Genomic DNA, 263,210 nt, shown 5'->3' with positions numbered 1-263,210 from the left:
ACAAAGTCAAGAATGAGCTGGCTGTTTGAGGAGGGGAGGGGTTTTTGTTGCTGTTGTAAACTGTAAAAATTGAATAAAAATACATGTTTACAACTGTTTTGCAACAGTTTAATTTCAAAGAGATTTACAGATGCATTCACAGGAATGGGAGAGGTCATTATAATAGGGGAGGTAATTACAATAAACTGTGATGTGCTCAGGATGAATCCGTAGAAGGGTGTAAAAGACTGACGGCAATTTGAACAGAGCAGATAATTTATGCCCGTTTATTTATTAATTTTTTTAACGTAGAAGTAGAAATTCGCCCTGAGCGATGGTATAAAATGGACATCAGATCAGGTGCCCGATATTCAGTCCCACCAGGCGGTCGAGCCGAGACCGCCCGTTTGCCGCCTCAGTCGAATTTCTCCCCTCTGGTTTTGGCTTTATGCTGCAACTGCGCGGTCCCTGGGCGCAAATCTATAGGTAGATTTACCCACAACATGTAACTGGGTTCGCAGAAGGATCTCAGTTTATTCGAACACTAATAGGATATTCACATCTCAAAAGGAAAAAATGTTACGGAAAAAATAAACTTATATTTAAAAATTAAAACGGCTTCTGGCCTTTGGTTTTCGCTTCAATATTTCCAGCCACCGGTTAAAACCGGACGCGTGTTTGGCCTGGCCCACAATGGGCCAATGCCGCGGGGACCATCAGACAGTATCTGTCCCACCCCACTCCCCGAGAAAACCTTCATTCACATGGGAGAGCTCCCACAATCTCAACCAGAAACCAGCTGCCGGGCGGCGGCGCCTTCAAACGTGCGCCTTACCCGAGCCGCATTATTACCAGGCTTTGGCCTAACTGAACTTCCAGGGCCGCAGCCTCAGATAAACAGGCTGCCGCCATTGCCAACGGATCTCACCTTTTCTCGATCCACCGGCTTTTCAGGTTCTTTCTTAATCTCCTCCTGGGTGACTCTGGACTCCACAGCCATGTTCCCTCCCCTCCGCTCTCTCAGTAATGGCGACCGCACCATAAAGAGCGAGCCGGCCCCAAGAGCCACGCACGCACAATGCGCAGGTCAGCGACGTGACTGTGACAACTAGAGGAACCATCTTTTATCTAGGCAATGGAAGACTGGCATTGGAGTAACGGTGCATGGTGACTCGCGCAATCACTGGCCAATGGGTCCACTACTTGTTTGCTGATCGTTTTGCAACATTAGAATAGTCCCAGCCCACTTCAGCCATTAACAATGTACTTTGTCAAATAACTGTCTAAATTATCATTAGCAAATAATTCTCTGCTCTTTCTTAATAATTGTTTTCGGCACAGAATGGCACATTCTAAAGTCGCATTTTCTAACCTTTTAAATCATTTTTGCAATGCCTTAAATTTTACCAACACGCAACAATTTATCAACAACACCTTGCATTTATGTGACACCTTCAACATAGTAAAATGTCCCAAGGCACATCAGAAGCACTGTTAAATAAAATTTGACCCCAAGCCACATAAGGTGGATTGGCCATGCTAAATTGCCCCTTAGTGTCCAGGGATGTGCAGGTTAGGTTATGGTGTTATGGAAAGTGGCGTGGAAATGGGTAGAGTGCTCATTTGAAGGGTCAGTGCAGACTCGATGGGCCGAATGATCTCCTGGACTGTAGGGATTCTATGAAGTGTGGGGCAGGGTCAGAGGTTACAATTGCTGCGTATTCAGTCGCCACCAGTGATGGGAGGAGAACCTTATCGAGAATGAAAAATTCAATGCAAGAGTACACACGATCAACATGAAAAATTCTTGTCATTCGGATGCAAAAAATGCCAGGGTTCTACCCCTCCCATCTGAGCCATGAAGAAAGACAAAGCCCTGGCCCCCCCATGGAACAAAAGATTTGAGTTCTGATTGATCCAATTTTGGATGCAGAACACTCTTCAGGTTGCCTCTGTTACGCAAGGCAGATTGCAAGTCCATATCCTCTCCATCACCAAAATTGTCTACTTCATTTGATCGCTTGTTTCCACTCTTACCTTTATTAACTCTAGACTTGACTATTCCAATGTTCTCCTGGCCAGTCTTCTGCCTTGCATCCTCTCTTAATTTGAACTCTTCCAAAACTGTCATTTGTGCTCTAACCTAGCAAGTCTCATTCACTTGTCTCCCTTGTTCTTGCTGATAAACATCATCTCCCAGTTGAGTGATGCCTCAATTTGAAAATTAATTCCCCGGTTTTCAAACCCCACCATGGCCACAATCCACCTATCTCTATAATCTCCTCCAGTCCTATATCTGCACTTCTCCAATTCAGGCCTCTTGAGAATTCCCTATTTTAACCATTGGAAGCTGTGCCTTCAGCTACCTGGAACCTAAACTCTGGAACTTTTCATCCCCAAACCACTGTATTTTACATTCCTTCTTTAAAATGCTCATAATACCTGCTTCTTTTAGTCAACTGCCCTAATATTTCCTTTCATATGTGGCTTGGAGTCAAACTTCCTTATGTGGCTTGGAGTCAAGGTTTAAATATTGTTTAATTAAACAATAAAGCTTTGACAAAGGGCCATCTGGACTCAAAACATTAGCTCGCTTCTCTCTTCTTACAGATGCTGCCAGACCTGCTGAAATTTTTTCAGCATTTTCTCTTTTGGTTTCAGATAACATTAGGGTTTTTTCAGTAAGTTAAAGACCCATGGCAACAGGAAAAAGGGTAGAAAGGTCAGGTTTCCAGCAGGAGCCATCTTGTGCACTTCTTCCCCTCACATCACGCCATCAGAAGTCCAGTCTGCTTTTATGTTACTTGCAAGTTTACTCTCAGGTGCCAGAGGGGCTGGTTTAGCACAGGGCTAAATCGCTGGCTTTGAAAGCAGACCAAGGCAGGCCAGCAGCATGGTTCAATTCCCGTACCAGCCTCCCCAAACAGGCGCCGGAATGTGGCGACTAGGGGCTTTTCACAGTAACTTCATTTGAAGCCTACTTGTGACAATAAGCGATTTTCATTTCATTTCATTTCATTCAAAATAATTATAACTGTTGAAATGCAAACATTCTTTAAATATTAGCCATTACCTATCCACCATCATGCCTTTTAATGAAGTTCCCCAATCTACCTTAGCAAACTCACGTCTTATACCTTTGTAGTTTCCTTTGTTTAGCTTTAGGACCCTAGTTTCAGATCAGACATCTTCACTTTCCATCCTAATGAAGAATTCTATCATGTTATGATCACTGTTCCCTAAAGGATCCCGCACAACAAGATTATTATTTAACCCCTTCTCATTGTATACTACCAAATCTAGGACAGCATGTTCCCTAGTTGGTTGCTCGACATACAGGCTTAAAAACCATCTTGTACATATTCCAGGAATTCATCTGCCACAGTATTATTGCTAATTTGGTTTGTCCAATCTATGTGTGGATTCAAGTCACCCATGATTACTGTAGCACCCTTGTTACATGAATCTCTAATTTTCTCTTTGTGAAAATGTGAAATTGTCCATTTTAGCAGGAAGAATAAAAAAGAAGCATATTATCGAAATGGTGAGAGGGGCAGAGGGATTTGACTATCCTAGTGCATGAATCGCAAAAGGTTAGTATGCAAATACAGTGAGTAATTAGAGAAGTTAATAAAATGTTATTGTTTATTGAGAAGGGAATTGAATACAAAACTTTTTTTTCCTGGAGTGCAGGAGACTTAGGGGTGATTTTACAGAGGTCTATAAAATAATGAGGAGCATCGATAAGGTACATGGTCAACATCTTTTCCCAAAGGTAGAGGAGTCTAGAACTAGAGGGCATAGGTTTAAGGTGAGAGAAGACAGATACAAAAGGAAGCAGAGGGGAAATATCTTCACACAGAGGGTGGTGAACATTTGGAACGGGCTGCCAGAGGCAGTGGTAGAGGTGGGTACAATTTTGTCCTTTAAAAAGCAGTTAGACAGTTACATGGGCAGGGTGGGTATAGAGGGATATGGGCCAAATGCAGGCAAGTGGGACTAGCTTAGTGATAGAAACTGGGTGGCATGGACCAGCTGGGCTGATTGGCCTGTTGCCATCCTGTAAACATCTATGACTCTATCTATAGAGAGGTTATGCTTCAGTTGTACAGGACATTTCTGAGACTACATCTGGAGTACTGTTTACAGTATTGGTCTCCTTATTTAAGGAAGGATGTAAATGCATTGGAAGCAGTTCAGAGAAGGTTTACTAGACCAATACCAGGAACGGGTGGGTTTTCTTATGAGGAAAGTTTGGGCAGGCTAGGCTTATAATCAATAGAGTTTAGAAAATGTAAGAGGTGATTTGATTGAAATGTATAAGATCCTGAGCGGTCTTGACAAGATGGATGTGGAACAGATGTTTCCCCTTGTGAGAGACTCTAGAACTAGGGGTCACTGTTTAGAAATAAGGGGTTGCCCATTTAAGATAGAGTTGAGGAGAAATAATTTTCTCTCTGAGGGTCATGAGTCTTTGGAACTCAAAAGGTAGTGCAAGCAGAGTCTTTAAATATTTTTAAGGCACAGGTAGATAGATTCTTGATAAGAAAGGGGTTGAAAGGTTTTCGGAGTAGGTGGCAATGTTGAGTTGAGTCTACAATCGGATCAGCCAAATCTTATTGAATGGCAAAGCAGGTTCGAGGGGCCAAGTGGTTTACTTCTTCTCCTAGTCTCTTTGTTTAACTTATTGAGAGACAAAGGTGGCACGGGGCTTTACAAATTTAAACTTCACTTGTAAATATTACATAATACATTTGCTTGTCTTTATTCCTCTGTGCATCATCATTGTTTGTTGAAACTAGCTTAGTTAGAGAGCTAAATAATGGCATACCTTGTTGGCACACATTCATTGTTTCAGGAGAGTTAGGGACATTTATTTATTGTGGAAGAAACAATGTTCTGTTTTTGCATTCACTCTTTCTTGAATGTTCATGTCAATGTCCAAGGGGCTGGTTTAGCACACTGGGCTAAATCGCTGGCTTTTAAAGCAGACCAAGCAGGCCAGCAGCACGGTTCAATTCCCATACCAGCCTCCCCGAACAGGCGCCGGAATGTGGCGACTAGGGGCTTTTCACAGTAACTTCATTGAAGCCTACTTGTGACAATAAGCGATTTTCATTCATTCATGTCCAGTGTTGTACTTTCCACACAATGAGGCATGGTTGAACTTGCATTGTAGGTTCAGCTGGATTCCTCCTTAGGGGCATCCAGGTGGCACAGTGGTTAGCACTGCTGTCCTACAGCTCCAGGGACATGGGTTCAATTCTGGCCTTGGGTGGCTCTCTGTGCACTTTCTCCCCGTGTCTGTGTGGGTTTCCTCCGGGTGCTCCGGTTTCCTCCCACAGTCCAAAGATGTGCAAGTTAGGTGAATTGGCCATGCTAAGTTGCCCCTTAGTGTCCAAAAGGTTAGGTGGGGTTACGGGGGATAGGGTGGAGGCATAGGCTTAAGCAGGGTGCTCTTTCCAAGGGCCGGTGAAGATTCGATGGACTGAATGGCCTCCTTCTGCTCTGAAAATTCTATGAATCTAGCTTCATAAAGGAAATTGTCTGAGATCACTTTCAGTAGCGATAAGTGAAATGTTGTAGGTGGACTCTGCTGAGAGGAGAAATAGCTAACAATGTGCCATGGGAAAAGAGGCTAACAGACTTGTGTGTGTGAAAACTGCAGCTAAGCAAAATTAATTCCGTTGGAAAATGCAGAACAACAGCCTGTATGTCTGGACTTTTCACTAATGCACTGTGGTGAAACAACAAAAACATGAATCTCTCAAGGACAACTGATGTTAAAGGATTGTTTCTAACTAAGAACTAAGAACCTCATAAAAAGGAGAAGCTTCCAAAATTTCTGCAACGATAGCCCTGGGACCAACAATGACAAGAGGAAACTCCGAGCAGAACGCACCCTCCAGAGCGGGCTTGGCCAATTCTCTTTATTGGGTAGCATTTTGAGTTGTGAGTATTGAAACCTATGTAACTGTTCAAATAAGCACATAGCTAAAGTCTTTGTGATTTAAATAAAGTTAGGTTAAATAAAGTTTGTTTCGAGTATAATCCACATTACGACTAATTTGTCTGTTTCAACCAGTAGAGAACGACAACATTTTGGCACCCCAGATGGGACACGTCTAATTACAGAGCGGTCGGTCTGGTTTGGAGTTAACATCTCAGTCACCCAGCCTGAGCCTGACTTAAGAGACCAGTGAGCCCCACGTGTTGGCCACGATTAAGTGGGTGAAGGGAGCACAAAACAAAGGTCTAGGTAACAAAGGTCTAGGTAGCCGATGAGTTCTGAGGGCGTGCTCGAACCACCGACATTGCAGACAAATTGTTAGAGCAAAATATTGAAGTTATTAACGGTCAATAGGCAAAGGTAACCTCCAAAAACCAGCCTTGAGGAGTGTTTAACAAACCTCAAGTGCACAGACTGAATGAATACATTCTGCCACTTAACTAGAAACCCGAGATGTACCTCCCAGCCCAGATAACAAAAATAGCAAAAAATATCCCCGTATATGAACCATCTGCAGAGTTCTTTAATTACGTTCATCAACAGGGAGTTCTTCACGGTTTAGATGTTGATGAGGAGAATAAACTCTTGTTGATTTGTTTAGGTTCGGCTGTTCTGTCATCCTTACCAGACCTGGGGGTAACACTCGAGGAAATGAAAACGGCCATACTAACGGCTGAGGGATACAGTCGAGAACACATTGTAGAAGGTCTGAATAAGTGCAAAGGAAAGGGGAACACCCCATGTCCTTAACTAACCGCCTGTGGATACTAATACTCCAAGGCCAGGACATGACAATTAAGAGAAGCAAAACGTCTACCTTACTCACAATCTCAGTTACGAAGGGGAACAACATGAATGTCAGTTTTTGTCAGCGAACAATCCTAAGGGACTGTCCGTGCCAAAACCAAAAGGAGGGAAGCCTGGGGCGCCAAGGGCCGGGCTGCCAACCCACCCTTAAAACATTTTTGTCAAGGCACAGGAGGCAGATGAGGATTTGAAACAAATCGGGGATGGAGTGTTTCCGGCATCTTATAACAAATGAAAAGCTAACATAGAGATAAAGAATGGGCTTATCCTGAAGGATATGTGGTGTTGACCCAGGATCAGAGCGAGATAATCTGTCAATGTCACAATGTCTAGGAACACCAGGGTGTGAATACAATCAGGGAAATAATTAAAAGTTTATGTTTGTGGTCCGAAGTAGATTATTAAAGCAGTATGTGGAGAATTGTCTGGTTTATGCCAAAAATAATCCATACCACTATGTTAAGAAAAGAGAGTTTAGACACACCAAGCCAGGAAATGGGCCATGGACAAATTTGCAAAGAGACTATTTGCCACCATGTGTGTGTGTGTGTGTGTGGGGGGGGGGGGGGGGGGGGGGGGGCGGTTACAAATACATTCTTGGCGTCATTGATCCATTTCAGTCAATGGATTGAAGCATTACCTACCAGGACGAACACGGCAAAAGTAGCAGCCTATGTGCTGATACAGCAGGTGTTCACTGGATGGGGATCTCCGTGTATCATTGAATCAAACCAAGGAACTCATTTCATTGCTCAGGTGATGCAGAATGTAATGATCCTATTAGGAATAAAACAGAAACGCCACATAGCCTGTCATCCACAATCTAGGATATAGTGGAATGAATGAACAGAACCTTGAAAAGCATGATTCAGAAATCTGTCCAACAAAATAACTCTACTTGACATGTAGTTCTGCCCTTTGTCCTAATGAAAGTACCATATGCCGTATCCAGGGCAACAGGTTTTATTCCACATGTCCTGATGACAGGACGCCCCATGAAAGAAGTGGATCCCTTATTGGGATTGGATACGTCAGAGGCAGAATTAACATCTGTCAGCCAAGAAACAGCTGTTCAACAATTGATGGATAAAATCTAAGTCTCCCATATTGCCGCTGCAGTTAAAATGGAACAGGAAAAGAAGGGGAGAAAAGCATATTTTGACTGGACGATCAAGACTGTGGAGTATGAGATTGGGAAAACAGTTCTGCTCCAAATTCCCCAACATGGAACGTTTTTGTCCCCATTCTATAGTTGTCAAAGCAAGTCCCTTGGTTTACAAAGTCTTGTTGGACTCTGGTAAAACCGGGTGGTGCCAAGTAGAGTTATTTTAACCAGTTAAAGTTATTCAACCCTCAGGGCATCACCAGCACTATGTGTTGCTGGGTACGGGTGAGAGAGACACAATTCCACCTTTCGCTCCTCCCCTCGTAAAGAATGGAGCGTATGGGGCGCTGCCGCTAGCTCTAATCAGGCGACAGGCTTGTAAGCAGCGCCGAAAGGCAAAATTTCGAAGGAGGTACTTCTGTTTGGGAGAGAAAAAAGGGAAATGGGAGACAATTAGTCCGATAAGATCCTAGTGAAGAATAAATATTGGCCGATTGGCTAGCAAGATCGAAACTGGAAATAAGAGCATATACTATCTTGATCTCAATAATAGGTACAAAAGATGGACTGGGAAACATACTTGGTGATTATGAGTGTGGTGACTCTTGGGACTGGTGGAGCCATAGCATTAACAGAGACAACCATCTATGAGTATTGCACCAAGATATAAGGGACTCACAAAGCGGTAACCAAGAACGCATCAGAAGTTAGAGGCTATCCATACCAGGGACCATTACAGACACCAGACATAAAAGTCAACAAACCAGGAAATTCTTACTTGATGTGCTAATATAGACATACATACGACCATTAAGGTCCCATTAAATATAAAAGTGTGTATAAATTGTCATTTAGAATTTCCCAAACTCATACCAATGGAATGGTTAGAACAGCTAATTATCTCAGCTAATACCCCGACCAGGTGCCTGCTTTGGAAATCAGAAGTTCTAAATCTAATTGGAAAAGGCAAGACCAGACTTTAGAAATAAACCGATAGGCCAGGTGGGTGAGCATGATCGTGTTTATACCACGGGGTGGGTAATCAGAACCAACCTCCCTATGATCACAGTCTACCCAACTCCACCTCCTACAACCCCTGCGCCACCGGCTGAATGTCTAGAAATGGTCTCAGGGCATGAAAATGGTATTGTCTTGAGGAATATTGGAAAAGCACTATAATATACATCAGAATTAGTACCAGTAGTTTTAAATATTGCAAAAATAAGATTCCGGATTGGTGTCCTGCCCAGATCAAGAGATTATATAATCGACAGATAAAATATTGTTTTTTAAATAAATTTAGAGTACCCAATTAAATTTTCCAATTAGGGGACAATTTAGTGCAGCCAATCCACCTACCCTGCACATCTTTGGGTTGTAGGGGGGAAACCCACACAAACATGGGGAGAATGTGCAAATTCCACACGGACAGTGATCCAGAGCCGGGATCGAACCTGGGACCTCGGCGCCGTGATACAGCAGTGCTAACCACTGCGCCACCGTTCTGCCCAATCAAATATTGTTAGACCAAGAAGTAGGAAATGACTGGAAAAAGAGTAGAAGACAATGGGTGTGGTAAATGCTGTGACAACGCTGTACAGTACTGAGTGCTGAATTTGGTGCATTTGAGTGCTATAGTGAGAGTTTGGTGACTGAGGGAGTATAAGGGTTCATTTTTTAAATCTAAAGTCTAGTCTTTCTTTTATTTAGTTAATTAACTTAAAAGTTGCTGTTTGGTTTAGAAGAAGGTGAATTTTCAATCAGCTTTAAACAAAGGTTCTACTTGTAGATATTTGCAGCTGGAGCTTGTTAATTAGTTAATTGGATTAGGCCAGTTTTCAGAGGCTAGATTCACAGTATAAAAGTGATCCACCTACAGTGCAGACTTTGTTTGCACTGAGTGCTGAATTTGGTGCATTTGAGTGCTATAGCGAGAGTTTAGTGACTGAGGGAGTGCTGAATTTGGTGCATTTGAGTGCTATAATGAGAGTTTGGTGATTGAGGGAGTGCTGAATTTGCTGCATTTGAGTGCTATAGTGAGACTTTGGTGACTGAGGGAGTGCTGAATTTGGTGCATTTGAGTGCTATAGTGAGAGTTTGGTGACTGAGGGAGTGCTGAATTTGGTGCATTTGAGTGCTATAGTGAGAGTTTGGTGACTGAGGGAGTTAGGTGAGGAGGGAGTAAGGTGCTCCTTTCATTTCGTTTCCTACATTTCCGCAACGAGCGCGAAGGGAGCCAGGAATTTACAGAGAGTGCAGCTGACTGGGAGCAGAGTCGGAGGGCGGAGGTCCAGTTGGTCCACAGGGCAGCTATATTCTGTAAGGTAAGAGGGGATGGAGGCTAGGCCAGTTGCATGCTCCTCCTGTAGGATGTGGGTGGTGAGGGATACCACCTGTGTCCCTGCTGACTATATCTGTGGGAAGTGCACCCAACTCCAGCTCCTCAAAGACTGTGTTAGGGAACTGGAGCTGAAGCTGGATGAACTTCGGATCATCCGGGAGGCAGAGGGGGTTATAGAGAAGAGTTACAGGGAGGTAACCACACCCAAGGTACAGGACAAGAGTAGCTGGGTTACAGTCAGGGGAAAGAAAACAAACAGGCAGACAGTGCAGGGATCCCTCGTGGCCGTTCCCCTTCAAAACAAGTATACCGTTTTGGATGCTGTTGGGGGGGATGACCTACCGGGGGAAGGCCCTAGCGGCCAGGTCTCTGGCACTGAGTCTGGCTCTGGGGCTCATAAGGGAAGGGGGGGAGAATAGAAAAGCAATAGTAGTAGGAGATTCAATGTTTAGGGGAATAGATAGGAGATTCCGTTGTCGCGGGCGAGACTCCCAGAAGATATGTTGCCTCCCGGGTGCCAGGGCCAGGGACGTCTCGGATCGTGTCTTCAGGATCCTTAAGGGGGAAGGTGACCAGCCAGCAGTCGTGGTGCACATTGGTACCGACGACGTAGGTAGGAAAAGGGGTGTGGAGGTAATAAACAAGTTTAGGGAGTTAGGCTGGAAGTTAAAAGCCCGGACAGACAGAGTTGTCATATCTGGTTTGTTGCCGGTGCCACGTGATAGCGTGGCTAGGAATAGGGAGAGAGTGCAGTTGAACATGTGGCTGCAGGAACGGTGTAGGAGGGAGGGCTTCAGGTATTTAGATAATTGGAGCGCATTCTGGGGAAGGTGGGACCTGTACAAGCAGGACGGGTTGCATCTGAACCAGAGGGGCACCAATATCCTGGGAGGGAGGTTTTCTAGTACTCTTCGGGAGGGTTAAACTAATTTGGCAGGGGAATGGGAACCGGATTTGTCGTCCAGCAACTAAGGTAGCCGATATTCAGGATGCCAAAGCATGTAGTGAGGCAGTGGGGAAGGGAACACGGAGATGGGTTGAAGTGTGCATACTTCAACGCAAGAAGCATCAGGAATAAGGTGGGTGAACTTAAGGCACGGATCAGTACTTGGGACTACGATGTGGTGGCCATCACGGAAACTTGGATAGAAGAGGGGCAGAAATGGTTGTTGGAGGTCCCTGGTTATAGATGTTTCAATAAGATTAGGGAGGGTGGTAAAAGAGGTGGGGGGGTGGCATTGTTAATTGGAGATAGTATAACAGCTGCAGAAAGGCAGTTCAAGGAGTATCTGCCTACTGAGGTAGTATGGGTTGAAGTCAGAAATAGGAAAGGAGCAGTCACCTTGTTAGGAGTTTTCTATTGCCCCTCAATAGTAGCAGAGATGTGGAGGAACAGATTGGGAAACAGATTTTGGAAAGGTGCAGAAGTCACAGGGTAGTAGTCATGGGTGACTTCAACTTCCCAAACATTGAATGTAAACTCTTTTGATCAAATAGTTTGGATGGGGTGGTGTTTCTGCAGTGTGTCCAGGAAGCTTTTCTAACACAGTATGTAGATCGTCCGACCAGAGGGGAGGCCATATTGGATTTGGTACTTGGTAATGAACCAGGGCAAGTGATAGATTTGTTCGTGGGGGAGCATTTTGGAGATAGTGACCACAATTCTGTGACTTTCACTTTAGTAATGGAGAGGGATAGGTGCGTGCAACAGGGCAAGGTTTACAATTGGGGGAAGGGTAAATACGATGTTGTCAGACAAGAATTGAAGTGCATAAGTTGGGAACATAGGCTGTCAGGGAAGGACACAAGTGAAATGTGGAACTTGTTCAAGGAACAGGTACTACGTGTCCTTGATATGTATGTCCCTGTCAGGCAGGGAAGAGGTGGTCGAGTGAGGGAACCATGGTTGACAAGAGAGGTTGAATGTCTTGTTAAGAGGAAAAAGGAGACTTATGTAAGGTTGAGGAAACAAGGTTCAGACAGGGCGCTGGAGGGATACAAGATAGCCAGGAGGGAACTGAAGAAAGATATTAGGAGAGCTAAGAGAGGGCATGAACAATCTTTAGCGGGTAGAATCAAAGAAAACCCCAAGGCCTTTTACACATATGTGAGAAATATGAGAATGACTAGAGCGAGGGTAGGTCCGGTCAAGGACAGTAGCGGGAGATTGTGTATTGAGTCTGAAGAGATAGTAGAGATCTTGAACGAGTACTTTTCTTCTGTATTTACAAATGAGAGGGGCCATATTGTTGGAGAGGACAGTGTGAAACAGACTGGTAAGCTCGAGGAAATACTTGTTAGGAAGGAAGATGTGTTGGGCATTTTGAAAAACTTGAGGATAGACAAGTCCCCCGGGCCTGACGGGATATATCCAAGGATTCTATGGGAAGCAAGAGATGAAATTGCAGAGCCATTGGCAATGATCTTTTCATCCTCACTGTCAACAGGAGTGGTAGCAGGGGATTGGAGAGTGGCGAATGTCGTGCCCCTGTTCAAAAAAGGGACTAGGGATAACCCTGGGAATTATAGGCCAGTTAGTCTTACTTCGGTGGTAGGCAAAGTAATGGAAAGGGTACTGAAGGATAAGATTTCTGAGCCTCTGGAAAGACACTGCTTGATTCGGGATAGTCAGCACGGATTTGTGAGGGGTAGGTCTTGCCTTACAAATCTTATTGAATTCTTTGAGGAGGTGACCAAGCATATGGATGAAGGTAAAGCAGTGGATGTAGTGTACATGGATTTTAGTAAGACATTTGATAAGGTTCCCCATGGAAGGCTTATGCAGAAAGTAAGGAGGTATGGGATAGTGGGAAATTTGGCCAGTTGGATAACGAACTGGCTAACCGATAGAAGTCAGAGAGTGGTGGTGGATGGCAAATATTCAGCCTGGATCCCAGTTACCAGTGGTGTACCGCAGGGATCAGTTCTCGGTCCTCTGCTTTTTGTGATTTTCATTAATGACTTGGATGAGGGAGTTGAAGGGTGGGTCAGTAAATTTGCAGACGATACAAAGATTGGTGGAGTTGTGGATAGTGAGGAGGGCTGTTGTCGGCTGCAATGAGACATAGATAGGATGCAGAGCTGGGCTGAGAAGTGGCAGGTGGAGTTTAACCCTGAAAAGTGTGACGTTGTCCATTTTGGAAGGACAAATATGAATGCGGAATACAGGGTTAACGGTAGAGTTCTTGGCAATGTGGAGGAGCAGAGAAATCTTGGGGTCTATGTTCATACATCTTTGAAAGTTGCCACTCAAGTGGATAGAGCTGTGAAGAAGGCCTATGGTGTGCTAGCGTTCATTAACAGAGGGATTGAATTTAAGAGCCGTGAGGTGATGATGCAGCTGTACAAAACTTTGGTAAGGCCACATTTGGAGTACTGTGTACAGTTCTGGTCGCCTCATTTTAGGAAGGATGTGGAAGCATTGGAAAAGGTGCAAAGGAGATTTACCAGGATGTTGCCTGGAATGGAGAGTAGGTCTTACGAGGAAATGTTGAGGGTGCTAGGCCTTTTCTCATTAGAACGGAGAAGGATAAGGGGTGACTTGATAGAGGTTTATAAGATGATCAGGGGAATAGATAGAGTAGACAGTCAGAGACTTTTTCCCGGGTGGAACAAACCATTACAAGGGGACATAAATTTAAGGTGAATGGTGGAAGATGTAGGAGGGATGTCAGAGGTCTGTTCTTTACCCAGAGAGTAGTGGGGGCATGGAATGCACTGCCTGTGGAAGTAGTTGAGTCGGAAACATTAGGGACCTTCAAGCAGCTATTGGATAGGTACATGGATTACGGTAGAATGATATAGTGTAGATTAATTTGTTCTTAAGGGCAGCACGGTAGCATTGTGGATAGCACAATTGCTTCACAGCTCCAGGGTCCCAGGTTCGATTCCGGCTTGGGTCACTGACTGTGCGGAGTCTGCACATCCTTCCCGTGTGTGCGTGGGTTTCCTCCAGGTGCTCCGGTTTCCTCCCACGGTCCAAAGATGTGCAGGTTAGGTGGATTGGCCATGATAAATTGCCCTTAGTGTCCAAAATTGCCCTTAGTGTTGGGTGGAGGTGTTGACCTTGGGTAGGATGCTCTTTCCAAGAGCCGGTGCAGACTCGATCGGCCGAATGGCCTCCTTCTGCACTGTAAATTCTATGATAATCTAGGACAAAGGTTCGGCACAACATAGTGGGCCGAAGGGCCTATTCTGTGCTGTATTTTTCTATGTTCTATGTTCTAGTACGGAAATGACTACTGTTGCAAAATCTGAATGAAAAATGTATAGTTTTCACAAGAGAAAGTATATTAGGGAAATTAAACAACATTCTGCAAGAAACTGAGGGAAATGTAAAAACAAATCAAACAGATATCGTGAAAATATTGAAAGGACAGCAAAAACGGTGATAATAAAAGAGAAGGCTGATGATTCAGATCAGAATCAAATTCTTTGTCATTCCTTTGTGCCTTTAATGTTTCCATTAATGTCAATTTGCTTATGTTATTTTTGCTGAGTTGCCATCTCTAATTTCATATTAGTTTCCTTGGAATGTCTGGTATGCCATCATCTTCTCCTGACACAAACAATTATTTAACATGTTCACTATTTCCTTATCTTCACTTCTAATATCGCCATTATCAATTTTTAAGGGGCACACATGACTCTTGACCACTCTCTTTCTCCTTGTATAATTATAAAAACATTGTTTTGCTTTGATATTCCTTTTTCTAACTTTTTTTTAATAACTCTTTGCTATTCTTTGTACTTCTCCCATTTGCCAGCTACAGTCTGTGCTGTTTTTGACATTTTTGTATGTTTTTTCTGATACTTTTATATTTTTTTAGTCACCATGGCTTTTTGGCAAGAGCTCTTACCCTTAAATTAATTGTAAATCACTTTAAATACTTTTTAGAATGACCTCCCATTGATCTTGTGTCATTTCACCCATTAACAAATTTACTCAGTTTACTGTGGACATTCTTCTGTCTCATGCCTTTAAAGCTGGCCTTACCTAAATATAGAATCTTAGCAGTTGTTTTGCATTTCGCCCTCACAAAATTAATCATCTAATAGTTACTATTTGATACATGTTCACACACTAGTAGGCTGTCAACTAAAGTGACACATTGTTTACTGTTAAATATAATATTGCCTTCCCACTTGTTGGTTCCGGGGTATGTTTTTGCAGTAAACTATCATGAATACAAGAACAAAGAAAATGACAGCACAGGAACAGGCCCTTCGGCTCTCCCAGCCTGCGCCGATCCAGATCCTTTATCTAAACCTGTCTTCTATTTTCCAAGGATCTACTTCCCTCTGTTCCCCGCCCGTTCATATATCTGTCTAGATGCATCTTAAATGATGCTATCGTGCCCACCTCTACTACCTCCGCTGGCAAAACGTTCCAGGCACCCACCACCCTCTGCGTAAAAAACTTTCCATGCACATCTCCCTTAAACTTTCCCTCTCTCACCTTGAAATCATGACCCCCTTGTAATTGACACCCCCACTCTTGGAAAAAGCTTGTTGCTATCCACCCTGTCCATACCTCTCATAATTTTGTAGACCTCAATCAGGTCCCCCCTCAACTTCCGTCTTTCCAACGAAAACAATCCTAATATACTCAACCTTTCTTCATAGCTAGCACCCTCCATACCAGGCAACATCCTGGTGAACCTCCTCTGCACGCTCTCTAAAACATCCACATCCTTCTGGTAATGTGGCGACCAGAACTGCACGCTGTATTCCAAATGTGGCCTAACCAAAGTCCTATACAACTGTAATATGACCTGCTGACTCTTGTACTCAATACCCCGTCCGATGAAGGCAAGCATGCTGTATGCCTTCTTGACCACTCTATCGACCTGCGTTGCCACCTTCAGGGTATGATGGACCTGAACTTCCAGATCTCTGTACATCAATTTTCCCCAGGACTCTTCCATTGACCGTATAGTCCGCTCTTGAATTGGATGTTCCAAAATGCATCACCTCGCATTTGCCTCGACTGAACTCCATCTGCCATTTCTCTGCCTAACTCTCCAATCTATCTATATTTTGCTGTATTCTCTGACAGTCCCCCTTCTATCTGCAACTCCACCAATCTTAGTATAATCTGCAAACTTGCTAATCAGACCATCTGTACCTTCGTCCAGATCATTTATGTATATCACAAACAACAGTGGTCCAAGCACGGATCCCTGTGGAACACCACTAGTCACCTTTCTCCATTTTGAGACACTCCCTTCCACCACTACTCTCTGTCTCCTGTTGCCCAGCCAGTTCTTTATCCATCTAGCTAGTACACCCTGAACCCATGCAACTTCACTTTTTCCATCAACCTGCCATGGGAAACTTTATCAAACGCCTTACTGAAGTCCATGTATATGACATCTACAGCCCTGCCGTCATCAATTAACATTGTCACTTCCTCAAAGAATTCTATTAGGTTTGTAAGACATGACCTTCCCTGCACAAAACCATGCTGCCTATCGCTGATAAGTCTATTTTCTTCCAAATGTGAATAGATCCTATCCCTCAGTATCTTCTCCAACAGTTTGCTGACGTCAAGCTCACAGGTCTATAATTCCCTGGATTATCCCTGCTATTCTTAAACAAAGGGACAACATTAGCAATTCTCCAGTCCTCCGGGACCTCACCCATGCTCAAGGATGCTGCAAAGATATCTGTTAAGGCCCCAGCTATTTCGTCCCTCGCTTCGCTTAGTAACCTGGGATAGATCCCATCCGGACCTGGGGACTTGTCCACCTTAATGCCTTTTAGAATACCCAAAACTTCCCCCTTCCTTATGCCGACTTGACCTAGAGTATTTAAACATCCATCCCTAACCTCAACATCCGTCATGTCCCTCTCCTCGGTGAATACCAATGCAAAGTACCATTAAGAATCTCACCCATTTCCTCTGACTCCATGCATAAATTCCCTCTTTTGTCTTTGAGTGGGCCAATCCTTTCTCTAGTTCCCCTCTTGCTCCTTATATACGAATAAAAGGCTTTGGGATTTTCCTTAACCCTGTTAGCCAAAGATATTACATGACCCCTTTTAACCCTCTTTATTGCGTGTTTGAGATTTGTCGTACTTACCCGATATTCCTCCAAAGCTTCATCAGTTTTAAGTCGCCTAGATCTTATGTATGCTTCCTTTTTCATCTTAGCTAGTCTCACAATTCCACCCGTCATCCATGGTTCCCTAATCTTGCCATTTCTATCCCTCATTTTCACAGGGACATATCTGTCCTGCATTCTAATCAATCTTTCCTTAAAAGACTCTCACATTTCAAATGTGGATTTACCCTTAAACAGCTGCTCCCAGGACTTCCGGTTGTGGCGATGCTGAGCTAAGCCGCACAGTTCGGCAGCTCGCGCAATAACGGACCTTTGGGCTCACCGGAGGAGTCCCAACGGAAATTTTTTAATTGAATCCCGTGTGGGAAAGTGAAGTAAGGTCGTATGGCGGGGATTAGTGGTGGAGCGACGGAGAAAGAGGCTTTGGAGCAGCGGCAAAAACGAGGGGGTAAAACCAAGATGGCGGAGGATGGAGATCGAGCAGCAGCGGGCTGGACCAGCAGGAGTTCCTCAGGCGCTGCGTGGAGGAGCTTAAAAAGGAGGTGCTGCGCCAATGCTGTTGGCGATCGAGGGGCTGAAGGAGACCCAGAAGGCCCAGGCAGTGGAGCTCCGTGAGGTGAGGGATAAAACTAATGAGAATGAGGACGAGATCCTGAGCCTGGCGGTAAAGATGGAGGCGCACGAGGCGGCGCACAAGAGGTGGGCCGAGAGACTCGAGGTCCTGGAGAACAGGTCGAGGAGGAAGAATCTCCGGATTCTGGGTCTCCCCGAAGGAGTGGAGGGGGCTGATGCCAGGGCGTATGTGAGCATGATGCTCCATTCGCTGATGGGTGCGAGGGTCTCTCCGAGCCCCCTGGAGTCCTGGCGAGAAGACCCAAGGCTGGCGAGACTCCAAGGGCGATAGTGGCGAGGTTCCATCGCTTCGCGGACAAAGAGAGTGTCCTGAGATGGGCCAAGAAGGTGCGGAGCAGTAGATGGGAGAATGCGGTGATCCGAGTCTACCAGGACTGGAGTGCGGAGGTGGCAAAGAGGAGAGCGGGCTTCAACCGGGCCAAGGCGGTGCTGCATAAAAAAAGAGTGAGATTCGGAATGCTGCAGCCTGCGCGACTGTGGGTCACTTATCAGGACTGACACCACTATTTCGAAACACCAGAAGAGGCTTGGACCTTTATCCAAACCGAAAAATTGGACTCGAACTGAGGGGCTGTGGTTGTGGGGGAGATGTTGACTGTATACAGGGTTGTAAATATGGGTAAAGAATGTTTCACGGGTGGGATGATGGATGGGATGGGGGAAGAGTTCTTTTTTCTTTTGATGAGATAGTGGGGAATGTGGGCGTCGATGCTGGAGGGAGGTGAGACTCGGGGATGGGGGAACTGGGATAAGGCCGCAACAGGAGCTGCGCCACAGGGGGCGGGGCTGGCTCAGGAAAGCGCGGGCTTTTTCCCGCGCTAGGGAGGTGGGGGATGGAGGAACATAAGGAGGAGGAGAGATTCCCACATGGGGGAGATCAACGGGAACGCCGGGGTCAGCAGAAGTCAGCTGACTCACGGAAGTAGTATGGGGGGAGCAAAAGAGCTAGATGGGGATCTAGCGGGGAGGGGGGGAGAAGGGGGGATAATAGGGTTGCTGCTGCACTGGCCGGGGGGAACTGAAAATGGAAGAGGTGGTCGGGGCGGGGGTTCCCCGTCTGGGGGACTGGAGGGTGCGGGAGACGCGGGCACGGGACTGGCCTAAGATAGGAGACGGATAGATTTTTTTTGTTCTGGGCAGGGCATTGATCCCGAAAGTGGAGGGAATGGAGTATTTGGCCATAGCCATTTCAGACCATGCCCCGCATTGGGTGGAGCTAGAGCTGGGGGAGGAGAGGGACCAACGCCCGTTGTGGCGGTTGGATGTGGGACTGCTGGCGGACAAAGGAAGTGTGTGGGAGGGTGCGGGGGTGCATCGAAAGATATCTGGAGGCCAACGACAACAGGGAGGTGCAAGTGGGAGTAGTATGGGAGGCGCTGAAGGCAGTGGACAGGGGAGAGTTAACCTCCATCAGGGCTTATAGGGAGAAGTGAGAGGGCAGGGAAAGGGAGAGGTTAGTGGGGGAGATTTTAAGGGTGGACAGGAGATATGCAGAGGCCCCTGATGAGGGACCACTCAGGGAGAGACGAAGTCTCCAGACGGAGTTCGACCTGTTGACCACGGGGAAGGCAGAGGCACAGTGGAGGAAGGCACAGGGGGCGATGTACGAGTATGGGGAGAAGGCGAGTCGGATGCTGGCACATCAGCTCCGTAAGAGGATGGCAGCGAGGGAAATAGGTGGAGTCAAGGATTGCAGGGGAACTACGGTGCTGAATGCGGTGAAAGTGAATGAGGCATTCAAGGCCTTTAACGAGGAGCTGTATAGGTCCCAGCCCCCAGGGGGAAAAGAGGGGATGCGACGATTCTTGGACCAACTGCGGTTCCCAAGGGTGTAGGAGCGGGAGGTGGCTGGTTTGGGGGCGCCAATTGGGGTGGAGGAGCTGGTTAAAGGACTGGGGAGCATGCAGGCAGGGAAGGCCCCGGGGCCGGATGGGTTTCCGGTGGAGTTCTACAGGAAGTATGTAGACCTGTTAGCCCCATTGCTGGTAAGGACCTTCAATGAATCAAGGGAGGGGGTGACCCTGCCCCCGACAATGTCGGAGGCAACAATCTCTTTGATCCTGAAGCGGGATAAGGACCCACTGCAATGCGGGTCGTATGGACCGATCTCGCTCCTCAACGTAGATGCTAAGTTGCTGGCAAAAATGTTGGCTACGAGGATTGAGGACTGTGTCCCGGGGGTGATTCACGAGGACCAGACGGGATTTGTAAAGGGTAGGCAGCTAAACACCAATGTGCGAAGGCTCCTAAACGTGATAATGGTGCCATCGGTGGAGGGAGAGGCGGAGATAGTGGCAGCTGTGGACGCGGAGAAGGCCTTTGACCAAGTGGAGTGGGAATATCTCTGTGTTGCGGAGGTTTGGGTTTGGAGAGGGGTTTATCAGTTGGGTTAAACTCCTATATAGAGCCCCGGTGGCGAGTGTGGTTACGAATCGGCGGAGGTCGGACTATTTTCGGCTGTATCGAGGGACGAGGCAGGGGTGCTCCCTGTCCCCCTTGTTGTTTGCACTAGCAATTGAACCTTTGGCCATGGCATTAAGGGAATCTGGGAAATGGAGGGGGGTGGTCCGAGGGGGAGAGGAGCATCGAGTGTCGCTGTATGCAGACGACCTGTTGCTGTATGTGGCGGACCCAGTGTAGGGGATGGTGGAGGTCATGCAGATCCTAAGGGAGTTTGGGGACTTCTCGGGCTATAAGCTCAATGTAGGGAAGAGCGAGTTCTTTGTGGTGCATCCGGGGGATCAGGGAAGAGGGATAGACGACCTACCGCTGAGGAGGGCGGATAGGAGCTTTCGATACTTGGGGATCCAGGTAGCGAGGAGCTGGGGGGCCCTGCACAAACTTAATTTGACGAGGCTGGTGGAGCAGATGGAGGAGGACTTTAAACGGTGGGACATGTTGCTGCTCTCGCTGGCGGGCAGGGTATTGTCAATTAAAATGGTGGTCCTTCCGAGGTTTCTTTTTGTATTTCAATGCCTTTCAATTGTGATCACCAAGGCCTTTTTTAAGAGGGTAGGCAGGAGCATTATGGGCTTTGTGTGGGCGAGTAAGACTCCGAGGGTAAGGAGGGGGTTCCTGGAGCGAAGTAGGGATAGAGGAGGGCTGCCGAATCTGGGTGGCTACTATTGGGCAGCCAACGTGGCGATGATCCGTAAGTGGGTGATGGAGGGAGAGGGGGTGACATGGAAGAGGTTGGAGATGGCGTCCTGCAAAGGAACGAGCCTGGGGGCGCTGGTGACGGCACCGCTGCCGCTCTCGCCGACAAAGTACACCACGAGCCCGGTGGTGGCGGCAACGCTAAAGATCTGGGGGCAGTGGAGACGGCACAGGGGTGCGACAGGAGCCTCGGTGTGGTCCCTGATCAGAGGCAACCATCGGTTTGTCCCGGGAAGGATGGACGGGGGGTTTCAGAGCTGGCATAGGGCAGGTATTAAAAGAATGGGGGACCTGTTCATTGATGGGACGTTTGCGAGCTTAGGGGCGCTGGAGGAGATGTTTGGGCTACCCCCGGGAAACGCTTTCAGGTACATGCAAGTAAGGGCGTTCGTGAGGCGGCAGGTGAGGGAATTCCCGCTGCTCCCGGCACAGGGGATTCAAGACAGGGTGATTTCGGGCGTATGGGTCGGAGAGGGCAAGGTGTCGGCGATATACCAGGAGATGAAAGAAGAGGGGGAGGCTTTGATAGAGGAGCTGAAGGGTAAATGGGAAGAGGAGTTGGGGGAGGAGATTGAGGAGGGGCTGTGGGCTGAGGCCCTAAGTAGGGTTAATTCCTCTTCCTCGTGTGCCAGGCTCAGCCTGATACAGTTTAAGATAGTTCACAGAGTGCACATGACGGGGGCAAGGCTGAGTAGGTTCTTTGGGGTGGAGGATAGATGTGGGAGGTGCTCAGGAAGCCCGGCGAACCATGTCCATATGTTTTGGCCATGCCCGGCACTGGAAGGGTTCTGGAGGGGAGTTGCGAGAACAGTATCTAAGGTGGTGAAAGTCCGGGTCAAGCCACGCTGGGGGCTCGCACTATTTGGAGTAGCGGATGAGCCGAGAGTGCAGGAGGCGAAAGAGGCCGGTATTCTGGCCTTTGCGTCCCTAGTAGCCCGGCGAAGGATCTTGTTAATGTGGAAAGGGGTGAAGCCCCCCAGCGTGGAAGCCTGGATAAATGATATGGCAGGATTTATCAAGTTGGAGAGAATAAAGTTTGCCTTGAGAGGGTCTGCGCAGGGGTTCTACAGGCGGTGGCAACCGTTCCTAGACTATCTCGAGGAGCGTTAGATGAAGGTCGGACAGCAGCAGCAGCAACCCAGGGGGGGAGGAGGGGGCGGGAAGGGGGGGTATCTTTCTTGGGGGGGGGGGAGGAGGGAGGGAGGGGGAAGGTTTTTTTTCTGGGGGGCATTTGAGCAAGAAAATACATGAATGATCCGGAAAACTGAAATGTACGGGAGGAATCCAATGTACAAAGTTCTGTATCATATTGACTTGCCAAGTTCATGTCTTGCTACGCGAACTTTCTTTCTTTTGTGTAACGGGGGGGGGGGGGGGTTGTTTGTAAGGTTGAAAATTTTGTGTAAAAATTCTTAATAAATATATATTTTTTAAAAACAGCTGCTCCCAATCCACATTCCCTAGCTTCTGCCGAATTTTGTTATACTTGGCCTTTCCCCAATTTAGCACTCTTCCTTTAGGACCACTCTATTCTTTGTCCATGAGTATTCTAAAACTTACAGAATTGTGATCGCTATTCCCAAAGTAATCACCGACTGAAACTTCAACCATCTGGCCGGGATCATTCACCAATACCAGGTCCAGTATGGCCCCTTCCCGAGTTGGACTATTTACAAACTGCTCTAAAAAACTCTCCTGGATGCTCTTTACAAATTCTGCTCCATCTACGCCTCCAACACTACATGAGTCCCATTAAATGTTGGGGAAGTTAAAATCTCCCATCACGACCACACTATTGCTCCTACATTTTTCTATAATCTGTCTACATATTTGGACCTCTACTTCACGCTCGCTTTTGGGAGGCCTGTAGTAAAGTCCCAACAATGTTACTGCATCCTTCCTATTTCTTAGCTCTACCCATATTGCCTCAGTGCTCGAATCCTCCATAGTGCCCTCCTTAATCACAGCTGTGATATCATCTCTGACCAGTAATGCAACTCCTCCACCCTTTTTACCTCCCTCTCTATCCCTCCTGAAGCATCTATACCCTGGGATATTTAGTTGCCAATCTTGCCCTTCCCTCAACCAAGTCTCAGTAATACTAATAACATTATATTTTCAGGTACTAATCCAAGCCCTAAATTCATCTGCCTTACCTGCTACACTTCTCGAATTAAAACAAATGCACCTCAGACCACTTGTCCCTTTGCATTCATCATCTCTTTGCTGTCTACTCTTCCCCTTAGTCACAATGAGTTTATTATCTAGTACCTTACTGGCTTTAGTTGCTGCCCCTTTACTGACTTCTAACTTCCTAATCTGGTTCCCATCCCCCTGCCACATTAGTTTAAAATCTCCCCAACAGTGAATACTCAAGAAATGTTCAACTTTTATGAAATGAGCTTGTCTAATTATCTCAATCTTCATGCAAGTTAATATCCTCCATTAAAACTACACTGAATTTACTACATGCTTGTCTAATCTCTGAATTAATGCATTCTGCCACTTCACAGCTGCTTCTAGAGACCCTGGATGCAACTCCCAGTACCATTTTAAATCCTTTCCTGTCTCATAATTCTACCCATCACATCTTCCCTGCTTGCTTATCTCTCATTTTATTATATAATAGAAGTAATGTCATCTTCAATCACTAATGCTACTCCCCTCCACCAGATTCCCTACCCTTTTTGTAGACCTTATCACCCTTGTATTTTCTGTTCCCAGTCCTGATTGTCTTGTAGCCATGTCTCAGTAATGATTATTATGTTATAATCTCTAAGTTGAATTTACACCTGCAATTCACTTAATTATTTCCTTATACTCGATGCATTTGGGCCACATACCCTAACCTGTTATGCTCTGATAATGTTTTCAGAAATTTTGTATTTCTCACTCTTAATTACTTAGCGTCTTTCAGTTTTCTCTTTACATGTATTTGCTAACAAACAATTAGTAATATTAATGCCCAAATAGTTAGTTTTTGTTTGTCTGGACCAAATTGATTGGTCGGTTTGAGGGGCAAGTCTGTTGGTGGGTTAATTTGGTGTGCCATAGTGCGGCCCCCTATTGGAGCTGAGGACCCGGGTTCGATCCCGGCCCGGGCCACTGTCGATGTGGAGTTTACACATTCTCCCCATGTCTGTGTGGATCTCACATCCACAACCCAAAGATGTACATGGTAGGTGAATTGGCCACGCTACATCGCCCCTTAATTGGAAAAAATGAATTGGGTACTGTAAATGCCTAAAAAAAAAAAATTTTTAAATTTGGTTTGCCATGCCTAACACCTGCAAGGCATACAGGCATGTGAAGGACTGAAGCAGCTGCCAATGGTTGGTGGCAGCAATGGTATGGGTATTTGGTGGAGAAGAAAACAGCGGAGGTTAAAGGGAACCCAACCGCAAAATTACTCCTGTCTGGAGCAATTGTTTCCATGAAGGATGGGATGTCATTGATGGAAGGGATGGGGATGGCAAGAGCAGGTTAGGTATGGCATGGGATTGATGGAATGAAGATGGCATTGAGGGATGGCATTGGAAGGGTGGATGCCTTGGTAGGATTGATTGGGGACAATTATTTGATACAATTATCAAAAGCCATTCATTGTGCTAAAATGAAGATTCACTGGATTTGAATGAATAAGTTTCAGTAAAACTATCAGGTGAATTAAAAGAATACATCATCATTGATTCTGTCGACGAGGAAGATGATAACAATCTATACCCTCCAGAATTTGTACACATTCTCAACGCCAAAAGGCATGTCACTACACAAACTTAGGTTTACTGGAGGAGTTATAATGTTGTTACAAAACAAGGACTTTGTCATGAAACAAGGTTAATAGTTAGGAAGTTGTTTTCTTTGATAATAGCTGCTGAAATTATAACAGACAGATTTCAAGGAAATAGAGTGTTTATTTATGGAATAATGTTCAAATGTAAATCTATTTTTTCAAATGAGGAGCAACAGTTGCTAATTAGACTTTCTTGTTCGACAACAATAAACAAGCTACAAGGCCAGATCTTAACACATTTTGCATTTATTTTCTGTTTTTACGGATAGACAGTTTTATGTAGCTTTTTACAAAGTGATATGTTTTACTTTAATAAAAGCCTTTGGTGAAACTAGAACGCCTGTGTTTAAAGAAATACTGTTTCAATAAAAATATAATTCTGTACTGCAAATTGTACTGTTAGTTTCTGACTATTATTCAACTCTCGTCCTTTCCATTTGTTTTATTATATCCTGGTCATTCTTTTTTTTTTTAGAAAATATTTTATTGAAGCATTTGTAATTTTCACAGTTTAACACATTAACATTTCTTAAAAGAAAAACCCCGCGTGGGCCGGCGCATGCAAGAATACTAAAAAACTATGTCCCCTACTGCCCACGCCCTATTCCCTAATTACCCGTACACTGAGTTCCCTGTCCTTATGTAACACTGCCGTGCCTCCTATTTTCTTCCCCCCCCCCCGCCCCACCCTTACTGCTGATGTTCAATTTTCTTTGAAGAAGTCGATGAACGGCTGCCATCTCTGGGCAAACCGCTGAGTTGATCCTTTCAAGGCGAACTCGATTTTTTTCCAGGCTGAGAAACCCTGCCATGTTGCTGACCCACACACCTGACTTCAGGGGCTCCGAGTCCCTCCATCCCTGCAAACTCTGCCTCCGGACCACCAGGGAGGAGAAGGCCAGGACATTGGCCTCCCTCCCCCCCTTGGCCCCCGGACCATCCGATACCCCCAAAGATTGCCATTTCTGATCTCGGGTTTACCATCCCTTCCAGGACTTCTGACATAACGTCCGCAAATCCCTGCCAGAATCCCCTTAACTTCGGACATGCCCAGAACATATGCACACGGTTAGCCGGGCTACCCCCACACCGCACACATCTATCCTCTATCTCTTCAAAGAACTTGTTCATCCGGGCTACCATCATGGGGGCCCCGTGGACCACTTTGAACTGGATCAGGCCAAGTCTGGCACAGGACAAAGATGAATTGACTATATACTGATCATTCTTTGCATGAAGATTGCCCAGATATAAGATCCAAATGATTGGTTACAAGTTTAAACTTGTGTTTCCTAGTTCTCCTGCAGTTCAATTTAAAGGAACATTTTGGGGCTATCTTTTAAATACATTTTGAAAGGGAGTGCAAGATCAGAAAGACCTGACTTGGCAGTCTACACACATATATACTTGTAGGTGTGGGGAGACGTTAGGAACATCAAAAAATATATGGCATACGAGGCCATTCAGTCCAACATGTTCCTGCTGGCCACTAAAGCACTATCCAGCTGAACTTCACTTTCCAGTTCTTGGTCCATAGTTTTGTGGCTTTTGTGCATATCCAAGTATTTTTATTAATATGATGAGGGTTTCTGTTCTAGCTTTTCAAACAGTGAGTTCCAAACCACCACTATCCTCTGGGTGAAAATATTTCACCTCAACTCGGGTCTAATCTTTCTACCAACTACTTTAAATCTAAGCCGCTGGTTATTGCCCTTCTGTTGATAGGTATAGACCCTTCCTATCCATTCTATCTAAGCCCCTCATAATTTTATATAGTATATCTCAATTAAATCTTTCCTTAGTTTCCTTTGTTCCAAAGAAAAAAATCCCAAGCTATCCAATCTTTCTTCAGAGCTAAAATTTTAAATTTTTGCCAACACTTGCATAGAAACCTTTTCTCGAGAGCAACATCCTTCCTGTAATACCATGACTAGAACTGTACGCAGTACTCTAGCTGTGGTCTGACTAGTGTTTTATACAGTTGTAACATAACCTCCTTGCTCTTGTGCTCTAGGCCTCAGCCAATAAAATTATTCTGCTGCATGCCTTCTTGGCCATTGTATCAACGCGCTACAAGATGAAGGCATGTAAAATCGTTGGCTCCAACGCACCCCTCCCTGATGAGCGCAACGCATTCTATGCCCGCTTTGAGCAAGAGGTCAGCGAGAGCGAGCCCTCCACCCCAGAAGCCGCGGATGAACCTGTATCTGAGATCACCACTGCAGACGTCAGAGCAGCCTTCTCGAAGGTCAACCCATGGAAAGCCACTGGCCCGGATGGGGTACCCGGACGAGCACTCGGGTCTTGCGCGGATCAGCTGGCGGGGGTATTCGCAGACATCTTCAACTTCTCTTTTCTTTTTTAAAAAATATGTTTTTATTAAGAATTTTTCAACAATATTTTCCAGCTTACAAACAAACCCCCGCCCCCCGTAACAAAGAAAAGAAAGAGAACTCGCGTGGCAAGACATGAAGATGGCAAGTCAATACGATACAGAACTTCGTACATTGGATTCATCCCGTACATGTTAGTTTCCGGATCATTCATGTGTTTTCTTGCTCAGATGCCCCCCAAAGAAATCCCCCTTCCCCCCTCCCCCCCCCCACGAACGATGACCCCCCCCCCACGCCCCCGGGCTGCTGCTGCTGTCCGACCTTCATCTACCGCTCCGCGAGATGGTCTAGAAACGGTTGCCACCGCCTGTAGAACCCCTGCGCAGACCCTCTCAAGGCAAACTTTATCCTTTCCAACTTGATAAACCCAGCCATATCATTTATCCAGGCCTCCACGCTGGGGGGCTTCGCCACCTTCCACATTAGCAAGATCCTTCGCCGGGCTACTAGGGACGCAAAGGCCAGAATGCCGGCCTCTTTCGCCTCCTGCACTCCCGGCTCGTCCACTACTCCAGATAGTGCTAGCCCCCAGCTTGGCTTGACCCGGACTTTCACCACCTTAGATAATGTTCCCGCAACTCCCCTCCAGAACCCCTCCAGTGCCGGGCATGACCAAAACATATGGACATGGTTCGCTGGACGTCCTGAGCACCTCCCACGTCTGTCCTCCACCCCAAAGAACCTACTCAACCTCGCCCCCGTCATATGCGCTCTATGAACCACCTTAAATTGTATCAGGCAAAGCCTGGCACATGAGGAAGAGGAATTAACCCTACCTAGGGCATCAGCCCATAGTCCCTCCTCAATCTCCTCCCCCAACTCCTCCTCCCATTTACCCTTCAGCTCCTCTACCATAGCCTCCCCGTCTTCTTTCATCTCCTGGTATATCGCCGACACCTTGCCCTCTCCGACCCACACTCCCGAAATCACCCTATCTTGAATCCCCTGTGCCGAGAGTAGCGGAAATTCCCACACCTGCCGCCTCGCAAACTTGCATGTACCTGAAAGCGTTTCCCGGGGGTAGCCCAAACTTCTCCTCCAGTGCCCCTAAGCTCGCAAATGTCCCGTCAATGAACAGGTCCCCCATTCTTCTAATCCCTGCCCGTTGCCAGCTCTGAAACCCCCCGTTCATCCTTCCTGGGACAAACTGATGGTTGTCTCTGATCGGGGACCACACCGAGGCTCCCATCGCACCCCTGTGTCGTCTCCACTGCCCCCAGATCTTTAGCGTTGCCGCCACCACCGGGCTCGTGGTGTACCTTGTCGGCGAGAGCGGCAGCGGTGCCGTCACCAGCGCCCCCAGGCTCGTTCCTTTGCAGGACGCCATCTCCAACCTCTTCCACGCCACGCCACCCCCCTCCCTCCATCACCCACTTACGAATCATTGCCACGTTGGCTGCCCAATAGTAACCACCCAAATTCGGCAGCACCAACCCTCCGCTATGCTCCAGGAACCCCCTCCTTACCCTCGGGGTCTTGCTCGCCCACACAAAACCCATGATGCTCCTGCTTACCCTTTTAAAGAAGGCCTTAGTAATCACAATTGGGAGGCATTGGAATACAAAAAGATACCTCGGGAGGACCACCTTTTTAACCGGCTGTACCCTACCCGCCAGCGAGAGTGGCAACATGTCCCACCTTTTAAAATCCTCCTCCATCTGTTCCACCAGCCACGTCAAATTAAGTTTGTGCAGTGCCCCCCAGCTCCTAGCTACCTGAATCCCCAAGTATCGAAAGCTCCTTTCCGCCCTCCTCAACGGTAGGTCGTCTATCCCTCTTCCATGGTCCCCCGGCTGGATCACAAAGAGCTCACTCTTTCCCACATTGAGCTTATAGCCCGAAAAGTCTCCAAACTCCCGTAGGATCTGCATTACCTCAACGATCCCCTCCACTGGGTCCGTCACATACAGCAACAGGTCGTCTGTGTACAGCGACACTCGATGTTCCTCTCCCCCTCGAACCACCCCCTTCCATTTCCCCGACTCCCTTAACGCCATGGCCAAAGGTTCAATTGCTAATGCGAACAGCAGAGGGGACAGGGGGCACCCCTGCCTCGTCCCTCGATACAGCCGGAAATACTCCGACCTCCGCCGGTTCGTGACCATCAACTTCTCTTTACAACAATCTGAGGTCCCTATCTGCTTCAAGAAGACGACCATCATCCCTGTACCAAAAAAAGCCAAGCAGCGTGCCTTAATGACTATCGTCCAGTGGCTCTGACATCCATCATCATGAAGTGCTTCGAAAGGTTAGTCATGGCACGAATCAACTCCAGCCTCCCGGATTGCCTTGATCCACTGCAGTTCGCCTACCACAGGTCCACAGCAGACGCCATCTCCATGGCCCTGCACTCTACCCTGGAACACCTAGATAACAAAGACACCTATGTCTGACTCCTATTTATCGACTACAGCTCAGCCTTCAACACCATCATTCCTACGAAACTCATCTCCAAACTCTGTGGCCTTGGCCTCGGCTCCTCCCTCTGCGACTGGATCCTGAACTTTCTAACCCACAGGCCACAATCAGTAAGGATAGGCAACAACACCTCCTCCACAATCATCCTCAACACCGGTGCCCCACAAAGCTGTGTCCTCAGCCCCCTACTATACTCCTTATACACCTATGACTGTGTGGCCAAATTCCCCTCCAACTCGATTTTCAAATTTGCTGATGACACCACCGTAGTGGGTCGGATTTCAAACAATGATGAGACAGAGTACAGGAATGAGGTAGAGAAACTGGTGAACTGGTGCAACGACAATAATCTCTCCCTCAACGTCAACAAAACGAAGGAGATTGTCAACGACTTCAGGAAGCATTGTGGAGAACATGCCCCTGTCTACATCAATGGGAACGAAGTAGAAAGGGTCGAGAGCTTCAAGTTTTTAGGTGCACAGATCACCAACAGCCTGTCCTGGTCCCCCCATGCCGAATCTATAGTTAAGAAAACCCACCAACGACTCTACTTTCTCAGAAGACTAAAGGAATTTGGCATGTCAGCTATAACCCTCACCAACTTCTACAGATGCACCACAGAAAGCATTCTTTCTGGTTGTATCACAGCTTGGTATGGAGCCTGCTCTGCCCAAGACTGCAGGAAACTACAAAAGGTCGTGAATGTAGCCCAGTCCATCACACAAACCAGCCTCCCATCCATTGACTCTATCTATAATTCCCTCTGCCTCAGAAAGGCAGCCAGCATAATTAAGGACCCCACGCAACCCGGACATACTCTCTTCCACCTTCTTCCGTCAGGAAAAAGATACCAAAGTTTGAGGTCACGTACCAACTGACTCAAGAACAGCTTCTTCCCTACTGCCATCAGACTTTTGAATGGACCTACCTCGTATTAAGTTGATCTTTTCTCTACACCTTGCTATAACTGTAACATTATATTCTGCAGTCTCTCCTTCCTTCCCTATGTACGGTATGCATTGTTTGTACAGCATGCAAGAAACAATACTTTTCACTGTATACTAATACATGTGACAACAAATCAAATCAACATCAAATGAAATATCAACTTGCCCCATAACTTTAGGGATATGTGGACTTGCACCAATATTCCTCAGTTCCTCTAAATTTTTCAGACTCATATAATTTATTGTGTATTCCCTTGTCATGTTTATCCACCGCAAATGCATTATCTCACAGTTCCCCAGATTGAATTCCATTTGCCTCATTTCTACCTACCTCATTTGTCCTTTTAAAAAAAAAAAATTCCAATTAAGGGGCAATTTAGTGTGGCCAATCCACCAACCATGCACATCTTTGGGTTGTTGGGGTGAGACCCACACAGACACAGGGAGAATGTGCAAACTCCATACAGGCAATGACCCAGCGCCGGGATCGAACCCAGGTCCTCAATGGCATGAGGCAGCAGTGCTAACCACTATGCCACCGTGCCACTCCACCTCACTTGTCCATTGGTGTTTTCATGCAGCCTACAGCTTACTTCCTTGCTACCAAAAACATGGTCAATTTTTGTATCACATGTAAACTTATTAATCACGTCTATTCATATGTTGATAAGGATGTTAAAAAAGCATCCAGGATCCTCGGTGTTATAAATAGAAGACTATACAAAAATTACGAAGTTATAAAATCCTTACATTGCAGAAGAAAGCCATTCGGCCCATCGTGTTTGCACCGATCCTCTGAAAGAGCACCCTATCTAGGCCCACACCCCATTCTATCCCTGTAACCCCACCTAACGTTTTGGACACTAAGGGACAATTTAGCATGGCCAATCCACCTAATCTGTACACCTTTGGACTGTGGGAGGAAACTGGAGCACCCGGAGGAAACTCATGCAGACACAGGAAGAACGTACAAATTCCACACAGTCACTCAAGGCTGGAATTGAATCCGGGTCCCTGGCGCTGTGAGGCGGCAGTGATAATCACTGTGCTACCGTGCTGCCCTAAATGTTTAGAATTAATTTATTAAAAATAATAAACAGTATAAATATATCAGGGCAGGTGATGTGTTGCAGCTGAATATATGAGATCCAACACAAACATGTTTGCACTAAGTGTCTCCAGTTCGAGGAACTTTGGTTCAGAGTTAATGAGCTGGAGTTGGAGCTTCGGACATTGTGATGCATCAGGGAGGGGAAAGTTACCTGGGCACGTTGTCCCAGGAGCAAGCCACACCTCTATGGTTAGGGTCTTCTGATTTAGCCCATGGTCAGGGACAGGAGGGTGCGACTGCGAGTGAGGCAATTTTGGCGATCGAGAAGGTAGAAGTGGGGAAACTTCAGCCTTTGCAATTGTCCAACAGGTTTGAGGTTCATGCAGCTTGCGTGGATAAAACTGGAGGCCACGGGTGGGTGAGCAAACAAACCATGGCACTGTAGTCTAGGAAGCCATTGAAGCAGAAGAAGTTAATAGGAATGTAATGGTAGTACAGGGCAGTATAGTCCGGGATAGATATCCATCTCTGTATCTGAGAGCAAGAGTCCAGGAGGCTGTGTTGCCAGCCCAGACTGGAGTTTGCAGTGGGAGGGCAGGATCCAGTTGTCATGGCCCACGTTGGTACCACCAACATAGATAGGACTAGGAAAAAGGTTCTGCTTAGAATATGGGCTAAATTAAAAAGCAGAACCTCAAATTATTTAACAATAATCTCTGGATTGTTACCTGAGATACGAGCAAATTGGAGTTGAGTAACTAAAATTAGGGAGCTAAGTACATGGTTCAAAGGTTGCTATGGGAGAAATGTGTTTCGATTCATGGGGCACTAACACCACAGTACTGGGGAAAATGGGGGCTGTGACATTGGGACAGCCTTCACCAGAACCATGCTGGGACCAGCATTTTGGTAAAACACAAAACTAGGCCGGTAGAGAGGGTGTTAAACTTTAGAGAGGGATTTAAATGGGGGAGAGGGGTCAAGTGAGGGAAGATGTGATTAACTAAAGGGAGAGAACAGGGAAAGAGAGCAAGGTAGCAATAATGGTAATGATCAGAATTTAGCAGGAAGGGACAGATCATACAAACCTAGGAGTGTGCCAGCCATTTAGGCTAGAGGTTTCCAAAATAATAAAAAGACAGAAAGGAAAGTTCTGTATCTGAATGCATGTAGCATCAAACAAAACAGATAAATTATCAGCTCAATTGGAAATAAATATGGCCGAGGGTCTCGGAAGTATGTCTGCCTCACTGGAGGATATCACCCAGTACCAGGCCGACCTTGATGAGGTTCTGTGGGACATGTCCCACTCTCAGATGGAAATGGCCGAGGTGCTGCAGAGCGTGTTCCAGTCGCAGGTGGGCATTGCCGAGGCACTGCAGAGCATGTCCCAATTACTGAGGAGCATTGCTGAGGGTGTCGACACAATGGTGCAGACTATGGGGAAACGCCACGGCTGGCAGAGCCAGATAATGCAGGGCAGCCGGGGCTCGAACCAGCTGCCCCTCCATTCCATGGTGAACCCCAGAGCCCTATGGGCACCGACGGGGTAGAAGGAGCGCTGAGTGCCAATCCAGACTCGTCCCATGGGGCGGCGACAATGGCCATCAGCTCTCCCGAGCTCTGATGAGGACGTGTCTCCTGGTCAGCAGACCAGGGAGGCACGACTGTGCATGTGCTGCCGACAAGAGAACCGGGCCCTCCGGCCCCAGAGGACGCCCGCCAGAGGCATCGAAGGCGATGAGATAAGCAGCTGGCTGCCTTCACCTCAGATGTGCATCCTGGGAACACACCTAGATGGAGTGGTATAGCTAGGAGTATAAAGCACATTGAAGATTACTGAGGGCACTGGAGGAGGGGGGGGACTGAGTAGGTAGGGGGTGAGGGGTGGGTAGGGAGGCACCATCGGGAGAGTGGGGACATATATTGAACAATAAACACCTTTATGCACAACCAGTAGGAAGGCTCTGTCACTTTCTTCCGCAATGCATCACCACATGCAGGTAGATGGGTGTGAGCGAGCACTCAGCGGACAGGCAGGGGTCAGACTATACCATAGATTGAGGAGCACCAGCGTCCAGCTCTCTGCGGGTTATCATCACCCCCCTGTCCTTGACAGTGATCCGCTGACAGTGCCGACACAGTCCCAGCACCCTGGAGTGATGTGACACATACCCTGCGAGGGTGAGTGGGTAACGATGTGACGATGGACCAGGCCACATTTTAGGTGAAGCAGGCGCATATGAGGGCCTCCCTGGCCCTCCAGGCTTGTTGCACCCTCACCGCTGCTGCCTGTTCTGCAGTCTCCGGTTGGGCCTCAGGTTCCTCCCCAGCCTTGTCATCTAGCCCCTGCTGATCCGACGCCTCTTCATCATCCTCGTCCGCGTCCCCCTCCTCCTCCGAGGTGGCTACATGTTCCTCGTCACCAACCTCCAGCTCATCGCCCTGCTGCTGTGCGAGGTTGTGGAGGGCACAACAGACCCCAACAAAGCGGGCGACCCTCAGGGCGGTGTACTGGAGTGCACCTCTGGAGCGGTCGAGGCATCAGAACCGCATCTGGAAGGGTCCGATGCACCACTCAGTGACAGCCAGGGTGGCTGCATGGTCCTCGTTGTACCGGGTCTCCACTTCAGCCTCCAGCCTCCATACTGGCGTCATTATGAAAATGAAATGAAATGAAAATGAAAATGAAATGAAAATCGCTTATTGTCACAAGTAGGCTTCAAATTAAGTTACTGTGAAAAGCCCCTAGTCGCCACATTCCGGCTCCTGTTCGGGGAGGCTGTTACGGGAATTGAACCGTGCTGCTGGGCTGCCTTGGTCTGCTTTCAAAGCCAGCGATTTAGCCCTGTGCTAAACAGCCCCATTAGCCAGGTCCTCAGCGGAAACCCCTTACCCCCAAGAGCCAGCCACCCATCCTGGGGTGCTCCTCGAAGAGGGCAGGGATGACTAACTGCCCCAGGTTGTAGCTTGCGGCAGATTTCCTGGGAAGCGTGCACACACACGTGCATTATCTTCATCTGGTGGTCGCACACGAGCTGTATGTTGAGGGTCTGGAACCCTTTTCTGTTAATATAGGGCACTCTCAGATGGCCAGGTCAGTGCAGGGCAACATGCATGGCATCTATGAACCCCTGGACTTGGGGCATCCCGGCGATGGCGAAGAAGCCTGCTGACCGGGCATCCTGTTGGGCCTGGTCCATGTCAAAAACAATGTAGTTTTCCATCCGGGCATACAGGGCATTCATGATCTGCCGGATGCACCTGTGGACTGTGGTCTGTGAGATACCACACAGGTCCCCGCTCGAGCCCTGGAATGATCCCGTGGCATAAACGTTCAGGGCTGCAGTGACCTTGACGGCCACCGTGAGCGGGTGTCCTCCTCCACGTGGTGCCAAGTCCGTGAGGATATGGCACAGGTGTCGCACCATCTCCTTGTTGAGATGGAGCCACCTGCGACACAGGTTGTCCGTAATTTGTTCAAATGACCAGCGGCGCCTGTATATCGGGGCATCGCAGGACTCCCCCTTTGGGTCCCTCCCTAGTCTGATGGCTGGCCAGGTCTTCAGGGTGTGAGGCGGTGCCTCAAGCATCTGCAGACACTGCTGCTGCCGCCTTCTCCGGCGTTTGGCCGCATCGCGTAGCACCAGCACCAATAGGGCAACCTCTGCATCCAACATCCCTGCCATAGCGTTCAATTTCTGTAAGGCATGGGGAGAGGGTGTTAAACCGACTAACAGCGATGGCTCCCATCCCGGGACCTTCCATTCCCCCATTGATCCCCCCCCCCCCCCCCCAAAACCACTCTACCTGGAATACCCTCCCCACGTACTCCAGGCCGCAGCGGGCCCCCTCACTGGGCTCCAGGCCCTGCACCCCGGACACCCACTCACAACATCACCCATACAGGGCGCTGGCCCCCTCCCCGTGGCACTCACCCATCCTCCGGACGTGGACATGTCGCTGGAGCTATGTCCCATCCCCTGGATGTTCGGATGTTGGCTGCTGCGTGTGTGGTGTTGCCTCCCACACTGTCCAGGCAACACGGTCTGATTAGGATGCTAGGCTATGACTCCCACATGCTACATGGCCTGACCACCCACGGGAATATACTTGGCATGTGTGAAGTGCTCACTTTACCACAATTGCCAATTCCCTATTAGCAATAGCCTTCTGCTGCACGGCCAGGGCCTCGGCAGTCAGCCCGCCCTTCCTTTCTATATGCCCCTCCCCCTCACAAAAGTCACTGATTATGAACAGGTCTTGAAGAGGTTAGTAATTTTTTTCCATGTGTAGTAGAATCTCTCCTCGAATACCCTGATTATGAATTTCATTTTTTTCTAGTTTCAGGAATTCAGTGAGGTCGGAGAGCCAGTCTGAGGCTCTAGGTGGCGCTGCTGACTTCCACCCTAGCAGAAGTCTCCGCTGAGCAATCAGGGAGGTGAAGGCTAGGGTGTCCACCGCTCTCCTTGTGAAGAGTTCTGGGTGTTCTGACACCCCGAAGACTGTCATAAATGGGCATGGCTTCATGTTAACCCTCACCAACCTGGACATGGACTGAAATAAAGCTGTCCAAAACCCATTGAGTCTAGGGCATGAGCACATCATGTGGGTGTGGTTGGCTGGCCCCTGTGACACCGCTTGCACTTATCCTCCACCTGTGGGAAGAATCTGCTCACCCGTGTCTTGGTTAGTTATGTGCTATGCACCACCTTGAGGTTCATAGGGCTTAGTCCTGTGCAAGAGGAGTTGGAGATGATCCGGTGCCGTGCCTCGATCCCACTGTGCCCTCCCTATCTCCATGCTCAGCTCTTCCCCCACATTTCCTTCGCATTTTGTCGAGTGGGGTTCTGACCTTTTCTAAAAGCTGTCCCTATAATTCGCCACATTTGTCGCGAACATTTGCGCACATGTCCTTCACCGTCAGTTTCCCTCTGGCCTCTTTCCATATCTTCAATGTGGCGTCCATCCTAGCCAGTGTGAACTTATGGTTCTTGCAGATGGGGGACTCTACAGACCTACCACTGAGTTTAAAGTGGTGCCTGAACTGGTTTCAGGTCTTTAGTGTGGCTACTACTGCCGGGCTCCTGGAGTATGTGTGCAGGGGGTCTGGGAATGAGGCAGTGGCTAGCGCCCGGAGAGACATTCCCATACAGGAGGCATCCTCCTATTTGGACCCAGTCCACCTATGGCTCTTTCAGCCACCCCTTCGTCCTCTCTGCGTTTACCACCCAGTGGGAGAATATGAGGTTTGGCAGGGCCAGGCCTCCCACTAGTCGCCCTCTCTGCAGGATCTTCCCCTCCCAGACAAAGGCCATGATTAGCTTACCACACCTGGCGAGGAAGGATTTGGGGATGTAGATCGGGAACAATCTGAATATGAAGAGGAACCTGGGCAGCACTTTTATTTTAATCGTCTGTACCCTTCCTGCTAATGACAGCGGGAATGAGTACCATCTTTGCAGATCCCCCTTCACCTTCTCCACCAGGCTGGACAGGTTCCACTTATGGAGCCTTACCCAGTTGTGCACTATCTGTATCCGCAGGTACCTAAATTTTAATCCTCCAGCTTTGCTCTTCACCTTGGCGGTTCACCGGGAAGATTTGCTCTTCCCCAGGTTGAGTTTGTAACCTGAGAAGACTCTGAACCCTCAAAGGAGTCCTGTTATCTTTCCCATTCTGGCCAGGGGTTCGACACGTAGAGGAGCAGATCATCTACATAGTGAGACACTGTGCTCCCTGCCCCCTCTCCGAATGCCTGCCCACCAATCCGAGGGTGATGGCCAGTGGCTCAATTACCAGTGCAAACTGGAGCGGGATAGCGGGCATCCCTGCCTCGTTCCCCTGTGCAGTCGAAAATACTCAAGAGCTGGCAGGGTTCATCTGTACTCTCGTCATTGGAGCACTGTACAGAGGTTTCACCCATGTGGTGAACCCTCCCTGGTCCAAAACCAAACATTCAAGCACCTCCATGATGTACCTCCATTCTACTTGATTGAAGACTTTCTCAGCATCCAGGCAGATGAATACTTTGGGTGTCTCCTCCCCAGGTGGGTCATAATTACATTCAACAGGCGTCTGATGTTTGCTGTTAGCTGTCTGCCTTTAAAAATCCCAGTCTGATCTTCCGCGATCACTTCTGGCAACTCTCCAGTCATTTCGCCAGCACTTTCGCCAAGACTTTAGCGTCAGCATTCAGAAATTGCCACCATCAGCACCCTTCTTAGCCTTAATCATCCTTTTACATTCCTTTTGTCTTTCTGTCCACGACATCTATGTCAATATCCACCTACTGACGGCCCCTATCCAGCCCCACCGCTCCAAGCCCTCACACAACAGTATAAATCTAACCCTATTTCCAGTTCTCTCCAGCTTTGACAAAGAGTCATCCAGACTCGAAACGTTAGCTTCCTTCTCTCTCCACAGATGCTGTTGGACCTACTGCGATTCTCCAGTATTTTCTGTTTTTGTTTCAGATTCCAGCATCTGTAGTAATTTGTTTATATCTTCGTGTTTAATTCACTGGCACTTTTCTTCCAGGAATGCCTACCCTGAAGAAGTACTGCTCTTCTCTCCAACAGGATTTCCGTTTGTCTGTTTTGCCCTGTGCATCTTCTTTGTTTTCCATTTCCCTCTTGATGTCTGACAAGGTGTTTATCAAATCCTCCTTCCTCAGCGATTGTCTTCGTCTCTGACTTACCTCACGTGGATTTCAACTCAAGTTCCACCCCTAATATTTTCAATCCACCCAGGATTACAGGTATCTCCAGGACATACAACGTTCCTCAGACTGCTGTTCCCGTTGCAATCTAAGATCCACGCTCAGTGCCATGCGCTCAATATCTCTCCAGCAGTGCCAACTCACTATCTCAAAGATGTCCTTGACCCCAGTTGGATTTTATTCTTCGTCTCATCCGATGCCTTAACAAGGAACTTTTTCTCTTTGTTTCAGGTGTTAAAGAACTCCCTCCACCTGTTCAACAGATCTTTTTACCCGCCTCCAGCATTCCCCCTCCACCTGGAAACCTTCCTCCGGCTGCTTACTTGCTCTTGATCTTTTCATTCAGAACTACCAGTGCAGGCACAGCAAGGTGGTGCAGTGGTTAGCATTGCTACCTCATGGCGTTGAGGACTGGGGTTCGATCCTGGCCCGGGTCACTGTCCATGTGGAGTTTGCATATTCTCCATGTGGCTGTGTGGGTCACACCCCCACAACCCAAAAAGAGGTGCAGGGTAGGTGAATTGGCCACGCTAAATTGGCCCTTAATTCGGAAAAAAATAATTGGGCACTCCAAATTTTTTTTTTTAAAGCTGTTGGCGCGACATCGATTGTCCCAATTTCTCTGCTCCTCTCACCCATTCTAATATGTCGCTTTCTGAACTGGCTGCACTCCACTCTCTCAGGTCCAACCTTGCCTTTGTCATCAAACCTGCCGACAAGGGCGTACTGACTTCTGCCTTGAAGAGGTTGAATGCCAACTCTCAAACACTTCCTCTTACCTCCCCCTGAATCATGACTCCACCTCCGAGCATCAAGCCATTGTTTCCAGGATTGTCACTGACCTCATCTCCTCTGGAGATCTTCCCTCCACAGCTTTCAAACTCATAATCTCCCAACCCCGGACAGCCCTTTTCTACCTCATTCCCAAAATCAACAAACAGGACTGTCCCGGTAGGCCCATTGTGTCAGCTGTTCCTGCCCCAACAAACTCATTTCTTCCTATCTTGACTCCATACTCTCTCCTCCTGTCCCGTTCCTTCCCACCTAAATTCACGATTCCACCGATGCCCTACATCATATCAACAACTTCAAGTTCCCCGGCCCTAACCGCCTCCTCTTCACAATGGATATCCAATCCCTCTGTACCTCCATTCCCCACCAGGATGGTCTGAGGGCTCTCCATTTCTTCCTCGTACAGAGGCCTGAACAATCCCCATCCACGAATACTCTCCTCCATCTGGCTGAACGTGTCCTCTCATTGAACAATTTCTCCTTTAATATGTCTCATTTCCTGCAAACCAAAGGTGCAGCTATTTGTACCTGCTCGGGTCCCAGTTTTGCCTGTCTCTTTATGGGGTATGTGGAACATTCCTTGTTCCATCCCACAACTCTTTTATCGGTACATTGAGAACTGTTTCTGTGCCACTTCATGTTCCCCTTTGGACCTGGAAAAATGTATTAATTTTGCTTATCACCTTCACATGGTCCATCTCCGACACTTCCCTTCCCTTCCTTGACCTTTCTATTTCAATTTCTGGGGATAGACTGTACATTAGTATCTATTACAAACCCACTAACTCCCACAGCTACCTTGACTACAGCTCTTCACACCCATCATCCTGTTGTTACGGCCAGGGTTTAGAGAACACCAAAGTATATCATGGAGTTCATCTGACCCACACCTTTTAATAGATTTTGGTTATGGGGAGCACAAGGGCCCACTTTCCAGGTGTTATGCAACAGAGACTGTCAGTATGTTTAAACAAAAACAATGTTTATTCTATGAATTCAGTTAACACTTTATAAACACACAGTAAACAGTTTATCAACTCCAAACACTGATAATCCCCACAGATACAATCCTCTATAGGTAACCCTTAATAACTTTCCTAACAACATCCATAAATCAAAAAGACACTTTTTAACAAAGACAGCAGGTGTGAAAGCTCTAGAGAAAGCAGGTATCACTTTTAAATTATCAAGTGATCTGAACACCTTTTTAACATACAGAGGGAGAGACTCCAACATCCTTGTAGTCTGAATACAGCTTTCAACTGAAAACAAAACTAAGACACACTGCAGCTCCCAGCTCAAAGCGAAAGTAAAAGACAGAATCACATTCCAGCTCCACCCACACAATGACATCACTGCAACTATTTGACAAACACCCATTTCTTAAAGATACACTCCCATGACACTGTAAGGACTCCATCCCATTCTACCAGTTCCTTCACCTCCTTTGCATCTGTTCCGATGATGCCACTTTCCAAAATGGTGCTGCTGACGTCTTCATTCTTCCTTAACCGTAGTTTCGCACCCACAGAGTCGACAGGACTCTCAACCATGTCCGACCCATCTCCCGCACCTCTGTTCAGACCCCATCCCCTCTCTCCCAGAACCAGGATAGCCCTTGTCCTCACTTTTCACCCCACCAGCTTCCGCATTCAAAGAATCATCCTCTGCCAGTCCGCCAAAAAGCTCCAGCATGATGCCACCAGGAAACACATCTTCCCCTCACTCCCCCATCAGCATTTTGCAGGGACCGTTCACTTCGAGATACCCATGTCTACTCCTCCATCATCCCAACACCTCACCATCTTTTCACGGCACCTTTCCATACAATTGCAGAAGGTGTAACACCTGCCCCTTTACCTCCGCCTTGCTCACCATCCCAGGGCCTAAACACTCTTTTCAAGTGAGGCAGCACTTTCAATCTGGTCTATTGCATTTGCTGCTCCCAATGTGGTCTCCTCTATATTGGAGAGACTAAACACAGACTGGGTGACTGCTTTGCAGAAAACCTTCCATCCATCGGCAAGCAGGACCCAGACCTTTCTGTCATTTGCCTTTTCATCTCACCATCCTGCTCTCACAACCACATGTCCTTTCTTGGCCTTCTGCAATGTTCCAGTAAAGCCTAGTGCAAGTTGGAGGAATAGCATCTCATCTTCCAATTAGGCATGGTACAGCCTTCCGGACTTAACACTGTGTTCAATAACTTCCGACTATAAATTCTCTCCTCCACCTTAACCCCATTTTTATTTCTATCAATATATCTTCATTTCTTCTATAGATCTGCTTTTCCCTCACCATTGTCCCCTTCCCCCCAATCCACTTGGGCCATCTGTTCCCAGTTGCCCTTTAACACACTGTTCACATTTGTTAGACATTCACACATTCTAATCTCTTTATGTGCCACTATCAGCACCCTTCTTAGCCTTAATCACCACCATTTACATTCCTTTTGTCTTTCTGTCCACAACATTTTTGTCAATCTGCACCTATTGCTGCCCCCCTATCTAGCCCCACTGCTCCACACTCCCCTCCAACAGTATAAATCCGACCCTATTTCCAGTTCTCTAGCTTTGACAAACCGTCATCCAGACCTGTAACGTGAACTCCCTTCTCACTCCACAGATGCTGTCAGACCTACTGTGATTGTCCAGTATTTTCTGTTTTTGTTTCAGGGGTGAGATGGATCTATATGACCCACACTCCGTCAAGTCCTTTTCTTTTTTGGGGATCAATGAGATTGAGGCCTGTGCCAGCATGGGCAGCAGGCCTCCTTTGACAGTGAATCATTGAACATCTCCCACAAGTGCGGGGCCAGTGCTGCTGCAAATCTTTTGTATAAGTCTACCAGGAACCCATCAGGTCCCTTCGCCTTCCCTGACTGCATGGAATTAATGCATTTCATGATCTCATCGAGCCCTACTGGTGCTTCCACCCCCTGTTTCATGTCTTCTCCCGCCACTGGTATGTCCAGCCCGTTGAGGAACTGTTTCATCCCCGGGTTCTCCTCCGGGGGCTCGGAAGTGTACAGGTCTAGGTGAACGTTTGCGAAGGCCTCGTTAACCTCGTTCAGGACCGCAACCATCCTATCGCTCCTGTCCCTGGCCTGTACTATTTCTTTTAAGGCAGCCTGTTTCCTTAGTTGGTGTGCCAGCAGGTGGTTGGCCTTGTCTCCATGTTCGTAAAAGGCCCCCTATGCTTTGTGGAGTTGGTTGACTGCTTTCCTCGTGGAGAGTAGATCAAATTCCATCTGCAGCTTTTTCTTCTCAACAATTCCACGGTTAGGACCGTGGAGTACTGCTGATCTAGGAGTTGATCGACTGCTGCCTGGTTGCCCTTTCCTTCCTGTTCATTATTTCCCCCCTGATCACCACCTTCAGTGCCTCCCACAACGTGGAGGGTGAGACCTCCCCTTCCTGGTTGTAGGCTATGTAGCCATCGATGGCTTGTGATATTTTTATGCAGAATTCTTTATCAGAGAGCTGTGTCCAACCTCCATGAGGGGTACTGGGCCTGGCCCATCGCCAACCTCACATCCATGTAGTGTGGTGCGTGGTCGGAGATCACTCTTGAGGAGTATTCCGCTCCTGGAAGCACTTTTTTCCCTACGATGAAAAAATCTATACGTGAGAAGGCCTTGTCCACACGGGAGAAGATGGAGTACTCCTTTTCCCCATTTTTGGGTCCTGCATGCAATTAAAGGCCCCCTTCAAGATGAATTGGTGGGTATCCAGGTCAGGGATTTTGGTCATTGTTTTCTTGACAAACTCTGTGTCATCCCAGTTCGGGACATAGATATTTACTAGAACTACTGGGGGCCCTTCTAGGCTCCTGTTTACCATTACAAATTGCTCTCCTGAATCCATCACTGTATCCATCGCGGTGATCGTTGCTGTCTTATCAACTAGTCTGGCCAACCCCCTTGTCAAAACACGCCTGGAATGTTTATCCCACACAGCCCTTTCTTACCCGCAGTCTCTCTCTTAGGTGCATCTTTTGCAAGAAGGCTACGTTGAGATATATGAAGACTCTGGATCTTTTCACCGGCTGTTGAGGCCCTTCACGTTCCATGTGGCCATCCTGATGGGGGGGAGGGTTTGACACCCCACCTCCTGTGGTGTAAGCCATACTCACCTTGTGGGCCTAACCCTGTTTGCCCAGCCTGCCCTTGCTCTCCGACCATTTAAAATGGCCACTGTCTTCTTCCTCTTTGCTGTCAGCTCCACATGTGACCTGTTGTATTTAGTATTCTACCTTCCTCTCTCTCCCCTGCCTATACCCTGCTTCCCCCCTGGCCGTCCCCGCCCGGGTGCTCCCCCCTCTTCGTTTTCCCCTTCCCTGCCCCTTCCATTCCATTCCCTTCCCTGTCATCCTTTGTTTCCCCAAAACTGCTGCTTCCCCACGCACCTGCCAGGCACGCCCTCCCTCTCGGGAGGTGCGCTGTGGTCTCCCCATTCATTTACGGGATGTGGGCATTGCTGGTTAGGCCAGCATTTATTGCCCATCCCTAGTTGCCCTTCACAAGTTGATGGTGAGCTGCCTTCTTGAACCGCTGCAGTCCTTGAGGTGTAGGTACACCCACTGTGCTGCTAGGGAGGAAGTTCCAGGATGTTGCCCAGGACAGTGAAGTAACGGCAATATATTTCCAAGTCAATTTGCTGAGTGACTTGGAGGGGAACCTCCAGGTGGTGGGGTTCCCAGGTGTCTGCTGGTCTTGTCCTTCTAGATGGTAGTGGTTGTGGGTTTGGAAGATGTTTTCTAAGGAACCTTGATGGGTTACTGCAGTGCATCTTGTAGATGGTACACACGGCTGCCACTGTTCGTCAGTGGTGGAAGGTTTGAATGTTTGTGGAAGGGGGAGCAATCAAGCAGGCTGCTTTGTCCTGGTAGGTGTCGAGCTTCTTGAGTGTTGTTGGAGCTGCACTCATCCAGGCAAGTGGAGAGTATTCGGTTACGCTCCTGACTTGGAGATGGTGGACAGGCTTTGGGGGGTCAGGACATGCCATAGGATCCTAGCCTTTGACCTGCCCTGGTAGCCAGAGTATTAATGTGGCTAGTCCAGTTCCTGGTCAGTGGTAACCCCCAGGATGTTGGTTGTGTGGGATTCAGCGATGGTAATGCCATGATAATGTTGGTCTGCTCCAATGTCTTGGTACAAGCAGATGGAATGTCCTTCCCATTTGCATGCCCTCTTGTTTTTGCCCACCTCAGGATCCGCTTCTTGTCCTGATATCTGTGGAGCCTATCATCGCCTTGGGCTGCTGCCGGAGTGAACTGTGGGTATGGTCTAACTCCAGGGGCTTGGCAAAGCCCTCCTCTCCGACCAGCCTCCCGAACATCGCTGCCATGTACTCTGTGGGGTACCTCCCCTCCATTTCTTTCGGCAGCCCCACGATCTGCAGGTTTTGCCGGCGTGACCTGTTTTCTTGGTCGCCGACTTTATTTCTCAGCCCATTGGAGTTCTTTTTTAAAAAATATTTTTTTATTTTCCTCCTTTTTCACATTTTCTCCCAAATTTACACCCAACAATAAACAATAATCAGTAACGAATGTGATGTCAATCCCCATATCAATAACAACGATCCCATCCTTCCACCAAACCCCAGACATTGGCCCGCATGTTACTATAAACAAATGGCAAAAAGGAATCAGGAATCACCCATAGTTACCATTAACACTGTTATGGGCCAGGGTTTAGAGAACCCCAAAGTGTATCATGGAGTTCACCTGACCCACAACTTTTAATAGATTGTGGTATGGGGAGCAAATGGCCCACTCTACGGTATGGTACAGCAGAAATATACAGAACAGTATTTTTTAAAGCAAAATAATGTTTATTCTATGAATTCAAGTTAACCTTTTTAAAACATACAGTGAACATCTTAGCAACCATCAATTCAAATACAACCCCCAAAGAATACAACACTAAGTAATCCTTAATAACTTCCCAAACAACACCCAGAAGACAACAGAAACACCTTTTAACAGAAGCACAAGGTTCTGTGAATGTATTAGGTGAATGTATTAGGTTTACATTCACTACTGAGAACATTTATAATTCTGAATTCACCAAATGATCAAGAGATAGTCTTTTCATGGCAGAGAGATCAACAGTACTCCTGCTCTGTCTGGCTTCAGCTCCAACACCGAAAATGAAACTAAAACACACCCTGCAGCAAACAGTGTACAACGAAAGTAAAAAGCTGACAGTCAGCCCAGCTCCACCCACACTCTGACATCACTGATAAACACCCATTTCTTAAAGGTACTCTCCCTACAGATATTTATATATACACCCATTTATAAACACCCATTTCTTAAAGGTACTCTCACATGACAACACATACAGACCCCTTCCCCAACCCTCCCAGCCCCCAACCCCTCTAATGTTTGATGTGATCCAATTCTCGAAAGTGCATAATGAATAATGCCCATGAATTGTAGAATCCCTCCATCATTCCCCTCATTTCAAATTTGACCTTTTCAAGCGTTAAGAATTCCAGCAGGTTCCCCCGCCACACCAGGGCACAGGGTGGAGAGGTTGATCTCCACCCTAACATTATCCGTCTTTGGGTGATCAACGAGGAAAAGGCTACAATGTCTACCTCCGCGCCCGTTTCCAACCCTGGCTGGTCTAACACCCCGAATATGGCCTCCCCAGGCCCAGGTCCAGTTTCACGTGTACCACTTTAGAGATTACCCTAAACATCTCCTTCCAGTAATCCTCCAGCTTTGGACAGGACCAAAACAAATGAACGTGGTTTGCGGGGCCACCCCCGCAACGTTCACACACATCTTCGACCCCTCAAAGAGCCGGCTCATCCATGCCTTGTAAGGTGCACTCTGTACACCACCTTCAGCTGTACCAGCCCCAACCTCGCACACGAGGTGGAGGCGTTCACCCTCCGGAGAACCTCACACCAGAACCCCTCCTCCATACCCTCTCCCAACTCTTCCACTTTGCCTTGATCCCTTCTAGTGGCACCTTCTTCTCCTCCAAAATAGCCCCGTAAGCCACCGATACTACCCCCTTCTCCAGTCCCCCTGTCGTCAGCACCTCGTCAAGCAATGTGGAAGCTGGCTCGACTGGGAAGCTCTGTATCTCCTTTCTGGCAAAGTCGCGAACCTGCATGTATCTAAATATTTCGCCCTGCTCCAGCCCATACTTCACTCCCAGCTCCTTCAATCCCGCAAATCGACTCCCAAGAAATAAATCTTTTAGTGTTCTAATTCCTTTCTCCTCCCATCTCCGAAGATTTCCATCCCATTTCCTTGGCTCAAATCTATGGTTCCCCCGAATCAGCATTTCTCTTGACCCTACCCCCAACCCGAAATGCTTTTGAAACACCCTCCATATTCTCAACGAAGCTATTACTACCGGACTCCCTGTGTATCTCCCTGGGGCCGTCGGGGGCGGCGCTGTCGCTAGCGCCTTCAATACCGACCCTCTACACAAACTCTCCTCCATTCTGACCTGTTGGGAATCAACCCCTCTGATCCAGCTCCGTACCTTCTCCACATTCGCCGCCCAGTAATAATACATCAGGTTTAGAAGACCCAACCCCCCTGCCTTCCTCTCTGTAGCAGCACCTTTTAAATTCTGGCCACCTTCCCTCCCCATATGAGCGAGGTAATCATCCCTTCAATCTCTCTAAAAAATGCCTTTGGCAGGAAAATCGGCAGGCGTTGAAAAATAAACAGGAATCGCGGCAGCACATTCATTTTAACTGCCTGTACCCGACCCGCCAATGACAGAGCGAGACCATCCCACCTTGCCAGATCAGCTTTCACTCTCCCCACCAAACTACAAATGTACCTACGGAGCCCCCCCCCCCCCCCAACCAATCTCGGGCAACCAAACCCCCAGGTATCTAAAGTGAGTCCCTGCCTAGCCCATTGGAGTTCCAACCAACCTCGACACCTCGGCCTCGAAAGCTGCGATCCAGTCTCCTTGGTCTGTGGCGGCCTTTTGTAATTTGGTTGAACCTCAGCTGGAGTATTGTGCCCACCACACTTCAAGAAGAATGTCAAAGGCCTTGGAGAGGGTGCTGAGGAAATTTATTGGAAGAATATATATATTTAAAAAAATATATCTTAATTCAAATTTTCAACAGATTTTCAACAAACCCCCCCACTACAGAAAAAAGAACACCACCCGCAAGAATTATACATAGAATTTCCCCAAACTACCATAACCCCCCATATAACAATAAAAACACAAATAGGGAAACCCCCCCACCCTAACCCAAATGCCACCCCAGAAGAAACCCCCCCCTCCCCGGGTTGCTGCTGCTGCTGACCTATGGGGGAAGGGTAAATACGATGCTGTCAGACAAGAACTGAAGTGCATAAGCTGGGAACATGGGCTGTCAGGGAAGGACACAATTGAAATGTGGAACTTGTTCAAGGAACAGGCACTACGTGTCCTTGATATGTATGTCCCTATCAGGCAGGGAAAAGATGGTCGAGTGGGGGAACCATGGTTGACAAGAGAGGTTGAAAGTCTTGTTAAGAGGAAGAAGGAGACTTGTGTAAGGCTGAGAAACAAGGTTCAGACAGGGCGCTGGAAGGATACAAGATAGCCAGGAGGGAACTGAAGAAATGGATTAGGAGAGCTAAGAGAGGGCATGAAAAATCTTTGGCGGGTAGGATCAAGAAAAACCCCAGGACCTTTTACACATATGTGAGAAATATGAGAATGACTAGAGCGAGGGTAGGTCCGATCAAGGACAGTAGCGGGAGATTGTATATTGGGTCTGAAGAGATAGGAGAGGTTTTGGACGAGTACTTTTCTTCAGTATTTACCAATGAGAAGGGCCATATTGTTGGAGAGGACAGTGTGAAACAGACTGGTAAGCTCGAGTAGATACTTGTTAGGAAGGAAGATGTGTTGGGCATTTTGAAGAACTTGTGGATAGACAAGTCCCTGAGCCTGATGGGGAAGCAAGAGATGAAATTGCAGAGCCGTTGCCAATGATCTTTTCGTCCTCACTGTCAACAGGGGTGGCACCAGGGGATTGGAGAGTGGCGAATGTCGTGCCCCTGGTCAAAAAAGGGAATAGGGATAACCCTGGGAATTATGGGTCAGTTAGTCTTTCTTTGGTGGTAGGCAAAGTAATGGAAAGGGTACTGAGGGATAACATTTCTGAGCATCTGGAAAGACACTGCTTGATTGGGGATAGTTAGCGCGGATTTGTGAGGGGTAGGCTTTGCCTCACAAGTCTTATTGAATTCTTTGAGGAGGTGACCAAGCACGTGGATAAAGATAAAGCAGCGGATGTAGTGTACATGAATTTTAGTAAGGCATTTGATAAGATTCCCCATGGTAGGCTTATGCAGAAAGTAAGGAGGCATGGGATAGTGGGAAATTTGGCCAGTTGGATAACTAACTGGCTAACCGATAGAAGTCAGAGAGTGGTGATGGATGGCAAATATTCAGCCTGGAGCCAAGTTACCAGTGGCGTACCATAGGGATCAGTTCTGGGTCCTCTGCTGTTTGTGATTTTCATTAATGACTTGGATGAGGGAGTTGAAGGGTGGGTCAGTAAATTTGCAGACGATACGAAGATTGGTGGAGTTGTGGATAGTGAGGAGGGCTGTTAGCTGCAAAGAGACATAGATAGGATGCAGAGCTGGGCTGAGAAGTGGCAGGTGGAGTTTAACCCTGAAAAGTGTGAGGTTGTCCATTTTGGAAGGAAAAATATGAATGCGGAAAACAGGGTTCTTGGCAATGTGGAGGAGTAGAGAAATCTTGGGGTCTATCTTCATAGATCTTTGAAAGTTGCCACTCAAGTGGATAGAGCTGTGAAGAAGGCCTATGGTGTGCTAGCGTTCATTAGCAGAGGGATTTAATTTAAGAGCTGTGAGGTGATAATGCAGCTGTACAAAACCTTGGTAAGGCCACAGTTGGAGTACTGTGTGCAGTTCTGGTCGCCTCATTTTAGGAAGTTTGTGGAAGCTTTGAAAAAGGTGCAAAGGAGATTTACCAGGATGTTGCCTGGAATGGAGAGTAGGTATTACGAGGAAAGGTTGAGGGTGCTAGGCCTTTTCTCATTAGAACGGAGAAGGATGAGGGGCGACTTGATAGAGGTTTATAAGATGGTCAGAGGAATAGATAGAGTAGACAGTCAGAGACTTTCTCCCCAGGTAGAGCAAACCATTACAAGGGGACATATATTTAAGGTGAATGGTGGAAGATGTAGGGGGATGTCAGAGGTAGGTTCTTTACCCAGAGAGTAGTGGGGGCATGGAATGCACTGCCTGTGGAAGTAGTTGAGTCGGAAACATTAGGGACCTTCAAGCGGCTATTGGATAGGTACATGGATTACGGTAGAACGATGGGGTGTAGATTAATTTGTTCTTAATCTAGGACAAACGTTCGGCACAACATCGTGGGCCGAAGGGCCTGTTCTGTGCTGTATTTTCTGTGTTCTGTGTTCTGTTCTACCTCCTCCTAAAGCCCCGTGAGAAAATCTAGGAACGGTTGCCACCGCCTGAAGAACTCTTGCACAGACCCTCGCAAGGCAAACTTTATCCTCTCCAGCTTGATGAACCCTGCCATGTCATTAATCCAGGCTTCCACGCTAGGGGGCTTCGCATCCTTCCACAGCAACAAAATCCTCCGCCGGGCTACCAGGGACGCAAAGGTCAGAATACCGGCCTCTTTCGCCTCCTGCACTCCCGGCTCGTCCGATACCCCAAATAATGCTAATCCCCAGCTTGGCTTGACCCGGGCGTCCACCACCTTGGACATAGTCCTCGCAAAGCCCTTCCAAAACCCATCCAGCGCTGGGCACGTCCAGAACATATGGGCGTGATTTGCTGGGCACCCCGAGCACCTCACACATCTGTCCTCCACCCCAAAGAACCTACTCAACCTCGCCCCTGTCATATGCACTCTGTGAACAACTTTAAACTGTATCAGGCTGAGCCTGGCACAAGAGGAGGAAGAGTTAACCCTACTCAGGGCATCAGCCCACAGACCCTCATCTATCTCCTCCCCGAGCTTCTCCTCCCATTTGCCCTTTAGCTCCTCCACCGAGGTCTCCTCCTCTTCTTGCAGCTCCTGGTAAATCGCCGAGACCTTGCCTTCTCCAACCCATACCCCCGCTATCACCCTGTCCTGAATCCTGCGTGCCAGAAGCAGCGGGAATTCCCTCACCTGCCGTTTCACAAACGCCCTCACCTGCATGTATCTAAAAGCCTTTCCCGGGGGTAGGACAAATTTCTCCTCCAGCCCCCCTAGGCTCGCAAACGTCCCATCAATGAACAGGTCCCCCATTCTTTTAATCCGTGTCCGATGCCAGCTCAGAAACCCCCCATCCATCCTTCCCGGGACAAACTGATGGTTCTCTCGAATCGGGGACCAAACCGAGGCCCCCACCTCACCCCTATGACGCCTCCACTGCCCCCAGATCTTCAGAGTCACCGCCACCACCGGACTCATGGTGTACCTTGTCAGCGGGAGCGGCAACGGTGCCGTCACCAGCGCCCTCAGACTCGTGCCCACACAGGATGCCATCTCTAGCCTCTTCCACGCCGCCCCCTCCCCTTTCATTACCCACTTACGGATCATCGCCACAATGGCTGCCCAGTGGTAGCCACATAGATTCGGCAACGCCAGCCCTCCTCTGTCCCTGCTACGCTCCAGGAAAACCCTTTTTACCCTCGGGGTCTTATTCGCCCACACGAATCCCACGATGCTTCTGCTTACCTGGTTAAAAAAGGCCTTAGGGATCAAAATGGGAAGGCACTGAAATACAAAGAGAAACCTCGGAAGGACCGTCATTTTAACCGACCGGACCATACCCGCCAGTGAGAGTGGCAGCATATCCCACCTTTTAAAATTCTCCTCCATCTGCTCCACCAACCGCGTCAAATTGAGCTTGTGCAGGGCCCCCCAATTCCTAGCTACCTGGATCCCCAGGTACCGAAAGCTCATTTCCACCCTCAGCGGAAGCTCATCTATCCCCCTTCCCTGGTCTCCTGGGTGCACTACAAAGAGCTCACTCTTCCCCACGTTAAGTTTATACCCCGAAAAGTCCCCAAACTCCCTAAGGATCCGCATGACCTCCGCCATCCCCTCTACTGGGTCCGTAACATACAATAACTGGTCATCGGCATACAGCGACACCCGGTGTTCCTCTCCCCCCCGAACCAATCCCCTCCAGTTCCTGGACTCCCTCAATGCCATGGCCAGCAGCTCAGTTGCCAGTGCAAACAACAAGGGGGACAGGGGACACCCCTGCCTCGTCCCCCGGTACAGTCGAAAGTACTCCGACCTCCGCCGGTTCGTAGCCACACCCGCCACCAGGGCTTTATATAGTAGCCTAACCCAACTGATGAACCCCTCCCCGAACCCAAACATCCGCAGCACCTCCCAAAGATACTCCCACTCCACCCTATCGAAGGCCTTCTCCACGTCCATAACCGCCACTACCTCAGCTTCCTCCTCCACCGAAGGCATCATAATTACATTAAGGAGCCTCCGCACATTGGTGTTCAGCTGCCTACCCTTCACAAATCCCGTCTTGTCCTCATGAATCACCCCCAGGACACAGTCCTCAATTCTCGTGGCCAGAACCTTCGCCAGCAACTTCGCGTCGACATTGAGGAGCGAGATCGGCCTGTACGACCCACACTGTAATGGGTCCTTGTCCCGCTTCAAGATCAAAGAGATCAGCGCCCTGGATATTGTCGGGGGCAAGGACCCCCCCTCCCTCGCCTCATTGAAAGTCCTCACTAGCAGCTGGCCCAGCAGGACCACGTACTTCCTATAAAATTCTACCGGGAACCCATCTGGCCCCGGGGCCTTCCCTGCCTGCATGCTCCCTAGTCCCTTAACCAGCTCCTCCAGCCCAATTGGTGCCCCCAGCCCAACCACCTGCTCCTCCTCCACCCTCGGGAACCTCAGCCGATCTAGAAATTGGCGCATCCCCCCCCCCCCCCCCCCCCCCGGTTCGGGGTCTCAGACCTATACAGCTCCTCATAGAAGTCCCTGAATGCCTCATTTATTCCCACCTCACTCCGCAGCTTGTTCCCCCCTTTATCCCTAATTCAACCAATCTCCCTCGCTGCCTCCCTCTTCCGAAGCTGATGTGCCAGCATCCGACTCGCCTTCTCCCCATACTCATACGCCACCCCCTGCGCTTTCCTCCACTGGGCCTCTGCTTTCCCAGTAGTCAGCAAGTCGAATTCCGTCTGGAGGTTCCGTCGCTCCCTAAGTAGTCCCTCCTCGGGGGCCTCTGCATAGCTCCTGTCCACTCTTAATATATCCCCCACCAGTCTCTACCTCTCTCTCTTCTCTCTCTTCTCCCTATGGGCCCAAATGGAGATTAGCACTCCCCTGACCACCGCCTCAACGCCTCCCAGACAACCCCCACCTGCACCTCCCCATTGTCATTGACCTCTATGTATCTTTCGATACACCCCTGAATCCACCCGCACACCTCCTCATCCGCCAACACACCTCCTCATCCACCAACATTCCCACATCGAGGCGCCACAGCGGGCGCTGGTCCCTCTCCTCCCCCAGCTCCAGCTCCACCCAATGTGGGGCATGATCTGAAATGGCTATGGCCGAATATTCCGTGCCCTCCACTCTTGGGATTAGCGCCCTACTCACGATGAAAAAATCTATCCGGGAGTAGGCTTTATGGACGTGGGAAAAAAAGGAAAATTCCCTGGCCACCAGCCTGGCAAACCTCCATGGATCCACTCCCCCCATCTGGTCCATAAAGCCCCTAAGCACCTTGGCCGCAGCCGGCCTTTTACCCGTCCTGGACCTAGACCGGTCCAATGCTGGGTCCAGCACCGTGTTGAAGTCCCCCCCCATTATCAGGCTCCCTGCCTCCAAATCCGGAATCCGACCCAACATGCGCTTCATAAATCCGGCATCATCGCAATTTGGGGCATATACGTTCACCAATACCACCCACACCCCCTGCAACCTTCCACTCACCATCACGTACCGACCTCCATTATCTGCCACAATGTTCAGCACCTCAAACGACACCCACTTCCCCACCAGAATCGCCACCCCTCTATTCTTTGCGTCCAACCCCGAGTGAAAGACCTGCCCTACCCACCCCTTTCTCAGCCTAACCTGATCTGCCACCTTCAAATGCGTCTCCTGGAGCATACCCACATCTGCCTTCAGTCCCTTTAGGTGCGCGAACACCCGGGCCCTCTTGACCGGCCCGTTCAGGCCCCTCACATTCCAAGTTATCAGCCGGATCAGGGGGCTTCCCCCCCTTCCCCCTGCTGACTAGCCATCTCCCTTTTTAGGCCAGCCAGGTGCCCGCGCCTCCCGCACCCCCCATTCCCCCAGGTGGCGAAATCCTGCCCCGACTCCCTCTCCTAGCTCCAGCTCCCCGTTGGCCAATGCAGCAGCAACCCAGGCACCCCCCCCCCCCCCCCCCCCGCGCCCCCCCCCCCCCCCCCCAGCTAGATCCTCCTCTAGCCGTTTTGCTCCTCCCATGGCACTCCTGTAAGTCAGCTGACTCCTGCTGACCCCGGCCTCTCCTGTAGCCATGTAAAATGGCTGACTCCCGATTAGAATGGTCAAACCCCGATTTAAAATGGCGAACGGAAGAGGCTGATGGGAAAATCAGCCAACAGGGCTCAAACGGACAGCTGTAGGTAAAACAGTGTATTCACCTCTGGGGAAGTCAGTCCAGACCGATACCTGCAGCCATCAACATCACAACAACCCAGCCATCTGCATTTTAATCAGCCATCCCCGGGAACAATTGCTACAAATTAGCAACATAAAGCCAACCCAGACCTTTCGGCGCCAGCAGGGGCTGACACAAAGAAAGGTAAACGACCACCCCCCGATCAAGGAATCGCTCCAGTATTGGTTCCAATCACTTGGAACCAGGTACAAGATCCGCCCCGAGAGGCGGGAAGCCCCTGGGGACTATAAGAATAGGGGCCAAGTTGAAATCGACCCTTCTCTTCCTGCTCGCAACCTTCGAGATCCTTCTACAAGAAACTGTAAGTTTTACTCCAGCGATCGCTACCAGATAGGCGCTCCTGACTATCGACTTGTACCAGCTTTTGAATCCCGCAGGCTCAGAACCAATTCGAAAGACCATTTGTTTCCTTGACCTGGTGGGCCATTTCCAAAGTTAAGTATTGGCCTGGTAGTGGTAGGTAGTAGTCTAGAAGTAGGATTATTGTATAAGTATTAATTGCTGTATATAATAAATGAGTGTTGATTTAACTCTTACTAAGCGGTGTGTTGCATTATTAATCATTACTTGTACTTGAACCACGTGGCGGTATCAGAAAGATACCTGGCGACTCATGAGCAAAGGTGACAGAATTAGAGCAAATAAACAAAGGCTAAAATGAGCAACATTTTGGCGACATCCTGACGGGACCCGATCTAGAAGTGGAAAACCACTCCGGGAGAACCCAAGAAACTTTGAATTAGAATCCAATTGGAAAGAAAAAAACCCACAAGTGTTCAAGCAGTTCTGATTGATAGTCATAATTCGGAAGTGTGTGTATGCATGCGTAACTAACAGGGCTATAAGGTAAAACTGATAGATTTTTGTTGCGTCAAAACTGTCGGAAGTATGTATTTTCGGAAATTAGCGCAAGCCGTACCCGCATCTACGACAACACCTTAGCCCCCTGTTCCAAATTTAAACGAAGCAAGCGGATAGGAAAGATGGCCATGCAGGCAATGCAGCGCCTTATGAACCCTGAGGAATTTGCGGTCACAGGGACCAGCAGCAGTAGAGTGGGACAGTGTCCCATTTGGGAAGAGGAAATCCGGAAATATCTCAAGGGCAAAGGATGGCCCATGTGGAATGATTTCTGCGATCATAACGAATCAGGTCCCGGAAGTATAGGGCATACTTGGTGGGAGAACCTGAGCGAGATACACAAAAAGAGCTTGGGAAAAGCTCGCAAGCCGATGGCAATCGTGTCCTGTTTGGCACAATTGCGAGGCACAGAGGAGGTCGTCAAGACGCTCCGTAAAGAAGTAGAGGGCATACATTGGATGAGTAAAGTCGATGTATGCGAGGTTGAGAAAGAGAATTTAGAGTTAAGAAGGAAATTAGCAGCAAAGGATGAAGAGGTGGCTGACGCCAAACGGGGTCACCAGTCTTGTCTGGCGCATTTAAGCAGTTTCCAATCACAGACACGCAGCATGCAGTCCTGGTAAGGAAAGAAACAGAAAAGCAGGTGGAGACACTACAGAAACAACGTAGTGATCTCAAGGCAGCCTTGAGAGCCCTCCACGCTGCCACCACAGAACAAAGACAGAGCACCATAGACCATGCAAAGTGCCGGAAGCAGATTGCAGACCTGCAATCACTGCTGTCTATCCAGAAAGGATTTCAGGAAACCTTTGGGGAGAAGTTAGACCAGGACGACGGCCCTGATTGGGAAGAGTTACAAGAAACAGCGCAGAGATATGTTCAGGGAACATGTGTGCAGGGAAAGCCCCAAAGGAGAAAAGCACCCCAACCCCCCACACAGCAGGTAGTTCAGGTTCCAATGAACCCTGTAACAACCCACCGCACAGCCACATCGGACGATGCGGAATTTCTATATTCCACCCCCCTAACAATGACCCAATTACGGGACGCGTGTGCAAAGATCACACCGTTCCTCCCCGCCGCAGACCCCCACTATTTCTTTGTCACCGTCAAACATCAGGCGACCATGTACGGCCTGGATGAGAGAGAGCATGTAAAGCTCATGGTTCTAAGCTTAGATCCATCGTTAGCAGCAGCCCTTCCCGACCCACAGAACGTAGGAGGAGGCACCCTTGCAGAAATGCATACCGCAATCCTGGATGCGATCGGGTATAACCGGGGTGACCCCGTAGATGGCCTCAATAAGTGTAGGCAGAAGAAGTCTGAGCACCCCACAGCGTTCGCAGGACGCCTGTGGGTTCACTTTGCAGCAGTTTTTGGAGACGTAGACCGTGCCCATTTGTCCCCAGACAATATGGCCAAATGGACCCGCACCCTTATCTCCCATTTAAAAAAATATATATATTTATTAAAGTTTTTTAACACAATTTTTCTCCCTTACAAACAATAACCCCGCCCCCCTCGTAACAAAAAAAAACGAGAAATCGCGCAGAGCAAGATATATACATGGCAAAATGATATATTTACACAGCTTTGTACACTGGCCCTTACCCGTACGTGCCAGTTTCCCCAACCCTTCCTGTTATCTCTTGCTCATCCACCCTCACAGGCAATCCCCCCTTTCCCCCCCCTCCCTCCCCCTCCCTCCCAGGACGTCCCCTCCACCCACCCACCCCCCCCCCCCCCCCCCAAGGTTGCTGCTGCTGGCCGACGTTCCTCTAACGCTCCGCGAGATAGTCTAGGAACGGTTGCCACCGCCTGTAGAACCCCTGCGCAGACCCTCTCAAGGCAAACTTAATCCTCTCCAACTTTATGAACCCTGCCATATCATTTATCCAGGCCTCCAGGCTGGGGGGCTTCGCCTCCTTCCACATTAGCAAGATCCTTCGCCGGGCTACTAGGGACGCAAAGGCCAGAATGCCAGCCTCTTTTGCCTCCTGCACTCCCGGTTCGTCCACTACTCCAAATATTGCTAGCCCCCAGCTTGGCTTGACCCGGACTTTCACCACCTGAGATATTGCTCCCGCCACTCCTCTCCAGAACCCCTCCAGTGCCGGGCATGACCAAAACATATGGACATGGTTCGCCGGGCTCCCTGAGCACCTTCCACATCTGTCCTCTACCCCAAAGAACCTACTCAACCTCGCCCCCATCAAGTGCGCTCTGTGGACCACCTTAAATTGTATCAGGCTGAGCCTGGCACACGAGGAGGAGGAATTAACCCTACCTAAGGCATCAGCCCACAGACCTTCCTCGATCTCCTCCCCCAGCTCCTCCTCCCATTTACCCTTTGACTCTTCTACCAGTGCTTCCCCCTCTTCTTTCAACTCCTGGTGTATTTCCGACACCTTGCCCTCCCCGACCCATACACCCGAGATCACCCTGTCTTGAACTTCTTGCCGGGAGCAACGGGAAATCCCTCACCTGTCGCCTCACAAAAGCCCTCACCTGCATATATCTAAAGGCATTTCCTGGGGGTCACCCTTATCTCCCATGCCACAGGTGCAGGCCAGAATGCCTGTACTAGTTATGACCCCTCAGAAGAGGCCCATAACGAGAAATGGGTGGTGAAAAGATTGTCCCGTGTTTGGGAGCAATCTGTTCAGAGCAAGCCTTGTGGATAGCACAATTGCTTCACAGCTCCAGGGTCCCAGGTTCGATTCCGGCTTGGGTCACTGCCTGTGCGGAGTCTGCACATCCTCCCCGTGTGTGCGTGGGTTTCCTCCGGGTGCTCCGGTTTCCTCCCACAGTCCAAAGATGTGCGGGTTAGGTGGATTGGCCATGATAAATTGCCCTTAGTGTCCAAAATTGCCCTTAGTGTTGGATGGGGTTGCTGGGTTATGGGGATAGGGTGGAGGTGTTGACCTTGGGTAGGGTGCTCTTTCCAAGAGCCGGTGCAGACTCGATGGGCCGAATGGCCTCCTTCTACACTGTAAATTCTATGAAACCCACCATTAAAAATAGCGAGGAAAAGCAAGCCGCCGCAGACATGCAGGCAGTAAAAGCAACACATCACAATCCCGCCTGGGTAAATGAGGGAAAGAACAGCCCCCCACCCAAGTCACAAGAATGTTACAACTGCGGACAGTTGGGACATTTCGCAAAAGAGTGCAATGGCCCCAAAAAGCCACAGAGAGCCCAACAGACAGGCACTCTGATTAAGAAAAAGACAGAGCCCATCCATAGTGTTAGCGCCCGCTCGGATCAGACGGACTTGACCAAAACGGACTGACGGTGTACGGGCTCCCCCAGTTGGGTCTGCGACACCCTTTGGGATAGGTCAGGACGACCCGTAGTCGCAGCGAAGATTCGGGGACAGCCTATCGAGTTTCTTTGGGACACAGGAGGGTCCCGCACCACCATAAATTCCTCCACCCTATTTCAAAACGACACGTGGCCCACTACAGCCACTATCACCCTCAGCGGTTTTACAGGCCACTCACAGCAGGGTCACATCACAGCCCCTGTACCCATTCAAATAGGAACCATCACCACCAAACACCCCGAAGTTTTAGTAGACCTGCCCCACACAGCAGAACACATTCTGGGAATAGACTTTATGAATTCCCACCACCTATCCTTCGATCTAGTCAACCAGTGTGGATGGAAGATGGCAAAATCCGCTAGAGCCCCCGCAATGCTCAACATAGGGGACTACATGAACAAAATTAGCGCCGTAGGCAAATTTTGGTTCAACCCGACCACTCTTAGCACGGACAAGCAGGTTAGGGCAGTCCTGCAAAAGAAAAGGGCAGCATTCGTGACCCACAAGCACGACTGTGGACGGATGACTGGCTCCGTACAAGTAACAGGACCTGACCCTAGACCCCCAAAACAGTACGGATTCCCCCTAGAAGCAGAGGGAGACATCCTAAAAGTTATAGAGAGCTTATTAGAGCAGGGCGTACTAAGATCTGTAGCCTCGACTAATAATGTCCCGATTTGGCCAGTGAGAAAGTCCGACGGATCATGGCGCCTGACCATTGATTATCGGGAACACAATAAAGTCACCCCCGCAGCAGCCCCCACCGTAGCAACAAGTCCCGAGACCATGCTCAAGCAGGGACTCAATTCCCGCTACTTCACGGTTTTGGACATCAGTAATGGATTCTGGTCCATTCCATTGGCAAAGGCGTGCCAGTACAAATTTGCCTTCACCTTTAAACCACAGCAGTACACGTGGACATGCCTGCCACAAGGATTCCACAACTCCCCCTCCATTTTCCACCGACAGCTGGCAAATGGACTAGCAAAGTTTTCTCGTCCTGAATGTTTGGTATAGTATGTAGACGAAGTATGTAAGGAAGAGCACATTGAGCTTCTGTCCGAACTCCTGGAATTGTTACATTCCATTGGTTGTAAAGTCAACCCCAAAAAGGCCCAGATTTTGGAAGAAAAAGTGGTATATTTGGGAACAATTATCACGCACGGTAAACGCGCGATCGAGCATAAAGGAATTGACTCGATCGCTAAATTGCCCCTTCCCCAGAACGTTTCAGCCCTCCGGTCGTTTTTAGGACTGGTTGGCTACTGCAGAAACCACATCGACGGTTTCGCCAGCAAGGCAGCGCCCCTCTCAGACCTCCTAAAGAAAGGAGCATCCTGGGAGTGGCTTCTGCAGCATACGGATGCTGTGGACTCGTTAAAACAGGCACTCATAGCCGCCCCCGCACTACAAGTTCTAGACCCGCTTTCCCCTTGTGCCATAGAGGTAGCGACCACAGACCGCACCCTTTCAGCCGTGCTCCTGCAGGAACGGCATGACCAGTTGAGACCCGTAGCTTACGCCTCCCGACTTTTAGATGCTGTGGAGCAGGGATTTTCAGCCTGTGAGAGGCACCTGCTCGCAGTTTTCTGGGCAGTCCAGTACTTTCCATACATTACCGGACTGAACCCCATCACAATTCTGACGGAACACACCCCCACCCCACTTTTACTGGATGGACGACTCAAGGACGGTACCGTCAGCCAAATACGAGCAGCTAGATGGACCCTTCTCTTGCAGGGACGGGACATCACAGTAAAACGGACAAAGACACACACCTACTTAGCTGACAATTTACAGTACCCCGGAACCCCCCATGAATGTGAGATCATCTCTCCACACCATAACACAGGCCCCTTTGTAGCTAAAACACCCCCCAGAAAGATAGGAAATTCAACTCAGAGTCCCCTGCACACGGACACGTGTGAACCCATTAAGATTTATGTGGGTGACTTCCGGTTGCGGCTATGCGGAGCTAAGCCGCACGATTCGGCAGCTCCCGCTACTATGGACTTTCGGGCTCATTGGAGGAGCCCCAACGGAATTTTTTTGACGACAACCCGTGGGGAAGTGAAGAGAGAGGTCCCCCTCCAACTTTTATGGACCAGACCAGAAGTGCAACGGCCAAAAAAGCGGCACCGGAGCAGCGGGAGAAGCGAGGGAAAAAAAATCAAAATGGCGGCGGGCGGGGACAAAGCGGAGTGCGGCCCGGAGCTGCAGGAATTCATCAAGCGCTGCTTCGAGGAGCTGCGGAAGGAGATGCTGGCGCCTGTGCTGGCGGTAATTGAAGGACTAGGGATGACCCAGAAGGCCCGCGAGGTGAAGATCCAGGAGGTACAGAAAAGAGTCAGTGAGAATGAGGACGAGCTCTTGGGCCTGGCGGTGAGAGTGGAGCAGCACGAGGCGCTACACAAGAAGTGGGCGGGAAGACTCGAAGACCTGGAGAACAGGTCGAGGAGAAATAATCTGCGGATCCTGGGTCTCCCAGAAGGAGTGGAGGGGGACGATGCCGGGGCATACGCGGGCACGATGATCGGGGTGATGATGGGCGCAGAGGCCCCTTCGAGATCGCTGGAGCTGGACGGGGCACACTGGGTGTTGGCGAGGAAGCCCAAGGCAAATGAGCCGCCAAGGGCGATGGTGGTGAGGTTTCACCGGTTCACGGACAGAGAGAGGGTCCTGAAATGGGCCAAGAAGAAGCGGAGCAGCAAGTGGGACAATGCAGAGATCGGAATATACCCAGACTGGAGCACGGAGGTTGCAAAGCGGAGAGCGGGTTTCAACCGGGCCAAAGCGGTGTTGTACCGGAAAGAAGTGAAATTCGGAATGCTGCAGCCAGCGCGACTGTGGGTTACATACAAGGACCAACACTATTACTTCGAAATGCCTGAAGAGGCGTGGACCTTGATACAAACTGAAAAGTTGGACTCTAACTGAGGGTTTGTGAGGGTGGGGGGTGTTTGAGGGTTGATGTGTGATGGTTGTTGTATATAGGGGGTCAATCATGCGTAGGAAATGTTACATGGGCTGGGGGAGAGAGACAAGGCCGCGACAGGAGCTGCACCAGAGGGGGCGGGGCAGGCTTTGGAAAGCGCGGGGTGTTTTCCCGCGCGCGGGAAGAAAGGCGGGAAGGGAAACGAAGGAACATATATTGATTGGGAGACTCCTACACGGGGGGGTCAAAGGGACGGCGGGGGAAGCCGGGGTCAGCAGGTGTCAGCTGACTTACGGGAGTGATATGGGGGGAGCAAAAAAGCTAGACAGTGGTCTAGCGGGGGGGAGGGGAGGGGGGGGGAAGTAAAAAGGGTTGCTGCTGCACTGGCCGAAAGGGAATGGGACACAGAAGAGGTGGTCGGGACGGAGGTCCCCCGGCTGGGGGACTGGAGGGTGAAGGAGACGCGGGCACTGGACTGGCCCAGAAAAGGAGATGGTTAGTCGGGGGGGGGGGGGGGGGGGGGGGGGGGGTGAGAGCCCCTCCAATCCGGCAGATAACGTGGAACGTGAGGGGCCTGAATGGGCCGGTGAAGAGGGCTCGAGTATTCGCGCACTTGAAGGGACTGAAGGCAGACGTGGCTATGCTCCAAGAGACACACCTGAAGGTGGCGGACCAGGTCAGGTTAAGAAGGGGATGGGTAGGACAGGTATTTTACTCGGGACTGGACGCAAAAAATAGAGGGGTGGCAATTTTGGTGGGAAAGCATGTGTCATTTGAGGCCAAGACTATTGTAGCGGATAATGGAGGGAGATATGTGATGGTGAGCGGCAGGTTGCAAGGGACGTGGGTGGTGTTGGTAAATGTATACGCCCCGAACTGGGATGATGCTGGATTCATGAAGCGCATGTTGGGGCTTCCGGACCTGGACCTGGAGGTAGGAGGCCTGATAATGGGAGGGGACTTCAATACAGTGCTGGACCCAGCACTGGACCGCTCCAGATCTAGGACGGGAAAGAGGCCGGCGGCGGCCAAGGTGCTTAGGGGGTTTATGGATCAGGTGGGGGGAGTGGACCCATGGAGGTTTGCAAGACCGCAGGCCAGGGAATTTTCTTTCTTCTACCACGTGCACAAAGCCTACTCCCGGATAGATTTCTTTGTTCTGGGCAGGGCGCTCATCCCGAGGGTGGAGGGGACGGAGTATTCGGCCATAGCCGTTTCGGACCACGCCCCGCACTGGGTGGAAATGGGGCTGGGAGAGGAGAGGGACCAACGCCCGCTGTGGCGGCTGGATGTGGGACTGATGGCAGATGAGGTGGTGTGTGGGAAGGTGAGGGGGGTGTATCGAAAGGTAGTTGGAGGCCAACGACAACGGGGAGGTGCGAGTGGGGGTGGTATGGGAGGCGTTGAAGGTGGTGGTCAGGGGAGAGCTAATCTCCATCAGGGCTCACAGGGAGAGGACAGAGGGCATGGAAAGGGAGAGGTTAGTGGGGGAGATTTTGAGAGTGGATAGGAGATACGCAGAGGCCCCGGAGGAAAGATTACTTGGGGAAAGACGACGGCTCCAGACGGAGTTTGACCTGTTGACCACGGGGAAGGCGGAGGCACAGTGGAGGAAGGCGCAGGGGGCGACCTATGAGTATGGGGAAAAGGCTAGTTGGATGCTGGCACACCAGCTCCGTAAGAGGACGGCAGCGAGGGAAATAGGGGGAAATCAAAGATGGAAGGGGAGCCACGGTTCGGAGTGTAACAAAAATAAACAAGGTATTTAAGGCCTTCTATGAAGAGCTGTACAGATCCCAGCCCCCAGTGGGGGAAGAGGGGATGAGACGATTCCTAGACCAACTGAGGTTCCCGAGGGTGAGGGAGCAAGAGGTGGCTGGTTTGGGGGCACCAATCGAGTTGGAGGAGCTGAGCAAGGGTTTGGGGAGTATGCAGGTGGGGAAAGCCCCAGGGCCGGATGGGTTCCCGGTGGAGTTCTACAGAAAGTACGTAGACCTGTTGGCCCCGCTACTAGTGAGGACCTTTAACGAGGCAAGAGAGGAGGGAACCCTGCCCCCGACAATGTCGGAAGCGACAATTTCCTTGATTCTAAAGCGGGACAAGGACCCACTGCAATGTGGATTGTACAGGCCGATTTCGCTCCTCAATGTGGACGCTAAGTTATTGGCAAAAGTGCTGGCCACGAGGATTGAGGACTGTGTCCCGCGGGTGATCCATGAGGACCAGACGGGATTCGTAAAGGGCAGGCAATTAAACACTAATGTGCGGCGGCTCTTAAACGTGATAATGATGCCATCGGAGGAGGGAGAGGCGGAGATAGTGGCAACTATGGACGCGGAAAAGGCCTTTGACCGAGTCGAGTGGGAGTACCTCTGGGAGGTGCTGCGTAGGTTTGGGTTTGGGGGAGGGTTTATCAGCTGGGTTAAGCTCCTTTACAGAGCCCCGGTGGCGAGTGTAGTGACGAGCCGGCGGAGGTCGGAGTACTTTCGGCTGTACCGAGGAACGAGGCAGGGGTGCCCCCTGTCCCCCCTGTTGTTTGCATTGGCGATCAAACCCTTGGCCATGTCATTGAGGGAGTCTAATAAATCGAGGGGGGTGGTCCGAGGGGGAGAAGAGCATCGGGTGTCGCTATACGCGGATGACCTGTTGCTGTACGTGGCGGACCCAATGGAGGGGATGGTGGAGGTCATGCAGATTCTAAAGGAGTTTGGGGAGTTTTCAGGCTATAAGCTCAATGTAGGGAAGAGTGAGCTCTTTGTAATACAGGCAGGGGACCAAGAAAGAGGGATAGGGGACCTACCGTTGAGGAGGGCGGCGGGGAGTTTTCGGTATCTGGGGATCCAGATAGCCAGGAGTTGGGGGGCCCTACATAAACTGAATCTGACGAGGTTGGTGGGCCAAATGGAGGAGGACTTCAAAAGATGGGACATGTTACCGCTCTCGTTGGCGGGTAGAGTGCAGTCGGTCAGAATGATGGTCCTTCCGAGGTTTCTGTTTGTTTTTCAGTGCCTCCCCATCGTGATCACCAAGGGCTTTTTTAAGAGAGTAGGGAGGAGTATTATGGGGTTTGTATGGGCAAATAAGACCCCGAGGGTAAGGAGAGGGTTCCTGGAACGCAGCAGGGACCGAGGAGGGTTGGCGCTGCCAAACCTAGGGAGCTACTACTGGGCAGCAAACGTGGCGATGATCCGCAAGTGGGTCATGGAGGGAGAGGGGGCGGCATGGAAGAGGATGGAGATGGCGTCCTGTAAAGGAACGAGCCTGGGGGCGTTGGTGACGGCACCGCTGCCGTTCTCGCCGTCAAAGTATACCACGAGCCCGGTGGTGGCGGCAACGTTAAGGATCTGGGGCCAGTGGAGACGGCACAGGGATGCAGTGGGAGCCTCGGTGTGGTCCCCGATCAGGGGTAACCACTGGTTTGTCCCGGTGAAGATGGACGGGGGGTTCCAGGGCTGGCATCGGGCGGGGATTAGAAGAATGGGGGACCTGTTCATTGACGGGACATACGCGAGCCTAGGGGCACTGGAGGAGAGGTTTGAGTTACCCCCGGGAAATGCTTTTAGATATATGCAGGTGAGGGCTTTTGTGAGGCGACAGGTGAGGGAATTCCCGTTGCTCGCGGCACAAGAAATAGGGGCTTGCAATATTTGGAATAGTGGACGAGCCGGGAGTGCAGGAGGCGAAAGAGGCCAGCATTTTGGCCTTTGCGTCCCTCGTAGCCCAGCGCAGGATCTTGCTCATGTGGAGGGAGGCGAAGCACGTGCGGGAGAGAACCAGTGTTTCAAGCTATGTAAATATACTATTTTGCCATGTATATATCTTGCTCAGTGCGATTTCGTGTTATTTTGTTACCGGGGCCGGGGGGGGGGGGGGGGGGGGGGGGGGGGGCGCGGGGGGGGCTATTGTTTGTAAGGGGAAAAAATTGTGTTGTTGAAAAAACTTTAATAAATATATTTTTTAAAAAACAAGATTTATGTGGATGGATCTTGCACAGTCTTGGATGGGAAGCGCATAACAGGTTGCGGGATCTATGTAGAGGACGCGCAACGACGCGCCCTCGAGGAAATAGCGTTAAAACTACCCGGACACTTAGGCGCGCATGCAGCAGAGCTTGCGGCCATCGCATACATAGTAGAGCACCCAGATTCCTTCCCCAGCCCAGCAGACATATACTCAGACAGCCTCTCTGTAACAGCCTTACAGAATTTCTGCCCCTGTGGGAAGCAAGAGGATTTGTTTCCGCAGATGGGAAACCCCTCCCCTCAGCCCCATTACTCTGCCATATTTTAGAAAAAGCCCAGAACAGGACTTTTGGGATCATAAAAGTCCGCAGCCACCATCGTTCCTCCCCCCCTGGAAATGTGAAAGCCGACGCACTGGCTAAAGCAGGTTCCAGACATGGGTATTTTTGAAAAGCCCCCGAAAGCGCGCCAGTGAGTGCGCCAGTGAGTGCAGTTCAGGTCACGCAGACTAGAATCGAGGATCTAGTAGAGGCCCAGAAGCAGGACAGCAATCTCTCGGAGATTGTGAAAGGAAAGTCTCCAGCCTCCTACGAGAGGTTCAGAAATTCACTGACCACACATGACGGTGTGGTGTTAAAGGACACCCTTTATGTAGTTCCTGAGCAGGACAGGAACCAATTGATTTGTTTGTTCCAAGATGGTCATGGACACCAGGGAATCGATCCCACCACAGCCCACCTCAAACAGCTTTGTTGGTGGCCAAATCTCAAGGAAGATGTAAGCCATTACATTGAGAATTGCCTTATCTGTGCGCAGAACAACCCCGTCAGATATGCAAAAAAGGCCCAACTCAGCCACACCCGACCCGTTAACAGCCCCTGGACTAACATCCAGATTGATTTTATAGGTCCATTGCCCCCTTGCAGGAATGGCTATAAATATGTTCTGGTGGTCATAGACACTTTTACAAAATGGGTGGAAGCATTTCCAGCCCGCACCAACACCGCGAAAACCACAGCCAAGATCCTAACCCACCACATCTTTACAAGATGGGGACTCCCCCGCAGCATTGAATCGGACCAACGATCTCATTTTACGGGACGGGTCATGCAGAACATCCTCACGATATTTGGCATCACCCAAAAATTCCACATTGCATACCACCCACAGTCGAGTGGTATCGTGGAGCGCATGAATCAGACCCTAAAAACCACCCTCAGAAAAATGGTCCAGCAGAACAACACCACTTGGGACTCAGTCCTCCATTTTGCGCTGATGTTTTTGCGTAACACTGTTTCCACCTCCACAGGTTACACCCCACACACTCTCATGACAGGACGCCCCATGAAAGGGACAGAATACTTGTTAGGTTTAGACCTGACCAGCCCTGAAGTAACGGCCCTCACACACGAGAAAGCCGTGGAACAATTAGTTGCAAATGTAAAAACGGCTCAGTTAGCAGCCGCAGTAAAATTGGGCACCAAAAAGAAACAGAGCAAGGCTTGTTTCGATAAGGCAGTGCATGCAACGGAGTACGATATCGGCCAGCAAGTGATGCTGTCCGTATATAACCCCAGCACATTCCTGTCACCAAAATACTCGGGTCCGTATTCCATTGCGGATAAAGTAAGCCCATCCGTTTACAAAATAAAGTACCCCAATGGTAAGACTGCGTGGTTTCATGTAAACCAGTTAAAGGTTGATGGAACACAGTCGAACCACGCACACCACATCATGCTTGACCACACCACGCCCACAGCCAACGTAACCCGACCTACCCCCACCATGTCCAGCCCAGCCACGGACTTGACCTCGACTCCACCCCCGAAATATACACTCCGCCCCGGAACGCCCACAGACTGCAGCAGCAGAGACAGTGACTGTGACTTGGACGATAGCCACAGCACGCCTCCCTACTATCCCCATGCAACCGGACCCACACCCAGCGACTCCGAATTCGATCCCAGTGATCCCTTCCTGATCACTTTTTTAAACAAATCCCACCACCGACCACCGAACCACACGGACGACCCCGACTTTGTCCCCACACAACACGACACAAATTATTGGCACCGCGACAACTCCTACAGACTCGTCCGCAACGATGAGAGCAACCCCAACTCACACCAAGCAGCCCTTTCAGCCCTAATCCACTCCAGAGTTTGGCACCCGGGAGAAGGTGACGACCTCGGGTCTGACTCCCAAACCGCCAACCCCTTTGCGACCCTGTTCGCAACCGAGAACTGAGGTGTCCACATGATGTTTAAAAGGAACCACTTGGGAAAGTGTCGTCCTTCCTGATGGAACCTGCAGGATGTTTTATGTTGTTCGTATGTTTGTTTAAGTGTTGTTTGTCCGTTAGGAGAATTTGTTTGCAGCCGCCTGTTCAGCGGAACTAACTTATCTGCAGATACCTGGTCAACAGACCACACGCTTGTTCAGAGGAACTAGCTTTTCAACTGATACTTGTTCGGGTATCAGACGCCCGATCATAACTGCTCTTCTGGTTCAAGGGATAGAACTACTATGGCAGCCCCACCACGATGACTACATTTTTGCCCGTTCTTGTCGGTTGCTCAGGCAGTGGAGAAACGGCGTGAGACCCGCCCTGCCTGGGGACCCCCCCGCTGGTCAAATACGCTCGGGTAGGGGAGATACGGCATTGGTAGCCGTCCTACCCGGGGACTCCATCCAAATCTTACCCGTCGCGGCCCATACACACCTCATTTGACATTTTTCATTTCAAAAAGTTTTTATTTGTTTAGGCGACCTTTAGGTTGCTGCCATCTGCTATTTACATCCAGGAACATTTGGATGATAAATCAGCACTGGTTCATGATTGGGAAGTGTGCCGTGTCCTAAAATTTGTTTTGAAAAAAAAATGAGGGAGTCACACATAGTGACCAATTATAAGGGAATAATTGGCACCAAAGGACAGACACACTAGCATACCGGATATTAAACAAAGATGGTTACAGGTACTATGCTTGTTTTTACAGAACTCCAGAAGCTCCAGGATCGGAGAAAATAAAGAGAACACAAAGAAAGAAAAGGAAAGAGGACAGCCATGAGGACTTCCTTCATCGTGATCAACATTTTTTCTTGGACATTTGGTTGCGCGTGAACGCGAACCCCATGACTTCAAACCTCCCAGCCGTTAATGTTTCACTGCCCCGCAGTACCCAGAGCCCAGTCACCAGCGACACTGCATCTTCCTGGTGTTCCAGGTTCATAACCTGGTACTCCCCGTCCTACGTGATCGAAGCACTGTTAGCGTTGGCGATACTCTGCTGTGTAGTGCAGACTACGCGCCTACGTAAATGGAGGAGAGCGTACCACGCTCGAACCCCGGTATATAGGATCAGATCCCCTATATTCGGTTACGACCAGTCCCCCGACCCCCGCGATCTATAATAAAACAATAAAGTGTATTCACTTGCGTTATTGCTGTCAATAAAAAGATGTTCAAAACCTTTCATGAAAAACCTTGTATGATCCTGAGCTTGACTGCCAAGCCAGGAAAGATTATATGGAATGATGTGAGTTTGTTGTATGTTTGAGGAAGATAGGATAATGAAATGTTTAGCGAGTATAGTGTAATAAGGATAAATTAGAGGTTCCAAGTTTGTTATTTTGTAATGCATGTCCCTGTCTGGCATAGCGCCCTTACAATTGTTAGTTAAAAATTTTTGTGCATAGCTATGGTCAGAGCAGAGGCCATGTAGGAGGGAACACCCCCCCCCGGTCAGGGAATGGAAAGTAACAAATTAATGTGATCTCTCACGCTTCGCATTAGGATCACAAGGAGGGTATGTAGCCATGTAAAATGGCTGACTCCCGATTAGAATGGTCAAACCCCGATTTAAAATGGCGAACGGAAGAGGCTGATGGGAAAATCAGCCAACAGAACTCAAACGGACAGCTGCAGGTAAAACAGTGTATTCACCTCTGGGGAAGTCAGTCCAGATCGATACCTGCAGCCATCAACATCACAACAACCCAGCCATCTGCATTTTAATCAGCCATCCCCGGGAACAATTGCTACAAATTAGCAACATAAAGCCGACCCAGACCTCTTGGCGCCAGCAGGGACTGACACAAAGAAAGGCAAACGACCACCCCCTGATCAAGGAATCGCTCCAGTATTGGAGCATATCGAACCAAGTGATTGGGACCAAGTCCAATCACTTGGAACCAGGTACAAGGTCTGCCCCGAGAGGCGGGAAGCCCCTGGGGACTATAAGAATAGTTCAAATCGACCCTTCTCTTCCTGCCCACAACCTTCGAGACCCTTCTACAAGAAACTGTAAGTTTTACTCCAGCAATCGCTACCAGATAGGCGTTCCTGACTATCGACTTGTACCAGCTTTTGAATCCTGCAGGCTCAGAACCAATTCGAAAGACCATTCGTTTCCCTGACCTGGTGGGCCATTTCCAAAGTTAAGTATTGGCCTGGTAGTGGTAGGTAGTAGTCTCGAAGTAGGATTATTGTATTAATTGCTGTATATAATAAATGAGCGTTGATTTAACTCTTATTAAGCGGTGTGTTGCATTATTAATCATTACTTGGACTTGATCCACGTGGCGGTATTAGAAAGATACCTGGCGACTCATGAGCAAAGGTGACAGAATTAGAGCAAATAAACTAAGGCTAAAACGAGCAACACTCCCGCCACTCCATCGACCCCCCAGTGTGAGAATCCCTCCACCTCCCCCTGGCAATCAGTGAGTGCTCCTCTCCAGTACCGCCATTCCCCCAGCCCCACCCCTTCCTTCCCTAGCGCAGGAAAAAGCCCGCGCTTTCCATCCAAGCCGGCCCCGCCCCCTCTGGCGCAGCTCCCTTTTTGCAGCTTTGTCTTAACTCCCCATCCCCGGGCCTCCAACCACCCCCGCGGGGCCCTGTCCTTCCAACACTGACGCCCACATCACACAGCCCCCACATCGAACATCGAACCATTTCGCCCAACCCCACCCAGCACCAAAGAAAACAGAACAGAACATCCCCCAAAACACAGTAACCCCGCTAGGCACCCCCTCCCATCAAACCCTCAGTTTGAGTCCAACGTTTCAGTTTGGATAAAGGTCCACGCCTCCTCCGGCGTCTCGAAGTAGTGGTGTCGATCTGAAATGTTCGCGCTGGCTGCAGCATCCCAAACTTCACCCCCTTCCGATGTAGAACCGTCTTAGCCCGGTTGAAGCCGGCCCTCTTCTTGGCCACCTCCGCGCTCCAGTCCTGGTATATTCGGATCTCTGTGTTCTCCCACCTGCTGCTCCGTTCTTTTTTGACCCATCTCAGGACACCCTCCCTGTCCACAAAGTGGTGGAACCTCACCATTACCGCCCTTGGCGGCCAGTTGGCCTTGGGCCTCCTCGCCAGGACTCGATGAGCCCCATCCAGCTCCAGGGGCCTCGGGAAAGCTCCCGCGCCCATCAGCGCGTCGAGCATAGTGACCACATATGCCCCAGCATCAGACCCCTCCACTCCCTCCGGGAGACCCAGATCTGGAGATTCTTCCTCCTCGACCGATTCTCCATGTCCTCAAATTTTTCTTGCCACTTCTTGTGCAGCGCCTCATGCACCTCCACCTTCACCGCCAGGCCCAGGATCTCATCCTCGTTCTCTGAGGCTTTTTGCCGCATCTCCCAGATCGCCGCCCCTTGGGCCTGCTGGGTCTCCACCAGCTTGTCGATTGACGCCTTCATCAGCTCTAGCAGTTCCGCCTTCAGCTCCGCAAAGCAGCGTTTGAGGAACTCCCGCTGCTCCTGCGACCATAGCGCCCATGCTTGGTCTCCACCAGCCGCCATCTTGCTTCTCCTCCCTTGCTGTCACCTTCCCACGCTGGGAACCGTCGAACAATTGCCGTTGGGGCCCCTCAAAAGAGCCCAAAAATCAATTTCTGGCGGGAGCTGCCGAACGTGCGACTTAGCTCAGCATAGTCGCACCCGGAAGTCCTGGAAGAATATTTTTAAAAAATGATAGTGATGATAATAAATAATCGAATGATAGCATAGCCCAGAGACTTTTGTTATTGAGATTAGAGAAACTGGGATTGTTATCCTGAGGTAGTGTTCAAAAAATATGAAGGGTTTTGATGGAATAAGGAGTACCTGTTCGCACTGGCACAAGAGTAAGCAATTGGAGGACCCTTATCAAAATACTTTTTTTTAACACAGTGAATTGGTATGACCTGAAATATATATAAAATGTATTCTCCTGCATGTTTTAAATAACGAAGTTATTATTAAGTACTGGGACTATTCTGTTCGGCCAGCCATTGATGGGTGGTAAAAGACAATTTCAAAAGGGAATGGGATAAATACTTGAAAAGGCAAAAAATGCGGGACGATTGGGAAAAGAGCAGGAGGGGGGAGGGGGGCAATTGGACAACTCTTTCAAAGAATCAGTACTGGCGGGTAGGGCCGAACGGCCTCCTTCTGTTCTGCGTGTCTCCGCAGGTCTTGTTTTGCCCTGTAGGCGCGTCAGGTTGCACCACGGAGTTATTTTGTTCTGAATGTCGGTGCGGACGGCGAATGGAACGCTCAGAGCTCGAGCACCAACAACGCAGCGACGCGCGAGTGAGCGCGCGCGGGCGGCCACGTGACCCCAATGGAATGAAAACAATGTGGCGCGCGGCTGTCCATCAGCAGCGTCGGAAACACCACCCACATTCTGAGGCGTGGGGCAAGCAGTGAGGAGAAAATAGAGTCTGATCAAAAACCCTAACTGAGGAGGCGACAGTTAAAATTACTGGACAAAAAACACGGGGAAGGAAATAAAATAACCTCGTTACAGGAGCGGCACAACCCAACCCAATCAGTTTGTCAAGTATGGAAAAGCTTACCTTTCAATAGTGGAATGCATTTGACATATCTGTTGATCGTGTATTAACATTCCTTGGCCTAGGTTATTTCTGCAGTTGAAAATTTGAAACTATGCAGTGAGAAGAGCAGTGTTTATCTTGCTGGAATATGATTGCGCCGCGATGCCTGTTAATAGTTTATCTGAGTAGTTGTTGAACGCTGTCCCAGGCTCGATGCTCGGGACTTTACCGTTCACTGCCGGGTGAACGCAAGCTGGGTTTTCGGGGACGCTGGCGGATTGAAGCCTGTTTTCTCCCGGTTGTGGAATGCGGGTTGTCGGTACGAGCTGCCTTCCATTGGCTCGGGCCCGCATAACTTAGCGCAGAGAGAGAGAGAGAAAAAGTGCCATCATTTACTCCATTAATCCGGGGACAGATTTCTCAGCAGAAGTTTGTGTTTGAAGGCACCGTTAAGGAGAGGGAACGCGAGAGAGAGAGATTTCCTCCATGGCAGGCAGCGGTAAGGTATTCAATTAATTCCCTCTCGCGCTGCCACCTGATTTTTTTCTTTGACAAAGTTCCTCCCCACTGACGTGAAGCAAAATTTCTCTCCATAAAATCTGGGCGACGTGACGAATCTTCCCGGCGGTGGAGAGGATCGACGGGAATTGGGGGAAGAGAGCCTGTCGATCGCCCTTTGATTTCCTTTATCCTCACGGCAACCGTCTCCGAAGATGTTTTTTACCTTCTCTCTCTCTCTCTCCCCCCCCCCCCCCCCCCCCCTTTGGAGTGGGGACGACGACCAAAAGTCTGGACGATGACAGCTCGGTGGCCAGCCCGACAATGTCTGCTGAATGAGGGCCGCAAAGGAGTCAGCGCGGCTGGGACTGGCGTGCTTTCGGGAGCCTGTCATCGATAATTCTGGCGGTTGGGTGGGTTAGCCGTGCAGTACAAAGCTCGGGGGGGGGGGGGGGGTTAAATTGCCCCGCTGACGCTCTCGTTTTAAAGTTTTGAAATAAATAGTGACGGTGTCACATTTCCCCGTTTAAATCCCAGTTCCCAAACTTTTTGGCGTTGATCTGAAAAACTCCAACCAGACGGGGGTGGGTGGGTGGATTAATATTTCAGCCCAGTCAAATATGTTGGGAAAGCTGCTTTTTGAATGTTAGCGATTCTTTTTCAACCCCTCTTGGAAAAAAACTTGATTGACTCTTCATGTCGATTAAATACCGCAATCGGTACCAATGTAGATGTCAGTGCTGCATTTGATACATACAGTTACGACGGTCAAAATGTTTAATGTACATATCATATAAGGACTGTTTCCGGCGCAACAATCTGAAAAACATGCTGTGATCCAAAATGACATATTTCTGCGAGCCCGATGTTTCGTTGGTATTTTTAAAAACCGCCGGCTCTTTCCCATATACACCCAAGATAAAGCAGAATTTAACTGAATGCCATTTTGATTACTGTGTCTTCCTGTTGTCTTGAAAAATCACAAAGCAACATTGTTGATAGCGGTCACTTTGTACCCTCGCATTCTATTTTATGCACTGCGAGCATTTCTTGCATGTTGCTCATTTTCCCTCTGAATATTGGTGGGGATTTCTCAGACAATTACAACGCAAAACAATTTACATAAACAACTTTGTATTACATATTATTGAATTAATTCCAATTGTTTGAGCAATCTTCGTATATTCGATATTATAACTTATTTCACCATTTAAAAACAATATTTACGGGATGTGGACGTCACTGGCGAGGCCACCATTTATTGCCTATCCCTAATTGCCCATGAGAAGGTGGTGGTGAACTGCCTTTGGTGGACTGCCCCACAGTGCTGTTGGGGAGGGAGTGCTGGGATTTTGACTCCGCAACAGTGAAGAAATGGTGTTATTTCCAAGTTAGGATGGTGAGTGATTTGGGGGAAAACGTCCAGGTGGTGGTCTTCCATTTGTCTGCTGCCCTTGTCCTTCTAGATGGTGGCTGTGGGGGTTTGAAAGGTGAAATGAAATGAAAGGAAAATCACTTATTGTCACAAGTAGGCTTCAAATGAAGTTACTGTGAAAAGCCCCTAGTTGCCACATTCCGGCGCCTGTTCGGGGAGGCTGGTACGGGAATTGAACCGTGCTGCAGGCCTGCCTTGGTCTGCTTTCAAAGCCAGCGATTTAGCCCTGTGCTAAACAGCCCTTGTGCCCAAGGTGCCGCCTTGAGTCCCTGCAGTGCTTCTTGTAGATAGTTCACACTATGGCCACTGTTGGTCAGTGGTGGAGGGAGTGAATGTTTGTGAAAGGGGTGTCACTCAAGTGGGCTGCTTTGTCCTGTACGGTGTCAAGCTTCTTGAGTGTTGTTGGAGCTGCACTCATCCAGCCAAGTGTAAAGTATTCCATTACACTCCTAACTTGTGTCTTGTAGATGGTGGACAGGCTTTGGAAAGTCAGGAGGTCAGTTAGTCGTCGTAGGATTCCAAGCCTCTGACACTGCTAGTCCAGTTCAGTTTCAGGTCATTGATAACCCCAGGATGCTACATATGGATTGTTAGTAGTCATTCTGATTTTTTTTAAAGGTTGTGGTTTAATTTAGTGTTGTTGAGCACATCACAGGTAACTTGACGATATGTACTGTAGATTAAGATCATGGTGGTTTATAATGACTTTGCACATTGTTCTTATTGAAAACAATAATTACACAATATATATATGAAAGTGTTGATCGTCATTCTTATGTATTAAATGTGGTACTAACATTCACATTAGAATAATGGTGTGGTTTACTCAGTTAAGATGTCAGCTGACATGGTTCTTATTATTTACATCTAAACTTATTAAAAATTGTTTGATTTGCTTTGATAATCTAATTAATAACTATAATCCATTTAGATTTCATTAGTTATTTCTATTTGGTTACTAGATTCCCATGGAATACAGCTTTTCAAACCTGGGTCTGCAAATCTTGGCGTCCACAAGTTCATCAAATTTCTGGTGGGCTGGGTACTGTTATATAAAGCTTCTGAAAACAATATCGAGGCTTTTGTATTTTTCTTTATTTGGTAACTTATTAGCAAGCTATTCCTGTGGCTGTGTTTCTGTAATGCTTTGCACTGTTATTTCAGTGTTTTCCTATGGGTAACTAGTTCTCTTCTAGCAGTTAAGACAGGACATCAGTATATCCCGTTCATTTCTTGGTGATTCAAATGCAAAATTTTTGTCTTTACCCATCTTATAGAGTGATTGTTCCAAAAGCTACTGAGCAGTCAAAGTGTATAGTCAGCTTTAGGAAAAAAGTTATAGGAAAAAAGGAGGAAATATAACACAGTTGTTCAACAATGCCTTATCATGTATGTTTGCATTTGTTTATATTATACCTGTCTTTCAGGGGAAAGATTCTTTTGTGTATTATGAATCCAATTATAAATCAAAGAGGGAATAGTTCAGCAAAATCAATTTTAGGCAATGTTGTCAACATGTTTACATTTTGATAGAGAATTAAAAGTGACTACAAATATGACATATGTTAAATATTTGAATTCTTCCAAAAATTGCATGTTTTACAACTATTTTGTAACCCATTATGATTTATTTGTGATTAAGGTATGCTTCTTGAAAAAATGTGTTAAATGTTATAATCAAGTTCTACAACAAAATGTATGCCAATGTCTGAAAATAATTAGCAGGCAGTTGGCACTTGTTATCACGTGAAATGTAAATACTGTTAATTACTTAATAAGTATAACACATTGTTTTCCTGTTTAAGTCTCTGCAAGTTATTGCCCCCTTGATTGACACTACTATATTACACAGTTCCATTCAGGGTTAAAGGCAAAAGAAATGAAAGGAATATTGCTATAACTTGCCTAAACTTGTTATTAAATGCATAGCTTACATTTTTCAACACAGTGCCAGTAGTGAAATGAAAATACAAGAATATAAATACGGTTCCATTTTTACTAACCAAATATTAACAAATTAAACTGGCAATTAATTTAAATTCTGTATTCTAATCTAACTCCATAGCTACTGGCCAGAAATATGCAAAACTGATTGCTTTGTGTACTTGAGTGGACCATTCTATTAAATGGTCCTTATCAAGTTTTTAAAAATCTCTACATAAAGAACCCCCATAAGAACTACTGACTAAAATATTAAGCTACAATTCTTTTTTCTTCCCAGTATAATATTATTTGCCTGGATGTGGTAGTTATTAATTTTTTTTGTGGAGTCTTTTGGTAATTATAATTTGTAATGTTACTTTTGGCATGCTGTTAGTAGAAGTATTCACACTGCAATCCAGAGGGCAAAAGGTCAAGATCTTGCATTTCCTGATAGTAAAATCTGGTTCTTTTGATTATGGTGAGTTTTATTCTTTTGTGGTGTGGCCACTTTAGAGGAAGGAAATAACTGAAATTGTCCACTCTGGCTCAGAACATGTATTTCTCATCCCTGTTTGCCATTCACAGAACTGTATATAATAAGGCAGTTGTTCGATAGTGGGGAAGCTAGACTACCTTCCGCTTCTTTGCCCTGCAAATAATTACTTGGGACTCCTGTCTTAATTCCAAAAAAGAGGATCTTAGCTACCCAAAGGAAACCATTGCTGTAGTTACAAATAAAGAGTTATTTTATTAATAAACAGCAACCGAAATAACATGCTAGAAAATCAACAAATATAGAAATAAATGCAGGATAACAAATTGGTGCTCAGTATATGCATGACCTGGCCGCGAGGTTTGGCTAGTGTCACACGGGAGGGTTTAAACTAGTATGGCAGGGGGGTGGGCACGGGAGCAATAGGTCAGAAGGTGAGAGCATTGAGGGAGAACTAGGGAATAGGGACAGTGTGGCTCTGAGGCAGAGCAGACGGGGAGAAGTTGCTGAACACAGCAGGTCTGGTGGCCTGAAGTGCATATGTTTTAATGCAAGGAGCATTACGGGTAAGGCAGATGAACTTAGAGCTTGGATTACTACTTGGAACTATGATGTTGTTGCCATTACAGAGACCTGGTTGAGGGAAGGGCAGGATTGGCAGCTAAACGTTCCAGGATTTAGATGTTTCAGGCGGGATAGAGGGGGATGTAAAAGGGGAGGCGGAGTTGCGCTACTTGTTCGGGAGAATATCACAGCTATACTGCGAGAGGACACCTCAGAGGGCAGTGAGGCTATATGGGTAGAGATCAGGAATAAGAAGGGTGCAGTCACAATGTTGGGGGTATACTACAGGCCTCCCAACAGCCAGCGGGAGATAGAGGAGCAGATAGGTAGACAGATTTTGGAAAAGAGTAAAAACAACAGGGTTGTGGTGATGGGAAACTTCAACTTCCCCAATATTGACTGGGACTCACTTAGTGCCAGGGGCTTAGACGGGGCGGAGTTTGTAAGGAGCATCCAGGAGGGCTTCTTAAAACAATATGTAAACAGTCCAACTAGGGAAGGGGCGGTACTGGACCTGGTATTGGGGAATGAGCCCAGCCAGGTGGTAGATGTTTCAGTAGGGGAGCATTTCGGTAACAGTGACCACAATTCAGTAAGTTTTAAAGTACTGGTGGACAAGGATAAGAGTGGTCCGAGGATGAATGTGCTAAATTGGGGGAAGGCTAATTATAACAATATTAGGCGGGAACTGAAGAACATAGATTGGGGGCGGATGTTTGAGGGCAAATCAACATCTGACATGTGGGAGGCTTTCAAGTGTCAGTTGAAAGGAATACAGGACAGGCATGTTCCTGTGAGGAAGAAAGATAAATACGGCAATTTTCGGGAACCTTGGATGACGAGTGATATTGTAGGCCTCGTCAAAAAGAAAAAGGAGGCATTTGTCAGGGCTAAAAGGCTGGGAACAGACGAAGCCTGTGTGGCATATAAGGAAAGTAGGAAGGAACTTAAGCAAGGAGTCAGGAGGGCTAGAAGGGGTCATGAAAAGTCATTGGCAAATAGGGTTAAGGAAAATCCCAAGGCTTTTTACACGTACATAAAAAGTAAGAGGGTAGCCAGGGAAAGGGTTGGCCCACTGAAGGATAGGCAAGGGAATCTATGTGTGGAGCCAGAGGAAATGGGCGAGGTACTAAATCATAGAAGAATCATAGAAGTTTACAGCATGGAAACAGGCCCTTCGGCCCAACCAGTCCATGCCGCCCAGTTTTTTACCATTAAGCTAGTCCCAGTTGCCCGCACTTGGCCCATAACCCTCTATACCCATCTTACCCATGTAACCATCTAAATGCTTTTTGAAAGACACAATTGTACCCGCTTCTACTACTACCTCTGGCAGCCCATTCCAGACACTCACTACCCTCTGAGTGAAGAAATTGCCCCTCTGGGCCCTTCTGAATCTCTCCCCTCTCACCTTAAACCTATGCCCTCTAGTTTTAGACTCCCCTACCTTTGGGAAAAGATGTTGACTATCTACCTTATCTATGCCCCTCATTATTTTATAGACCTCTATAAGATCACCCCTAAGCCTCCTACGCTCCAGGGAAAAAAGTCCCAGTCTATCCAGCCTCTCCTTATAACTCAAACCATCAAGTCCCGGCAACATCCTAGTAAATCTTTTCTGCACTCTTTCTAGTTTAATAATATCCTTTCTATAATAGGGTGACCAGAACTGCACACAGTATTCCAAGTGTGGCCGTACCAATGTCTTGTACAACTTCAACAAGACGTCCCAACTCCTATATTCAATGTTCTGACCAATGAAACCAAGCATGCCGAATGCCTTCTTCACCACCCTGTCCACCTGCGACTCCACCTTCAAGGAGCTATGAACCTGTACTCCTAGATCTCTTTGTTCTATAACTCTCCCCAACGCCATACCATTAACTGAGTAGGTCCTGGCCTGATTCGATCTGCCAAAATGCATCACCTCACATTTATCTAAATTAAACTCCATCTGCCATTCGTCGGCCCACTGGCCTAATTGATCAAGATCCCGTTGCAATCCTAGATAACCTTCTTCACTATCCACTGTGCCACCAATCTTGGTGTCATCTGCAAACTTACTAACCATGCCTCCTAAATTCTCATCCAAATCATTAATATAAATGAATACTTTGCATCAGTATTCACCAAAGAGAAGGAACTGGTAGATGTTGAGTCTGGAGAAGGGGGTGTAGATAGCCTGGGTCACATTGTGATCTAAAAAGACGAGGTGTTGGGTGTCTTAAAAAATATTAAGGTAGATAAGTCCCCAGGGCCTGATGGGATCTACCCCAGAATACTGAAGGAGGCTGGAGAGGAAATTGCTGAGGCCTTGACAGAAATCTTTGGATCCTCGCTGTCTTCAGGGGATGTCCCGGAGGACTGGAGAATAGCCAATGTTGTTCCTCTGTTTAAGAAGGGTAGCAAGGATAATCCAGGGAACTACAGGCCGGTGAGCCTTACTTCAGTGGTAGACTAGTACAAAAGGTGAAGTCACACGGGATCAGGGGTGAACTGGCAAGGTGGATACAGAACTGGCTAGGCCATAGAAGGCAGAGGGTAGCAATGGAGGGATGCTTTTCTAATTGGAGGGCTGTGACCAGTGGTGTTCCACAGGGATCAGTGCTGGGACCTTTGCTCTTTGTAGTATATATAAATGATTTGGAGGAAAATGTAACTGGTCTGATTAGTAAGTTTGCAGACGACACAAAGGTTGGTGGAATTGCGGATAGCGATGAGGACTGTCTGAGGATACAGCAGGATTTAGATTGTCTGGAGACTTGGGCGGAGAGATGGCAGATGGAGTTTAATCCGGACAAATGTGAGGTAATGCATTTTGGAAGGGCTAATGCAGGTAGGGAATATACAGTGAATGGTAGAACCCTCAAGAGTATTGAAAGTCAAAGAGATCTAGGAGTACAGGCCCATAGGTCATTGAAAGGGGCAACACAGGTGGAGAAGGTAGTCAAGAAGGCATACGGCATGCTTGCCTTCATTGGCCGGGGCATTGAGTATAAGAATTGGCAAGTCATGTTGCAGCTGTATAGAACCTTAGTTAGGCCACACTTGGAGTATAGTGTTCAATTCTGGTCGCCACACTACCAGAAGGATGTGGAGGCTTTAGAGAGGGTGCAGAAGAGATTTACCAGAATGTTGCCTGGTATGGACGGCATAAGCTATGAGGAGCGATTGAATAAACTCGGTTTGTTCTCACTGGAACGAAGGAGGTTGAGGGGCGACCTGATAGAGGTATACAAAATTATGAGGGGCATAGACAGAGTGGATAGTCAGAGGCTTTTCCCCAGGGTAGAGGGGTCAATTACTAGGGGGCATAGGTTTAAGGTGAGAGGGGCAAGGTTTAGAGTAGATGTACGAGGCAAGTTTTTTACGCAGAGGGTAGTGGGTGCCTGGAACTCACTACCGGAGGAGGTAGTGGAAGCAGGGACGATAGGGACATTTAAGGGGCATCTTGACAAATATATGAATAGGATGGGAATAGAAGGATACGGACCCAGGAAGTGTAGAAGATTGTAGTTTAGTCGGGCAGTATGGTCGGCACGGGCTTGGAGGGCCGAAGGGCCTGTTCCTGTGCTGTACATTTCTTTGTTCTTTGACTCCAGTCAGATAGAAACCTGATCACTTTCCAGAGACCGTATGATCTGTTGGGATGACAACAAAATGTTGGGAATGGAACATACAGACATACTTCACTCTGCATAGTAAACCAGTCTTACTTAGTGCTTTTGAAGTCTAGGGATCTAGATGCAGAGTATAAGACTTGATTTCAGTGTCGTCTCTGATCCTATGTTGGGTTATTAAGTCAAATGGTTGCATATGGGAAAATACATATTTATTTCTTCATTGAAATTTCTATTCTTTGAATACTGCACTTTTTGAATACTGCACTTCTTCACCCTGTCTTTCGCTGCATATATAAGACAGGAAATTGACCAGTGTCCCGCTGATCAATTTAAGGATGATTTAAGTGCTACCCTAGCCAAAGCACCTCATATTTATCCTTAACCTGTAGGTAGATATGAGAAATTTCACGCATGATAGGAGATAGTCAAGATAGAGGAGGACAGCAGACCAAAGGACTAGCATCTTTATAGAGCCATTCACAATGTTTGAAAGTGCATTACAGCCTTCAGGAGAGCATAATGTAGAAAGTGTCAGATGAGATACATATTCATCATGGGGCTTGACTCAGAATGGTGTTAGTAGACTAAGCTAACCCTTAAACAAAATAAGTTGGCTGTGATGTCAGCAAAACTAGAGTTCAACCACAGAATATGCAAGTGTGAAATACTGCTTTTGAGTAGCATTGCTTTTCTCAGATATGGGGCAAAATAGAGGCCTGGCTTGGAAGAAGAAAACAGCATGGAATTTCTGCTTTCTGATTGATACCCAGTGCTTGCTGCTGCAATTTATACCTATGCAGTCATTGGGGGAAGATAGGATGAAGCTTGGCTGTGAAATCATCCACTTTCACGTGGACTGTCTCGGTGCCTTGGCCCATCTGTAAAGAATGTCCATGAGGGATCTAGTCAGCTCTGCTGACATGTGTAACCGTATTCCAACAAGAGTCAGCATTTTTAAGAGAGTTGGAAAGAAATAGGGAGGAGCGGTGGCTGTGGGAGTGGAGGGGGTAATATTAGAGGGGGATAACCTGTGTTCTTAAATATTCAAGTGGTCTAAAGCATGTTAAAGAATATAACATGTTCTCAGCAGCTTTCAAAACATACACATTTTTCACAATGAAGATTTGTGAATGTTCTGAAATAGATTTAGAAAAGTATGTCAAAATATACAACATTTCAAAATATTCGTGGAATATCAGAATTTTAAAAAATGTTTTATTGTCATCCTCAAAAGATTCATATATGTGTATGTGTAAGTTAGCAACAAAATTGGAGGAAATAAGGTGAATATAAATCTAGTGACTGTTTAGTCAGCAATTAAGCAATTAATTTTTCTTTAATCACAAACGACACCCTATAAAATTGTCCGTCATCATCCTTCTTGACCTGCCTATAGCCTTTGACATCCTCCTCCAATGCTTCTCCACCATCATCCAGTTGGGTGGGACTGCACAAGTCTGATTTTATTTTTATCTAGATTCAGGATAATACTTGCAATGGTTTCTTTTCCCATTCCTGCATTATTACCTCTGGAGTTCCCGAAGGATCTATTCTTGGCATGCTCCTGTATCGTATCAACGTGCTGTCCCTAGGTGAGATAATTAATAATAATCTTTAATTTAATAACCTTTATTGTCACAAGTAGGCTTACATTAACACTGCAATGAAGTTACTGTGAAAATCCCCGAGTCACCACACTCCGGTACCTGTTCAGGTACACAGGGAGAATTCAGATTGTCCAAATTACCTAACAGCACGATTATCCAAAAGCACAGAGTTAGTTTTCACATGTATGCTGCTGACACTCAGTTTCACCTCACCACCACCTCTCTCAACTCCTCCACTGTTGCTAAATTATCAGACTACTTATCTGACATCCAGTTATAGAGGAGCAGCAACATCCTCCAATTAAATATTGGGAAGACTGAAGCCATTGTCAGCACTCCATTCTCTAGCTACCAACTGTCTAACTGTTCGAGACCAAACTACACCATTCACAACCTTGGAATGAACATTTGATCCCAAGTTATAATAATAATTGCTTATTGTCACAAGTAGGCTTCAATGAAGTTACTGTGAGAAGCCCCTAGTCGCCACATTCCATTGCCTGTTCGGGGAGGCCGGTACGGGAATTGAACCCGTGCTGCTGGCATTGTTCTGCATTGCAAGCCAGCTATTTAGCTCACTGTGCTAAACCAGCCCCAGTTGAGCTCACAATCGCATATCTACACCATTACTTTAAAAAAAAATGTTTTAGAGTTACCCAATTATTTATTTTCCAATTAAGGGGCAATTTAGTGTGGCCAATCCACCTAACCTGCACATCTTTGGGTTGTGGGGATGAAACCCATGCAGACATGGGAGAATGTGCAAACTCCACACAGACAGTGATCATCTGCACCATTACTAAGAGCATCAAATTCCACCTCTGTGACATCACTTGACTTTGCCCTTTTCGCAGCTCATCTGCTGCTAAAACCTTCACTTATGCCTTTGATACACTCTAGACTTGATTATTCCAACACACTCCAGGCCAGTTCCCCACATTCTACCCTCCGTAAAGTGGAGGTAATCCAAAACTCTATTGCTGTATCCTTATCCACACCAAGTACCGTTCCCCTGTTGCTCGCTGATCTATATTGACTTCCAATCAAGCAACAACTTGATTTTGAAATTCTCATCCTTCATTTCATATTGCTCCATGACCTCGCTGCGCCTTATCTCCGTAATCTTCATCTTCTCAAACCCTATGAGATTCCTGTGCTCATCTAATTATAACCTCTTGAGCATCGCCAATTTTATTTGCTCCACCACTGGCGACCATGCCTTCAGCAACCAAGGCCCTAAGCTCTGGAATTCCCTCCCTAAAAATCGCTGACTTTCTACCTCTCTTTCTTCCTTTAAGATGCACACTAGTGCCTTCCTCTTTGAAGAGGTTTTTGGTCACCTGTCCTCATATTGCCTTAAGTGGTTCAGTGTCTGATTTTCCTTTATAATTCTCCTTTTGAAGTGCCTTTGGACATTTTATTATATTAAAGGAGCTGTGTAAATGTAAACTGTTAATGTTGCAATCTTATTGTGAGTTATTCTACATTTCAGGTAAGGATGCCTATAAGAATGGAGTCAAAGTAGACTTTATGTTGAAAAAAATTTAAGGACCACAAGTAGGCATCAGTAAAAGGAAGAAAACTACAATGATTACAGCAAACTAAACGTTACCTTTCTGAAAATCTTTGCAGCACCAGAAACCCAAAGACAGCTTATTTATGATAAACATAAGTTGGTTTTGTGATGAGGCCAAAGACATTTCCAGCCACTTCGTATGCTGGAAACAGCCGCCAGAGACTGCAGGAAATTCGGGAGGGGTTGAAACAACCCCATAAACCTTCCGGTCAGGCTTTAAATGTTGGCTCCATCAGTGAAACCCAGCTTGACCCGAAAGCCACAGTTGGAAAGGATGCTACCAGACAGCAGCAGATGCGACCAGTCCCAAAATTTGGGCCTTATCAGAAAGCTCTCAGAGAAATCAGAAACTCGCTGATGCCATTTGCAAATGAGTCAGGTTCATCTATCAGTGTTGAAGTAAACAGACAGATGCTTCAGGAATTGGTGAATGCTGGATGTGATCAGGTATGTCACATATATATTACAACTTTGCTATATGTCAATAATTTAATAAGTTATGCTTCTGTCTTGACGATTTTGATTTCTGCTGGGTAACAGATTAAATATTGACCACTAAATTTTCTCGGAACCAGTGGCATATTCATGGTGTAAGTTGAGCATGAGTGCAATAGAGAAAAAGAAAGTAGGACAGGACTCAGAAATGCTGGATCTCAGTCCAGAATATGAATTTCAATCGGCCCGTGGGTGGAACTCAGTCAGCATCAAATGTGGCCCATTATGTCTGAGGGGGCATGGCTAAGAGGAAATTAACTCTGACACCAGGAATTTTCTCAAGAGATATCCTGCCTTCTGCTATGTAACCTGGATGAACTCAGCATACAGAACAACTAAGCGGTCAAAGTAGCCAAGATGTGCAGGCTTAAGTCTTGGCGTGAAAGACCTCAGAAATTGTCCCTCATACAAAGAAGGCCGATTCTTTTTATGACTGCATTTTCTGGAATTGGGGGAAGACGATTGATCTCTGTTCCCCGAAATCCCACCACAAACCCACCATGCAATCATTTGATGCTGCTTTTCCTACCTCTTTTGGTGGATAACCAAAGCAGATAACAGCGTAATGGCCACTTGTTACTACCATGTAAATGAGGTGACCCTGGATACTCAAGATTGAAGATCACTGGCAACTTCTCCACTGCAGTTCTGCCAGAAGATCATGCCTGAGGTTTTCCAAGGCCATTGTTTAGTTAACCAATGTTCCATTCCCAAACACTGGTTGGAAAAGAGATTTTTTTTCTTCTCTGATTTCCCTCCCCCACGATACTAGTGGTTTTTCTGAGGGTGCCTGCCAGCTGTCCTCCAATATTTTACCCAATAAATTAATCTCTAAATAAGTCTGGACAGTGAATGTTGGCAGACTGTGCAACTGTGGGAGTCGTGCAGTCCTCCCTTGAGCTTTACACATTTACAACTATCACTGGATGGCTGTCAGGAATGAAAGCTCTACTATGTTATACTTTTCCCCCTTATCTGGGAAGGATGAGGTTAGCTGTTGTGCCAGCCACTTGTCTGCTGAGATTAACTAATTCAGCTCAGATTGGAGTGAATCTGGGACTTTCCTGGCCTATATGGTACAGCGCCATTTTACACAGTACATTTACTGCCCAAGCTTCAGGGATTCAAATAATGAGTTCGGAGAGGGCTGGAATTCTGTTTAAAAGATTCATAATATTACTTTGTACAGTTGCTAAATAACTCCCAATTGGAGAACTTCACAAACAGGATGTTGTCTGTCATCACTTGATATTACTTTGTGATATGTCCTGACTGTATGATTGCAAATCCTGCATTTGCATGGATCATGCAGTTTCCCTTGTGTACTCATTTGACATTTTTACTCTTAGTTGCTGCTCGCTGAGGGAAATTATATATATATCACTGTTGCAGAATTCCAAATACATTAACATTGACCCCATAATTTTCTTAATTTGAGGTTCTGGAATCCTGTCTCTATTATTTGATTTAGATTTTCAGTTTAATGTATCAAAAGTTACTTTAGTTCCCTTCTGTAATTGGACAAGGTTTAAAAATTGAATGTGTTTGCTGAACCTTGATTCTATTAGAGTTTTATTGTTGTCTTGTTTTCTATTCCTAATGATAATAACACAGCTCTATTTTGCATGCTTCCCCAAACACGTTTTTGATGTTTGTTGAACTTGGGTTAAAATTTTGAGTAAAGGTATGAAAGATAAATTATTTTAAAAATATTTAATTAATTAAAATGTGAAGAGAAAAATGGCTTTACCCTAATATTAGCAAAAGCACTTTGCAAAAAACTTTTCATTGTGCTACTGGATACAATTTAAATTTTATTTTTGAGTCAGATGTAAAGCGTTGGTGTTTGAGGAACCTTTATATGCATTAAAAAAAAATATATTCACTTTTGCTCTGCTACATATAAAATGGATCCATACTGTTTGCACAGCAGGTGCAAAGGACGTAGGACAGAGCTGCTCAAGTTTTAAATGATAAAATACAAAAAAATCAGGTATACTTGCCTCATTGAAAGGACGTCTAAGAGCTTTGGGAAATGGAGGAGAGATTTCATCCTCATTTTTTAATTTTTTCATGGGTTGTGATGGCAAGGTCAGCATTTATTCACAACCCCTAATTGCCCTTGGAAAGGTGGCGCTGAGTATCTTCCTGAACCGCCGCAGTTCATGAAGTGTAAGTACCCCAACAGTGCTGTTAGGGAGAAGGTTCCAAGTTTTTGATCTGGTGACAGTAAAGAAATGTTGATATAGTTCCAAGTCAAGATGGTGTGTGACTTGGAGGGCCAGGTGGTGATGTTCCCGTGTATCAACTGCCCTTGTTATCCTAGGCAGCAGAAGTCATGGTTTTGGAAGGTGCTGTCGACGGAGACTTGGTGAGTTACTGCTGTGCAACCTGTAGATGGTACACACTGCTGCCACAGTGCATCAGCAGTGGAGGAATGAATGTTTAAGGTGGTGGATGGGGTATCGATCAAATGGGCTGCTTTGTCCTGGATGGTGTCAAGGTCCTTGTGTATTGCTGGAGCTACAACTCAAGCAGGCAAATTAAGTGTACTCTATTACATGCCTGACTTGTGCCTTGTAGATGGTGGCTAGGTTTACTCCCAGCCACTTGACCTGCTCTTGCAGGAAATGGTGATGGTCTGGAACTTGTGTTATTTGCTACTTATCAGCCCAAACCTGAGTTGTTGTCCAACTACTATTTCTGGCATTGAGGTCCACCTTCTAACCATTCTCTGGGTGAAGAAGTTCTTCCTAATTTCTTGTTGGATTTATTGGTGACACTCATACTTGTGGCCCCTAGTTCTGGTCTCCCCACAGATGGAAACGTAGGCCACAATTGTACACCCTCTCATCGGCAGGTTTTTAGGCCAGGAGCGTGAAATTGAAAGGACGGGATTCCTGCATGCGTCGACCATGCAGAGACTTTACCCTGGGGCGGGCAAGGCCTCATGACAGGAATCCACCCATGTCCCAATTGAGGCCAATTGGACATTTACGAGCTGTTTCCTGCCCAGCCTCAATTCTTAGGCTGGCAAGATGATTGAACTTGCATGAAGGAAGGCTGAAAATCAAAAGAGTTCCATCTTGGGTGGAAAGGATCGATGGAAGTTATTTTTCATTTTACATTTGCTGTTTTCAGATACTTAAAAACATTTTTGAGCACACAGTTACATAATTGTTGAAATTACTGGACAATTTTATTACATGGTGCATATAGAATACATTGGCACATCTGGGGTTTTAGGAAAAACCCTGATTATGTAAAATGTTAATGTCAGTCTGTCTAAGCCGTTTCCTTTCTGACCTGAACAAAGTCATCTAGGTTTGCTATTTCATTAGCACAGAACACTTTCTATTAAGAGGTAGAAAACCAAATCAAATTCTATAAATACACAGTCTATTCATAATTTTGTTTCAAATATTAATTTCCGAGACGAAAATCTTTTATTCCTTGTATGATTACTCTAATCTCAACTCTCACAATAGGATCATCACCGTTATTGCAAGGAAAATAATCTATTCTCTGCTACAGTTTGTGCTGCAAACCCAACACAGTCCATCCCATGTCAATAAGGCAAGTAGCATAACACGTGAGATTAATCTTAGTTAGATTAAAAAAATTAATGTCACTATTATAGTGCTTAGTAACATACCATCCAATCCATTTTTCAGATGGGATGGGGGGGGGACGCGAATCCCATGACGCCACTCCGACGCCGGGCCGCCAATTCTCCGGCGACCGGAGAATCAGCGCCAATGGCGCCACCGCAGTCACCACGGCGCCAGTCGGGGGCCACTCAATGCGGCCCCCCCCCCGGCGATTCTCCGCGCTCGATGGGCCAAATGCCGGCCGAGTCCCGCCGGCGTCGTTTGCATGCGGTCCTACTCGGCGGGACCTCGCCGTTCTGGCTGCGGGGGCCGTCCTGGTGGGGGGCACGGGGATCCGACTCCGGGAGGGTGGGCCGCCACAGTGGCCAGGCACGCGATTGGAGGCTACCTAATGGCGGGCGGGCTAATTCTAGGGGGGGGGGGGGGCTTTGTTCCTCACCACTGGGCCCCTGTAGGGCTCTGCCATGTTGCCCGGGGACCGGCGTGGAGACGGCAACCCACGCGCATGTGCGGACCCGCGCCGGCCGTGGCGCCCATATCGGCAGCTGGAGCTGCGTGAAGCGCCCCAGTGCCCTGCTGCCCCCTGTGCGGCACAGGATTGCTGCTCCTAGCAGCCAGATGACGCCGTCGTAAAACGCTCCGGCGTTTACAATGGCGTCAACATTTAGCCCCATTATCGGAGAATCCCACCCCCGGTTTTGTAATGATGCTATAAAAGGAGGCGAATGAAAAATATTGTATTTGTACCACATTTGAAGTACCAAGCAAAGGTGTCATAAGATGCCAAGATATTTTGTGGTAATATTATTTTCTAAGGTGGTGCAGCCGCAGATCTGCATTTCCAGATTTAGTATTAAAAAATAGGAATATACAGCCAGTGGGCCAGCCGCCATTTTGTTCGCTCGCTGCCAGCCGCAGGGGGATGGAGCCGGCGACATGACGTACCGCGGGCAGGCTCAGAAAGTGCAGAAAGTGATGGTGCAGCCCATCAATCTTATTTTCAGGTACCTTCAAAATCGATCCAGGATCCAAGTATGGCTATATGAACAAATCAACATGAGGATAGAAGGGTGTATAATTGGCTTTGATGAATACATGAACCTTGTTTTGGATGATGCAGAGGAAATTCACATGAAATCAAAATCAAGAAAACCATTGGGCCGTGTTATGCTGAAAGGGGACAACATCACCTTACTACAGAGCGTCCACAGTTAAGAATGGATTCACTGGAACTTGATTGTCTATACACTATAACAAATAGCTGACTTGTCTTATATAGCATTTTGGATACCGGTTGTCGGAAAACAGATTAAGATATGTGTTTTTGTACCTAGCGACAGTAATGATTTTCTGAAATAAAAATCTTATAACCAAAAAAAAAATAGTAATATAAACTTGAACTCTTGGGCAGGGTTCCAACAGCATTATAGCTGCTTGACAGTGATTAGTAACCAAAGTCAAATTAGCTATTTGCATTTTTGTGGCATCTGAGACAATTTTTCATTGATTTTCATTCGTCCCAGTAGTACACATATCGAAATGATTCCAGAACTAATCAAAATGAGAAGACTATCAATACTTCATTTATACGGTGGTCACATTATAAAAACAAATAAAATACAGTTTTTGTAAATGTAAGTGATTTTGTTGTGGTTCGCGTAATTTGCTTACCCCTTCCTTTTCATCTGTAATATATCATCAAACATGGAAAAGAATTCAAAAGAAAAATAAGATGCATTGATAAAGGAGTAGATTTTCGTTCTTATTGTATGGGTGTTAAGCATTGCCTAGGCGGAAAATGATAGATGGACTCCAATACTAAAATAACCCAGAGTTTTCTTCCATTTAAATGAATGGAAGGAACATCTGGCAGATTATGTTTGTGATGAGCAATCCCTCTCCCATCAGATTTTTGTTTTGGCACTCTGTCTAGATGATGATTAACACCCAGGTGGTAAACCCTACCCCATAGTGCCTCAGGATATTCCCAAAGCACTCACAACTACGTAACCACTTTAAAAGTGTAGTCACTCATGCTATTTAGCACACATTTCAGCCAATTTATACATGGCAATCAATATCCCACAAACAGAAAATAAAATGAAGCTTCGTTGATCTGAAATGTTTTGCTTGGGGTGAAATATTGATTAGGCCACCAAGAAAATCTCCTGTAATTCTTGAAATAATGCCATGAAACCTGTTACAATCTCCTGAATAGATGGATACGGCTTCAGTTTAATAACTCACCTGAAAGGCAGCATCTCAGAATACAGCATTCTGTCAATATTCCTCAGAATTTAGATTATATGCTCGGGTCCTGGTGAGATCCTTGACCCACAATCAAGAGGAAGGGCATTTACTATCTGTTGAGCAAAGTTTACATTCAATTGCACAAGTTAATGATATTCAAAATGAACTATGAAGTCCATAGAACGGGCTAATACATGTGTGCAAAGGTTTTGCTGACTTTATCAGCTGGGAAAATGAGTGTTCATTTTTACTGAATTTAACTTTTTGTTCCATTCTTGGCACCATTTTCTCATTCTTTCGTTCACTTGACGTTATGGACTCATTCCTGAGTAAAGTTCCATGATTATCAATCGCCCTCTGTTACCGTACACACGTGGGAGTTAATTATGTTTGGTTCTTTACAAGCTGCAATGCTTGGCTACTTCTCCAAGGAAGGTATCACTGTTGAGCCAAATTCTATTCTCACCAAACTTTTACACATGCATACACTTCCTGCAGAGATCACTGATTAATGATCATAAATTAAAAACCTAGTCTGTTGTCCCTCACTACGCCTGCAGCAATGAACTTGCACTGTGGCTGAAATGAGCTAAATCAGTATGAGGATTGTACCTGGAACATTCCTTGTCTAAATTTGGACACTTTTCGTACTGCCTCTCTCTCCCTCAGCGACCACGGTGCCCGGTTTCTGATTTTCAATTCCACAAGTGAACTTCACTGTCAGTAATTCCGTCTGGCGGAGGCAGAGTATCACTGGAGGCCTGGAGAATGCTGGGTTGGGTCCGTTAATGATATGCCAACGGCCTTTACTGTACATCTAATTGCCCATGCTGGCATGCGGTGTGGAGCATATTCATGCCACTGTCGAGGCACCAGAGCGTGGCATTCCATCGCGGCACCGGCCTCGATTTGCAGCTGATGCTCGAATTTCCGCACGATCGAGTTTTGCGATTCCGGCATCGCTGAAAGGAGAATCTCATCCATAATTTTTGTAAGCCACAGATGTGTCCAAAATGAGTAGGCAAAAGAAAACTATGTTTATTGCGAAGCAATTATATTTACAATATACATCAGATCTCTGCTGGGTCTGCTGTGTCGATTCCATACCTGGCCGACTTTATATGGAACTCAATCATGAATGTCCTCGGGCTCCCCACCTCCTTAGCGGGAGAGCTCGTACTCGACGATACTCATGGGGAGACTGATTGTTCCAACCCCGTAGGTCTCATGCGGGTTAAAGCAATAATGTTCCAAATGATTGTCTTCCCAATATTTTTAGTGTACTGCATCCGTTGTATTTTTCAAGATTTACATTCTTTTCAATGAGAATTCTTGCACAATAGATTGCAATCAACTTTAGTGGCAGAGCATTTTTTTAACTTGCTGACAGAATATGCTTTGTATGCATCAGTTCAATCCTTGAGTGCCAATTGTTTTCAAAAAGATTCTGTGACATGATTGCATATGATTAAATATTTGCAACCTAGTTTTGAATAAGACTATTCTGTAATTTTGGGCGGGTTTGACAGGGTTATTCCCGCCAGGTATTTGGGTGCAATCCAAACTGGTATTCACCCATTCTTAGTAATTTGTTTGGAGCTTGGGGAGTTTCTCACTAGAAAATACCACACTTAGGGTGTGACTCTCTGGCCTTGTTGCGCTCGTTCGAGCAAAATGAGGCTGGTGGACTAGTGGGAGAGGTGGAAAATGAGAACCGCTCCAGGTGCCAAACCGTTTGCGAGGCAACCGGTCCGTGCCCGTCGGCAAAATCAGGATCTCACCGTAGCATGGCAAGAAACCAATTATTAACAGGGACCAACCCATAACCAGTGGCCTCCCGTTATTCAGTGGCCTCCCCAACAAGTGGTCACACTGGCGCCGATTAGCAATCCTTTTGAAAAATGGGAAACCGGCGAATGGACTGCTGCGGGGAGCTGAGGAGGTGAGCAGGCAATGAGGCTGGGGGCACTGGGCAAGCTGCCCCTGTGTTCGGTTGGGGGGGGGGGGGGTGCAGTGGTACTGTCACTGGACTAGTAATCCAGAGTCTCAGGATAATGATCTGGGGATCCTGATTCGAATCCCACCACGGCAGGTGATGGAATTTAAACTCAATAAAAAATCTGGAATTAAAAGTAATGATAACCATGGGCGTCATTCTCCGACCCCCCGCCAGGTTGGAGAATGGCCGTAGGCCGCCGTGAATCCCGCCCCCGCCCCCGCCGAAGTCTCCGGTACCGGAGATTGGGCGGGGACGGGAATCGGGCCGCGCCGGTTGGCGGGACCCCCCGCTGGATTCTCCGGCCCGGATGGGCCGAAGTTCCGCCCAGAAATTGCCTGTCCCGCCGGCGTAAACCAAACCTGGTATTTACCGGCGGGACCAGACGGCGTGGGCGGGCTCCGGGGTCCTGGGGGGGGGGGGGGGGGGGGCGCGGGGCGATCTGACCCCGGGTTGTGCCCCCACAGTGGCCTGGCCCGCGATCGGGGCCCACCGATCCGCGGGCGGGCCTGTGCCGTGGGGGCACTCTTTCCCTTCCGCCTCCGCTACGGCCTCCACCATGGCGGAGGCGGAAGAGACTCTCCCCACTGCGCATGCGCGGGAAACTGACAGCGGCCGCTGACGCTCCCGCGCATGCGCCGGGAAACGGTCAGCGGCCGCTGATGCTACCGCGCATGCGCCGCATTTCCGCGCCAGCTGGCGGGGCAACAAACGCCATTTCCGCCAGCTGGCGGGGCGGAAATCCCTCCGGCATCGGCCTAGCCCCTCAATGTTGGGGCTAGGCCGCCAAAGATGCGGAGCATTCCGTACCTTTGGGCCGGCGCGATGCCCGTCTGATTGGCGCCGTGTTTGGCGCCAGTCGACGGTCATCGCGCCGTTGGGGGAGAATTTCGCCCCATGAAACCATTGTCGATTGTTGTAAAAACCCATCTGGTTCACTAATGTCCTTTTAGGGAAGGAAATCTGCCATCCTTACCTGCTCTGGCCTACGTGTGACTCCAGAATGTGGTTGACTCTTAAATGCCCTCTGAAATGGCCTAGCAGCCATTCAGTTGTACTCAACCGCGACGAAACCCCAAAATGGATTGAAACCGGATGGACTACCTGGCATCGAACTGAGCATTGGAAACGGCAACGGCAAATCCAGCCCTGCCAACCCTGAAAAGTCCTCCTTACTAACATCGGGGACTTGTGCCAAAGTTGGGAGAGCTGTTTCACAGACTAATTAAGCAACAGCCTGACACAGTCATACTCATAGAATCTACCTTACAGACAATGTCCCAAACACCACTGTCACCATTCCTGGTATTTCTTGTCTCATGGGCAGGACAGACCCAGCAGAGGTGAGGTGGCACAGTGGTGTACAGTTGGGAAGGAGTTGCCCTGGGAGCTCTCAACAACTCTGGACCCCATGAAGTCTTATGGCTTCAGGTCAGACATGGGCAAGGAAAGCTCCTGCTGATTACCACGTACTGGCCACCATCAGCTGATGAATCAATACTCCTCCATGTTGAACACCATTTGGAGGAAGCACTAAGGGTGGCAAGGGCACAGAATATGCTCTGGGGGGCAGCTCCAACAACACTCAAGAAGCTCGACACCTACCAGGCCTGCTTGATTGCTACCCCTTCCCAAACATTCAATCTCTCCATTACCGGCGAACAGTGGCAGCCGATTGTACCATCTACAAGCTGTACTGCAGTAACTCACCAAGGTTCCTCAGACAACACCTTCCAAATCCAGGACCACTACCATCTAGAAGGACAAAAGCAGCAGATACCTGGGAACCCCACCACCTGGAGGTTCATCTCCAAGTCATTCACCACCCTGACCAGGGAATATATTGCTGCTCCTTCACTGTCGCTGGGGCAACATCCTGGACTTCCTCCCTAACAGCACAGTGGATGTACCTACACCTCAAGGACTGCAGCGGTTAAAGAAGGCAACTCGCACCACCCTCTGCATGGCAACTAGAAATGGGCAATAGATGGTGGCCTAACCAGCGACGCCCATATCCCGTAAATGGGGAAAAAAAACGGGGGTTCAGCCTCGGTTGGGGGTGGATGTGTGAAGGTTCACCATACCAATCCCTGACCGTATGTTTCTGTACTGAGGATACCCAGCCTCTGCCCCACCGACCACCCACAACTCCCACTGACTGTGGAGGTCTCTGGCTGTGCAGCTGAAAGCTATTGTTAATAGAGAATTGGCAATCATAGATAAGTGAGCACTTCATACACCTCAAGTGGATCCCCGTAGGTGGGCGGGCCATGTAGCATGTGGGACTCATTGCCTAGCATCCCAATCGCACATTGATGCATGGACACTGTGCTTGAACACTGCGGGAGGCAGCACCACAGATTCAGTGGTCAACCTTCGATCACCAAGGGATGGGCCCCTGCCCTGCGCACATGTGTGTGGACAGGGCATGTCGGGTAGGGGGGACATGGGATTGGTTGTGGGGCCGCATCGCGGAACAAAGAGCCAGAGGCTAGTTGTGTTGAGGGTATATTAATGTTCCTCGTCCAAGAGTACACCAGTGCACCACTATCCCAATGATGTTGCACCACTATCCCCCCCAACCCCCCACAATGCCCACTCGCCCTCCCCTAACGCACACTCCACCCCCTCCCCCCTCCGTGCCCTCAGTGATCCTCAATGTGCTTTGTGTTCCTTGCTCTGCCGCTACGTCTAGGTCTGACCCTAGGATGCACATCAGAGATGGAGGCAGCTAGTTGCTTACCTCATCCCATGGCCTTCAATGCATCTGACGGGCGTCCCCTGGGGGCTCTGAGGCCGGAGGGCCCTGGCGCACTTGTTGGTGGCACATTCACAACCATGCGGCCTAGTTCCAGGTGCTGGCTGCGTGATGCAATCTCATCAGAGGGATGGAACTTGGGGGAGCGGTGGCCACCATCGCCAGTCCACAGGATGGGCCTGGGTTGCCATCCAGCACCCCCTCTTGATCGGTGCCCATAGGGCCCTGGGGTTCACCTTGCGACGGAGGGATGGCTGGTTTGAGCCCCAGTTGCCCCTGCATTATCTGGCTCTGCCAGCATGGGCGGCTCCCCATTGACTGCACCAATGCCCTCGATGATACTGCTTAGTGCTTGGGCCATGCTCTGCAGTGACACTGCAATGATAACCTACGACTGGGACAACTCTGCAGTGTCTCGGCCATTCCCATCTGAGAGCGGGACATGTCCCGCAACACCTCATCAAGGTCAGCCTGGTACTGGGTCACGTCCCCCATCAAATTGGACAATCATCCAAGACCCTCAGCCATGGACATCACTGACTGTGCCATGCCTTGAACACCTCCATTAATGCTGCTGACATTGCGCACCAGGCTCTCCACTGTGGTTGCTTTCCTAGTAGTGTTGGTTTCGGTGCCATCCATTGCCAGCGCCATCTCCTGGGACTCCTCCAATTGGCTATGACCTGCTGGATTGTCGCTGCCATCTCCCTCGAATGACCCGGCCGCTCCCTAACGTCTCTATCAGCTTCGGGTAAACCTGTTCCAGAGGCTCGCATTTGACTGGGACCCAACTGGGTCCTAGGATTCAGCAGTCCTGCAACTTCCGTCTCGCCTGGGCATTACCGCCTCCTACTTTTCAGTATCTGTGCTGGTGGAGGATGGGGATAACAGCTGTGATGCATCAAGTGGCATCCTCCTCCGAGGTGGTCCCCTGGGAGGCACGGGAGGGGGCCACCCCGGATGAGCTGGCGCGTCAGCTGCAGGACCTGCGGCAGAATGAACACGTGGTCAGTTGGAGAGATGGGTCAGTTTACATGGCAAGAACAGCTCATGTGTGACTGTTCATCTGGGTCGGCCCGGTGGATTCACATCTCTGCGGTATGCGACGACGACCTCGTTGGTGACTGCTCTGTCCTTGGCCCCCCCCTGTCACCATGGTTCATTCCTCGATTGTCATGAGGATTCTTATGTTGGGCACCCATTTGCTTGTCTGGAGCCTGTCCCGGCGATTGTTGCAGAGCTTCTCCCGCATCATTAAGAGAAAGGGCATCATTAGCCACACACTTGATGGGAGGGTTGGGGTGAGGGGTGGGTTGGGGGGGGGGGAGATGGAGGGTTGGGGGTGTGCCTGGTCACGTTGCGGGGGTGGGAAGATTTCTAGGGAGGGGTCAACTCGCCCCTGATGCCCGGTGTAGATCGTTGACCTTGTGGCACTGGAGGTCAGTCCTCCTGGTCATGCTGTACGAGCTTACAGCCGCTGCCACTTCGTCCCAGGCAACACTGGCTTCCATGTGGCTCACCCTCCTGGACTCTTGGGGGAACAGGACATATCTCCTGGCCTCGACTGCATCTAGGAGTCTCCACTGGTCTGTGTCTCAACCTTGGGGCCGGTGTCTCGGCGCCATGGCTGCAAGCTTATTGGGGTTGGTTGTGCAAGTGCTGCATAACTGCCTTAACTGCTGCTCGACCTTGTTAGCGGGAAGGGTGGGGGTTGGCGAGCATGGTCCCTGAGAATCAGCTGCCGAGTCTTATTTGAAGTGAGAAGCCTGTGGGTGACCTGGCCCCACACCCATCCATCACCTTGAATATCATGGCATCTGCCCCTTCCACACCAGAATCTCCTTCAACCCCGCCCCACCCCACCCTTCATACCTATTTTCATGGGCATGGCCCCCTCATGACCTGCCCCTTGGCAGTGCCAATGTGACACCCTTGCAGTGCCAACCTGGCACCCTATTCAGTGCCTGGGTTCCAGGGGCATTACCCTGCCATGTCCCTGAACACCCAGGGGCTCCAATGGCTGCTGAGCCCCTTGGCTTGACCATTACACCTGGTCTCTGTTCCTGGAGACCAGTGCTAATTTACACCAGCGTGAGGCCTGGCCAGTGCAGCCGCTAACTAACGGGAGCAGATATTTCAATGAGCTTAATGGCTCATTTAAATATGCGCTGAGTATGATCCAGCTCACACTGGTCGTAGCAGGTCGGGTGTATCGTGCCTGGCCCTGCGTGAAAGCCGTTTTGGGCTCTCCCGCTCTGAGCCTGGCATAACGGTAGCATTGTGGATAGCACAATTGCTTCACAGCTCCAGGGTCCCAGGTTCGATTCCCGGCTTGGGTCACTGTCTGTGCGGAGTCCGCACATTCTCCCCGTGTGCGCGTGGATTTCCTCCGGGTGCTCCGGTTTCCTCCCACAGTCCAAAGATGTGCGGGTTAGGTGGATTGGCCATACTAAATTACCCATAGTGTCCAAAATTGCCCTTAGTGTTGGGTGGGGTTTCTGGGTTATGGGGATTAGGTGGGGTTACTGGGTTATGGAAATAGGGTGGAGGTGTGGACCTTGGGTAGGGTGCTCTTTCCAAGAGCCGGTGCAGACTCGATGGGCCGAATGGCTTCCTTCTGCACTGTAAATTCTATATAATGGGATTGGCACTGGGCGCAACGTGGTGGGAAAATCGCAGCCTTCATCTTTGTTCATCGGAAGTTATGAGGCCAGACAGAAAGTGATGATCGAACATGTCATTGAACTGAACAGGAAAGATCTACTGGTGTAAACTTCAGAGGATACATTTTCCTTTTCAGTGGCTAAATTTCAGAGATGTATAGCTTGCCTCTTTCAACAATTCCTTCAAATCATGTAAAATACTTCATAATTGCGAGCAAAAGGATAAACACTACCTGAATTAATTAGCAATTTACAGAGAGAATGGATGATTCTTTAACAGGAAAGTTATTGTTTAGTACTAGGCTGTTAATTGGATCTTGGAATTTAGTAACTCAGTTAGCAGGCTGGTTGTATTTCTGTAAGTATTGCATTGGAACTGTTTGCTAGAATTGGTAATAGCTTTTTATTGCAGCATGTTTTTCATTTCATTTGGCATCCACTTGTTTTCAGCAAGGCATAAGTGTTATTTTCAGCATGATATTTTGTCCAATATCAGTATACTCACATACCTGTTGAGAATCTGTTTCTCACATGTACATCATGGGGTGGATTTTCTGCCCCCATTTTTGATGTGTGGGAAAGCCTGAGGGGGCGGCGAATCCAACGGTACCAAAATGGCATTTATGTCATTATGTTATGGGCAGCACGGTAGCACACGTGGCCAGCACTGTGGCTTCACAGCGCCAGGGTCCCAGGTTCGATTCCATGCTGGGTCACTGTCTGTGCGGAGTCTGCACGTTCTCCCCGTGTCTGTGTGGGTTTCCTCCAGGTGCTCCAGTTTCCTCCCACAGTCCAAAGACGTGCAGGTTAGGTGGATTGACCATGCTAAATTGCCCTTACTGTCCAAAAAGGTTAGGAGGGGTTATTGGATTACGGGGATAGGGTGGAAGTGAGGGCTTAAATGGGCCGGTGCAGACTCGATGGGGCGAATGACCTCCTTCTGCACTGTGTGTTCTATGTTCTATGTTAACGGGATTTCCGGTTGAGATAGCCCCTGCATGCCCCATCCCCCATACTCCCCCGCCAATGATGTAATGGAGTTCCTGCCATGAAAGGTTGGGTACACCATTACAATACATTTGAATGTCATAAGTGGGTTTCCCCACTGTGTTATCAAATCCTGACAAACGGGGTCCTGGCAAAAGGTCCATGCGGGGGGTGGACACGTAAGTGTCCTCATTCAAAGCCCGCCCCACCAGCATGATATCGTGAGACCTGCCCCGTAACTTTTTTCCCCTAAAAGTGTTGGAAAATAAACTCGACAAGGCAGCTGGTGGGCTGCCCTCCACTTTTCCCGCTGAAGACAACAATTCGAAAAAAGAAATCAAAAAATTCCACCCTATGTCTTTTCACCCTAGTCAATTTTCTGTCATGTTTCTCTTCTATTCCTGAAGTGTTTGTATTACAATGGAATTTGGTTCATATACCAATATCCGAGCACCAAGGGCAGCACGGTAGCACAGTGGTTAGCACTTGCTTCACAGCGTCAGGATACAAGGTTCGATTCCCGGCTTGGGTCACTGTCTGTGCAGAGTCTACACGTTCTTCCAGTGTCTGCGTGGATTTCCTCCGGGTACTCCGGTTTCCTCCCACAAGTCCCGAAAGACGTGCTTGTTAGATGAATTGGACATTCTGAATTCTCCATCCGTGTACACGAGCATGCGGCGGAGTGTGGCGACTAGGAGATTTTCACAGTAACTTCATTGCAGTTTTAATGTAAGCCTACTTGTGACAATAATAAAGATTATTATTGACCCAAATGACCATTTTTTGTTTCACAGTGTAAGCAGTGAATATTGCCAGACTGTTTAATTTGGAGTACGGGAGCTGGGAGTGAGAAGAATGCCACAATCTAGCTTAATCCCTTCCGCATTTGAAGTCCATGTTTTTTGCCAAAGATTCCTCAACAGTGCTCCATATGAAAACAGGCAATGCGGTAAACATGCCCACACAGATTAAAATAATGAAGTTATTTTCATAATTAAATTGACAACGTATGTAGTTGATGCATAGTCCAAGATGATCAAATAACAATTTTTTGTGCAGGTGGAGAGGCTCTCCAGCTTTGTGAAAGTGGCAGTGGTGGCCTGGATCCTGAAGTCCTGGCCTGGATCCCAGCCCCACCAATTTTGTAAATGGTGAATGTGGGTGGTTCTAATTTACAGATCCGTGGTTCACTGAGTGTGACATGAAAAATGGTAATTTGGTTGACAAAAGCTGGTAATGTGCCCTTTGGAATTGGTAAGGTGCTCTTTGAGAGAGATAAGTTGTTTTTGGGGAGCATGGGTTGGGTTGGCACTTAGGATTATTAAAGGCGACACGAATGTGTGCAAGATGTCCATAAATGCATTGGAACTGTTAAGAGAACTGTCAAGGGATTTAAATCTGTTAATTTTTTAAATAAGTAATTTGCAATGTTAAAAAATTAAAATTAGTGCTTGCTATCTCACTCTGTCAGCTGACATACTATCATTACATGTATTAGTGTTGCATGACTGATTTGACAACCTTTCATTATCGAAGTGGGATACCTTCAGTTAGAGTTGGATCAACAGCTCCAAGTGGTTATAAACTCTTTGAAGTGGGACTATGAAGTCAAATCGTTATTTTCATAAAAGATGAAAGGAATTTAAATGAAAATCAATGAGAATTTTTAAATAGTGAATTTGCCAAAAGGCACTTCAGAACTTCAGTTGATCTCAGCATGGGTACTGAGGTTGGCCAATGGTGAATACTGGGTGAGTTGCCATGCTAGGTGTAAGATGTTGGCAGTTAAGTTGACATAGGGGCTATAAAGAGTCATGGGGGTGGGTGACGGCATAGGTTGGCTAGAGGTACCATGCATATAAGCATACATAGAAAATATAAGCAGGAGGATTCCATTCGGCCCATCGAGCCTGCTCTGCCATTCATTATGATGATGACTGATCATCAAATTCAATACCCTGATCCCGCCTTCCCCCCCATATCCCTTGATCCCTTTAGCTCCAAGAGCTACATCTAATTCATTCTTGAAATTACACAACATTTTGGCCTCAACTACTTTTTGAGAATTCCAGATTCACCACTCTTTGGGTCAAGAAATTTTTCCTCACCTCAGGCTTACCCCTTTTTCTAAAACTATGACCTCTAGTTCTGGACTGCCCCACCATCTTTCTAAATCTGTCTAATCCTGTAATAGGGGGTGGGTGAAGGGGTATATGCTGGAATGGAGGGTGATGGGGAGCATGGGGTATGAGGTAGCATGGGTTGACATGGATGGGGAGTGTTTCGGGGTGTAAGGGGTGTGGGCTGGAAGGCTGTTTTTTGTTTAATTGTTTATTACTTCAACCAAGTTCCAGTGCACCAAGGTTGGCCTTTCACCTAGCCTGTCTCTTACCTGGCAGCCCGCTGACTTATTTTCCGGATAACCCGATCAAAAATCTGCTGACCTTCCGGTTTTCCCCATATCGGGCTTGCAGAGCCAAGAGCAAAAATTCAGCCATGGTCCATGTTTTTTTAGAGACTGGTGTAGTGCCTGCCACAAGCCAAACCAATTGCAAACAACATTTCTGTGAGGATTCTGATTAATGAATTAACATATAAAACATTTCCCCCTTCAAAATTGTCTTCTCATTTGATGCAAGTTTTTTGAACTTGTATACATTTTCTTTGCGCGCCTCTTGCAGTTTTCAGCAATGACCGAAAATTATTTTAGTATTGGGTTCTCACCAGTTTTTAAACATGCCCAGCAGGATGAAATTCCTATTTCTGTCACAGTAGCAGCTGGCCAAATTAAATGTGTTTCCTAAAGATGAAGGGGTGGGACTTCTGGGAGCAACATGGGGGGTGTAACTACGCTAGTGGGGGATCGAGCGGGGGGGGGGGGGGGGGGGGGGGGGTTGGGAGGGCGGAGTTACTGGGTTGCTGCTGCTGGGGAGAGGGGGGAGCCGGAATGGGGTGGGGTGGGCGGGGGGGCGCCGCCTGGGGGGGGGGGACACAGATGCATGGGAACCGGGTGAGGAGCTGGAAAAAGGGGATGGCTAATCGACAAGGGGGGGGGGGGTAAAAAGCCCCCCAATCCGGTTGATCACGTGGAATGTGAGAGGGCTGAACGGGCCGATAAAGAGGGCACGAGTACTCGCGCACCTTAAGAAACTTAAGGCAGACGTGGTTATGTTACAAGAGACGCACTTGAAACTTATAGACCAGGTTAGACTACGCAAAGGATGGGTGGGGCAGGTGTTTCATTCGGGGCTAGATGCGAAAAACGGGGGTGGCAATACTAGTGGGGAAGCGGGTTATGTTTGAGGCAAAGAACATAGTGGCGGATAGCGGGGGCAGATACGTGATGGTGAGTGGCAAATTACAGGGGGAGGCGGTGGTCTTGGTAAACGTATATGCCCCGAACTGGGATGATGCCAATTTTATGAGGCGCATGCTAGGACGCATCCCGGACCTAGAGGTGGGAAAGTTGGTAATGGGGGGAGATTTTAATACGGTGCTGGAGCCAGGGCTGGACAGGTCGAGATCCAGGACCGGAAGGAGGCCGGCTGTAGCCAAGGTGCTTAAAGATTTTGTGGAGCAGATGGGAGGAGTAGACCCGTGGAGATTTAGCAGACCTAGGAGTAAGGAGTTTTCGTTTTTCTCCCATGTCCACAAAGTTTATTCGCGAATAGACTTTTTTGTCTTGGGAAGGGCGTTGATCCCGAAGGTGAGGGGGACGGAATATACGGCTATAGCCATTTCGGATCACGCTCCACATTGGGTAGACTTGGAGATAGGGGAGGAAACAGAAGGGCGTCCACCCTGGAGAATGGACATGGGACTAATGGCAGATGAAGGGGTGTGTCTAAGGGTGAGGGGGTGCATTGAAAAATACTTGGTACTCAATGATAACGGGGAGGTCCAGGTGGGAGTGGTCTGGGAGGCGCTGAAGGCAGTGGTTAGAGGGGAGCTGATATCAATAAGGGCACATAAAGGAAAGCAGGAGAGTAGGGAACGGGAGCGGTGGCTGCAAGAACTTCTGAGGGTGGACAGGCAATATGCGGAGGCACCGGAGGAGGGACTGTACAGGGAAAGGCAAAGGTTACACGTAGAATTTGACTTGCTGACAACGGGTACTGCAGAAGCACAGTGGAGGAAGGCACAGGGTGTACAGTATGAGTATGCGGAGAAGGCGAGCAGGTTGCTGGCCCATCAATTGAGGAAAAGGGGAGCAGCGAGGGAAATAGGGGGAGTGAGGGATGAGGAAGGAGAGATAGAGCGGGGAGCGGAGAGAGTGAATGGAGTGTTCAAGGCATTCTATAAAAGATTATACGAAGCTCGGCCCCCGGATGGGAAGGAGAGAATGATGTGCTTCCTGGACCGGCTGGAATTTCCTAAGGTGGAGGAGCAGGAGAGGGTGGGACTGGGAGCACAGATCGAGATAGAGGAAGTAGTGAAAGGAATTAGGAGTATGCAGGCGGGGAAGGCTCCGGGACCGGATGGATTTCCAGTCGAATTTTATAGGAAATATGTGGACTTGCTTGCCCCGATACTGATGAGAACCTTTAATGAGGCGAAGGAAAGGGGACAGCTGCCCCCGACTATGTCGGAGGCAATGATATCGCTTCTCCTAAAGAAGGAAAAAGACTCGCTGCCATGCGGGTCTTATAGACCTATTTCCCTCCTAAATATAGACGCCAAGATTCTGGCCAAGGTAATGGCAATGAGGATAGAGGATTGTGTCCCGGGGGTAGTCCATGAGGACCAAACTGGGTTTGTGAAGGGGAGACAGCTGAATACTAATATACGGAGGCTGCTAGGGGTAATGATGATGCCCCCACCAGAGGGGGAAGCGGAGATAGTGGTGGCGATGGATGCCGAGAAAGCATTTGATAGAGTGGAGTGGGATTATTTGTGGGAGGTGTTGAGGAGATTTGGCTTTGGAGATGAGTATATTAGATGGGTACAGCTGCTGTATAGGGCCCCGATGGCGAGCGTGGTCACGAATGGACGGGGGTCTGCGTATTTTCGGCTCCATAGAGGGACCAGGCAGGGATGTCCTCTGTCCCCATTATTGTTTGCACTGGCGATTGAGCCCCTGGCAATAGCATTGAGGGGTTCCAGGAAGTGGAGGGGAGTACTCAGGGGAGGAGAGGAACACCGGGTATCTCTTTACGCGGACGATTTATTGGTGTATGTGGCGGACCCGGCGGAGGGGATGCCAGAGATAATGCAGTACTTGGGGAGTTTGGAGAACTTTCAGGATTTAAGCTGATCATGGGGAAAAGTGAGCTGTTTGTGGTGCATCCAGGGGAGCAGAGCAGAGAAATAGAGGACTTACCGCTGAGGAAGGTAACAAGGGACTTTCGCTACTTGGGGATCCAGATAGCCAAGAATTGGGGTATTTGCATTGGTTAAACTTAACGCGGTTGGTGGAACAGATGGAGGAGGACTTCAAGAGATGGGACATGGTATCCCTGTCACTGGCAGGCAGGGTACAAGCGGTTAAAATGGTGGTCCTCCCGAGATTCCTCTTTGTGTTTCAGTGCCTCCCGGTGGTGATCACGAAGGCTTTTTTCAAAAGGATTGAGAAGAGTATCATGAGTTTTGTGTGGGCTGGGAAGACCCCGAGAGTGAGGAAGGGATTTTTGCAGCGTAGTAGGGATAGGGGGGGGGCTGGCGCTACCGAGCCTGAGTGAGTACTACTGGGCCGCCAACATCTCAATGGTATGTAAGTGGATGGGAGAAGAGGAGGGAGCGGCGTGGAAGAGATTGGAGAAGGCGTCCTGTAGGGGGACTTGCCTACAAGCCATGGTGACGGCGCCGTTGCCGTTCTCACCGAAGAAATACACCACAAGCCCGGTGGTGGTGAATACTCTGAAAATTTGGGGGCAATGGAGACGGCATAGGGGAAAGACGGGAGCCTCGGTGTGGTCCCCGATAAGAAATAATCATAGGTTTGCTCCGGGGAGAATGGATGGGGGATTTGGAACATGGCAAAGAGCAGGAGTAACACAATTGAGAGATCTGTTTGTAGATGGGACGTTTGCAAGTCTGGGAGCGCTGGCCGAAAAATATGGGTTGCCCCAAGGGAATGCATTCCGGTATATGCAACTGAGGGCTTTTGCGAGACAACAGGTGAGGGAATTCCCGCAGCTCCCGACGCAGGAGGTGCAGGACAGAGTGATCTCAAAGACATGGGTGGGGGACGGTAAGGTATCAGACATATATAGGGAAATGAGGGACGAGGGGGAGATTATGGTAGATGAGCTGAAAGGGAAATGGGAAGAAGAGCTGGGGGAGGCGATTGAAGAGGGGCTGTGGGCTGATGCCCTAAGTAGGGTAAACTCATCGTCCTCGTGTGCCAGGCTAAGCCTGATACAATTTAAGGTGTTACACAGGGCGCATATGACTGGAGCAAACTCAGTAAATTTTTTGGAGTAGAGGATAGGTGTGCGAGATGCTCGAGAAGCCCAGCGAATCACACCCACATGTTCTGGTCATGTCCGGCACTACAGGGGTTTTGGGTGGGGGTGACAAAGGTGCTTTCGAAGGTGGTGGGGGTCCAGGTCGAACCAAGCTGGGGGTTGGCTATATTCGGGGTTGCAGAAGAGCCGGGAGTGCAGGAGGCGAAAGGGGCTGATGTTTTGGCCTTTGCGTCCCTAGTATCCCGGCGCAGGATACTGTTGATGTGGAAGGAAGCCAAGCCCCCGGGTGTGGAGACCTGGATAAGTGACATGGCAGGGTTTATAAAGCTGGAACGGATTAAGTTCGTCCTAAGGGGATCGGCTCAAGGGTTCACCAGGCGGTGGCAACCATTCGTCGAATACCTCACAGAAAGATAGAGGGAATGGAAAAGAAGAAGACAGCAGCGGCAACCCAGAGGGTGGGGAGGGGTGTGGGGGAGGAACCAGAGGGATTCTCAGGGATGTTAATATATAAGTATATAAGTATAATATGTATAGGTTGTTGTTCTAGATAATTGTATATTGGACGGTTAAAACATATTTTTGGAGAATATTTATCTGGGACAAGGCAGTTGCCATTTAGTTTTGTTTTTGTTTATATATTATTTATTTCTTGTTTATAAAACTGGCCATTGTTATTTATATTGTGATATTACTGTGTAAAGGATACACAATGTACAGTGATGGTTGGCCAAAAATTTTCAATAAAATATTTTAAAAAAAAAAAAGATGAAGGGGTGGATTCTCCGGTTTTATGGGCCAGTATTTAGAGAACCCCAAAGTGTATCATGGAGTTCACCTGACCCACAACGTTTAATAGATTATGGTATGGGGAGCACACGGCCCACTCTACAGGTGTGGTAGAGCAGAAATGGAAAAGTATTTTTTAAAGCAAAACAATTTTATTCTATGAACTCAAGTTAACCTTTTTAAAACATACAGTGAACATCTTAGCAACCATCATTCAAATACAACCCCCAAAGAATACAACACTAAGTAATCCTTAATAACTTCCCAAACAACATCCAGAAGACAACAGAAACACCTTTTAACAGAAGCACATTAGGTTTACATTCACTATTGAGAACATTTATAATTCTGAATTCACCAAATGATCAAGAGATAGTCTTTTCATGGCAGAGAGATCAACATTACACCTGCTCTGTCTGGCTTCAGCTCCAACACTGAAAACAAAACTAAAACACACCCTGCAGCAAACAGTGTAATACGAAAGTAAAAAGCTGACAGACAGCCCAGCTCTACCCACTCTCTGACATCACTGCAGTAGTAAACACCCATTTCTTAAAGGTATTCTCACTACAGATATTTATATACACACCCATTTATAAACACGTATTTCTTAAAGGTACTCTCACATGACACCGGTCACCAACGGCAAAATCGCGTTCAGTGTCGGGCTGGAAAATCCAAATTCTCGACAGAATCGGGGGCGGTGGCGCTTTTGCGATGCTCTGCCCCCTCCAAAGCGGCGTATTCTTTGAAGTATCCACGGCCTCAGGCTATTGCCTGAGGCCCACCCCCCCCCCCAATGCTCCGGCCCCTACCGGCCGAGTTCCTGATGCCGTGTTGTTGCATGTGGTCTCACCGTCAGGAACTCAGCGTGGCGGCTGCAGACTCAGTCCAGCGGCACCACAGTCGGGGGGAGAGCCGATCCGCAGGTAGGGGGGACATTATTCGGAGTGGGGGGTACTGTGGTGGGGTGGTCCAGGGCGCGCCAGCCGTCCGAAGCGGGGGGGGGGGGAGCTATTTCGCGGGCTGGGTCCGCGAGCGGCATCTACCATGAAGCACGGCCAGGCTGCCGCCGTGCACAATTCTCCAGGCCGCATCGGCAGCTAGAGCTGGATGCTCTATGCTGCCTTCCTGCTAGCCCCTAGCAAAACAGGGAATCGGTGGCCGTTTTGCGCCAGTTCTCCTGGCGTAAAACACCACTGTTCCCACAACGGCGTGGGGACATAGGCCAGGATTCTGCAATACAGCGGCTAAGTGTTGACGCCGGCGTAAACACCGGAGTGCTTCATGCCAGCATCAACGGGCCTCCTGGCCCAGTGATTCCGTGGCCCACAGGGGGCCAGCACAACGCTGGCATGCTCCACGCAGCGCCGGCGCCGATACACGGCCCTGCACTGCCGGCTGTGGGTCCGCGCATACGCAGAGCGGCTGCTTCCTTGCCGGGCCTGCACAACCTGGCGGAGCCACACAGCAGGCGGGCGCGGAAGAAGGTCGGCCCCCCCCAGTCGCACGCGCCCGCCGACCGGTGGCCCCCGATCGTGGGCCTTGCCGTCGTGGAGGCCTGCCTGGAGTCTGATACCCCCCCCCCCCCCCACCCCACCAGGATGTCCACCGCGGACGCGGGTCCGAGCTCCCGCTGGGTGGAACCATGTTAGAACCACGCCGGCAGGAACTCGCCGGTCAACCACGGAGAATCGCCGCGGGGGCCACTTTCAACGGCCCCCGACCGGCGGCGCATTGACCATGCTCGCACGCGGCTGGCGGCGATTCTCTGGTCGCCGGAGAATCACGTCCCGCCATCGGACCGGCGTCGCGGGATGTCTCGGCATCAACTCTGATTCAAATTCGGGACAATCCAGCCCGAAATGTGTGATACTTTGTCAGAAATTTCCTCCGAGATTCTCCCATTTCAGCATTAGTAGAATTTCTGTGTGTAAATGTGCTTCACCAAACTTCATGTGGAAGGTGTTGCATCTGGACGGGAGTACCTCCTAGGCAGCTTATAAAATCAAAATATGTTTTTGAAAAAAAGGTGTGTACAAATGTGTAATCAGTAGTCTGTGAATGCGATCCTATCAGAACTGTAAACAAATATTGGACATAGCATTTGGTTAGATATGTATAACGCAGTATAAAGAAATGCATTCAGCTTGATGCTAACCCCTGTTAACTTGCTTTGTAGCAGTATCCAAACTGTAGAGAAAGGTTTGTGTATTTTCTCAGCCTGTGTTGAATCCCAAATTTCTTTATCCGTCAGTCTGGCCTCAATAAAAGTCGAGATGGATTTGCAGGTATAACATTAGTTATTTTATTCAGCTTTCAAGCTTGATTCATTTCACAGAAACATAAGAGACATCCAGTCTCCTACATCCCAGAAAGCGAATGAACAAAGAGACAAAGGGATCTCTGCAAATCAATTCAAATGGTATCAAGTTTCACATACTCGACGCCCATAGGTCAGCCTATATCCCTCCTGACCTGTTTGATCTATTCTGATTGGCTCACTTCCAATCCCTTCCTCTGGCCCCTATCAATCCAGCATCACTCTCGTAGACACACCTCTTCCTGCTTTCCCCATGCGGTCTAACATCCTTTTGTCTCTGAACTAACCAGAATCAAAGTGGCTTATTTCTACATTACATTAACTAATATCTCTAAAGTAACTATTTTATCTCACATTCGTCACCTGTAGATTAGTTCATATGATATTATTACAAATTACCAACAGAAATTTCGCGTGTTTGTTATGATCTCAAACTAACTGCCTGTTAGGGTGCTGGAAGCAGATTCAATGATAACTTTCAAAAGGAATTTGAATAGTTACTTTTATTTTCATTTATTCGTTCATTCAAGGGATTTGGGCATTACTGGCAAGGTCAATATTTATTGCCCATCCCTGTTGGCCTGGGGAAGGTGATGGTGAGCTGCCTTAGTGGCTTCCCAGGCCACTTTACACGGAAGTTAATTATCAATCACATTTGTTGTGAGAATCACATATAGGCTGAACCAGGTAGGTTTCCTTTCCGAAAGGAATCCGTTGGTTTTTTGCAACAATCTGATAGTTGCATGATCAATATTACTGTGGCTAGCACTGTGGCTTCACAGTGCCAGAGTCCCAGGCTCGACTCCCCACTGGGTCACTGTGCGGAGTCTGCACGCTCTCCACTGCGTGGGTTTCCTCCGGGTGCTTCGGTTTTCTCCCACAGTCCAAAGACGTGCAGGTTAGGTGGATTGGCAATGGTAAATTGCCCTTAGTGGCCAAAAAGATTAGGAGGGGTTACTGGGTTACGGGGCTTGGGTGGAAGTGAGGGTTTAAGTGGGTCGATGCAGACTCGATGGGCCGAATGGCCTCCTTCTGCACTGTATGTTCTATGTTAACTATGTACCTTTTTATTCCAGATTTATGTATTTAACTCAATTCAGTTCACAAGTTGCTATGTTAGATTGGAACTCATCTCCAGATTGGTAGTCCAGGTTCTGTATTGCGAGCTGAGTAAAATAACTACTGTGTCCTTGGAAAAAACTGCAGGGCTGTGTGGAAGAGCAGAGAAGTGAGATTAATTTGGTAGCACTTTCAAAGAGCTGGCACAGGATTGATGTCCTGGGGGCAGCACTGTGGCACAGTGGGTAGCACTGCTGCCTCACGGCTCCGATGTCCCAGGTTCGATCCGGCCCTGGGTCACTGTCCGTGTGGAGTTTGCACATTCTTCCCGTGTTTGCGTGGGTTTCACCCCCACAAGCCAAAGATGTGCAGGTTAGGTGGCTTGGCCACGCTAAATTGCCCCTTAATTGGAAAAAAATTAATTGAGTACTCTAAATTTATTTTTTAAAAAAGGATTGATGTCCTATTTCTGTGTTGCATTATTCTGTGATTCCATGATATCGAGGTAGATTTTCATCTTCACTGCATATGTGGTAATCTGCTTCGGTGGGGTAGTGTGGGGGAGGTAGGGTGAAGTTATTGCCAGCTTTTGAAAGAGCTCACTATAATGGGTGGATGAGTCTGCTCTGGCAGCGAAGATAAAAATATATCCCATCATGTCTTCTAAACCTATCATTTACTTCTACAACTTCCTTTTACTAGTAGCATTTCAATCTTGGAAGACTTATGCACTTATCTTCAGTTCCCAGTCCTATATGATAAATAATATTTGTGCAAACTAATATTGAATTGTCTTGAATATTATTTTTTGTGAAGCGATCAAGCAGAAAGTTATCCTGGTTGCAACATGTATCTGTGAACTCCATAACTGCAATTCACTTGGAATACGTGCAGGAATTACAGAACAGGAAAATAAGTAAATTCAAGGCTAGAATGTAAGTACGACAGCTTGAATTCTCAGATCCTTTGAGGCTGCCAAGAGCATTTAAAACTCTTGCTCAGGTGTGATGTACATCTGAGTTTAGATAGTCCCTTTGAAAATTCTAGTAAAGTGTGATTTCACTTTATTTTTTTCTAAATATGTACTGTATGTACAAATTGAAGAACACCATTTATTGCTATTGTATTAAAAATTACATTCTAATGTTACCCTTCATCTTATGAGTGCAATATGTTATAATATCAAATCTTGAATAGCCTGTCTTGTGTCAACCATTAAGCTTAACTTTGAAGTTGTTTAGTTATACTGTAAATGTACTGAAAGGTAAACAAATGTCAAACTCTTTAGGGATTTAATATATTTAACATATGCCCGAGAAATGATATATATATATTTTAAAAACTGTCATAAACACAGAGCCCAGATGAGGTGCACTCTTCAGGTCTAATGGGAATAGAGGGATAATTAGACTCGGGCTGAAGATAGGGGGCTGGATTCTGCGCCCCGCCGCACCACATTTCTGCCCCAACCCGCCGGCGGGATTCTCCGTTACATTGGCCAGTCAATGGGGTTTCCCATTGTGGGGCAGCCCCACGCCGTCGGCAAATCCCAGGGCGCCGGCAGAACAGAGAATCACGCCAGCAGAGAATCCCGCCCAGGATTGCATAACCGGAGGCCAGAAGGAGGATGTAGAATGTAGTGTGGTGAATGGAAAGATAGAGCAGGGTTCGATTCTAGAGAGGAGGAAAGTGGAAACACGTAGTTTAGTATGAAACCAAAGACGAATAGAGGCCCAATGGGGTGGAGGGAGAGAATCAAAGGACTGCTAACAAATGCTACAGTAATGCTGAGGTCCGAGGAAGGGGTTACATTCCTGCAACTAGTGAGAGAGGACAGTAAGTCCAGCTAGAGTGGAATTTGGGGAGGAAAGGCAGTTGGGAGAAAGGCAGAGTGGGACAAAAAAGGAAGGGAGAAAGTGGAGGGGGAAGGAGAGGGGGGGGATACTATTCAATTTTCAGAATTTAATTTTAAATATGCATCTATCTCAAAGCTTTGAATATGTTCTGATGGAGTGGAAGCAGAGAAGCAATCGTTGATGGTGTTCTGTGATAGTGTCTGACACAGAGCTGTTTATGCATGTGCCCAAGCTGGCAAAATATTCACAAAGATTAATGTTCCAGGGTGGCAAGCACTACCTGGGCTGGCATGTTAGCACAGTGGTTAGCACTGTTGCTTCACAGCGCCAGGGTCCCAGGTTCGATTCCCGGCTTGGGTCACTGTCTGTGCGGAGTCTGCACGTTCTCCCCGTGGCTGCGTGGGTTTCCTCTGGGTGCTCCGGTTTCCTACCACAATCCAAAGATGCGCAGGTTAGGAGGATTAGCCATGCTAAATTGCCCTTAAAATCCAAAATGGTTAGGTAGGGTTACTGACATGATTTAATTTATTGTCACATGTACCGAAGTACAGTGAAAAGTATTTTTCTGCGGCCGAGGGAATGTACACCGTACGTACATAGTAGACAAAGAGAATAATCAACAGAGAACATTGACAAATGGTACATCGACAAACAGTGATTGGTTACAGTGTGGAACAAGGAGCCAAATAAAGCGAATACATGAGCAAGAGCAGCATAGGGCATCGTGAATAGTGTTCTTACAGGGAACAGATCAGTCCGAGGGGGAGTAGTTGAGGAGTCTTGTAGCTGTGGGGAAGAAGCTGTTCCTATGTCAGGATGTGCGGGTCTTCAGACCTGATGGAAGGGTCTGGAAGAAGGCAATGCCTGGGTGGGAGAGGTCTCTGATAATGCCGTCTCCCTTTCTGAGGCAGCGGGAGGTGTATACAGAATCAATGTGGGGATCGCAAGCTTTTATGATGCGCTGGGCTGAGTTCACCACACTCTGCAGTTTCTTGCGATCTTGGACCGAGCAGTTGCCATACGAGGCTGTGATGCAGCCGGATAGGATGCTCTCTGTCGTACATCTGGAGATGTTTGTGAGAGTCGATGCAGACATGCCAAATTTCTTTAGCTTCTGTAGGAAGTAGAGACGTTGTTGGGCTTTCTTGACTGTTGCATCAACGTGAGTGGACCAGGACAGACTGTTAGTGATGGTGACCCCCAGGAACTTAAAGTTAACGACCATCTCCACTTTGGAGTCATTGATGCAGACGGGAGAGTGTGTCATGCTGCGCTTCCTTTTTTTTTTAAAAGAATATTTTATTGAAAAATTTTGGTCAACCATCACAGTACATTGTGTATCCTTTACACAATAATATAACAGTATAAATAACAATGACCTGTTTTATAAACAAAGAATAAATAATATATAACAAAAACGAAAACTAAAACTAAATGGCAACTGCCTTGTCTCAGATAAACACTCTCCAAAAATATGGTTTAACAATCCAATATACAATTATTTATAGCAACGACCTATACATATTATACATATATATTAATAACCCTGAGACTCCTTCTGGTTCCTCCCCCCCCCCCTCCCCCCGGGCTGCTGCTGCTGCCTTCTTCTTTTCCATTCCCTCTATCTTTCTGTGAGGTATTCGACGAACGGTTGCCACCGCCTGGTGAACCCTTGAGCCGATCCCCTTAGGACGAACTTAATCCGTTCCAGCTTTAGAAACCCTGCCATGTCATTTATCCAGGTCTCCACCCCCGGGGGCTTGGCTTCCTTCCACATCCACAGTATCCTGCGCCGGGCTACTAGGGACGCAAAGGCCAAAACATCGGCCTCTCTCGCCTCCTGCACTCCCGGCTCTTGTGCAACCCCCAAAATTTTTTTTTTTTAAATAATATTTTATTGAAAATTTTTGGTTAACCAACACAGTACATTGTGCATCCTTTACACAACATTATAACAATACAGATAATAATGACCGTTTTTATTTAAACAAGAACAAAAGAAAACAACAACAAATAAATAAATATTAAATAACAAAAAAAAATAAATAAATAAAATAAAAACTAGCCCTAATTGGCAACTGCCTTGTCTCAGGCCACACCCCCCCCCCCCCCCACCTCCCACCCCCCAAGTCCTGGGCTGCTGCTGCTGCCTTCTTTGTTCTCCCCTATCTATCTTTCCGCAAGATATTCGACGAACGGTTGCCACCGCCTAGTAAACCCTTGAGCCGACCCCCTTAGGACGAACTTAATCCGCTCTAACTTTATGAACCCCGCCATATCATTTATCCAGGTCTCCACCCCCGGGGGCTTGGCTTCTTTCCACATTAGCAATATTCTGCGCCGGGCTACTAGGGACGCAAAGGCCAAAACATCGGCCTCTTTCGCCTCCTGCACTCCCGGCTCTTGTGCAACCCCAAATATAGCCAACCCCCAGCTTGGTTCGACCCGGACTCCTACTACTTTCGAAAGCACCTTTGTCACCCCCATCCAAAACCCCTGTAGTGCCGGGCATGACCAAAACATATGGGTATGATTCGCTGGGCTTCTCGAGCACCTCGCACACCTATCCTCCACCCCAAAAAATTACTGAGCCGTGTTCCAGTCATATGTGCCCTGTGTAATACCTTAAACTGAATCAGGCTTAGCCTGGCGCACGAGGACGACGAGTTTACCCTGTTTAGGGCATCTGCCCACATCCCCTCCTCAATCTCCTCCCCTAGCTCTTCTTCCCATTTCCCTTTTAGTTCGTCCATCATAGTCTCCCCTTCGTCTCTCATTTCCCTATATATATCCGACACCTTACCGTCCCCCACCCATTTCTTTGAGATGACTCTGTCCTGCACCTCTTGTGTCGGGAGCTGCGGGAATTCCCTCACCTGCTGCCTCGCAAAAGCCCTCAATTGCATGTACCTGAATGCATTCCCTTGGGGCAACCCATATTTCTCGGTCAGCGCTCCCAGACTCGCAAACTTCCCATCCACAAATAGATCTTTCAATTGCGTTATACCTGCTCTTTGCCACATTCCATATCCCCCATCCATTCCCCCCGGGGCAAACCTATGGTTGTTTCTTATCGGGGACCCCCCCAGTGCTCCGGTCTTTCCCCTATGTCGTCTCCACTGTCCCCAAATCTTCAGTGTAGCTCCCACCACCGGACTCGTGGTATAGTTCCTTGGTGAGAACGGCAATGGGGCTGTCACCATAGCCTGCAGGCTGGTCCCCCTACAGGACGCCCTCTCTAATCTCTTCCACGCCGCTCCTTCCTCCTCTCCCATCCACTTACTCACCATTGAAATATTAGCGGCCCAATAATACTCACTTAGGCTCGGTAGTGCCAGCCCCCCCCTATCCCTACTACGCTGTAAGAATCCCTTCCTCACTCTCGGAGTCTTCCCGGCCCAAACAAAACCCATAATACTCTTTTCTATCCTTTTGAAAAAAGCCTTCGTGATCACCACCGGGAGACACTGAAACACAAAAAGGAATCTCGGGAGGACCACCATCTTAACTGCCTGCACCCTCCCTGCCATTGACAATGCTACCATGTCCCATCTCTTGAAATCTTCCTCCATCTGTTCCACCAACCGCGTCAAATTTAGCCTGTGCAATGTGCCCCAATTCTTAGCTATCTGGATCCCCAGGTAACGAAAGTCTCTTGTTACCTTCCTCAACGGTAGGTCTTCTATTTCTCTACTCTGCTCCCCTGGATGCACCACAAACAGCTCACTCTTTCCCATGTTCAATTTATACCCTGAAAAATCCCCAAACTCCCCAAGTATCCGCATTATTTCTGGCATCCCCTCCGCTGGATCCGCCACATATAGTAGCAGATCATCCGCATATAAAGATACCCGGTGTTCTTCTCCTCCCCTAAGTATTCCCCTCCATCCCTTGGAACCTCTCAGCGCTATCGCCAGGGGCTCAATCGCCAGTGCAAACAGTAATGGGGACAGAGGACATCCCTGCCTTGTCCCTCTATGGAGCCGAAAATATGCCGATCCCCGTCCATTCGTGACCACACTCGCCACTGGGGCCCTATACAACAGCTGCACCCATCTAACATACCCCTCTCCGAACCCAAATCTCCTCAACACCTCCCACAGATAATCCCACTCCACTCTATCAAATGCTTTCTCGGCATCCATCGCCACTACTATCTCCGTTTCACCCTCTGGTGGGGCCATCATCATTACCCCTAACAACCTCCGTATGTTCGTGTTCAGCTGTCTCCCCTTCACAAACCCAGTTTGGTCCTCATGAACCACCCCCGGGACACATTCCTCTATTCTCATTGCCATTACCTTGGCCAAGACCTTGGCATCTACATTGAGGAGGGAGATTGGTCTGTAGGACCCGCATTGTAGCGGATCCTTTTCCTTCTTTAAAAGAAGCGATATCGTTGCTTCTGACATAGTCGGGGGCAGTTGTCCCCTTTCCTTTGCCTCGTTGAAGGTCCTCGTCAGTAGCGGGGCGAGCAAGTCCAAATATTTTCTGTAAAATTCAACTGGGAATCCGTCCGGTCCCGGGGCCTTTCCCGTCTGCATGTTCCTAATTCCTTTCACCACTTCTTCTACCGTGATCTGTGCTCCCAATCCCATCCTTTCCTGCTCTTCCACCTTGGGAATTTCCAGCCGATCCAAAAACTCCATCATTCTCTCCCTCCCATCCGGGGGTTGAGCTTCATACAATTTTTTATAAAATGTCTTAAACACTTCATTCACTCTCTCCGCTCCCCGCTCCGTCTCTCCACCTTCGTCTCTCACCCCCCCTATTTCCCTCGCTGCTCCCCTTTTCCTCAATTGGTGTGCCAGCAATCTGCTCGCCTTCTCTCCATATTCATACTGTACACCCTGCGCCTTCCTCCATTGTGCCTCTGCAGTGCCTGTGGTCAGCAAGTCAAATTCCACATGCAGCCTTTGCCTTTCCCTATACAGTCCCTCCTCCGGTGCTTCCGCATACTGTCTGTCCACCCTCAAAAGTTCTTGCAACAACCGCTCCCGTTCCTTACTCTCCTGCTTCCCTTTATGTGTCCTTATTGATATCAGCTCCCCCCTAACCACCGCCTTCAACGCCTCCCAGACCACTCCCACCTGAACCTCCCCATTGTCATTGAGTTCCAAGTACTTTTCAATGCATCCCCTCACCCTTAAGCACACCCCCTCATCCGCCATTAGTCCCATATCCATTCTCCAGGGTGGACGCCCTCTTGTTTCCTCCCCTATCTCCAAGTCCACCCAGTGTGGGGCATGATCCGAAATGGCTATAGCCGTATATTCCGTTCCCCTCACCCTCGGGATCAATGCCCTACCCAACACAAAAAAGTCTATGCGTGAATAGACTTTATGGACATAGGAGAAAAACGAGAACTCCTTACTCCTAGGTCTACTGAATCTCCACGGGTCCACCCCTCCCATCTGCTCCATAAAATCCTTAAGCACCTTGGCTGCTGCCGGCCTCCTACCAGTCCTGGACTTCGACCTATCCAGCCTTGGTTCCAACACCGTGTTAAAGTCTCCCCCCATTATCAGCTTTCCGGTCTCTAGGTCTGGGATGCGTCCTAGCATTCGCCTCATAAAATTGGCATCGTCCCAATTCGGGGCATACACGTTTACCAACACCACCATCTCTCCCTGTAATTTGCCACTCACCATCACGTATCTGCCCCCGTTATCCGCCACTATAGTCTTTGCCTCGAACATTACCCGCTTCCCCACTAATATAGCCACCCCCCTGTTTTTCGCATCCAGCCCCGAATGGAACACCTGCCCTACCCATCCTTTGCGCAACCTAACCTGATCTATCAGTTTCAGGTGCGTTTCCTGTAACATGACCACATCTGCTTTAAGTTTCTTAAGGTGTGCGAGTACTCGTGCCCTCTTTATCGGCCCGTTAAGCCCCCTCACGTTCCACGTGATCAGCCGAGTTGGGGGGCTTCCCACCCCCCCCCCCTTGCCGGTTAGCCATCATCTTTTTCCAGCTTCTCGCCCAGTTCCCACACGGCTGTATTTCTCCCAGACGGTGCCCCCCCGCCCATCCTTTCCCGCACCCACTCCCCCCTTTCCCCAGCAGCAGCAACCCAGTAATTCCCCCCTCCCCCCGCTAGACCCCCCGCTAGCGTAATTACTCCCCCCATGTTGCTCCCAGAAGTCAGCAAACTCTGGCTGACCTCGGCTTCCCCCCGTGATCACGGCTCGCCCCGTGCGGCGCCCCCTCCTTCCTGCTTCTCTATTCCCGCCATAATTATCATAGCGCGGGAACCAAGCCCGCGCCTCTCCCTCGGCCCCGCCTCCCATGGCCAACGCCCCATCTCCTCTCCCTCCCCACCTCCCCCCATCACCACCTGTGGGAGAAAGAAAAGTTACCATACCGCAGGATTAATCATACAATCCCTCTTCGCCCCCCCCCCCACTCGTCCCACCACTTTGTCCAAACGTTCATTTTCGTAGTCCAATCATTCCAATTTTTCTTCTACAATGAAAGTCCACGCTTCATCCGCCGTCTCAAAGTAGTGGTGCCTCCCTTGATATGTGACCCACAGTCTTGCCGGTTGCAGCATTCCAAACTTTATCTTTTTTTTGTGAAGTACCGCTTTGGCCCGATTAAAGCTCGCCCTCCTTCTCGCCACCTCCGCACTCCAATCTTGATAGACGCGGATCACCGCGTTCTCCCATTTACTACACCGAGTTTTCTTCGCCCATCTAAGGACCATTTCTCTATCCTTAAAACGGAGAAATCTCACCACTATGGCTCTGGGAGCTTCTCCTGCTCTCGGTCCTCGCACCATAACTCGGTATGCTCCCTCCACCTCCAACGGACCCGTCGGGGCCTCCACTCCCATTAACGAGTGCAGCATCGTGCTCACATATGCCCCGACGTCCGCCCCCTCCACACCTTCAGGAAGGCCAAGAATCCTCAAGTTGTTCCTCCTTGCGTTATTTTCCAGTGCCTCCAACCTCTCCACAGATCGTTTCTGGTGTGCCTCCTGTATCTCCGACTTCACCACCAGGCCCTGTATGTCGTTTTCATTCTCTGCTGCTTTCGCCTTCACGACCCGAAGCTCCTGCTCCTGGGTCTTTTGTTCCTCTTTCAGCCCTTCAATCGCCTGTAATATCGGGGCCAACAACTCTTTCTTCATTTCCTTTTTTATCTCCTCCACGCAGCGTTTCAAAAACTCTTGTTGTTCAGGGCCCCATATGAAACTGCCACCTTCCGACGCCATCTTGGTTTCTGCTTGCCTTCCTTGCCGTTGTTCCAAAGGATCCGCTGCAATCCGGCCACTTTCCTCTCCTTTTTCCATCCGTGTCCAGGGGGAACACCCTTCTGGTTTACCGCACGGTGTTTTCAGCCGTTAAAATTGCCGTTGGGGCTCCTATCAAGAGCCCAAAAGTCCGTTTCACAGGGAGCTGCCGAAACGTGCGACTCAGCTGGTCATCGCCGCACCCGGAAGTCTCCATGCTGCGCTTCCTGAAGTCGATGATCAGTTCCTTGGTCTTTCCGATATTTAGAGAGAGAGTGTTTTCGGTACACCATGCAACCAAGTGATTTATCTCCCTCCTGTAGTCTGAGTTACTGGTTACGGCGAAAGGGCGGAGGTGTGAGCTTAAGTAGGGTGCTCTTTCCAAGGGCTGGTGCAGACTCGATGGGCCAAATGGCCTCTTCTGCACTAAAATTCTGTGTAAACTCATTGGGCAGTTGCCCAATGGAAATTGAACAACAAAGGCAGGACAGCAGCGAAGGTGAGCAATGCTGATTTCAAGTTGTGGGAGAAGACAAAGACGGCTGAGAGGACAAAGGAGCAAGAAGTTAGAGGAATTTTCTAAAGTGGGAAAGAATATGGCTGTTCTGTGCCGCTTATTATAAACCAAACATAATTGTTAGGCTCTATATTGCTGCCGATGTATTTTGGACCCCATGAGTTGAAGTTGTTCTTTGGCAGATGCACAGAATGGGTGGTAGTAAATTGGCAGCCCATCTTGTACCCTGTCTGATTCCTTTTGCATTGCTTATCCTACCCCATCATCACCAAATGGCAGTGGTCCAAATCACACCATCTCCTGGAGAAGGAAAAGAACACATTCAGGAAAAGCTCTGTGAAATTACTTTCTGAATTCTTAGCAAAACTATAGAAGACCATTGTAAGCAATAACTCCTTTGAACCCAACTAACTTGCAATTTATCATAGAATTGTAGAATCACTACAGTGCAGAAGGAGGCCATTCAGCCCTTCGAGTCTGCACTGACCTACCAAAGAGCACCCTACCTAGCCTCACTCTCACCCTATCCCCGTAACCCAGTAACCCCATCTAACCTTTTGGAGACTAAGGGCAATTTAGCATGGCCAATCCACATAACCTGCATATCTTTGACTGTAGATGGAAACCGGAGCACCCGGAGGAAACCCACGCAGACATGGGGAGAATGTGCAAACTCTATGCAGACAGACACCCAAGGTTGGAATCAAACTCACCCTGGCACTGTGAGGCAGCAATGTTAACCACTGTGCCACCATGGCGCACAAATCATCAGCAACTGGAAATCCCTTCATCTTTCAATAACCTGTTCAGCTCCCCATTGAAAGGACTATGGGGAATCCATATTCACTGTATAATTCATATTCACTGTATAATTTGGTAACCCCTGTTTCAGAAGGTGACTGCTGTGGGCTGAATTCTCCCAAGCTCCCGCTGGTGGGTTTAATGGCAGGTGATGGGCAAGAATTCGGCAAGAGGCCCAAAAATTGGTTTTATGCCAGCTTATATTTACAGCAGGATCTTCAGTTGGTGCCCGCCATGGCAGATCGGAAAACCCACCAGAGGCTGGCATGAAACTCATTTGCTTCCTGCAATTGGATGTAGATGAAGGCCCGAGCACCCATGCCAAATTTTCTGCAGCGTCAGCAGGAAAACACGCCTGTGTGAAACATGTCTGGAACAAAGTAGCGTGCAGATACCAGGACTCACATCAGTAATGCCTGGAGTTGCCTCCGGAGTTCAGAGGATGGACCCTGGACCGTAAAACACCACAGCAGTGGGTGGGGGGAGGGAGCATCTATCGGTAGACTTTCCAGATTTGGTTTAATCGAGGGGGCCCATCTTCTAGGCTCACAATGTTCCTGGAAATCTATCCACTTTCTTAGGAAGTCCATTTTCTGGCCTCAATATTCTCTTGGAGATCCATCTTCATTTTCAGCAAACCTATTTTCTTTATTCAATAGTGGGTCAATGATGTAGGCCGCCCCCCCCCCCCCCCCCCCATTGGACTTGTTATAACCCCCTCGGAGGTCACGGGGCATGCACTATCTGGTTCCCCGTGACCATCTCGGAATACGAACTGCCCCGATAAATGGGGCAGAGCTTCCCCCTTAAAACCCCAACTTGGGTACAGTTAAGGGAGGAAGAGACCCTTCTGGGAGTGGAGAGATTGCTGTATGAGAAATAAATCTATGTTTGTTTTGTATCCCATGTGTGTTCCCGTGTGGTTACTTCGTCGGATTCTACAGGACTTAGTCCCCAGATGGAAGAATTCTGCCATGTGAATGGAAATTCTTCATAACATCTATCTTAATTCTTTGGGATAGGAAAATTAAAACATTTTTTGAAGAGTACTTGCACAGATGGGTGCATATGATACTGAGGTTACGGTCACCTCCTTCCCGTTTATGCACACATACGTGCTTTCTTGCGGATACAGTTGATAAGCAATATACAGGTACAATAAAAATGCTGAGAGGTGATATATATTCATAAATGTAAATATTGCTTGTATCCTAACTTGTACCAAGTCCCATTCACCCATCACCTATATCTTTGCTGAGTTCTGGTCCCTCAAATTTAAAATTCTCTTCCTCATTTTTATGAAAGTTTGTGAGACCATCTACACACTTTGCATCAGCACACATTTCCTTTTAGCTATCTTGATGCAGTTGAAGGAAGAACAGTCAAAAATGGAGCAAAGGAGGGTGAGATAACATTTAAAAAGTGCTCCATAAGATTACGAGCCCTTTCCAAAGATTTGTTTTTAAAATTTGGAGTACCCAATTTTTTTTTCCAATTAAGGGGCAATTTAGAGTGGCCAATCCACCTAGTCTGCACATCTTTGGGTTGTAGGGGTGAGACCCACGCAAACACGGGGAGAATGTGCAAACTCCACACAGACAGTGACCCGGGGCCGGGATCGAACCCGGATCCTCAGTGCCATGAGGCAACAGTGCTAACCACTGCACCACCATGCTGCCCCCCCCCCTTTCCAAAGAATTTGCAGGTCATTCAGATCTTACATCATTCTCAGTTAAGAGCTTAGTGTTAAAGGAAAAAAATTCACCAAAGACCTGAGCTACATTCTGCATCTCTAGAGTTCTGCCTGTGGTAGTATTATGGCACTCAACCCTTTATGCCATCAGCTTATTTCAAGCAATCACAGAGAATCCAGAGTGGGATTCAGGCATACATTCATCGAATTGTTGACAATATTAGGAAAGTTCTGGGCAGTTAATTCAATTTGACAGGAAGGCAGCAGCACAACAAAACCACAACACAAAAGCAAAATACTGTGAATGCTGAAAATCTGGAGTGAAAACAGAAAGTTTTTATTGTGAGGGCCATGAAGAATCCAGCACGAGTTGAAGGATAGAAAGAAATAATATTTATAATACCATATATATATAGATATACACAACAGCAGCAGCCACTTCCTTGCTGCTGACTCTCCTCTAGCTGGTTCCAAACTGTCCAGCTTTATTTATGCAGGGAATCTGCTAATGATTTCTCCGCCTCCCTCATTGGGGAAGCTCATACTCCCAAAGGATTGTGGGATTGCCATTAGTACCCAGCCAGTGGTAAGCAGGCAGGTTATAACATCCCTCAAAGTCCAAGGAATCCACCGAAGACCCTGGCGAAGGAGGGCGTTGGACTCGTTTGCCGCAGGCCGGACACCATTTGCACGAGGCGCTGGATCGGGCGGCGTGCAACGAGACGGAGAACGCCGCTTCCTTGATGAACGGTGTAACGGTTGTACATCCACGGCCCGTGGGCCCGAGGATTCCCCCTCTGAGGTGTCCTGTGTCTCCATCTCGGAGTCAGAGTCTGCTGCCTCCGTCATCTCGGCGTCTCTATCTCCACGCGGTTCTGCAACGACCTGCGCAGGCAGCAGAGTAAGATTGTGAGGAATACTTTCCACTGTGTCTGGTCTCTGTGGCTGTAGAAATGAGCTCCGGGGGCAGGGAATCTTTGAAAGGATGGTCTTCTGGACCGAACGTGGTCTACATGCTTGCGCTGGAGACGACCCTGGGCTTGCACCTGGTAAGAGATAGGGCCCGTTTGGCGAAAGATTACGCCAGGGACCCACTAGGCACCACCAGCCGAGAAAAACCATATCCCTGTTAGACATTTTAGTTGCTGTGATAGGAAGAGTCTAAAGTTCTGTGCCTTTTTCACAAACACACATTTATTTCATTCCAACAGCCTTTGCACAAAACTCTCACTATACATCACCTGACAGAGGCCACCTGAAGCCCCTTTACATATCAGTGTCAATTGATGGGTACTTAACATAAATGAGACAACTAATTGTAATGTCTCTTAACCCATTACTTAACAGTCCCTGCCGTTATTGTGTGCGGCGTACTTTTGCGCTAATGTCCGGGAAAACCATGCTAAGGCGGATGCAAAGTTTCGGCCCATTAGGAGTTCCGCGGGAGCTACCCCAGTCACCGCATGTGGAGTGGTCCTATATAAAAACAAAAAACGAGCCAGTCTTGTGTCTATCGACCCGGAAGACTGCTTCTTTAGGCCTCGTTTGAATGTCTGCACTGCGCGCTCCGCCAACCCATTTGAAGCCGGGTGGTATGGGGCGGTGCGGATATGGCGTGTGCCGTTCATCTTCCTGAACCTCGCAAACTCTTCACTTATGAACTGAGTGCCGTTGTCCGTGACCAGCACCTCGGGGAGGCCATGCGTACTGAAAGACAAACGCATCTTCTCGATTGTTGCGCAGGACGTTGTGCCTGCTATCTTATGCACCTCTAACCATTTAGACTGGGCATCGATTAATAGAAGGAACATGGATCCATGAAAAGGGCAGGCAAAATCCGCATGCAAGCGCGCCCAAGGCTGCCCTGGCCATTCCCAGTGATGTAGGGGCACGGCCGGCGGATGCTTCTGATGCTCCTGGCAAATGTAGCAGTTCTGGGCCACCTTCTCAATGTCGGTGTCGAGGCCTGGCCATCAGACATAACTCCGGGCCAACATTTTCATTTTGGTCACACCTGGATGCCCATTGTGCAAGTCTCTTAGTATCAGCTCCTGCCCTTTTTTCGGGACAATCACACGCGTCTTCCACGCTAAATTCTGACAGCTTGGAGGAAAATGCCCGCAACTCGCCTGGGAGCTGTCTATGCTGCCCACCATACAGGACTATGTGCCAAACCTTTGACAGGACTGGCTCCGTCTGGGTCCACTCACAGATCTGTGATGCCGTGACAGGCAAGGTGTCCATATGATTTAGGGTTACAATCACCTCACCAGTCGTGGGGGTCGACATGGGGCAGGTCGATAAAGGCAATTGGCTCAGTGTGTCGGCATTCGCTTTCTGAGTTCCTGGTTTGTGCTCCAGAGAATACTCGTAGGCAGCGAGCAACAAAGCCCAGCGCTGGATCTCTGCGGAAGCAATGGGCGGTATTGGCTTATCCTCTCAGAAAAGTCCCAGCAGAGGCTTATGATCAGTCACGATAGTGAAGTGGCAGCCATACATGTACTGATGGAAGCGTTTCACCGCAAAGACCACCGCCAGGCCCTCCTTCTCGATCTGCGCGTATTTCTTTTCCACTGCAGTCAATGTGCGGGAGGCGAAAGTTATCGGCCGCTCGGCCCCGTTCTCCATCTTGTGGGACAGGACGGCCCCAATACTATAGGGGGATGCATCACATGTGATGAGCAAAGGATTTCCAGGATAATAGTGGGTGAATAACCCAGACGACGATAATTGTTGTACCTGCCGGAAAGCGGTTTCTTGCGGCTGACCCCAAACCCAGGTGTGATTCTTCTTGAGCAGAAGGTGCAACGGGGCCAGCGTAGTTGCCAGATTGGGGAGGAACATCCCATAATAGTTTGAGGCCGATGAAAAGAATGAAGATGCGAAGTGTCAGTCGGGGCGGGGGCCTGTTGAATTGCACGCACCTTCTCTGTCACGGGGTGCAAACCTTCGCGGTCCACCCGATAACCCAGGTAGACTACTTCCTTCGCGTGAAAGATGCACTTTGTGCAACGTAAACGGACTCCGGCCTCCGAAAAGCGTCTGAGGACAACCTCCAAATTTTCCAAATGTTCCTGCTCCGACGTCCCTGTAATCAAAACGTCGTCTAAGTAGGTAAACTTCTCAAAATGCCCTCCATGATGCGTTGAAAAATAGCGCAGGCAGAGGATACCCCAAAGGGCAACCGTGTATATTCATACAGGCCCCGGTGTGTATTAATCGTTCCATATGGCCGGGAAGCAGGGTCCAGATCCAACTGTAGGTAGGCGTGACTCATATCTAATTTCGTAAACAAGAGGCCACCTGCAAGCTTCGCGTAGAGATTCTATATGCGCGGCATTGGATATCGGTTGAGCCAGGAAGCCGTATTCACTGTAAGTTTCTAGTCGCCGCACAAGCGATCTGTGGGATCTGGCTTCATTACAGGTACAATTGGTGCTGCCCAGTCAGCGAAACGGATGGGCCTGATAATACCCAAAGTCTCCAAACGAGTGAACTCCCCTTCTACCTTCTCAAGCAAGGCGTAAAGGACCGGGCGAGCCCGGAAATAGCGCGGCATGGCTCCTGGTACTATTTGGATACGGGCTACTGCCCCTTTTATTTTCCCCAAACCGGGCTGGAATACATCTGGGTACCGTCCTAGCACCTCAGTTAACCATCCAGAAACTGTTTCGAGGATGTGCTGCCACTGCAGCCGCAAATGGCGCAACCAGTCCCGACCCAAAAGGCTGGGCCCGTGGCCGCGCACCACGATAAGTGGGAAATGCCCCTCCTGGTGTCCATAAACAACAGGGGTCATCGTAGTTCCTGCAATGTACAATGGTTCCCCCTGCATAGGTGGCCAACCTGGCCTGTGTGTCGGTTAATGTAAGGGTCTGTATACCCTGCTTGATGCGGTCAAATGTCTTTTGGGCGATCACTGAGACCGCTGCGCCAGTGTCCAACTCCATCTCAAATGGGTGACCATTGACCCATACTGTCACCTTAATGGGGGCAACACTGGGAGCTGCCACACTGCAGCTGCAGGCAGTCATCCTCTGTCTCCACGTCCTCGGGAGTAGTCACCGCAGGTTCATCTAAATGGAAGGTACGGCCCCTGGGCTAGCCCCAATTTCTGTCGGAACGACGGCGCCACTGGCGTTCCCAGGACCGGCGTCCGCAACGGGGTCAACGCCACAAGTCTGACATGGACATGACTCCTCATCTATTGGTTCTGGAGAAGGCTCCCTTCGGGGAGGAATGTCCAACGGCCACTGGCATTGATCCGGACGTCGCCTCGCATAAGGTACCGCAGGCGTGCGGGGGTACACTTTCGGACGGAAGGGGTTGCACTCCAAGGCATGCACCTCCATTCCCTGTAGCTTCTGCACTCCCCGTTCTGCACTCTCTCGGGACAATGCTATTTGAATGGCCTGCTGAAAAGTCGATGTTGGTTCAGCTAACAACTTTCTCTGGGTGGCTGCATTGTTAATACCGCATACCAAACAGTCGCGTAACATTTCTGACAACGTCTCACCGTAGTCACAATACTCCGCAATCCTGTGTAGTGTGGATAGAAAATTGGCAAGGGATTCTCCTGGGGTCTTCTCAGCGGTATTAAACCGGTAACGCTGGACTATCGTGGACGGGATTCGGTTAAAATGTTGCCCCACTAAGTTCACAAGTTCATCAAACGTTTTGGTGTCAGGCGCAGCTGGGTACGTAAGGCTCCTAATCATCCCAAATGTATGCGGGCCGCATGCAGTGAGCAATATGACCACCTGATGCTCGTTTTCGGTGATGTTGTTTGCCCGGAAATAGTAACGCATCCGTTGTGCGTACTGGTTCCAGCTTTCCAGCACAGCGTCAAAAACATCCAAACGTCCATGCAGAGGCATGGTATAATAGAAAACAACTTCCAACCTGTATCCAACAAAAATCCAGGGAGGTGGCTTCAGCAGTGTAGACAGCTATTCAGTTTAACCCTCGTCGCCAGTTTTGTGAGGGCCACGAAGAATCCAGCACGAGTTGAAGGATAGAAAGAAATAGCATTTATTTACAATAACATATATGTACAACAGCAGCAGCAGCTACTTCCTTGCTGCTGACTCTCCTCTAGCTGGTTCCAAACTGGCGAGCTTTATTTATGCAGGGAATCTGCTAATGATTTCTCCGCCCCCGCTCATTGGGGAAGCTCATATTACCAAAGGATTGTGGGATTGCTATTAGTCCCCAGCCAGTGGTAAGCAGGCAGGTTATAACAGTTTTGGAAATATTCAAAAGTGCTGATGAAAAGGCACAAACAGAAATGTTTTTTTTCGTTTTGTAAATTTAGAGTACCCAATTATTTTTTTCCAATTAAGGGGCAATTTAGTGTGGCCAATCCACTTACCCTGTACATCTTTGGGTTGCGGGGGTGAAACCCATGCAGACATGGGGAGAATGTGCAAACTCCACACGGACAGTGACCCAGGGCCGGGATCGAACCTGGGTCCTCAGCACTGTGAGACAGCAGTGCTAGCCACTGTGCCACCGTGCTACCCAAACCGGAAACGTTACCCATGTTTTTCACTCCACAGGTGCTGCCAGACCTGTTAAAAACGTTTTAATTATAGCACAATAAAAACATACGGCTGCATTTTATGTGCCTGTTTTCAGTAGGGGACGGGTTGGGGGGAGGGGGACGGATGGATCGGAGGGACCACATAAAACAGTATAGCGTCAATCCCACCAACTTTCTTCCTACCCGTGAGCTTACCCCCTTAATATGGGCAGGCGTAGGGGAGTGTGAGCGCCAAAATCGCCAGCCTGTCCAGCATATTTAAATGAGTAATCAAAGATCAGTTGTTTTGTTTACCAAGCCAATTAATCTCAATAATAGGCTGCCCACACCATAAAAAGTTTAGCATGGGCAGGAGTGGGCAGACCGAGTTTTTTTTTTTTTTAAAATTCCGCAAAGAGCAAGAAGGAAGGGGTGGAGTGAGTTCTTTCTCCCGGGGATGCCCTTTGCAGATTGAGGGATGGTAACCACCCCCTTTCTTCCAACCCATCTGCTTACTTAAAGCCAACCTCATCCCTAACTTACCAAAACATTCTCTACCCAAGACCCTGGACTTACTGGTTTCCGGAGTTACATGGGCCATCATCTTCTTCCCAGTTGCAGTCCTGGCAGCACCCACTAATGCACTCTTAGTGGGATTTCTTCCCCAGTGATGGGCGGAAGAGCGCCAGGCTGCCCATTTAGCTGAGCAGCAGCACTTTATGGCTGCAGGACAGGCTGGAGTGGAGCAAATCAGCTCCCTGCTGGACTTTGCTTCTGATGGTGGGAGGGGTGTGGGGAGCTGAATGTCTCTTTTCTCTCTCCCACCACCACCACCACCACCACCAGATGGCACGCACCTGCATTATGACTCATGCAATAATTTTGCAAAATCTTCTGAATAAAAAGTACTTGCAATTGCTGAACATACAGAGCCTATGTGATCAGAGGCAAGGAATTCTGCATGGCAATGTCAGATTTGCTGATCATTGCCATGTTACATTACTCTTCAGGAATCAGCCCTCCCTGATTTCTTCAGGGAAAAAATTGTGAAGTCATCAAAAGTTTTATGGGTGACACAGCATACATCCTGCAGTCGTGAATCAAATAAAACAATGTTAACAATGGGGTGCTTCATTCTCCCGTGTCTGCGTGGGTCTCACCCCCACAACCCAAAGATGTGTAGGTTTGGTGGATTGGCCACGCTAAATTGCCCCTCAATTGGAACAGAAAATTATTGTGTACTCTAAAATTTAAAAAATACAATGGGGTGCTTGCTTCTGCAGTTTGTAACTGAAAAAACTCTTGGGTCTTTTGCTGCCTTGTTAGATCTTGAACACCTGTATAATATATCCTAAACAGGTATCCTGTGCCATTTGGAAAGGTGCAGAGAGGCAGGTAACCATCACATTCCTTAAGATAGTCCCCAAATCCCTGAAGCCACTGCTTTGAGAAGGAAGATTAATGCAGCATTAATGAGAGGGTTAACTGTATAGGCAGTTTGTTATACACACACACACAGAATAATAGTTCTGGTACTGGGTGCAATGGGCAATTGAATGTTTTTGGTTCGGAGATTTGTGTCTTATTTATTGCCCGGAGAGAAGTCTGGGGAGCTCACAAGTCTTCAGCAGCTTTCCAACGAAATGGCTTGCTCTGTGAAATGTCACGTTGGTCAGCTGTATGCAAACTGTGTGAATAATTCTCATAAATGCCCTCCAAATGCAGAGAAACTTGATCCTGGAATAATTGCTCCTGCTCTTGGCTGTTCTTGCCTTTAGATGACATAAAAAGATTTTTTTAGAAAACTGGAATGCCTGATTAGATTAACTAACCGTTTAAGTATTTTATGAAGTAGAGTCAGAATTGGGATTGTTTGCGGAGCTGTAAAATCCACATAGATTACAAAAGCTATAGATTACAAAAAGATTGACAAAAATGAACTGTTTGTAGAAATTCAAGCTTTATGCTATTCATGGTAGGGTGATGTTTCATACTTGCTTAAATCTATTCATTGAATTTAGGAAATCATGCACTAACATCATATTTGTGATAAGGCGGAGAGGCAAGTGACTGACCTACATTCAGAACTATGCTGGGAGGTGTGTGAAGTTCTGTAATCAGCCATGAGGTGACACTTAAGAGTTGCCTGGGTGAAGCATCCTTTGCTCAGCAATTTTGGGATGAATCCTGCCACTCTGCACCTTACCAAATGGCACAGGTAAAATTGTGAATTTTGCCTACATAAAATAATGGACAATAATCTTAGTGAGACCAGTTTTTCTCATTTGAAACCTGTTTCTGAAGAAAAGGACTCCTTTTGCATTTGACACACATTTCAGGCTCCTTTGACATGTGAATGATGTGGTGCTCTCAATTGCCTCCTGCATCATGTCGACGATTTCTGCCAGGTAATCAGCTCCTGAGAGAAGATTGTCCAGAGTAAGTGTGAGTTACAAGTCAAAAAGGGGTTTGAGAAAAATTACTTTCTGCGGGTCAGCAATGTGGAGTTGAGATGTTGTTGACAGCAGCCATTAAGCTGAGAAACTTGTGGGAATTTGCACTGGCCTTTTAGTTCTGTAGTAGCACACAACTCTCCTGTCCGAATCCAGGCACCCTGCCCATTCACAAGCAGTATTCTCACCTGGGAATGTACAAATTCCAGGCTGAGCCTGGATGATAAAACATAGATCTAAATTTTCGCTCCCACCATGCTGGAGAGGCTCTCATTGTGGAAAAAATCTGGGTCATAGCATTGATTAGCATGGAATGATCTTTTAAGAATATAGGCAAGCACTATAGCCACAAATCTTTCAGGCTCTATCAAAGGTAGCTTATGGCAGCAGACAGCTTGGGAAATTGGCAGCTGACCTTGTATAATAGTTTCAATTCTGTTGCCTTTCTCTTTCAAAGGCAATTTGAAGTGATAAAATGAGGCCATATTGATTGTATTATTTGAAGGAGAAGAAACATTCTTGTCTTTTGGGAGAACAGTTTTGGGAGGGGCACCGATATCCTGGCTGGAAGGTTTGCTAGATTCATTTGGGAGGATTTAAACTAGTATGGCAGGGGGTGGGATCCAGAATGTGAGCTGAGAAGGTGTAATAACTGAAGGGGAAATAAAGAACCAAAATAAAAGAACAAAAGCACCCTCAGGCAGAGCAAAAAAGGTGACAAGTGTGAAAAGGGAGGTGGTCAATGCAGGATTGAGGGTGCTGTACCTAAATGCATGCAGTATACGGAACAAGGTAAATGAGCTTGTTGCGCACATTGAAATTGGCCGGTACGAAGTTGTGGTCATCACAGCTGCAAGGGGATCAGGGCTGGGATCCAAATAAGGGTAACCACAAAGACATGAGGGAGGAGCTGGCCAGAGTTGATCCGAAAAGGAGCCCAACAGGGAAGACAATGGAACAGCAATGGCAGGAGTTTTTGGGGGTTATTCAGGAGGTACAACAAATTCATCCCAAGGAGGAGGAAACATGTTAAGAGGAGAACAAGGCATCCATGGCCGACGAGGGAAGTCAAGGACAGCATAAAAGCAAAAGAAAAAGCATACAAAATGGTGAGGATTAGTGGGAAGCCAGAAGATTGGGAAGCCTTTAAAAGCGAGTTAAGGACAACTAAAAAAGCAGTAAGGGGGGAGAAGATGAAGTATTTGTGCAAGCTAGCTCGAAATATAAAGGAAGATAGGAAGAGTTTTTTTCAATATATAAAAGGTAAGAGAGAGGCAAAAGTAGACATTGAACCACTGGAAAATGTGGCTGGAGATGTAATAATAGGAAACAAAGAAATGGCAGATGAACTGAATAGTTACTTTGCATCAGTCTTCATGGTAGAAAACACCAGTGGATGCCAGAGCTCCAGGAGAACCAGGGGACAGAGGTGAGTGCAGTGACCATTACTAAGGAGAAGGTTCTGGAGAAACTGAAAGGTCTGAAGGTGGATAAATCACCTGGACTGGATGGACTACACCCCAGGGTTCTAAAAGGGATAGCTGAGGAAATTGTGGAGGTATTGGTGATGATCTTTCAGGAATCACGGGAGGCAGGAAGGGTCCCAGAGGACTGGAAAGTGGTTAATGTAACACCCCTGTTTCAGAAGGGAGGGAGGCAGAAGACTGGAAATTATAGGCTGCTTAGCCTGACTTCGGTCATTGGTAAGATTTTAGAGTCCATTAGTAAAGATGAGATCGCGGAGTACTTGGAAGTGCATGATAAAATAGGGCTGAGTCTGCACAGCTTCGTCAAGGCGAGGTCATGTCTGACAAATCTGTTCGAGTCCTTTTAGGAAGTACCAAGGAAGCTAGGCAAGGAGAACCAGTGCTCGTGATTTATTCAGATTTCCAGAAAGCCTTTGACAAGGTGCCGCATAGGAGACTGTTAAATAAGTTAAGAGCTCATGGTATTAAGGGTAAGATCCTGGCATGGATAGAGGATTGGCTGACTGGCAGAAGGCAGAGAGTGGAGATAAAGGGGTCTTTTTCAGGATGGCAGCCAGTGACTAGTGGTGTACCTCGGGGGTCGGTGCTGGGACCACAACCTTTCACAATATACATAGATACATAGAAGATAGGAGCAGTTGGAGGCCTTTTGGCCCTTTGAGTCTGCTCTGCCATTCACTACGATCATGGCTGATCATCCAACTCAATAGCCTAATCCTGCTTTCTCCCCATAGCTTTTGATCCCATTCTCCCCAAGTGCTATATCTAGCTGCCTCTTGAATATATTCAAAGTTTTAGCATCAACTACTTCCTGTGGTAATGAATTCCACAGGCTCACCACTCTTTGTGTACAGAAATGTCTCCTTATCTCTGTCCGAAATGGTTTACCCTGAATCCTCAGACTGTGACCCCTGGTTCTGGACACACCCATCATTGGTAACATCTTCCCTGCATCTACCCTGTCTAGTCCCGTTACAATTTTATAAGTCTCTATGAAATCCCCCCCCTCATTCCTCTGAACTCCAGCGAGAACAATCCCAACCTAGTCAATCTCCCCTCATATGACAGTCCCGCTGTCCCTGGAATCAGTCTGGTAAACCTTCTCTGCACTCCCCCGAGAGCAAGAACATCCTTTCTCCGAGAAGGAGACCAAAACTGCACACAATACTCCAGGTGTGGCCTCACCAAGGCATTGTATAATAGAAGAAACACATCCTTGCTTCTATACTCGAAACCTCTCGCAATGAAGGCCAACATACCATTAGCTTTCTTTACTGCCTGCTGCACCTGCATGCTTACGCTCAGCGACTGGTGCACAAGGACACACAGGTCCCGGTACGTCTCCCAATTTACAACCATTCAGGTAGAAATCTGCCTTCCTGTTTTTCCTTCCAAAGTGAATAACCTCACACTTATCCAAATTATACTACATCTGCCATTGATTTGCCCACTCGCCCAACCTCTCCAGATCATGCTGTCGGATCCCTGCATCCTCGTCACAATTCAACCTCCCACCTAACTTGGTATCATCTGCAAACTTTGGGATGTTACATTTTGTTCCCTTAGCCAAATCATTAATATATATTGTGAATAGTTGGGGTCGCAGCACCGATCCCTGTGGTACCCCATTAGTTACTGCCTGCCAATTTGTAAAGGACCCATTAATCCCTACACTTTGTTTCCTCTCTGCCAACCAGTTTTCTATCCACCTCAATACATTTCCCCCAATCCCACGTGCTTTAATTTTGCACAATAATCTCTTATGCGAGACTTTGTCAGACGCCTTCTGAAAGTCCAAATATACCACATCGACTGGCTCCCCCTTGTCAACTGTACTGGTTACATCTTCAAAGAATTTCAACAGATTTGTCAAGCATGATTTTCCCTTCATAAATCCATGCTGACTCTGACCGATCCTGCCACTGCTTTCTAAGTGTTCCGCTATAAAATCCTTGATAATGGATTCAAGCATTTTCCCCACTACCGATGTCAAGCTTACTGGTCTATAATTCCCTGCTTTCTCTCTGCCTCCCTTTTTGAATATTGGAGTAACGTGAGCTATCCTCCAATCTGCAGGGACAGTTCCAGAGTTTATAGAATCCCAGAAGATGACCACCAATGCGTCCACTATTTCCAGAGCCACCTCCTTAAGCACTCTGGGATGCAGATTCTCAGGCCCTGGGGATTTAGCCACCTTCAATCCCATCAATTTTCCCAGCACCATTTCTCTACTAATGTTGATCTCCCTCAGTTCTTCCCTCTCACTAAACCTTTCATTTTCCAGCATTTCTGGTATTTGATTTGTGTCCTCTTTTGTGAAGACAGAACCAAGTATGTATTCAATTACTCAGCTATTTCTTTGTCCCTTATTATGCATCCCCCTGTTTCTGGCTGTAGGGGGCCTACATTTCTCTTTACCAATCTCTTTCTCTTCACATATCTATAGAAACTCTTAGTGTCAGTCTTTATGTTCCCTGCCAGCTTCCTTTCGTACTGTACTTTCCCCTTCTTAATCAATCCCTTTGTCCTTCTTTGACAAATTCTAAACTGTTCCCAATCCTCAGACCTATTATTTTTCTTGGCCAATCTGTATCTTTCTTCCTTGGATCGGATACTATTTCTAATTTCCTTTGTAAGCTATGGATTGGCCCTCTTACCCCCTTTGCTTTTGTGCCAGTGAAGAATGAACAGTTGCTGTAGTTCCCCCATGCGTTCCAGAATGTTTGCCATTGCCTATCCACTGTCATCCCTTTAAGTAACTCTCCGCAATCTATCAAGGCCAACTGACGCCTCATATCTTCATAGTTCCCTTTATTAAGATTCAGTACCCTCGTCTCCGAATCAACTATTTCACTCTCCATCTTGATAAAAAATTCTATCATGTTATGGTCGCGCATCCCCAAGGGGTCTTGTGTAGCCAGATTGGCAATGATTCCCTTCTCATTACACAGTACCCAGTCTAAGATGGCCTGCTCTCTAGTTGGTTCCTCCACATATTGGTGAAGAAAACCATCCTGTATATACTCCAGGAATTCTTCCTCTATGGCATTGTGGCTAATTTAATTTGCCCAATTTATGTGAAGATTAAAATTACCCATGATCACCGATATTCCCATATTACATGCATCTCTAATTTTGTGTTTAATGCCATTTCCAACCTCCCCACGGCAGTTTGGGGGTCTATATATGACACGCACTAATATTTTTTGCCCCATGGTATTTCTCAACTCTACCCATACAGATTCCACATTGTCAGAGCTCACATCCTTTCTCACTACTGTGCTAATTTGCTCTTTAATCAGCAGTGCCATGCCACCACCTTTTCTTTTATGCCTGTCCTTCCTAAATATTGAAAACCCTGGGACATTCAGTTCCCACCACTGGTCATCCTGCAGCCATGTCTCCGTAATCCCAATTATATCATACTCATTTATATCTATCTGCACGATTAGTTCATTCACTTTATTGCAAATGCTCCATGCATTAAGGCACAGAGCCTTTAAGTTTGTCTTTTTCACACTGTTTGTCTTGCTCTCAATATTTTTCTCTATTGCTCTGCTTGAATTTTGTCCTTGGTTTCTCCACGTATAACTTTTAAAATTCACTTTTCGACCTTTTTTTGTCCTTCCTTCCTCTTTCTCTGACTCCTTGCATAGGTTCCCATCCCCCTGGCATATTAGTTTAAACCCCCCCCCCCAATTGCTCTAGCAAATAGCCCCCCTCGGACATCAGTTCCAATCCTGCCCAGGTGTAACCCGTCCAGTTTGTACAGGTCCCACCTCCCCCAGAACCGGTCCCAATGCCCCAGAAATCTGAAACCTTCCCCCTGAAACCATCTCTTTAGCCACGTATCCATCCTATATATCCTGTCATTTGAGTCTGAGTAGCACATTGCACCGGTAGTAATCCTGAGATCACTACCTTTTGAGGACTGATTTCTTAACTTCCTTCCTAGCTTTCTGTATTCTGCTTTTAGTACCTCATCTCTTTTTTCACCTATTATGTTTGTACCGATGTCTACCACGGCCACTGGCTGTTCACCCTCTCCCTCCAGAATGTCCTGTACCCGCTTTGAGACATCCTTAACCCTAGCACCAGGGAGGCAACATACCATCCTGGAGACTAATTTGCGGCCACAGAAATGCCTGTCTATTCCCCTTACAATTGAATCCCCTATAACTATTTCGCTGGTACACTTATTACCTCTCCCCTCTGCAGCAGAACCAACCTTGATGCCACGAGTTTGGGTGTTGCTGTTTTCCCCTGAGAGGCCATTCCCCTCAACAGTATCCAAAATGGTATATCTATTCTGCAGGGAATGGCCATAGGAGACACTACCTGCCTAGGTCTCTTGCTCTAACTGCTGGTCACCTATTTCCTTCCTGTCCACAGAGTCTGAGCCTGCGGTGTGAGCACCTCTCTATACGTGCTATCCACGATGCTCACCGACTCGCGGATGCTCGACAGTGTCTCCAGCCGCTGCTCCAGCTCTGAAACCCGAGCGTTCAGGAGCTGTAACTGGAGACACTTCCTGCACACATGCTGACCCTGGGGACAGGAACTGTCCCCAGCCTGCCACATGGAGCAAGAGGAGCAAACCATGCCTTGGAGCTGTACTGCCATGATTTATTTCTTTAAATTAAACTTTTGAAATTAAACTTTTGAAAGATTGTCTTTGTGTCAGATTATATCCAATATCTCCTATACTATTTAATTAGCTTTAAAAAAAAAAGAACTGAGTATTTATCCCTCTTGATCTGAAATCAAATTAAAAATAGTTATTTAAATCAAATTAGAATAGTAATTTAAATCAACTTTAAAATAGTAATTTAAATCAACCTAAAAATAGTTATTTAAGTCAAATTGTAAATAAAGTAAGTCAAATTTTAAATAAAGTAATTCAAATCAACTTAAAAATAGTAATTTAAATCAAATAAAAACAAGTATTTAAATCAGTAACTCCACAGATATTCAATTTAGCACATTAATATACATTAATGATCTGGAGGAAGAAACCGAAGGCACTGTTGCTAAATTTGCAGATGATACAAAGATCTGTAGAGGAACAGGTAGTATTGAAGAAGCAGGCAGGCTCCATAAGGACTTGGACGGGCTCGGAGAGTGGGAAAAGAAGTGGCAGATGGAATACAATGTAGAAAGGTGTGAGGTTATGCACTTTGTAAGGAGAAATGGAGGCTGTTATAACCTGCCTGCTTACCACTGGCTGGGGACTAATGGCAATCCCACAATCCTTTGGGAGTATGAGCTTCCCCAATGAGGGGGGCAGAAAAATCATGAGCAGATTCCCTGCATAAATAAAGCGGGCCAGTTTGGAACCGGCTATATATACATATATATATATATATATTATATTGTAAATAAATATTATTTCTTTCTATCCTTCAACTCGTGCTGGATTCTTCGTGTCCCTCACAAAACTGGCGACGAGGGTTAAACTGAATAGCTATCTACACTGCTGAAGCCACCTCCCTGGATTTTTGTTGGATACAGGTTGGAAGTTGTTTTCCCTTACACCATGCCTCTGTATGGACGTTTGGATGTTTTTGACGCTGTGCAGGAAAGCTGGAACCAGTACGCACAACGGATGCGTTACTGTTTCCGGGCAAACAACATCACCGAAAACGAGCATCAGGTGGTCATATTGCTCACCGCATGCGGCCCCATACGTTTCGGGTGATTCGGAGCGTAACCTACCCAGCTGCGCCGGACACCAAAACGTTTGATGAACTTGTGAACTTAGTGGGGCAACAATTTAACCCAACCCCATCCACGATAGTCTAGCTGAGAGGACCCCAGGAGAATCCCTTGCCGAGTTTCCATCCAGGCTACGCAGGATTGCGGAGTACTGTGACTATGGTGAGACCTTGTCAGAAATGTTACGCAACCGTTTGGTTTGTGGTATTAACAATGCGGCCACCCAGAGAAAGTTGTTAGCTGAGCCAACATTGACTTTTCAACAGGCCATTCAAATAGTATTGTCCAAAGAGAGCGCAGAACGGGGAGTCCAGGAGCTACAGGGAATGGAGGTGCATGCCTTGGGGCGCAACCCCTTCCGTCCGAATGCGTCCCCCCGCATCCCTGCGGTACCTTGGGCGAAGCGATGTCCGGATCGACGCCAGTGGCCTTCGGACATCCTCCCCGAAGAAAGCCTTCTCCAGAGCCAATGGATGAGGAGCCATGTCTGTGTCAGACTTGTGGGCGCCGACCCCGTCGCGGACGCCGGTCCTGGGGGCGCCAGAGGCGCCGTCATTCCGGCCGAAAGTGGGGCCAGCCCAGGGGCCGTACCTTCCATTTGGATGAACCTGCAGCGACTACTCCCGAGGACGTGGAGACGGAGAACGACTGCCTGCAGCTGCATTGTGTGGCAGCTCCCCATGTGGCCCCCATTCAGGTGACAGTACGCGTCAATGGTCACCCGCTTGAGATGGAGTTGGACACTGGCGCAGTTGTCTCCGTGATCGCCCAGAAGAAATTCGACCGCATCAAGCAGGGTATACAGACCCTTAAATTAACCGACACACAGGCCAGATTGGCCACCAACACGGGGGAACCATTGTACATTACAGGAACTGCGATGACTTCTGTTGTTTATGGACACCAGGAGGGGCGTTTCCCACTCATTGTGGTGCGCGGCCACGGGCCCAGCCTGTTGGGTCGGGACTGGTTGCGCCATTTGCTGCTGCAGTGGCAGCACATCCTCCAAACAGTTTCTGGAAGGTTGACTGAGGTGCTAGGACGGTACCTAGATGTATTCCAGCCTGGTTTGCGTAAAATAAAAGGGGCCGTAGCCCGTATCCAAGTCGAACCGGAGCCACGCCGCGCTATTTCAGGGCGGCCCGGTGCCTTACTCCTTGCTTGAGAAGGTAGAAGGGGAGCTCACTCGTTTGGAGACTTTGGGTATTATCAGGACATCTGTTTCGCTGACTGAGCAGCACCAATTGTACCTGTAATGAAGCCAGATGCCACAGTTCGCTTGTGCGGCGACTATAAACGTACAGTGAATACGGCTTCCCGGCTCAACCGATATCCAATGCCTCGCATCGAGGATCTCTACGCGAAGCTTGCAGGCGGACTCTCGTTCACGAAATTAGATATGGGTCACGCCTACCTACAGTTGGAGCTGGACTCTGCCTCCCCGGCCATATGTAACGATTAATACACACCGGGGCCTATATGAATATACACGGTTGCCCTTTGGGGTATCCTCTGCATGTGCTATTTTTCAACGCGTCATGGAGGGCATTTTGAGAGGTTTACTGCGTGTCGCTGTCTACTTCGATGATGTTTTGATTACACGGACGTCGGAGCAGGAACATTTGGAAAATTTGGAGGCTGTCCTTAGACGCTTTTTGGAGGCAGGAGTCCGTTTACGTTGCACAAAGTGCGTCTTCAGGCGAAGGAAGTAGTCTACCTGGGTTATCGGGTGGACCGCGAAGGTTTGCACCCCGTCGCAGGGAAGGTGCGCGCAATTCAACAGACCCCCGCCCCGATTGACACTTCGCATCTTTGTTCTTTTCTCGGCCTCATAAACTATTACGGGATGTTCCTCCCCAATCTGGCAACTACATTGGCCCCAGTACGTGTATGGCCCCCACTTCACTATTGTGACTGATCATAAGCCTCTGCTGGGACCTTTCTGAGAGGATAAGCCAATACCGCCCATTGCTTCCACACGGATCCAGTGCTGGGCTTTGTTGCTCGCTGCATACGAGGATTCTCTGGAGCACAAACCAGAAACCCAGATAGCGAATGTCGACGCACTGAGCCGATTGCCTTTATCGACCAACCCCATGTCGACCCCCACGACCGGTGAGGGGGTTGCAACCCTAGATTTTATGGACACCTTGCCTGTCAGGGCATCACAGATCCGTGAGTGGACCCAGACAGGGCCTGTCCTGTCAAAGGTTCGGCACATAGGCCTGTATGGTCGGCAGCATAGACAGCTCCTAAGCGAGTTGCAGGCATTTTCCTCCAAGGTGTCACAATTTAGCATGGAAGACGGTATCCTCTTGTGGTGGACGCGTGTGATTGTCCCGGAAAAAGGACAGGAGCTGATATTAAGAGACTTGCGCAATGGGCATCCGCGTGTGACCAAAATGAAAATGTTGGCCCGGAAATGAAATGAAAATAGCTTATTGTCACAAGGAGTTATGTCTGGTGGTCAGGCCTCGACACCGACATTGAGGAGGTGGCCCAGAACTGGTCCATTTGCCAGGCGCATCAGAAGCTTCCGCCGGCCGCGCTTGGGCGCGCTTGCATGCGGATTTCGATGGTCCTTTTCAAGGATCCATGTTCCTTCTATTAATCGATGCCCATTCTAAATGGTTAGAGGTGCATAAGATGGTAGGCACAACGTCCTACGCAACAATCGAGAATATGCGTTTGTCTTTCAGTACTCATGGCCTCCCTGAGGTGCTGGTCACGGACAACGGCACTCCGTTCACCGCCCCATACCACCCGGCTTCAAATGGGTTGGTGGAGCGCGCAGTGCAGACATTCAAACAAGGCCTAAAGAAGCAGTCTTCCTGGTCGATGGACACGAGACTGGCCCGTTTTTTGTTTTCATATAGGGCCACCCCACATGCGGTGACTGGGGTAGCTCCCGCGAAACTCCTAATGAGCCGGAGACTTCGCACCCGCCTTGCATGGTTTTCCCGGACATTGGCACAAAAGTACGCCGCACACAAGAACGGCAGGGACATGGTTTTTCTCGGCATCGGCCGATTCGGCAGGTTGCGCCCGCTGACCCAATGTTTGTTCGGAATTTTACTGGTGGTGCCCTGTGGGTCCCTGGCGTAATCATACACCAAACGGGCCCTATCTCTTACCAGCTGAAAGCCCAGGGTGGTCTCCAGCGCAAGCATGTAGACCACGTTCGGTCCAGAAGACCATCCCTTCCAAAGATTCCCCGCCCCCGGAGCTCATTTCTACAGCCACAGAGACCAGACACAGTGGACAGTATTCCTCACAATTTTCCTCTGGTGCCGCACAAGCCTACGCAGGTCGTTGCAGAACTGCGTGGAGATAGGGAAGCCGAGATGACGGAGGCAGCGGACTCCGACTCTGAGATGGAGACACAGGACACCTCAGAGGGGGAATTCTTGGGCCCACGGGCCGTGGATGTATACCCACTATGCCTTTCATCACGGAAGCGCCGTTTTCCGTCTCGTTACACGCCGCCCGATCCAGCGCCTTGTACAAATGGTGTCCGGCCTGCGGCAAAACGAGTCCGACGCCCTCCTTCGCCAGGGCCTTCAGAGGATTCCTTGGGCTTTGGGGGGGGGGGGGGATGTTATAACCTGCCTGCTTACCACTGGCTGGGTACTAATGGAAATCCCACAATCCTTTGGGAGTATGAGCTTCCCCAGTGAGGGGGGGCAGAGAAATTATTAGCAATTTCCCTGCATAAATAAAGCTGGCCTGTTTGGAACCGGCTATAGGAGAGTGAGCAGCAAAGGAGTTGCTGCTGCTGTTGTGTGTGTATTTATATGTTATTGTAAATAAATGTTATTTCTTTCTATCATTCAACTCGTGCTGGATTCTTCGTGGCCCTCACAAAAGAGGCATTGACTATTTTCTAAATGGGAAGATGCTTTGGAAATCAGAAGCGCAAAGGGACTTGGGAGTCCTTGTTCACGATTCTCTTAAGGTTAACATGCAGGTTCAGTCGGCAGTTAGGAAGGCAAATGCAATGTTAGCAATCATGTTGAGAGGGCTAGAATACAAGATCAGGGATGTACTTCTGAGGCTATATAAGGCTCGTCAGACCCCATTTGGAGTATTGTGAGCAGTTATGGGCCCCGTATAAATGAAGAACTTGTCGTATGAGGAACGTTTGAGGTCTCTGGGTCTGTAGTCGTTGGAGTTTGGAAGGATGAGGGGGGATCTTATTGAAACTTACAGGATACTACGTGGCCTGGATAGAGTGGACGTGGAGAGGATGTTTCCACTTGTAGGAAAAACTAGAACCAGAGGACATAATCTCAGACTAAAGGGACAATCCTTTAAAACAGAGATGAGGAGGAATTTCTTCAGCCCGCGAGAGGTGAATCTGTGGAACTCTTTGCCACAGAAGGCTGTGGAGGCTAAATCACTGAATGTCTTTAAGACAGAGCTAGATAGGTTTGTGATCAATAAGGGGATCAGGGGTTATGGGGAGAACGCAGGAGAATGGGGATGAGAAAAATATCAACCATGATTGAATGGCGGAGCAGACTCAATGGGCCGAGTGGCCTAATTCTGCTCCTATGTCTTATGGTCTAACAGTGTTATCTTCTGCATTTGTTGTCACTGACTCACTGAAAAGATCGCTGACAGCATAGGACCACCCTTAGATGCTACCCATTGCGCCACGAGGCCTCCTTGAATGGTTTTGCACAGTGAGTCAAATGGTACCTCCTAGAGAGTGCAGTCTTCCCAAATAAACGCACAAAGTCTTGCAAAAACCTATCAGACCTGACAGTGTCCATGGAGAGAGAAACCAATTTAGCAGCAACCACGTTGCTCCCAGCACGGATCTGGGCACACCTGGTAAATAGCAGGAGAGGGCAAAATTGAGATTTGCGCCAGGTACTAACCATTTTGTGATTCACACCAGATAAAAGCAAATTACTGCGGATGCTGAAATCTGAAACCAAGAAGAAAATTCTGGAAAATCTTAGCAAGTCTGGCAGCATCTGTAGGGAGAGAAAAGAGAGAACGGCACAGCCCGCTCCTGATAGTGAGTTACGAATTTCACCTAAAATTAGTCTAGGCTGGGTGGGGAGGGGGTGGCTATGGTGGAGAGAAAACCCATAAACAGTGGCATCCACAGGTGCAACCTGTCCTACCAAACTCTTCCGGAACAGAACCATGCTGCAGTTTCTCTCCTGAAAGTCAATTTGACTTCCTTTGACTGCGAGCAGCCTCTAGCTTCACAGCTGAAAGCTATTTCAAATGAGGGACATTCATGGGGTGAGTTATTAGTGGCGGTGCTCAATAGTGACCGGATGGAGTGTAGAGCGTCAGGGAGGACTTCCTGCCAGCGAGAGGCTGGGCGGTTCCTGGACCGTAGGGCCAGCTGGATGGCCCTCCAAACCGCCCATCGAGTCTGCACCGGCTCTTGGAAAGAGCACCCAACCCAAGCCCACATTTCCACCCTACCCCCATAACCAAGTAACCCCACCCAACACTAAGAGCAATTTTGGACACTAAGGGCAATTTAGCATAGCCAATCCACCTAACCTGCACATCTTTGGACTGTGGGAGGAAACCCACGCACACACAGGGAGAACGTGCAGACTCCGCACAGATAGGCGCTTCCGCCCAAGCCGGAATCGAACCTGGGACCCTGGAGCTGTGAAGCAATTGTGCTAACCACTCAGCTACCGTGCTCCCTTGTTAGAAGGGAGACAACCATAGGGAACCCTTGCACTGTCTGCCTATCCCATCTGGGGATCACCCATCTATCTTCCTGTACCTTAGGTGTGACCACATCTCTGTAGCTATTATCTATAATAATTTCAGCTAATTGTGTGCTCCTCCGTGCTTCTAGCTGCTGCTCTAACCGATCCATGTGTTTGGTAAGCCTCGGCAACTGAATGCACTTCCCACAGATGTAGTCCTCAGGGACATTTGAAGTGTCCATGATGCCCCTGTCATGTGAGAATACCTTTCAGACATGGATGTTTAAGCAATGTACCTTTAAGAAAACAATGATGTCAGATAGTGTGTGGGGCTGAGCTCAGGTCAGCCATTTTGCAGGTTTTTAGTTTCAGTTTTTGGAAAAGAGTTGGCGTGTGTCTGTGTGATTCCAGAGAGCTGCAGTTTAGTTTTGCAGTTTTAAAAACAGCTTGTGTGTGTCTCTGTTTGCAGTGAGCTGTGACGTCTGCCATAAAAGACCATCTCTGGATCATTTGGGTGATTTAAACTCATAATTGTAAAGCCTTTAACCTGATGTGATTTTATTTAAAGGTGTTAAGTCTCTTGGCAGTTTGAAGGAACATTTCAAGGAATTATTTACTGTTGCAATATTTGTCCGGGATAAAAGTCTATCTATTGGATTGGCTTTTGTGAACTTAAAGACAGTGAAGGATTGTTACTTTTCCGGTGTGGTATTTCAGTGGGGAGAGTGTTGTGAACAATGGCTCTTTCAGAGGCTCAGAAGTTTTTGGGGGTGGAGAATGTCACACGTAGTACTTTATGGACAGAAACGAAAAGCAGACTGTTAGATTTGGCAAGAACATTGCATAGAACATAGAATATAGAACATAGAACATTACAGCGTAGTACAGGCCCTTCGGCCCTCAATGTTGCGCCGACCTGTGAAACCACTCTAAAGCCCATCTACACTATTCCCTTATCGTCCATATGTCTATCCAATGACCATTTGAATGCCCTTAGTGTTGGCGAGTCCACTACTGTTGCAGGCAGGGCATTCCACGCCCTTACTACTCTCTGAGTAAAGAACCTACCTCTGACATCTGTCCTATATCTATCTCCCCTCAATTTAAAGCTATGTCCCCTCGTGCTAGACATCACCATCCGAGGAAAGAGACTCTCACTGTCCACCCTATCCAATCCTCTGACCATCTTGTATGCCTCAATTAAGTCATCTCTTAACCTTCTTCTCTCTAACGAAAAGAGCCTCAAGTCCCTCAGCCTTTCCTCATAAGATCTTCCCTCCATACCAGACAACATTCTGATAAATCTCCTCTGCACCCTTTCCAATGCTTCCACATCCTTCCTATAATGCGGTGACCAGAATTGCACGCAATACTCCAAATGCGGCCGCACAAGAGTTTTGTACAGCTGCAACATGACCTCATGGCTCCGAAACTCAATCCCTCTACCAATAAAAACAAACACACCGTATGCCTTCTTAACAACCCTCTCAACATGGGTGGCAACTTTCAGGGATCTATGTACATGGACACCGAGATCTCTCTGCTCGTCCACACTGCCAAGAATCTTACCATTAGCCCAGTACTCTGTCTTCCTGTTATTCCTTCCAAAATGAATCACCTCACACTTTTCTGCATTAAACTCCATTTGCCACCTCTCAGCCCAGCGCTGCAGCTTATCTATGTCCCTCTTTAACTTGTGACATCCTTCCGCACTGTCCACAACTCCACCGACTTTAGTGTCATCTGCAAATTTACTCACCCATCCTTCTACGCCATCCTCCAGGTCATTTATAAAAATGACAAACAGCAAAACAGATCCTTATGGTACACCACTAGTAACTGGACTCCAGTCTGAACATTTCCCATCAACCACCACCCTTTGTCTTCTTCCAGCTAGCCAAATTCTGATCCAAACTGCTAAATCACCCTGAATCCCATGCCTCCGTATTTTCTGCAGTAGCCTACCGTGGGGAACTTTATCAAACGCTTTACTGAAATCCATATACACCACATCAACTGCTTTACCCTCATCCACCTGTTTGGTCACCTTCTCAAAGAACTCAATAAGGTTTGTGAGGCATGACCTACCCTTCACAAAACCGTGTTGACTACCTCTAATCAAATTATTCCTTTCCAGATGATTATACATCCTATCTCTTATAAACCTTTCCAAGATTTTGCCCACAACAGAAGTAAGGCTCACTGGTCTATAGTTACCGGGTTTGTCTCTACTCCCCTTCTTGAACATGGGACAACATTTGCTATCCTCCAGTCTTCAGGCACTATTCCTGTAGACAAAGATGACTTAAAGATCAAAGCCAAAGGCTCAGCAATCTCCTCCCTATCTTCCCAGAGAATCCTAGGATAAATCCCATCCGGACCAGGGGACTTATATATTTTCACACTTTCCAGAATTGCTAACACCTCCTCATTATGAACCTCAAGCCCTTCTAGTCTAGTAGCGTGAATCTCAGTATTCTCCTCGACAACATTGTCTTTTTTTTTTCAGTTAACAGTACCTGACAAAATGCGAAAAGATGAGGTAATTATGGCGGTGGTTAAGCATTTAAAGTTGCCTGAGATAGAGTTTGACTCATTGGAAATGGCAAAAGTTCAGTTGCAAATTAAACAAATGGAACATGAGAAATAATTAAAGTGGCTGGCATACGAGAGTGAGAGAGAGGAAAAAGAAAGAGAAAGAGAGAGAGAGGAAAAAGAAAGAGAGGGAGAGGAAAATGAAAGAGAAAAAGAGAGAGGAAAAAGAAAAGGAGAGAGAAGAAAGGAGAAAAGAAAGAATAGCCCTAGCAGAACAAAAAGGAAAGGGACATTCAGATCAGGGAAAAAGATAAAGCGAGGGAGTTTGAACTTCAGAAAATGACCATGAAACATGACAATCAGTTAAAATTGGCAGTCGTAAAGAGAAACGTACAGTTGGATGATAGTGATGAGGATAGTGAGAAAGAGCGTCATAGTCGAAGGCTTGGTGGGAATCTATTTAAATATGTCCAAGCATTGCCAAGGTTTGACGAGACGGAAGTGGAAGCTTTTTTCATTTCATTTGAGAAGGTATCTAACCAAATGAAATGGCCACTGGACATGTGGGTGTTACTGATTCAAACAAAGCTGGTAGATAGAGTTAGTGAAGTGTTTGCATCACTACCGGAGGAGGTATCTGGAACGTATGAGGAGGTGAAGAAATCCATCTTAAGTGCATATGAGCTAGTGCCTGAAGCTTACAGACAACGGTTTAGAAATTTAAGGAAAGAATTTGGTCAAACATGCATGCAGTTTGAAATGCTCAAACAGAGTAATTTTGATAGGTGGATAAGGGTTTTGAAAATTGACCAAACGTATGAAGCTCTCAGAGAAATTATATTTTTGGAGGAGTTTAAAAATTCAGTTCCTGATGTAGTGAGAACTCATGTGAAAGAGCAGAGGGTTAAAACTGCAAGATTAGCAACAGAAATGGCAGATGATTATGAATTAGTTCATAAATCAAAGATTGGTTTCCGACATCAGTTTCAGCCGGTGAGGGATAGAAACTGGGGACATGAGAAATACTCAAGTGGTAAAGGTAAAGGTGATCTGATGGGAGACAATAATGAGAGTGTACCTCAGATTAAAAAATAAATCCAGGAGGGTGGAAGAGAAATGAGAAGTTTCAGATGTTTTCACTGTAATAAACTAGGCCATGTGAAGTCACAGTGTTGGTGGTTGAAGAAAAGCACTGGGAAGGCTGATGTGGTAAAACAGGATAAGACAGTGGGGTTTGTTAGAGTGGTGAAGGAAAGCCCAAGGGAAGCGAAGGAGGTGCAAACGATTGTACAGCCTGTTCAAGAAGTAATTGTTAAGAAGGTACCAGATGTCTTTAAAGAATTTACTTGTGTGGGTAAAGTTTACTCATGTGTATCAGGAGGAGCAGGTAAAGAAGTCACAATTTTAAGAGATTCAGGGGCTAGTCAATCTTTAATGGTAAGATATGAGGAATTATGTAGTTTGGGAAGGATGTTGCCAGAAAAGGTGGTGATATGTGGAATTCAGGGTGAGAGGAGTAGTGTTCCATTATATAAGGTAAGGTTGGAAAGTCCAGTGAAGAGTGGTCAAGTGGTAGTGGGAATAATAGAGAAACTATCTTGTCCAGGAATACAGTTTATCTTGGGTAATGATATAGCTGGATCGCAGGTGGGAGTGATGCCTACTGTGGTTGATATGTCAGTGGAAAATCAGTCAATTGAAGTGTTGAAGGACGAATATCCTGGGATTTTTCCGGATTGTGTAGTAACAAGGTTGCAAAGTCACAGGTTAAGACAAGAGGAGGAAGCAAAGAGTGAAGATGAAATTGAAGTGCAGTTATCAGAAACGATTTTTGATCAGATGGTTGAAAAAGAACAAGAACAGGTGGAAGATGAGGCGGATATTTTTAGTTCAGGAAAATTGGCGGAGTTGCAATAGAAAGATGTAGAAATAAACCGGATATATCAGAAAGCATATACGGAAGAGGAACCTGAGAGTATACCAGAGTGTTATTACCGTAAAAATGATGTCTTGATGAGAAAATGGAGACCTGTACATATGCAGGCGGATGAAAAGTGGGCAGAAGTTCATCAAGTAGTATTGCCGGTAGTGTATAGAAAGGAGGTTTTGCGAGTTGCACATGAGGTACCAGTGGGAGGTCATTTGGGAATACGGAAAACTCAAGTTAAAATCCAGAAACATTTTTATTGGCCTGGACTACATAAAGATGTAGTTAAATTTTGTCAATCATGTCACACATGTCAAGTGATAGGGAAACCTCAAGCAGTGATAAAACCAGTGCCCTTAATACCCATTCCAGCATTTGAGGAACCTTTTACAAGGGTCCTAATCGATTGTGTAGGACCGCTTCCTAAAACTAAAAGTGGGAATCAATATCTTTTGACTGTAATGGATGTGTCTACTAAGTTTCCGGAGGCCATTCCAGTAAGTAATATTACAGCTGAAAGGATTGTGGAGGAGTTACTTAAATTCTTTACTAGATATGGACTACCCACAGAAATTCAATCGGATCAAGGATCAAATTTTACTTCAAAGTTATTCAAAGAAGTTATGGATAGCTTAGGAATAAAACAATTTAAATCAACTGCGTACCATCCAGAATCGCAGGGAGTGTTAGAAAGGTGGCATCAGACATTAAACACAATGTTGAGGGCGTATTGTCAAGATTATCCAGAGGATTGGGATAAAGGAATCCCATTCGTATTGTTTGCAATTAGGGATGCACCTAATGTGTCTACCAAATTTAGTCCATTTGAACTAATTTTTGGTCATGGGGTAAGAGAACCACTTAAATTGATTAAGGAAAAATTGGTGGGTAAGAAATCGGAAATTACACTATTGGATTACATGCCAAATTTTAGGGAACGATTAAATAGAGCAGGTGAACTGGCTAGACAACATTTGAAAGTTGCACAAAATGTGATGAAACGGATAGCAGACAAGAGATCCAAAGTTCGTAGTTTTGCCAGTGGGGATAAAGTTTTAATGTTGTTACCAGTGGTAGGGGAGCCTTTAAAAGCTAGGTTTTGTGGACCGTATCAGATTGAAAGGAAATTAAGTGAGGTGAATTATGTGGTTAAAACACCAGATAGAAGGAAGACTCACTGAGTGTGTCATGTGAATATGCTTAAAAGGTACTTTGAAAGGGAAGGAGAGAAAAAGGAGGTTTTAATGATTCTAACTCAAAGTGACAAACCAAATCCAGATTACTGTGAATTTGACATACCTCAAATTAAATTGGAAAATGAGGATGTTCTTAAAAATTGGGATGAATTGTTAAGTTACCTTCCAGAGGGAAAACAAACTAACCTGAAAGAGTTATTGATATCACATGGGCAAGTTTGTAGAGATAAATTGGGAAGTACTAAAATGGCTATACATGGTGTAGATGTGGGAAATGCTGTTCCTATCAAACAACATCCATATAGACTTAATCCTTTAAAATTGGCACAGGTTTACAGAGAGATTGGGAGTATGCTGAAAAATGGCATTATTGAAGTGGGTTGCAGCCAATGGAGCTCACCCATAGTGATGGTACCTAATCCAGATGGTACCCAACGGTTGTGTGTGGAATATCGAAAGGCGAATGCAGTTACAAGAACGGACTCTTATCCTGTCCCACCATTGAAGGTTTGCATGGAGAAAGTGGGACAATCTGCTTTTATTTCCAACTTCCAGACATGGAAAGAACATTTAAACCTACGTATGGAGTTCTTCGATCGACTTCAAGTCGCGGGTTTGGTGATGAACCTAGCCGAAAGTGAATTTGGAGAAGCCTGAATCACTTTCTTTGAGGAGTTTCCGATACCCTTAAGACGAAGGGGGGCAATGACATCTCTTAACATGAATGAATTTGATCGAACAGCTGTGCAAACGTTTTGTGGCGTGATTACTCCACTGATGGAATTGCTGAAGAAACGTTATAAAATTCAATGGACAGCGGACTTTCAACAGGCATTTGACTGCCTGAAAGCTGTGATCACCAATGTTCCTGTATTGGAGAATTGCAAGAGACTCTGTGGCCAGATTGAACTAAAGTATCTGATTCTAAAGAGAAATGCCAACGAGTAGAGGAATGGATGGATCGTGCAGAGACTTTGTTCAAAGAGACTGTCAATCGTGAAGGATTTCAGTTGGAGGAAGAAGAACAAAGAAAAATGGACTATATTCTTATACGTGTTTGCATGTGTTGTTTTTTTAAAAAAACAAAATGGTATATTTACTGTGTACATTTCTTAGTGGATGGTGAAAAATGAAACCATCTTAAAGTTGATGGTTTATTTTTTTTTCTTGGGGGGAGGTGTCATGTGAGAGAGCCTTTAAGACATGGATGTTTAAGCAATGTACCTTTAAGAAAACAGTGATGTCAGAGAGTGGGTGGGGCTGAGCTCAGGTCAGCCATTTGGCAGGTTTTTAGTTTCAGTTTTTGGAAAAGAGCTGGTTTGTGTCTGTTTGATTCCAGAGAGCTGCAGTTTAGTTTTGCAGTTATTAAAAACAGCTTGTGTGTGTCTCTGTTTGCAGTGAGCTGTGACGTCTGCCATAAAAGACCATCTCTGGATCATCTGGGTGATTTAAACTCATAATTGTAAAGCCTTTAACCTGATGTGATTTTATTTAAAGGTGTTAAGTCTCTTGGAAGTTTGAAGGAACATTTTAAAGAATTATTTACTGTTGCAATATTTTCTGAGTTATCTTTGAAGTAAGGGGTGTTAAGAGATCCAGTGTTTATTTAAGATGTTAAGTTGAGTTCATGGAATAAACAGTGTTTTGTGTTTAAAAACCCACGTGTCCATAATTTATAATCCCACACCTAGGGAAAAAGCCGTGTGCTAGGAAAAGCAACAAATCCATTAAATGGGGAGGTTGGTTGAACTCCATGATACATTTTGGGGTTCTGGAAACGCCTCGCCCATAAGACCCCACATCGAGCAGGAGTACGATGTGGCTCCTACTTGGAGGAATTGACTTTGGCCCTTTTTACCCATTTTTGGGAGATTTTTGTGTATAAAATGGAAAATAAGTGTTGGTGGAGGGTTTCTCCTACCAAAGTGGAATGTCACTGGGCTATCAAACCCGTCTAAAGTCAGTTAAAGCCCAGGCCCAAACGTTAACGTGTGGCAGGGCATCGGTGGAGAAAATAGGGGAGGGGCAAACATTGCCGTCAGCAGTCACACTCCGGTGGAAAAGTTAATGGACTTTATTATGGGAGAGTTTCAGCTGCAGAGAAAAGAAATGCAGGAAGATTGGTCAAGGGCAATTGAGGGAGTGATAGCCCATCTCTGCGCGTCCTTAGACCCTGTAGAGCAGGCATTGTCAAACCCGGGGGTGCGACCCACGGGTGGATCGTGGGCGGGTGTCGGGAAGGTCGCGGAGCCGTCCGTCGCGGCGCTCCCGATCACGCAAATCTGCGCTTAACAGCCACAGCAGCCGGCTGTTAATAACGTCAGCTGCAAGCGGCCTTCAAAATGACCGCGAACATGTTAAAAAAATGCGGCCGCACTGCACAGGCGTGCCAGATCATAGGCATGCATGCGCAAAACTATGCGCATGCACGCTGATAGTCGGGCACGCATGCGCAGTGTGGCCGCTTTTTTTTTTCAAACGGTCGCAGCTTTTTGTTTTACAAGTTCGGGGGGGGGGGGGGGCGGTTTATTCATTTTATTCATTTATTTTATTCATTTAGTTTTTTTTAACAAGTTCGGGGGGGGTTTATTTAATAAAAATTTACAAGAAAAAATATGCAGAACTTTGGACAGCTGGAGACTCCATACTTTCCGACACCGAAAGGCTTCACCTTCATCCAACAGGATCCATTGGAGGAGCGTGTACGAGGGCCAAAGGGACCCAAAACCATTTATCCATTTTTGTCAGCAGCAAAAAAGGTAAGTGAAAATGGTGGGTCGCACAGATCGGCCAGCGTGGGTCGCGAAGGTTGGCCGGGTTGGATCCCGAAGGTTGGCCGGTTGATAAAAATGGGTCCCAGGAAAAATCTTTGAAGAACACTGCTGTAAAGCAGCGTCTGGAATCTCAGGAGCAACAATGCAAGAAGTAGAGGGGTCAATGTTGGACCACAACGACCGGATCATATTGTTGGAGGCGGAGATAGTGATGTTAGGAGAGGACTGCAAAGTACTGAGGGTAAAGGTAGAAGACCAAGAAAATCGGTCTAGGAAACAAATCTTACGGATCGTTGGCCTGCCAGAGGGTATGGAGGGAACAAGTGCTACAGGCTACGTCTCCATACAAGTGCTACAAGCCAAGTCTCCATAATGTTTGCAAAGTTGATCGAAGAGGGAATATTTGACAAGGCAGTTGAGGTGGATCGTGCTCATCCGTTCATCGATCCTTAAGGCAGAGGTCCAGAGCTGGGGAACCCCTGCGGGCGGTGATGTTGCATATGTACACATTTTAAGAAAAGGAGAAGCTCCTGAGATGGGCTAAAGCAACTGGGAGGGGAACCAGATCAGGATATACCAAGACATTGGAGCTGAACTAGTCAAACGACAAGCAGGTTTCAGTAAGGCCAACGCGGCATTTTTTCACAGTAAGATCCAGTTCGGGGTGTTGTACCCAGCCAAACTTTGGGTAACCTTTCAAGGAAGTGAATGTTAGGCATGAGTCATGATCGTTGAAAGATGAGCGATGGGACTAGGGTGTGCAATCAGCTGAATGTAAAGCTGGTGATACGGTGGGCAGAAGTAATTTGAAGATGCATACACTGACCTTCACTCATGTGAGGTAATTTAACTTTTTCCATTATTGTAGATCCTCGGAGCCAGATTACAGGAATTCACCTCTCTGGCCACTTGCTCCCATTCCCTTCTTCCTAATGCAAGATATCCATTAAGAGTCTCTTGGTCCCTGTTGAAACATGACCAGTCTCTTCCTGTTGACCATCTGTACTACCTCAGAGGTGCATCAGAAAACTTCGGAGTCCTCTCTCTCTCCTGTTGCTCTAGTACTAGTCGTCTTCCTTCTACCAAAGACTTTATGATAAAACGTCACTGGTTTTGTGCACCCCCTCTTTAATAAGACTTTAAAAAGTACAGGCTAGCCACGCATGCTCCTGGACCTTCTGTTAAGCATGTAAACAGTCAACAGTGCATATTGTAATGCTGTCCTCAACTTGAACAGCATACGATAGTTGCTCATTGAGTCCCTGTTCCAACTATTGGGTCCAATCGAATTTTTTCTACTGTGACTTTGAGATACAGTTTTCCGATGCAAATTCCAACATAAGGTCATAGAGAAATTTACAGAACAGGAAGCGGCTATTGGGCCCATCAATTCCATGCTGGCTCCTCCTGGAGCAGTCCAGTCAATCCCACTCTGTTGCTCAAATGCTATAGCCCTGCAGGTTTATATCCTTCAAGTGCCAATCAAATTTCCTTTTGAAATCATTGTTTCCGCTTCCACCAACTCCATGGGCAGTGAGTTCAGCGACCACCTGCTGTGTAAAATAGCTCTTCCTCACATTCCCTCCGTGTCGCTTGCCCAAAATTATATAAATCTGTCCCCTAATCCTTACACCAACAGCAAATGGAAAGAGTTTTTCCATGACTACCTTATCTGAACTTGTCATGGCCTGTTCACCTCTATCAAATCTCCCCTCAATCTCCTTGGGTACAAAGAGAACAACCTGATCCTTTCCAACCTAACCTAGTAACTAAAACCCCTCCATCCCTGAAACCATTCTGGTAAATCTCCCTGCACCTTCTCAGGGACGTTCACATCTTTCCTAAAGTGTGGTGACTAGTTGTGGTTCAGCAGTTATAAATTCCACAGACAGTGATGAGGTGTCTGAATCGTATTATTATGTGATTATAAAACTTAATTGGGGTGTTATAAACAACAATTGCCAGATTTTTAAACAAGAGGAGACAAATTCACCCCTTCACTGTCTTATCCTTCTGGAGAGTTTACCAAACTGGGAACGAAAACATCCTGTAGCAACAGAACATCTTACCTCATCACTTTGTTATATAACTGTTTCCTAAACACAATTACTGTCAGTCATTGCGATCTGAAAGTTTAAACAACTGAATTTGTTTTTGTTTCTAGGAAATGGCAATCCGAGCTCTCAAGCAGACTGGCAGCAAAAGCATAGAAGCTGCTCTGGACTTCATAAGTAAGATGGGCTATCTGGACCCTAGGACTGAACAGATTGTCCGAGTGATTAAGCAAACATCACCAGGTAAACCCATACCATTATTTCAAATAAGTAAAGATAACACTGCTTCATAATTAAATTGTTTACATTGAGAGTGGTAGCATGATTTTCTTTTCCACTAGTTTTGGGTGAACCTGGATCAAATATTTGTGGAAATTCAGGAAACCATTATGCTGGAGACCCATTGATTGGTTCCACTATTGGCATTTTCCACCATAATTAATTGTTCTCCCAATTAAAGAGCTGGCGGCAGGTATTATAAACCACCACAGTAACTTTGATGCAAGGAACATCAGCGTGTTTCCGCCCCTAGTCACCCCAACACCTTCTCCTATAGCTCCTTTCCATTCAAGCGCAGGCGATGCAGCATCTACCTGGCTTTTTACCTCCTCCCTTCTCACTATCTAAGGCCCCAAACAGCAGTTTACTTGTACTTCTTCCAATTCAGGGTACTGTATTCACTCACGATGTGATCTCTACGTCGAGGAGACAAAACACAGACTGGGTAACCACTTTGTGGAATACCTCAGTACAGCACGCAAACATGAACCTGAACTTCCTGTCACTTGTCATTTCAATTCTCCACCTTGCTCCCACTCTGACCTTCCAGTCCTGGGTCTGCTACAATGTTTCATTGAGACTCAATGCAAGCTCAAGGAACAACACTGGATTGGCACTGTACCGCATTCTGGACGCTTTATAAAATTCAACAATTTTAGTTCATAACCTCTGCCTCCAGTTTGTTTTATTTTTTGTTTTGGTTGTTCTGTAAGGGCCACGAAGAATCCAGCACGAGTTTTAAGGAACAAAGTAACAACATTTATTTACTATAACATATATACATAACAGTAGCAGTAACTTCCCTTGCTACATACTCCTTCCTGCTGGTTCCTGAACTGGCCAGCTTTATTTATACTAGGAGTTTACTAGTGGTTTTCCCGCCCCCCTCATTGGGGAGGCTCATACTCCCACAGGATTGTGGGATAGTCATTTGTCCCCAGCCAATGGTAAGTAGGCAGGTTATAACATCCCTCCCCCCCCCCCAAAGTCCAAGGAATCCACCGAAGACCCTGGCAAAGGAGGGCGTCGGACTCGTTTGGCCGCAGGCCGGACACCATTTGCACGCGGCGCTGGATCAGGCGGCGTGTAACGAGATGGAGACCGGCGCTTCCGTGATGAACGGCGCGGTTGTACATCCACGGCCCGTGGACCCGAGGATTCCCCCTCTGATGCATCCTGTGTCTCCATCTCGGAGTCAGAGTCTGCTGCCTCCGTCATGTCAGCGTCTCTATCTCCATTCGGTCCCGTAACGACCTGCGCAGGCTTCGAGTGAGGCACCAGTGGACGATGTGAGGACTACCTTCCCTTGTCTCTGGTCTCTGTGGCTGTTGAAATGAGCTCCGGGGGCGGGGAATCTTTTGAGGGGATGGTCTTCTGGACCGAACGTGGTCTACATGTTTTCGCTGGAGACGACCCTGAGCTTGCACTTGGTAAGATATAGGACCCGATTGGTGAAAGATTACACCAGGAACCCATTGGGCACCACCAGCAAAATTCCGAACGAACACTGGGTCACCGGGCGCAAACTGCCGAATCGGCCGATGCCGAGAAAATCCCTGTCCCTGCCGTTCTTGTGTGCGGCGTACTTTTGCGCCAATGTCCGGGAAAACCATACTAAGGCGGGTGCGAAGTCTCCAGCCCATTAGGAGTTCTGCGGGAGCGACCCCAGTCACTGCATGTGTGGGTGGTCCTGTACGTAAACAAAAAGCGAGCCAGTCTCGTGTCCATTGATCCGGAAGACTGCTTCTTTAGGCCTCTTTTGAATGTCTGCACTGCGCGCTCTGCCAACCCATTTGAAGCCGGGTGGTAAGGGGCAGTGTGGATATGGCGGATGCCGTTCATCTTCGTGAACCTCGCAAACTCCTCACTCGTGAATGGAGTGCCGTTATCCGTGACCAGCACCTCGGGGAGGCCATGAGTACTAAACGATAAACGCATCTTTTCAATTGTTGTGCAGGACGTTGTCCCCTGCATCTTATGCACCTCTAGCCATTTAGACTGGGCGTCAATTAGTAGAAGGAACATGGATCCTTGAAAAGGGCCTGCGAAATCTGCATGCAAGCGTGCCCAAGGCCGCCCTGGCCATTCCCAGAGGTGTAGGGGCACGGCCGGCGGAAGCTTCTGATGCTCCTGGCAAATGGAGCAGTTTTGGGCCACCTTCTCAATGTCGGTGTCGAGGCCTGGCCACCAGACATAACTCCGGGCCAACATTTTCATTTTGGTCACGCCTGGATGCCCATTGTGCAAGTCTGATAGTATCAGCTCCTGGCCTTTTTCCGGGACAATCACACGCGTCCCCCACAAGAGGATGCCGTCTTCCACGCTGAATTCTGACAGCTTAGACGAAAATGCCAGCAACTCGCCTGGGAGCTGTCTATGCTGCCCACCATACAGGACTATGTGCCGAACCTTTGACAGGACTGGCTCCGTCTGGGTCCACTCACGGATCTGTGATGCCGTGACAGGCAAGGTGTCCATAAAATTTAGGGTTGCAACCACCTCACCGGTCGTGGGGGCCGACATGGGGCCGGTCGATAAAGGCAATCGGCTCAGTGCGTCGGCATTTGCTATCTGCGTACCTGGTTTGTGCTCCAGAGAATACTCGTATGCAGCAAGCAACAAAGCCCAGCGCTGGATCCGTGCAGAAGCAATGGGCGGTATTGGCTTATCCTCTCTGAAAAGTCCCAGCAGAGGCTTATGATCAACCACGATAGTGAAATGGCAGACTTACACGTACTGGTGGAAGCGTTTCACCGCAGAAACCACTGCCAGGTCCTCCTTCTCGATCTGCACGTACTTTTTCTCCGCTGCAGTCAATGTGCGGGAGGCGAAAGCTATCGGTCGTTCGGCCCCGTTCTCCATCTTGTGGGACAGGACGGCCCCAATACCATACGGGGATGCATCACATGTGACGAGCAAATGCTTTCCAGGATCATAGTGGGTTAGTAACCCAGACGACGACAATTGTTGCTTTACCCGCCGGAAAGCGGTTTCTTGCGGCTGACCCCAAACCCAGGTGTGATTTTTCTTTAGCAGAAGGTGCAAAGGGGCCAGCGTAGTTGCCAGATTGGGGAGGAACTTCCCGTAATAGTTTACGAGACCGAGAAAAGAACGAAGATGCAAAGTGTCAGTCGGGGCGGGGGCCTGTTGAATTGCACGCACCTTCTCTGCGACGGGGTGCAGACCTTCGCGGTCCACCCGATAACCTAGGTAGACTACTTCCTTTGCCTGAAATACGCACTTTGTGCGACGTAAACGGACTCCAGCCTCCGAAAGGCGTCTAAGGACAGCCTCCAGATTTTCCAAATGTTCCTGCTCCGACGTCCCTGTAATCAAAACGTCATCTAGGTAGACAGCCACACGTGGTAAATCTCTCAAAATGCCCTCCATAACACGTTGAAAAATTGCGCAGGCAGAGGATACTCCAAAGGGCAACTGTGTATATTCATACAGGCCCCGGTGTGTATTAATCGTTACATATGGTCGGGAGGCAGGGTCCAGCTCCAACTGCAGGTAGGCGTGACTCATATCTAATTTTGTGAACGAGAGTCCATCTGAGGCATTGGATATCGGTCGAGTCGGGAAACCGTATTCACTAAGTTTATAGTCGCCGTACAAGCGAACTGTGGCATCTGGCTTCATTACAGGTACAATTGGTGCCGCCCAGTCAGCAAAACGGACGGGCCTGATAATACCCAAACTCTCCAAACGAGTGAGCTCCCCTTCTACCTTCTCGAGCAAGGCGTAAGGCACTGGGTGCGCACGGAAATAGTGCGGCGTGGCGCCTGGTTCAACTTGGATACGGGCTGTGGCCCCTTTTATTTTCCCCAAACCAGGCTGGAATACATCTGGGTATCGTCCTAGCACCTCAGAAACTGTTTGGAGGATGTGCTGCCATTGCAACTGCAAATGGCGCAACCAGTCCTGACCCAACAGGCTGGGCCCGTGGCCGCGCACCACGATAAGTGGGAAACGCCCCTCCTGGTGTCCATAGACAACAGGGGTCATTGTAGTTCCTGCAATGTCCAGTGGTTCCCCCGTGTAGGTGGCCAACCTGGCCTGTGAGTCGGTTAATGTAAGGGTCTGTATACCCTGCTTGATGCAGTCGAATGTCCTCTGGGCGATCACGGAGACCGCTGCGCCAGTATCCAACTCCATCTCAAGCGGGTGGCCATTGACCTGTACTGTCACCTTAATGGGGGCCACACGGGGAGCTGCCACACAATGCAGCTGCAGGCAGTCGTTCATCTGTCTCCACGTCCTCAGGAGTAGTCGCCGCAGGTTCATCCACATGGAAGGTACGGCCTCTGGGCTGGTCCCAGTTACGGCCCCTGGGCTGGTCCCAGTTTCGGTCGGAACGACGGCGCCTCTGGCGCCCCCAGGACCGCCGTCCGCGACGGGGTCGGCGCCGACAAGTCTGACACGGACATGGCTCGTCATCCATTGGCTCTGGAGAAGGCTCCCTTCGGGGAGGAATGTCCGACGGCCACTGGCGTCGGTCCGGACGTTGCCTCGCCCAAGGTACCGCAGGAGTGCGGGGGGACGTTTTCGGACGGAAGGGGTTGCACCCCAAGGCATGCACTTCCATTCCCTGTAGCTCCTGTACTCCTCGCTCTGCGCTCTCCCGGGACAATACTATTTGAATGGCCTGTTGAAAAGTCAATGTTGGCTCCGCTAACAACTTTCTCTGGGTGGCCGCATTGTTAATACCACAAACCAAACGGTCGCGTAACATTTCTGACAAGGTCTCACCATAGTCACAGTACTCCGCAATCCTGCGTAGCCTGGATAGAAAATCGGCAAGGGATTCTCCAGGGGTCCTCTCGGCGGTATTAAACCGGTAACGCCGGACTATCGTGGACGGGGTTGGGTTAAAATGTTGCCCCACTATATTCACAAGTTCATCAAACGTTTTGGTGTCCGGCACAGCTGGGTACGTAAGGCTCCTAATCACCCCAAACGTATGCGGGCCGCAGGCGGTGAGCAATATGACCACCTGGCGCTCGTTTTCGGTGATATTGTTTGCCCGGAAATAGTAATGCATCCATTGTGTGTACTGGTTCCAGCTTTCCAGCGCAGCATCAAAAACATCCAAACGTCCGTACAGAGGCATGGTATAATAGAAAACAACTTCCAACCTGTTTTCAACAAAAATCCAGGGAGGTGGCTTCAGCAGTGTAGACAGCAATTCACTTTAACCTTCGTCGCCAGTTTTGTAAGGGCCATGAAGAATCCAGCACGAGTTTTAAGGAACAAAGGAATAACATTTATTTACTATAACATATATACATAACAGTAGCAGTAACTTCCCTTGCTACATACTCCTTCCTGCTGGTTCCTGAACTGGCCCGCTTTATTTATACTAGGAGTTTACTAGTGGTTTCTCCACCCCCCCTCATTGGGGAAGCTCATACTCCCACAGGATTGTGGGATAGTCATTAGTCCCCAGCCAATGGTAAGTAGGCAGGTTATAACAGGTTGGTTTTGTTTTCTATTGATCCTTTCTTTATTACTTTACTTGCATTTGGTTGCTCCTATCCAGCCATTCACACCTCATCTAGACACACTTTTGTTTTTTCCTTTAACTATTACCACACCTTTTGTTCTTGCACCATGAAACGTTTTGTTATTTAATCTCTCTTGCCTTCTACCCTATCACATGCCTTCCTTCCCATCCTCCCCTCTTACACTTGCTGAAAACCTATTACATTTCTAACTTTCTGCAGTTCTGATGTAAGGGTCACAGACTGTTTTTCTCTCCGTGGATGCTGCTTGACATGTTGAGTATTGTCAGCCTTTTATGTTTTCATTTCAGGATGAAAATATTTTCTCCTCGACTCTTCTCAACCTTGTGCACAACACTGCAAATATATTCCCTCTGCTTATTGATCTCTCTGCTGTGGGAACGTGTTCCATCCTACTTCCACTCTAGGCCCCTCATAATTTTATAAACCTCATTCAATTTATTTTAGCCGGGCGGCACATGGAGCAGTGGTTAGCACTGTTGCTTTTGGCACTGACGACCCGGGTTCGATCCCGGCCCCGGGCCACTGTCTGTGTGGAGTTTGCACATTCTCCGTGTCTGCGTGAGTTTCATCCACACAACTCAAAGATGAGCAGGTTAGATGGATTGGCCATGCTAAATTGCCCCTACATTGGAAAAAAATAATTGGGTACTCTAAATTTATTTTTAAAAAAATATTTTAGTCTATACAATTTTTCCTCAGTACTAAAATTTCGAGGACTTGAATTCCTATTTGGATTTGTTTATTGTTACGTGTATCACGGTACAGTAAAAAGTTTTTTTCTGTGAGTAGCTCAAACAGATCATTTAGTACATGAAAATAAAATAAAAAGAAAATACATAATAGGGCAACACAAGGTACACAATGTAAATATATAGACACCTGCATCGGGTGAAGCATACAGGAGTGTAGTAGTAATCAGGTCAGTCCATAAGGGTCATTTAGGAGTCTGGAAACAGCGGGGAAGAAGCTGTTTTTGAATCTGTTTGTGCGTGTTCTCAGACTTTTGTATCTCCTGCCTGATGGAAGAAGTTGGAAGAGTGAGTAAGCCGGGTGAGAGGGGTCTTTGATTATGCTGCCGCTTTCCCAAGGCAGCGGGAGGTATAGATCTCTGTCTTAAAGACACTCAGTGACTCAAACCTGCAACATCTCTCCAGCCACACATTAATCTGCACTATCCACTTAATTCTGTATTTACTAGCACGAGGAGTTGAAAGTAATCCACCACTACCTTTGAGGTCCAACTTTTGTTTTGAGCTCCCGACAATCTGCCAGCAGGACCTCACCCTTTTTACCTATATCAATGGTAACAATGTGGGCTGTTCACCCTGTGGACTCATCCCGAGCTGTGTTCCTCAGAGAAACCATTGCCCTCACCAGTATTTGGGGCTGAATACCAGTTAGAAAGTGAGATACACTCAGGGGACGTCTGCACTACTTTCCAGTTCCTCCTTGTAAGTTTGCAGACGACACAAAGGTTGGTGGAATAGGACTGTCAGAGGGTAAAGCAGGATTTAGATTGTTTGGAGACTTGGACGGAGAGATGGCAGATGGAGTTTAATCCGGACAAATGTGAGGTAATGCATTTTGGAAGGTCGAATGCAGGTAGGGAATATACAGTGAATGGTAGAACCCTCAAGAGTATTGACAGTCAGGGAGATCTAGGTGTACAGGTCAACAAGTCACTGAAAGGGGCAACACAGGTGGAGAAGGTAGTCAAGAAGGCATACGACATGCTTGCCTTCATTGGCCGGGGCATTGAGTGTACAAATTGGCAAGTCATGTTGCAGCTGTATAGAACCTTAGTTAGGCCACACTTGGAGTATAGTGTTCAATTCTGGTCGTCACACTACCAGAAGGATGTGGAGGCTTTAGAGAGGGTGCAGAAGAGATTTACCAGGATGCTGCCTGGTATGGAGGGCATTAGCTATGAGGAGAGGTTGAATAAACTCGGTTTGTTCTCACTGGAACGATGGAGGTTGAGGGGCGACCTGATAAATGTCTACAAAATTATGAGGATAGACAGAGTGGATAGTCAGAGACTTTTTCCCAGGGTAGAGGGGTCAATTACTAGGGGTCTTAGGTTCATGGTGCGAGGGGCAAGGTTTAGAGGAGCTGTACGAGGCAAGTTTTTTACACAGAGAGTAGGGGGTGCCTGGAACTCGCTGCCGGAGGAGGTGGTGGAAGCAGGGACGATAGTGATGTTTAAGGGGCATCTTGACAAATACATGAATAGGATGGGAATAGAGGGATACGGACCCCAGAAGTGTATAAGATTTTAGTTTAGACGGGCAGCATGGTCGGCGCAGGCTTGGAGGGCCGAAGGGCCTGTTCCTGTGCTGTACCTTTCTTTGTGCTTTGTTTGTCGGCTTGGTGGTCGCCCATTCATTCTGCGAATGCACACTCTTAAACTGTAGGATGACCGCCTCCTGAAATGTGTTACCCATGTAGTTCTCAGCCTCACAGTGCATTGCCGTAACTCCAGCTGCTGTATAAGCTTGGAAACCCAGAGTTCAAGTTCCTCCATTTGAAGATATCTCCTGCACGTGTGGTTGTCCAGGTTGCGAAAAGGGTCCAAAGTTGCACAGGATGTGCATTCAACGGGGCTGAAGTGTCCTGCTATGCCTCTATTTATTAGACAATGTTTGAACTGACCGAAAATAAACCTAAGACTTAATCCTGACATGCATAACAAAACACTCAGCAATCCACCCTTTACCTTGAGTTCAAACCATATTCACTGATGCTCACATTCTCGTACCACCATTCTTGAACTAATTGATCAGATGCTAAAATAATAATCTCACAAAAAATTATTGATGGATACTTGACCTTTAACTTGCCTTAAAGCCCTCAACTTCTGACTTCCGATGGCGGCTATGTGGTGAGCAGTCATACACCCGGTAGTTCTCGCCAGGAAACTTGGTTTTTGGCCCTTTTGCCCAGTTTGAGGGGGGGGGGAATTTAAATAGACCAATGAGATACGATCACCACATGAAAGTAATGCCCAACGTATTGTCATGGGCGAGTCCCTTTAAGAAATGTTTGTGTCATATCACATGGCTTCAGTGATGTCATTGTGTGGGTGGAGCTGGGCTATGGCTCTGAGTTTTTACTTTCGTTTTGAGTTTGGAGCTGGTTTGTGGCTCTGGGTTTTACTTACGTTTTGAGTTTTGGACTGGTTTTGAGCTGCACAGATTGAAAGAAGTGTTTCTCTATCTTCATTTAAAAAACTGTTGACTTAAAAGAGATAATTGTTTTCTGGAAGGAAAACCTGCTGTTTTAAACAAAGAACAAAAGAAAATTACAGCACAGGAACAGGCCCCTCGGCCCTCCCAGCCTGCGCCGATCTAGATCCTTTATCTAAACCTGTCGCCTATTTTCCAAGGATCTACTTCCCTCTGTTCCCCGCCCGTTCATATATCTGTCTAGATGCATCTTGAATGATGCTATCCTGCCCGCCTCTACCACCTCCACTGGCAAAGCGTTCCAGGCACCCACCACCCTCTGCGTAAAAAACTTTCCACACACATCTCCCTTAAACTTTCCCCTCTCACCTTGAAATCGTGACCCATTGTAATTGACACCCCCACTCTTGGAAAGAGCTTGTTGCTATCCACCCTGTCCATACCTCTCATAATTTTGTAGACCTCAATCAGGTCCCCCCTCAACCTCCATCTTTCCAACGAAAACAATCCGAACCTACTCAACCTTTCTCCATAGCTAGCACCCTCCATACCAGGCAACATCCTGGTGAACCTCCTCTGCACCCTCTCTAAAACATCCACATCCTTCTGGTAATGTGGCGACCAGAACTGCACGCAGTATTCCAAATGTGGCCTCACCAAAGTCCTATACAACTGTAACATGACCTGCCGACTCTTGTACTCAATACCCCGTCCGATGAAGGCAAGCATGCTGTATGCCTTCTTGACCACTCTATCGGCCTGCGTTGCCACCTTCAGGGTACAATGGACCTGAACTCCCAGATCTCTCTGTACATCAATTTTCCCCAGGACTCTTCCATTGACTGTATAGTCCGTTCTTGAATTAGATCTTCCAAAATGCATCACCTCGCATTTGCCTGGATTGAACTCCATCTGCCATTTCTCTGCCCAACTCTCCAATCTATCTATATTTTGCTGTATTCTCTTGACAGTCCTCCTCGTTATCTGCAACTCCACCAATCTTAGTGTCATCTGCAAACTTGCTAATCAGACCACCTATACCTTCGTCCAGATCATTTATGTATATCACAAACAACAGTGGCCCGAGCACGGATCCCTGTGGAACACCACGAGTCACCTTTCTCCATTTTGAGACACTCCCTTCCACCACTATTCTCTCTCTCCTGTTGCCCAGCCAGTTCTTTATCCATCTAGCTAGTACACCCTGAACCCCATGCAACTTCACTTTTTCCATCAACCTGCCATGGGAAACTTTATCTAACTCCTTACTGAAGTCCATATATATGACACCTACAGCCCTTCCCTCATCAATTAACGTCGTCACTTCCTCAAAGAAATCTATTAGGTTTGTCAGACATCACCTTCCCTGCACAAAACCATGCTGCCTATCACTGATAAGTCTATTTTCTTCCAAATGTGAATAGATCCTATCCCTCAGTATCTTCTCCAACAGTTTGCCTACCACTGACGTCAAGCTCACAGGTCTATAATTCCCTGGATGATCCCTGCTACCCTTCTTAAACAAAGGGACAACATTAGCAATTCTCCAGTCCTCCGGGACCTCACCCATGCTCAAGGATGCTGCAAAGATAGCTGTTAAGGCCCCAGCTATTTTGTCCCTCGCTTCCCTCAGTAACCTGGGATAGATCCCATCCCGACCTGGGGACTTGTCCACCTTAATGCCTTTTAGAATACCCAAAACTTCCCCCTTCCTTATGCCGACTTGACCTAGAGTATTTAAACATCCATCCCTAGCCTCAACATCCATCATGTCCCTCTCCTTGGTGAATACCGATGCAAAGTACTCATTAAGAATCTCACCCATTTCCTCTGACTCCACGCATAAATTCCCTCTTTTGTCTTTGAGTGGGCCAATCCTTTCTCTAGTTCCCCTCTTGCTCCTTATATACGAATAAAAGGCTTTGGGATTTTCCTTAACCCTGTTAGCCAAAGATATTTCATGACCCCTTTTAGCCCTCTTTATTGCGCGTTTGAGATTTGTCCTACTTTCCCGATATTCCTCCAAAGCTTCATCAGTTTTAAGTCGCCTAGATCTTATGTATGCTTCCTTTTTCATCTTAGCTAGTCTCACAATTCCACCTGTCATCCATGGTTCCCTAATCTTGCCATTTCTATCCCTCATTTTCACAGGGACATGTCTGCCCTGCACTCTAATCAACCTTTCCTTAAAAAACTCCCACATTTCAAATGTGGATTTAGCCTTAAACAGCTGCTCCCAATCCACATTCCCTAGCTTCTGCCGAATTTTGTTATACTTGGCCTTTCCCCAATTTAGCACTCTTCCTTTAGGGCCACTCTCGTCTTTGTCCATGAGTATTCTAAAACTTACAGAATTGTGATCGCTGTTCCCAAAGTAATCACCGACTGAAACTTCAACCATCTGGCCGGGATCATTCCCCAATACCAGGTCCAGTATGGCCCCTTCCTGAGTTGGATTATTTACATACTGCTCTAAAAAAACTCTCCTGGATGCTCCTTACAAATTCTGCTCCATCTACGCCTCCAACACTACATGAGTCCCATTCAATGTTGGGGAAGTTAAAATCTCCCATCACGACCACCCTATTGCTCATACATTTTTCTATAATCTGTCTACATATTTGTACCTCTACTTCACGCTCACGTTTGGGAGGCCTGTAGTAAAGTCCCAACAATGTTACTGCACCCTTCCTATTTCTTAGCTCTACCCATAGTGCCTCAGTGCTCGAATCCTCTATCGTGCCCTCCTTAATCACAGTTGTGATATCATCTCTGACCAGTAATACAACTCCTCCGCCCCTTTTACCTCCCTCTCTAACCCTCCTGAAGCATCTATACCCTGGGATATTTAGTTGCCAGTCTTGCCCTTCCCGCAACCAAGCCTCAGTAATACCAATAACATCATATTCCCAGGTACGAATCGAAGCCCTAAGTTCATCTGCCTTACCTGCTACACTTCTCGCATTAAAACAAATGCACCTCAGACCACCTGTCCCTTTGCGTTGATCATCTCTTCCCTGTCTACTCTTCCCCTTAGTCACATTGAGTTTATTATCTAGTACCTTACTGGCTTTCGTTGCTGCCTCTTTACTGACCTTTAACTTCCTAATCTGGTTCCCATCCCCCTGCCACATTAGTTTAAAACCTCCCCAACAGTGTTAGCAAAAGCACCCCCTCGGACATTGGTTCCAATCCTGCCCAGGTTTAGACTATCCGATTTGTAATGGTCCCACCACCCCCAGAACCGGTTCCAATGTCCCAAATACCTGAACCCCCTCCCTCCTGCACCATCTCTCAAGCCACGTATTCATTCTGACTATTCTTGAATTTCTACTCTGACTGTCTCGTGTCACTGGTAGCAATCCTGCGATTACTACCTTTGAGGTCCTACTCATCTCCTGGCTCCCTAAATTCTAATTGTAGGACCGTATCCAGTTTTTTACCTATATCGTTGGTGCCTGTATGCACCACAACTACTGGCTGTTCACCCTACCCCTCCAGTATGTCCTGCAGCCAAGCTGAGACATCCCTGACCCGTGCACCCGGGAGGCAACATACCATTCGGGACTCTCATTTTTGACCACAGAAACGCCTGTCTACTCTCCTTACGATTGAATCCCCTATGATTAAAGCCCTGTCAGTCTTTTTCCCGCCATTCTGTGCAGCAGAGCCAGCCACGGTGCCATGAGCCTGGCCACTACTGCCTTCCCCTGGTGAGTCAACTCCCCCAACAGTATCCAAAATGGTATACCTGTTTTGGAGGGAGATGAACGCAGGGGACACCTGCACTGCCTTCCTGCTCTTTCTCTGCCTTTTGGTCACCCATTCCCTGTCTCCCTCACCAATCCTAATCTGCGGTGTGACCAACTCACTGAACGTGCTATCCACGACCTCCTCAGCATCGCGGATGCTCCAAAGTGAGTCCATCCGCAGCTCCAGAGCCGTCATGCGGTCTAACAGGAGCTGCAGCTGGACACACTTCCCGCACATGAAGGAGTCAGGGGCTTCGGCCGTGTCCCTGAACTCCCACATTGAGCACGAGGAGCATAACATGGGTCTGGGATTTCCTGCCATTTTTACACTTTTCGTAAAAAGGCATATTGAATTGGAACAGTTAAAGGAGGAATTTATTAAGGGTTATTCATAGATTACTGTCGCTATGTTGGGTCTTTATATTTGTAGTTGATAAAATTTTTACTGTGTGTGTTTATAAAAATGTTAACTAAATTTGTAGAATAAAGCTTTTATTTTGATTAAAAGTGCCTAAGACCTCTGTTTAATGACACCTGAAAGCAGGCTCTTCTGCTCATCCTAGCCAAATCAATAAACAGTTATAGGTCAGGTGAACTCCATAATATACTTTGGTGTTTTCTAAACGCTGGTCCATAACAAATTGGGGCTCGTCTGGGATAAAAGTCTATCTTTCGTGATTGGGTTGGCTTAGTGAACTTAATGACAGGAGGGGTGAGCATATTTGTGTTTGCTTTTCAGGTGTTGTATTCACGTTTAAATAGAGAATTTGTTGTGGACAATGGCTCTTTTAGAGGCTGAGAAGTTTTTGGGGGTGAAGAAGGTCACATGCAGTACCTTGTAAACAGAGACTTAAAAAAAGGCTTTCAGATTTGGCAAAATCATTGCAGTTAACATTGCTTGATAAAATACGAAAAGAAGAGGTAATTGTGGCGGTAGCTGAGCATTTAAAATTGACTGAGACACAATTAGAATCATTGAAAATGGCAAGAATTCAATTACAGATCAAGCAATGTCAACATGAAAAAGAATTAAAGCAGCTTGAATACGAAATGAGGAAAAAGAAAGAGAAAAGGAGAGAGAAGAAGGGGAAAAAGAACAAATAGCCCTAGCAGAACAAAAAGGGAGAGAAAGGGAGGTACAGATCACGAAAAAAGAAAAAGAGAGACACTTTGAACTTCAGAAACTGGCCATGTAACATGAAAGTCAGTTAAAATTGGCAGAGGTAAAGAGAAACGTACAGTCTGAGGATAGTGATGAGGATAGTGAGCAAGAGCGTCATAGTCGAAGGTTTGGTGGGGATCTATTTAAATATGTCCAAGCGTTACCAATGTTTGATAAGGATGTAGAAGCCTTTTTCATTTCATTTGAGAATGTAGCTAAACAAGTGAAATGGCCACAGGACATGTGGGGCAGCACGGTAGCATTGTGGATAGCACAATTGCTTCACAGCTCCAGGGTCCCAGGTTCGATTCCCGGCTTGGGTCACTGTCTGTGTGGAGCCTGCACATCCTCCCCGTGTCTGCGTGGGTTTCCTCCGGTTGCACCGGTTTCCTCCCTCAGTCCAAAGATGTGCAGGTTAGGTGGAGTGGCCATGATAAATTGCCCTTAGTGTCTAAAATTGCCCTTAGTGTTGGGTGGAGATGTTGACCTTGGGTAGGGTGCTCTTTCCAAGAGCCGGTGCAGACTCAATGAGCCGAATGGCCTCCTTCTGCACTGGAATTTCAATGATAATCAATGTGAGTATTACTGATTCAAACAAAGTTGGTAGGTAGAGCTATTGAAGTGTTTGCATCACTATCAGAGGAGGTACCTGGGATGCATGAGGGGATTAAAAAAATCCATCTTGGGTGCATATGAACTAGTGCCTGAAGCCTACAGACAAAGGTTTAGAAGTTTAAGGAAAGAACCTGGTCAAACATACATAGAGTTTGAAAGGATCAAAGAATAATCTTGATAGGTGGATAAGGGCTTTGAAAATAGACCAAACATTATGAAGCTCTTAGAGAAATGATAATTCTGGAGGAGTTTAAAAATTGAATTCCTGATGTAGTGAGAACTCACGTGGAAGAGCAGAGATTTAAAACTGCGAGATTAAGCTTCCGGTGACGGCGGGCGGGAGGCAGCCGCGCGTTGGAGGGCTCCCGTTCAGGAACGGCATTGTCGGGGGTTAACGCCCGGTCCTAGGGCCAGCGAAGGCAGTAAAAGTTGGGAGACAGCACAGAGGAGGGGAATGTCGAAGACCAGCAAAATAACGGCCATGAAAAAAGCGGCTGAAAGTCTGTCGGTGAGTGGAAAGGTCACCGCGGGGTCAGTAAAGAAAATGGAGGCTGGAGCACCAGGGGAGGCCGCAGTGCTTACGGCTGAAGGAATAACTAAGGTGATGGCTGCGGAATTCGAAAGGCAGTTTGCGAAATGCATGGAGACGGTGAGGAAGGAGATGAGGGAGGTTTTGAGTGCGCTGGTGGAGGAGGCGATTTCCCCGGTGATGACGGCGGTGGCGAGCGCAGTGGCGGAGGTGCGAGAGCAAGGGGAGGCTGACGGAAGTGGAGGAGACGTTATTGCAGCACGGTGACCAACTTGCCTCGATGGGGAAGGAGATGCGGAAGGTGATGGACATTAACAAGGATCTGCGAGGAAAAATGGAAGACCTGGAAAACAGATCCAGGCGACAGAATTTGAGGATTGTGGGGCTGCCCGAAGGAGTTGAAGGACCAAAGCCGACTGAGTATTTTGCCGCGATGCTGGTGAAACTATTGGGGGAGGGGGAGGATCCCTCCCGATATGAACTGGATCGGGCTCATCGGTCGTGGAGGCCTGTACCAAAGACGAGTGGGCCGCCAAGGGCAGTGACTCTGTGCTTCCGTAGGTACAGTGTGAAGGAGAAGGTCCTGAGCTTGGCCAAACAGAAGCGGGTGGTGCAGTGGGCTGGAGCTGGTATACGTGTATACCAGGACTTTACGGTAGAGCTGGCGAGGAGGCGGGCTGCCTTCAACCGGGTGAACCGGGTACATTAGCAAGGTGCAGTGCGGCATTGTATATCCAGTGATGCTGAGGGTGACTAATAAGCTCAGGGACTTTTATTTTGGAACGGCTGGAGCAGCGGAGGAGTTTGCAAAGGCAGAAGGACTGTGGCAGAACTGACAAATTGAGAAATGGCCATGTGCCGATGTAACCTCATGACTGTATTTTCTTCTTTTTTGTTTCACTGCGTGCGGGTGTAGGGGCTAAAGGAGCCAATGATGTATATATTTGGACAAGGGAAGGGATGGGACTTTCACTCGAAATGAGGGCTCTTTGTGGTGTAGGTGGATATGCGGGGTGTGTGTGCTAAAAGGGGATCTCTGGACTTTCCTAGGGCCGGGAAAGGGACCCGGGCGGGGGCCTCCACGCTGGCCGGTTTAAGCCGGCCAGTGAATGGGAGTGAGGTGGGGGGAGGGGCTGCGGCCATCGGAGCCTGGCAGAACAGGGTCCGAGTGGTCTAGCCGGGGTGGAAAGTTGGGGGGAAGGAAAAGAGGTTGGGAGGAGGAGTTTTACAAGAGGCAGTGGACGGGCGGAGCTGGAGACTTTGAGGGGGGGGGGGTAACAACTCTTGGGTATCATGTACGGTGTTCTTTCAGAGGCTGGATGGCGTTGAGTGTAGGGGGGAGGGGGAGTGGACTCTATAGGTCAATGGTGACCATGGGCGGTCCCGGACTCCTTTTTCTTTTTCTCCTTTGTTTTCTGTTTCCACCGTGGGAGGGTTTGGTTTATTGGATGCATATATTGACAGGTGGCCCATTGTTTGGGGTGGTGGGAGGATGGGATCATTGGTATTGTTCAGGGGATTGATTTTGTATTTGTTACCATTTACTGTTTGTGGGTAGGGTGTAAATCTTTGAACGAAAATGTGAAAATGTAGAATAATTTTTTTTTTAAAAACTGCGAGATTAGCAGCAGAAATGGCAGATGATTATGAATTAGTTCATAAATCAAAGTTTGGTCTCCGACATCAGTTTCAGCTGATGAGGGATAGAAACTGGGGAAAAGATAAATACTCAAGTGGTAAAGGGAAAGGGGATTTAATGGGAGATAATAAGGATAGTCTACCTCAGATTAAAAAAGCAATCCAGGAGAGTGGAAGAGAAATGAAAACTTTCAGATGTTTTTACTGTAATAAACTAGGCCATGTAAAGTCACAGTGTTGGGGGTTGAAGAAAAGCACTGTGAAGGCTGATGTGGTAAACCAGGATAAGCCAGTGGGGTTTGTTAAAGTGGCAAAGGAAAGCCCAATTGAAGCGAAGGATGTGCAAAAGAATGTACAGCCTGATCAAGCGGTGATTGATAGGAAGGTGCCAGATCTCTTTAAAAAATTTACTTGTGTCGGTAAAGGTTACTCATGTGCACCAGAAGGAGTAGGTAAGGAAGTCAGAATTTTAAGAGATACGGGAGCTAGTCAATCTTTGATGGTAAGAGATGAGGAGTTATGTAGTTTGGAGGGATATTGCCAGAAAAGGTGGGAATATGTGGAATTCAGGGTGAGAAGAGTAGCGTTCCTTAATATAAGTTTGCCTATCACTGCAACGGGTCCACAGCAGAAGCTATCTCCCTGGCTCTACAATCAACACTCGAACACCTCGACGACAAGGCCACCTATGTCAGACTGCTGTTCATCGACTAAAGCTCCGCCTTCAACACCACTATCCCGACAAGCCTAATAACCAAACTCTGCAATCTTGGACTTGACCCCTCCCTGTGCAGCTGGATCCTCGACTTCCTCACCAACAGACCGCAATCTGTCAGGATAGGCAACAGCACCTCCTCCACAATAGTCCTCAACACCGGAGCCCCGCAAGGATGTGTGCTCAGTCCTCTACTGTACTCCCTATCCACAAATGACTGTGTGGCAAGATTTAACTCCAACTCAATCTATAAGTTTGCGGATGATACAACTGTGGTGGGCGGTATCTCAAACAACGACAAATCAGACTACAGGAGGGAGATAAATCACTTGGTTCCATGGTGTACCGAAAACAACCTCTCTCTAAATGTTGGAAAGACCAAGGAACTGATCATCGACTTCAGGAAGCGCAGCATGACACACTCCCGCCTGCATCAATGGCTCCGAATTGGGGATGGTCGATAGCTTTATGTTCCTGGGGGTCACCATCACCAACAGTCTGTCCTGGCCTACTCACATTGATGCAACAGTCAAGAAAGCACAACAACGTCTCAACTTCCTACGGAAGCTAAAGAAATTTGGCATGTCTGCACCGACTCTCACAAATTGTTGCAGATGTGCGATAGGGAGCGTCCTATCCGGCTGCATCACAGCCTGGTATGGCAACTGATTGGTCCAAGATCGCAAGAAACTGCAGAGTGTGTTGAACTCAGCCCAACGCATCACACAAGCTTTCCACCCCCACATTGATTCTGTATACACCTCCCGCTGCCTCAGGAAGGCAGACAGCATTATCAGAGATCCCTCCCACCCAGGCATTGCCTTCTTCCAGACCCTTCCAACAGGCAGAAGGTACAGAAGTCTGAAGACCCGCACATCCAGACATAGGAACAGCTTCTTCCGCACAGCTACAAGACTCCTCAACGACTCCTCCTCGGGCTGATCTGTTCCCTGTAAGAACACTATTCATGACGCCCTATGCTGCTCTTGCTCATGTATTTGCTTTGTTTGGCCCCTTGTTCCGCACTGTGACCAATTTGTCGGTGTACCATTTGTCAATGTTCTCTGTTGATTATTCTTTTGTCTACTATGTATGTACTGTATACGTTCCCTCGGTAGCAGAAAAATACTTTTCACTGTACTTCGGTACTTTTCACTGTACTTCGGTACATGTGACAATAAATCAAATCAAATCAAGGTGAGGCTGGAATGTCCAGAGAAGAGTGGTGAAGTGGTAGTAGCAGTAATCGAGAAACTTTCTTGTCCAGGAATACAGTTTATTTTGGGTAATGATGTAGCTGGATCGCAGGCGGGAGTGATGCCTACTGTGGTTGATAACTCAGTGGAAAAATCAAACAACTGAATTGTTGAAGGATGAATATTCTGGGATTTTTCCTGATTGTGTAATAACAAGGTCGCAAAGTCACAGGTTAAGACACGAGGAGAAATCAAAGAGTAAAGATAAATTTGAGGTTGAGTTATCAGAAATGATATTTGATTAGATGGTTGGAAAAGAACAAGAACAGGTGGAGGATGAGGCGGGAAACAGAGGAAAAATGAACTGACCTGAAAGAGTTATTAATATCACATGGGCAAGTTTATGGAAATAAGTTGGGAAGTACTAAAATGGTTATACATGATGTAGATGTGGGAAATGCTGTTCCAATTAAACAACATCCAGATACACTTAACCCTCTAAAATTGGCACAGGCTCAAAAAGAACTTGAAAGTATGCTTAAAAATGGCATAATTGAAGTGATGTTGCAGCCAATGGAGTTCATCCATAGTGATGGTACCGAAACCGAATGGTACCCAACGATTGTGTGTGGACTATAGAAAGGTTAATGCAGTTACAAGAACAGACTCTTATCCAATCCCACGGTTGGAGGATTGCATTGAGAATATGGGACAATCAGCTTTTATCTCCAAACTGGATTTACTTAAAGGTTACTGGCAGGTACCTTAATCTGAAAGGGCGAAGGAGATTTCAGCTTTTGTGACTCCAAATGGTATCTACCAATTCAAAGTTATGCCATTTAGCATGAAAAACGCTCCAGCCATATTGCAACTGTTAACTAACAAAGTTATTTCAGAATTACCCAATTGTGCGGTATACATCGACGATCTGGTGATTTTTAGTCAGACATGGAAAGAACATTTGAAGCATCTGATGGAGTTATTCAATCGACTTCAGGAGACGGGTTTGGTGGTAAAGCTAGCCAAAAGTAAGTTTGGAAAAGCCCAAGTCACGTTTCTTGGTCATACAATTGGACATGGACAAATGGTCCCATATGTGAAAACAAAAGTTATTGGGGAGTTTCCAATACCCTCGACACAAAGGAAAATAATGCGATTTCTTGGCACGAGTGGTTTTTACCGTAAATTTGTGCTGACTTTTAGCAGCATGGTTGCTCCACTGACGGACTTGCTGAAGAAGCGTAACAAATATCAGTGGACAGCAGTGTATCAGCAGGCATTTGAAGGCCTGAAGGCTGTGTCAACCACTGCTCCTGTGTTGGAGAATTACAAGAGGCTTAGTGATCGGATTGAACAAAAGTACCTGACCTTAAAGAAAGATGCCGTGGCATAGAGAAATGGATGGATTGTGCAGGGACCTTTTTGTCCAAAGTGACTGTCAATCAAGAAGGATATACTTTGCTTCAGTATTCACCAAAGAGAAGGAATTGGTGGATGTTGAGTTGGGAGAAGGGTGTGTAGATAGCCTGGGTCACATTGAGATCCAAAAAGACGAGGTGTTGGGCATCTTAGAACATAGAACATAGAACAATACAGCGCAGTACAGGCCCTTCGGCCCACGATGTTGCACCGAAACAAAAGCCATCTAACCTACACTATGCCATTATCATCCATATGTTTATCCAATAAACTTTTAAATGCCCTCAATGTTGGCGAGTTCACTACTGTAGCAGGTAGGGCATTCCACGGCCTCACTACTCTTTGCGTAAAGAACCTACCTCTGACTTCTGTCCTATATCTATTACCCCTCAGTTTAAAGCTATGTCCCCTCGTACCAGCCGTTTCCATCCGCGGGAGAAGGCTCTCACTGTCCACCCTATCTAACCCCCTGATCATTTTGTATGCCTCTATTAAGTCTCCTCTTAACCTTCTTCTCTCCAACGAAAACAACCTCCAGTCCATCAGCCTTTCCTCATAAGATTTTCCCTCCATACCAGGCAACATCCTGGTAAATCTCCTCTGCACCCGCTCCAAAGCCTCCATGTCCTTCCTATAATGCGGTGACCAGAACTGTACGCAATACTCCAAATGCGGCCGAACCAGAGTTCTGTACAGCTGCAACATGACCTCCCGACTCCGGAACTCAATCCCTCTACCAATAAAGGCCAACACTCCATAGGCCTTTTTCACAACCCTATCAACCTGGGTGGCAACTTTCAGGGATCTATGTACATGGACACCTAGATCCCTCTGCTCATCCACACTTTCAAGAACTTTACCATTAGCCAAATATTCCGCATTCCTGTTATTCCTTCCAAAGTGAATCACCTCACACTTCTCTACATTAAACTCCATTTGCCACCTCTCAGCCCAGCTCTGCAGCTTATCTATATCCCTCTGTAACCTGCTACATCCTTCCACACTATCGACAACACCACCGACTTTAGTATCGTCTGCAAATTTACTCACCCACCCTTCTGCGCCTTCCTCTAGGTCATTGATAAAAATGACAAACAGCAACGGCCCCAGAACAGATCCTTGTGGTACTCCACTTGTGACTGTACTCCATTCTGAACATTTCCCATCAACCACCACCCTCTGTCTTCTTTCAGCGAGCCAATTTCTGATCCACATCTCTAAATCACCCTCAATCCCCAGCCTCCGTATTTTCTGCAATAGCCTACCGTGGGGAACCTTATCAAACGCTTTGCTGAAATCCATATACACCACATCAACTGCTCTACCCTCATCTACCTGTTCAGTCACCTTCTCAAAGACCCAGGAAAATCTTGAAAAATATTAAGGTAGATAAGTCCCCAGGGCCTGATGGGATCTACCCCAGAATACTGAAGGAGGCTAGAGAGGAAATTGCTGAGGCCTTGACAGAAATCTTTGGATTCTCACTGTCTTCAGGTGATGTCCCGGAGGACTGGAGAATAGCCAATGTTGTTCCTTTGTTTAAGAAGGGCAGCAAGGATAATCCAGAGAACTACAGGCCGGTGAGCCTTACATGAGTGGTAGGGAAATTACTGGAGAGAATTCTTCGAGACAGGATCTACTCCCATTTGGAAGCAAATGGACGTATTAGTGAGAGGCAGCATGGTTTTGTGAAGGGGAGGTCGTGTCTCATTAACTTGATAGAGTTTTTCGAAGAGGTCACAAAGATGATTGATGCAGGTAGGGCAGTGGATGTTGTCTATATGGACTTCAGTAAGGCCCTTGACAAGGTCCCTCATGGTAGACTGGTGCAAAAGGTGAAGTCACATGGGATCAGGGGTGAGCTGGCAAGGTGGATACAGAACTGGCTAGGTCATAAAAGGCAGAGAGTAGCAATGGAAGGGTGCTTTTCTGATTGGAGGGCTGTGACTAGTGGTGTTCGCAGGGATTAGTGCTGGGACCTTTGCTGTTCGTAGTATATATAAATGATTTGGAGGAAAATGTAACTGATCTGATTAGTAAGTTTGCAAATGACACAAAGGTTGGTGGAATTGCGGATAGCAATGAGGACTGTCAGAGGATACAGCAGGATTTAGACCGTTTGGAGACTTGGGCGGAGAGATGGCAGATGGAGTTTAATCCGGACAAATGTGAGTTAATGCATTTTGGAAGGTCTAATGCAGGTAGGGGAATATACAGTGAATGGTAGAACCCTCCAGAATATTGAAAGTCAGAGAGATCCAGGAGTACAGGTCCACAGGTCACTGAAAGGGGCAACACAGGTGGAGAAGGTAGTCAAGAAGGCATACGACATGCTTGCCTTCATTGGCCGGGGCATTGAGTGTACAAATTGGCAAGTCATGTTGCAGCTGTATAGAACCTTAGTTAGGCCACACTTGGAGTATAGTGTTCAATTCTGGTCGCCACACTACCAGAAGGATGTGGAGGCTTTAGAGAGGGTGCATAAGAGATTTACCAGGATGTTGCCTGGTATGGAGGGCATTAGCTATGAGCAGCGGTTGAATAAACTCGGTTTGTTCTCACTGGAACGACGGAGGTTGAGGGGCGACCTGATAGAGGTCTACAAAATTATGAGGGGCATAGACAGAGTAGATAGTCAGAGGCTTTTCCCCAGGGTAGAGGGGTCAATTACTAGGGGGCATAGGTTTAAGGTGCGAGGGGCAAGGTTTAGAGTAGATGTCCGAGGCAAGTTGTTTACACAGAGGGTAGTGGGTGCCTGGAATTCGCTACCTGAGGAGGTGGTGGAAGCAGGGACGATAGTGACATTCAAGGGGCGTCTTGACAAATACATGAATAGGATGGGAATAGAGGGATACGGACCCAGGAAGTGTAGAAGATTGTAGTTTAGTCGGGCAGCATGGTCGGCACGGGCTTGGAGGGCCGAAGGGCCTGTTCCTGTGCTGTACTTTTCTTTGTTCTTTGTTCTTTGATTCCACTTGCAGGAAGACAAAGAATTAAAATGGACTATTATTATCAATGTTTGCCTGTTTTGTGTTTGTTTAAAAAATGTAAGTTTATTGTCAATGGTTATTAATGGGCAAGTGAAAAGGTGAAAAATGAAAGCATCTTTGAAGTTTAAAAAAAAAAAAATTTTTATTCTCCACCTTTTCTCACATTTTCTCCCAAATTTACGCCCACCAACAATAAACAATAAGCAGCAACGAATATAATGTCAATCCCCACATCAACAACAATCCCATCCTCCCACCAACCCCCAAACAACTGCCCGCATGTTAACACAAACAAATCAGAAAGCACCCATAGTTGGGTCCAGCACAGTAGCGCAGTGGGTTAGCCCTGCTGACTCACGGCGCCGAGGTCTCAGGTTCGAATCCCAGCTCTGGGTCACTGTCCGTGTGAAGTTTGCACATCCTCCCCGTGTTTGCGTGGGTTTCGCCCCCACAACCCAAAGATGTGCAGTGTAGGTGGATTGGCCACGCTAAATCGCCCCTTAATTCGAAAAAATAAATTGGGTACTCTAAATTTATTTTAAAAAAGAAATCACCCATAGTCACCATTGACACATACAGTCCCCCTCCTCCCAACGCCTAATGTTCGATGTTATCCAATTCTCGAGAGTGCATAATGAATAATGCCCATGAATTGTAGAACCCCTCCATCCTTCCCTCAGTTCAAACTTAACCTTCTCAAGAGTCAAGAATTCCAACAGGTCCCCCCGCCACGCCAGGGCACAGAATGCACCTTCGGGTGATCAACGAGGCGAAGGCTACAACATCTGCCTCCCCACCCATTTCCAACCCCGCCTGGTCTGACACCCGTGGGCGGGATTCTCCACTCCCGCGCCGAAACGGCCCCGGTCCTGACCGATTCAGGCCCTGACAATAGGGCAGGATCGAGGCCGCGTCATCTACACACGCCAGGCCTTGTCGCCCGCGTAAAAGCGGCGGTGCATAGATGACGCGGCCGGCGCCGCATAACGGGCATCATCCGCGCATGCGCTGGTTGCCCGGCGCCAACCCGCGCATGCGTGGTTGCCGTCCTCTCTAAGTCCGCCCCACAAGAAGATGACGGACGGATCTTGCGGGGCCGCGGAAGGAAGGAGGTCCTCCTTCAGAGAGGACGGCCCGACGATCGGTGGGCACCGATCACGGGCCACCCCACATCTGAAGTACCCCCCGGTGTAGGATCCCCCCTCGCCCCCCCGCAGGCCGCCCCCCCCCCAGCGTTCACGCACCGCTCACGACTGCAGCGACCAGGTGTGGACGGCGCCGGGGGGAACCCGCCGTTTTGGCCTGACCGCTCGGCTCATCCGGACCTCAGAATAGCGGGGGTGCCGGAGAATCGCCATTTTCGGTGTCTCCGGCGATTCTCCGGCCTGCGGCCCACGAAACTCGACCGAGCTTGGGAGAATCGCGGGAGGGCGTCCCGGGAAATCTTGGCGGCCCAGGCGATTCTCCCAACCGGCGTGGGAGTGGAGAATCGCGCCCATGGCCTCCCGAAGGCCCGGGTCCAGTTTCACGTGCACCACTTTAGAGATTACCCTAAAAACCTCCTTCCACTCCTTCCACCGGGAAGCTCTGTATCTCCTTCCTGGCAAAATCTCGAACCTGCATGTATCTAAACATTTCCCCCATGCTCCAACCCATACTTCGTTCCCAGCTCTTTCAATCCTGCAAACCGACCCCCAAGAAACAAATCTTTTAGTGTCTTAATCCCCTTCTCCCATTTCCTAAAATTTCCGTCCCACTTCCCTGGCTCAAATCTGTGGTTCCCCCGAATCGGCATTTCCCTTGACCCTGCCCCCAACCCGAAGTGTTGGCGAAACTGCCTCCAAATTCTCAATGAAGCTATTATTATCGGACTCCCTGAGTATTTCCCCGGGGCCATCGGGAGCGGCGCTGTTGCTAGCGCCTTCAATCTTCAATCCCGATCCCCTACACAAACTTTCCTCCATTCTGACCCACTGGGAATCAATCCTTCTGACCCAGCTCCACACCTTCACATTCGTCGCCCAGCAATAATACATCAGGTTCGGAAGACCCAAACCCCCTGCCTGCCTTCCCCTCTGTAGCAGCGTCTTTCTAACTCTGGCCACCTTCCCTCCCCATATGAACGATGTAATCACTCCTTCAATCTCTCTAAAAAATAACTTTGGCAGGAAAACCAGCAGGCATTGGAAAATAAACAGAAATCGCGGCAACACGTTCATTTTAACCGCCTGTACCTGACCCGCCAGTGACAGAGGGAGACCATCCCACCTTGCCAGATCAGCTTTCACTTTCCCCAGCAAACTGGAAATGTTGTAATTACAGAGCCCACCCCCAATCCCGAGCAACCTACACCCCCAGGTATATAAAGTGTGTCCCTACCCTACGGAATGGCAGCCCCCTCACCCCTGCCGCCATCCCCGGCCGAGACCGCACAAAATACTCACTCTTGTCTAGATTTAATTTGTACCCCGAGAAAGACCCAAATACTCGAATCAGCTCCAATGCTCCCCCTATTGACACACTTGGTTCCGACACGTATAGCAGCAAGTCATCAGCATATAAGGACACCCTATGCTCTATTCCCCCCGCCTCGCACTATCCCTTTCCATACCCCTGAACTTCTTAATGCGATGGCCAACGGCTCATTCGCGAGTGCAAACAGCAGGGGGGACATAGGACATCCCTGCCTAGTCCCACAGTGGAGAGAAAAGAATCTTGAGCTGATGTTATTTGTGTGGACGCTCGCCCTCGGCTTCTTATACAGTAGCTTTACCCAGTCCACAAATTGTGGACCAATCCCAAACCGCTCCAGAACTGCCATCAAGTACCCCCATTCTACCCTGTCAAACGCTTTCTCAGAATCCAATGCAACCGTCTTTGATGTTGATGGTTTATTTTTTTTTCTTGAGGGAGATGTCATGGGAGTGTCCCTTTAAGAAATATTTTTGTGGGGACTTCCGGTAGCGCTTTGTAGGGGGAAGACGTGCACAGGGCAGCTCCCGCTAAAGGACTAAACTTTCAGGGTTTTATTTTGTTTTGTTTGTTTAGTCCCGGGGGTATTTTTATTCTTGTTATTTTTTATATATATAAAAAAAGAAAGAAGCCACAAAGCGCTCCCCTGAAGGTACGTACAGGAAGAAAAAAAAGCCACAAGGGACCGGACCGACGGGAGAAATAAGTGTGCGAGAGGAGCCGGAGAATATAAAAAAAAGGAAGAAAAAAAGGTGCGGGAGGAACCGGAGGCTCCGAAGCGCCCGAGGAGAGTCGCGTCCCCGAACAGAACTAGCGCAAGCCTGCGAGCTTGCCCAACCGAGCCAGCCCCCCCCCCCCAGCAGAACGTGGGCGGCAGAAGAGAAACGGCAGCCCGGAACGCAAAGCCTGAGAAGAAGCGCTCGAGAGCGGAGCCAGCGGGGCCAACGAGCAGGAGAGAGAGTGAGGGTCCCCTGCCCCGCAATGGACCGGCAGCGACCATGTGGTGAGCGGCGAGACAAAGAGGGACTCCGCTCCGCACCAGGAGACTTCTCTCCCAAAGCCTCCTGACCCAGTGAGAATGAGGGGGGGAAAAAAAGGAGAGGAAGCGGGGAAAAATAAAAGCAAATTCTTGTGGCGCTGGTTTGGGGGGGCGGGGAGAATCGCGTGCGGTGTCGGGGCGGCGTGGCAGGACTCGCGCGGCGCCCCAGCGATTCTCCCACCCGGCACCTTCTATGAACACGGAGACAAAGCTGGCCGCCTATTGGCTCACCAGCTGAGAAAGCAGGCAGCCATGTGGGAAATAGCGTAGGTTAAAGATAGCAAAGGCAGACTGGTAACAGAGCCAAAGGAGGTCAATCGGGCATTCGAGACCTTCTACTGGAGACTGTACACCACCGGGCCCCCCGACGTGGATGCGGGAATGAAACAGTTCCTAGGCAGACTGGAACTACCAGTGGTGGGGGAAGACAGATGGGGGGAGCTGGAAGCACCAATAGATCTGGGAGAAATCATGGAGAGCATCAGCTCCATGCAGGCGGGGAAGGCACTGGGACCCGACGGGTTCCCGGGAGACTTCTACAAAAAATTTGCATCAGTCCTGGCCCCACACCTAAGGGACATGTTCGCGGACTCACTGGCCCCCCCTGCCCCCCACGCTAGGTCAGGCCACAATTTCACTGATACCAAAAAAGATAAAGACTTGACGGAATGTGGATCATACAGACCCATTTCACTGCTGAACGTGGATGCGAAAATACTCCCAAAGGTCCTGGCCAAAAGGCTGGAGTGCTGCGTACCAGAGGTGGTCACAGAGGACCAAACGGGCTTTGTCAAGGGTAGGCAGCTCACAGCGAACATCAGGCGGCTGCTGAATGTGATAATGACCACCCCCAGGGAGAGAACACCAGAGGTGATCATCTCCCTGGACGCAGAAAAGGCCCTTGACAGAGTCGAATGGAGCTACCTCCTCGAGGTACTGGAACGGTTTGGGCTAGGAGCGGGATTCACCACCTGGGTGAGGCTCCTGTACAATGCTCACAAAGCGAGTGTCTGAACTAACACCAGCCCTGAATACTTCCAGCTACAGAGAGGAACAAGACAGGGCTACCCCCTGTCCCCACTCTTGTTCACTCTTGAACCCAAAAGGGGGAGGTACAGAGCTGAAGGGGCTCCCATTCAAAATGGCTCAGAACAGATTCCGTTACCTGGGGATCCAAATAACCAGAGACTGGACACAGATCCACAAGTGGAACCTGACCAGCCCGGTGGAGGAAGTAAGAAAAGACCTTCAATGGTGGGGCTCACTCCCACTCTCCCTGGCAGGAAGAGTGCAGACGATCAAGATGAATGTACTGCCAAGATTCCTCTTCCTGTTTAGATTCATCCCGATCTTCATCCCCAAGGCCTTTTCCCAAAACATAGACAGGCTAATCACGGTGTTTGTGTGTGTGGGGTTGGGGGGGGTTGGGGGGGGGGGGGGGGGGTGCAGAACCCGAGAATTCCCAAGCCGACACTACAAAGAGGGAGAGTCAGAGGGGGCCTAGCTGTACCGAATCTACAATACTACCACTGGGCAGCAACGGCACAAAAAGTGAGGGGATGGGTACAAGAACCCAACACATATTGGGTACAAATGGAGGAGGCATCCTGTTAAGGAACAACCCTCCGGGCCCTGGCCACAGCAGCACTCCCATCCTCCTCAACAAGATACACAACACGCCCTGTGGTAGCGGCCACGCTGAGAAAGTGGACCCAGTTGAGACAGCACTTCGGGATAACCAAGATGTTCTTTATGGCCCCCATCTGCGGCAATCACAGATTCCCCCCAGCCATGCTAGATACCACCTTCAAAAGATGGAGGCATGACGGAGGCACACTGACGGTCGGGGACCTCTACGTAGGGCGCAGACTGGCAACACTGGACGAACTGACGGGGAAGTGGAAACTAGCAAGAGGACAGGAATTGAGACACCTCCAAATAAAGCACTTCCTCCGCAAAGAGAGAGTAGGGTATCCCCGGGCCCCAGAAAGCACACTACTAGAGGACCTGATAGGCACAAGCAGCGAGAAGGAGGGGCTATGTCGGAAAATATACGGACAGCTACTGGACAGAGCCCGAACACCACTGGATGGGACCAGACAAAAATGGGAGGACGAACTGGGGACAGAGGTAGGATGGGGACTCTGGAGCGGAGCCCTGAGCAGGGTGAGCTCCACCTTCCCTTTGCAAGACTACACCTAATGCAGCTCAAAGTGGTGCACAGAGCGCACTTGACCAAAACCCGAATGAGCAGGTTCTTCCCGGAGGTGGAGGACAAATGTGAATGGTGCCAGAGGGACCCAGCCAACCACACCCACATGTTTTGGGCTTGACCCAAGCTTGCTGGGTTCTGGACAGCCTTCTCCGAGGCAATGTCCAAAGTTGGGGTGAGGGTGAAGCCATGCCCAATAGTGGCAATCTTCGGGGTATCGGAGCAGCCAGAGCTACACATGGGAAGGGGGCCAATGCCCTTGCTTTTGCTTCCCTAATCGCACACCGGAGAATCCTGCTCGGCTGGCGATCGGCAGCACCACCCAAAGCTGCAGACTGGCTCGCTGACCTCTCGGAATTTCTCCACATGGAGAAGATTAAGTACGTCATCCAAGGGTCAGAGGAAGACTTCCTGGATACTTGGGGGCAGTTCTTCAGCCTGTTCAAAAACCTGTTCGAGGCCAGCAATGAGGAGTAAGCTAGGGGAAAAAAAACCAAAAAGATGAAGAACCAAAGGACTGCACAACCCGGGGGGGAGGGGGGGGGAAAGAAAAATGGGGAAACCACAAGAGACGAGGAAGGGTGCTGAAACCAATGGGGGGGGGAGGAAGGGGGGAATATCATAGACCGATCCAGAGGGCAGCAAAATGTACGCACAGTTAGTCAAATGAAGGACAAAACAAATCTCTCTGTAAAATAAAGCAAATTAGCGCGGGCAAGAAAAATGTAATGTATATAAGTAACAACTGTTTATAAATATGAGAAAAGCCAATAAAAAGATTTTTAAAAATATATTTTTTTTTTGTCTTATCACATGACTTCAGTGATGTCATTGTCATTGTGTGGGTGGAGCTGGGCTGTGGCTCTGAGTTTTTTGAGTTTTTTCGTTTTGAGTTTGGACTGGTTTGAACTACACAGGTCGAAAGACGTGTCTCTCTACATTTTAAAATCTGTTTGCAGACTATTTGGTAACTTAAAAGAGATAATTGCTTTCTGAAAGGAAGTCAAACCTGCTGTTTGAAAGGGGGAACAGAGTATCCCTAACAAGTCTTAGACCAGTAAGAATGCCGTCTGCTGGGCCACACCTTTGAAAAGAGATTTCTGGTTTTACTTGGATTTTGTTATTGAATTGGAACAGTTAAGGGGGAATTCATGAATGGTTCTACATAGATTACTGTAGCTGTGTTGGGTCTTTATGTGTGTGTTTATACAAATGTTTACTAAATTCATAGAATAAAGTTTGTTTTTTGATTAAAAGTGTCTAAGATCACTGTTGAATAACACCTGAAAGGCAGGCTCTTGTACTCATCGTAGCCAAAATCAATAAACAGTTAGAGGTCAGATGAACTCCCTAATATACTTTAGAGTTTTCGAAACCCTGGCCCAGAACAGTATTCATCTGGGGCCGTGCCCGTTGGTGGCTACTTCTGGTGTATCGGATTTGCGGTGCTGCAGACAGGAGTAAAGGTGGACGTCCTCGCCTTTGCCTCGTTAATAGCCCGGAGACGAGTTCAGATCGGATGGAGGTCCCCGACACCGCCCAGTGCCTTGACCTGGCTCAGTGATCTGATGGAAGTTTTGTATCTTCAGAAGGTTAAGTATACTCTGAAGGGGTCGGTGGAAGGGTTTTATCTTTCATCTCCCTTTTTCAGGGAAATAGTCAACGTCAGTTGTTGGGAGGGGGGTGCTGTTTGGGTTTTTATTAAGTTTTTCCTGTGTAAGGTGTTGGGGTGGGGGGTGGTGTTTGTGGGTGGGTGTATTTTGCAAGAGTGTTAAATGTTTTTGTTTTGCCTTGTAATGAAAGACATTTCGGAATAATTTTTTTAAAAGTCCTCAACTTCTGTTACTCTTCCCTATGTGTTGTTTTCACTCTGGTGCCACTTTTTCAGCTTCTCCTGTATTTGATTTTGTCTGCTCTTGCTCATTTTTCTCTTCTCTCAAACCTTTTGGTAAGCTTTCAAGGAAATGCCTTATGTGGACATTGGGTGATGTCAAGATCAGGCTTGATTGAGATACCTTGCGTAGCTGAATAGTCTCTCAATTATTTTGGGAGGAACAAATAATGGCCACTAGAATGGCTCCGTACAACTGTAACCTAACAAGGAGCCAGTACTTGGAAGGGGAGTAGGAGAGATAAGAGGGAACTGAATAAAAATAATTATGCAATCTTGAGAGCCACGTTCCAGTAGTTAAGGGATTTTGGATGAACATTCATATATTTTATCTCGTAAGAAACAGAAGAATCTGGGATTTTTTACATCCAAGGTTTTGTTTGTATCTATCCATTTTTGAATTTTAGGACAGGTTTTCTACTGGGATTAAGTTCTTGTTAAGAACAGACTCTGATCAGATTGATACTAAGCCAGGCTTGCTTCTAAAATGTATATTTTTCTCACCTGTTTGGAAAAGTGTTTTGCAGGTAAAAACAAAATTCATCATAATGGATTAGAATTTTTCTTCTTAAGTTTGCCTCATTTCCCACTTTCTATACACTCTGGCTGACTTACTGTTGCTGTTTCTCTGCTCTTTGAAATATATGAGAATGGCTCAGGTTAACATACATGCACAGACACACATAGTTCTAACAGGGTCACTGTGTAACAATCAGAACTTCTACACAATGTTTAATTCCCTGTCCTGAGACTGATTGCTGCTCCCAATGAGATGACATTGGTAATTAAGCCTGGGACTTTCCTGGTATGTACTACCCAGCTACTCACTGAATAAACTCACTGAAGCATCAAGCTGAGTCTCTATTATCTTTGGGGCATCAGGCATCTTATGGTAATACAAACAGGCAAGCAACTTGATTTATTTTGAACCATTTGCCTGCCTTTGATAATTGCATGAAATGGATTGTTATAAAAATGTCATCCATTTGTTTATTTTAAGGAAAAGTCATTGGACCACATCCTCTTGATCGTCGGCCAAGTTTCGAAGGATCAAATGACTCTTTGTCCACCTATCACCAGATGGGAAATCCAATATATGAAGTAGCAGATTCTGGAGCGGAAAGTGGAAATAAACATAGTGAAATATCGCGGCAATATGCAAATGCACCGAATATGAATTTTTTAGTTGCCACTGGACAAGCTATGACTGTCAACACACCAGGGCAGAGATGCTCTCCCATAGGACCTCACTCTGCAATTGGTGGACAGAATCCTCCATTGAATGCTATATTCCCATCCACAGCTTGTGATATTAAACACCAACAAAAAGCATATTCAGCCAAAGGAGAAAGTGGCCAACCTCTTCAAATTATTAATTACACACTCTCAAATCACAGCAGCCAATCAATCACATTGCAAAGCCCTTCGGTGTCAAACAATCCACATTATATGAGGCAACATTTAATGGTTCAAGGAGAAAACAGTGTCTCTTTAGGTTATGCTGTCCAAAGAAGTTCATCTTTCCAAAACAAGACACAAGAGGGAAATTATGGAAGCCTTCAGAATAAAAGCTCCATTACTCAAGGCATTCCTGGCCATACCTTCCAGCAGTCTCCAACTGTTTTATATTTACCACAGTCCCATCATAGACAACAGAGTCCTTCACCATTTGGAAATGAGTTTTCAGAGCTCGCCCCAAATATGATGACACCCTCAAGAAATAGCCTGAACATGGACATTTTTGATATAAACCCTGCCCAGATTCAACATTGGCAAGTACCATCTCCATCAAGGAGGGATTCCTTGCAGAACACTGGACTAGAATCATTGCCAAGACCAGCTGGCCATCTTCGGCCAGATACCCAAATTCCAAGCCGAACCAATTCATTCAACAATCAACTACAGGCTTCACCATCTATGAGACAAGCTGTGACCAGCAAAACGGAATCATCCCTAAACACCAGCAACACTATTACAGCAGTAACATCAACCCCTATTCTTCAACCAGTGAAGAGCATTCGAGTTCCAAGACCTGAGCCTCAGACAGCTGTGGCACCTTCACATCCAGCATGGTTACAGAATCAGGGTCCAGACAACAGCGATGTAATGGAGCAAAAACCATTGGCAGTCGGTGGAGCTGCAAACTATGTTCTTGAGCCTGATGATTACACGATTAAAGAGCGTAGATGCCCTCCACCACCATATCCGAAACATTTGTTACTTCAGAACAATGCAGAGCAATTTGATACTAACTGTCTATGCATCGGTATGGAGCAAGGTATGCGTGGTGTTCACAGTTTGACTTGCAATAAAACAGAGGACAGCAGCAATGAAAAAAGTGAGAAAAATAGCAAACCTAACAAATCGGAGAAGATGGGAAAGGACAAAAAACGCATTCAAACATCGCCTGTACCATTTCGCAAAAACAGTAAAGATGAAGAGAAAAGGGAATCAAGAATTAAAAGTTACGCCCCTTTTGCTTTTAAATTTTTCATGGAACAACATGTGGAAAACATAATGAAAACGTATCAGCAGAAACTAAACAGAAAGTTGCAGTTGGAGCAAGAGATGTCAAAGGTATTAATTTTTAACATTGTGAAATTGTATCTGATCTGTACAATTGAACCATTTAATGCACATACTTTATTCAAACTAAATCAAATTAAATTTTATCTTTACTCCGTATTGAAGTACAAAATTTCAAGAGTGTACTTTGAAAGGTAGTATACTAAACCAGGGTGTTTGGAAGTAAATTTGAGTCCCCATTCAATCACACAAGTTATCATTTTGAATGAATGTATTGAACGGAAGCCTATAATGTGCTTATAGGAATAATTGGCATGAAATTTGTTCCCAGGCTGCACCCACATAACTACTTTTGTCCCCTTTTAAATACTGATGGAGGCCTGAGAGCTGATCATTCTCCTAGCACTAGACATGTAGGTTATGAGAGAATGACAGTCATTTGGATGAGAGTCCGATGTGCTGACCCATGAGCTCATCTGCAGCTGCAGCTAAGCAGGTAAACCACTTTAAATTTTGCTACAAGAGTTTCTCCTTCCCCAATTTAACTGAACTGTTGAAAAAGTAAAAGCTGGTTCAGATAGCTCATCCTATGGCATCCTATAAGAAAGTTTAAAATCTGTTAAGGCAGCAGTTCTAAGGGCTGCAGGCTGTCATTAAAGGGGAATTGGCAGTGGGGATTGGAAAGTGAGCTATTAGTTCACTGGCACAGGAGAGAAATCTGGGTGGCACTAGTTCCTTCACTGGGTGTGGAGTTGGTAGCTGAAGGAAGCGTACCCAAAGGGAGTTGGTCAATTTGAGGCTGAAGGCCACTCTCCAGTAAATGTAACAAAAATACTTTGCCTATCCTTCAATATGTTCTCTTTTTAAGATTTTATCGATATTTTTCTTTCCATGCAATTGTAATCCTCAGGCTCCCAGAAATTTTGGAATGCTGTAATTGGTGACTGGAAATAGGAGGTTTACTCATGACTGTCTTAATTGTGATTTTCCTTTGTTGTCCTCAAGATGGTAGCTCATGCTGTATTATGTATTCCTGGGGCCCTACACTACATGGGCTATTTGCATTTCTTCTTACTGAAGCAAGAAGTCTGCTTAGACAATGAGTAATAGCATGCTATTCAACCATTGTGGCATCACTTTATAGCTTGCTGAATCTTAAAGAGATTGGCATTATGGTTTTTGAAATTTAGAAGAGGGTGAGCTTGTAATCAAAAATGCCAGCAATGACTATAAGTGACAAAGGGAGGCAGAGCTGGGGAGTCTCTTGCAGTGAGTTCTACCTGCTCCTTACTTCCAATAGCTGAAAGGGATGGGAGCAGGTGATCGTTGGTATCAAAACCACTTCCACATGTACATTGAACACATTGCTGAAAAATTTGAACTTTAAGAAAATGCACCATGAGCAGAAATATCATTATGTAAGCCCAGAAATGAGGCTGGTGAATAACGGGAGAGGCAGAAAATGAGAACCACACCAGGCGCCCTAAACAGTTTGCGATGCAATCGGTCTCCCCCCATAGGCGAAATTGGGACCTCGCCATAGCACGGCAAGAAAACAAATATGCAGATTTGCCAAAAACTGATTCCGCCCATTGTGGGCAGGATTCCCCTTGCAACGTCTCACAAAATTGTTTTGAATCTCGCGAGGCGTTGTGATCCGGGTAGATCCCAGAAGCGGTGTGTCTCCCGGCTTTCACCGGCCATGCTGCGCCACGGCGAGCTGCTTTCCCGGTGCAGCATGGCTGGAAGAACACGCCTGTTGGGACTCTTATTTTACCTTCTAATAAGAGTCAATAGTCTGGTTGATTGGAGGTGTCAAAAATATGATTTTATTGCTCATTATTCATTTGAATACACTTGAAGAAGAACTGAATCAAACTTGGAAACGAAATATCAAACAGTACACTAAAAGGTCAAACACATGGCAAAATAATAATAACAATAATATTTATTGTCACAAGTGGGCTTACATTAACACTGCAATGAAGTTACTGTGAAAATCCCCTAGTCACCCCATTCTGCCGTCTGTTCGGGTACACCGAGGGAGAATTCAGAATGTCCAATTCACCTAGCAGCACATCTTTTCGGACGTGTGGGAGTAAGGGCAGCACGATAGCATAGTGGTTAGCACAATTGCTTCACAGCTCCAGGGTCCCAGGTTCGATTCCCGGCTTGGGTCACTGTCTGTGCGGAGTCTGCACGCTCTCCCGTGTGCGCGTGGGTTCCCTCCGGGTGCTCCAGTTTCCTCCCACAGTCCAAAGATGTGCAGGTTAGGTGGATTGTCCATGCTAAATTACCCTTAGTGTCCAAAATTGCCCTTAGTGTTGGGTGGGGTTACTGGGTTATGGGGATAGGGTGGGGGTGTGGGCTTGGGTAGGGTGCTCTTTCCAAGAGCCGGTGCCGACTCAAAGGGCCGAATGGCCTCCTTCTGCACTCTAAATTCTATGAAACCGGAGCACTCGGAGGAAATCCATGCAGACACTGGGAGAATGTACAGACTCCGCACAGACAGTGACCCAAGCCGGGAATCGAACCTGGAACCCTGGCGCTGTGAAGCACCAGTGCTATCCACTGTGGTACAGTGCTGCCCTTAAAACATAAAGAAATCACTTTAATACAAAAAAACAGATAGATGATTCAAGAATTCAGGAATAAAAACCTCGACCACGAGGTCCTACATTTAAGGGAATTCTTATCTCTGGTTTAACCCCTCAGTTACTCTTACTGGTTTCTAATTCTCAGCTGAAACCTCCTGGTTTGTCCAAATGAATGTCTGTTATTTGGAGGATGATTTGTTAGTCAAACATTGGATATTTCTTAAGAGTGACTGGTGCCTGTCAAAACTAGCCCAGGGCCTGCGTGCGCAGTCTCAGGAAAATTACTGGATATGCTTCTCACACGTTCCATATTACGCAGCTCGACCTGGAGACCTTGCTGTAACTGATTAGCTGAATAGACTGAGAACATCCTTATCTTTGGCCCAAATTGGTTAGTCTTTCAATTGCTCCTAATATGTGACTTGACCATCTTCAAAATGCAATGAGTAATTCATTTGAGTTAGAACATCCATTCCCAGAAGGACTTGTCCTACTGGGCCCACCCAGATAGGTGTGGTCAATTCGTGTGGGTCAGGTCCAATGAGTATGAGTTGAGTTCTTCTGATGACAAAATCTGGCCCCCAGCCCCATGGGCAACTTGTATTTTGGAACCTGGAGGTAAAAGGTCTTTGTATCTTAGGGGTAAACGTGTTAATTCAGCCCCTGTGTCCTGGAGACAGTCTACATCTTGATTGCCCACCCTCATACTGATATACAATCCATCTCTTCGCTGTTGAATCAATGCCAGGAGAGGTACTGGAAGATCGAGGGCGGGCTCTTCTAGTTTTTTGCAACTCACAGCAACTCTTTCTTTTGCTGTGGTGTAAGCTGCTTAAATAGTTGCACAAGGAGGGCATGTTTGGATTGCAAGTCGGACTCTTTCTCTGGCTCCTCTACGTCTTGGACCCACAGAACGGCCTGAAAGCAATCATGCAGCTTCTGAGAGAGTTCGGAGCCTTCTCAGGCTACAAACTCAACCTGGGCAAGAGTGAGGCATTCCCGATGAACCCGAATGGGGGAGGGACAGAGCTGGAGGGACTACCATTCAAAGTAGCCCAAAACAAATTCGGCTATTTGGGAATCCAGATAGCCCATGACTGGACACGGATCCACAAGTGGAATCTGTCCAGTCTGACAGAAGAAGTTAAAAAGGACCTACAGAGGTGGGATGCCCTCCTGCTTTCTCTGACGGGGAGGGTGCAGACGATCAAGATAACCGTATTGTTGAGGTTCCTCGTCTTGTTTAGATCCATACCGATCTGTGTTTTAAAAAAATAAATTTAGAGTAACCAATTATTTTCTTTTTTCCAATGAAGGGGCAATTTAGCGTGGCCAATCCACCTACCTTGCAAATTTTTGGGTTGTGGAGGTGAAACCCAGGCAAACACGGGGAGAATGTGCAAACTCCACACGGAGAGTGGCCCAGGGCCGGGATTCAAACCCGGGTCCTCAGCGCCATAGGCAGCAATGCTAAACACTGCCACCATGCTCCCTGATCCATACCGATCTTAATCCCCAAGGCCTTTTTCTATAAGATAGACAAAATGATGTAGTGTATATGGATTTCAGTAAAACATTTGATAAGATTCCCCATGGTAGGCTACTGCAGAAAATATGGGATTCAGGGTGATTTAGCAGTTTTGATCAGAAATTGGCTAGCTGGAAGAAGACAAAGGGTGGTGGTTGATGGGAAATGTTCAGACTGGAGTCCAGTTACTAGTGGTGTACCACAAGGATCTGTTTTGGGGCCACTGCTGTTTGTCATTTTTATAAATGACCTGGAGGAGGGCGTAGAAGTATGGGTGAGTAAATTTGCAGATGACACTAAAGTCGGTGGAGTTGTGGACAGTGCGGAAGGATGTTACAAGTTACAGAGGGACATAAATAAGCTGCAGCGCCGGGCTGAGAGGTGGCAAATGGAGTTTAATGCAGAAAAGTGTGAGGTGATTCATTTTGGAAGGAATAACAGGAAGACTGAGTACTGGGCTAATGGTAAGATTCTTGGCAGTGTGGATGAGCAGAGAGATCTCGGTGTCCATGTACATAGATCCCTGAAAGTTGCCACCCACGTTGAGAGGGTTGTTAAGAAGGCGTACGGTGTGTTAGCTTTTATTGGTAGAGGGACTGAGTTTAGGAGCCATGAGGTCGTGTTGCAGCTATACAACACTCTGTATAATGCGGCCGCATTTGGAGTATTGCATGCAATTCTGGTCGCCGCATTATAGGAAGGATGTGGAAGCATTGGAAAGGGTGCAGAGGAGATTTACCAGAATGTTGCCTGGTATGGAGGGAAGATCTTATGAGGAAAGGCTAAGGGATTTGAGGCTGTTTTCGTTAGAGAGAAGAAGGTTAAGGGGTGACTTAATTGAGGCATACAAGATGATCAGAGGATTGGATAGGGTGGACAGTGAGCCTTTTTCCTCGGATGGTGATGTCCAGCACGAGGGGACATACCTTTAAATTGAGGGGAGATAGATATAAGACAGATGTCAGAGGTAGGTTCTTTACTCAGAGAGTAGTAATGCCCTGCCTGCAACAGTAGTGGACTCGCCAACACTAAGGACATTCAAATGGTCATTGGATAGACATATGGACGATAAGGGAATAGTGTAGATGGGCTTTAGAATGGTTTCACAGGTCGGCGCAACATCGAGGGCGGAAGGGCCTGTACTGCGCTGTAATGTTCTATGTTCTATCATGGTGTTTGCTTGTGTGGGGGATAAGGACCCAAGGATCCCTAAATCGACACTGCAAAAGAGGACAAATATGGGTGGTCTGGCCCTACCGAATCTACAATACTACCATTGGGCAGCTACAGCCAAGAGGGTGAGGGGATGGATACCTGAATCCAGCATGGAATGGGTGAGGTGGGAGGAATCTCCTGCAAGGGAACGACCCTCCAGCAAAGTACACATCCTGCCCAGTGGTGGTAGCCATGTTGAAGACATGGAACCAAATGAGGCAACATCTCGGTCTAACCGAGATGGCCCCCATCTGTGGCAACCACAGATTCCCACCACCATACTCGACGCCATCGTCAAAAAGTGGAGACAGGACGCGGGTACACTAGCAGTCAGGGACTTTATATACTCACGACCCTGGGTGAACTGATGGAAGACCTGGAACTATCGACAGGACAGGAACTCGGGCACATCCAAATCAACACTTTCTCCGCCAGGAGACGGCAAGGAATCCAGGGCCCCGACAGACACACTACTAGGCCAATTAATAAACACGGACAGTAAGGAGGGAGGGAACTGTGGCAACATCTATGGACGGTTACTGGATAGGGCAAGCCTATCATGGTTGGCAGCACGGTGGCGCCGTGGTTAGCACTGCTGCCTCACGGCGTTGAGGACCCAGGTTCGATCCCGACCCCGGGTCACTGTCTGTCTGATGTTTTCACATTCTCCCAGTGTCTGTGTGGGTTTCACCTCTGTTGCTCTCTTTGGTTGGCTCTGAATATGGCGGTCAATAAGTCGCCCTCCTTAATTCTAATTACGTTTGCTCTAGAGTCGCCAGGTATCTTTCGATACCGCCACAAGGTTCAAAACCGAATACTGATCAAAGACTCGGTACACCAGTTAATTAGTTCAAAGTCAATGCTTATTTATTTACACACACAGTTAAATATACTCATGCACGAAACTCTACAGACTAAACTATCACTACTGCTAAAGCCTATACTTAGCTTTGGGCGCCCACTCAGTCAGAGGGACAATGGCCGTTGTTCGGTTCTGAGGCTGCTGGGGTCGAACTGGTACAGGGGAACAGCTAAGGTCATCTGTCTGGTAGCGTGCGTTGACCTTGGACTTACTTGCTTCTGGTGCAGCTGGTGGACAGGTCTCTCCTCAGTGAGAGCCGGGTCCAAGAGAACAATTCTCTCTTGGGGGCTCCTTCTTATACCCAAAGGGGCTTCGCGCTCTTTTGGGCGGGCCTTGAACTTAGCCCCAATCAATTGGGCCGTTTCTTGCTCATTCCTATTGATTTCATCCAATAAAGGGGTGGGTGCCCTGATGGCTGGGCGTGTCTTAGGTGGCCATTGGCCTGCTTTGTTTCGGTCTCCTCTGACGCCGGGGTGTCTGTCTTAGTATCGGTTACTCAAATGTTACTCTTTTGTTCCTGGAGATGGGCCATTAGTATGCTAATGGGCCTACAGTTTTGGTCTTGTCTGGGAGCTGCGTCTTCAATATACAGACAAGCTCTGAACCTGCTTGTATTCTCAGCATTGTCCATTTTCCCTGCAATCTTTGCAAAGTGTCCATTTTGTAGTCGGGAAGTGGCCATCCCAGATGGCTACACACCCTCCTTGCGATCCTCAACGCGAAGCGTGAAGGATCACATTACCGCGTCATCTTCGTTCTCTGACAAAGCTGGGCACCCATAAGCACTTCATAGGCTCTACACTGCTCTGTCCTTTGAATTGCAACTTTACCTAAGTTATTTTATGTACATACATCATTATAAAATTCTACGGGGCGCTATGACATTCAGGCATATATTACAAAATAAAAAACTGGAACCTCTAACTATCCTAAATAAACTATCCTCACTTAAACAATCAAAAATAATCTGCAACATTTTAAACGGTACAAATAGCAGCAACACATGTCTCTCTGGCTTGGCAGTCAAGCACAGAGTATTACCTTTCTTTATTAATGAACAAAACACACACAAAAATGGATGCACTTTAATTCACTTAAAGGGGTTGGGGGGTTTGTTGGAGCCCGAAGATAGGGGATCTCAATGCGGGAGACTTTCCTCCGCCATTTTCTGAGTCTAAGTGTCTGCATGACACTGCAGAGCATCGCCAGTACTAAGAGTGCTTCTACGATGTAAGATAGTGAATACCAGATGATAAACTTGTCACACCAGGTCGAGGTGTCGGTACCTGTCTTGGGGCTAACTATCTCGGGGTTAATTATCTCGGGGTACAGTGTATGGCAGGGATGGGAATCATTCACGGCCTGTGTGGTAGGGGTCAGGGGGGTAGCGTCCGCGCGCAACTGAAGGGATCCCGCTAAGACCCAGGTGAAAAACATGAAGGTTGTCTTCATCTTTCCTTGTGTCGGTCTTCTTCTTTCTCTTCCTCTGGGGTTCCTGAGGTTCCGGAGTTCTGTGGGCACAAGCATAATATCTGTTATTATCTTGCTTAAGATCTCGTATGTCTGTCTGTCTGTCCTTTGTTGCCGATTACCCATTATGATTGGTCACCATCTGTGACTCCCTCATTTCTTTTAAAAACCGAATATTTGGACAAGACATCCGAGAAAAATACTGACACAGTGCGAGCCGTCTCACAGCCTGTGCAATCTACCATCCTAGTGTTTGAGGATGTAAATAGCATATGGAAGCAACCTAAGGGTTGCCAGAAACCAACAAAAAAGTTTTGAACTAAAAGTGCCAAAATGGGGTGCGTATGGGCCGCGGCGGGTAAGAATGGGTGGAATCCCCGGGTAGGACGGTGATCAGTGCCGTTTGTGCTGTACCCGTGCGTAGCTGCCAAGGGGGGGGGGTCCTCAGGCAGGGCGTTTCCCCACTGCCTGAGCGACCGGCAAGAATGGGTAAGAATGTGGTCGTCGTGGGGGCTGCCTCTCGTGATTACCTTCAAATCAGGAGAGTAGTTATGAGTGGTGTCTGCCGACAAACTAGTTCCTCTGAACGGTTGTCTGTCGACAAACTTATTCCATTAACTGCCAGTGGGCGTCAAAAGAGTGGTGGCGTGGGGCCATGAAAACTTTTAAATTTACAAACAACATTTAACATGTACATTAAATGAACAAACATACATTACAAACATGGTGCAGGTTCCATCAGAAAGGACACCGGATCTCTCCATCAGTTCCTTTTAACCATCATGTGGACACCTCATTGCTCAGTAGCGAACAGGGTCGCAAAGGAATTCGTTTGGTGGGAGTCAGATTCTATGTCATCATCTTGTCTTGACTGGAGTAGTTTGGCTAAAGCTGCTTGGGGCGAATTGGGGTCCATCTCATCATTCCGGATGAGCCTGAACGAGTTGTCTCGGTGCCAGAATCGTGTGTCGAGGTTGGAGCTACTAGGTTTTAATCCGTAATCGTCGGGCGGTGGGTCTGGGTCAGGGGCTTTGATGTACGTGATTTCGAAGGGGTCACTGGAATCATGCTCGGATTCACTGGGAGTGGGGCCTGGTGCAGGGGTGTAATCATAATGTGGTGTGCTGTGGCTGTCGTCATTGCTATCGCTATCACTGTCGCTGTCGCTGCTGGTTGAAGGAAGGAAGAGGCGGAGTCGTGCCTCTGGGTGTGGAGTTGAAGATGTGTCTGAGGACGGGCTGGACTGGCTGGGGGTGGGTAGGAATGCGTCATCTGTGGGTGGGGCTGCTGCGAGCGAGATGTGGTGTTCATGGTTGTTCTGCGAGCCATAAGCCTTAAGCTGGTTTATGTGAAACCACAAAGACTTGCCGTTGGGATATGTGATCTTGTATACCGAGGGGCTGACTTTGTCTGAAATGCAGTACGGTCCGGAAAATTTGGGGGAAAGGAATGAACTGGGGTTGTATAGGGAAAGCATCACTTGCTGCCCGACTACAAACTCGGTGGCGTGTACCGTTTTATCGAAACAAGCCTTGCTTTGTTTCCTCCTGGTCCCAAGTCTCACAGCTGCTGCGAGCTGGGCTGCCTTTATATTCTCAATAAGCTGCTGTACAGCATTTTCATGCGTGAGGGCGGTGACTGCGGGGCCGGCCAAATCCAGTCCTAATAAATACTCTGTCCCTTTCATGGGGAGTCCGGTCATGAGGGTGTGGGGGGTGTATCCTACGGACGTGGATGCCGTGTTTCGTAAGAACATTAAAGCAAATGGGAGAACTGAATATGTTGTTCTGTTGCACCATTTTCCTGGAGTGGCTTTTAGAGTTCTGTTCATCCTCTCTACAATGCCGCTTGACTGGGGGTGATATGCTATGTGAAACTTCTGCCTAATTCTGAAAATTGTGAGGACGTTCTTCATTACTCGTCCTGTAAAATGGGAGCCTTGATCGGACTCTATACTGCGTGGGAGGCCCCATCTTGTGAAGATGTGCCGTGTTAGGATTTTAGCTGTTGTTTTGGCCGTATTCGTTCTGGATTGAAAAGCTTCCACCCATTTTGTGAAGGTGTCGATGACCACCAACACATACTTAAAACCATTTCTGCAGGGGGGTAGAGGTCCTATATAATCTATTTGTAAATTCGTCCAGGGGCCATTAACGGGGCAGGTGTGACTAAGCTGAGCCTTTCTTGCATATCTGTTCGGATTGTTCTGGGCGCAGATCAAGCAATTTTCAATGTAATGGGTTACATCGGCTTTTAAATCAGGCCACCAGCAGAGAGGTCCGAGGTGGGTTAGGGTGGGTTCAATGCCTTGGTGTCCATGATTGTCATGGAACTGACAAATAATCTGGTTCCTGTCTTGGCTGGGAACTACATAAATGCCGTCTTTCAAAATCACACCGTCATGTGTGGTTATTGTGTTCTTAAACTTATCGTATGGGGCTGGGAGGGTTCCTTTTAAAACTTCCCTGAGCTTTTCATCTTCCTTTTGGCCTTTCGCTAGATCCTGAATGTTGGTCTATGAGACCTGAACCGCGTGTTCTGGGGTGCTCTTGGGGGGTTCCAAAAGTAACCATGTCTGGAACCTGCCTTCGCTAGGGCGTCTGCTTTAACGTTACCGGGGGGGGGGGGTGAACGATGATGACTGCGAACCTTAATGATACCATATTTCCTATCTTTAGATGTCTCTAGGATATGCCGGAGTAATGGGGCTGAGGGTAGGGGCTTTCCATCTGCGGAAACAAATCCTCTAGTTTCCCACAGGGGTAGGAATTCTGTTAAACTATTGCAGACATATAAATGTCCGAATATATGTCTGCTGGGGTCGGAAACGAGTCGGGGCTATCTACAATGTAAGCTATGGCTGCCAGTTCTGCTGCCTGCGAGCCTAGATGTCCTGGCAACTTTAATGAAATCTCTTCAAGGGCGCGTCCCTGCGCATTCTCTACATAAATGCCGCAACCGGTGATTCTCTTTCCATTCAAAACTGTGGAGGAGCCATCCACATCAATTTTCAGGGGTGCGCACGTGTCTGTGGGCTGGGGTCTCTGGGGTGTATTACCTGCTTTCCTTGGAGCTGACTTAGGTATAACTGGGCCTGTATTATGTTTAGTGGTGATGATCTCACACTCGTGGGGTACCTGCACATTGCAAATTGTCGGCTAGGAAAGTGTGGGTCTTGGTTCTTTTAACTGTAATGTCTCGTCCCTGTAAAAGAAGGGTCCAACGGGCTTCGCGGATTTGGCTGACTGTGCCATCTTTAAGTCAACCGTCTAATAATAGGTGCGTTGGGGTGTGTTCAGTGAAAATGGTGATGGGGTTGAGTCCTGTAATGTAGGCAAAGTACTGTACTGCCCAAAAAACTGCGAGCAGGTGCCCTTCGCAGGCTGAAAATCCTTGCTCGACAGGATCTAACACGCGTGAGGCGTATGCAACGGAGCAATCGGTCATGGCGTTCCTGGAGGAGCACGGCCGAAAGGGTTCGGTCGGTGCTTGCTACTTCGATTGCGTATGGGGAAAGTGGATCTGGGACCTGTAATGCTCTCGTTAAAGCAGCCACGGCATCCGTGTGCTGTGGAAGCAATTCCCAAGGTGCTTCTGTGGCGAAACCGTCCATATGGTTTCTGCAGTAGCCAACCAGTCCTAGAAATGACCGGAGGGCTGAGACATTATGGGGAAGGGGCAAGTTGACGATCGAGTCAATTCTCTTTTGCTCGATCTCGCGTTTACCATGAGTGATTACTGTACCCAAGTAAATCACTTTTTCCTGCAAAATCTGGGCCTTCTTGAGGTTGACTTTACATCCAATCTGTTTTAGGAGTCCTAGGAGTTCGGCGAGAAGCAAAATGTGCTCTCCCTTTGTGGTCTGTCTGTAGTAGCAAGTCATCTACATACTGGACCAGACAGTCGGGTCGGAAAAATTTTGCTAGTCCATTTGCCAGCTATCGGTGGAAAATGGAGAGGGAGTTTTGGAAGTCTTGTGGAAGGCACGTCCATGTGTATTGTTGTCCCTGGAATGTAAAGGCGAATTTGTATTGGCACGCTTTATGGACCAAAAGCTGTTGGCAATGTCCAAAACCAAATTTTTTTTTGACTGGAGTCCCTGTTTGAGCATGGTCTCGGGACTCGTGGCTACGGTGGGGACTACTACTGGGGTTACTTTGTTCAGTTCCCGGTAATCAATGGTCAGTCGCCATGATCCATCGGGTTTCCTGACGGGCCAAATTGGTGCGTTATTTGTGGAGGCTACTGATCGGAGTACGCCTTGATCAAACAGACTCTCTATTACTTTGGAGATCTCTCCCTCTGCTTCTTGGGGAAAACCGTACTGCTTTTGGGGTCTGGGGTCAGGACCAGTAATGTTCACTAAGCCAGCTATCTTGCCACAGTTGTGCTTCTGCTGTGCAAATGCTGCTTTGTGTTGCTGTAGGACTTCCCTAACTTCTTTGTCCTGACTAATGGCTCGAGGATCGAACCAGAAGTCTCCTACTGCGCTGATTCTGTTTGCATACTCTCCAACTGTGAGCGTGGCGGGGGCACGTGCTGCCTTTGCCATTCTCCATACACATTTATTTACCGGATCAAATGAGAGGTTGTGGGAGCTCATAAAGTCGATTCCTAGGATGTGTTCAGCTGTCTGGGGTAGATCGACCAAAACTACGGGGTGTTTAGTCGTAATGTTCCCTATTTGTATCGCTACAGGGGCTGTGATGTGTCCTTGTTGTAAATGACCTGTAAAGCCGCTGAGTGTGATGGTGTGTGTTGTGGGCCACGTGTCTCGTTGAAACATCATGGAGGAATTGAGCGTGGTGCTGGACCCTCCTGTGTCCCAAAGAAATTCTACGGGGTGTTTAGGCCTTCTGCAGGGTCTCCTCTGTTATAGCCGATCGCATCCAGGATCGCTGTGTGCATTTCTTGGAATGTGCCTCCTCCTACATTCTGTGGAGCGGAAGGGCTGCCACGACTGAAGGGTCGAGGCTTAAAACTGTGAGCTTCACTTGCTCCTTTTCGTCCAGGCCGTACATGATAGCCTGCTGTTTAACTCTAGCGAAAAACTGGTGGGGGTCTGATGTGCGAAGGAACGGTGTAATTTTTCCACACGCGTCCTGTAATTGGGTCACGGTTAACGGGGTTGTATATAGGAAATCTGCGTTGCCTTCTACTGCGGCCCTGTGTGTGCAGTACAGGGTTCATGGGGTGTGTTCTGCCTGTTCAGTCGGGGGTTGGGGTGCTTTCCTTTTCTGGGGTTTTTCTTGTGTACATGTCCCATGTACGTATCTGTGGACAGTTTCATTTAACTCCTGCCAATCGGGGCCGTTTTCCTGGTCTAACTGGGGTCCAAACGTACTTTGAAACCCATTCTGGACAGAAAGCAGAGATTGCAATTCTGCAATTTGTGATCAACGGAGCTCTGCCTGTGTTCCGTCATGGAAGTGTGGAGCGCTCGTAGGGCTGCTTTTAAATCATTGCACTGTTTTTGCAATTGCCCCACCTGTTGCTCGGTTTCTTGCCTTACCAAGACCGCACGTTGTGTGTCCTGGTAGGCCTTATCGTACTGGGTCTGAAAACTACTCAAATGGGCGAGACAAGACTGGTGTGCCCACTTGGCATCATCCACCTCTCTGTCCCTCGCTGCTAACTGTTCCCCTTATTCTCCTTCTCAAATTCGCTCACATCTCTCACTATTTCTGTCTCTCTCCTCAATCTCTCTGCGGAGCGTCCTAACGACCTCCTCTGTGCCTCGCAATTGTGCCAAGCAGGACACGATTGCCATTGGCCTGCGAGCTTTCCCCAAGCTCTTCTTATGAATCTCTGACAGGGTCCGGGTGCGGCGATGACCAGCTGAGTCGCACGTTTCGGCAGCTCCCTGTGAAACGGACTTTTGGGCTCTTGATAGGAGCCCCAACGGCAATTTTGACGGCTAAAAACACTGTGCGGTAAACCAGAAGGGAATCCCCCCTGGATACGGATGGAAAAAGGAAAGGGAAGTGGCCAGATTGCAGTGGATCCTTTAGAACAGCGGCAAGGAAGGCAAGCAAAAACCAAGATGGCGTCGGAAGGTGGCAGTTTAACATGGGGCCCTGAACAACAAGAGTTCTTGAAATGCTGTGTGGAAGAGATCAAAAAGGAAATGAAGAAAGAGCTGTTGGCCCCGATACTACAGGCGATCGAAGGGCTAAAGGAGGAACAAAAGACCCAGGAGCGGGAGCTTCGGGTCGTGAAGGCAAAGGCAGCCGAGAATGAGGACGATATACAGGGCCTGGTGGTGAAGACGGAGACGCAGGAGGCACATCAGAAACGATGTGTGGAAAGGTTGGAGGCACTGGAAAACAACGCAAGGAGGAACAACCTGAGGATTCTTGGTCTTCCTGAAGGTGTGGAGGGAGCGGACGTCGGGGCATATGTGAGCACGATGCTGCACTCGTTAATGGGAGCGGAGGCCCCGGCGGGTCCGTTGGAGGTGGAGGGAGCATACCGAGTGATGGCGCGAGGACCGAGAGCAGGAGAAATTCCCAGAGCCATAGTGGTGAGATTCCTCCGTTTTAAGGATAGAGAAATGGTCCTTAGATGGGCGAAGAAAACTCGGAGCAGTAAATGGGAGAACGCGGTGATCCGCGTTTATCAAGACTGGAGTGCGGAGGTGGCGAGAAGGAGGGCGAGCTTTAATCGGGCCAAGGCGGTGCTTCATAAAAAGAAGATAAAATTTGGAATGCTGCAACCGGCAAGACTGTGGGTCACATATCGAGAGAGGCACCACTACTTTGAGACGGCGGATGAAGCGTGGACTTTTATTGTGGAAGAAAAACTGGAATGAGCGGGTTATTAAAAAGAACGTTCGAACAAAGTGGTGGGGCGAATGTGGGGGGCAAAGAGGGGTTTTATGTACTAATCCTGCGATGTGGTAACTTTTCTCTCTCCCACAGGTGGTGATGGGGGGAGGAGGGGAGGTGGAGGAGATGGGGCGTTGGCCATTGGGGGCGGGGCCAAGGGAGAAGCGCGGGCTTGGTTCCCGCGCTATGATAATCATGGCGGGAATAGAGAAGCAGGAAGGAGGGGGCGTCGCACGGTGCGAGCCGAGGTCACGGGGGGAAGCCGAGGTCAGCCAGAGTTTGCTGACTTCTGGGAGCAACATGGGGGGAGTAAGTACGCTAGCGGGGGATCTAGCGGGGGGGGTGGGAGGGGGGAATTACTGGGTTGCTGCTGCTGGGGAGAGGGGGGAGCTGGTATGGGAGAGGATGGGCGGGGGGGGGGCACCGCCTGGGGGAGATACAGCTGCGTGGGAACCGGGTGAGGAGCTGGAAAAAGGTGATGGCTAATCGACAAGGGGGGGGGTAGGAAGCCCCCCAACTCGGCTGATCATGTGGAACGTGAGAGGGCTGAACGGGCCGATAAAGAGGGCACGGGTACTCGCACACCTTACTACAGGGGGAGACGGTGGTTTTGGTAAACGTATATGCCCTGAACTGGGATGATGCCAATTTTATGAGGCGGATGCTAGGACGCATTCCGGACCTAGAGATGGGAAAGCTGATAATGGGGGGAGATTTTAATACGGTGTTGGAACCAGGGCTGGATAGGTCGAAGTCCAGGACTGGAAGGAGGCCGGCAGCAGCCAAGGTACTTAAAGATTTTATGGAGCAGATGGGAGGTGTAGACCCGTGGAGATTTAGCAGACCTAGGAGTAAGGAGTTCTCGTTTTTCTCCTATGTCCATAAAGTCTACTCGCGAATAGACTTTTTTGTGCTGGGTAGGGCATTGATCCCGAAGGTGAGGGGAACGGAGTATACGGCTATAGCCATTTCGGATCACGCTCCACACTGGGTGGACTTGGAGATAGGGGAGGAAACAGGAGGGCGCCCACCCTGGAGAATGGACATGGGACTAATGGCAGATGAGGGGGTGTGTCTAAGGGTGAGGGGGTGCATTGAAAAGTACTTGGAACTCAATGATAATGGGGAGGTTCAGGTGGGAGTGGTCTGGGAGGCGTTGAAGGCGGTGGTTAGAGGGGAGCTGATATCAATAAGGGCACATAAAGGGAAGCAGGAGAGTAAGGAACGGGAGCGGTTGCTGCAAGAACTTTTGAGGGTGGACAGACAATATGTGGAAGCACCGGAGGAGGGACTGTACAGGGAAAGGCAAAGGCTACATGTAGAATTTGACTTGCTGACTACAGGCACTGCAGAGGCACAATGGAGGAAGGCACAGGGTGTACAGTACGAATATGGGGAGAAGGCGAGCAGGTTGCTGGCACACCAATTGAGGAAAAGGGGAGCAGCGAGGGAAATAGGGGGAGTGAGGGATGAGGAAGGAGAGATGGAGCGGGGAGCGGAGAGAGTGAATGGAGTGTTCAAGACATTTTATAAAAAATTATATGAAGCTCAACCCCCGGATGGGAGGGAGAGAATGATGGGCTTCTTGGATCGTCTGGAATTTCCCAAGGTGGAAGAGCAGGAAAGGGTGGGACTGGGAGCACAGATCGAGGTAGAAGAAGTGGTGAAAGGAATTAGGAGCATGCAGGCGGGAAAGGCCCCGGGACCGGATGGATTCCCAGTCGAATTCTATAGAAAATATGTGGACTTGCTCGCCCCGGTACTGACGAGGACCTTTAATGAGGCAAAGGAAAGGGGACAACTGCCCCCGACTATGTCTGAAGCAACGATATCGCTTCTCTTAAAGAAGGAAAAGGACCCGCTACAATGCGGGTCCTATAGACCTATTTCCCTCCTAAATGTAGATGCCAAGGTCCTGGCCAAGGTAATGGCAATGAGAATAGAGGAATGTGTCCCGGGGGGTGGTCCACGAGGACCAAACTGGGTTTGTGAAGGGGAGACAGCTGAACACGAATAAATGGAGGTTGTTAGGGGTAATGATGATGGCCCCACCAGAGAGAGAAACGGAGATAGTAGTGGCGATGGATGCCGAGAAAGCATTTGATAGAGTGGAGTGGGATTATTTGTGGGAGGTGTTGAGGAGATTTGGTTTTGGAGAGGGGTATGTTAGATGGGTGCAGCTGTTGTATAGGGCCCCAGTGGCGAGCGTGGTCACGAATGGACGGGGATCTGCATTTTTTCGGCTCCATAGAGGGACAAGGCAGGGATGCCCTCTGTCCCCATTATTGTTTGCACTGGCGATTGAGCCCCTGGCGATAGCGTTGAGGGGTTCCAAGAAGTGGAGGGGAGTACTTAGGGGAGGAGAAGAGCACCGGGTATCTTTGTATGCGGACGATTTGCTACTATACGTGGCGGACCCGGCGGAGGGGATGCCAGAAATAATGCGGATACTTGGGGAGTTTGGGGATTTTTCAGGGTATAAATTGAACATGGGGAAAAGTGAGTTGTTTGTGGTGCATCCAGGGGAGCAGAGTAGAGAAATAGAGGACCTACCGTTGAGGAAGGTAACAAGGGACTTTCGTTACCTGGGGATCCAGATAGCTAAGAATTGGGGCACATTGCATAGGTTAAATTTAACGCGGTTGGTGGAACAGATGGAGGAGGATTTCAAGAGATGGGATATGGTATCCCTGTCAATGGCAGGGAGGGTGCAGGCGGTTAAGATGGTGGTCCTCCCGAGATTCCTCTTTGTGTTTCAGTGCCTCCCGGTGGTGATTACGAAGGCTTTTTTTAAAAAGGATTGAAAAGAGCATCATGGGTTTTGTGTGGGCCGGGAAGACCCCGAGAGTGAGGAAGGGATTCTTACAGCGTAGCAGGGATAGGGGGGGGGCTGGCACTACCGAGCCTAAGTGAGTATTATTGGGCCGCTAATATTTCAATGGTGAGTAAGTGGATGGGAGAGGAGGAGGGAGCGGCGTGGAAGAGATTAGAGAGGGCGTCCTGTAGGGGGACTAGCCTACAGGCTATGGTGACAGCCCCATTCCCGTTCTCACCGAGGAACTACACCACAAGCCCGGTGGTGGTGGCTACACTGAAGATTTGGGGACAGTGGAGACGGCATAGGGGAAAGACTGGAGCCTTGGGGGGGGTCCCCGATAAGAAACAACCATAGGTTTGCCCCGGGGGGAATGGATGGGGAATATGGAATGTGGCAAAGAGCAGGAATAACGCAACTGAAAGATCTGTTTGTGGATGGGAAGTTCGCGAGTCTGGGAGCGCTGACCGAGAAATATGGGTTGCCCCAAGGGAATGCATTCAGGTATATGCAACTGAGGGCTTTTGCGAGGCAACAGGTGAGGGAATTCCCGCAGCTCCCGACACAAGAGGTGCTGGACAGAGTGATCTCAAAGACATGGGTGGGGGATGGTAAGGTGTCAGATATATATAGGGAAATGAGGGACGAAGGGGAGACTATGGTAGATGAACTAAAAGGGAAATGGGAAGAAGAGCTGGGGGAGGAGATCGAGGAGGGGATGTGGGTAGATGCCCTAAGCAGGGTAAACTCGTCGTCCTCGTGTGCCAGGCTAAGCCTGATTCAGTTTAAGGTATTACACAGGGCACATATGACTGGAGCACGGCTCAGTAAATTTTTTGGGGTGGAGGATAGGTGTGCGAGGTGCTCGAGAAGCTCAGCGAATCATACCCATATGTTTTGGTCATGCCCGGCACTACAGGGGTTTTGGATGGGGGTGACAAAGGTGCTTTCAAAAGTAGTAGGAGTCCGGGTCGAACCAAGCTGGGGGTTGGCTATATTTGGGGTTGCACAAGAGCCGGGAGTGCAGGAGGCGAGAGAGGCCGATGTTTTGGCCTTTGCGTCCCTAGTAGCCCGGCGCAGGATATTGCTAATGTGGAAAGAAGCCAAGCCCCCGGGGGTGGAGACCTGGATAAATGACATGGCGGGGTTTATAAAGCTAGAGCGGATTAAGTTCGTCCTAAGGGGGTCGGCTCAAGGGTTCACCAGGCGGTGGCAACCGTTCGTCGAATACCTCGCAGAAAGATAGACGGAATGGGAAAAAGAAGGCAGCAGCAGCAGCCCAGGATCGCGGGGGGGGGGGGGGGGGGGGGGGGAGAGGAGGAACCAGAAGGACTCTCAGGGTTGTTAATATATACTGTATAGTATGTATAGGTCGTTGCTACAGATAATTATATATTGGACTGTTAAATTATATTTTTGGAGAGTGTTACTTGTGACAAGGCAGTTGCCAATTAGGGCTAGTTTTCATTTTTGTTATTTATTATTTATTCATTTTTTGTTTATAAAATAGGTCATTGTTATTTGTGTTGTTATAATATTGTGTAAAGGATGCACAATGTACTGTGTTGGTTGACCAAAAATTTTCAATAAAATATTTAATTAAAAAAAATGAATCTCTGACAGGTTCTCCCACCAAGTATGTCCTGTACTCCTGTCCTGTTTCATCATTGGCGCAGAATTCACTCCAAAGGGGCCATCCATTCCCTTTGAGATATTTTCTGATCTCATCTTCCCATACGGGACACTGTCCTAGTCTACTGGTCGCTGAGACCTCAAATTCTTGGGGGTTCATACGTGTTCCATTGCCTTCATTGCCATTTTCTCTCTATCCCTGGGTTCTCTACTGAATTTGGAACAGGGGGTGATAAAGTGGTGATGTAAACACGGGTACGGCTTATGCTATTTTCCGGCCTACAAAACTCCCGACAGTTTTACGCAACAAAATCTCTCAGGTTTACCTTATATCCCTGTTAGTACGCATGCATTAACACACTTCCGAATCTTGGACGCTTCATCCGTATCGTTCTCACACTTGTGGTTTTTCTGTTTCCAATTGGATTCCAATTCAAATTTTGGTTCCCTCGGAGTGACTAGGCCACTTCTAGGTCGAGTCCCGGTGGAGTCGCCAGTAAATGTTGCTCTCTTTGGTTGGCTCTGAATATGGCGGTCAATATGGTCGCCTTCCTTAATTCTAATTATGTTTGCTCTGGAGTCGCCAGGTATCTTTCAATACCGCCACAAGGTTCAAAACCGAATACTGATCAAAGACTCGGTACACCAGTTAGTTAGTTCAAAGTCAATGCTTGTTTATTTACACACACAGTTAAATATACTCATGCACGAAACTCTACAGACTAAACTATCACTCCTGCTAAAGCCTATACTTAGCTTCGGGCGCCCACTCAACAAGAGGGACAATGGCCGTTGTTTGGTTCTGAGGCTGCTGGGGTCGAACTGGTACAGGGGAACAGCAAAGGTCGTCTGTCTGGTAGCGTGCGTTGACCTTGGACTTACTTGCTTCTGGTGCAGCTGGTGGACAGGTCTCTCCTCGGTGAGAGCTGGATCCAAGAGAACGATTCTCTCTTGGGGGCTCCTTCTTATACCCCAAGGGGCTTCGTACTCTTTTGGGCGGGCCTTGAACTTGGCCCCAATCAATTGGGCCGTTTCTTGATCATTCCTATTGATTTCATCCAATAAAGGGGTGGGTGCCCTGATGGCTGGGCGTGTCGTAGGTGGCCGTTGGCCTGCTTTGTTTCGGTTTCCTCTGGCGCCGGGGTGTCTGCCTTAGTATCGGTTACTCAAATGTTACTCTTTTGTTCCCGGAGATGGGCCATTAGTATGCTAATGGGCCTACAGTTTTGGTCTTGTCTGGGAGCTCCGGCTCCAGTATACAGACAAGCTCTGAACCTGCTTGTTTTCTCAGCATTATCCATTTTCCCTTCAATCTTTGCAAAGTGTCCATTTTGTAATCGGGAAGTGGCCATCCTAGATGGCTACACCTCCACAACCCAAAGATGTGCAGGGTAGGTGGATTGACAATGCTAAATTGCCCCTTAATTGTGAAAAAGGAATTGGCTACTCTAATTTCTTTTAAAGACTACCGCTGAATGAAGCCAGGCGAAAATGGGAGGACGAACTGGAATGGAAGTGGGATGGGGACTCTGGAGCGAAACACTGAGTCGGGCCAACTCTACCTCCTCCTGCGCTCGGCTAAGCCTCATGCAGTTCAAGGTGGTGCACAGAGCTCACCTAACCAGAACCTGAATAAGCAGGTGTTTCCCGGAGGTGGAGGCTAGTTGCGAACGGTGCCAGGGATTCCCTGCCAACCATGCCCACATGTTCTGGGCCTGCACAGCCTTCTTCGAGGCGATGTCCAAGGTTGTGGGGGTGAGGGGAGATCAGCTGGCGATCAGCACCACCCACAGCTGCAGATTGGCTGGCAGACCTGTTGGAATTTCTCCTCCTGGGCAAGATCAAATACACCATCCGAGCGTCGGACGAGGGCTTAGGCCATTCTTCAGTCTGCTCCAAGACCTGTTCGAAGCCAATAGTGATTAGGAGGAAAGGGGGGAGGGGGCATCAATGAGGGCAGACAAGATCTCACATAACAGATAGGAAGAAGGTGGGAGGTGGGGGGAGGGGGGGGGGCGGCAAGGGATGAATCTAGAGAAGTACCAGCAAGGAACATGGGAAAAGAGCGAGGTGGTGAGGCAGAGAGCTCCCTCCAGTGAAGCATAGGGGTAGCAACAACCACAAAATGGAAGAAAGAATATAAAAATACAACACCGTGGCGAAAAAAGGGGTCAAGATGGAGCACGACTATCAACGGGGGGAGGGAGGGGTGGAGGGGAAGGGAGAGCAAGGAAAACGGGGTACTTGTAAATTGTACATAAGAAACGTAAAGTTCGCTGTAAAGTTTGCGTTTTTTATATATCTAATTATTAAGTTGTTAAATTGGAAAATTCTAATAAAAATATTTATTATAAAATGTGGCAAACATGTCCGCAAAGTACTCAGTCAGCCTCTGGCACTTCACCCCCTAAGGCAAGCCCATGATCCTCAAGTTCTGTCTCCCCAGCCTGTTCTCCAGGTCCTCCAATTTGTTTCTGTGGTGGTACGTATTAGGGGTAGTACGGTACCCTGTGATGCCGAGAGGCTATTGATAGACAGACATTGGGTCCTGATTGGATCTGCCGCCTGCTGGCTCCACCCAGTAAGGCGGAGTATAAGAACATGGGTTCTCCCAGCAACCGCATTCTATAACTGAGCTGCTGGGGAACAAGTCTGCTTAATAAAGCCTTCGATTGACTTCATCTCTTCTCGTCTCGTGAGTAATTGATTGTGCTACAATTTATTAAGCAGACTTAAAAGACTATGGAGCTCCAGATCGCCCCGAAGTGTCTGCGAATCAGCCCCCATGCAGCAAATTCAGCGGCCGTATTTAAACACTGGCTAGCGTGCTTTGAGGGATACCTCTGAACGGCCCCGGCCAGACCACAGAAGACCAGAAAATGCAGGTCCTGCATTCCAGTGTGAGCCCGGAGATCTACACGCTCATCGAAGACGCGGAGGATTTCCCGACTGCACTCACCATGCTGAGAGGGATCTACATTCGGCCCGTAAACCAAGTCTACGCATGCCACCAACTCGCGATGAGACGGCAATTCCCCGGAGAATCGCTGGACGAGTTCTACAGCGCGCTGCTAATATTGGGAAGGAGCTGCAACTGCCCATCGGTGACCGCAAACGAACATACGGAGCTGCTAATCAGGGATGCTTTTGTGGCAGGTATGACCTCATCCCAAATTCGCCAGCGACTGCTGGAGAGAGACTCACTCGGGCTCACTGAGGCACGGGCCCTTGCGGCCTCCCTCGATGTGGCCTCACAAAATGCCCGCGCTTACGCCCCCGACCCCGCGGCAGCCCCTTGGGCTCCGTGGACCCCCGTTGCGACCGACTCCCCGGCACCCCCCCCCCCCCCCGCAAGCCTGCGCGGCCAGAGCACCAGACCACCCGGGGGGGCCCCGCTGCTATTTTTGTGGGCAGTCGAAACACCCCTGGCAGCACTGCCCGGCCCGCTCGGTCATCTGTAAAAGTTGCGGCAAGAAGGTACACTATTCAGCGATGTGCCAGTCCCGGGGGGTCGCCGCAATCTCCGGGGGAGAACGGGGACAGCAGACACAACCCCCCCAACGATCCATGTGCGGCCAACGGGCGCCGCCATCTTTGGTCCGGAACTCCACGCGGGGGGGATGGGCGGCGCCACCTTGTGACCCTCCGGCCACGTGTGATCCATGGGCGCGGCCATTTTGTCCGCCCCCGACCGCGTGCGATCCGTGGACGCCGCCATCTTGGCTGATAGCCAAGGACCCCAGCATGGACGGCTCCACGGGGCTTGAAGAAAACGCCCCGATGCAGCAACCACGACTGGCTTCGGTGACCCTGGACCAGTCGCGGCCCCGGACACTCCAAACGGCAACAACGACGGTGCTGGTTAACGGGTACGAAACGCCATGTCTGATCGACTCTGGGAGCACGGAAAGTTTTATCCACCCGGATACGGTAAGGCGCTGTTTTCTTTCAATCAATCCGAGTAGCCAAAAGATTTTCTGGCAGCGGGATCCCATTCCGTAGAAATCAAAGGGTTCTGCATCGCGAACCTAACAGTGCAGGGGAGAGAGTTTAAGAATTATCGGCTTTATGTCCTCCCCCACCTCTGCGCTCCCACTCTCCTAGGGTTAGATTTTCAATGTAACCTCCAGAGCTTGACGTTCCAATTCGGCGGCCCTATACCCCCACTCACTATCTGCAGCCTCGCGACCCTCAAGGTTGAACCGCCTTCCTTGTTTGCGAACCTCACCTCGGATTGCAAACCCGTCGCCGCTAGGAGCAAGACGGTACAGCGCCCAGGACCGAACGTTTATCCGGTCTGAAGTCCGGCGACTGCTGAAGGAAGGCATAATCCAGGCCAGCTGTAGTCCCTGGAGAGCTCAGGTGGTAGTTGTAAAGACCGGGGAGAATCAGAGAATGGTCGTAGACTATAGTCAAACCATCAATAGGTACACGCAGCTAGATGCGTACCCTCTCCCCCGCATATCCAACATGGTGAATCGGATTGCACAATACAAGGTCTTTTCCACCGTGGACCTTAAGTCCGCATACCATCAGCTGCCCATCCGCCCGAGCGACCGTAAGTACACTAATTTTGAGGCAGACGGGTGGCTCTACCACTTTTTAAGGGTCCCATTTGGCGTCACTAACGGCGTCTCGGTCTTCCAACGGGAGATGGACCGAATAGTTGACCAGCACGGTTTGCGGGCCACGTTCCCAATTCTCGACAATGTAACCATCTGTGGCCATAACCAGCAGGACCACGATGCCAACCTCCGCAAATTCCTCCAGACTGCTAACGCCCTGAACCTCACCTACAACAAGGAAAAATACGTGTTTAGCACCGACCGTCTAACCATCCTTGGCTACGTAGTGCGGAATGGAGTGATAGGCCCCGACCCTGAACGCATGCGCCCCCTTATGGAGTTCCCCCTCCCCCACTGCTCCAAAGCCCTGAAACGCTGCCTGGGCTTCTTCTCTTATTACGCCCAGTGGGTCCCCCACTACACGGACAAGGCCCACCCGCTAATTCAGTCCACTACCTTCCCCCTGTTGACAGAGGCCCGCCAGGCCTTCAGCCGCATCAAAGCGGATATCGCAAAGGCCACGATGCACGCAATCGACGAGTCCCTCCCCTTCCAAGTCGAGAGCGACGCATCCGACGTAGCTCTGGCAGCCACTCTCAACCAAGCGGGCAGACCCGTGGCCTTTTTCTCCCGGACCCTCCACGCTTCAGAAATCCGCCACTCCTCAGTGGAAAAGGAAGCCCAAGCCATAGTAGAAGCTGTGCGGCATTGGAGGCATTACCTGGCCGGCAGGAGATTCACTCTCCTCACTGATCAACGGTCGGTAGCCTTTATGTTCGATAATGCACAGCGGGGCAAAATCAAGAACGACAAGATCTTGAGGTGGAGGATCGAGCTCTCCACCTATAACTATGAGATCTTGTATCGTCCCGGAAAGCTGAACGAGCCGTCCGATGCCCTATCCCGCGGCACATATGCCAGCGCACAAATAGACCGTCTCCAAGCCCTCCACGAGGACCTCTGCCACCCGGGAGTCACTCGGTTCTACCACTTTGTGAAGACCCGCAACCTCCCCTACTCTGTTGAGGAGGTCCGAACAGCCACCAGGAACTGCCAAATCTGCGCAGAGTGCAAGCCGCACTTTTTCAAGCCGGATAGAGCGCACCTGATAAAGGCTTCCCGACCCTTTGAGCGCCTCAGTCTGGATTTCAAAGGCCCCCTCCACCGACCGCAACACGTACTTCCTAAACGTGGTGAACGAATACTCCCCTTTCCCTTTCGCCATCCCCTGCCCCGACATGACCGCGGCCACGGTCATTAAAGCCCTCTGCACCATCTTTACACTGTTCGGTTTCCCCGCATACATCCATAGCGATATGGGGTCCTCTTTCATGAGCGACGAACTGTGTCAATTCCTGCTCAGCAAGGGCATTGCCTCGAGCAGGACGACCAATTACAACCCCCGGGGGAACAGTCAGGTAGAGAGGGAGAACGGTACGGTCTGGAAGACCGTCCTACTGGCCCTACGGCCCAGAAGTCTCCCAGTTTCCCGTTGGCAGGAAGTCCTCCCGGATGCCCTCCACTCCATCCGGTTGCTGATGTGTACCACAACTAATCAAACACCTGACGAGTGCCTCCTTGTCTTCCCTAGGAAGTCCTCCTCCGGAACGTCACTTCCGACCTGGCTGGCAGCCCCAGGACCCATCTTGCTCCGAAAGCATGTGCGGGCGCACAAATCGGACCCGTTGGTCGAGAGGGTTCATCTTCTCCATGCGAACCCTCAATATGCCTACGTGGCATACCCCGACGGCCGACAGGGCACGGTCTCCCTGCGGGACCTGGCGCCCGCCGGAACTCCCCACACCCCCCAACACCAATCACCCCCTCCGTCCCGCCGGCGCACCCCACGGCCGCTGCCTTCCTGGGTGGATCGGTCCTCCTCCCGTGCCCACCCAGGAGTAGTGAAACAGGAACAAACAGCGCGACACTCCCAGAGACGACAGTGCCCGAGCCAGCACCTGCACCACCACCGGGGCTGAGACGATGGACAAGGACGACCAGGGCACCCACTCGACTCGTTGAATCTGCGTGACAAAGCAAAATCTGTAAATAATTCAATAGCCCAGTAAAAGCGGCAGTGTAAATAGTTAACCGTTGATATCAATGCATAGCCACTGTGTTAAGGGAATTCCAGTACCAGCTTTGTAAACCCCTAGCACCATGCGACCCACCACCCCGCCGGGTTCTTTTTTAACAAGGGGTGAATGTGGTGGTACGTATTAGGGGTAGTACGGTACCCTGTGATGCCAAGAGGCTATTGGTAGACAGACACTGGGTCCTGATTGGATTTGCTGCCTGCTGGCTCCACCCAGTAAGGCGGAGTATAAGAACCCGGGTTCTCCCAGCAGCCGCATTCTGTAACTGAGCTGCTGGGGAACAAGTCTGCTTAATAAAGCCTTCGATTGACTTCTTCTCGTCTCGTGAGTAATTGATTGTGCCACAGTTTCTTAGCCCTTTATTGCTCTCCACCACCCCATCGGCTCCTCACCTATCAAGGATATGCTGCGACAATGGCACCCCCACCCCTTCATCTTCTCTCTTCTGCTGCACCTCCATTGATATCTTCGTCAACGCCGCCTTTATCGGGGCAAGCGTCTCCTCCACCCACTCCTTGAGCGAGGTCATTATCTCTCTCCGATGCACCTCAAGATTTTTGCCAAACACCCTTTCAAACTCCCCCGATGCCACCTCGGTCAGAGTTCCAATCGTAATGGGAGCAGCTCCACCTGACGAACCAGCACTCACCATCTTCTCTACTGCTGGACTCACAGCAGCACTTGTTGACAGACGTTCGCTTACCTCCTTCCTTCCCTGACCTTTCTTCTGGAACTTTGACATCCACCGTTTCCTTAGAACCTCCCACACCAGATCATCCAAAAGGTACCCCTGAGACTGGACATAAAGGTCCAAAAATTGAAGACTCTAGCAGGAGTCACCCAACGTGTGACGTCCTACATGCTGCCACCGGAAGTCCTTCAGGCATAGAAAAGTTTAGTCCTTTTTAGATTTCCTTGTGGGCCAGGACGCGCAGACCCCCAGCCTTTCCTCCTCCAACCACAAGTACCACTGACACGAGGTTTGGGCAGAATTTGGGCCTGCTATATTCACCCAGCCTCCCCTTCGCCCTCCGGCTCCACCCCACCCATCCTGCAATTAAAATCATGGCCTTGTTTTTTTATTGCTTTTCACCTTAACTGTGGAACATTTTTAGAAGAAGACGGTAATTGCACCAGAGAGAGAACTTACACAGGAGGAAGATTCCTAGCAGTTGCCCTATAACCCCAAACCCGTAGAAATCCTGTGAACGCAAGGTATTGGCACAGCAGGTGATGGGAAGTAGGAGGGCGCATGCTACCTCGGGGCTACCTTTTCACCTCACTTAATTCTCTCATTGATTTTCTGACTATAAAACATATAATGCAAACCATCATCATATCTTTTCTCCTGAAAGCTGTATATAAGGGCAGCTCCTTGTAATTTCTCTTCTTTAAGGTTGTCAGAGCAAGCTGAGTCAGGCCCCTATTGATCTTCACAACACATAGCATTTTGAATTTATATACCTTTAAAGTAATGTCACGTCCCAAGGCAATGTAGCTCCTCTATTCCTCACAAGCACCAGCTCAAATATAACCTCATTGAAGATTTAGACCGAGAGCCGGAGGGGAACAAATTAGATAACAAACATAGGGCGTTATCCAGCGGCCGAGTTGCGCTCTCCCTTGAGCGGGGTGTGGCTGGTGAATGTTAGGAAAGCCCTCTCGTGGGCTTCCAGGCAGTCTACATGCCTCGCAGAATTCACCCAAGTCCCGCGAGGCGTCGGGAGTCAGAATCACGGCCACAAGGGGCGGGACCAAATTGCGCGCGCCAAAGCAGGTTTTAAACCGACTTCAGCGTACTTACCTAGCATCCGCTGGCCTCCCTTGATTCTCCGGCCTCCCCAGCAAGGCAGGAGCTATGCGTCATTCAGCACTGGTCCATACAAATGTGGACAAGGCGGAGTGGCACCCAGCAGGTCTCCCGTACCATCGGAGACTCCTGGGCGGTCAGGGGCAGTGAGGGGTGGCTCCCTGTCCCACCTCCTGGAACTCGGGCACTTTGCACTGAACAGCTGGCTGGAGCACTGTCCGGGTGCCAGGGCTGCAGTGCAAGGGTGCCCAGTTGCCAGGGTGACACTGCCAGGGGGCGAGGGGGACCATGCCCATGAAATGAGGGATGGGGGTAGTTTGAAGAATAGGCGTGTGCAGGGCAGGTAAGTAGGGGCCTCTGGGATGTTGGAGTGTGATGGGCTGGGGGTCCTGGAAGGGAGGGGGTGCTGTAAGGAAATTCGGGGGGGGGGGGCGAAGAAGGGAGACCCCCCCCCCCCCTCCCCCCCCGAACCCCATAGTGGGCTGTCCTCACGTGGGGGGTGGGGTTATTGCCATGTGTGTGGGGGATGACATTGCCCATGGATGGGGGGTATGGGGGACCCACAAGCTCACTTAGAGATCAGGGCACCCTTTCAAAATAGCAGCCCCAGCTCTAAGTTCAGCTCCTCATTGTTAAAAAAATTCTAAAAGCACAATTCTCCAGCCTCGTTACGCTCTCGCAAAATGAGGCCGGTGAATAGCGGGAGAGGTTAAAAACGAGAATCTCGCCAGGCGTCAAACAGTTTGCGATGCAAACGGCCTGCAACCTTAGACAAAATCTCGCTGTAGCATGGCAAGAAACCAATTATCACCATTTAAACTCTATTTCAATACAATTAACAAGCCATTCCGTATCCAACGGCCTCCCATCATTCAGCAGGCTCCCCAGCAAGTGGCCACGCTGGCACCGATTAGTACTTTCGAAAAACATGAACCTGGCGGAAGGACTTTGTGGGAAGCTTAGGAGGTGAGTAGCCATCTTTGCTCTCAGGGAAAGAGTCCGGGGGCACTGGGCTTTCCACCTCAGTGCTCGGTGGGGGGCGGGGGACCCTCGGCTGGTGTTGGGTGACCCTCCGCAAGGGTGGGCCGCCCTGGGAGAGTGGGGGGGGTGGTGCTGTGGGGCAACTGTGCGGTACAGCACCATGTCAACCCCTGGATCATGTGTACCCGTTCCTGGCGCAACCCTTTGTCCCTGCCTGCCTGCCCCACCAATCACCTATAACCCACCGACTGCCAAGGCCTCTGGCCATGCGGCTGATGACTATTGCTATAGGGAAGTGGCAATCGCGGTTAAGTGAGCACTCCACACAACCCAAATGGATCCCTGTGGGTGGGCGGGCCATGTAGCACCTGGGAGTCATTGATTAGCATCTCAATCACACCTTGATGTCTGGACACTGTGCCTGAACACTGCGGGAGGCAACACCACACAGGCAGCTGCCAACATCCGAACACCCAGGGGATGAGACACAGTTCCGGGGATATGGCCACAGCCGGAAGGTGGGTGGGTGCCATGGGGGTGGGGAGATACCTGGAGGGATGGGCCAAAGGTTCGGAGGTATCAATACTTCGGAGGTATCAATACTTCTAGAACAGTTGGTTCTTCTCCTAAGGAATTATGAGAGGAGAATTATGGCATAATTGCAACCCTTTGGAGCTTCAGGAATATTTGTCAATCAATAACATTTATAACCCTCTCTTGCTGTTATAATTTGTTCCCTGGGCACATTGCTTCACATACAGATCATGTTGCTGATGTTCCCAGTGGCAATCTCAAAGTATAAAAGGTAAGCTTGGTTCTGACTTATTGGACATTTCCTGGAACTTTGGTGGAGTTTGTGTGTTTTCCATAACTGTCATGGAACCCATTACTAAATTGAAGCTTCCATTTGTGCCTCTGATGAATGGAGGTATGTTTGTAATCCTAATGTAGGGACACTAGTGATTCCGGAACATATGTGGTGTAACCAGTCTTACCTGACATTTCTATTTGTTTTTCCTTCAAAAAGCCAAAGTGTAAGGGGAATCTCGGGGGAAAGTCTTTATGATGCAGTTGTGGCTGTACTGTAATAATTCTTTTTTTTAGTATAAATTTAGAGTACTCAATTTTTTTTTTCCAATTAAGGGGCAATTTAGCATGGCCAATCTACCTACTCTGCACATCATTGTTTTGTGGGTGTAAGACTCACGTAGACATGGGGAGAATGTGCAAACTCCACACAGACAGGTGACCTCGGGCCGGGATTGAACCCAGGTCCTCAGCGCCGCAATGCAGCAGTGCTAACCACTGTGCCACCCTGCCGCCCAGCACTATAATAATTCTACAAATGCTCAGAACAGATACATTGCAGAAAAATGGTGGCAAAGTGGTCTGGAACTTGTTCACAAATGGCTTTGGGATAAATATCTCAGATCTTAACAACCCATTTCATATGAGTTGATCATGTTGGATAATCATACACATAAATCTCAGGAAAATAATATAAAAGTGATCTCATCTCTACATTAATCCGAATACTGAGCAGGAGTTTATTGTACCTGATAATCCCTATTGCCTCCTGTCTTCCTTGAAATGCATATAATACATAAAGGAAGCAGAGATTTAATGCAACAGATCTTCACCTCATTTTCCAGTTGGTAGGATCCACTTTGCTGATAGGATAGTGAGGGGAGATCTAGAGGCCAAAAGTCAAAACAAGTAGATTTCACTTCTGGCTTTTCCCCACTTTTTTGTCTTAACAGTGATAACAAATAATTGTTTATTGGAAACTAAGAACTTCATTTTTTTTTCAACAGAAGTCACTGGATCTTAATCAAGAGTTTTAACTTTGGCAATTTTTTTCCCTGTAGACTTGGGACACTAATACAGCTCTAAAGCTGCTCCAGCAGAGATCCTGAACCAGGGATTGAGGCTGAAACTTTCCTGGTTGTTGATTTTGTAATATTGGTTGGTTCATTCGCCTAATAGGCCATCAAGGGAGATTCTGTAGTTTTCAGTAGAGGAATGACCAAATAGTCTTTCAGTTCTTTTGTATAGTTTAAAAAAAAATTCTGATGCCTATTTTCAATTAATTTATGATATATGGCTTCCAAAGGCAGGTCTATCCGAAGCAGAACAGGAACAGATGAGGAAAATGCTTAATCAGAAAGAGTCTAATTACAACAGACTGAAAAGAGCAAAAATGGACAAGTCATTATTTGTAAAAATTAAGACACTGGGAGTCGGTGCTTTTGGGGAGGTCTGCCTGGCTCAAAAAGTGGATACCAATGCTCTGTATGCAATGAAAACCTTACGGAAGAAGGATGTGCTGAGTCGGAATCAAGTGGCTCATGTGAAAGCAGAGAGGGATATTCTGGCTGAAGCTGACAATGAATGGGTAGTCAAACTCTACTATTCTTTCCAAGATAAAGAAAACTTATACTTTGTGATGGATTACATCCCAGGTGGAGATATGATGAGCCTCTTGATACGAATGGGAGTTTTCCCAGAGTCCCTGGCAAGGTTCTATATTGCAGAACTGACCATAGCCATTGAGAGCGTGCATAAAATGGGATTTATTCACAGGGATATTAAACCTGACAACATCCTGATTGATCTTGATGGACACATTAAACTCACTGACTTTGGTCTTTGTACTGGATTTAGGTGGACTCATGATTCCAAATACTATCAAAAAGGTGAGTCTTGGTTGTATAATTTAAACATTTTCCTTTATTGACTTACACATGTTGCCTATATTATAGAATGTTTTGCATGTGTTCATTTAGTGCATGATAGAGCAGTATTGTACTTGTATTGTTAGCAGAGTATCAGTTTGAGTTATAGCACAAAATGATAGCCTGGCATCATCTGTTTCACTTGTAACAGTGTATGCACCATAGAACCACGACAGTACAGAAGGAGGCCATTCTGCCCATCGAGTCTGCACCTACCCTCTAAAAGAGCTCCCTAACCAGGCTCCCGCCCTATCCTAACCCCCATAACCCCACCTACCTGCACATCCCTGGACACACTAAGGGGAAATGTAGCAGACCAATCCGCCTACCTGCATATCTTTGGACCATGAGAGGAAACTGGAGCACCCAGAGGAAACCCACGCCAACATGGGGAGAAAATGCAAACTCCACAGAGACAGCCAAGGCTGGAATTGGGCCCAGGTCCGTGGCGCTGTGAGGCAGCAGTGCTAACCACTGTGCCGGCCCCAAGGAGGTGTGGGAGGAGGTAAAAAGGCAGGTTTTGCATCCACTGTACATGTCTGGAAAAGTAACATCATAAAAGTTTAGAGTGGACCAGGGTGTCATGGAAAGAATGGTTCCTTTGGTTTGCTTAAAGGGGAGGCAGGGGAGGGGATGGGAAGGTGTGCTTGGTGGTGGCATCATACTGGAGGTGGTCGAAATGACAGAGGATCATCTATTAAAACTGGAAATGTTTAATTAACTTGCTTGACTGTTTTGATGCAGTAGCAGAGAGGGTTGATGAGGATGTTACGATCCCAGTTGGTGATATAACTGGACAGGAATATGCCAGAATGGCTCAAAAGACTGGGCGGGATTCTCCGTCCCGCCAGACCTGTTTTCTGGCACGGCGCTCCCCCGCCAGCAGCGAGATCCTTTGTCCTGGCAGTGGCAGGACAATGGATTTTCCATTGTGGCCACCTCCACACGGTTGGGAAATCCACCAGCGTGAGTGCACTGCCAGCGAAGAGGAGGATCCTGCTGACAGAGAATCCCGCCCCGTAACTTTTAATTGTTTTTAATAAAACGTAGAGGATGAGTCACTGGACCGCTAATTCGTTTTAATAACAAGAAAAAACATGGGCTGATTTCTCCATTCTGGAGTCTTAAGTGTTGACGCCATCATGAAAAGGGTGGAGTTTCCCGACGGCGTGATCGGGTCCCCAGCTGCAGCGATTTAACCGCTCCCAAGGGGCTAGCACGGGCTTATTGGGAAACTCAACCGCTGTTAATGGACCGGCAGCCGATTCGCCGGTTCCGTGATTGACGCGCGGCCGCACATGAACCATTCTCCCCCTCACACACAAGCGTCGCAGCCAACATGGCTGCAAGGAGAGCAGCGCCGCGCTTCCGCAATGCCGAACTTGAGACCCTCCTTGACTCCATGGAGGAAAGGAGGTCAGCAGACGCCATTGTTCGCCATGCCTGGGCAGAGGTGGGAGACGCTGTCAGCGCCATCGGGGTGGTGACCCAGACTGGAGACCAGTGCAGAAAAAAACTGCACAACCTCCTCAGGGCGTCCAGGGTGAGTACCCAGCGCTGTGCCCCTTACCCCACACACATGTGACCCGGCACGCGAACCCCCCACCCCCCTCCAACCAACCTGACCCATATAGCTGCACCCATGCCAGCCACAATGGTCGGGTGCCCTGGCCACTGATGCCATCAGATACCCAACCCCGGGGCTGCATGCGCCGGGCCGTCTAACACTGTTGCTATTTGTGTTTGCCCCCCCCCCCCCACCCCCAGGACAAGGCTGCGCACAACCGCCGGGAGAACAATGGAGGTGGACTACCAGACCTGCGACCCCTCACCGTGCCCGAGCAGAGGGCACTAGACATTGTCAGCGGGCCGGAGGAGAGAGGTCACCGACGCAGAGGTCGGCGGCGCTCCCCCTGCCTGATTGCAGGTCCTCACGACAAATGTATGCCCACCCCAAACCCCCTCACCCCACACCCCCAACCCACTCACTCCTCGCCTCACCCCATACCCCAACCCCCTTCACCCCACACACCCTCTACCACACCCTCACTCCAGCCCAAACCACCTCACGCCTCACTCCCGTCCGGCTGCCGAACCATACATGCCGTCTTGTGTCTTACAGGACCAGCCGGGGATGGGCCCGACACATCCGGGGCTCCCGCCCCCAGCGACTGCCAGAGCCGGTGCCCCCCAGACAGCCGAGCACCAACGGGGGGAGCAGCCGGAACACCAGCCCTCTGCCCGAGACTACTCAGGACACCAAGACCTAGGACACCATGACCCAGGAGACCCCGGAGTTCGGGTCGGATGAAGACACTGACTTTCCATCACAGCTGTCTCCAACACCCTCCACCATCTCAGAGACTATCACTTCGGTTGGGCAAATTAGTGAAGAGGCTTCTGCGACACTCATTGGTGCGCACCACACAGTCGTTCCGGTACAGCAGGTTGAGGTAGGAGCAGCCGAGGGGCCGGACGGTCGGAGTGCAGTCCGGCCCCAGCAACCAGCTGCCGGACAGACAGGTCCCGGGCTCCTGGAAGATCCAGTCCCACCCACAGTGCAAGTGCAGGCTGAGACCCAGGGACTAGAAGAGGAGATGAGGGCTGGCTTACAGCACCTGCAGACGCAGGTGGAGGAGTCCATCCGCGTGCAGGAGCAGGGAGTGGTGCCGGTCATGCATGCCACCCAGGCCGAAACCGCTTGGGTGGCGTCCGTGGTGGAGGCAATGGGGGCGACGGTGTTGGACATGGGTCAGCGTGTGCAGGGCCTGGGGCATTCTGTGCAGGCGGGGACCATGGCCCAGAACAGGGCTGTCCACTCACAGGCAACCATGTGCCAGAGCCACCTGGAGATTGCAGCGGCGCTCCTCAGCATGGCCCAGTCACAGCAGGCCATTGTTATGAACATCGGCGGCATTACCCAGGTGATGGCCCAGTCACAGCAGGCCATTGCTGAGAGCATCAGCCGGCGTCGCACAGGCACAGAGGGAAGTGACCCAGTCCCAGATGGAGATGGCCCACTCCCTGTGCTCCATGGCCACTAACGTTCAGACCTTTGTCGATACCAGAGTGGGCATCCAGGACTGGTAGCGCCAGGTGGCGGGGAGGCCTCGGGGGATGATCCGCTCGCTCCCCTGTCCCATGGAGAAGCCCGGGGGCCATCGGGAACCCCGAGCAAGGAGGAGGTGTTGGAGCCCGTGCCGGTGAGTCCTGCAGAGGAGGTATTGGAACACCACAGCACCTCGGACTCCCCCCTCCTGTTCCTGGTGCATCTGGTGGACAGCGGTGGCACCACGCCACCGAGGAAGTCCGAGGACCAGCCGCGCCCTTCCAGGCCGCCCCAGGAAACATGCGTCAACAGGGACCCTCGCCGCATGGCAGGAGTCACAGCAGTCCGCCTCCACGCCTGCTGTCTGGGGTACCATTTAGGCGCATCATTAGGGGCCGTAAGGCCAGAACGTTAGACACCAGTTAAGTTGGCACGGGTGCAGGAAACAGTTTAGATATAGGGGCTAGGACACAGACTGTATATACCTCTTCACATTAAACACCTGTTAACACCGTTGAAACCTGCCTCTGTGCTCTGTCTGATGGGGGTGGGGCGGTCAGTGATGGCCACTGGGAGTGAGGAGTGGTGGATGAGTGAGGCCCAGTGGGTGGAACGTGCAGCCCCCCCCCCCCCCCCCTACCCCCGATGGACCCATCACTTTGTCTCCAGCAGGCCATGTGATGGACTGGCCAGCTCGCATGCAGGGATCACCCAGGTGGATGGTGCTAATGTGAACATGAGTCAGACATTGTCTAACGATGTTGAGCATGGAGCTCATCGCAGAGTGGGCTGTTATCATCCTCCATCCCATGAACCAGACCCACTGTCACTGGTAACCCAGTGTCCCAGCTTGTAGTGCCGCAGGTATATATAACGGAGTGGGGTGTGCATGCGGGTGGCTTGGTGGTGTGGGGGGTGAGAGTGGTCGGTGGTGGAAGGTGAGGATGTTCGGTGGTGACGGGGTACGGTATTGTGGTGTCCGTTCCCCTGCCCAGCAACCCCCCTCCGCCCTAGTTGGCAAAACATGTGTCGATTAATGTGTCGCATGCTCGCTGGTCCTGGAGGTTCTGTTGTGCGGCCTCCCGTGCCTGGCCAGTCCCCATATCCCGCTCATTGTCCCCTCCTCCTCATCCTCCTCGTCTGACGAGGCAAGCCCTTGCTCCTCATCCTCCTCCAGCACATCACCCCTCTGCTGGGCTATATTGTGGAGGACACAGCAGACCACAATGATAAGTCCAGCCCTCCTTCCCTTGTACTGAATAATAATAATGATTAATCTTTTATTGTCACAAGTATGAAGTTACTGTGAAAAGCCCGTAGTCGCCACATTCCGGCGCCTGTTCAGGTAAGCTGGTACGGGGATTGAACCCGCGCTGCCGGTTTTGTTCTGCATTACAAACCAGGGGCGGGATTCTCCGACCTCCCCGACGGGTCGGAGAGTCGCCGGGGGCTGGCGTGAATCCCGCCCCCGCTGTGTCCCGAAGTCTCCGCCACCAGAGATTCGGCGGGGGCAGGAATCGCGCCGGTCGGCAGGCCCACCCCTGCCGATTCTCCGGCCCGCGATGGGCCGAAGTCCCGCTGCTGGAATGCCTGTCCCACCAGCGTGGATTAAACCACCTTGAACGGTAGGACAAGGTGGCGTGGGCGGGCTCCGGAGTCCTGGGGGGGGGCGCGGGGCGATCTGGCCCTGGGGGGTGCCCCCACTGTGGCCTGGCCCGCAATCGGGGCCCACCGATCAGCGGGCGGGCCTATGCCGTGGGGGCACTATTTTTCTTCCGCCTTTGCCATAGTCTTCACTGTGGCGGAGGCGGAAGAGACCCCCTCCCTTGCGCATGCGCGGGGATGACGTCAGCAGCCGCTGACGCTCATGCGCATGCGCGGAACCGCGTCGCCCGGCGAAGACCTTTTGGCCCCAGTTGGCGTGGCGCCAAGGCCTTTCCCGCCAGCCGGTGGAGCGGAAACCGCTCCGGCGCGGGCTTAGCCCCTCAAGGTGAGACTTCCGCACCTTTGGGGTGGCCCGACGCCGGAGTGGTTCCCGCAACTCCATCAGGCCGGAACCCCCCGCCCTGCCGGGTAGGGGAGAATCCCGCCCCTGATGTCTCGCCCACTGAGCTAAACCAGCCCTTAAAAACAAGGGAGAGAGCAGGATTAACAGGAAGATCCTTACATTCCCTTAAAGAACATGAGTGAGCCAGATGGGGTTTTAGGACCATCAACAATGGTCATCATTATACTTTAAATTTTAGATTTTTATTGAATTCAAATTTCACCATTTGCCATGGTGGGATTTGAACCCAGGTCCCCAGAGCATTACTCTGGATTACCATCCAGTGACAATACCACTATGCCACCACCTGGAGGGCCCCTCCAGAGCGGTCCACGCACCTGAAACCCATCTTCAGAACCACCTGAATGTTCATGGAGAGGTACTCCCGTTGGTGAACAGCGGCCTGTTATCCGCCGGTGGCCGTAGGGCGACATGCACCCCATTGAATATCCCCACACCCGGGGCACGGCGGCGAAGCCCGCTGCCCAGGCAGCCTGGTGGGTGTGATCCGTAAGGGCATACAGGGCACTCGTAATGGCGCAGATGCACCTGTCCGCCGATACTTGGGAGATGCCGGACAGGTTCCCACTCGGCGACTGGAATGGCCCTTTTGCGTAGAGGTTGAGGGCCACCATAACCTTGACGGCTACTGGGAGCGGGTGTCCTCCCCCATTCCCCTACGGTGCCAGATGTGCCATCATGTGGCAATGTGTCTGACAGTCTCCCTGCTCATCCGCAGTCTCCTCCCGCAGGCCCAGTTCGGGGGATGGGGTGGGGGGGTGGGGGGGTGGGGTTGGCACCCACCCATACGGCTGTTTACTCGGCGTCCACCCAGGGGCCAGGGTGGGTGGCCAACAAGATGGCCACCGTATTGGGGCTCGGTGCGTGGGCACCGCCCCGTCCTGTCGGGGGCTCCACTGCTGCTTGGCCTGCCTCTTCCCCTCCCACCCCCCCCCCCCCCCCCCCACCCCCCCCCCCCAGAAAACACAACGTCCGATACGGGAGCCCGCAGCCCCCCCACGCAACCTCCTATCTCCCCTCACAGCCAGCACGCTAGCTTCACGATTTTTAAAAGGTGGGTAGAAGCACGGCGTCGGGAGATCAGCCCATCCGGGGCACAGAATCGCTGAGAATCTGTCGTCAGGACCGATAATGAGATGCATACTGTACTTCCAGGCCGCGCAGCGGGCGCCTCGATTTTGTCGAGTTGGGGGGGGGGGGTCTGGAGAATTCTGAATCGGCGCAAAACCGACGTCAAGCCCGATTGCAGCGTCGTAGCCTATTCTCCGGCCGATAGTGTTTCGGGATTTCGGCGTGATGTCACGGAGAATCCAGCCCCATGTATTTAAGATGAAAATGTTGTATTTATGATACAGTGCACATTTACTCTCCCCTTAGCTGAACAATTACAGGTTTTGGGGTTAACACGGATTTCAAAGTACACCTTAATCTACAATCGGCTCATTAACACAAAGTCCATCTTAAGCATGCAAGATGACTGGGCAGAGATACTCTCCACTCTGAACCCAAGTGAATGCTTGTGGATGTCTCCTCAGAATCCCCCCAGATGATTGTCACGTGAGGGTTTCTAAACTCCCCTCCCAAATACACGCTCTAAAACCTTCTCTCATAATGATGCTTTCCCTTAGTGGTTTACACTCCAAAATCTGGACCAGGTTTCCCAAATTGCACTTTTAAACAAAGCTTCTGCTCCACTTTTAACAGCAAATCCAATCCAGGATTACACCAACCCCTTTAGGACTACTTTGCCTCAGCCACTTTTACACAAACTCCGAGATCCAACCTCTGATTTCCATAGTTATTTCATTGTCCACAGGCTGCAGTAAAATCTCACAAATCTGAAAATCACTTCAGATATCTTTCTGGATCTCAGCCTTCTTACCAGCTCGGTCTGTCTTTACTGAACAGTTCTCCGTTCAAGTACCTTTAATCTCAGACGTCTTGGAAATTTCTCTTCACTTTTTTAGTTTCCTCAACTAGCTGCTCTTCAGATTTCTGCAGTGGTTTTCTTACCCATTGTTCCATGCATGATCCTTGGCTATTCTTCTAGCAAAGTTGAGAGAGATGTTCCCTCTCTAGCCTTTTAAACCAATTGCTTCGAGCAGAGCTGTGAAAGCTACTTTCTTTCTCATTACTTATCTCCATTTGTTAAGCAACCCCCACATGCTTGCGCTTTTTACTTATTCGTCACTCTGTAGTCCTTTCTAAACACAATAGAAACACAGTTGGAACTTAACCAACCCCCACACATACAAACATCTTTGTCCAGCATGAACCTACCTACAGATTTTACCCTTCCAGGCACAGAAACATTAAATTAAACCCACTTAAAAATATACAATTGGCGGGATTCTCCGAAATGGAGGCAGAGTGTTCGTGCCGTCGAGGTTCACGACGGCGCGAAACGGCCCCTATCCTGACCGATTCAGGGCCCGATAATGGGCTAGGAGTGGCGCCGCGTCATTTACATGGGCCAGGCCTTGGCGCCGCGTAAAGGCGGCGCCGCATACATGACGCGGCTGGCGCCGCATAACTGGCGTCACCCGCACATGCGTGGTTGCCGTCCTCTCCGAGCCGCCCCGCAAGAAGATGTCTGAAGGATCTTGCGGGGCTGCGGAAGAAAGGAGGTCCTCCTTCACAGAGGCCGGCCCGACGATCGGTGGGCACCGATCACGGGCCAGACCCCATTTGAGACCCCCCCCCCCCCCCGGTGCAGGATCCCCCCTCGCCCCCCCGCAAGCCGCCCCCCCCAGCGTTCCCGCACTGTTCCCGCCGGCAGCGACCAGGTGTGGACGACGCCGGGGGGGGGAACCCGCCGTTTTGGGCAGGCCGCTCAGCCCATCCGGGCCGGAGAATCGCGGGGGTACCGGTGAATCGCCATTTTGGCTGTCTCGGGCGATTCATTGTACCGCGCCGCGCAAAACGCGATTGTGCCGATCTGGCCGCTTCCGTGAATCGCGGGAGGGCGTCGGACCGGCGTCGCGGGAAAATTTGGCGACCCAGGCGATTCCCCAGGCGACCCAGGCGGAGAATTGCGCCCCTTATTCCTAATGTTTACCAATACAAATTCCTTACAACTACCTTTGTTTTCCTGACAAGGGTAACACTGTTGGTGTGGTGTACAGGGACTTCAAAAAGGCATTTGATAAAGTGCAGCACAGCATATTTGTGAGAAAAATTGGAGCTCTTGGATTTAACAGTAGCAACATGGATATGAAATTGGCTGAGTGACAGGAAGCAGAGAGGAGTAATTAATGGATATTTGGAGGAAGGTTTATATTGGAGTCCCACAGGGGACGGTGTCAGGACCCAGGCTCTTCTTACCCTGATTTATATAAATTACATAAACTTTGTAATAAGGGGCACAAATTCAAAATTTCTGGATGATACGAAACTTGTGAACGATGAGGATTGTGCAGAATTTCAAAAGAGCATAGGTTGGAGGAATGGGTGGACATATGGCAGATTACATTTAAATCAGAAAAGTATGAAGTGATTATTTTGATGTAAATAACATGGAGAGGGTACAATTCTAAAAGGGGTGCAGGAGCAGAGGGATCTGGGTGTACATGTGCATAAATCGTTGAAGGTGGCAGGACAAGTTGAAAGCAGTTGATAAAGCATATCGTAGCCCAGGTATTATTAATAGGGGGATCAAGTACAAAAGTAAATAATTTACGTTTGTAATATTCTTGTATAAAACAATGGTTTGGCCTAGGCTGGAATAGTGGGTCTAGTTCTGGGCGCCACATTTTAGGAATGACGTGAAGGCATTTGTGAGAGTGCAGAAAAGATGCAGGAGATCGGTTCCAGGGATAAGGAACTTCTGTCAAAACCCTCAGCCATGGCCGTCACCGACTGCACGATGCCTCGGACACCTTCATTAATGGTGCCGACATCGTGCACCAGGCTCTCCATTGCGGTCGCCACCCTAGCAGTGTTGGCCTCGGTGCAGCGCATTGCCGGCGACATTCCCACGCCTGTAGCCTCTGGGACTCCTGCAAGCCGCTATGGATCATAGAATCATAGAATTTACAGTTCAGAAGAAGGCCATTCGGCTCATCGAGTCTGCACCGGCCCTTGGAAAGAGCACCCTGCCTAAGACCACACCTCCACCCTATCCCGACACCTCCGCCCTATCCCCGTAACCCCACCTAACCTTTCTTTGGACACAAAGAGCAATTTAGCATAGTGAATCCACCTAACCTGCACATCTTTGGACTGTGGGAGGAAACCGGAGCACCTGGAGGAAACCCATGCAGACACGGGGAGAACGTACATACTCCGCACAGACAGTGACCCAAGCCGGGAATCGAACCTGGGACCCTGGAGCTGTGAAGCAACTGTGCTACCGTGCTGCCCCTACTGGATCTGCTGGAGTGTCATTGACATCTCCCTCTGAATGTCCCGGCCGCACCTATCATCTCCATCACCTCCGGGATGACGTCTTCCACAGTCTGAGCATCAGGCTGGGACCCAGTTGGGTCCTGGGATCCAGCAGATCTCCGACTGCTGTCTTGCCTGAGGGTTCCTGCCTCCACCTGACATTCATCAGCAGCAGTGTGGTACTCACTAGATTGTGCCCCAGAAGCCTGACCACTAACCTGTCCCACTGAGGTGGTGTTGGGTGGGGATGACAGCTGTGACGCTTCGATCGTGTCTTCCTCGGACCTCTCCTCTGAGGTGGTCTCCTGGGAGGCTGGAGAGGGGGCTGCCCAGATTGATCCTGTACCGTCGGCTGGAGGACCTGCGGGAGAATGGAAATGTGTGTTTTTTTTTGGAGGGGGGGGGAGATCAGTCAGTAAGGCAATAACAACTCGCTTTTGGCAGGTCCTCCATGTGGGGCCAGGTGGTTCCTCACCTCAGCAGCCTACGCCAGCCTACGCATTGGTGATCTCCCTGACCTCGGCCACACCGGTCACATCCAGGGTACGCTCCTTGAAGTTGGTGAGGATCCTGACGTCTGGTACACCACCACCAATCTGGGCCCTCTTCCAGCAACTGCGGGAGAGCTTTTCCTGAGGAGACACAGAGAGGGCATCGATAGCCATATGTGATGTTCACAGTGGTGGGGTGGGGTGCGGGGCGGGGGGTTGGAAGGAGGGGTTGTGCCGGTTGAAGAAGGGAGGGGCTAGAGTAAGGGTTGGGGGGTTGAACAGGCAGGGGAAGGAAGGGTTAGTGGGTTGAAGGGGAGGGGGGTAGTCGCTCCCGTGGGGGTGGTGGTGAGGTCTCGGGGGGAGGGTGGGATGGGGGCGGCATTAGTGTCTACTCACTCGTGCTGCCCAGTGTAGGTCATTGACCTTCCTGCACTGGAGGCCAGTCCTCCTGGTCACACTCCCCAAGCTCACTGCCGCTGCCGCCTCGTTCCAAGCAGTACTGACTGCCCTATGGCTGACCCTCCTGGACCCTCGGGGGAACAGACATCCCTCATGGCCTACACAGCACCTCCTCCCCAGATCCGCATCCCCGAATCTTGAAGCTGGTCCCCTCGGCACCATTATTGCGAGCTGCCTGGGGTTTGCCGAGCAAGTGCAACTTAATTGCTGCTCAACCTTGTTAGTGGTGGGCTGGTGCATACGGTGCCAGCGAATGAGCTGGTGAGCTTCCATTTGCGGCGAGAAGCCCGTGAAGCCTCGCTAAGTTGACCAATTAATGTTGAATAGCATTGCTGGACTCGCTGGGCCGAGTGCAGGGATGCTTCCGGCAATTCCCACTCGCTACAATACTTCGCAAATCTTTCCGGAGAATCGCACCCTTAGAAATTTTTGGGGTGAATCGCACCCAAAGCCTTTGCAGGAATGGAAACTTGTGAAACATTTTGAGCGTTGCGAATCTCTCATGAGATTCAAAGGCCTCTCGCGTCACCAAGTCAGGCGCGACAAGTAAATCGTGACCAAAGCTGAGAAGAGACTGGACAAAGGGAGAGAAAATAGTCACAGTAGGAAGAAATCAGTTCGTTGGGGCAGGAACAGGCTGAAATGATGGATCTTCCAGGGCAGTCCTGACTGTGACACTTGGAAAGAAAATAGAAGTGGACTGTTCAAGGTTCAGGGAAAGCAATTGGAAGTATATTTTTTGTCTCTTTTTTCTTTGTTATTTCCTTTACTTCACATTCACATGACCTCTATCCTGTCACTCACACCTCCTTTTGATGCATCTTTTGTTCCTTTATTACTCCCTTTGGCCTTGCACCATGGAACTTCTTGTCATTTAACCTCTCCTGCTTGCCACCCTATCACAGACTTTCTCTTTTGTTTTTCTTCCTATCTTCCCTCATTCGCTGCTCAAAACCTTTTCATTTCCCAGTTAGCTGTTCCCAATTCTGATTGAAAAATCCTGCTGAAATATTGGGCAGGAATTTCCGGTCCTGTCTGCCGTGGGAATCGTAGCAGGCAGGACGGAAAATCTGATGGACCAGAAAAGGTAGATTGATTTTGGATGGGAATTTCCGGCGCCAGAAAATTCAGATGATTAACTGTTTTTCTCAACATAAATGCTGCCAAACTTGCTGGATATTTCCAGAATTTTCTGTTTCTATTTCAGCATTCCAACAGCTGCACCATTTTTCTTTTGTATCACTTTGAGACCCTGGCTGTCAGTTTACTTGCTGTGCTTGTAGGAGCTTGTCATCTTGCAGAAGAAAGATCTTTAATCCCAATTGGATGTGGGAATGGAAAAAAATTATCCTGCTTGACCTGCATGATTTAGATTCCTAGAGTGATATTGACAAAGATATGGGGCGAGATTCTCCGACCCCCCGCCGGGTCGGAGAATCGCTGGGGGCTGGCGTGAATCCCGCCCCCGCCAGTTGCCGAAGTCTCCGGCACCGGATATTCGGCAGGGACAGGAATCGCGTCGCGCCGGTTGGCGGGCCCCCCCGCGCGATTCTCCGGCCCGGATGGGCCGAAGTCCCGCCGCTAAGGTGCCTGTCCTGCCGGCGTAAATTGAACCACCTACCTTACCGGCGGGACAAGGCGGCGCGGGCGGGCTCCGGGGTCCTGGAGGGGGGTGCGGGGCGATCTGGCCCCGGGGCCCACCGATCCGCGGGCGGGCCTGTGCCGTGGAGGCACTCTTTCCCTTCCGCCTCCGCCACGGTCTCCACCATGGCGGAGGCAGAAGAGACTCCCTCCACTGCGCATGCGCGGGAATGCCGTCAGCGGCCGCTGACGCTCCCGCGCATGCGCCGCCCGGAGATGTCATTTCCGCGCCAGCTGGCAGGGCACCATAGGCCTTTTCCGCCAGCTGGCGGGGTGGAAATTCGTCCGGCGCCGACCTAGCCCCTCAAGGTTGGGGCTCGGCCCCCAAAGATGCGGAGCATTCCGCACCTTTGGGGCGGCGCGATGCCAGTCTGATTTGCGCCGTTTTGGGCGCCAGTCGGCGGACATCGCGCCGTTTCCGGAGAATTTCGCCCATGGAGTAGTCCAGGATCTGGAAGATCTCAGGTAGAAGGAGATCATTGAATCATAGAATGTGCAATAATTTCACCACATTTGCACAGTGTGTAGCACTGTTGCTTCACAGCTCCAGATCCCAGGTTCGATTCCCAGCTTGGGTCACTGTCTGTGTGGAGTCTGCACATTCTCCCTGTGTCTGCGTGGGTTTCCTCTGGGTGGTCCGGTTTCCTTCCACAAGTCTCAAAAGACATGCTGTTAGTTAATTTGGACAATCTGAATTCTTCCTCTGTCTACCCGAACAGGCGCCAGAATGTGGCAACTAGGGGCTTTTCAAAGTAACTTAATTGCAGTATCAAAGTAAGTCTACTTGTGACAATAAAGATTAATATTATTATTACATTCAATGTCAAAAGTGATCTGAAATTTTTTTAAGAATCTGTTACATCAGGGTTTGGCGAGGACAAGGAAAACTAATCATGCAGGCCTTTCTATCAACGAAAAGCATTTTGTTCTGAGAACTGTTCCATTCAATCGGCAAAGTACAGAGCAGCCATAGTAATCTCTTATATTAGGCTAGCTTGTTGAAGTTAAAGACAGTCTTTCTTAGGGGTGGCACGGTGGCACAGTGGTTAGCACAGTTGCTTCACGGCTCCAGGGTCCCAGGTTCGATTCCCAGCTTGGGTCACTGTGCGGAGTCTGCACGTTCTCCCCTTAGCTGCGTGGGTTTCCTCCAGGTGCTCCGGTTTCCTCCCACAGTCCAAAGATGTGCAGGTTAGGTGGTTCGGCCATGCTAAATTGCCCTTCGTGTCCAAAAAAGGCTAGGTGGGGTGACTGGGTTACGGGAATGGGGAGGAGGTGTGGGTTGAGGGGAGGGTGCTCTTTCCAAGGGCAGACTCGATGGGCTGAATCACCTCCTTCTGCACTGTAAATTCTATGATTCTAATCCAAAGATGTGCGGCGTAGGTGGATTGGCTGTGCTAAATTGACCCTTAATTTAAAACGGTAGTGTTCCTTTATATATTGGTTGTGGAAGATAGGTGCCAAAATAGATTCTACTGTTGTCCAATAATGTTATTATTGGCATCTGCTCTCCTAAATACATTGGAAATCAATTTTACACAGACCCCAGTGGGCTTGCAAGAGGACGAAGGTGAGTGACCATATAAAAGATTGTTCTTGTCTTTTAAATTGTCCCCACAGACATAAAAAAACAAATTCAAATTTGATGAAGATTTCACAGAACCACACAGTGCAGAAGAGGCCCTTCAGCCCAACATGTGAAAAACACCTGACCTACCTACTTAATCCCAATTACAAGCACTTGTCCCGTAGTCTTGAATGTTATGGCATGCCAAGTGCTCATTCAGGCACTTTTTAAAGGATATGAGGCAACCTGCCTCTAACACCACCCCAGTCAGTAAATTCCAGACCATCACCACCCTCTGGACAAAAAAGAGTTTCCTCACATTGCCCCCCTCAACCTCCTGCCCCTCACCTTGAACTTGTGACCTCTCGCAACTTAAACTAAGGGGAACTGCTCACTCTATCCACCCTGCCCCTCATAATCTTGTACACCTCGATCAGATCACCCCTCAGTCTTCTCTGCTCCAACTTAAATGTTCCATCCCAGGCAACATCCTGGTAAATCTCCTCTACACTCCCTCCAGTGCAATCACATCCTTCCTCTAATGTGGCATCCAGAACTCCACTTAGTAGTCCAGCTGTGGCCTCACCAAAGTTCTGTATTCCTCCAACATGACTTCCCTGCTTTTGTAATCTTTTCCTCGACTGATAAAAGCAAGTGTCCCATATGCCTTTTTCACCACCTTATTAATTTGCCCTTCTGCCTTCAGAGAGCTATGGACAAACACGCCAAGGTCCCTTCGTTCGTCAGAAATTAGGAGTTCCATGTCGTTCATTGAATACTTGTCAAATTACCTTATATCACACATTTTTCAGGGTTAAATCCTATCTGCCACTTATCTGCCCATTTGACCATCCCGTCTATATCTTCCTGTAACCCAAGACACTTAACCGCAACATAACATAAACATAGAAAATACCGTCCAATCTTTGTGTCATCCGGAAACTTACTGATCCTACCCCCCACATAGTTTTCTATGTTGTTTATATAAATGACGAATCATAGAGGACGCTGCACAGATCCCTGTGATACGCTAATGGACACTGGCTTCCAGTCTCTAAAGCAACCATCTGTCATCACCCTTTGTCTCCTACAACTAAGCCAAATTTGAATCCACCGTATCAAATTACCATGTATCCCACGTGCATTTGCCTTCTTTATAAGTTGTCAAAGGCTTTGCTGAAATCCATGTCATAGTGAGTTTGAAAATTGATGTCAGCTGGTTCTGTGTAACAATGGGCTCTCATCTGGGGCGGGATTCTCCGACCCCACGCCGGGGTCGATATTTGGCGGGGCTGCGCCGGTCGGCGGGCACCCCCCGCCAATTCTCTGGCCCGCGATGGGCCGAAGTCCTGCTGCTGGAATGCCTGTCCCGCCGGTGAGAATCAAACCACCTCTCTTACCGGCGGGACTAGGAGGTGCGGGCGGGCTCCAGGGTCATGGTGGGGGGGTGTTTGGTACTTTACTTTGGCGGTGTTGAAGATACATTTCTTCTGCCGGAGGCAGATACCGGCTTCTGCCAGATGCAGATGCCGTGCCTCGGGTTCCCCCACAGTGGCCTGGCTTGCGATCGGGGCCCACCGATCCACGGGCGGGCCTGTGCCGTGGGGGCACTCTTTTCCCTCCGCCTCGGCCACAGCCTTCACCATGGCCGACGTGTAAGAGACACCCCCCCTGCGTATGAGCAGGGGATGACGTCAGCAGCCGCTGACGCTCCCGCACATGCGCGGACTTCCACTGGCTGGCGAAGTCCTTTCGGCCCCGGCTGGCGTGATGCCAAAGGCCTTTCACCTTTCTCAAGGTGAGGGCTTGGCCCCTAAATGTGCGGAAAAATCCGCATCTTTAGTCGTTCCCGCCACTCCGACCCGCCAGGACCCCCTGCCCGCCGGGTAGGGGAGACTCCCGGCCCATATTACTAGCACACTGAGGGGGTGTTGTAATTGAGTAGCAAGACGCGAGGTGAAGAGGCCATTGCCCACTCTGATGAAATTGGGGCAGGGGACGTCAAGGACACCCTTCCTGTTCAGATCAATAAGTAGCCAATTAAATGCCACTTAGGCCTTGGTACTTTACTTTGGCGGTGTTGAAGATACATTTCTTCTGCCGGAGGCAGATACTGGCTTCTGCCAGATGCAGATGCCGTGCCTCGGTCCGGTTTTGCAGGCACCCCTGGACGAGCCCGTGATCAGGACGTCGTCTAGGTAGACCGCCACACAAGGTAGGCTTCGCAGCATATTCTCCATTACGCGCTGGATATTGCGCATGCAGAGGAAACCCCAAAGAACAGGTATTTTCATACAACCACCGGTGCGTGTTCACGGCTATGCAGCGTCTGGACTCAGGGACTAGGACCAACTGGAAGTAAGCATGACTCATGTCGAGTTTTGTAAATGTGCAACCTCCTCTGAGCTTCGCATAAAGATCCTGGATCCTAGGGACTGGATAACAGTCCACTCGAGACACAGGGTTGACCATCATCTTCTAGTCACCAGATCAGTGCACTGATCCGTCAGGCTTCATGACCAGGATGACTGGCGCTATCCAGTCGAAGAACTGCACCGGGCATATGATGCTCAAACTCCCCATCTGGTCCAATTCAGCATCTACCTTGGTCGTAAGGCATGCAGGTCAGGCGAGATGTAGCGCAGTTGAACATTTTGGGAGTCGTGACCACAATTCCATAAGTTTTAGGGTACTTTTGGATAGGGATGAGGGTAACCCTTGTGTAAAGGTGCAAACTGGGGAAAGGCAAATTATGATAACATTAGACAGGAATTGAAGAATTTGGATTGGGTGCGGCTGTTGGAGGGTAAATCAACATCGGACATATGGAAGTTTTTCAAGCGAAGTTGATTAGGATTCAGGAAAGTCACGTTTCTGCGTGAACAAAGGATAAGTCTGGGAAGTTTAGGGAGCCTTGGATAACAAGGGATATTGTGTACCTCGTCAAAAAGAAAAAGGAGGCTTTTGTGCAGTCTAGATGAGTGGGGACAGTCGAAACCCTTGCGTATAAAGAAATTAGGAGGGCGAGGAGGAGTCATGAAAAATCCTTCGCAAGTAGGATTAAGGTGAATCCCAAAGCGTTTTATTCATATGTAAAAAGCAAGAGGGTGGCCAGGGAAAGGATTGGACCACTTAAGGACAGTACGGGGGATCTATGTGTTGAGCCAGAGGAAATGGGCGAGGTACTAAATGAGTACGTTTTGCATCAGTGTTCACCAAAGAAAAGGAATTGTGGAAGATGATTCTTGGATAGGGTGTGTGGACAGTCTGGATCATGTTGACACCGAAAAGGAGGAGGTACTGGGTCTTTTAAAAGATATTAACGTGGATAAGTCTCCTGGGCTGGATGGGATTTACCCCAGAATACTGAGGGAAGCAAGGGAGGAAATTGCTTGGGGCCTTAACCGACATCTTTGTATCCTTATTGGCTACAGGTGAGATCCCAAAGGACTGGAGAATAGCTAATGTGATACCGCTGTTTAAGAAAGGTAGCAGGGATAATTCAGGAAACTATAGGCCGGTGAGCCTCACGTTGATTGTAGGTAAATTATTGGAGAGAATTCGAAGGGACAGGATTTATACCCATTTGGAAACAAATGAACTCAGCGATAGACAGCATGGTTTTGTGAAGGGGAGGTTGTGCCTCACTAACTTGATCGGGTTTTTTGAGGAGGTGCAAAGATGATTAATGAGGGGTGGGTAGTGGATGTTGTTTACATGGACTTCAGTAAAGCCTTTGACAAGGTGCCTCATAGCAGACTGGTACAAAAGATGAAGTCACACAGGATCAGAGGTGAGGTGGTAAGATGGATACAGAACTGACTCGGTCACAGAAGGCAAAGGGTAGCAGTAGAAGGGTGATTTTCTGAATGGGAAATTGTGATTAGTGGTGTTCAACAGGGATCTGTGCAGGGGCCTCTGTTGTTTGTAGTACACATAAACGATTTGTTGGAAAATGTAGCTGGTCTGATTAGTAAGTTCGCGGATGACACCAAGGTTTAGAACATAGAACATACAGTGCAGAAGGACGGCATTCGGCCCATCGAGACTGCACCGACCCACTTAAGCCCTCACTTCCACCCTATCCCCGTAACCCAATAACAACTCCTAACTTTATTTTGGTCACCAAGGGCAATTTAACATGGCCAATCCACCTAACCTGCACGTCTTTGGACTGTGGGAGGAAACCGGAGCACCCGGAGGAAACCCACGCAGACACGGGGAGAATGTGCAGACTCCACACAGACAGTAACCCAGCGGGGAATCGAACCTGGGACCCTGATGCTGTGAAGCCACAGTGCTATCCACTTGTGCTACCGTGCTGCCCATTTGTGGAATGGCAGATAGTGTTGAGGATTGCCAGAGGATACAGCAGGACATAGATAGGTTGGAGAATTGGGCAGAGAAATGGCAAATGGAGTTTAATCCCGACAATTGTGAGGTAATGCATTTTGGTAGGTCTAATATAGAGGGGAAATATAACGTAAATGGCAAAACTCTCAGGAATATAGAAAGTCAGAGAGATCGGGGCGTGCAGGTCCACAGATCTTTGAAAGTGGCAACACAGTGGACAAGGTAGTCAAGAAAGCATACGGAATGCTTGCCTTCATTGCACAGGGCATTGAGTATAAAAACTGGCAAGTCATGCTGCAGTTGGTAAGGCCGCAATTGGAATATTGTGCTCAATTCTGGTCACCACACTACCAGAAGGATGTGGAGGCTTTGGAGAGGATGCAGAGGAGGTTTACAAGGATGTTGCCTGGTCTGGAGGGTGCTAGCTATGCAGAGAGGCTGAATAGACTCAGACTGTTTTCTTTAGCACAACGGAGGTTGAGGGAGGTCTACAAGATTATGAAGGGCATGGATAGAGTGGATGGGCAGGCACTCTTCCCCAGGTGGAGGGGTCAGGAGGCATAGGTTTAAGGTCGATGGGGCAAAGTTTAGAGGAGATGTGCGAGGCAGGTTTTTTACACAGTGGGTGGTGAGTGCCTGGAACATGTTGCCAGGGGAGGTTGTGGAAGCAGATACATTAACGCCGTTAAAAAGGCATCTTGACAAATACATGGATAGGATGGGTATAGAGGGATACGGCACAAGGAAGTGCTGAGGGTTTTTGCCAAGGTTGGCATCATGACCGGTACAGGCTTGGGGGGCCGAAGGGTCTGCCCCTGTGCTATATTGTTCTTTGTTCTTTGAGCCATGGGGTCCACTTCCATTCGGGCCATAGCCCCTTTGGTGCCCAAATCATCCTGGAATACTGATGGAAATTGTGTCAGAACCCCTTTAGGGTCATGTGGGTGCATGAGGCACACCCGCTGCCAATCTAACTGCAGGTGACATAACCAGTCACGCCCCAGCAAGCTCGAACTGCTTCCATGGACCACCACCAGAGGACGATTTGCAGATTTTTGACCATACTCGACTGGAACAGTTGAAGTGTCCGCTATTGCCAGTGCTTCCCCCCGTTTAAGTGACTGGCCTTGCGTTGGTGTCCAGCAATGGTCAGTGATTGAAGACAAGACAAAATACGGTCGAACATACGATGACTGACTATAGACACTGCCGCCACAGTGTCAGGCTCCATGCAAATTGGGTGACCATTAAATTGCAGTGAGATCTGTATGAGCGCCAATCTTGGTGCAGTCACGCTGTGTAACTGCTGGCAGATGCTGTCATCTTCTTCCACATCATAAGCCTTGTCACATGGGAGATGGCCGCGGGTGGGTAGATCCTCGTGGGGCCTACTGTTCCCCTGGTCTCTGCGGCCTATTGTGGCCCCTGCTGGTCAGTGGTTGTATTCCTGCTCCTCATGGTTGGAGGGGAAAGTCCAGCGACTTTCCCAGCCTCTATTACGGTGGCCCATGCTATTTTACTTTCAACACAACTTTCAGTATTACCGAAAAGCGAGACATATTGCTGAAGCTTTTTTGTCTTGCACTCATCAGGACAAAAGCAAGAATGCCAAATTTCAAATGATCACGACAATTTATACATCAGGGAAAAAGACTGATGGTTGGCAAGCCAACTCTGCTTGGCTGAGGCATTGCCACTGAGAAAGCAATGAAGAACTATAGGCTCCCCAAGCACCCTGGTCATTGAAAAAAGGTGCAAAGCTTGAACATAATCCTTTTTAAAACATAAATTTAGAGTACCCAAATATTTTTTTCCAATTAAGGGGTAATTTAGTGCGGCCAATACACCTAACCTGCACATCTTTGGGTTGTGGGAGTGAAAACTACGCAGACACGAGAAGAATGTGCAACTCCCCACAGACAGCGACCAGGGGTCGGGATCGAACCCAGGTCCTCAGCGTCATCGGCACCAGTGCTAACCAATGTGCCACTGTGCCGCCTTTTGAACATATTCCTTGATTTTATATTGCTAATGAAGTTTACAACCCTTTCTCCAGCATTTCTGTCCCTATTAAGGAACTCCCTTATTGACCAGCTGACTCCAACCTTTTTTCATCTGGGAATTACATATATAATTTAAATATTACATTGAAGTAAGTGAATGCCCTTTGGCTCTACCGCAAATCTAATGATCGATTATCCATAGTTCTTGCAGGCCATTAGAGACCCCAGATGGTTGGGTGCAAGGCAGGGTGGTACCTGGAAACCTTGCCATTGCCAGTCTGGCACCCTGGCAGTGCCCAGGTGACACAGTGCCAGGCTGGCAGTGCCAGCATGCCCACATGCCAGGTAGGCAGTGCCAGCATGCCCACATGCCAGGTAGGCACTGTAAAGGGTGGGGCCGGAGGTGGGGATGGGGGTCAATAAAATGGGCGGGGAGTTGAAAATGGTGTTGCTGCCGTTCAAAATGGCATCCCGATCTATGAGGAGCCGTTCCTGCTGGCAAGATCAACTCGTCAGCAGGAAATAGAGTGTAGGCTCGGCAGGGATAAACACCCCAAGGCCTCAAAAATGGCTAAGTGCCATTGAATAGCAGGGCGATTCTTGGCGTTGGAGCCGCCGAGAAACCCCGCCAAGCGCACACAAAAGCGAAATCTAACTTTTCTTTCCTGAATTGCACCTATAGCATTTCATTCAGCATTCTTTCCAAACAGTGATTGTGTGTCTTTGCACTGCACAGCGGAGTGGGACATAGCTACTGATACCATTAAGATATATTGAGCAACTTAAGCAATTTATGGGCCTTAATCCTCTGCAACCAACTTTCTGAGAAATGGGCATCATTGTATTGTTAGCCATGTCTTTCTGATATGAATGTATACAGTAACAGTGCTAAATAACATGGTTACAATATTGGGTTCATTGTATTTTTAAATCCCGAATCTTTTATACGATTCTTCTCTGATGTATTACTTTAGTATTTTTTCTTGTATTGAGGCTGTTCATTTTGTATTTCATTATCGAAAGATTTATATCATGTGCCAGTCATTTAAATGGAAGATAGAATAAGGCATGAAATGTAATTTATGAGACTTAAACACAGGTGTCATTTTGAAACTGTTGATTTTCCCAACTCAAAAATATCAATGTAAATAATTGTTTAGATTAATGCAATTTAGATCGATTATTCACATCTGCATTCTGTCAAGGTACCTCAATTCTCATCGCTTGATCGCAGGACTTAAACATCTCGACTCAGGTTAACAAAAAATAGTAAGACTAAGCAAAACATTTTGTTGCGAAAGGAGTTTTTAGTTTAATCTGTTTTATTTCCCAATTTACAAAAAGGGAACCATGACAGACAGGACAGCATGGAACCAAGTGATCTCTGGGGGGACTTATCTGACTGTAAATGTGGCGACAGGTTAAAAACCCTTGAACAGAGGGCTGCGCGACAACACCAAAGGTGCCTCGCCCATTCATTGGTTGGAACTCCAAACTATATAGCCCCTGAGGTTCTATTACGAAAAGGTTAGTGTCACAGAGTTTGTATGATTTCAGTATATTTTTGAAAGAAATAAATGACATAAAAGTATTCAAATCAAAATTCTTCAGCCATTCTGGCAAACTCCGCCCGACCTCTAGCAAGGGTTCACGAGGACAAAGCAGCCCGCTTGATTGGCACCCCTTTCACAAACATTCACTCCCTCCATCACCGACGCACAGTAGGAGCAGTGTGTATCATCTACTAGGAACACGCCAAAGCTCCTTAGGCAGCACCTTCCAAATCCACAACCACTACCATATAGAAGGACAAGGGCAGCAGATACATGGGAACACCACCACCTGGAAGTTCCCCTCCAAGTCACTCATCATCTTGACTGGAAAATATATCGTCGTTCAGTCACTGCCACTGGGTCAAAATCCTGGAACTCCCTCCCTAATAGCACAATGAGTGTACCTGCATCATTTGGACTACAGCAGTTCCAGAAGAAAGCTCACCACCACCTTCTCAAGTGCTATTAGCAATGGGGAACAATTTCTGGCCTAGCCAGCGAAGCCCACATCCTGAAAATTAATTTTTTTTAAAGAATGGCCAAGATCCTGACAGTCTCAGATTTCATGGGTCCCAGCCACTCAGATGCAGTGGTGAGGCAAAACCACCAGCTGCCCCTCTTAAGATCATTGGTATAAGGGAGAAGGACTGAGGAAAAAGACACTCACTTCCATCTCAGCAAACATTGGCTAGTGTATCAAAACTTTGACAAGGAGCAGAGTATGTATATTTCTTCAAACTACCATGACCTGCTCTTCTGGCTCTTCTGATTTTAATTGGGTCAGCAGTAGAATTCAGCACTAGGCATGGCTACAAAACTTTGCACAGTACTCCAGGTGTGCTCTGACCAAGCCCTGTAATTTGAGTAAATTTCCTATACTTGAATCCTAGCCCCTTGTAATATTGCTCTGTTATCACTTCCTTAAAAGTGAATTCTAGCATTTTCCCGATGACTGATTTTAGGCTAACTGGAATGGAGTTTTCCGTTTTCTCTCTCTCCTTTTTTACATAGTGGTGCTATATTTGCTTCCTTCTAATCCTCTGTAACCATGCAAGATTCTAGGAAACTTTGGAAGATTTGAGCCAATGGGCGGGATTCTCCTGTCTCCAATGCCAAAATCGCGTTCAGCGATCGGCCGGATAATCCACATTGGCGCCGAAATTGGGGGCGGCGCCGTTTTTGCCATTCCCACGCTGATGTCAGCACTTAGTCTCAAAATCAGAGAATCCAGCCCAATGTGTTCACTATCCTTGGAGCCACCACTTAAAACTCGATATACATTAACGGGCTGATAGAAGGAACTGAGGGCATTGTTGCTAAGTTTGCAGATGATACAAAGATATGCAGAGGGACAGGTGGTGTTGAAGAAGCGGGGAGGCTGCAGAAGGACTTGGACAGGCTAAGCGAGTGGGCAAAAAAGTGGCAGATGGAATACAATGTGGAAAAGTATGAGGTTATGCACTTGGCTAGGAAGAATAGAGGCATAACTATTTACTAAATGGGGAAAGGCTTCATAATTTGAAGCACAAAGGGACTTAGGAGTCCAAGTTCAGGGTTCTCTTAAGGTTAAAATGCAGTTTCAGTTGGCAGTTAGGAAGGCAAATACAATGTTAGCATTCATTTCAAGAGGGCTAGAATACAAGACCAGAGATATACTGCTGAGGCTGTATAAGGCTCTGATCGGCCCCCATTTGGAATATTGTGAGCTGTTTTGGGTCCCGTATCTAAGGAAGGATATGCTGGCCTTGGAGGGAGTCCAGAGGGGGTTCACAAGAATGATCCCAGATATGAAGGGCATGTCATACGAGGAGCAGTTGAAGACTCTGGGTCGGTACTCGATGACGTTTAGAAGGATGAGGGGGATCTCACTGAAACTTATAGAGAGGCCTAGATAGAGTGGATGTGGGGAAGGTTTTTCCACTAGTAGGAGAGACTAGTACGCGAGGGCACAACCTCAGACTGAAGGGACAATCCTTTAAAACTAAGATGAGGAGGATTTCTTCAGCCAGAGGGTGGTGAATCTGTGGAACTCTTTGCTGCAGAAGGCTGTGGAGGCCAAATCACTGAGTGTCTTTAAGACAGAGATAGATCGGTTCTTGATTAACAAGGGGATGAGGGGTTTCGGGAAGAAAACAGGAGAACAGGGATGAGAAACATATCAGCCATGATCGAATGACGGAGCAGACTCGATGGGCCGAATGGCCTAATGCTGCTCCTATAACTTACAGTCTTATGGATCTCAGGTAAGCAAGGCTGAACAGCCTTCTGTTGGTTCTGCCATGTTCGTAGACACCCGCTGTGGATGACCTGAAGACATTCTGTGGCAGTGAAGAGAATGATATGCCAAAAAGCGTTGGTGCCAGAAAACAACCTTGTTTGATCCCACAATCTTGTGGGGTTCTGATATTGCCCAGTTATAGCTGACCCTATCCATCATGCTGCCATGGTAATAAGATATCAGTATTGTAAGCCTTTTCTTTTAACTCACTTACTGCCCTTAAACGCCTTATTCTGTCCTATGTTATCCTTTATTGTCAGGGCCACTGCGCACCACCATCCCTCGACCCCCACCACCACCTTTTCTATTCTGTCTCTCTTTTTGAAATCTCAAGACCCCTGGAATATTTAATATTTGACCATTTTCCCTGACTTGACCACACTCATTATGCTGTGTTCCTTCCAGTCACTCCCTGCTTATCTTAAACCAAATCACTACACCACTCAATACTCCTTAGATTTATAAATTTGCCCTCACTTGAACTCTACTTGCTCCCTTTTTATTTGATCTACAGCATTGGTTGGAATTTTACGATCACATCGCAGCAGGGGCGGGGCAGCATAACACAGTGAGTCCTTCAAATCTCCATTGACTTTGGCAGGACCAGAAAATTCCACCGGCAGGAGGGGCCATAATATTCTGCCCTTAGTTATTTGGTTTGATATGACTCTGGTCACTGCCTGGTTTAAACAGATCCCTCCCAAAATATCGCCAATATGTCCCAAAATATTCCTCTTTCTCCAATACTGGAACCAGAACCCCATGAATTGAAACCTCCTCTTCCACATCACTCTTTGAGCCACATATTCAATTCTCTGATGTGTTTGACCTGATATCAATTTGTGCATGATAGTAGTACTCCAGAGATGATTACTTTTGAAATTCTGCTTATGAATTTGGATCCTAGCTCCTTAAACGCTCTCGGCAGAACCTCATTTCTATTTCTACCTAATTCATTCATTTCTATGGTGACCACGACAACTAGATTGCTCCTGCTGCTCCAAAGTTTTTCTCCAGCACAAAGTTATATAATCCTGGGACAGGACAGGCAACCCAACCTTTGAATTCCCAGTTGTAGTTGCAGAGAACAGTACCAATCCCCTTGACTGCATTGTCCCCTGCTACTACCACATTCCTTTTCATTCCATCACCCACATGGTGCTGTGGTCAGTTTATTCATCCACCCTACAAACTTTGCCTTCATCCACACAAACCTCTCACCTGCTGGATAAGAACAAAGGCCAAGGCTCTTCCAACACTGCAACTGGGGTCTCCTTACCTGCCTGACCTGCAGTTGTATCCTCCTATTCTTGAACACCGGTATCACTATTTAACCTAAGAGGTGTGACTGCCTTCTGGATCAAAGTGTCCAGTTAACTCCTAACTTCCTGATGCCCCATAATAGCTGTGCCACAGATTCCATCTTAACAACTCTGTGAATTAAAGTTTGTTGAACTGCTGCAGATGTGGTTGTCCAAGATCACAATGCTATCTACAAATTACCAGATGCCCTAACTGTCGCACATCACCTGTATTGCTATCACTGTTTGTTCTTTTTTCATTTAATTAATTAAAGCTTCATAATTTTTTTTTAATAAACATTTTATTGAGGTGTTTTTTTGGTTTTACAATGACAAAATAAACAATATACATAAGTCTGTAAACATAGTGCAAAAAAAGCCTGCTACCTCCCTTGCAGGTCCACCTTTATTAATACCCCCCCCCCTTCTCTGCTGTCGATTAATTTTCTGCAAAGAAGTCGACGAACGGTTGCCACCTCCGGGCGAACCCTAACAGTGACCCTCTCAAGGCAAACTTGATTTTCTACAGACAGAGAAAGCTAGCCATGTCAGTAAACCAGGTCTCCGACTTCGGGGGCTTTGAGTCCCTCCAAGCTAACAGTATCCGTCTCCGGGCTACCAGGGAAGCAAAGGCCAGAACATCTGTCTCTTTCTCCTCCTGGATTCCCGGATCTTCCGACACCCCGAAAATCGCCACCTCCAGACTCGGTGCCACCCTTGTTTTTAACACCGTGGACATGACATCTGTAAACCCCTGCCAGAATCCCCTGAGCTTTGGGCATGTCCAAAACATGTGGACATGGTTCGCTGGCCTCCCCGCACACCTTGCACACCTGTCTTCTGCAACAAAGAACCTGCTCATCCGGGCCACTGTCATGTGAGCCACCTTGAACTGTATCAGGCTGAGCCTGGCACATGTTGTGGACATGTTGATTCTACTCTACGCATCCGCCCAGAGACCATCCTCCATCTCTCCTCCTAACCCCTCCTCCCATTGCGCTTCAACTCCTCAGTCTGTGTGTCCTCTGACCCCATGAGGTCCTTATAGATGTCGGAGACCTTCCCTTCTCCCACCCTCACTCTGGAAACTATCCTATCCTGAATCCCCCTTGGTGGTAGGAGCAGGAAGGTTGAGACCTGTCTACGTAGGAAGTCCCGCACCTGCAGGTATTTAAATTTGTTTACCCTTGCCAATCCGAATTTCTCCTCCAGCTCCCTCAAGCTAGGAAAGCTCCCTTCTATAAACATATCCCCCATCCTCTCAATTCCTGCCCTCTGCCATCTCCGAAATCCCCCGTCCATCTTTCCCGGGGCAAACCGGTGGTTATTATGGATTGGGGACCAGGCCGATGCTCCCTCTGCTCCCACATGCTTCCTCCATTGTCCCCAGACTCTCAGGGCTGCCAACACCATGGGGCTGGTGGAGTACCGTGCCAGCGGGAGAGACAGAGGCGCCGTTATCAACGCCCCCAAACTGGTGCCCTTACATGAAGCCACCTCCATACGCTCCCATGCCGACCCTCACCCTGCCACCCACTTCCTGATCATGACTATATTCGCCGCCCAATAATAGTTACTGAAGTTTGGCAGCGCCAGCACGCCCTCTCCCCAGTTCCGTTCAATCATCCCCTTTTTTACTCGCGGGGTCTTGCCCGTCCATACAAAGCCCGTGATAACTTTGTTAACCCGTTTAAAGAAGGAGCGCGGAATAAAGATGGGGAGACACTGGAACACAAACAGGAATCTTGGAAGGACCGTCATCTTCACCGTCTGGACCTTCCCAGCTAGTGACAGCGGGAGCGCGTCCCACCTCCGAAAATCGTCCTTCATTTAGTCCACCAGACGGACCAGATTAAGTTTGTGTAACCGTTCCCATTCCCGCGCCACTTGAATGCCTAAACACCTAAAACTTCCCCCTACCACTCTAAATGGCAGTTCCCCCAATCGCCTCTCCTGTCCTCTTGCCTGGATAACAAACGTCTCGCTTTTCCCCATATTCAGTTTGTACCCCCAGAATCCTCATGATTTCTTCCACCCCCCACTGGGTCCGACACATACATGAGCAGGTTGTCTGTGTAAAGTGAGACTCTGTGTTCCACTCCCCCTCCGGACCAACCCCTTCCAGTCCCTTGAGGCTCTCAGCGCAATTGCCAGCGGCTCTATAGCTAGCGCGAACAACAGTGGGGAGAGGGGGCACCCTGCCTCGTTCCCCGGTGTAGCCTAAAATAGTCCGATGTCATCCTATTCGTCTGTACGCTCGCCACAGGAGCCTGAGACAGTAACCTGACCCAGTCAATAAAGCCCCGTGAGAATCCGAACCATCCCAGCACCTTCCACAAATATTCCCATTCTACTCGATCAAAAGCCTTCTCTGCGTCCATTGCGACCACTACCTCCACCTCCCCACCTTCTGGGGGCATCATGATCGCATTTAGCAACTTTCTTACATTGGACACCAACTGCCTTACCTTTAAAGCTTAGTAATTAATCGACTTTTTTTAGTTTAACTAATTGCTTCATCTAAGTTAAGTGATAGATTAAATTTAAATATTCACCTGTAAGGGCGACATGGTGGCACAGTGGTTAGAACTACTGCATCACGTCGCAGAGGACCCACGTTCAATCCCGGCCCTGGGTTGCTGTCTATGTGGAGTTTGCACATTCTCCCTGATGTGCAAGGTTGGTGGATTGGCCACGCTAAATTGCTCCTTAATTGGAAAAAAAAAGAATTGGGTACTCTAAATTTATAAAAGTAAATAAATAAATAAATATCTACCTGTAATTTATCAACACTCCTTTTGCTGTGATGTCACTTTGCGATTTTTCTACTACTCTCTCCTAGACCTTGCCCTTTTCTTAGATCTTAGGTATATATGTCTGCATAAAGAATACTAAGTTTTCAATGCTTAGATACGTAAGAAATGTAGCTCTAATTCCTTGGCTTTTTCCAATCTTTTCTCTATACTGAAAATACACCACTTTTGGAGCTTTTCCATATATGCTTGTTAGGTGAATTGGAAGTTCTGAATTCTTCCTCAGTGTACCCGAACAGGTGCCAGAGTATGGCGACTAGGGGATTTTCACAGCAACTTCATTGCAGTGTTAATGTAAGCCTACTTGTGACACTAATAAAGATTATTATTATCAGTGGCTGTTTCCTGCCACTACTCCATTTAACTCCCTGGTGCTCGGGGTTCCTGCACTTTTTAACCAGTTACTGCACCCTGTAGTTAATCGTTGTAAAGCTTTTCTTGTGCCTCTCCACATCCCCTGAAGTAGAGGGTACAGTCTCGTAGTATCAGTTGCCTTCATTCAATCCCCCACACCTGCAACCAAGAGTGCATGAAACCAATTATAATGCCCAAACATCAAGATAGCACTCATCCGAACATAGTACTTAACAAAACCAAGGTGACTTGGGCCAAGGAGAAACAATGCTTCACAAATAAAGATGGACCAGTCTATTGAAGATTATAGGTCGCAATGGGCTATTGTTGTAGAATTTCTTCATGGGTGGTGCCTTGACCCATTCATGTTCAGGTGCTTCATCAATGATCTTCCTTCAGTCAGAAAGTCAGGAGTGGTACTGTTTTCGTGTTGAGTTCCATTTTGAATTTCTGAAATAAGGAAGCATTCCATGCCGGGACCTGGAAAACATCCAGGCTTCAGTTGGCAGGTGGCAGGTAACCTTTACACCACGTAAGTGCTGGGTAAACACCATTTCAGGCAAAAGAAAGTCCAGCATTTTCCCTTGATCTTCACCAAATTCCCAACTGGCAGCATCTTGAGAGTCACCATTGACTAGAAGCTGATCTGGATCAGTCATGTCAACACCGTGACTACAAGAGCAAGTCAGAAGCTGAATAATCTGCCACGAGTGGCTCACTTTCTGACCTCTGAACGTCTCTTCAGAATGTGGAAGTCAAAAGTGCAACCTAATACTTATCTGGATGCGCTCAACTAGGAATTTGTTTAATTCTCTGCTGTGGTCAATGAAATTTAACGATTAGATTTCAAATCTGAAATCTTTCTGCTGTTTATGACTTCTTGACTCAAGTATCGCATAGGAAGGTGCATGGAATGCCTAATCAACATACAATTCTTCTGCCATTGTACTTGATTTCCCCCAAAATGCAATATACTGCAAATAGTTTCTTGAATGTACTCAACTGCAACCTGGGGCGAGATTCTCCGACCCCCCGCCGGGTTGGAGAATCGCCGGGGGCTGGCGTGAATCCCGCCCCCGCCTGTTGCCGAATTCTCCGGCACCGGAGATTCGGCGGGGGCGGGAATCGCGCTGCGCCGGTTGGCGCCCCCCCCCCCCCCCCCCCCCCCCCGCGATTCTCCGGCCCGGATGGGCCGAAGTCCCGCTGCTAGGATGCCTGTCCCGCCGGCGTGGATTAAACCACCTACCTTACCGGCGGGACAAGGCGGCGTGGGCGGGCTCCGGGGTCCTGGCCCCGGGGGGTGCCCCCACGGTGGCCTGGCCCACGATCGGGGCCCACCGATCCACGGGCGGGCCTGTGCCGTGGGGGCACTCTTTTCCTTCCGCCTTCGCCGCGGTCTCCACCATGGCGGAGGCGGAAGAGACTCCCTCCACAGCGCATGCACCAAAGGCCTTTTCCGCCAGCTGGCGGGGCGGAAATTAGTCCGGCGCGGGCCTAGCCGAAGCCCTCAAGGTTGGGGCTGGGCCCCCCAAGATGTGGAGGATTCCGCACCTTTGGGGCGGCGCGATGCCTGACTGATTTGCGCCGTTTTTGGCGCCGGTCGGCGGACATCGCGCCGATACCGGAGAATTTCGCCCCTGATCTCTGCAATGGCTCATGTTTGTATCATAGAACATTTTTATTCCCTCTGCTTCCAAAAATTAACAAAAATAAAGCAAAGTAAAAACCTTCTAAAAATACTTTGTATGTTGCTTGAAGTATACAGAGCTACTTTGAAAATGTTCTGAGTATTTTTTGAGTCATATATTCAAATTGGTTTCATTGACCTCTTTTTCTATTTATTTCATCCCTTCATTATTTCCTTTATATCCCTTCACACGCTACATAACCCACTCTTCAGCATAGGTAAAATCAGGTAAATGGCACAAATTTACCGACAAAGGAGTATGAGTAATAACTATGGTTAGTGATACTTTCACTTCACTAACATTCAAAGCATATAGAAAAAATCTTGCATTTATATAAGGATTGATTTTAATTTCCAGTGGTGGTGGTAGTATAACAGGATCTGTTATATGCCTAAACCAATCTTTGGGCTGATACAGAAAGGAAGTATCTTGAAGATAAATGCATCACAGGCCACATCCTCTTTCATCACCTCCTGACTTTACAATACCAATACTTTTCCAACTTGCCTCCTATCCTTTAGCTCATCCAAAACTCTGCTTGTCTGTATCCTATCGAGCAATAAGTCCCATTTACCTATCACTCCTACCCTTGACGGCCTACTATTGGTTTGCTTGCAAGTCTCGTAAACTTAAAATGCTCAACCTAATGTTAAAAGCCTTCATGACTGTCCCCCTTTCTATTTCTGTATCCTCCTTCAGACCCTGCCCGTAAACTCTCAATTCTTCTGATTTAAGCCTCTTGTGTATCATCTCTGCTGCTCCCTTTACTCCATAATTGGTAGCCGTGCCTTCAGCAGTCAGAGCCTCAAAGATTGAAATTCAATCAATACGATACCACTTCCCTCTTCCAGTTTGAGACCATCCTGAAAGAAGTGAACATTAAAAAGCACCACCTACAGGATTAAGGGGGGAATGCTATTTCAATAAACTACGGCCACATACTAAGTTTAATATATAACAGATGTTCAGTCCATTGTATCTGTGCCAGCTATTTGTTTGAGGAATTCAAAACTAATCCCACTCTCTCCCCAGAGCCCTGTCAAATTATTTACTTCAAAAAATTATCCAGTTTTTCCTCAAAAGGTATTTCATCTACTCTCCACTATAAAGCATTTTATGATCCAATAAGTTTCTGTGTAAAACATACTTCTATAATTCTCCACCCTCACCCTCACAGTATCTATTTTAAATTGATGAGATTCTTCCTTTCTCTCCTGAAGATGCCATCTCTTGCTAGGTGTAGTTCCAAGGGCACTGACTGCGCTTTGATATTGCGCAAGTGGTTTATTTTACATGTGTGCCTCAACAGTAAACCTCTTCAGTCTGATCTTTCTGGAAAGGGTAAACAGCGGAGCCTGATCCTTTGTGTGATGCTCACACGTGCACATTTTCAGCAAAGACTGCTAGATAACGATCACAAGCAAGAACTTTGGTTAATGGTCATCCCTAATACATGTCTCCCCGTGTTTGTGTAGGTTTCCTCCGGGTGCTCCTGTTTCCTCCCACAAGTCCTGAAATTCGTGCTATTAGGTAATTTGGACATTCTGAATTCCCCCTCTGTGTACCCGAACAGGCGCTGGAATGTGGCGACTAGGGGCTTTTCACAATAACTTCATGTCCTGGCAAAAATGTTACCTAACTTTTTTGCAGCTTCTAAGAATTTTCTACCAAGCCCTTCTCAGATTTTTGTTTAGATATTTTCTCCAGCAAAGAGAATATGAAGAGGTGAACTGATAACGGCCTGAAGTGGTTTGATAGATAGATGTAAAGAAAATATTTCAATTTGTGGAGACTCTATTTATGGAGAGGGGCCATAAGACAGTTACCAATAAGGAATTCCGGAGAAACATCTTACTCTGTGATTGGTTCAAATGTGAATCATGGTAAATTGAGGGCAATCTCCATCTCATAAGCGAGATGGAAGCCCAATCTAACAGCCACCCGGGAACTAAACAGCTTTCCAGCGAGAGTTCACCCGGGTGCTGTTTAGCATTCCTATTTAAAAACGGGAACCTAGCGCAATGGCTGCTGAGGGGATCGAAGGGGGGGTGTAGCCATTTTCATTTATGGGCATGTAGCCCAGGGCCACTGGAGCTGCTGCCCCAGTGCTCAGGGGGGAGGAGTCAGGTCGGTGGGCTGGGCGCTTTTGGTCGAGAGTCGCACCTGGGCTAGAGGGATAAGGGACTCAGCGCCGGCGGGTCCTAAATGCCATCCCCCAAAATTGTATATACCCCTCCATGCAGTTGAGCCCCTCAGCCATGGTCATCACTGACTGAGCCACGCCTTGGACACCACCACACAAGACGCTCCCCTCTTGCTGCAGGCTTTCCACTGTGGTCGCCACCCTAGCAATGTTGGCCTCGGTGCCACTCATCGTCGGCATCATCTCCTGTGCCCGTAGCCTTTCGGACTCCTCCAATCGTCTCTGCACTCGCCGGAGTGTCAATGACATCCCCTCCTGAAGCTCACGGCCGAACCCTTGCATGCCTGCATCAGCTCCGGGATAACCTTGTCCAGAGTCTCGGCATCTGACCGGGAATCAGCTAAGTCCTGGGATCCAGCAGACCTCTGACCGCTGACTCCCTTTGATGTTCCTGCTTCCACCAGATGTGCGTCAGCAACTGTGTGGTGCAGTTGTACCCCAGAAGCATGTCCAATACTATTGCCTACCAAGGTGTCTGTCCCTGCATTGGCGGAGGGTGGCAGGCAGGACGGATGCCAGGGGACCGGTGTTAGCTTACCCTTGCGGTCCTGTGGAGGTTATTGGTCTCCTTCCTACACTGGTCAGAGGTCCTCCTGGTCACGCTGCCCGAACCGACGGCCACTGCCACTGCCTCCCAGGTGGCATTGGTGGCCCTGTGGCTTGTCCTCTGATCCCCTCAGGGGAAAAAGATGTCCAGTACCGCCTCCACATCGTCCAGCAGCTTGGCCAGATCGGCATCCCTGAAGCGTGGGGCAGGTCTACCCGGTGGCATGGCTGTGTGCTGCCTGAGAGCTGATTTGGAGGGAGCGTTTATGAGCAGCTCTTCCTTGTTAACGGGGAGATGCCAAGTGTGGTCCAAGCGAACCAGCTGGTGTGACAGCCATTTCAAAAGTGAAGCTCATGGGGGATAATTTCCGGCACGGTCCAAAGCCGACTCGGCCATCGGGAAACACCTGGGAAGTTGCGCCGGATATGGCACTTGGAACTTTTCCTGTTAAATTGCGCCCTTAGTTACATACAAACTTTACTTATATTTGAGGATTGTCTTAACTAATGCCGCCTTTCTTTCAGGTTACACACAACTTTGTGACTGGTGGAGTGTGGGAGTTATACTCTTTGAGATGTTAGTGGGGCAGCCTCCTTTTCTTGCTCCAACACCTGCAGAAACACAAATCAAGGTAGGTACCTAGAGCAATAAGCCATTACCCACTATAAGTATTCTTCTTCATTCAGTACATGAGAATTTATGTTAATTTTGTACACGGTTCAGTATCCCATAACTTCAGTGGTGTACTATATGAAAAAATGGTAGCATAGTGGTAATGTTACTTGGCTAGTATTCCAGATGCCTATTTAACTCTCCAGAGACATGACTCAAAATGCACTACATCAGGTGGGGTAATTTAAACGCAATTAAAAATGATCACAAAAAAAACCATCTAGCCCACTAACCGGGTTCACTAATGCTTTCTCAGTCTGGCGAACATGTGACTCCAGATCTATAGCAATGTAGTTGACTCTCAAATGCCCTCCAAAATGGCCTAGCAAGCCACTAAGTTATACCAGACTGCTGCAGAAAAATTGAATAAGAATGAAAATGAATGGATCTGGTATTGACCTAGGCACTGGACACAGTAAAAACACTCAATGTCCAATCAACCGGGCAAAGTTCTCCGCGTTAACATCTGGGACTTAGCCTGACACAGTTATACTCACTAAATAATATCTTACAGACAACCTTACAGACTCCTCCATTACCATCCCATAAGTATGCTTGTCCCACTGATAGGACAGACTCACCAGAGGTGTAGGTAAAGTGTATACAGGTTGGGCAGGGGAATTTAATGTCGATCACCAAGAGTGGTTAGTGAGCACCACTACTGACCAAATCTTGAAAGTCTTATCAACCAGATTGCACCTGTGGCAGGTGGTAAGAGAACCAACAAAAAGGAAAAACCTACTTGACTTCTTTCTCACAAATCTACTTGTGGCATCCAGAGACCCAGGGTAATGCTCTGGGAGCCCTGGTTCGAATCCCACCATGGCAGATGTCGAAATTTGAATTTTATTTTTAAAAATCTGGAATTAAAAGACTAATGATCACTGGGACTGCGGCGCTGAGGACCCGGATTCGAATCCCGGCCCTGGGACGCTTTCCGTATGGCCCATCCGGGCCGGAGAATCGAGCGGGAGGGCCCGCCAACCGGCGTGACGCGATTCCCGCCCCCGCCGAATATCCGGTGCCGGAGACTTCGGCAACCGGCAGGGGCGGGATTCACGCCAGCCTCCGCCGATTCTCTGACCTGGCGGGGTGTTGGAGAATCTCGCCCCTTATGTCTCGCATGTGGTGGTACAGATGATACAAAGATCTGGGGCGGGATTCTCCGACCCCACGCCGGGTCGGAGAATCGCTGGGGGCTGGCGTGAATCCGCCTCCGCCGTGTCCCGAAGTCTCCGCCACCAGAGATTCGGCGGGGGCGGGAATCGCGCCACGCCGGTCAGTGGGGGCGGGAATCACGCCGTGCCGGTCGGCGGGCCCACCCCCACCGATTCTCCGGCCCGCGATGGGCCGAAGTCCCGCTGCTGGAATGCCTGCCCCGCCAGCATGGATTAAACCACCTTTTGAACGGCGAGACAAGGCGGCGCGGGCGGGCTCCGGGGTCCTGGGGAGGGCGCGGGGCGATCTGGCCCCGGGGGGTGCCCCCACGGTGGCCTGGCCCGCGATCGGGGCCCACCGATCCGCGGGCGGGCCTGTGCCCTGGGAGCACTCTATTTCTTCCACCTTCGCCATGGTCTTCACTATGGCAGAGGCGGAAGAGACGCCCTCCCCTGCGCATGCGTGGGGATGATGTCAGCAGCCGCTGACGCTCCCGCGCATGCGTCGCCTGGCGAAGACCATTAAGCCAGGCTGGCATTGCGCCAAAGGCCTTTCCCGCCAGCCGGCGGAGCGCAAACCCTCCGGCGCGGGCCTAGCCCCTCAAGGTGAGGGCTTGGCCCCTAAAGGTGCGGAGACTTCTGCACCTTTGGGGCGGCCCGACGCCAAAGTGGTTCCCGCCACTCGATTACGCCGGAACCCCCCGCCCCGTCGAGTCGGGGAGAATCCCGCCCCTGTAGACGGGCAGGTAGTATTGAGGAAGCAGGCGGGCTGCAGAAGGACTTGATCAGGCTAGGAGAGTGGGTACAGAAGTGACAGATGGAATACAATGTGGAAAAGTCTGAGGTTATGCACTTTGGAAGGAGAAATGGAGGCATAGACTATTTTCTAAATGGGGAGATGCCTAGGAAATCAGAAGCACAAAGGGACTTGGGAACCTTGTTCACGATTCTCTTAAGGTTAATGTGCATGTTCAGTCGGCAATTAGGAAGACAAATGCAATGTTAGCATTCATGTCGAGAGGGCTAGAATATAAGGGGCGACAGTAGCACAATGGTTAGCACAGTTGCTTCACAGCTCCAGAGTTCCAGGTTCAATTCCTGGCTTGGGTCACTGTCTGTGCGGAGTTTGCACTTTCTCCCCATGTCTGCGTGGGTTTCCTCCGGGTACTCCGGTTTCCTCCCACAGTCCAAAAATGTGCAGGTTAGGTGGATTGGCCATGCTAAATTGCCCTTAGTGTCGCGCCTGATTTCTGCCCCAACCCGCGGGCAGATTCTCTGTTACGCCGGCTGGTCAATGGGATTTCCCATTGTGGGGCAGCCCCACGCCGTAGTACAATCCCCAAGCGCCGGCAAAATGGAGAAACCCGTCCCAGGTCACTGAATATCTTTAAGACAGAGATAGATAGGTTCTTGATTAATAAGGGGATCAGACAATATTGGGAGAAGGCAGGAGATTGGAGTTGAGAAACATCAGCCATGATCGAATGGTGGAACAGACTTGCTGGATTGAATGACCTAATTCTGCTCTTATATCTTATGTCAGGTATAAGCTGATAAGTGGCAGGCACCATTCACCCCACATAAGTACCAGGCAATGACCATCTTCAACAAGAGATAATCTAACTATCTCCCCATGACATTCAGCAGCATTATTATTGCTGAATCCCATATCATCTAGATCCTGGAGATTACCATTGACCAGAATTTCATTGGACTAGGTATTTAAAACCTGGCTACAGGAGCAGGCCAGATAATGTGAATTATGAGGCAAATAACTCCTCTACAGCCACACAAAAGCCTGTATACTGTCAACAAGACACAAGTCAGGAGCGTGATGGAATACTCCCAGTTTGCCTGCATGAGTGCAGCTGCAACAATACTCAAGAAGCCTGACATCATACAAATATCCCATCTACCAAACATGCACTCCTCCGCCACCAGCGCAAACTTGGCAGCAATGTGTACCATCAGGGCAGCATAGTGGCACAGTGGTTAGCACTGCTGCCTTTGGCGTCGAGGACCCGAGTTCGATCCCGGCCCCGGTTCACTGTCCGTGTGGAGTTTGACAAATCTTCCCGTGTCTGCATGGGTCTCACCCCCACAACCTAAAAATGATGTGTTGGGTACTCTGCTACACAGACGAACCAACACGGTTGCGAATGGTACAACTCAGTTTTATTACTAACATTTATTTACAGTGGTAAACTGGTTACTGAGGTTCGATCATAACCCTAGAATCTGTGGACCTTTTCCTAATACTATATTGGAGTGGCACTCAGCACATGGTGGATGTCTGAGTGGCTTGCTGTGAGCTCTGTGCCCTGAGCTGTCTCCTGCTGGAATGCCCGGGAAGTGTCGTGTTCCCTGTTTTGTAGTGTGTATGCTCTTGCCTGTGATTGGCTGTGGTGCTGTGTTTGTGTTGATTGGTCCGTTGATCTGTCCATCAGTATGTATGTATGTTTGTACCATGATGTTTACCTGAATATCATGACAAAAAATATTTGCATGGTAGGTGAATTGGCCATTCTAAATTGCCGCTTAATTGGAAAAAAAGAATTGGGTACTGTAAATTTATTTTTAAAAAAGCAGTGTGTACCATCTACAAGATGTACTTCAGTAACTTGCCAAGGCTCCTTCGACAGCACCTTCCAAACCTGTGATCGCTACCTCCTAGTAAAAGAAGGGTGGCAGGTGCAGATGAACACTACCGCCTGCGAGTTTATTTCCAAGTTGCATATCATAGTGACTTGGAACTATATTTTTGTTCCTTCAATGTTGCTCGATCAAAATCCTGGAACTTCGTTTCTCGTGTACTGTAGGCCTACCGACACCACATAAACTGCAGTGGTTGAAAAAGGCATCTCGACTTCCGGGTGCGGCGATGACCAGCTAAGTCGCACGTTTCGGCAGCTCCTGTTGGAACGGACCTTTGGGCTCTTAATAGGAGCCTCAACGGCAATTTAAACGGCCAAAAACACTGTACGGTAAACCAGAAGGGAATCCCCCCGGACACGCATGGATAAGGGAGAGGATAGCGGCCGGACTGCGGAGGATCCTCTGGAGCAGCGGCAAGGAAGGGAAGCTCAAAGCAAGATGGCGTCGGAAGGTGACCGTTTGTTATGGGGCCCGGACCAACAAGAGTTCCTGCGGCGCTGTGTGGAAGAGCTGAAAAAGGAGTTGTAGAAGGAACTGTTGGCCCCGATATTACAGGCGATTGAAGGGCTAAAGGAGGAGCAGAAGACCCAAGAGCTGGAGCTTCGGGTCGTGACGGCAAAGGTTGCTGAAAATGAAGACGAAATACAGGGCCTGGTGGTGAAGATAGAGATGCACGAGGCACAGCACAAAAGGTGTGTGGAAAGGCTGGAAGTACTGGAGAATAATTCGAGGAGGAAGAATTTAAGGGTTCTGGGTCTTCCCGAAGGCGCAGAAGCGGCGGACGTCGGGACATATGTGAGCACGATGCTTCACTCACTAATGGGATCGGAGGCCCCGACGGGCCCTTTGGAGGTGGAGGGAGCTTATCGAGTTTTGGCGCGAAGACCGAAGGCTGGAGAAATACCTCGAGCTATAGTGGTGAGGTTTCTCCGCTACAATGACAGAGAGACGGTCCTCAGATGGGCGAAGAAAACTCGGAGCTGTAGGTGGGAGAACGCGGTGATCCGCGTATACCAGGATTGGAGTGCGGAGGTGGCGATCCTGTAACTTTTTTTGCGATCCTGTAACTTTTCTCGCTTCCCCATGTTGGGGGGGGGGGGAGTATGAGGGGAACTGTGGGCGCCGGCCATTAGGGGCGGAGCCAAGTGGGAAACGCGGGCTTTGTTCCCGCGCTATGGTAATTATGGCGGGAACAGGGACGCAGGAAGGAGGGGGCCTCGCACAGTGGGGGCCGAGGACAAGGGGGGAAGCCGAGGTCAGCCAGAGTTCGCTGACTTCTGGGAGCAACATGGGGGGTGCAACTACGCTAGAGGGGGATCTAGGGGAGGGGGGGTTAACTGGGTTGCTGCTGCTAAGGAGAAGGGGGAGCTGTTATGGGATGGGGTGGTCGAGGCGGGAGGGCGCCGTCGGGGGGATACACGGGAACGTGGGAACCGGGTGAGGAGCTGAGTTAAAAAAGGGGATGGCTAGTCGACAAGGGGGGGGGGGGTAAAGAGCCCCCCAACCCGGCTGGTCACGTGGAACGTGAGAGGGCTGAACGGGCCGATTAAAAGGGCACGGGTACTCGCACACCTAAAGAAATTAAAGGCAGATGTGGTTATGTTGCAGGAGACGCATCTGAAACTGATAGACCAGGTCAGACTATGTAAAGGATGGGTGGGGCAGGTGTTTCATTCGGGTTTAGATGCGAAGAACAGGGGGTGGCTATCTTAGTGGGGAAACGGGTACTGTTTGAGGCAAAGACCATAGTAGCGGATAGTGGGGGTAGATATGTGATGGTGAGTGGCAGATTGCAAGGGGAGGCGGTAGTTCTGGTGAATGTATACGCCCCGAACTGGGATGATGCAAATTTTATGAGGTGTATGTTGGGACGTATCCCGGACCTGGAGGCGGGAAAGTTGGTAATGGGGGCTTCAATACGGTGCTTGATCCAGGGCTGGACCGGTCGAGGTCCAGGACCGGGAGGAGGCCGGCAGCGGCCAGGGTGCTCAAGGACTTCATGGAGCAGATGGGAGGGGTAGACCCCTGGAGATTTAGTAGGCCTAGGAGTAAGGAGTTCTCATTTTTCTCCCATGTTCACAAAGTATACTCACGGATAGACTTTTTTGTCTTGGGAAGGGCACTGATTCCGACGGTGACAGGGACGGAGTATACGGCCATAGTTATTTCAGACCACGCTCCACATTGGGTAGACCTGGAGGTAGGAGAGGAAAAAGAACAGCACCCACTCTGGAGGATGGATATGGGCTTATTGGCGGATGAGGGGGTATGTTTAAGTGTGAGGGGGTGCATCGAAAGGTACTTGGAGCTTAATGACAATGGAGAGGTTCAGGTGGGAGTGGTCTGGGAGGCGTTGAAGGCGGTGGTTAGAGGGGAACTGATATCCATAAGGGCACATAAAGGGAAGCAAGAGGGTAAAGAAAGGGAGCGATTGCTGAAAGAACTTTTGAGGGTGGACAGGCAATATTCGGATGGAACCAGAGGAGGGACTGTACAGGGAAAGACAAAGGCTACATGTGGAATTTGACCTGCTGCCCACGGGTAAGGCAGAGGCACAGTGGAGGAGGGCACAGGGTGTACAGTATGAGTATGGAGAGAAGGCGAGTCGGCTACTGGCCCACCAATTGAGGAAGAGGGGAGCAGCGAGGGAGATAGGTGGGGTGAGAGATGAGGCGGGAGAGATGGAACGGGGAGCGGAGAGAGTGAACGGGGTGTTCAAGCCATTTTATGAGAGGTTATATAAGGCTCAGCCCCCAGAATGGAAGGAGAGAATGATGTGTTTCTTGGATCAGCTGGAATTCCCTAAGGTGGAGGAGCAGGTTAGGGCGGGACTGGGAGCACAGATTGAGATGGAGGAGGTGGTAAAAGGGATTGGGAGCATGCAGGCGGGGAAGGCCCTGGGACCGGACGGATTCCCGGTGGAATTCTATAGGAAGTATATGGACCTACCGGCCCCGCTTTTGACGAGAACCTTTAATGAGGCTAGGGAAAGGGGGCAGCTGCCCCCGACTATGTCGGAGGCAACGATATCGCTCCTTTTGAAGAAGGAAAAAGACCCGCTGCAGTGTGGGTCCTACAGGCCCATTTCCCTTTTAAATGTAGATGCTAAGCTCCTGGCCAAGGTGATGGCGACGAGGATAGAGGACTGTGTCCCGGGGGTGGTCCACGAGGATCAAACTGGGTTCGTTAAGGGGAGACAGCTGAACACGAACATACAGAGATTGCTAGGGGTAATGATGATGCCCCCACCAGAGGGGGAGGCGGAGATAGTGGTGGCGATGGACGCCGAGAAAGCATTCGACAGAGTGGAGTGGGATTATCTGTGGGAGGTGCTGAGGAGATTTGGTTTTGGAGAAGGGTATATCGGATGGGTACAGCTGCTGTATAGGGCCCCGGTGGCGAGCGTGGTCACGAACAGACAGAGGTCTGATTACTTCCGTCTTCATAGAGGGACGAGGCAGGGGTGTCCCCTGTCTCCGTTACTGTTTGCATTGGCGATTGAGCCCCTGGCCATAGCACTGAGGGGCTCCAGGAAGTGGAGGGGAGTACTCAGGGGAGGAGAAGAACACCGGGTATCCTTGTATGCAGATGATTTATTGCTGTATGTTGCGGACCCAGTGGAGGGGATGCCTGAGATAATGCAGACACTCAGGGAGTTTGGGGAATTCTCGGGGTACAAATTGAATATGGGTAAGAGTGAGTTGTTTGTGGTGCATCCGGGGGAGCAGAGCAGGGGAATAGATGACTTGCCGCTGAGGAAGGTAACAAGAGATTTCCGGTACTTAGGAATTCAGATAGCCAGGAGTTGGGGAACCTTACATAGGCTTAATTTAACAAGATTGGTGGAACAGATGGAGGAGGATTTTAAGAGATGGGACATGGTGCCCCTGTCACTGGTGGGTAGGGTGCAGGCGGTCAAAATGGTAGTCCTCCCGAGATTCCTCTTTGTGTTTCAGTGCCTTCCGGTGATGGTCACGAAGGCTTTTTTCAAGAGAATTGAGAAAAGTGTCATGAGTTTTGTGTGGGCCGGGAAGACCCCGAGAGTGAGGAGGGGGTTCTTGCAGCGTAGCAGGGATAGGGGGGGGCTGGCACTACCGAGCCTAAGTGAATACTACTGGGCCGCCAATATCTCAATGGTGTATAAGTGGATGGGAGAAGGGGAGGGAGCGGCGTGGAAGAGATTGGAGATGGCGTCCTGCAAGGGAACCAGCCTCCAAGCAATGGTGACGGCCTGTTGCCGTTCTTCCCGAAGAAATACACCACAAGTCCAGTGGTGGTGGCAACACTAAAAATTTGGGGACAGTGGAGACGACATAGGGGAAGGACAGGAGCCTCGGTGCGGTCCCCGATAAGAAATAACCATAGGTTTGTCCCGGGGAGAATGGATGGGGGATTTGGAGCATGGCAGAGAGCTGGGGTTGTGCAACTGAGAGATCTGTTCGTAGACGGGACGTTTGCGAGTCTGGGAGCGCTGACGGAAAAATATGGGTTGCCCCAAGGGAATGAATTTCGATACATGCAACTGAGGGCTTTTGCGAGGCAGCAGGTGAGGGAATTCCTGCAGCTCCCGATGCAGGAGATTCAAGATAGAGTGATCTCAGGGACATGGGTGGGGGATGGTAGGGTGTCGGATATATACAGGGAAATGAGGGACGAGGGGGAGATCATGGTGGATGAGCTGAAGGGGAAATGGGAAGAAGAGCTGGGGGAAGAGATTGAGGAGGGGCTGTGGGCTGATGCCCTACGTAGGGTAAACTCGTCGTCCTCGTGCGCCAGGCTAAGCCTGATACAATTCAAGGTTTTACACAGGGCGCATATGACCGGAGCAAGGCTCAGTAAATTTTTCGGGGTAGAGGATAGGTGTGGGAGATGCTCGAGAAGCCCAGCAAACCACACCCACATGTTTTGGTCATGTCCGGCACTGCAGGGGTTCTGGGTAGGGGTGGCAAAGGTGCTTTCGAAGGTGGTGGGGGTCCGGGTCGAGCCAGGCTGGGGGTTGGCTATATTTGGGGTTGCAGAAGAGCCGGGAGTGCAGGAGGCGAAAGAGGCTGATGTCTTGGCCTTTGCGTCCCTAGTAGCCCAGCGAAGGATATTGCTTATGTGGAAGGAAGCCAAACCCCCGGGCGTGGAGACTTGGATAAATGACATGGCAGGGTTTATAAAACTAGAACGGATAAAGTTCGCACTAAGGGGTTCGGCTCAAGGGTTCACCAGGCGATGGCAACCGTTCATTGACTACCTCGCAGAACGATAAAGGAAATTGGAAGGTAGCAGCAACAACCCAGGGGGCAGGGGGTGGGGGGGGGGGGGAGGTGGAGGGCCCGGGCGGGTCCTCAGGGATGTTTGTGTATAGATATTTGTACCAGGTTATGTATATTGGATTGTTTGATTTTATTTTTGGAGAGTTATTATTTTTGATATGGCAGTTGCCATTTAGTTTATATATTATTTATTTATTTGTTTAAACGGCCACTGTTATTTATCCTGTTTTATTGTTGTAAAAAGGAAAACCTTTGTATTGTTTTGTTTGGCCAAAAATTTTTGAATAAAATATATTTATTAAAAAAAAGAAAAAGGCATCTCAACACCAACTTCTCAATGGCAATTAAGGATGGGCAATAAATGCTGGTCTTTTCAGTGGCATGCACATCCACAAACATTAAGGTGTGTCAATGTACAATCCTTCTGAATTTTTAGGTTCATGGAAGGGTATATGGCATGTATAGATTCTGGTTTCTCAGAAAAGGTATACCTTTTGAAATAGCACAATTTAAATCTGCTACAACTTTATCTTCTGCTTTTCTACTTGGATCCATGCAACCTTGCACCTGGTATGCCATTTTATGCTTTTTTTAAAAAATATTTTTATTAGGGCATATATAACTTTTGCCATTTTATGCTTGAGTGTGGTTCCTTGCTACACCAACATAATCTTTCTTTATGTGGCCACGATAAAAGTATTGGTGGGAAGAGAGATTTTGCACTTAAAACTGATTTAACCATTGTGTGACATCCACAGAAGGGTTCACTGGATAGTAATCCAGATCAGATCCATCCTAACTTGAGGATGCTGAAGCCTTCACTATCACTGCAACTAAGATTGGATGAGTCATAACAGAGTGGGTCTGATTTAGTTTCACATCATGAAGTGTATTTGCCTTCAAAGAGTGTCTGTGTTTTTTGAGGTCCTGTGTCAATGGGAGTGCTTTGTTAGCTGTGAGCTGGTGGTGTTCTTTGAGCAGAATGTTTTCCCTGTGGACATCAGGAGATTCAATGTGTGCTAGCACCGGAAGCTACTTGAGCTTTACTGGTTGCAGCATCCCAGAAATAATCATAATTTAGCACACTGGGCTAAAATAGCTGGCTTGTAATGCAGAACAAGGCTAGCAGTGCGGGTTCAATTCCCGTACCAGCCTCCCTGAACAGGCGCCGGAATGTGGCGACTAGGGGCTTTTCACAGTAACTTCATTGAAGCCTACTTGTGACAATAAGTGATTATTATTATTATTATTATTATTAATGACTTCCCGAAGGTTTATATCCACCACATGTCTGTGGCAGCTCCTGAGTCAGGTTGAGCAGCAGTGCCTTGTTCTTGGTGTCATATTTTGTTTCATAGTATTCCTGTGAAAAGCCTTGAGATGGTTTCAAATGTTACACTTGTTGTTGGATGGGACATATATTACCACGGGCCAATGGTGGGAAGACTTGGAATATTCAGTGAAAACAGTTTGAGCACAAAATAAACCTTTGCTTCTCAGCTCACAATTTGTATAATTTAATCTAACATGATGCTGAAATAATTATATGCTTAATAATTTCTGTTCCTCAGGTAATAAATTGGGAGACCACACTCTACATTCCACCACAAGTAAAACTTAGTTCTGAGGCAGCAGATCTCATCACAAAGCTCTGTTGTGGAGCCAGTGACAGAGTGGGTGGAAATGGAGCAGATGAAATCAAGGCTCATCTTTTCTTTACTTCCATTGATTTTGCTGAAGACATTCGCAGACAGCCAGCACCCTATGTCCCAAAGATTAGCCATCCCATGGACACCTCCAACTTTGACCCAATAGAAGAAGAGAACTCATGGAATGACAGTGGTGATAGCACCAAGACATCTGACACATTAACTTGTCATGTTAGTGGCAATAAGCATCCAGAACATGCATTTTACGAATTCACCTTCCGAAGATTCTTTGATGACAATGGTTATCCCTTTCGGTATCCAAAACCCTTGGATAGCGATGAGCCAAAACAAAACCAGCCAGATTTGGACCAGAGAGATTCTGTTAGCCATAGTGAAAGCTATCGACCTGTTTATGTTTAAAGAGTATATGCAACATTTTTTGTAATTTTTTTTGTTCCAGCATTTGAAACAGTACAATCTACAAAAGAAATCAAGATTGATGATTGGAAACAGAAAGCACTTACCTGGTCGAAGTGGCATATTGTGCCTCCAGGGATAATTGTTGAGTTCCTGCTGCTGAACGTTTTGTTTTGGAATATGTGCGATATTTAGCATCAGCACTAATTTCATAGCAGAGAGTAGAACTAGCTAATAGATAGACATCACACTCTAAAACCAGAGGCTGGTTTAGCACAGGGCTAAATTGCTGGATTTTAAAGCAGACAAAGGCAGGCCAGCAGCACGGTTCAATTCCCGTACCAGCCTCCCTGAACAGGCGCCGGAATGTGGCGACTAGGGGCTTTTCACAGTAACTTCGTTTGAAGCCTACTTGTGACAATAAGCGATTTTCATTTCATTTTCATAAATCTAAAATATATATATATATATAGACAGGATTGGAAATAAACCGAGAAAGTTGAAAGAAGTATTGATAACTGGTTAAGTGCAATAATATGTAAATCAGTATAATATGTTTTTATATATAGTGCCATCGGTAACTAATACAATAAATGTACTATTATCTTATAAACATTCTGTTAATTTTATAATAATCTATATTGAAAGGTCTGGAGCAAATTACATAACATTGATGCTGCTTTATGTCCTTGTATGATACATACAAAGTATTTTTCAATACAAAACGTGAAAAAAGTGAATTGATGAGTGGATTATGCATCTTAGTATGCTTTTGATGTGTGGAACTGATGCATGGACAGTATTTTTTCTTTCCAGTTAAACTATGTTATGGAATACTTTTAAAACACAGGCAGGTCCTGTGAATTGATTCATTGATATTAATAAAAAATATATAAAGCTTGTTCTTGAGAAGCTATTATGTTAGTCTGCCTCTTCAGTACTGTCAGAGGTGTTATAATCTGTGTCCTTTGCGTGTGCTCCATCTCAAATAGTTTTTGGATTTTTTTTCTCCTATCCACAATATTGATACATCTTTTAAGATGTCGTTGTAGTCTTACTAAGCGCAATCTTTCAGCCTTTTTATAAAATAATAGACACAGAATGTTTCTCTCTTAATCAGTGTAAAATGACTATCGTCCATTGAAAAGAATGTTCCATTATTAGTTACTATCTGAGAAAGACTTACTGATGCTGTAATTACTCATAAAGGGTAAACTTTCCCACAGATCTACAATAACTGTGAGAGCCCTGAAAATGTTTCTTAGCTGTGCTTAATTCATTTCCATTTATATTGATAAACCAAAATTATCAATATCATCATTATATTCTAACCATTATGGTAGTTACTTATTTTTTAAAGTAATTTGGACATAATTAAAGGATAATGGATGCATATGTATCCTTTGTTCATTGAATATTAATTAGATGATTGAAATATGATACTGGAATTTGGCCCATTAATCTTAGTTTTAGTTTGTTAAGATATTTGCATAACTATTAATTATTCAGGCATACCTGTAGTACTAGTTGGAATGATTCAGTGTATGGAATAAAGTGTAAGAATATGGATTCTTTATGTAGAGGTGGTTGGAACACAGATCTAGACACATCTCATGTTTAGGAAAACTAATATAATGACATTCGCCCTTTGTGGGCAAATACTCAACTATGCGTAAAACTGCTATCTTGCGGACAAATACAGAATATCATGCATTATCAAAGTCTCCTCAATCAGACTAAACAATTAATAATTGATAAATTCCACTTGGTATTATATATAAAGATGTAATTGAACGTCAAGTTAACTTAAAATGTAATAAAATTTTAATATGGATCTACCCAAATGTGAAATAAACATTCTCAATTTTTCAAAGATGATGTAGATAGTAGCTATTAACATGTGTAATTTAAAAATACTAGCCAATTAGTTTTGATTAAAGGTGAAAAAAACACACAACAACAGTAGTCAACTTGGCTGTTGCAATATTAGTGGAATTAGTAAGATTTTTGTTGTAAATATTGTCACCAATTCATAATTGCA

At 48.4% G+C, this 263,210-nt stretch overlaps 3 protein-coding genes across 6 annotated transcripts in view; 2 read left to right on the top strand and 1 right to left on the bottom strand.

The window, feature by feature from the left end:
• The window catches only part of sap18 (Sin3A-associated protein), a 35,001-nt gene extending 33,918 nt beyond the window's left edge, over window positions 1-1,083 (bottom strand). Inside the window, exon 1 of the mRNA XM_072476842.1 lies at window positions 908-1,083. Coding sequence (XP_072332943.1) covers window positions 908-1,021 — 114 coding nt within the window. The 5' untranslated portion in view covers window positions 1,022-1,083. The remainder of the gene's footprint in view (window positions 1-907) is intronic.
• A 70,585-nt stretch (window positions 1,084-71,668) lies between these two features.
• lats2 (large tumor suppressor kinase 2) lies at window positions 71,669-263,007 on the top strand. Of its 4 annotated transcripts, none has more exons than XM_072476837.1 (8): window positions 71,669-71,818; window positions 83,449-83,979; window positions 152,437-152,569; window positions 183,949-185,525; window positions 215,986-216,568; window positions 237,966-238,148; window positions 249,883-249,989; window positions 260,675-263,007. In XM_072476837.1, the coding sequence occupies exons 2-8, from the start codon at window positions 83,641-83,643 to the stop codon at window positions 261,170-261,172; spliced, it is 3,420 nt and encodes a 1,139-aa protein (XP_072332938.1). In that variant the 5' UTR covers window positions 71,669-71,818; window positions 83,449-83,640; the 3' UTR covers window positions 261,173-263,007. The 4 variants fall into 4 exon arrangements, with proteins under 4 accessions (XP_072332938.1, XP_072332941.1, XP_072332939.1 ...); XM_072476840.1 differs by having other exon boundaries at window positions 71,675-71,818; window positions 83,589-83,979; XM_072476838.1 differs by lacking the exon at window positions 71,669-71,818 and adding an exon at window positions 71,835-72,312 and having other exon boundaries at window positions 83,589-83,979.
• LOC140391862 (small nuclear ribonucleoprotein E) lies at window positions 88,560-91,374 on the top strand. Its single transcript, XM_072476841.1, has one exon. The coding sequence runs from the start codon at window positions 88,575-88,577 to the stop codon at window positions 88,851-88,853; it is 279 nt and encodes a 92-aa protein (XP_072332942.1). The 5' UTR covers window positions 88,560-88,574; the 3' UTR covers window positions 88,854-91,374.
• Window positions 263,008-263,210: the final 203 nt, after the last annotated feature.

Source organism: Scyliorhinus torazame, chromosome 15, assembly GCF_047496885.1.
Source record: "Scyliorhinus torazame isolate Kashiwa2021f chromosome 15, sScyTor2.1, whole genome shotgun sequence".
Lineage (NCBI taxonomy): Eukaryota > Metazoa > Chordata > Chondrichthyes > Carcharhiniformes > Scyliorhinidae > Scyliorhinus > Scyliorhinus torazame.
This window is presented reverse-complemented; position numbering and strand designations above follow the sequence as displayed.

Coding starts and splice junctions, on each gene's coding strand:
- lats2 (XM_072476837.1), top strand. CDS start 83,641: ATGAGGCCAAAGACATTTCCAGCCACTTCGTATGCTGGAAACAGCCGC. Junction 185,526..215,985: donor TGGAGCAAGAGATGTCAAAG/GTATTAATTTTT, acceptor TGGCTTCCAAAG/GCAGGTCTATCCGAAGCAGA. Junction 249,990..260,674: donor CTGCAGAAACACAAATCAAG/GTAGGTACCTAG, acceptor TCTGTTCCTCAG/GTAATAAATTGGGAGACCAC.
- LOC140391862 (XM_072476841.1), top strand. CDS start 88,575: ATGACGTACCGCGGGCAGGCTCAGAAAGTGCAGAAAGTGATGGTGCAG.